Here is a 245,481-nt window from a genome sequence, read left to right on the forward strand (position 1 = left end):
GGACTATCCCATTAAATGAATAGGACCTGAGGTGCAGTAACCCAGCATGTTGACTACACAGTGTAAGGAGCTGTCTGCTTTAGGCTCCATTCACTGTGTAGGCAGGTGCTGTGTCTGTGGCAAAAAGCAGATTGGTGTCAGACACTGATAGCATATACTGATAATACGCCACCAATGAAAAACTTCTGCAAAATCACTTTGGTTTACCCAGAGCGGAGGCCTCCATTATTTAGTGGTCAGAATATAATCTGAAGCAAGTAATACAAAAATGTTTTTTATTATATATATAAAAACAACTAAACAGAACATAACTTTTACAAGTTCATATTAAAAAAAAAGTTGTCATTTATTAAAAAGAAAAAGAAAAAAAAAGAAGAAAAAACTGAAAGCCTTAGTCATGTGTTCTGCCGACCATTCATCATCTTCAGGATGCCTGTTAAATAATCGTTGACAGGGGAGGAAAGGGATTTTGCCTGCTGACCACAAGCTTTTGATGCTGGTGAGAGATGTAGCCTTTAATGTGTCCCTAGAAAGGAAACAACACAGGTCAGTGCAAAACAACCTGTGAGAACAAAAAACTGGTAATGAAAATGCTGAAATAACTGGTTTCTGTACTGATTTAAAATGAGTTGCATCTTGCGTTCACTCTTTGTGATCATTTGCAGGAGCATGGGATCAGCATTGCAGGCTGTGTCGGTACTAGTAGCTAAAAGAATAAACTGCTTATTTATTGAATTCTATGTAAGGTTCGTCTCTATGAATGCTTATTTCATGCCATAGATATCTACAACACCTACCTATTACACCAGTTTAGATTACATTGCACTGCTTTACCTAGTAGTAAATCCCATAACTAGCCATGGGTTAAACCAGTGATTCCCAATCGCGGTACACGTGTGTGCCGTTCGCCACTGGCCGTGGTGCCACTGCATTTTGCTGTGATTTTTTTTACTTATTTATTTTTTTAAATATCCCGCCCCGGCCTGCGCGCTTATGACTGGCGACACAGGGGGGAAGGGAAGCCTGCGTGCGCACTGCGCACACAGCGTACCCCTTCTACCTTGCGGCGCAGTGAGCCGAGAATGGGTCCCTGTGGCGGAATGATCTTCACCTGCGCCGGACTGCCGTGGACCTGCAAGCTGCGCGGACCGGCTTGCTTAAGGTACTGTATCCTTTCCACCCCTCTGTTACCCCTTCTCAACTCTGTCCAAACCCACCCCCCCCCCCCGTCACCCGGGTCCACCCTATACCCCCCCTGTCACTCATGTCCACCCCCCCCGTCACCCAGTCCGCCCCCCCCCCGTCACCCAGTCCGCCCCCCCCCGTCACCCAGTCCGCCCCCCGTCACTCATGTCCACCCCCCCCGTCACCCAGTCCGCCCCCCCTCCCGTCACCCATGTCCGCCCCCCCTCGTCACCTAGTCCGCCCCCCCCCTTGTCACCTAGTCCGCCCCCCCCCCCCCTTGTCACCTAGTCCGCCCCCTCCCCTTGTCACCTAGTCTGCCCCCCCCTTGTCACCTAGTCCGCCCCCCCCCCGTCACCTAGTCCGCCCCCCCCCTTGTCACCTAGTCCGCCCCCCCCTTGTCACCTAGTCTGCCCCCCCCTGTCACCTAGTCTGCCCCCCCCTGTCACCCATGTCCGCCCCCCCCGTCACCCATGTCCGCCCCCCCCGTCACCCATGTCCGCCCCCCCCGTCACCCATGTCCGCCCCCCCCTGTCACCCATGTCCGCCCCCCCTTGTCACCCAGTCTGCCCCCCCTTGTCACCCAGTCTGCCCCCCCCCCTTGTCACCCGTGTTCACCCCCCAATCAACCATGTCCACCCCCCCAATCACCCATGTCCACCCCCCCTGTCACCCCTGTCCAATCTCCTGTCACCCATGTTCTCACCCCTGTCCACCATGTTCAGCCTCCTACTCCCGTCCACCCTCCTGTCACCCATGTTCACCCCCCCCCGTCATCCATATCCACCCCCCCCCCGTCCACCCTCCTGTCACCCCTGTTCACACCCATGTTCACCCTCCTGTCATCCCTTTCACTCCCATCCACCCCCCGTCAGCCTTGTTCACCCCCCCGTCACCCATGTTCACCCCCTACTGTCATCCCTTTCACTCCCGTCCTCCCTTCTGTCACCCATGTCCACCCCCCTGTCCACCCTCCTGTCACCCCTGTCCCCCCCTATGTCACCCCTGTCCACCCTCCTGTCACCCATGTTCACCCTCCTGTCACCCATGTTCACCCTCCTGTCACCCATGTTCACCCTCCTGTCATCCCTTTCACTCCCGTCCACCCTCCTGTCACCCATGTTCACCACCCCCGTCACCCCTGTCCACCCCCCGTCACCCTCGTCCACCCTCCTGTCATCCCTTTCACTCCCGTCCACCCCCCGTCACCCCTGTCCACACCCATGTTCACCGCCTCCTGTCACCCATGTTCACCCCCTCCTGTCACCCATGTTCACCCCCTCCTGTCACCCATGTTCACCCCCTCCTGTCACTCATGTTCACCCCTCCTGTCATCCCTTTCACTCCCATTCACTCCTCTGTCACCCATGTACGCTCCTCTACACCCGTCACCCATGTACACTCCTCTACACCCCTTTCACCCATGTACGCTCCTCTACACCCCTCTGTACACTCCTCTACACCCGTCACCCATGTACGCTCCTCTACACTTCTCTGTCCACTCCTCTACACCCCTCTGTCCACTCCTCTACACCCATCACCCATGTACGCTCCTCTACACCCCTCTGTCCGCTCCTCTACACCCGTCACCTCTGTCCACTCCTCTACACCCCTGTCACCCATGTACGCTCCTCTACACCCCTCTGTCCGCTCCTCTACACCCCTCTGTACGCTCCTCTACACCCCTCTGTACGCTCCTCTACACCCCTGTCACCCATGTAAACTCCTCTACATCCCTCTAAACCCCTTTGTCACCCATGTCCACTCTTCTACACCCCTCTGTCACCCATGTAAAAAAAAGTTCGGCACCTAATAGATTTGTTTTTCAAGTTTAACGGTGAAGAATTGTGTGTGGAAGAAATCGTGATGATGGCCTGGACCAGATGGAGAAGAGAAGGTAACATTGCAAATTAGAGAAGACGTCATTGGTGAGTTGCTGTATAAAGCAGCACTCTAAACTACATACCCACTGATAAATAGATATAGTGCATTGCGTTTTTTACCATTTTCCCCTTTTTTTTTTTGCTCGTGAACCTCGGTAGCGGTGCCCCGCGGAATAATTTTTTTTCGAGGTGTGCCCCGACCCGAAAAAGGTTGGGAAACACTGGTTTAAACACTGGGTTACACAATAACAGCTAAGGACCTATTACATGGACCAATTCAGCCAATATGGCCCTGTGTATTAGGGCCAGAGATCAGCTGAACAAGCAAACTTTCATTTGTCAGGTGATCTCTTCTTTTGACTTTGTTGACCATTGTTCATTGGCTGCATGCCTCCCCATAAAATATTGAGATGGATGGCCGATATATAATGGTAGTGAAGGTTCTCCCCACACGATGGTCAAACATTGATCTACAAGATCAGGGCTAATTTAAAGCAAGTGTTAGGCCGTGTAATGATGATGGTCTCAGGGTGGTCAAATAATATTTCTCTTGAAATCCTTTGATATCACACATAAAATACTTTACTCCAAATGACTTTTCTTTAAAAACTGACTACAATAGACTAATAAGATATATAGTACATCAACGCAAGCACACCCTTAGACCTGCTGAGATGTATCCACTAAATTCCTAATGGCTATGTAAGATATCATGCATTACTTTACCATGTAGATCAAGTTAGCTATGATACAATTCACTTCGTCAATATCCACATCCTCCACCTGCATAAATTTTAGGGCAACCAGAAAGGCATCCAGAGAAAGCTGATGTGTTCGGAGTAACAAATATCTAGAAGAAAATTTTTTTTTTTGTGAAATAAAGCCATTACACCCCATCTTCCTCCAAAGAAAGAAACAAACATATTTTATTGTATACTGTGGTGTAGCGGCAGCACAGCCTTTGGGCTGAATATACAAAACTTAGTATATTTGTGACTGTATTTGGTCTGCTTTATGGCGGTACATGTTTTATTTGTAGGATAGAATAATGCAGTCTACCACATTATTTTGTCAAATCATTAAACTGGATAACACTATGAAGCAGCCCAAAAGTAGTTAAAAAAAAAAAAACACACACAAAAAAAAAAAAACAACATCCTACGCTTGGTCTATTTAACCATATATGCAGCAGCTGAATATTAAGGAATATGTTAGATGTATACAAGGCCTTACTGAACTTTGAAAGGGTTCTCTGGGACTACAACACTGCTTATTATTAGGGTAAGTCCTCAATGTGCCCACACAACAGGATTAAATGTAACTGTATGTGTTGTTTTGCTGCAGTCTACTGGTCACAGAATAGAGTGGGCAGAGATTTCAGAATTACACACTATCCTTCAGATATACAATGCCACTTCTTCTTGGAAGCACAAAATTCCATATCATCAACTGCAGTGAAAAGCAATATGGGTGTCCCTTTACCTATAGAGCTGAAGACAACTTCTCTCCAAATTCCTGTTCTGCTTTCTAAGAATGGACAATCTGAGCACAGGACCAGAAATCAATGATATTGTGTATAATTCTACAATGTACAGTAACCCCCCCGACATGCCATGGTCCCGACATATGATCAAATCGACATACGATGGCCTCTCAGAGGCCATCGCATGTCAATGTTAGCATCGACATACAATGCTTTTATATGTCGGGGCCATCGCATTAACTGCTATCCGGCAGCGCAAAATGCTTAAGCTGCTGTCGGATAGCAGTGTAATGTGCCCCAGCAGGTTCACTTACCTATCCCTGCTGCTCCGGGTCCTCTCCGGGGTCCGGGCCTCGCTTTCCAGCGCCGTTATTACGTAGCTGCGCACGCCGTCACGGCGCAACAACGTAATAACGTCACCAGAAAGCGAGGTCCGGACACCGGTGAAGATGCGGAAGAAGCCGGAGGATCCCGATGAAGACGCCGGAGCAGCGGGACCCCATCGGGAGCTCCTGGGAGACCATCGGGAGCGGTGAGGACGCGGTCCGGAGCGGCAGGGACAGGTGAGTATTTAATGCACTTTTACATTGCACGAATCCCTCAACATACGATGGATTCGACAAACGATGGGTCGTTTGGAACGAATTACCATCGCATGTTGAGGGACCACTGTACAGTATGTGGCTCAATAGAGCTGTAGCCTAAGGCTTCATATATCACAGAGTGAGCACTGGCAAAGTGAACTTACACTTTCTTAAAAAGATTCCTGTATGTGATTATCTTCAGTTTCTCGAGGATCAGGAAGATGCCACAACGGATGAAAAAGGTTTCATGTTTGGTCAAAGCCTCAGTCAGCAGTAAAAGATTCCCTTCCCTGAAACACACAAATATAACATTGACAGGCAAGGGCTACTTGTGTCTTCATAAGCCACATTAAAGGAAATATTCTCAATAAAGTTTGCAATGCAAATAAAATCAGCACATCAGCATTGATCCGTAAAACCAGGCCTAGTAGATATAACTAGATGGTCATGTACACTAATACAATGGTAATATTACATGTAATATGGCTTATTGGACCACTGCCTACATCTGAGACTAACCAATTTAGATACTTTGAAGTGTCCATATCAGGGGGTGGAGAGAGGAAAAAAAAATTAAGATAGTAGATTATTGAAAAAAATGATAACTTTTAAATCTACATCTGGTTTTAATTCTTCAACATTTTCAAGTTATATGTAGTCAGTGGGTAAGAACATTGCAAATTTACTGTTCAAAATGGGCAACACATTTATTAGATGTTGTAGATACTTTTTCTGCTGCATCTGAAAAAGAAAGCATGGCTTAAAGGGGATCTCCGCCCCTGGACATCTTATCCCCTATCCAAAGGATAGGGGATAAGATGTCTGATCACAGGGGTCCCGCCGCTGGGACCCCCACGATCTATGTGAGGCCCCTGGCATTCGTTTAGAACTGGGTGCAGGCGTCGTGACGTCATGGCCACGCCTCTCGTGACGTCACACCACACCCCCTCAATGCAAGTTTATGGGAGGGGGCGTGATGGCCGTCACGCCCCTCCCATAGACTTGCATTGAGGGGGCATGGCGTGATATAACGAGGGGGCATGGCCGTGATGTCAGGACCCCCGCCGCCTGCACCCAGCGTTCAAAACAAAATTTTCCGAATGCCGGGGCAGCGAAGAACGCCTTTAACATGCATAACTGTACAACTAAATTGTGCCAGTATTCTGGAGGAGTTTAGACCAACTAATAGGAGGTGTAAATTTAGACTAGACAGTCTAAAGTTGCACCAAACTGCCTGATCCCAGTGATAAATCTGGTGTATTCTTTGATAGTCCAGTCTAACTCTGCGCTATTTAACGCCCAAGGTCTTTTTAAAGTAATTTAGCCATCACATGAAAAAATGTCAATATATGCGATTTCACTAGAAAAAATTAATAAATAAAAAAATGGCAACAGACATACCCTAAAAACCCTAAAAGACATGCCCCTAAAAACAAAAAACTAACTGGTTTATAGCTATCCACTTTTATGTTGAAGCTGGAAATAGAATGGCAGTGTTCCGTTTGCCACTCAAAAAAGATTTGTTGTAGGCAAAAACTTCTATTTCATTTAATAGAAAACCACAGCGTACATACTGGACAGCCTTTGTCACTTCTGCAAATTGCATCAGGTCATATTTTTTCAGAAGTTGAATGGTCGGCATGTGACCCTGAAGAGTAAAGGAAAAACAGTGACATATTTTGCATTAAAGTAATGCAGGGCACACAATAGATTTCAAAAATATCAGACGATTTTAAACACTATTGAAGGAAATCTACAAGATGCTAGATATTTCCTTCAATGACCATTTTAGGCAGTAGACAATAATTAAAGGGGTACTCCGCTGCTTAGTGTTTTGAACAAACTGTTCCGAACGCTGGAGCCGGGAGCTTGTGACGTCATAGCCCCGCCCCCTCCATGCAAGTCTATGGGAGGGGGCGTGGCAGCCGTCACACCCCCTGCCATAGACTTGCATTGAGGGGGCGGGGCTATGACTTCACAAGCTCCTGGCACCAGCGTTCGAAACAGTTTGTTCCAAACGCTGAGCAGTGGAGTACCCCTTTTAAACATGTGCCAAGACAGAGTTCCTGTTATTACGACAGGAGCTTGAGGCCTACCTGTTATTTACGCTGCCTGAAAGCATTAGGTTTCTTCTACACCAGTGTATCTCCAGCTGTTGCAAAACTACAATTCCCAGCATGCCAGACAGCTTCTGGAAAACACTGTTCTACAGGTAGTAAGCAGGAGCAGGGCCGGCCTTAGGGGTGTGCGAGCTGTGCGGTCGCAAAGGGCGCCATAGCAACAGGGGCGCCGGGTGGCCGACACAGCTAGCACCAAGTATATATAATTTGTATTGCCCGATGCGCAGGATTTAGCCCTGCTGCGTGCAAGCAGCGCTAAATGCCGTTGTAATTAATAAAACTGTGCCCTGTAGCGGAATGTGACCCTCCACACAGGGACACAGTTTTCTGCTTTGCAGGCCGCTCCCTCTCATTCCATTCCCACTACCCTCCCTCAACTGTGTCCCTATGCGGAGGGTCACATTCCACTTCAGGGCACAGTTTTCTTCATTACACCGGAAGGCATCACTTACCCCGACCTCCTCCGCGTCTCCGGTTGGCTGGCAGCCAGAGTCTGAAGAGGGACGTCGCACATGTGACGTACCTCCGCAGACCCGCACAGGACGTCAGCGACGTCACTCGTCAGGGCGCCGCCGGAGAGAAGAAGCACAGCGCAGGTCGGGTCAGGTAAGGTTGTCTATGTGTATGTGTGGGTGTCTGTGTGTGTGTGCGCATGTGTGGTTGCCTGTGTGCATGTGTGAGAGTCGGTGGGGGGAGGGGGGGGGAATGGGGGAACGACAATCCTACCGAATTAGGGGAACCTGCTACTACCTAATGTGGGGAAACTGCTTCTTCCTAATGTGGGGCTATACTGCACCTAATGTGGGGAACTATACTGCACCTAATGTGAGGAACTATACTGCACCTAATGTGGGGGAGCTATACTGCACCTAATGTGGGGGGAGCTATACTGCACCTAATGTGGGGAACCTGCTTCTTCCTAATGTGGGGCTATACTGCACCTAATGTGGGGAACTATACTGCACCTAATGTGAGGAACTATACTGCACCTAATGTGGGGGAGCTATACTGCACCTAATGTGGGGGGAGCTATACTGCACCTAATGTGGGGAACTATACTGCACCTAATGTGGGGAACTATACTGCACCTAATGTGGGGAACTATACTGCACCTAATGTGGGGAGCTAAACTGCCCCTAATGTGGGGAACTATACTGCACCTAATGTGGGGAGCTAAACTGCCAACTTAATGTGGGGGACTATACTGCCAACCTAATGTGGGGAACTATACTGCCAACCTAATGTGGGGGAGCTATACTAATCCTAATGTGGGGGAACTATACTGCATCTGATTAAGAGGGACATGGGACTGATTAAGGGGGAAGGGGGATGATTAAATATTTTTTAAAAAAAGTTTTGTTACAAAGATTTTTTCCTCTTTGTGTATGTTTATGGGGTAATGGGGGGGGGGGGGGGGCGCCACAAGGTTAGCTCGCACAGGGCGCCTGAACACCTAAGGCCGGCCCTGAGCAGGAGGAAACCATATCTTGACATGAATATTCTAAGAGAAGGACCACAGAGCAAAACTTAGTGTTCACTCGGTGTGAGAAGTAAAATTTCAGAATTAAGATTACATATGTAGCATCTGATAGCATAGTTAGATTACCGACTAATGTACGTGTTTGCAGAATATATAAATCTATAAAATGACAGCCTCAGACACCAGGGCACTCACCAGGAGCATTTTTACTGGCAGTAGGTATATGAGAATCATTCTTTTATTTTTCTGGCAGGAGCGAAGACAGTTCCTAAAGGCAAATGATAGATATTCCTCAGCTATGGAAACAAAAAAAGAACATTGTATGTTAATAAAATAATATTAGAAGCCAACAAACGGTAAAAAGGCTGGACATGCTTGTCAGTATATTCTTGCACATTTATTCTTGCGACTGCCTCTATTTTATTCTCCCTGCTCACGAAACTTACAATGCTCTGCAAAGCCTTTTTTCCTTCTTAGTACTATACTATACGACTGCTTTTAGATAACGTACCTTTTTTAAATTCGCTGTCAAACATGGCTTTCCGACCAACATAATATTTGTAAGTGACCCTTTGTGAGATGGAATAATCTTCCTTAAAGTTGGAGCTTTCAATTGCTCTGATCAAAGGCTTGCACAAGTGAAGTTTGCTGATCTATAACAAGAAAAAAAAAAAAACGGATATGAAATCATGGGTGGCACTGAACAGGAGGTGGATGTATGCTTATGAAAAGTTCTGCTGAATGCAAAGCAGTATTTTTTTTCCAGCCAAGTGTTCTGAGCCAATTAATAGTAAAGACGGCATTTTATACAGTTCCTTTGTGAAAGAGCTCTCCGGGAAAATACCCTTCAAATTTATCTAAGATATAATGTATTAATTCCAGTTATTATCTACCTCTGTTTTAACACAACATAGCTGCCCACAAAAACACACCCCTATCCACCAAAGACACAAAAAGAGACAAGAGCTACTTTTTATCGTAGAGTTGTATAGAGTTGCAGCACACATTCTCCGCTACCGATACATACAACCTCGCATTGTGGCCATCCTGGTGAGAAAGGATAGAGATTACCCACTGGAAATGGGCCCCTCCTGCCAATCTATTTGGGTATAAGTAATAAATGTTATTGGTGGAAAGCCCTTGGCAACATTCACCATACATTTACGAAGATGCTTACTTAATGTATGACAGGTGCCGGGTGATGTCCAATAGCTCCAAAATGTTGCAGCAACAACTATTGGACAGGGCATGTGAGGCATAAGCAGGGCAGAAGTGGTGCGCGGCAGAGCAAAAATAGTAAAAACCATATAAATTCTGTGGTCAAGAGCAACCACAGTATTAAGGAGATTAGATGACTGTCCAGTTGTGTCAAATTGCCTCCTTTTCTTAACAAGCTTGTAGCTGCTATGTTAAATCTACTACTAAAGTTCTAATAAAAATATTCAAAAAACTCCATCTGCTCTAATGAGTTAAAAAATTAACCCTAACACAGCTCCGAAGATGGAGTCAGAATACCAAGTAAAGCAGTTTTTTAACCCCCTTCAGGACTGGGCAATTCTTATTTTTGTGTTTTCGTTTTTATTTTTCTTCCTCTCCTTTTTGTTCTTCCATAAAGGTAAGAATATGCTTAAAATTGCTTAAAGTTGTCCTGTTCTTATAAAAAAAATTTATTCATGGGAGGCATTAATATTTTTAATGATTTTTTTAACCCATTTTAGACAATCGAATCATTAAATTGTTCATACAGATCACTGTAGGACATGTCCGGCATTGACCCATCATATCTGAGCTCTACTGAGGCTCTATCAATAGAAGAGTCCTGGCAGTCACGGAGGCCTGGGGCTACCAAGACAATGGAACACCTTCCTGCGATTGCACTGCGGGAAGGTGATCCGCACCACTGCACCACCAATGAAAGGTAAAATGGCTACTGTCAGTTTTGATCTCAGCCACTAAAGGGAAACTGGCAGCCCCCAGCTCCATAAATCAGCCAGGTATCACTGTTATTGTACTGAACTGCAGGAAAAAGATAAGATGTTAGTTTTACCGTATAGTGAACAGTGTAAAAATTAAATTCACCAAGTTGAACAATAGAATTTTTATCTCAACTTCATCCAACAAATATTTGTTCTTTTTTTGTAGTAAATTTTATGGTAAAATGAAGGGGGTAATCAAAAAGCAAAATTGATCTTGCTGAAAACAAGTCCTCAAATGTCAGTAAAAAAAATTAAAAAAAAATGAGAAAAAAAATAAATAAAAGTTATGGCTTTTAAAAAGTGAAGGTTTGGGGGTTATGGAAAGAAGAAACTTACCTTAAAATAAATTTTGAAAAGCTGATTGACCAAAAATAACATTCCCCACTTTTTTGAGTCCTCAAAGGCTGCACGGCTGGTATTAAAGAAAAGAGTTACAAAGCATTAACAAAGAGAACAAAACTAGAAAAACAAAGTAAGGGATCATCTCTGCTGTCAAAGGATGCTAAAACTGGGAACTGGATGTTTGATTTCTAATGTATAGTTATTTTATAATATTGATGGCTTTTCCCTAGTATAGTGCAACAATATATCAGATCAGAGGTGACATATATTAGAGATCCTACACCTGATGAAAGGGCATGGGCTAGGGCGCAGAGGTCTCTGCTGGTTGTCCAGAAGGATAGGGTTCATTTGAGGTTGGCCGATAGGGAAGCGGCGCTTTTTTTTGCATTTGGTGATAAGAAAGGGAAACTTTTGGCATACTTAGCAAAGGCTAGTCGCCCTGCCGCTTCTATTCCCTGTATTAAGGGGGGGGGGGTTCCATATTGTCCGACCCTCAGTTAATCAACTTTGTCTTTAGGGATTTCTACTCCTCCCTTTATTCTGCTCCTAGACCCTGTCAGGGGGAAGATTCAGTTTTTTTCTACAGGACTTATCCCTTCCAAAGCTCAGCCGTGTTCAAGCGGAAGCGTTAGATACCCCTTTTGCGCTGGAGGAGGTGGCACAGGCTATTAAGGAACTTCCCCATGGGAAGACCCTGGGTTTAGACTGGTTAATTGGTGATTGGTATGGGATGAATGAAGAGCGTGTGCCCCCTATACTCCTCAAACTGTTTCAATCGGTGGCTGTGGCTGACTCTCTTCTGGACTCTATGAGGGAGGCGTTGATAGTGGTATTCTCCAAGCCTGGAAAGGATCCGTTGCTACCAGATTCCTACAGACCTATCTCCCTTTTGAATGTTGATATTAAGATCTTTGCTAAAATACTGGCTACACGCCTATATGGGGTTATTGGCTCTATCGTTCATCCTGACCAAACCGGGTTCGGCTACTGATGTTAACGTGAAAATGCCTGCAGCTTAATATCGCAGCAGTGGGGGAAGGCTTTCCTACAGGGGTGGTGGGTAGTCTGGATGTCTATAAAGGTTTTGATTCTGTACTGTGGCCTCTGGGAGGTCTTGGAAGTGTTTGGGTTTGGACCAAGGTTTTGTACCTGGATCCGCTTGTTGCATGATTGCCCAAGGGCTCGTATTCGTACCAACTTAGATGTTTCTGCCTCCTTTCTCCTGGGCTAGGGGACCAGGCAAGGGTGCCCCATATCTCCTTTCCTCTTTGCGCTGGCGAATGAGCCCTTGGCAGCGGCCATACGTAGAGATCCCACTATCTGTGGCATTCCCAGGGGATCCATTGTGGAAAAGGTTTCTCTTTATGCAGATGACACACTAATATTTAGCAGATGCAGAGGGTTCCCTCGTTTCTCTGATTGACCTACTTAATAGGTTTAGCTCTATTTCAGGCTTGCAGGTAAATTGGGTTAAATCCTCTCTCATGGCATTCTCACCTGACATTCCACTTCCCTCTTCTCTCCCAGTGGGGGTACAAGTGCTCTCCCGATTAGGTATCTTGGGGTAGAGGTACAGCATCTCTGTCGGATTATATGTCTCTGAATTTAGATCCGGTCATGACTTCCACAGTAGATAGGTTGCATGCCTGGTCCTCCCTCCCTCTCTACCTAGCTGGAAGGATTAATATTTTTTAAATGATTTACCTACCTAAATTCCTTTATGTCTTCCATTTGGCTCTCGTGATTCCCCTAGGAAACATTTTAAAAAACGGTGTGGTACTCTGGGATCTTTCTATTGGCAGGGAAAGTCTCCCAGACTCTTTAGGGCTCTCCTTCAGGCTCCTAAACGGCATGGTGGTTTAGTTGATCCCGATGTATATAACTATTTTCTTGCCTATAACATGGTCTATGCAGCGTGGTGGATTGACCTGGATCTGTCGAACTCTACTGCCTTGGCTGGAGCGCTTATGGGCTCCTATGAAGCTCTCACTCACTCACTATACAGGTACCATTCTCGTCCTTCTCATCCTCTTCCCCTGCAAACTATAGCTAAAGTGTGGTCCATGATGTCGAGCGAATTTCCGCAGCAGTTGGTGTCTCCTAGGGCACCCATGTGGAGGAATGTTCATTTACCTCACCTACATGGGTTACAGGAGGCCGGATTCAGGGGGTTCTCATGGAGTCAAATTTGTGATTCACTTGTTCCAAGAGGATCAGGTTTTCCTCTCCTTTGCGGAAATGAAAGAACGTTATGGTATTTCTGGAAGTGCCTTTTATAGGTATCTTCAGCTTAGGCATGTGGTCCAAGAGCAATTTGGCTCCCTGACGTTTACTCCTGTGTTTTCTTATGTGAAAATTCTCCTGGGCACCACCCACGGATCTCACTAAACCCCTTACTCAGTCCTATGCTCTCCTCCAGACACTGGGGCCTAGCCCGTTCTCAAACACTTATCATAAATGGGTGGCTGATATTCCTGATCTGTCAGTGTGCCAGTGGAAGGAAGTTGAGGGCTCATATTACTCCACGGTGGCGAGTAGTAGAGATTTGCTGATTAAGTCTCGGTATGTTTTGAGGTTATATTATACCCCTGCTAAGCTGAAGCGTATAGGGATATCCCCGTCAGACTTATGTTTACGCTGTTCGGTGGAGGTAGGTACCTTCCTGCATGCAGTTTGGGAGTGTCCTGTTATAGCCTCTTTTTGGAAGGAGGTGATTGGGTTTTTGGCAGATAATCTAGATTTCCCCTTCCTGTCCTGCTGCGAGTTGTGTGGGCCATTTTAAGCTGCATAGAACATGTTTCAATGGTCAACATATTTTTATATATATTCAAGCCATTTTATTTTAATTTAAAGGGGTACTCCGTTGGAAACATCTTATCCCCTATCCAAAGGATAGGGCACAAGATGTTAGATCGCAGGGGTCCCGCTGCTGGGGACCCCCGTGATCTCTGGGCCGGGACCCCTGTCATTTGGTGAACAGAGCGAATTCCACTTCATGCCCGATGACTGGCGATGCAAGCTGCCATGCCCCCTCCATTCACTTCTATGGGAGGAGTCGTGAAGGCTATGTAGTAGCTGTCACGCCCCCTCCCATAGACATGAATGGAGGGGGCGCGGCATCACAAAAAAGGAAGCTGCAAGCTTCTTTGCTCCGGATGCCGACACTGCCGGCCCGGAGATCGCGGGGGTCCCCAGCAGGGGGAACCCCGTGATCTAACATCTTATCCCCTATTCTTTCGATAGGGGATAAGATGTTTCGAACAGAGTCCCCTTTAAAGTCCTTTCCCCATCACAGAAGGTAATACTCACGTGTCACTGGCACACACTCGGAAGCAGCTCATTAACAGTTCTGCAGATTTTTCCAACATATCTCCAATTTTTCCTTTGCCTTTTTTCGTTAGCTGTTGGTCAGCCTAAGCACAAAATATAAAGCAAAATGTTTTAAAGGGGTACTCCAGTGCTTAGACATCGGGGGCGGAGGCGTGACGTCACATGCCGTCGGCCCTGTGGTCGCCGGTAATCAGACCCGGAGCGAACACGCTCAGGGGACTGATTATAAACGGGGTGCCGCGTGCCAGATCACGGGGGTCCTCAGCAGCGGGACTCCCGCGATCAGGCATCTTATCCCTTATCCTTTGGATAGGGGATAAGATGTCTAAGCACCGGAGTACCCCTTTAAAGGGGATTTTGGTTTCAGCAAATGAAACTTTAGTTTTGTAAAATGGAAAGTATCATATGTTATTATGAATCCCTTATACCATATAGGTTTATCAAGATCTCATCCTATAATGTTTACATCCAAAAGGACCAGAACTTAAGCTTTCCCAATACCGTGTGGTACTTAAAGGGTAACTGTCATTAGTAATACTTTCGACATGTTTCCCATACATGTGAAAAGTTTTGATCACACTGGGTCTCACTCCTGAAACTGCAATCGTCAGGTATTAAGCCAAGGAAGAGAGCTGCAGCGTGCTGTTCACTCCCTAGTCTGCCAGCAGATGAGACCTTTTTTTTTTTCTGTATAAGCTTGCATAGAAACTTGTAAAGAAAATAAGAGGTCACAGATCTGCCAGATGGCTGGTGAGTGACTGATGCGATGCCGCTCACTTCCTCGGCTGATAACTAGTGATGGCAGCAGGTGTTAAAAATGGGACTTCCTGTAAAATCCCTTTCTCAGAGGATCCGTTGGGGGACAAAGGAACCGTGGGTATATCTTGTTGACACTAGGCATTAACAAAAAGAAGTCGGCCCCTCCTGGCAAGATTTACCCCGCCCACTGAGCTAATCAGTTTAGTCCCAAAGCAGGAGGAGGAAACCGACAAATCCCTACAGAGAGTCTGAAGAAGAACCAGCCAAAAATCAGCCCAACAAACCCACAGACAGGAAATCAACTCTCAGGTCAACAGCCTAATAACCAACGGGTGGGTGCTGTGTCCCCCAATGGATCCTCCGAGTAAGTATATATATATATATATATATATATATATATATATAAAAAAAAAAAAATCTACTTTTCTCATTCAGCTTCATTGGGGGACACAGGAACCGTGGGACATACCAAAGCAATCCCAGAGGTAGGAAGTCAGAACCCACCTAGAAAACTCAGGCGGATGGCATCACCACTGCCGCCTGCAACACTTTTCGCCCAAAACCAGCATCAGCCGAAGTGAACGTGTGCACAGACGACCAAGAGGTTGCCTTACATACCTGCAGGGCCAAAGCCATGTTGAAGACCCCCCAGGAGGCCCCAACAGAGTGGGTGGAGTGTGCCGTAACCCGGAAAGGAGGAACCTTCCCCTTAAAATTATAGGCCTCAGATATGGCAGACAGGATTCACCGGGACATGGTCACCTTAGAAGCTGGAAGCCCCTTGCACATGCTATCTGGAATGACGAACAGCGAATCAGAGCACCGAAAAGAATTAGTGGGCGAGAGATAGACATGCAGAGTTCTGACCACATCCAAGTTGTGGAGAGAATGCTTCTTCGGGTGAGACGGAGCCGGGCAGAAGGAGGGAAGGACTATATTCTCGTTCAGATGAAAAGAGGAGACCACCTTTGGCAGAAAAGACTGTACACCCCCAATTGTCCACCCCGGAATGTGAAACGCTGAAACGGAGGGGACCTGGCGTTGCGCCCAGACAAGAATCCTTGTCACCTCTGTCATTGCTGCGAGTGCTCCCCTGGCGATTAATATAGGCAACAGTTGTGGAGTTGTCCGTTTGGACCCAAACCGGACTACCCCAGAGTAACAACTCCCAGTGGAGGAGACAAAGAAAGATGGCCCGGAGCTCCAGGATGTTGATGGGGAGATTGGCTTCCTAGGGGGACCAATGGCCCTGAACTGTCCGGTCCTAAAAAACACCCCCCCAGCCAAGGAGACTCGCATAGGCCGTTAAGACCTGCCAACGCAGCGGGAGAAACGAACGTCCCTCTCAGAGGAGTGGACAGCGGAGCCACCAAAAAAAGCGACTGGCGAGCCATGGGGGGGGGGGGGGGGGCAGATGGATCGGGCAGTGGAGGGACAGAGGAGACTTGTCCCACAGAGACAGAATGCAGCACCAGAACTGAGCAAAGGGTTCGAATAGAACAGGTTCGAATAGAAGCCCAAAAAACATTCCTGGGGCGGAACCGGCACATTGACCCCTTGCGCAAGGAGGGTGTGGAGTGCAGACTGAAAGGCCAGAGCCAGGGCCGGAGATCGGGGAGTCCGAGACCGGAAAAAAACGATCACGGGAAAAGAACCAAATTCGATTAGGTAGCTGTCTGAAATGATGTCCTGAACCCAGGAATCCTGGACCTGCGCCAACCAAACGTCCCGAAAAAGGGACAGGCTACCACCCACCCTAGAGGAAGGCTCGCGTGGGGGGGGGGGGGGGGGGGGGGGTGCCCCCTTCAGGCAGAGGTAGGCTTGCGAGTACCTGGCTTGGCGGAGGGGCGCGCTTTGAAGGTAGGAGCCTTCCGAGACTGTGAAGATGCCAATTAGTCCTGGTGACCGGAGGCAAAGGACTGAAATGAAAAGGGCTTGAGGCGAGAATCAGTGCAACACACCTTATTCTGAGGGAGCAGAGAGCTCTTACCGCCTGTAGCCTCAGAGATGATTTCATCCAGGCGTTTGCAAAAAAGAAAAAAAGGCGACTACCAATAAAGGGCATCTTGAGAGACTTTTTGGAAGCCACGTCGGCATTCCAGGCTTTCAACCACAGAGCGACGGATAGCCACCAAGTTGCCAGAAGCAAAGGCCGCACAGCGTTCGGATTCCAAAGACGCTGGGCATAGATAATCACCAGCGTTAGAGATCTGGAGGGCTAGGTCAACCAGACCATCTGGAGGAGCCCCGGATAAAAAGCCTTGGCGAAGTTGAGAGGCCCAGGCTGACAAGGCCTTGGATACCCAAGTTGTGGCGAACGCCGGAAGCAAGGACAAGCCGGCTGCTTCAAAGGTGAATGTCGCTAAATTATCAATTCGGTTGTCCACTGGGGCCTTGAAGGAAGCCGCATCAGCCAGAGGAAGAGTGGTGGATTTGGATAAGCGAGAGACTGGATGGTCCACTGTAGGTGGGGCGGTCCATTTGGAGACCAGGTTCTGGGCAAATGGAAACATAGCCTTCAGCTGTTTAGACCCCTGGAAGTTTTTCAGGGCGATTCCAGTCAGTATCCAGCAGATCATCAAACTGGGTCCGAAGTTTCAGGGTCCTGTAGGTGAAAGGTGTCCCTGACAGCAGACACCAAACTGTCCACCATGTCCGACATGGATGACTGCTCTTCGGAATCTGAGTGCGGATCAGAGTCTGCATCCACCAGTTCTCCAGGAGACCAGGAACGGGCAATGGAGGCTCTAGATCTAGATGACATAGATCTGGAATGGTGGGCTGGGGAATCGGGAGCGGCCCCCAGGGGAGCGACCGCGGGAGCAAGGACACTGCCTAGTAGATGGGGATAGGGAGCGAGAGACATCCAATTGGGTGAGGAGTCAGAGTAAATGACACTGGGGCGCTTGTGAGAGTGTCGGCAGCCAGAGGAGGCTGAACGAGCCTCCTGGGAGTTTGGACGCAAGGAGGAGTGCTTCAAGGCAGTAGCCACCTCCCTGGAAACTTGCGTCAGATCAGAGATCATCTGGGATAGTGGGGACACCCCAACCGGGGGAGGGTCAGTGACCAAACGCTCCAGAGAGCCATCCTGGGCGGAAGGCACAGGAGGGCTGGGACGAGAAGCGGAGCAGGAAGAACAGGTGGGCTCAGCCAAACCACCTGGCATTTTAGTTTTACAGCCTGTACAAAAATAGTAAGTGACTAAGGCGGTGACCACCTGTCTGGGGGTTCGGACACATGGAAAAAAAAAACAACAGATAAGTCAGCCAACCCAGAGAAAAAAAAACTGCAGAACAGCAGAAGCGTGCAGGTACAACAGCAGCAGAGGGATAGCAGTGTGCAGGAACAGCAGCTTGAGATCACTGAAGAGAGGAGCTGGAAGAACAGCGTGTGCAGCGGGCGTAATTGAAGGAGGAAGGAGCACGTGACAGCAAGGGATCAGCCCCAGGGACTTCATAGCCTCCCATAGGTAGAAGGACCAAGAGGGAGGTGACCTGTGGGGGATTGGATGTGTCCCAAGAAGAAGGGAAGGAGTGACTGATGCGTGAAAATAGAGTGTGGAACTACCCGCCGGAGAAACAGGGCCGAAGACACGGGTTAAATTTATGGGTGCCTGCCGGCTGTGGCCCCAGCTCCCGAGCACCAAGTGCTGCTTGGTGCCAGGCTACAATAGCTGGGTGAGCAGAGGCAAGAGGGGACCCGGCCCCAGGGCACATCCCTTAGCGTCGGTCGTTGGCGAGAAGGGGTTAACTGTGCATACTTTATGGACCGTGCCCCTTGCTCGCAAGTGGGGGATCAGGCAGCACCATGCTCCTGTCGCCCCAAACCTAGATAAAATAAAAAGGAGAGAAAAAAAAATTAACTCCAACAAAACTAAAAAATATAAAGAAGACCAAGTTTGGAGAGCTCCAGACCTGCATCTGCCTTCTACTGACATTAAGCTAAAACTGATTATCTCAGAGTCAGTGGGCAGGGTATATCCTGCCAAGGGGGGCCAACTTCTTTTTGTTAATGCCTAGTGACAGCAAGATATACCCACGGTTCCTGTGTCCCCCAATGGAGCAGAGCGAGAAAAGCTTTTTCGAATGACAGTGCCCTTTAACAAAAGTGGTCCAAAGAAGGAAAACCACTGAACCAGACAAAGGGTTGTGGGTGTCCAAGTTTTATTTATGCACTTAGGTAACAAAAGGCTAAATGGTCTGGTCCACATCTAATGAGGAGTAACTGTAGCACATCATCTGAGCATAAAGGGAGACCTATGCTAAAAGGCAGGAGGAGGAGTTTATGTTATGGCTGATCAGTGTAAAGGGTTAGGAATTTTAAGTTTACATATGACTTTAATTCACATACTTTTTGCCAATGTTGCTCATTTTTAAGAGAAAGCAAGATATGATTTAAGCAAGTGATTTCATGAGATGCTCATGTTTCTACAGACTACATTCAACTTTTTTTTTTACTTACACTATTGGCAAAATTCCTTAGATCCAGAGTAATCGCATACATAATAGGCAATGCCCTATAACAAGAGAATAATATGAAAATACATACATATTCGCACAGTATCACTCCATAAGTAGATTTTTTTTACAAAGTGTAAAATTAAAGAAGTTTTCTAGATGTATTTTTTTCCTATATAGTTCAGAACAAGCCATTATTAAATGATAACGTGGACACTCTTGTATATAACTCTTTTAGGTAATGTGCTATTTACAGGTTCTACATTTTGATTCCTTTTCCTATAACGCCACAAGACTTTGTAGTGGCAGAGGAGTTAAATGTCATCACTGCACTTGCTCTGAGGCCTATCTAAGTAATAAATAAGCGATACAGAACTTCTGACTCTTAACTCACACTGAAGACTGTCAGCGTATTCCTATGAGCTTGTGCCTGTCTCCGCTGCAGAGTCCCATTGTTTTCAATGGGATTCTGCTGCACCGTGCACACACTTTCACTGTGAAAAATCAGATTCCGGTGTCTGTAGAAAGAATGAACATGTTCGTTCTTTCAGAGGAATCCACTGGAAAATGCATTGCAGTCTATAGAGGTGGTGCATTACCAAGTGGTTCTTGTGCCAGCCAGTTCCAGATGGTGCCCGCTATTTGTGGAATATCTGCCACGTGAATACAGTCTAACAAGCATGAGGCAAGGGAGATCATTGTCAGGCTTCCCCTTATAAGATACACTAGAGAATCTTTACACGGAACATAGCAATGACAGGCAGTGCGAGTCCGTTTGCAGAGGCCAAACCTCTGTGTGGCCAAAGAGGGCATATTTAAATACTTTCCCTTAAATGGGCACTGTCAGATTCTAAAACTTTTTATATGTTGCACATCTTGGAAAAAACATTTACCTTTCTAATATACTTCATAAGAACATTTTATTTCCTTTTTATAGAAATCATAAAAAGTCCAGTGAGTGGGGGTGGGCTAGCACTCTTTTGTGCTCTCTCCTGTCCTATCAGACAGGAGAGAGCACAGAGGAGTCCTATCAGACAGGAGAGAGCACAGAGGAGTCCTATCAGACAGGAGAAAGCTCAGAGGGATACTGACAGGAGAGAGCACAGAGGAGAGGGCACCGATGAGTCCTATCAGAAGGGAGAGGGCACAGAGGAGGGCTAGCCTACCCTCACTTACTTTGTCCATGCTTGTGCTTCAGCTTTCTATAAAAAAGAAATAACATTTTCTTTTAAAAGTATAAGAAAGGTTAAGGTTTTGCCAAGATGTACAACCTTTAAAAAGTTTTTGCATCTGACAGTGACCATCTTACATTCTGTCACCTATTCTTATTATACATGAATAATAACCCCCTCAGTACTAAACTGTGTGTTTTTAACATGTGCAGTGGAAACTGCATTTTAACTTTAGGGTAGTTATGTCGCTCACTTAACAGTTGTTTGTGAATATCCTAATCTTAATTGATGAAATCTCTGTTTGTAATGAATCCCTGTGTGCATATATTGTCAGTACTTCAAAACCTTTGTATCAGCACCTTGCCATTCTGGGCCAAAAACACGTTGATATGTGCTTACAATAAAAAGGAGATTTATTTTGTTCTCACCGTAAAATCTCTTTCTCGTAGCCTTCATTGGGGGGCACAGAGACCATGGGTATATGCTCTTGCCACTAGGAGGTGCTAACACTAGGAAAAAAGTAGGCTTCTCCCTGGGTGCGGCAATCAGTTTAGTCACAAAGCAGTAGGAGAAGCCAACCAAGAGACAAAGTCCGAAGGACCCTTGAAAGGAACCCTGGAGAAACACCCAAGAACTGGGAAAGGCTATCCGGACAAGAAGACATGGGTGGGTGCTGTTTCCCCCAATGAAGGCTACAAGAAAGAGATTTTATGGTGAGTAAAAAAAAAAATAAAAATCTCCTTTTTCTCAGTCGCTCTTCATTGGGGGACACAGAGGCCATGGGACGTACCAAAGCAGTCCCCTGGGTGGGAAGAACAACACCAGAGGAAGGGAGTAAGTTCAGAGACTGAACCCCAGCCAGCCTTAAGACTCACGGACGAGACCCTGGGCTAAAAAGGCAACCAAGGCCTGGAACGGAGTGTCCCATGGTCCATGGAGATGAACTAGGACGCCAAGGAAGGGACCGTCCTTAGAAAAGACTGTAAACCAACAGGCCAAAGAGAGAGACAAGAAGGGGAGATGCAGAGACCCGATGGGCTGAACCAACCTGGAAGGAGGTAGGAAATCAACTCCAAGAAGCACAGAACCAGACAGACAGAGGGAGAGCCTGGTTGGGAACCAAAAAGGAAACGACAAGAGAACTCCATACAGTGGACCAACCGAAACCAGAGAACCTGGCGAGAAAACACCAGGGAGAGCCGAAGGAGAGTCAGTCAAGATGAAGACCAGAAACTTCTGGAAAAGAGAGACGGGAACCATCTTCGGAGAGGCATGGTGCAGAAGATCCGAACCAAAAAGCTGTAGGCGCCATATTCCACTCTCCCAGGGGCACAGCATGAGCGCCTAGGGAGAAGAGCGGACTCTGAGAGGACGCCACACAGGCCGAACAGCGGGAAGAACCACAGCCATGCTGCACTCGAAAAATGGACTCTGAAGGAGGAAACGGAAAGTAAGGAGTAACCCGGAAACCCGACATGGAACTGGAGACTCTCGAGTCATCGGGAGGTGCCCCACCTGTAGGGGGAGCAGACCCAACAACCTTGTCGGGACAAGAAGAAGAGCGGTAAAGAAAGACCGACCCACAAAGGGATCGTGGAGAAGCCTGGGCAGGGGCACTACACGTGCCCGAGACCGCAAACCCCATGAAGGACCAGGAGGACCGACCCAGAAAATAAGATACACCACAGCAGTCTAGGAGAGAGCACAAAACAAGGATTAATTGGTCTTGGACCCAGCAGTCGGAGTGAACCAGAGCACTCCCAGCAACGTCTCGTCAGGATGGGAATGGAGGGAAAAGCAAAGGGGAATCCAGCTGGGACTCCCAGGCTCTGGGCACAAGAAGGTTACTCCAAAAGATCGGAGTGGCAGTGTAGCGCCACCGACACTGAGAAAGGGAAGGTTGAGCACATCCTTCCCGGATATTGCTCCAAGGAAGGAAGAGAGCAATGGCAGACTGGCTGTCGCTTAGTTATACACGATTGCATAAACCCCCTCTTACAGAGGAAAATGCCCTAGCTGCATGAGCAGCAGTAGACAACCAGAAACTGGAGGAGTGCCAGGCTGCACTAGTGAGTAGTAAGCACACAAGCAGAGCCGGCAAAAAAAGCACTTCCGATCTCTCCCAGCAAAAAAACAAAGGCCCAGCAAGGTACCCCACCATGTAGGGGGAAGTGCGAGATGGCTCCATCTTGGCAGAAAAAAGTGCTCAGTGAAATAGTCCCCCTAGTGGAGGGGAAAAACAAGGGGAGGTGGAGACGAAACTCAGGCACTGACCGTGCCAAGTTTAATGATCCCAGTACCCCCTGTGTAAGGAAATTTCCCAAGAGCGACATGTACTGTGGGAGTAAGGAAATGCTAAAGGTAACGGATCAAAGCACTGGGTGGATGTAGCCCCCAGGGACCCTGCGAAAACACACCAAGACACGGAGGAGCCATGTTGTGTCCCCAGAGGGATTTGAATCCAGGAGCTGGAAGATACAAAGACATAACTACGAATGCAAATAAGAAGCACACGTAGCAACCTACAGCATTGGGAGGAAACCTTGGACCCTGCAAAAAAAAAAAAAAAAAAAAAGGGGGGGGGGGCAGATGGTGCGGCCATGGAGCCATCCTGGCCGATGAATAAGGCAACAGAGCAGGCACCTGAGCCACCCTGCACAGGAACCCAGGAAGATACCTGGAGGCATGGGAGGGGATGCAGAACAGGCCGTCGCCCCAGCAGGCCCCATGCCCGAATAGAGGTGCTCAACCGCCGCAGACCTGTGGAAACAATTACACAGGAAGGCCTGAGGTACACCCCACCGAAAGGGGTGCCCGGCTAGACAGGCTCCACTGAGCTGGAGGAGAAATGGCCTTGAACCAGACAGCCTCTGACATCCCTGGTAGCGTGAACAACTACTGCAGGGCCCTAAGCCTGGAGGGCTCGCTGCGGGAGGAGGGCTGGAGCTAGGCCCTGTTCGTGAGAGGCACAGAAAAGCGCTGGGCTTTTCCTGTCCGGCACTCCCAAGACAGCGCTGACAGAGGGGGGGTGAGAATCCTCATTCAGTAAAGTCTCCAAATTCCTGCATTGAGAACGGGAAGATGGGGGGCAGAGCTACATGCCGCCATTATGGGTCCCACTGGCCAGCAAGCACCGGAGGAGATCCGAACATCTTAAGTAAAGTAAATCAGTGGCCCGGGAAGTACCGGGAGCCTCTGCAAAAGCCGACGGCTGCCCTGAGACTGAAATGGCTGCTGTAAATGTGGGTCCACTGTCGGGCAGGAGGGAGGGTCGAGGGGATGATATACTCACCCACGGTCTTATACTCACCCAGATGGCTTCAACCAGCTTATGGCCACGCTGCATCATACCAAGCTAAGATAGCAGGGCGAGCAGGGGCAGTGGGGGACCCGGACCCCGTGTACAACCACCAGGCGCTGGCCGTTGGCAAGAAGGGGTTAACTGTACATATTCTATGTCTGTTCCCATTTGTCGCAATGCTCCTGAAACCCCACCTGAAAATGAGAAACAAAAGTGTGGAAAAAAAGCTAACTAAACAGCCCTTACTAGAAAATAATAAAAAAAGACCAGGTATGGAGAGCAAGCACCAGACCTGTGTCTTGCCTCCTATTGACACTAGCTAAAACTGATTACCTCACTTCTAGTGGGCGGGTATATCCTTCCAGGGAGGAGCAGACTAATTTTCCCTAGAGTCAGCACCTCCTAGTGACAAGAGCATATACCGATGGTCTCTGTGTCCCCCAATGAAGAGCGACCGAGAAATTACATTTTATTAATCTGGTTTCCAAGTCTTGTGAACCAACCACTGGGAGAGGTCTGGCACTTGAAAAAGTTCCATTTTCATTTTTTTCCACTTGTGCTCACTATTACCGAACCAGAAGGCATCCTGGATCGGGAGGAACCAAGCTGCAGTACCTCGGTTTATGATACATGCACGATCGGATGTTGTGCTCTTAGCACAACGTCACAGGGTGAGTGTCCTTATCCTGGATTATTTCAATATTTCTTGTCGTACTTCACCAGGGGCACCTGTGTGTCTTTTTCTCTTTCCCTGTGCATTTTAGGCCATTGGCTCTGGCTGTGCTATTTTTCAAACCATGACAGTCACACTTACCAGTTTTCTTCTTTATGGGCTTGGAAAATTTTCAAAAATGATGTAAACTATGGTTAGGGAAAAATTTAGAACAGAGGATAAAAATATAGAGATACTGCTTTCTGAGTCAGATAGGAAATCACAACCTTGATATATACTTCTATCACTTAAAAAAGGATATTGAACAACAACAGTTTGGCATTTGTATGCCTCCACAAAATCATGATTTGCAACAGCGTAAGTGCACCTAAAAAAGAAAAAAAATGGAAGATAATTATAAATGCAAGAGGACAAACACATGCTCAGTTTCCCCATGTTTTATCAGTGAAGCACAATATATAAATTCTACATATTAGGTGCACTATGACCACCTCTGATGACCAGTCACAATTTTTTTTTGATATGTAGAGTCAGAGGCATAATAGTAGTAACCATTTTAACTCCATTACAAACCGAAAGCCAAGATTAGCTTCAATTCTGCTGTTTTGTCTGGGGCTGTTATCATTGTTGTGGATACAAGGGAAAGTGTCACCAGAAAAATTACCTATAGTTTAAATCAAGTTTTTATTGTTAAACATATTTTCTTTTGAAATTTGGTGATGTTTTTGCTCCAGGCCTAATATATTAAGTTGAGACTTCCTGTTCTGTCTGTGATGATAAGGGGAAGGCTGCTGTACTGTACAGCATTACAGTGAACGCTGACACCAGAAGATACAAAAGGCAGGAGCTCAGCCTCCCCTGTAGAATGACCTCTACAAAGGTCACAGAATTCGATGGTAAATGAGGCAGTACAACTTCAAGGTCACTTTTTAGAGGGCACCAGCCTATATTGATAGACCTCAAAGTGCCAAAAAAGTCAAGAGGTCTATAGAGAACAGTTGCCACATGTGCGTGTTGTTAGTTTTTTTATGTGCAGTAAAATAACAGTCTAAAACAAATTGCAATTTATAGGCTTCCAAGAGCCCATCTCTTGCGGGGTGCAGCTCTGTCAGGTCCCAGTATACAAATATTGTCTCTTGTCCATGAAGTCAACCACCCTAGAGAATTGCTGTGCCACCTCCTTCTAGGTCTCTTGACTTTAAATCATATGAAGGGCTGTTGGAAGCCCCGAAACATTGCGATTTTTCAGTGTTATTTTACTGCATATAGATGACAATAAAATTAAAAGCATTTACAAAACAAACAAACAAACCAAAAAACACTACATGTGACTTCATGCTGACTTCTCTCTATGGAAGGTTATAGTGAGTGTGCCCATTGACTTGTCCTATTCACATCAATGGGACAGCTCCTGTCTATTGTTGCCTATGTCCATTGGGCCTTCCGCAAAGCAGATCTCTAAATGCTGTTTAAGCCAGCTCATGTGCTCAAATTAACATCATGTCAGGTGTTGAATGCTTCAAGGACCCTAAGGCAATGATAACATGTTGGAATGTCCCCACAGAAAATCTCTGTGCGGACATTCCGCAGACTGCGGGGACCACCACAACATGCTGGTGCTAGGACTGCACAGGAATGCGCAGTCTCATATATGGCTATGCATTCCATGCAGAGTCCTCAGAAAGAATGAACACATTCATTCTTTCTGCGGACACAGAATTTCTGTGCCGGAAACATATAGCATGAAAATTCCGCTATGTGCACAGCTCAGAGGAAACCCATTGAATTCAACGGGAATTCCAATGCGGAATTCGGCATGGAATTTACGACGTGTGAACATGGCCTAAGATGTTCCTGCTATCCATTCTCCCTCTGTCCCAAAAAGCTACCTCTAAAGTACAAGCTCATTTTCTTTAATGAAGGCATTCACGGTGATACCGATGTGTTGGAAGGGGGTCCAGCCGCCAACTCTTTTACACTGGTATTAGGAGATTATTTTCTTTTGTCATATGGCAGACACTAATGGTTGTGTTGATCATTTTATAGCAATTTGACAGCCCTGGCTGTCCTTCCTTCACCAGCCTATCATTTTGCTTAGTTACCCCCTGCACTTTCTTGACCTCTTCTCACACCTTATTGAACACTATCATAATTCCTCACAATATTGATATCTGGTTGTTTGCTGTTCCCTTTCAGAGATCGCTGGACAAGAGCTGGTCCTGTATATACTCTCCTTTTATTGTTGTTAGAGTCTTCCCACCCTGGTTTACACCCCTCCAGTGCTTTATATCTGATACTGCTTGTACCATTGCAGTAAGTAACTTAAATGATATGTCTTTTAATATCCTTTAATGCTGCCCTTGATGCTGATAGTCTGTCGATATCCTGCTGCGACAGGTTTCTGTGCCTTTTTACTTTTGTATCAGCTGTATGCACTGTTCACTATTCAATTTCCCAGGTTTTTGAACTCACTTTTTTCAACTCGGACAAGATAATTGTATTATGTGATTATCGTACAAAAAAAAAAAAAATGAAATGAAAACAAAAATACAATCAGAAAATAGAAACATAGAAAAAAAAAAAAAATAATAAAAAAAAAAAAAAGAATGTTTCAATATTTAGCTGCCATCAGTAAAAAGTACCGTATTTATCGGCGTATAACACGCACTTTTTAGACTAAAATTTTTAGCCTAAAGTCTATGTGCGTGTTATACGCCGATACACGCCCAGGAAAGGCAGGGAGAGAGAGGCCATCGCTGCCAGCTTCTCTCCCCTGCCTTTCCTGAGGTCTAGAGCCCTGCTGCCGGCCCTTCTCTCCCCCTGGCTATCGGCGCCACTGCCCGTTCTGTCCCCCTGACTATCGGTGCCGGCGCCCCATTGCCGGCGCGGATAGCCAGGGGGAGAGAAGCGGCGCCGATAGCCAGGGGGAGAGAAGCGCCGTGCCGTGCAGCGCATAGCAACGACGCAGGGGACGCACGCCGGAGGCCTGCAGCAGCGCGGACCCGACCCCGGCAACAGGTAATTATGCCACCGGGGATGGGGGGAGGCAATGAGGCAGCGGCGCCGGCAATGGGTGGCGCTGCCCCTTCTCTCCCCCTGGCTGTCGGCGCCGCTTCTCTCCCCCTGGCTATCCTCCGGCACCGATAGTCAGGGGGACAGAACGGGCAGCGGCGCCGTTTCCTGGGGGTGTATCGGGGTATACACGCGCACCCTCATTTTACCATGGATATTTGGGTAAAAAACTTTTTTTACCCAAATATCCTTGGTAAAATGAGGGCGCGTGGTATACCCCGATAAATACGGTAATACACTCCCTTTGAAAGGGAACCAGTCATCAGTTCTATGCTGGGCAAACTGTGAGTGGTAAAAAATAATGCCAAGATACCATAAATTACTCTGATACACTCGGGCATTTCAGAGTAATCAAAGTTTAAAAATGTAGCTGGGACCCGGGTAACTAGTCATGGGGGCTTTGTGTCTGACTGGCCGGCCTGGGTGACACGTCTCTCCCTATTTATGAATATAGCAACAGAAGAGGCAATGGGGCAACGTCTACATCTCAGTTTATGTAACAATAAATGAGATTTTATCTTTAAGACTGAACCTTCATTCCGATCTCCACAAGGCAGCGCCACCGCAGACCATCTTTTTTTGCATCTTTTGCACCGCTCTCAAGATTTCTGCCGGCCTCATACCGAGTACCTGGCTGGACCCTGCAGGCTGCAGCCCGAGATCATCTTACCCAATATGGAGGGGTGATATGCACATATTGAGCTATACCCCAGGTGAGTACCACTAGCATTGGGGTTGTGGACCGGGACTATCCCACTGAATTACGCGAGGCGCTATCCTCTCCCTTTTTTTTTTCTCCTTTCTACATTCCTATGGAAAACCCACACATTTAAAATTGAAAGAAAATCTGAAATTTTTTCAGATGGCACATGGTTACTCAAGTGCCCCTTTTTTAAGGGGGGGGGGGGTGGCAGAGACATTGCTCTATAACCTCCACTAATTTAATCTGTCATTTACATACACTGTAAACATTTTACCCCCTTCAACAATGCTGTATTGGTTACCTTAAGTGAGCTGCAAACATTTCATCATAGGGAGGTTCCAACATCTGTTGACATTTGTCTTCTGGGCTGGACAACTAAAGGATACAAATAAACAGGTACTTTACAGGCAATGTGAGCAGTATCATGGAATACACAGTTACTGCTACAACCTTGCTGAATTATTTGTGCAACAGCCAAAGTAAGAAAGTTACTTAAAGGGGTACTCCCGCTGAAAACTAAATTATTATTTTTTTTTAATCAACTGGTGCCAGAAAGTTAAACAGATTTGTAAATTACTTCTATTAAAAAATATTAATCCTTCCTGTACCTTTTAGGGGCTGTATACTACAGAGGAAATGCTTTTCTTTTTGGATTTCTCTTCTGTCAAGACCACAGTGCTCTCTGCTGTTCATTTACAAATCTGTTTAACTTTCTGGCACCAGAGTACCCCTTTAAACGTATGTCATGGTGTCCTGGTTCTTAGCACACAATGATGTACATTTACGCCAAGCACATAAAGCAAATGCAGGAGCTGCGCTTGCTTCAAGCACAATTGAGTATATGGAAAAATAAGAAAGTTACACGCGATCAGAATAGAGCAAATTTATAGTAACAGACAAACATGTAACCATGGGTATCATTCTGAATTATTTTGACCTATTGAATAAATATAACGTGTCAGTTTCCCCATAAAGTTCAATGTATATAAACAAAATCCCCTAAAATTTGCAAACTTTCCCCTCACAAATAAGCTTTTCGTTGTGCCGTACATTTCATAGAAAAATAAATGGTGTCATTACAAAGCACAATAGGTTGTACAAAAAACAGCCCTCAAATGGGTCTGTGGATGGAAAAAGGCATGGATGAAAAATAAAAATGGAAAAATAGGCTGTGTCTTTAACGGGATAAACATGCTAAGAATGACAATCTCCTACCTGCAGTCTTGGGTTTGCGATGTGGGCATGTCTAAAGGAAACCAGTTCTGAACAGAAATTGCCATTTTTTGCTTCAATAACCTCTGCCACCTATATTATTGCATAAAAATAGAAATAGTTTTGGTTTATTTACAACGTTATGTCCAAAGAAATACCACAGACATAGTACACTATGACAAACAATTTAAAGGGGTATTCCAGGCAAAAACTTTTTTTTATATATCCAACTGGCTCCGGAAAGTTAAACAGATTTGTAAATTACTTCTATTAAAAAATCTTAATCATTCCAATAGTTATTAGCTCCTGAAGTTTTCTGTCTAACTGCTCAATGATGATGTCACGTCCCGGGAGCTGTGCATGATGGGAGAATATCCCCATAGGAACTGCACAGCTCCTGGGACGTGAGTCATCAGAAAGCAGTTAGACAGAAAACAGCAACTGAACTTCAGAAGCTAATAACTATTGGAAGGATTAAGATTTTTTAATAGAAGTAATTTACAAATCTGTTTAACTTTCCGGAGCCAGTTGATACATAAAAAAAAGTTTTGGCCTGGAATACCCCTTTAACATAATGAAGTAATTACACGGTTTACACCACGGGTACAATAACATTGGGCCATTATTTTAAAGAGACTTCCGTATAAATGGTTGAAATTATAAATAAAAATTACTCTAAAAATGTTCTAAATAAAATTATTAGAGCCAAGATTGCATTGAGGACTGTTATGGCAGTTGCACAGATCTGCGTGCAGCCAGAAATTGCAAAGTGATTGTATTAAATCCTATTCAATACAGACAGTAGGAAAATCTGCAGTTTTTGGACAGGATGTCCTATTGGTCCCAACTAGGGTGGTTTAGACACAACATTGCAGTACTTCATTTGTAACAGTTCTAAAAAACATGGGCCTGTAACTTTCACAAAACTTCTGATATGTCATCACTAAAACAGAACAGCAGAAATGTAGGATTAATGTCATATTTATGTCATTATATCTATCCACATTTTTCCATCTTTCCTCAAAAATACATTTCAAGGCAAAGGCAGGTTATTGCAATACCATATAAAATGACACTGATACCTGTTGTAAATATTGATTTATGGTAATATGCGCCATTTTCTTCCTCCAAGTCAAGAAACGCTAGTCCTGTAAAAAACAAACAGCAGAGTATAATGCAGATAAATATGGAATTTATTTATATTTTTTATTTCTTTTGAATGAGAAAACAAGATTATAGGTATGGTATCCCCCACAGAGAGTCAACATTTTATGTTCCTATAAAAGAACTAGAATGAGGACCGGTTCTTGACACTGTCATGGTGATAGTATAGCTATTGGACATAAGTGTGCCATCATCTTGTACTGGGGTGTGTATAACTACATATACTTAGACATAAAATGTTGTGGTGTTCACATACGGCCATTTTACAACAGGAATGGTCGGCACTCCAGGGGACATTTATAAATGTTGGCTGTAGGATGCAGTAATTGTTGGGCCTTTTTTTTTGACTAACTGGCGCCAAATTTACTATGAAGGTACACAGCCTTAATAAATAATGCAACTTTTGAATTTTATCTCCGATTTGGCTGGCTCCAGCAACAATGTAAAAGTTGCCTCGACGTGGAATTAATCTGCGCCTTTTGTAAAGGTAGATGCGTATTTTTATGCGCCCTTAAATAATAATAAATACTGTCCACTGCATTGGAAACAACACGCGGCTGAATTTCACAGTTAGTATGCAAAAAGGTCATATATTAAAAAGGAGCAACAACACATTGGGGGAGATTTATCAAAACCTGTGCAGAGGATAAAATTGCCCAGTTGCCCATAGCAACCAATCAGATCGCTTCTTTCATTTTTCAGAATGAAAAAGCTGATTGGTTGTTATGGGTAACTGGGCAACTTTTCTCTGCACAGGTTTTGATAAATCTCCCCCATTGTGACCAAAAATGCACCTTTTTGCCACCCAAAAAAAACCACAATAATAACTGCGTACAGTCCAATGTCGAAGGGTGCCCGGCACTGCAACTACACAGCTAAAGTGATCCGCTAGGACAATAACAACTGTGTACAGTGTGGAACTGTACAACTATTCGGGTAGGTGCATTGCAGACCTGCCCAGAGATTTTTAACATCAGCCCTGGCAGGGCTTCAACGTTCCCGGCAAAACAGTTGTACACTTGATGCGCGATAAACATGTTAGTGCATGAGATCAGCAAGTGCCAGGTATCTTCTATCTGCATTGCCCCACTTTACAGCCTACAGTAAAGCTTATTGCTTTCTTATCACATTACAGTAAAATCTCCCTTAGCGGACACCTCTTATTAGTGGACAGTTTTTTTTAATTCCCTGGCAGATTCCCATAAGACTTTATTTGCACCCTTCGAATAGGGGACACTCCCAATAGTGGACGCGGACACACCTGAAAGGGGGCAAAACACTCCCAATAGAGGACAAAACACTCGCAATAGGGGACAACCAAGCTTATATACCAGCCCTACCCTACCTACACAGGGCCATCATCAGGGGGTACAGCCAATACCCCAGTAAGGGGCTCAGGCAATGGCTGCACCCCCTGCAAAAAACCCAGCACAGAAGCAGAAGATAGAGACAGCTGTTTAAACAATTGTCTTCTGCATGTCAGCCGGCCACATAATACCCCCCCCCCCCCCCCATGCCAATTTATTTCCCTTGCGCCAAAACATCCCCATCTTTATTATCCCCGTGCCACATCATTTCCACTTTGATCCCCTCCTGTGCTATTTCATCCCCCCTTTATTACCCTCTGTGAAAATTCATCACAATCTCTTTACCACCCCCTGTCCCATTTCATTCCCCCTTTATCCCCCTGTGCCACTTCATAAAGAGGGGGATGATGAAATGACACAGAGGGTAATAAAGGGGAAATAATGTAGCATAGGGGCAAGGAGGGGATAATTTGGCACAAGGCACAGGGGGAATAAGGTGGCACAGGATATAAAGGGGGGGGGATAAGGGGTGATTAAATGGCACTGGGAGATTCTACTGTAATATTGCTTTTTATCGTGTTTTATAGGTAATTGCATTCTGGAGTGAATACAGTTGTCATTTAGAAAGAATTTTGAGCCTTTTTTCCCCAATAGGGGACATCTCTCAATAGTGGACACTTTATTCCCCATGAGTGTCCGCCATTGGGAGATTCTACTGTACTTTATTGTGACCTTGCTATTACTTCCCAGGAGATATGAACATAAACCGAACATTGGTCCCTGGGGGCTTTACAATGAAGATTGGAACGTGCTTGTGTATTTGATTTTGCTGTGCTTTGTTTTTGGGGTCTTGTGTAACATGTTTAGCCTATCAGAATAGACGTTAACTTTTAGTTTTTGTTCAGTGAAATAACCTTTTGCAGCTATTTATCCCTGATCTCTTACAATGGTGAGTGCCCAGCTGCCTACAGCTCAGCAGCCATGGGGCCTGGGGCACTTCCTACACTCCACACCTTGCTGAAGGCAGCTGATAAGGACTTGTTCACACATGTAAAAAGCTATGTGTCACTTTTCTGTTATGAAGATTACCTTGTAATCATTAAGAGGTTTAAAAAAAAAAGGCAGGGAAATCCACATGTAAATCAATAAAGTGTTTTCAATGTCGTTTATGCCCCTTTGAACATACCCTCATGGGTCTCCAAACTGTGGGCCTCCAGCTGTTGCAAAACTACAAATCCCAGCATGCCCGGACAGCCAAAGGCTGTCCGGGCATGCTGGGAGTTGTGTTTTTTGCAACAGCTGTATTTCACAGTTTGGAGGCCATTGCTATGTAAAACTACAACTCTTAGCACGCGAAGGCTGTCAGTCCATGCTGGAAGTTACAGTTTTTGCATCAACTAAAGCACCACATGTTGGGGAGCACTGTCCTATGTAAGTGTTTTTAAAGAGTGTGCCTCCAGCTCTTGCAAAATAACCTTCGAGTTATAGTTTTGAAACAGCTGGAGGCACACTGTTTGGAAAACACTCCCCTGTGTAAGAGAACACATAAAAGATAATCGAGGAATGAATTAACTCGGGTGCCCTATACACACACTGCCCATGTATACAGCACAAATGTTCATAACATACCAGGCCACAATAATACATAACCACTCACCATTCAACAGAACTTACCATGAAGAGCCGCGCATGCCCCGAACACTCAACGCCTGGCGACTACTGATGACGTAACGACCTCCCAGCCATGTACTACCTGTCACCGATATGCGCCTGCGCGTCGAATTCACGCGTCATTAGTGATGTCTGGCGGTGAGAGACTTCATGGCGCATGCGCGATGCCTGCTTGGTGAGTTTACCGATATGTAGCTGTGCTTGTTCCCGGTGTTACCGAAAGCGAGGGACTGCATATAGTCGGTGTAGCCTGGGGATAACACGGTACCTCACCAGTGGTGTGCTTGTCATTAATGTGCCAGGGCTGCCGAGCATGAGGCCTGTCCTATGGTAGTCTCATTGCCCCGCACTATAATGTGGAATAGGTGACAGTCGGGCTCGGTAGAATTGCGGTACCGCACAGTACTGCTGCGGCTTCTCATGTGTGATGTGTGGTGCTGGATGTAAACACTGGGGGCACCCGGAGTCTGCCTGTGGCACAATAATAAAGCGATCCTCTCTGCCTGGTGTGGACCCTGCTGGGCACAGGTATGATGATGGCACCTGCACCTCTGCCTGGGTCTTCTTCCTTTACACCCACTGGTAATGGGGTAAGGGGATCAGATCTGCTGAGCAGTTGCCCATAGCAACCAGGTGACCCAGGTGGCGTGCGTGTTGGCGCAAGAACATATTTGGTCGGTTGCTATGGGCAATGCCACTTTGTTGTCTTGTACTAGTTTTGTGGCACACGTGACATGTCAGTCACCTACCTACCAGATTGACAGGTTTCTTTCTATTACTGTGCATAAGGACTAACCTGTCAATCACCGGTGGGTTCGGTGGATCCTAATATACTGGTAGCGCTCTTCTGGCACATGCTGTTTACTTATGTATCTAAGGGGGAGATTTATCGAAACTTGTGTATAGGAAGAGCTGTGCAGTTGCCCTTAGCAACCAATCAGATTGTGTATTTCATTTTTCAGAGGCCTTTTTAGAAAAACAGTGGTCCCTCAACATAGGATGGTAATCCGTTTCAAACCGACCATCGTTTGTTGAAACCATCGTATGTTGAGGTATCCGTGCAATGTAAAGTATAGGACAGTGGTCTACAACCTGTGGACCTCCAGATGTTGCAAAACTACAACACCCAGCATGCCCGGACACTCAACGGCTATTCGGGCATGTTGGGAGTTGTAGTTTTGCAACATCTGGAGGTCCGCAGGTTGAAGACCACTGGTAGAGGAAGTTGTACTCACCTGTCCTCGCTGCTCCGGACCGTCACCGCTGCCCGGGATGTCGCCTTTCATTGCTGTTGCCGCGTCCCCGGGGTGTCCCCGACGCTCCAGCAAGGCCTCTGCTTCCCTGGCATCCTTGCTCTCTGTCGCTGCCATCACTTCGCTACACACGCCGCTCCTATTGGATGACGGGACGGCGTGCGCAGCGACGTGATGACGACGATGGAGAGCGCCGACGATTCAGGGGATCCCGTAGAGCCCTGAGGACAGGTAAGTGATCATCAGCGGACCACACGGGGCACCGTAAATGGCCATCCGGTGGCAGCTGAAGAAGTCTGCGCTGCCGGATAGCTGTTTATGCGATAGGCCCCGACATACAAAAAGCATCGTATGTCGGGGCCATCGTAGGTCGGGGTGTCACTGTATAAGTAATCTGATTAGTTGCTATGGTCAGCTACACCACTATTCCTCTAACTTAATTTTTGTTAAATCTCCCCCTAAGTCAGTTTTTTCCAAACAGTGTGCCTCCAGATGTTGTAAAACTACAACTCCCAGCATACCCTGGTTGGGAAACACTGCCTTAAGTGCTGCTAAACTGCTCAATGTTTTCGGCTGAAAATAGTGTCTGTCTCAATGGTAAGCTGACTGCAGGAAAACTAATCTTACAGGTTCCCTTTAAACAGAATACACTGGCCCCAGGACCTGACAGGTTAGGAGAACAGCGCATAAATACTGTTCCCCTGACTTGTCAGGGCATGGGAACCTGACGGATCTTCTTTTAAAGGTTATGGACTGCTTTGAAAAGCTTAATTTGTTTATTTTTGCTTTTTACTTATGGTGCAAACCCCCCCCCCCAAAAAACACTTTCTATATAGGCCTTTAATAAAAGGGTTTTTCAGGCCTTTAGAAAAAAGGGTCGCTTGCAGGGATGTGCAGAACAGGAAACAAAAAAAATATGTACTCACCCCCCCCCCGTAACTCTCAGTCCTGCGCCTCTGCTCCAGACTGCTTGGCAGAAGTGTTCGGTGATGTCATTGAACACAAGCCCCTGAAGCCAATCACTGGCTTTATCGGTCACATCCACTTTGTCTTGTGGTGTGGGACCTGAAGCAACAGCAGGGGTAGGTATGTAGTTTTTTTTATGTCCTGCTCTTCTCTGTTAGCCAAAAAGTTTGAAATCCCTTAAAGGAGTAGTCCAGTGGTGACCCAGTGGTGAAAAACTTATCCCCTTTCCTAAGGATAGGGGATAAGTTTGAGATCGCGGGGGGTCCGACCGCTGGGGCCCCTGCGATCTCCTGTACGGAGCCACGACACGCCCCCTCAATACAACTCTATGGCAGAGCCGAAGCGCTGCCTTCGGCAATCTCCGGCTCTGCCATAGAGTTGTATTGAGGGAGCGTGTCGGCTGCCGCTTCGTGCGGGGGTCGACACCCGCTATCTGGCCGGAGAGCCTGGCCCCCGTACAGAGAGATCGCAGGGGGCCCCAGCAGTCGGACCCCCCGCGATCTCAAACTTATCCCCTATCCTTAGGATAGGGGATAAGTTTTTCACCACTGGACTACCCCTTTAAATCCTTTGCTTAGTTGGTCTTAAAGCAAAGGAGATAGAGGAAGAGGCTTCTTGTTTAACCCCCACCAGTCCAACACTGGTGGAGGTAAACAATGACTCCATTCTGGTAGGGGCGAGACTGTCATCCTTCGCCCCCATTTGGGAATCAATGATTCCCAACCTTTGGATAGTCAACATAATTCAGGAGGGTTACCAGATTCCGTTCCTCCAAGATTTGTGGTAACCAACCAATCCCCAGGTCCCCTGGCCTTAATCCTCCAGGGAGTCCAGGATCTATTAGGATTAGGGGCAGCCATAGAAGCCCCGAAAGACCAGAGGGGCTCAGGTCACTATTCCCGTCTATTTCTAGTCAAGAAGGGAAATGGGACTATCATCAATCTGAAACCCTTGAACAAACTAGTAACCTACAGAAAGTTCAAAATAAGCAGTAAGGTCAGACATTCACCTAATAAAAAGCAGGGCAGTCATGGCTACATTAGACCTCAGGGACACTTACTACCACCTACCTATTCACAAAGACTCCCAAGGAAGGAGAAAATTCTTGTAATTCCATATCTAGATGACTTATTGTGGCAGACTCTATTACTTATCTGAAGGGACATATACAAAGAACAGCTCAGGTTCTTCAGGATCTCTGTTGAATCCTGAACCTAGAGAAATCAGACTTAATACCAAGTTGCAGGAAGATTTTTAGGAATCCTCTTGGATTCAGTAGCCCAGCAGTCCTTCCTTCCCAGGGAAAAGATCCAAAAGCTACAGGATCAAGTTCGTCAACTTCTTGCTCTCAGGAGTTGTACCCTAAGATTTGCCATGTCTGTCCTAGGACTATTAACATCTTCCATCCTGGCTGTGGCTTGGGCTTAGTTTCACTCCAGACCCCTCCAGAAGTGGATTCTAGTTGTATGGGACAAAAACCAGAGCTCCTTAGACAATAAATTTCTTCTTCTATCTCCGTTAAAGAACCAGCTAACATGGTGGCTTTCTCTCCAGAATCTTGTGAAGGGTGTACATTGGCATCAAACAGACCTCCAGATCATTACCATGGATGCCAGTGCACTGGACTGGGGAGCCCACTCAGAAAACCTTTCTGTTCAGGGAAGATGGAGTCCTTCTCTGGCAAACAGATCTGGAAACCTGAAGGAGTTATTAGCCATCTGGATGGCTCTCTAGGACATGGAACTGTACTGCAAAAACAAACATGCAGTGGCGTTCATTGGTCATCAGTGGGGGCCTCGCCACTTAGCCCTTCTGTCAGTCTCAGGTCAGATATTCTGTTGGGCAGAACAGAACGTGCTTTCCACCTACCCCAGATAGATTTGTTCGCTTCCAAGAAAAATCACAAAGTGAGAAGATTCTTCTCTCTGAATCCCAGAGAATCTCCACTGGCAGAGGATGCTTTAGTTCCAGACTGGTCTTTCAGCCTGGGATATGCCTCCCCCCAATAGCCCTAATCCCCAGAGTACTACACAAGCTGATGATCCACTCTTGTACGTTAATCCTGATCGCCCCCTTTTGGCCCAAAAGTAGTTGGTTTCCTCTTCTAAAATGTATAAGTCTGGAAGATCCAATACTGTTCCCTCATCGTCCAGATCTACTTACCCAAGGTCTGATCCAACACAGTCAGGTTCATACCCTCAGTCTAGTGGCCTCGAAACTGAGAAGCTCCTGCTAGAGAGGAAGGGTTTTTCTGAAAAAGTAATTAACACCATGCTAGCCAGTTGCTGTTCTAAGGTTTGGGGAAAATTTTTTTTCTTGGTGTGGGTCTTTTTTCACTTGACTCTCCTAACATTCCTAATATACTTAATTTTCTACAGGATGGCTTTGATCTAGGTCTCTCTCTGAGCACTTTAAAGGTTTAGGTTTCAGCCCTCAGTGCTCTTTTCCAAATTAAATTAGGAAATTACTGTTGGGTTTCTAGATTTATTAAAGCCATTGAAAAACTTAGGCCTAAAATTACTAATCTCTGTCCTCCTTGGAACCTTATTATAGTCCTTGTAGCCCTTACTGAGCCTCCCATTGAGCCATTGGAGTCCATCTCTATTAAATTCCTTACCTTAAAAACTGTATTTTGGTAGCAATAACATCTGCACTTAGTCAGTGAGATTCAGGCCCTCTCTACCTTACAGACTTTCTTTACAGTCAGGGATAATAAAATTATCCTCAAACTAGACCCAAGTTTTTTGCCTAAAGTTTCTTCCTCTTTTCATAGGTCACAGGATATTATTCCTTCCTTTTGCTTGGCTCCTAAAAATGATCAGGAAAGATCGTTCAACTGTTTAGATGTAAGGGGAGCCGTTCTACAGTATGATGAATCCTCTTGTTCCTGGAGGAACGACAAAAACCTTTTTCTCCAATTGGCAGGTCCCAACAAGGGGAAAAAGGCTTACAAAAGTTCTATTGCAAGATGGATCCGCATGGCCATCTCAGAAGCTTATTCAGCAAGAGGAAAATATCCCCCTCTTGAATCAAAGGCTCATTCTACCCGTGCAGTTTCTTCCTCATGGGCAGAAAGAGCATCTGCTTCTGTGGAGCAGATTTGTCGTGCAGCCACATAGAAAAATTTACATACGTTTTCCAAACATTATAGATTAGATGTTCTTTCTAATCAGTACATGGCTATCGGGCGTAAGGTCTTGAGTGCTGTGGTCCCTCCCTAAAATACTCTTCTTTGGTATTTATCTCAGGGTGCTGTCGTAGAGACAACAGGGAAATGGTGAATTATACTCACCGATAATTGTATTTCTTGGAAGTCTCCATGACAGCACCCATAATACCCACCCTTTTTGGTTTACTTTTCTTTCTGGTTTACTCCTTTCGGTGATCACTTTTTTTTCCCTTTCTACTTGGTGTTCTTTGTAATACACTGGGAATGGAGAGGAAGGGGTGGGGTTTTAAACTCTGTGTTTTTCCTGTCCCAATTAGGCAGAGGCAATCTCAGGGTGCTGTCATGGAGACTTCCAAGAAATACAATTATCGGTAAGTATAATTCACCATTTTCCGTGTCTGCACGTTCATTCTTTGTGCGAAGTCTGCACAGAATGCATAGCTGTCTGTGAGACTGCGCATTCCTGTGCGATCCTAGTGCCGGCAGATTATGCCGACACTCCGCAGTTTACGCAATGTCCGCACGGAGACATTCCGTCGTGTTAACATAGCCTTAGGGCACAGCAGTGACCTGACCAAGCCAGTGATTCCTTGTGACAAGGCCAGGTCCAGGAAATGCTGATCAGTAGGGATCGGGCACGATCAGAATGGCAAAAGCTGGTCAGAACACCATTTTATTATTATATATATTTTTTTTAACCCACACTGGCTCCTTTAAGCATCCTAGATCACTATGGCATTGTCAGTTTGAGTCCTTACACCTGCACTCAGGCCAGGGCTTTCAGCAAATAACACAGGTGCAAAACGCACCCGTATTACAAGTCTTTGTCATGTGACAGGGTTTTTTTTTTAATGGGGAAAAAGGAGTGTTTTTTTATTTTTTATAAAAAAAATTTTTAGAGGAAGGCCATATATAATTTTTTTTATTTAAAAGGGAGGGGGGTGATTCAAACTCATAGGGAAGGGGGTTAATTCACATTTATTATTTATTTTAGTTTTTCCCCCTTTTTTTTTGTCCCCATAGGGCACTATTACATGCATACAATGATCAATGATATGCCATAGCATAGCATTGATCATTGTTATCGGCACTCCTTTACTACTGCCTGCCATGGCTAGGAGCGACGATTGGAGAGCTTGGTAAGGGACCTCCGGCCGTCCACACAGCTGATTGGGACAAGCATCCCTGATCTAACCGGCAGTTAACTTCAGTACTTTTAGACGCTGCAATCAGGACATCACCGGTATTGTACAGTATTGGTCCCAGTGCTGATACCAGTATCGGTATCGGGACATCCCTAGCACAAACCTTTAAAAGAAAAAAAAGTGAACATCCATGGCATCAAGGTTGGAGATCCTGACGTTAAAGGGGTTATCTTGGAATAGAAATACAGAGCTAATTGCTTCCAAAAACATTGCTGCTCCTGTCCTCAGGTTGTGTGTGGTATAACAACTTAATAATATACCAAAAGATCACCGTGGTGATCCACAAATTCCCTAAATTTACCATATATTAAGAAAAATGTTTATTGTTTCATATTAGTTCACACACAAAAAAGATGAAAAAATCAGGGTGTCTCTCTTTCCAGAAATATTAAGTGCAAAGAGTACTGCCAGGACTCAATAGTATTGCAGTATGCACCTGCAGTGTGCCATACTGAGGGAAAGGACACCACTGTGTTTTAAAATCAGATTCTAGCCCCCCCTCGACATGTTTCGCCGTACACACGGCTTTGTCAAGAGGTAACAGGGCTATGTTACCTCTTGACAAAGCCGTGTGTACGGCGAAACATGTCGAGGGGGGCTAGAATCTGATTTATGTGAACTAATATATGAAACAATAAACATTTTTCTTAATATATGGTAAATTTAGGGAATTAGTGGATCACCACCGTGATCTTTTGGTATATTGTTTGGATTAACCCTCCATATATTGGTCTAATATGGATCAATGGTATAACAACTTGCCTCCATTCCCCTCAATCTAACTGAGCTGCAATACCACACACAACCTGAGGACAGGAGTGCTGTTTTTGGAAGAAACCATCTGTTTCTGTTTCTGCTGAATAACACCTCTAAGGCTCTGCAGGAGTTTGAAGGATATGGTCATCTGACCAACTTTAGGGTGGACTACCCAAAAAATGGAAGCCCTAAATATATCTCTACCTCCTACGGAGGTCCTGCATCTTTCTTAGCATTTGCCCTTTAATAGGCAAACGCAGTGCATATATATTTTTTATGGTGTCCATTCCTTCCAACCTTTCAAAACGTTTTTTTAATAGGTCCCTAAAAGACCTTTACTCTTATGATAAAAAGCATCTATTGGTTTGAGAGGATGAATGCCCTCAAAATGAATGTTCTGCCGTGATTTCTTTATCTCTTTTAGGCTGTCCCACTGCCGCCGCTGGTGTTCTTCTCCATGCTATGTTAAAATCGCATCCATTTTTTTGGGGAAGCTCACAAACACATATAGGTATGAAAATGTTGACTTACTCCAAGTGTAGGAAGTCTAACATCGGACTCTACCATTCTTCCTCTATTATTTTACGCTTAATGGATTGGCATTTCTTCGCTACCTCGAAACATTGGGTGGCTATGGAACAGGCATTCTTCTCCCCTGGCTTGTGTCCCTAGACTACCCCCATCTCCACACTTCTACCTTTCTCCGCAGGTATGTCCTGCAGGTATGAGATTTCCTGATACTTGAGTCCATTCTATCCAGACCAGGCGGCTCCTCCTTTTTCCAAGCCTTAGTTCTTGCCTAGCCTCCATCTGAATACTTTTTTTGGGGGATTAAAACATATGGACGATCCACATTTTTATCACCTGCTCTCGGGCTCCCCTTTTCCCTCCATCTTTCAAACAAAGCTGTGGCATTCTACCTCTGAAATCCTTCATCGATTTTAGGGAATGGGGAGGGGCAGTGCTCTTTCCATTTAACTTCCACAGCCGTTGAGAATCTTTTTCTATCCGCCTTGCTCCTATCGCGCTCTATTTCCTCGATCTGTAACTTGTTGCTTTGAGGTCGTTGATGAGATCTCTTTCAACTTGCAGAAATCATTTCTGTTAAGGCACAACATTTTTGTGGCATGCCTTGCTCAGGAGAAAAAGAATTAAATCCTATTCAGGTGGTACAAGTACCGTATATACTCGAGTATAAGCCGAGTTTTTCAGCACGATTTTTCGTGCTGAAAACACCCCCCTCGGCTTATACTCGAGTGAACTCCCCCACCCGCAGTGGTCTTCAACCTGCGGACCTCCAGAGGTTTCAAAACTACAACTCCCAGCAAGCCCGGGCAGCCATCGGCTGTCCGGGCTTGCTGGGAGTTGTAGTTTTGAAACCTCCGGAGGTCCGCAGGTTGAAGACCACTGCGGCCTTCGACATCATCCAGCCCCCTCTCACCCCCCTTTAGTTCTGTACAGTACTCGCCTCCGCTCGGCGCTGGTCTGGTGCTGCAGGACTGTCCGGAGAGGAGGTGGTCCGGTTGGATAGTGGTTCCGGGCTGCTATCTTCACCGGGGAGGCCTCTTCTAAGCGCTTCGGGCCCGGCCCCAGAATAGTCACGTTGCCTTGACAACGACGCAGAGGTACGTTCATTGACAACGTACTTCTGCGTCATTGTCAAGGCAACGCCTCTATTCCGGGCCGGAAGCGCGGAGAAGAGGCGCCCCCGGTGAAGATAGCAGCCCGGAACCACTATCCCACCGGACCACCTCCTCACCGGACAATCCTGCAGGACCGGACCAGCGCCGAGCGGAGGTGAGTACTCAGAACTAAAGGGGGGTGAGAGGGGGCTGGATGATGTTGAAGGCCGCAGTGGTCTTCAACCTGCGGACCTCCGGAGGCTTCAAAACTACAACTCACAGCAAGCCCGGACAGCCGATGGCTGCCCGGGCTTGCTGGGAGTTGTAGTTTTGAAACCTCTGGAGGTCCGCAGGTTGAAGACCACTGAGGGCGGATGATGAGAAGAGGATGAGGAAGGGGGTGTGTGGGATGATGACAAGAGGATGATGAAAGGGGGGAGGGGATGATGAAGGGGGGTGGGGATGATGACAAGGGGATGATGAAGGGGGGGTGTGGGATGATTACAAGGGGATGATGAAGGGGGTGGGGATGATGACGACAAGGGGATGATGACAAGGGGATGATGAAGGGGGGATGTGTGGGATGATGACAAGGGGATGATGACAGGTGATGATGATGAGGGTCTGGATGATGACAGGCGGTGATGATGATGAGGATGTTAATGACGGGTCTGGATGATGACAGGGGGGATGATGTATTTCCCACCCTAGGCTTATACTCGAGTCAATAACTTTTCCTGGGATTTTGGGTTGAAATTAGGGGTCTCGGCTTATACTCGGGTCGGATTATACTCGAGTATATACGGTACCTGACGCACTCGCATCATATCTTCCCCTCTGTGTTAGAGCCTTGGGACTGAGGTGGGCACTATGTTACACATTTGGTGGGTTTGTGATAAACTCTTCCCTTTTTGGGGTAAGGCTTTTGAAACATACAACACTATTTGCAGGAAGCACATTGCTAATACTCCTCAAATAGTCCTTCTTTTTATACTACCTGGTTCTGTAAGTGCTCAAATAAAGAGACATTGGCCCTGATTTATCAATCTGCCTGAAACCCTTATGGTCAGTGTTTTCCTACAGCTGTGATTGGTTGCTGTAGGGTTTCAGGCCGATTGATAAATATGGGCCATTGTCTGATGGCATCTCGACGGGTGGTTCCTGGCCATTGGTGTACCACCAACACCTCTGACTGGCAGCAGGAGTGGCCCTTTTATTCCATAAGCAGGCACTGTCAGCAGACCTTTTGCAAAGGACTGACAAATTCCTTCTGGTTCGGGGACTCTAGGCCCACATTCCAAGATTCCTCTACTTTCTTTATGACTTCACTAGACCCCGATTTTTCTCCATTTTACCCCCAAAAAGTGTAAATAAAAAATAAAAAAAAATAAAAACATATTTGGTATCGCGGCGTGTGTAAATATCCGAACTGTTAATATATAATGTTAATTATCCCGTAATGTGAACGGCGTAAACGTAAAAAAAAAAGTCCAAAATTGCTTTTTTTTATATAACATTTTATTTCAATTTTTTTTTTTTTTACAAATGTATTAAAAGTTTTATATATGCAAATGTGGTATAAAAAAGTACAGATCACGGCGCAAAAATTAGCCCTCATACCGCCGCTTATACGGAATTTTAAATGCACTAATTTGGTAAAAAAGTTAGCGTTTTTTTTTTTTTAAGTGTTACTTTTCTATTAATGTATGTACCGTAATCATGGTTATCATTTTAATAGTATTAACCCACAGAATGAAAATGAAACCTTTCAAAATTTGCTAAATTGCGGCTTTCTTATCCATTTCCCCACACAAGTATTTTTTTGGTTGCCCCATACATTTTATGGTAAAATGAGTGATGTCATTACAAAGGACAACTAGTCAGGCAAAAAACAAGCTCTCATACTAGTCTGTGGATGAAAATATAAGAGTTATGACTTTTAGAAGGCGAGGAGAAAAAAACGTAAAACGGAAAAATACAATTGTCTGAGTCCTTACTGGGTTAAAGGGGTTATCCAGTGAGAGGGTTTTGTTTTTTTTCTGTAACTTTGGCAGTTAATAGGATATAAAAAAAACAAAAAAACTTTTTCTTCCTCTGGTGTCCCGCACCTTCCCTGGCCTCTTCCTTCCAGAAATTGTGACGCTTGGGCCCAGAGTGTCTCACTACCGCTCAGCCAATCACTGGCCAAGACGGGATATCACTGTGGTCATTGATTGGCTTAGAGGGAGTGTGACACTCTTGGCTCAAGTCTAACAATTTCTGTAAGAAAGAGATTCGCCCCGGGGACTAGAGCGGGGGACCAGAGGCACCATTGGAGCACAGGAGGTAAGTAAAATGGCACCAATGGTGCTTCCTGTCCCCGGTCCTCTTTCTTCCAGAAATTGTTACACTTGGGCACAGAGTGTCACACTCCCCCTTTGCAAATCACTGACCACTGCAATGTCCTGCCATGGCCAGTGATTGGCCGAGTGGTGGTGTGACACTCTGGGCCCAAGCGTCACAATTTCTGGAAGGAAGAGGATCGCTGCCGGGGACCGGAGCGGGATACCGTAGGAACTGATTGGAGGCACATGAGGTAAGCAAATTATAATTTTTTTTTTTTTTAAATATGCTATTATGCAAAGTTGTAAAATGAAAAAAAAAAAAAAACTACAGCTGGATAACCCCTTTAAAGGGGTTCTCCGGTGCTTAGACATCTTATCCCCTATCCAAAGGATAGGGGATAAGGTGCCTGATCGCGCGAGTCCCGCCGCTGGGGACACCCGGGATCATGCACCCCGTTTGTAATCAGTCCCCAGAGCGTGTTCGTGTCAGGACTAATTACCGGTGACTACAGGGCGGGCGGTGTGTGATGTCACGCCCCCGCCCCCGTTTGATGTCACGCTCCGCCCCTCAATGCAAGCCTACGGGAGGGGGCATGACAGCTATCACGCCCCCTCCCATAGGCTTGCATTGAGGGGCGGAGCATGACATCACACAGGGGGCGGGGGCGTGACGTCACACGCCGTCCGCCCTGTAGTCGCCGGTAATCGGTCCCGGAGCTAACACGCTCCGGGGACTGATTACAAATGGGGTGCCGCGTGCATGATCCTGGGTCCCCGGCGGCGGGACTCCCGTGATCAGGCATCTTAGCCCCTATCCTTTGGAGTACCGGAGTACCCCTTTTAAGGATCTAATCACACATCCAAGGTTTTTTTTTACTTTTACAGTTAACAGCATATTTTTTTATTTTATTTTTTTAATTTTATATATTTATTTTCCTTCACATACAAACATCAAAAAATGCATACATTAGAGAAAAGAATATTGTGCAAATAGCTTGTCCCCCCCCCTCCTCCCCCCCCCCATAGTCCCCCTTTGCCATCCGCCTCAACTACCCCTCCCACTCCCTCCATTCCAAGCAGATCTTCCTTCCTTTTTTGTTAATTACTTATTAATTCATAGATTTAAATTTTTTCCACCACGTTATTCCATTATTTTATGTTAGTTTCATTAGGGGAAAGCCATTTTCTGAGAATGCATATTCTTGTTGTACCTAACAATTTATTAATTATTTGTTTGTATTTACTTTGACTAAAACCTAGTCCCAATATTGCAGATGTGGCATTATATTTTTATTTCACCTTCAATTGTTGCTCATTCTTAGTATAGATTTCTGTGCATAATTTCTGTATCTGTGGACAATCCCACATCATGTGAATCAAGTCGGCATCACATTCACCACCTTTACATTTCGGACAGTCAGCTTCCACCCTTTTACCTATACTCTGCAGAAATTTTGGGGTATAAGGGAGTCTATGAATTAATTTTATTAGTGAGATTTTATGATTCTGATTTGTTGAAGCATAGTTGATATTGTGGAAAACTTCTTCCCAGTCTTCTTTACTAATAGGTCCTACTTCCAGAGCCCACTTATCCTTTCTTTTAATTCCCTTGCTATTTGATACTGCTTTCACTATACCTTTATAAATTTTCCCCATGATTTTACAGCATATTAAAAAACCAAATTTTACAAAAAAAGAAAAAAAAAAAACCTTGGATTACCCCTTTAAGCTTTTTTATTTATTTATTTATTTTAAACAAGTCAGTTTCTGTTAAAGGGTACCTCTCATCAAAAAAAACTTTTGATATATTATAGATTAATGTATGCAGAATAACTTTACAATTGCATGTTATTAAAAAATATGCTTCCTTCTAATTAAGTTTCCACTTTGAAGAAATGACCACTAGGGGTCTCCCTACCAGTCCTGGCAGCAAGCATTTCAGACTCATGCTGGAGTCCTAAACACTACGAGCTGCCAGTTTGCTTTGTTCACAAAGGAGAACACTCAGAGCTGCCAGCCTGCTTTGTTCACAGCCTGTTTGGCTGTGAACAAAGCAGGCTGGCAGCTCTGAGTGTTTAGGACTCCAGCATGAGTCAGAAATGCTTGCTGACAGGACTGATTGGGAAAAATACAATAGAAAGAAGCATATTTTTCATTAACATGCTATTGGAAAGTTATTCAACATTCATTAATCTAAAATATATCAAAAGTTTATTTGATGAGAGGTACCCTTTAAAATACAAAACTGTAAGCTACTGCCTTCCCCTTTGTCGTGTGCTCTTTACATCAGAAAGAAATGTATTTTATTTACAATAAAGGCAGTAGGAAAAGTTGACTGGGCGACAAGTGGCTAGGCCATTCAATTCACACACAGGTCTATTCTCCAGTCTATCACTGTCCAGAGAATTGAAGAAAGGAAGTACTGCTAATGGCTTTGTATGTGAATCCTTCCCTGTTTTCTTGTTTTGGGACCCTTCCTGATTTTGTAGAATGACAGACAGGTTTCTGAAATGTCAATATTCATCCTGACTTCAAGGGCTTATAACCAGCACAAGGAAGTAAACATGAATGTTTTACATGTGCTCTAAAGGACCATTCAGGTAATGCTCCTGTATAAGAAGTTCTGTCTTCTATGACTTTGTACCAAATTACTTATTTCACAATCGGGAGAGAAATTGATAAACAGAGCAGAGATGTAGCAAGCGGTTCTGTTTACCCTGCACCTGTTCTCCCCCATCACCAACAGCAGAATACACAAGCCATTTATAGAGATGGTGATCTTCACAACTGCATCATAATCTTCCTGTATGGAGAGCAGACGTTTCCTCATTGTTGTGTCCCTGTCTTGTAATAAAATCTGCCTCTTATGTTACATAGGTAAAAATATCCGCAAGCTGTATTATTTTCTGTTGCCAATGTTTGCACTTTGGCCAGGATTTAATATTAACCGGATTAGCACAGTATGAACTTTTTTTTTTTTTTTGCTGTTTAGAGTTTGTGTTGAGCAAGAAGGCAGTGATATTTATTATAGGGACCATAGATCAAACCTTAATAAACACTATGGGGGAGATTTATCAAGGGATTTTGAGCTCTTTTTTTGCTTACAAAAGTCGCACGAGCACCTAAGCAATTTTTTGTGGGACTTTTGTGAGTTGCAAATAAGCCCTATCTAAGCAACTTTCAGTTTTCACTTTGCAGTGGTTAGAATTCATGTAGTGTGAATGTCGCACGTAAGCAAAAAAAAGATATATATAGAAACTCCCTTCAAAAAGTCGCAAATTAAAGCCAGGTCAGACTGCGACTTTTTGTAAAGCTCCGCTTCCTGGCCACCCACCTGCATCTACCTCCCACCCACATCTACCTCCCGCCCATTCGCTGTTGCAAAACTACACCTCCCAGCATGTCCTCACTATCGTAGTCTTCCAACAGCTAGCGGGTGACCGGGGAGCGGAGCTGGATGGCTTACAGGAATATGAAATCACTGCACTGTAATTTCATAAGCACCAAGAAAAAAATATGAAATTACAGTGTCATAGTACTATATTCCTGGGAGCCGGCCCTCTGCCCACATCTACCACCCGCCGGCTAGCTGTTGCAACTACAATTCCCAGCATGTGCTCAATGTAAGGGCATGCTGGGAGTTGTAGTTGCAACAGCTAGCAGGCGGGTGGCCAGAGAATTGAAGAAAGGAAGCACTGCTAATGGCTTTGTATGAGAATCCTTCCCTGTTTTCTTACAGTGCGGTAGTTTCATATTTCTGATCCCTGGCCACTCGCCCGCATCTACCACCTGCCTGTTAGCTGTTGGAACTGCAATTCCCAGCATGTCCTCACTTTAAGGGCATGCTGGGAGTTGTAGTCTTGCAACAGCTAACAGGCAGGTGGGAGTGGAGCCATTTTAACACCAGGGTGCCTCCAGCTGTTGCTAAACTACAACACCCATCATGGGAATTGTAGTTTAGAACCAGGGTTCCTTCAGCTGTTGCTAAATTACAACTCCCATCACAGGAGTTGTAGATTAGGAACAGCGAAACTCCAGCTGGTGCGTAACTGGAGGCTCGAAGTTGTTAAATTACAACTCCCATCATTCCCAGACAGCCAAATGCTGTCTAGAAATTAGGGGGGTGTAGTTTAACAAGAACTGGAGGATCAGGCTTAGTAGAGGAAGTAGTCTTATAGACGGAGTCCATTACTAAGCCTAGGCATAGCGTCAGCTGAAAATTACAGCTAGCGCTAACCCACAATTATTACCCTGGTATCCACCGTCAAAAATGGCTCTCCCAAACCTAGGCGGTAATAGGCTGGCATTATATAGGCTGGGGAGGGACTATAATAATGGTCCTTGTCCACCCTGGTAATGTCAGGCTGTCTCTGCTTGGTTGCTATCCCTATAAATATAGGGGAACCACACGCATTGTTCAGTTTTTTTTTATTTAAAATATTTAATTATTTATGCAAAAAAAAAAAAAAAGTGTGGGGTTACCCATATTTCATTCTCAGCCACATACAAACCAAACCTGACGTTACCAGGGTAGGCAAGGACCAATGTTACTGGCACTCCCCAGCCTATTACCGCCTAGGCCCAGGAACGCCATTTTTGACGCTTCGGGCCTGTTGGTACCGGCTCTTTTGCAGTGGTTACCAGAGTAATAATTGGGGATAAGGGCAAGCTGTAAATGGGGCTAACTCTAAGTCCCGGATTAGTCATTGACTCAATCTATAAGATCGTTTCCACTACTAAGCCTGTAAAGTAAATACAAAAAATAAAAACAAACCTGTTTTAAAAACTTTTATTTAAAAAAACACTCCTCCAAATGCCCTCATCAACCACTTTATTAATATTAAACAAAACAAAAAACGAGGGACAGTGAAGTAGTCCACTGAATCTGAAGAAGTCCTCTGCATACATGGATCTGAAATGAGGTAAAAAGATGTAACATATAAAAGAGCACATTTTTTATACAGCTGCGACTTTAGAGCAGAAAAGTCACAGAGGAGAGGAGGTGGTATTACAAAGTGGTGTTCTGAAGTCATTTATTTGTTTTCACTTGTGTGTGCTAAAAAAAAGGGGGTGTTTTAAAGTGATTTATTGTTTTTTGCTTATGTGAGCCAAATGTATCAACCCCTGTTAAAGTATGATAAATATGTCACACAAGCAAAACTAAAGCAAAAAATTTTTTTTACAGTACTCTCCTACCAAAGCAACAATGATAAATGTCCCCCTATGCGTTTTTTCATAAATGACATAGCAGCCAACTGAAACCAGGATGGATTCTCTCTGTGCGGACACTTGTTCTCTCACATCAATAAATACTCTGCACATAGACTATAATGACAGATACCTTGGACTCCTCTCTCAATAAATAAGAAACTATTTTATTACCAAGCATCCACAAATTATGAAAATAAGATGTCTATAATTATGTGTTGTCTTCTCTTTTATTTGCCCTAGACTCTGAATAAGTGGTTAATAATAATCACTCATCTGAGGACACCTACTTGAATCTCCTACGCTGTAGTGTGCAGAACTGCGCTGCCATGGATCAAGATGCTCAGAGAAAAGCAAACTTTTCAACACTAGTTAGCCATACCAACGGACTGACTAAAGGTGCCACACTGGCTGCCAAACCCTCAGCTTCAAAAAAACTGATAATTAAAAATTTTAAAGGTAAGATTCTGGATTCCTGTAAGATGTTTTATTATTGCTAATTTACATTAGAACAAAAATATACTTAACACCTTCACGACCACGGACGTAAATGTACGTCCTGGCTTGGCGGGACTTCCCGCACCAGGACGTACATTTACGTCCTGTGTATGACCGCGAGCATCGTAACGGTGCTTGCGTCATACACGGCAGGTTCCGGCTGCAGCAGCCGGGGACCTGCCCGTAATGGCCGACATCCGCGATCGCACGGATGTCCTCCATTAACCCCTCAGATGCCGTGATCAATACAGATCACGGCATCTGCGGCATTGCGGTACTTGGATTGGATGATCGGATCGCCCGCAGCGCTGCCGCGGCGATCCGATCATCCAGCTTGGCGGCCGGAGGTCCCCTCACCTTGCTCCGGCTGTCTCCCGGGGTCTTCAGCTCTGGTCTGAGATCGAGCAGAAGATCACCGATAATACTGAGCAGTGCTGTGTCCTATACATAGCACTGCACAGTATTAGCAATCAAAGGATTGCTATAGATAGTCCCCTATGGGGACATAAAAAGTGTAAAAAAAAAAAAAAAAAAAAAATAATTGAAAAATGTAAAAGTAAAAAGTTTTATTAATAAACATATTTGGTATCGCCGCGTGTGTAAATGTCCGAACTATCAAAATATAATATTAATGATCCCGTACGGTGAATGGCGTAAACGTAAAAAATAAAAAATAAGTAAAAAAATGCAGCTTTTTTGTCACATTTTATAAAAAAAAAAATTTATAAAAAATTTTCTAACATTTTTATATATGCAAATGTGGTATCTAAAAAAGTACAGATGACGGCGCAAAAAATGAGCACTCATACCGCCCTATATACGGAAAAATGAAAAAGTTATAGGTGGTCAAAATAGGGCGATTTTAGATTACTGATTTTGTACAAAAAGTTTTTGATTTTTTTTTTGTAAGTGGTACAAAAATATAAAAGTATCTAGTCATGGATATCATTTTAATCGTATTGACCCACAGAATAAAGAACACATGTCATTTTTACCGTAAATTGTACAGTGTGAAAACGAACCCCTCCAAAATGTGCAAAATTTTGGTTTTCATGAAAATTTTCTCCCTAAAAAAATGTTTTTGGGGGTTCGCCGTACATTTTATGGTATAATGAGAGGTTTCATTACAAAGTACAATTGGTCACGCAAAAAACAAGACCTTATATGGGTCTGTAGATGGAAATATAAAAGAGTTATGGATTTTAGAAGGCGAGGAGGAAAAAACAAAAACGCAAAAATAAAATTGGCCTGGTCCTTAAGGTAAAAATGGGCTTGGTCTTTAAGGGGTTAAAGGGTAAAGTCACACGTAACAGATCCGCAGTCTATTTTACGCATTTTGTGCCTCCAGCTGTTGCCACCCCTGCTCCGCGATGTCTGAGTGGAATTGGCAGCTCATAGCTGCAGATGGCTGCTGCGAGTAGGCCATTGGCCGAGCGAGGCAGGAGAACGGGGGGTGGCAACAGCACAAAATTGGTCGGGTCACCGGCGGATCCGCAACGTAAAATACGCTGCGTATCCGTTAGGTGTGACCCTACCCAAAAGGGGAGATTTATCAAAATCTCTGCAGAGGAAGAGTGGAGTAGTTGCCTGTAGCAACCAATTAGCTTCTTTTTTCAGGCCTTTTTGAAAATGAAAAAATGCAATCTGGTTGCTACAGGCAACTGCACCACTTTACTCTGCACATGTTTTGATAAATCTTCCCCATAGTTGGTATATAATAATGGAACAAAACACATTGCTCTAGGCTTAAATGGGCACTGTCATGAAATAAAAAAATTGATATGTTGTAGTACTTAAGTACTACAACATATCTCTAATATAGTTTAATTAAAAAAAGTGATTTTAAACCAGTTTAAAATCACTTTTAAATTCGGCCACTAGGGGTCGCCCTCCTAGTGGCCGAATGCATTCGGCAGTGACGTCACTACAGAATTTCGTCTCATTTGAGCCTGGCAAATGAGTCGAAATTCCAGTCACTGCGGTGCTCGCTCCCGCCTGTCAATCAAACAGGCGAGAGCGAGCACAGTGAAATCCAGGGCTGCGCATTGGCTCCCTGGACTCTCACACTGGCCGCCTCCCTGCTGCATATTCTCCCTGCAGCAGGGAGGCACATGGCTCTTACCTCTGCTTACAGCCCCGGCTCCAGTGGGGATACGCCGCCTCCTCACTGCTCCTTGCAGCTGTGTACTGTCATTGCCGGGGGGAGCACGTTATATGGAGCAACAAGTGTAAGTGCAAGTGTATGCCCGGCTTCCTGTCATGCTCCTACACTCTGGTAACTCTCTCTATGGTTCTGGAGGACTTTCAATCCTCCAGAAACATAGAGACAGTTTCCAGAGTGTACGGGCATGACAGGAAGCCGGGCATACACTTGTTGCTTGCTACGGACCCCAGCTCATGGTCCGGCACAGGTGAGGGGGAGGGGGGAGGGGGGGATGCGATATTGGTCGGGGGCTGGGTGTCTTCCAACACAGGGTGCCTCCAGTTGTTTCCCCACTACAACTCCCAGCATGCCCTGACAGCAAATAGATGTCAGGGCATGCTGGGAGTTGTAGTGGTGAAACAGCTGGAGGCACCCTGTCCTGAGAACTATGGGCGGAACTCGGCCCCCAGCAGGCATCAGTGACGTGGTGCCTGCTGGGGAAGTCTGCCTGGTAGTGAGCACACTACCAGGCAGACAAAATGCCATTTTTAAGATGATAATAAAAAAAAATAAAAGCAGGGAGAGGGTTAGGGATAGATGGGCAATAGGCAGGGACAGAAAAAAAAAAAAGAGGATGGTGGGAGCTACCCTTTAAAGAAACCACTTTGTGCAGTTACCAACTAACCTTTTCTAAGTCTGTTCCATTGGTGACACTGAGACCGTGGGTATATCTTGCTGCCTCTAGGAGGCTGACACTAGGCATTCAAAAGAAAGTCTGCCCCTCCTGGCAGGATATATCCTGCCTACTGACCCTGAGCTAATCCGTTTTTAGCTTAGTGTCAGTAGGAGGCAGACACAGGTCTGGAGATCTCCAGACTTGGCCTTTTTTATTTTATAGCTAGGGCCTGTTTGTAGGTTCTTTTCTCCTTTTTTATTTCCTTTTGTTTTTAGGTGCGGGTTCCGGAGCATTGCACTACCTGTTAACCCATATGCGGCTAAGGGGCACGGGGGCATAGAGTATGCTCCATTAACCCCTTCCAGGAAACGGCCAGCGCCTGGGGTTTCACCTTGCATCTGGGTCCCCCTACCTTCCCTGCTTGTGCCGCTGTCTCAGCCTGACATGACGCATGTGACAAATAGCTGGCTGAAGACATCTTAGGTGAGTATGTGCTGGTCACTGGGTGAGTGTCTTCCCTCTTACCCTCTCCCCCTTCATCTTCCTTCATTTAGGGGGCCCCCTGGGGTCCAGGGGGATTTTTAATTACATTTTCTTTCCTTTTATTGTTATAGGGGACAGGGATGCGGGCTCCGGTCTTTATATCTGCAGTGTCGGGATTCTGGGGATCGCGGGTCAGCTCTCCTCCCCCTCCCCTTTCGCCCTCCCCGACACTGCTTACTTCACTTATATTCTGCTCAGCCTGTCATTCTCTGGTGCGCTGAACGCAGCGCCTGTCAGATGGGCTGCGGTTGCGCGGCCGGCTCTCCAGTTTACTTTCACTTTTGCCCACTTCTTGGGGAAGTCGCGCGGCAGGGAGGAAACTAATTGAGGCTGCGGCCTAGTCCGGAACGTCGCTCCGCCCATTCCCCGTATTTGGGCGTGCTGGCCGGGCTCCCGACTTCCTCTGGCTGCCGCTTTGGGGGGGGTCAGCTTCAGTAGATCCTCCGGTTTCTCGGCTGTCCAAGTCTACTACTCTGCCTCTAGCAGACGCAGCGTACTTTAAGGATACGGCGGACAAGAAGATTGAGAACTTGGCGAAGTTTGCCTCTGAAGCGGCAGGTTTGTCTTTGCTACCTACCTTTGCTTCCGCCTGGGTGTCCAAGGCTGTTTCGGTTCGGGCTTCTCAACTTCGCCAAGTCGCCCCTCGGGAGGACTTAGCGTATCTCGCTCGTCAACTCTCTCAGGCCAGGGACTTCCTCTGCCTCAGTAACTTGGTTGTGATTTGTCGCTCCATGTGTCTGAAGGTGTGGGATGCAGATGCTGCTTCGAAGAAATCCCTCACTGAATTGCCTTTCTCTGGTACTGGGCTCTTGGGAAGCGCCTGGATGAGATCATTTCCGAAGCTACTGGAGGAAAAAACTCCCCGTTCCGATCCCTGTCGGAAATCTGCTTCCTTTTGGGCCTTTGCCTCGGATCGTCCTCCTAAGCAGACGCCCTCCCAGTCTTGCAAAGCTCCCTCCTTGAAGGCGCACCCTTCCTGGATGCCTGGTGGTTTTGTGGCCAAGTCCGGTAAATGTGAACATCCCTCCTCCTGCAGGGACGCCCCCACCCATGTCCTGTTCTTGGGTGGGAGGGCATCTATCTCTTTTCCGTTACGTTTGGCTAGCGCAGGTTTGGGACTACTGGGTTAGAGACGTCATATCCGAGGGTTACCGGATAGTTTGCTTCTTTTCCCTGGGATTGTTTCTTCCGATCCCGCCCTCATTCCCCTTCTTTGGCGGTGGCCTTTCAGGTCTCTTTATGTACCCTCCTCGCTCAGGGAGTGATTGTTCCAGTTCCTCCAGAGGAGCATTTTTCGGTGTTCTACTCCAATCTTTTTGTGGTCCCCAAGAAAGGGGACTCTGCCCGCCCCATTCTGAACCTCAAACTGCGCAACCGCCACCTGCTTCTGCGCCATTTCTGCATGGAGTCCCTCCGCTCGGTTGTTGCGTCGATGGATCAGCGGGAGTTTCTTTCCTCAGTGGATATTCGGTATGCTTACCTGTACATCTCCATTTTCCCTGCCCATCAGCGATTTTTCCACTTTACCGTCCCTGCGGATCATTTCCAGTTCATTGCTCTTCTTGGTCTAGCCACGGGGGATCTCAGTCCTTCCTTATCTGGACTACCTTTTGATCAAAGCTCCGTCCCGGTCCCAAACTTGAAGAGCCTTCATCTCACGGTACAGACTCTGTCTGCCTTCAGATGGGTGATGAACAAGAAGTCCAACCTTTCTCCCACTCAGTCCCTTATCTTCCTGGGTCTCCGTTTTGACACAGCGGCTGCCCGAGTTCATCTTCCGTTGGACAAGCAGGGCTCCCTATCAGAGGGTGTCTGTCGTCTTTGGAACCCCTCTCCTGTTCTGATTTGCTTCTGCATGCAGTTGCTGGGCTGGATGGTGGCGGCCATTGAGGAAGTTCCTTTCACCCAGTTCCAAAGTCGCCCTCTCCAGCTGGCCATCCTGGCCTGGTGGGACAAGTCCACATCCTCCCTGGATCGCAGGATTCTTCTGTCCCCCTCCGTTCGCTGGTACCTTAGTTGGTGGCTACACTCTCCCCTCCTTCTCCAGGGGTGATCGTTTCTCCCGCTCCACTGGCAGGTCGTCACGACCGATGTGAGTCTCCTGGGTTGGGGGTGTGTGTTTTGTGACCTAACGGTCCAGGGTCGCTGGTCCTCTTAAGAGACTCGCCTCCCCATCAGTCTTCTGGAGCTCCGTGCCATTTTTCTTTGCTGCCTCCATTGGGAGAGGCTCCTACAGGGTCATCCTGTTCGAGTCCAGTCGGACAACGCCTTGGTGGTGGTGTACATCAATTGCCAGGGCGGCACGTACAGTCCCTCAGTGATGGCAGAGGTCTCAGGGATTCTGCTCTGGGCCGAGACTCGAGTTCCCTTCATCTCTGCGATCCACATCCAATTTTTCACAATTTCAAAATCGGAATTTTTCAGGGACCAGTTCAGTTTTGAAGTGGATTTGAGGGGCTTTCATGTTAGAAATACCCCATAAATTACCCCCATTATAAAAAATGCACCCCTCCAAAGTATTCAAAATAACATTCAGAAAGTTTAACCCTTGTGTGTTTCACAGGAATAGCAAAGTAAACAGCAAAGTAAAGGAGAAAATTAAAAATCTTTATTTTTTACACTCTCATGTTCTTGCAGAGGCATTTCTGAATTGACCGTCGATTTCGGCGATCTCCGACATGGGGCGGATTTCAGTAGGTATCCTGGTCTGGTCACCGACCAGCTAGCGGCGGGGACCGAAATTCCCACGGGCATACCCATACGCCCTCAGTCCTTAAGGACTGTAAAACGGGGGCGTATGGATATCCCCATCCTTAAGGGGTTAAGGGTCAAGTGTCAGCTCTTTCTATTCTGTTTCAGCAGCAGTTGGCTTCCAACTCTCACGTCCTCACCTTCCTGCAGTGCGTGGCCTCTCACCCCTCCTTGGGCTCTCCACCTAATGCTTTGCGCCTTGAGGGAGGCTCCGTTCGAACCTCTCTGGGACGCCTCTCTATGCATCCTTTCGTAGAAGGTCGCCTTCCTCATTGCGATTACTTCCATTAGAAGGGTCTCTGAGTTGGCGGCTCTCCTGTCGCTCTCCCTTCTTGGCCCTTCAACAGGACAAGTGTTTTTTCCGGCCACCTCCCTCCTTCTTGCCCAAGGTAGTTTCCTCCTTTCATGTGAACAAGGAGATTTTTCTTCCTTCATTTTTGTCCGGCTCCATCAAACGCTAAGGTGCATTCCCTACATAGTCTGGATGTTGTTCGAGCTGTCCGGATCTATGTTTCCGTCACCACCTCCTTTCGGCAGGAAGACTCCTTCTTTGTGATTCTAGAGGGTCGTCGCAATGGTCTTCCGGTTTCCAAGGCAACAATCTTGGGGTGGATCCATTCTGCCATCTTGGAATCCTACCGTCGTAAAGGGAAGGTCCCACCTTTTCGGGTTACTGCACATCCACGCGTTCCGTTGGGGCTTCTTAGGCGCTCCGAAATAAGGGCTTCGGCCTTGCAAATCTGTAAGACTGCCACCTGGTCTTTCTTGCACACCTTTGCTAAATTCTACCAGGTGCACACTTTTGCGTCAGCTGATGGCTTGGATTACAAAGTGTTGCAAGCGGCAGTGGCTCAGTCTTCTGCCTGATTCTGAGTTGGGTATTTTTCCCACCCTGGGGACTGCTTTGGTACGTCCCACGGTCTCTCTGTCCCCCAATGGAGCCGACAGAGAAAAGTAGATTTTTTTTTTTTTTTTTTTTTTTTAATGCTTACCGTAATATCTCTTTCTTGGAGGGTCCATTGGGGGACACAGCACCCACCCATTGTTTGTTGCTATGGTTCGGTTTTCTGTCCGAGGGGTTGTTTTCAATTCTTTTGTCTGGTTCCCTTGTACACCTTCTGGTTTCTTTCTCTGTCGGTCCTCTCCTACTGCTTTGGGACTAAACTGATAGACTCAGGGTCAGTAGGCAGAGTATGTCCTGCCAGGAAGGGACGACTTTCTTTTTGTATGCATAGTGTCAGCAAGATATACCCACAGTCTCTGTGTCACCCAATGGATCCTCTGAGAAAGAGATTTTACGGTAAGCATTAAAAAAAATCTACTTTTTCACTTGACTTACTGTGCTGTGTTATGACTGGTGGCACTGTTTACACTAGACTGTGGACTGGCTGCTGGCACTGTTCACACTTAACTGTGGACCATAGAGTACATCGCTCGGGTATCTACAGTGCTCCCATAGACAATGAATAGAGTTCGTGTCATCTACTGCTCCATTCAATGCAGAGATTCGGAGCCCCGTTCTATAGATCAAGGGGGTCCGACCTCTGGGACCAGTCACCTATGCAGTTTCTTCTCCTTTTTTTTTTTTTTTTTTTTTTTAAGGGCTGAAATACCACTTTAAGCTTACATAATTTCTTTATTGCCCTTTAACTACAAAGATTTTTGGATTAATATTTTTACTACCCTAAACTATCAGATAATACTGACATTAACCCCTTGGGAACCGAACCCATTTTGACCCGAAGGACGAGAGCATTTTTTTGCACATCTGACCACTGTCACTTTAAGCATTAATAACTCTGGGATGCTTGTACTTATGAATTTGATTGTTTTTTCGTGACACATATTCTACTTTGTTAGTGGTAAATTTCCATCGATACTTGCATCATTTCTTGGTGAAAAATTCCCAAATTTCATGAAAAATTTGAACATATTGCATTTTTATAACTTTGAAGCTCTTTGTTTGTAAGGAAAATAGAAACACCAAATAAATTTATTGATTCACATATACAATATGTCTAGTTTATGTTGACATCATAAAGTTGACATGTTTTTACTTTTTGAAGACATCTACAGCAGTTTTCCAATTTTTCTAGTAAATTTCTAAATCCAAATTTTTTTAGGGGCCAGTTCAGTTTTGAAGTAAATTTGAGGGTCTTTATGTTAGAAATACCCCATAATGAACCCCATTATGAAAACTGCACCCCTCAACTTATTCAAAATGATATTCAGAAAGTTTAAAGGGGTATTCCGAGCAAAAACATCTTATTCACTATTGAAAGGATAGGGGATAAGATGTCTGATCGCAGGGGGCCTGCCGCTGGGACCCCCCTCGATCTCCCTGCAGCAGCCCGCATTCTATATGTAGCTGTGTCTGAAGTTTCGGAAACCGACGGGCTTCCGAGACGGGGACGTGACGTCACGCTGCAATGCCCCCTCCCTTAGACATGAATTGATGGGGCGTGGAGTGACGTCACATCCCAGTCTCGGAAGCCCAGAGGTTTCCAAAACTTCAGACACAGCTACGCATAGAATGCAGGCTGCTGCAGGGAGATCGCGGGGGGGTCCCAGCGGTGAGGCCCCCTGCGATCACACATCTTATCCCCTATCCTTTCGATAGGGGATAAGATGTTTTTGCCCAGAATACCCCTTAAACCCTTTAGGTGTTTCACAGGAATAGTAGCAAAGTGGAGGCGAAAATTCTAAATCTTAATTTTTTTACACTCACATGTAAAGTAGAAAGAGTCCCGCAAAATTTGTAACCCAATTTATCTCGAGTAAGGAAATACCTCATGTGGATTTAAAGTGCTCTGTGGGTGCACTAGAGGGCTCAGAAGAGAAGGAGCGAAAATGGGATTTTGGAGAGCAAATTTTGCTGAAATGGTTTTTATGGGGCATGTCACATTTAGGAAGGCCCTATGGTGCCAGAACAGCGAAAAACACCCCACATGGTATACTATTTGGGAAACTACACCGCTCAAGGAATGTAACAAGTGGTATAGTGAGCCTTAACACCCCACAGGTGTTTGACGAATTTTCAACAAAGTTGGACGTGAAAATGAAAAATTTAATTTTTTTAACTAAAATGCTTGTTACCCCAAATTTTTCATTTTCACAAGGGGTAATAGGTGAAAATGTCCACCCAAATTTGAAACCCCATTTCTCTTGAGTAAGGAAATACCTCATATGTGGATGTAAATTAATCTACAGGTGCACTAGAGGGCTCAGAAGGGAAGGAGCGACATTGGGCTTTTGGAAAGGGAATTTTGCTGAAATGATTTTTGCGGGGCATTTCTCATTTAGGAAGCCCCGATGGTGCCAGAACAGCAAAAAAACATAACACATGGCACACTATTTGGGAAACGAAACCCCTCAAGGAACGTAACAAGGGGTACAGTGAGCATTTGCACCCCACTGGCGTTTGACAGATCTTTGTAACAGTGAGCTGTGCAAATGAAAAATTAAATGTTTCATTTTCACGGTCCACTGTTCCAAAAATCTGTCGGTCACCTGTGGGGTGTTAAGGCTCACTATACCCCTTATTAAATTCCGTGAGGGGTGTAGTTTCCAAAATGGGGTCACATGTGGGTATTTATTTATTTAGCGTTTTATGTCCGAACCGCTGTAACCAGCATGTGCAATTCGCCAGTTTAGGCCTCAAATGTACATAGTGCGCTCTCACTCCTGAGCCTTGTTGTGCACCCGCAGAGCATTTTACGTCCACATATGGGGTATTTCTGTACTTGGGAGAAATTGTGTTACAAATTTTGGGGGTCTTTTTTTTTCCTTTTACCTCTTATGAAATGAAAAGTATGGGGAAACACCAGCATGTTAGTGTAATTTTTTTTTTTTTTTTTACACTAACATGCTGGTGTAAACCCTAAGGTAAAAGGAGAAAAAGCCACCAAAAATTAGCAATTTCTTCCAAGTTCGGAGATTCCCCATATGTAGCCCTAAACTTTTTCCTTGAAGTACGACAGGGCTCTGAAGTGAGAGAGCACCATGTGCATTTGAGGCCTAAATTAGGGATTTTCATAGGGGTGTACCCGGATGCAAGCGTTACACTTGCCTTCTCCACCAAAAATACCGTACGTCAGTTTTCCCCAAACAGGGTGCCTCCAGCTGTTGCAAAACTCCCAACATGCCTGGACAGTCAACGGCTATCCGGCAACACTGGGAGTTGTTATTTTGAAACAGCTGGAGACTCTGTTTTGGAAAAACTGACGTACAAGATGTTTTTTATTTTTATTGGGGGGGGGGGGGGGGCGGCGACAGTGTAAAGGTGTGTGTGTGTGTGTGTATGTAGTGTATTACTCTTTATTTAGGGTAAGTGCAGTGTAGTATTTTTAGGGTACTTTCACACGGGTGGGCGTTTACAGTTAGTTTCCCACTGCAGCGGAAAATTTGCCACATCTCAAACTTGAAGCGGGAAACTTGCTGTAAACCCCCTCCCATGTGAATGTACCCTGGGGGGGGGGCAAAGCTACAACTCCCAGCATGCACTGACAGACCGTGCATACTGGGAGTTGTAGATATGCAACAGCTAGAGGCACACTGGTTGGGATTGGGAAACACTGAGAGAGGTTTCCGCGCCACTGTTTCTTAACTCAGTGTTTCCCAACCCATGTGCCTCCAGCTGTTGCAAAACTAGAACTCCCAGCATGCATGGTCTATCAGTGCATGCTGGTAGTTAAAGTTTTGCAACAGCAGGGTTGGTAAACACTGAGTTAGGAAACAGACAATGTTTCCCAACCAGTGTGCCTCCAGTTGTTTCAATACTACAACTCCCAGCATGCCCAGACAGCCGAAGGGCATGTTGGGAGTTGTAGTTATGCAACAACTGGGGGAGAACAGTTTGGAGACCACTGTGTAGTGGTCTCCAAACTGTAGCCCTCCAGATGTTGCAAAACTCAACTCCAGGCATGGTGGGAGTTGTAGTTCGGCAACATCTGAAGGGCCACATGTTGCCGAACTACAACTCCCAGCATGCCTGGACAGTCTTGGCATGCTTTGAATTGACATCTGGAGGGTTACAGTTTGGACACCACTCCAAATGTTGCAAAACCACAACTCCCAGCATGCTGAGACTGTCCAGGCATGCTGGGAGCTGAAGTTCTGCAACATCTGGAAGGACAGTGGTCTCCAAACTGTCTGGGCATGCTGGGAGTTTTAGTTTTGAAACTCCTGGATACAGCAGTGAAGATGACTTTACGGCAATCTTCACAGCTGTATCTGACGCCGCCACTTACCTGCCACCTGCTGTCAGCCGCCGGTCCTGGTCCCGGCGCCGTGATCGAAGGTAACCCCCACTGCACCATCGCCGCCATCTTTCCCCTCCTCTGTCCCGACATCCAGTCCCTGCCATTGGCCAGCCAGTCCTGATTGGCCAATCGCAGGGGATAGGAGGAGGTGACACCCTGCCACCTCACTCCTATCCTTCAGGATGGTCGGGGCTGTCTCCCTATTTTCTCTATCATCAGAGACACGATCAACCTGGAATCGCCGCAAATCACTGATCTGAACTGGACCATCCCCATGCATTTGCATGGGATGCCTGCTGAATGATTACAGCAGGCATCTCGGTCCGATCCCCGTCCGGATAGTGGCGGGAATCGAAATTCCCACGGGCGTACAGGTACGCCCTTGATCCTTAAGTGCCAGGGTGCAAGGGCGTACCCATACGCCCGTGGTACCCAACAGGTTAATCCTTTTATTGCCCTGGATAATGATCAGTGCTCCTTGGCTTTTGCAGGTTCATGGCACAAGTCCCAAAGCAAACTGTAGTAGGAAGCAAATTTCTAGTGCCAGCACCCTTCAATGGGCACTGTCAGATTGAAAAACTTTTTATAAGTTGTACATCTTGTCAAAACATTAACCTTTCTAATATACTTCATAAGAACATTTTTATTTCTATTTTATAGAAATCATGGCTTATAAAATCATGGCTTTGTCCAAGCTGAAGCACAAGCATAGACAAAAGTCCATTAAGTGAGGGTGGACTAGCACTCCTCTGTGCTCTCTCCTGTCTGATAGTACTTCTCTGTGCTCTCTCCTGTCTGATAGTACTTCTCTGTGCTCTCTCCTGTCTGATAGTACTCCTCTGGGCTCTCTCCTCTCCTGTCTGATAGTACTTCTCTGTGCTCTCTCCTGTCTGATAGGACTCCTCTGTGCTCTCTCCTGTCTGATAGCACTCCTCTGTGCTCTCTCCTGTCTGATAGCACTCCTCTGTGCTCTCTCCTGTCTGATAGCACTCCTCTGTGCTCTCTCCTGTCTGATAGCACTCCTCTGTGCTCTCTCCTGTCTGATAGCACTCCTCTGTGCTCTCTCCTGTCTGATAGCACTCCTCTGTGCTCTCTCCTGTCTAATAGCACTCCTCTGTGCTCTCTCCTGTCTGATAGCACTCCTCTGTGCTCTCTCCTGTCTGATAGCACTCCTCTGTGCTCTCTCCTGTCTGATAGCACTCCTCTGTGCTCTCTCCTGTCTGAAAGCACTCCTCTGTGCCGCTTTCCTGTCTGATAGCACTCCTCTGTGCGCTTTCCTGTCTGATAGCACTCCTCTGTGCTCTCTCCTGTCTGATAGCACTCCTCTGTGCCGCTTTCCTGTCTGATAGCACTCCTCTGTGCGCTTTCCTGTCTGATAGCACTCCTCTGTGCGCTTTCCTGTCTGATAGCACTCCTCTGTGCTCTCTCCTGTTTGATAGGACTCCTCTGTGCTCTCTCCTGTCTGATAGGACTCCTTTGTGCTCTCTCCTGTCTGATAGGACTCCTCTGTGCTCTCTCCTGTCTGATAGGACTCCTCTGTGCTCTCTCTCCTCTCCTGTCTGGTAGCACTCCTCTGTGCTCTCTCTCCTCTCCTGTCTGGTAGCACTCCTCTGTACTCTCTCTCCTCTCCTGTCTGGTAGCACTCCTCTGTACTCTCTCTCCTCTCCTGTCTGGTAGCACTCCTCTGTACTCTCTTTTGTCTGATAGGACAGGAGAGAGCACAGAGGAGTCCTATCAGAAAGGAGAGAGCACAGAGGAGTACTAGCCCACCCTTACTTACTGGACATTGTCCATGCATGTACTTCAGCTTGGACAAAGTCATGATTTTATAAGCCTTGATTTTTATACAAGGGGTAATAAAATGTTCTTATGAAGTATATTAGAAAGGCTAATGTTTTGCCAAGATGTACAACATATAAAAAGTTTTTGTATCTGACAGTGTCCATTTCAATAAAACTTCAACCCTAAAAACTATTCCGAAAACTCCCCCAAAAAAGGGCTGATTTTATTTAAAAAATCCAAACATGACTAATATGTTTCAGGACTCCGGGCCATTACTTATAGTCTAGTGAGGGACCAGTATTGGAGGAAAAATGTTATAAGGGGATGTGTGTAACACTTTTCTTTACCCTCTAGTATCAGCTTTTATTTGAATGAACCCTATTGCCTGTTCTCTGAGTACTAAGGCTTAGGCTGCTTTCACACTATAAAAATACTTCCGTTATAAACGCCCGTCATAAAAATCTTGAAAAACGGCCGTTAGAAAATCCCATTATAGTCTGGGATTTTTCTAATAGCCGTTTTAACCCATTATCGCTCGTTATTAATAAAAGCCGTTATTTTGTGACTGGTGAATGAATGGGAGAAATAGTGCATGCACTATTTCTCCTGTTTCTATTTCCTCCTGTTACTGACAACATAAAACCAAAGTGCAAGTGAGTCATTCCGTAAACTAAAGTCAGTGAAGTCCAAGGTGCTTCCAGAATGTAGTCAATGGTGAATAACCCAATGGACAGATATCTTTTGTGGTCTATGAAAGTTATGTTTATCTGATTGACTGCTGGAGATTTGTGGCTAGTTCTGGAAACCTACAATATGTTGTGCATCCATACACAATGCGGGAGATTTATAAAAATCTGTCCAGAGGAAAAGTTGCTGCATTTCTGTATCAACCAATCAGATTGCTTATTTCATATTTGAAAAGGCCTGTGAAAAATAAAAGAAGCAATGTGATTGGTTGCTATGGGCAACTGCACCTCTTTCTCAACACAAGTTTTGATAAATCTCCCCCTATACCTTTTATATGACCAGTCATCCCAACCCATAAGGAAAAAATGAACAGACCACAGTTAATGGCTTTGCACTTCTATATACTGCTGCGCTTTTAGGGTCTGCATCATTCTCACAGAGGTTGAACAGTAGAAATTAGGGATCGACCGATATCGGTTTTTTAGGGCCGATACCGATAATCGGTGGAGGTTAGGGCCGATAGCCGCTAACTTATACCGATATTCCGGTATAAGTTATCGGCTATTTATCCCCCCTCGACACCGCTGCAGGTCATTGATTTAAAGCGGGCGCTTTAAATCAATTAATTGCAGTGGCTTTTGCGGTGCCATAGGCCGCCACCACCACCCGCTACTCTCCCCCTACCGGTCAGTGTGGTCCGGGCCATCCATTCTTCCTTCCTGAAGTGTTCGGGGGCGTTCCGGGTGAAGGGTGCACCGGTCCGGGCTGTCCTTCTTCTCCGGCGGTCATCTTCTCCACTCCGGGCAGGCTCTGGCCTAGTACGCTGCATAGACGCCGCTGCGCAGTGACGCCCGTGCGCAGCGACGCACCTGACGTCACTGCGTATCGGCGTCTATGCAGCGTACTAGGCCGGAGCCTACCCGGAGTGGAGAAGAGGACCCCCGGAGAAGGACAGCCCGGACCGGTTCACTCTTTACCCGGAATGGCGCCGGACACTACATGAAGGAAGAATGGATGGCCGGACCACCCCCATTACGGGTAAGTTTATTTATTTTTTATTGACTCGGAGGGTGGTGGAGGGGCCCGACCGGAATAGCGGTATGGGCAAAATCCATACCTGTATACCGCCCAGCACTACGGTGGGGGTGCGACGCGGTGGGTTGGGGGGGGGGGGGCGGTCGCGGTGCGGCTGGTCGGGGGAGGGGGGTGGGGGGATGGTCGCTGTGCGGTGGGGGCGGTGCGGGGGCGGGGCATGATCCGCAAGGTAATTACCGATAATGCCCAAAATCGTGATTATCGGCCGACAATATCGGCCATACCGATAATCGGACGATCCCTAGTAGAAATCCAGTAAATTCACCAAGATACACAATGTGCAACCCACATAAACATTTGTCATTGCTGGGGCATTACTGCTGCAGTGCACCTTTTAAATTTTTAGCCAGTGCAATAACTATTCCTGCATGTTGACATTGCCTACAATCTGTGATTTTCCAGACAAACCAAAGCTGCCTGACAATTACACTCAGGACACATGGCAGAAGCTTCATGAAGCTGTAAGCGCCATAGAAAGCAGCACTTCAATAAAGTACAACTTGGAGGAACTTTATCAGGTAAGAGATTTCATTGTTTCAGAATGCTCATCCATGAGTTACCCCTTTCATTCTTTACTATTGGATCAATGATTGTTATATTGGGAACCTAGCAGGTCTAGCTATATACATCAGTTACCCTGGCCTGCCTTTTATTAGCTAGATGAAGTTTATGGGCCCAGTCAGTGCACTCTACTGAGCGTTTGACATCTTTCCCCTAACCATATCATTTCTTTGGTTGGTAAGAAGGGAGCACTATCGGTGGTGCTCGGCTTATTAGTTCCATATAATCCAGAACTAAAGAAGAGATGATGCGGCAACTTACCGTTTGGTCATTTTCTTTCTTCATATTTTCTAAACTAACACAGATTATATTCACTAACTACTCCTAACAACTCTCTCGCCTTTAAAAGAATGTAATTTCTGAGCTTTAACCCCCTTGGCGACGAAGCCCTTTATGCACATCTGACCACTCAGTTTATGCACTGAGAACTCTGGGATCATTAATTTGATTCCGAGATTATTTTTTCGTGTCATATTCTATTTTATGTCAGTGGTAAATTTTCGTTGATACTTGCATCATTTCTTGTTGAAAAATTCCAAAATTTCATTTTTCTAACTTTGAAGCTCTCTGCTTGTAAGGAAAATGGACATTACAAATAAATCATAAAGTTCATAAAATTAACATGTTTTTCCTTTCTGAAGACATCAGAGGGCTTCAAAGTTTAGCAGCAATCTTCAAATTTTTCGTTTTAAAGTGAATTTAATGGAAGTGAATGGACGCCATTAGGAAAACTGTACCCCTCTACGTATTCAAAATGACATTCAGAAAGTTTAACCCTTTAGGTGTTTCACAGGAATAACAGCAAAATGAAGGAGAAAATTCAAAATCTTCATTTTTTACCATAACATGTTCTTGTAGACCCATAGTTTTTTATTTTTACGATGGGTAAAGGGAGAAAAAGCCCACCAAAATTTGTAACCCCATTTCCCTCTAGTATGTAAATACCTCATGTGGGTGTAAAGTCTTCTGTGGGTGCACTAGAGGGCTCAGAAGGGAAGGAGCGACAATGGGATTTTGGAGAGCAAAACTCTACTGCAATGGTTTTTGGGGGGCATATCACTTTTAGGAAGCCCCCATGGTGCCAGAACAGCAAAAAAAACACCCATATTGCACACTAGTTGGTAAACTATACCCCTCAAGGAACGTAACAAGGGGTACAGTGAGCCTTAACACCCCACAGGGGATTGACGACTTTACGTTAAAGTGGGATGTGAAAATGAAAAATCTGATTTTTTTTCACTTAAATGCTGATGTTCCCCGAAATTTTTCATTTTCACAAGGGGTAATAGGTGAAAATGTCTCCCAAAATTTGTAACCCCATTTCTCTCGAGTAAGAAAATACGGTATCTCGTATGTGGATGTAATAGGCTCTGTGGGTGCACTAGAGGGCTCAGAAGGGAAGGAGCGCCATTGGGCTTTTGGAGAGCGAATTTTGCTGAAATGGTTTTTGGGGGGCATGTCGCATTTAGGAAGCCCCTATGTTGCCAGAACAGCAAAAAAAACACATGGCACACTATTTGGGAAACTACACCCATCAAGGAACGTAAAAAGGGGTACAGTGAGCCTTAACACCCCACAGATAATTGACAATTTTTTACTAAATTTGGATGTGAAAATAATAAATTTGATTTTTTTCACTAAAATCCTGGTGTTACCCTAAATTTGACATTTTTACTAGGGGTAACAGCAGAAAAAGCCCCCCAAAATTTGTAACTCCATTTCCTCTGAGTATGGAAATACCTCATATGTGGATGTAAAGTGCTCTGTGGGCGAACTACAGGGCTCAGAAGAGAAGGAGCGCCGTTGAGCTTTTTGAGAGAGAATTTGGTTGGAATGGAAGTCGGGGGCCATGTGCGTTTAAAAAGCCCCTGTGCTGCCAGAACAGTGGACCCCCCCACATGTGACCCCATTTTGGAAACTACACCCCTCACGGAATGTAATAAGGGGTGCTGTGATCATTTACACCCCACAGATGTCTGAAAGATCCTTGGAACAGTGGACCGTGCAAATTAAAAATGTAATTTTTCCTTTTTACAGAACAGTGTTCCAAAAATCTGTCAGACACCTGTGGGGTGTAACTGCTCACTGCACCCCTTATTACATTATGTGAGGGGTATAGTTTCTGAAATGGGGTCATATGTGGGGGGGGGGGGGGTCTACTGTTCTGTCAGCACAGGGGCTTTGTAAATGCACATGGCCTTCAATTCCAGCCAAATTCTCTCTCCTAAAGCCCATTGGCGCTCCTTCTCTTCTGAGCCCTGTAGTGCAACCGCAGAGAGCTTTACATCCACTTTACATCCACATATGGGGTATTTCCTTACTCAGAAGTAATGGGGTTACAAATGTATAACATTTTTCATTTTCATGCCCAACTTAAACAAAAATTTGTCAAACACCTGTAGGGTGTTAAGGCTCACTATACCCCTTGTTACGTTCCGTGAGGGGTGTAGTTTTTAAAATGGGGTTACATGTGGGTGTTTTTTTATCTTATTTTATTTTTTTATTTTTTGGGGTGGGGGGGTGTTTATGTCAGAACTGCTGTAACTATCAGCCACCCCTGTGCAAATCACCAGTTTAGGCCTCAAATGTACATGCGCTTTCACTCCTGAGCCTTGTTGTGCATCCACAGAACACTTTACATCCACATATGGGGTATTTCCGTACTCAGGAGAAATTGTGTTACAAATTTTGGGGTCTTTTTTTTTTTCCTTTTACCTCTTATGAAAACAAAAAGTATGGGGCAACACCAGCATGTTAGTGTAAAAAATAAAACATTTTTACTCTAAGATGCTGGTGTAAACCCCAACTTTACCTTTTCAAAAGGGGTAAAAGGAGAAAATGCCCCCCAAAATTTGTAGTGCAATTTCTCCCGAGTACGGAAATACCCCATATGTGGCACTATACTGTTGCCTTGAAACACGACAGGGCTCAGGAGTGAGAGAGAGCGCCATGCGCATTTGAGGCCTAAATTAGGGATTTGCATAGGGGCTGACCTGGATGCAAGCATGACACTTGCCTTCGCCACCAAAAAATACCCTACGGCAGTGTATCCCGAACAGTGTGCCTCCAGCTATTGCAAAACTCTCAGAATGCCTGGACAGTCAATTGCTTTCTGGAAATGCTGGGAGTTGATGTTTTGAAACAGCTGTAGGCTCCATTTAGGAAACAGTGCCGTACGAGACGTTTTTCAATTTTATTGGGGAGGGTGGTTGGGGGGACTGTGTAAGGGGTATATGTAGTGTTTTACTCTTTATTTTATGTTTTATGGTACATTTGCACTGGCGGGGGTTTACAGCGTGTTTCCCACTGGGAGTTTGAGCTGCGGCAGGAAATTGGCATCCTGCCAGAATCAGAAATGGCTATTTGCTACGGACATAAGCGCTGTCTCATTGATAATCTTCCACTGTAATCCAATGTCTCATTGGAAATTGGCTATTTCTGTAAGTTGAGCATAGTCAATGTGTAGTTTTTCTCTCCTAGCAACATTAAGTCTCTGTCTGTCTTCCTTCCTAGGCTGTAGAAAACCTATGCTCCTATAAAGTTTCACACACGTTATATAAACAACTCCGCCAAGTATGTGAGGAACATATGAAGTCTCAGATCCACCAATTCAGAGAATATCCTTTACCTCTTTATCACATTTGTATGGTGAATGCTTTACACAGATATACTGCATTAAACCTATTGAAGGGGTTGGAATCCACAGATTGTGTCGTAGCTTTACACAATCAATATACATTGGTTTATTGTATGTCAGTGATAACTAAACAACTGTGTTTACTGCTCCTTCACTCTATTTTCTATATCCAAAGTATTATGTGAATATCGGTGAATTACTCATTACATTTCCTTAGCTTTTGCTTGTATACAGAATCTCTCGATAGCTTTCTATTTTTAAAGAAGGTGAACTTGTGCTGGAAAGATCACTGCAGACAAATGGTAAGTTCACCACACTGCTAACACGCTTAAAGTGTTGAAGGGTACATCACACTATGTAACAGTTAATATGTAGGTGAACTCCATATAAAAAGGCCAGTGCCTTTGTAAATACGTTGCATTTCTTCCAGTATCTAACAGCAAATAACAGCGGAGAGATAAATTCACAACCCTGCTGGATATCATTGGAAACCATGAACAAGCTCGTTGTCTGACTCATCTCTAAAAGCTTAGCCAGGCTTTGTAGAATGTAGTTGGCTAGTGTTTTTTCATACTTCAGGTGAAAGTTGACAGAGTCCAGGATAATAGGAGGTGTGATCTCTGCCTACATGCTGTTAGTTCATGCTAGTAGATTTTATTTGCTGTGATTAAGAAAAAGAAAGGTGAAGAATGAAGATGTTAAAACTTAACTCTAAGTCCAATGAGCACAGACATAGTAAATATTGAGTAAACAGATTTTGGCTCTCTCCTATCTTCACCTTCCTGCCCTCCTTTGTTATTCATCACAGCAGGTTTAATGCTATGCCACCGTTGGCAACATTTTATATGTCAGCGGATTATTTTCCCTACCATGTTTCTATGTTCTGGTTCCATTCAGAAAAATTTGATAAAAGAAATCTCTTGCGCCCTATGCTGATTAGTCTCCAGTAGTCATGCAGGCGTGCCGCTTTGCAAAGTAATCACACTGCCCCGGGCTGTAATCACGCCTCTTCAGCTTCTAATCATGCCTATTCAGGTGTAATTGATAGACCGGCACTGAGCAATATCACTGCCCTGCTACCTAACGTTTCATGCTAGCCCAGAAGCAGGGTCATTCCTTGGCCTGTGAAAGACTTTAGGTAGCAGAGCAGTAAGATTGTTCCATGCCAGGCTGTCTATTACACCTGAGTAGGTGGGATTAAAGACTGAAAAGGCGTGATTACAGCTTGGGGCGCTGAGACTACTTTGCAAAGCCGCACGTCTGCATGACTATTGAAGCAAATAAACATACTGTGCAAGACATTTTTAAAACTATGGAACCAGGACATCAAGACATGGTAGGGAAAATAATCTGTTGATGTAGAACGTGTTGCTGATAATTGCTTAGAGTTAAAGGTATTCTTTTATTTTTATTTTTTTAAATCAACTGATGCCAGAAAGTTAAACAGATTTGTAAATTGGTTCTATAAAAAAAAATCTTAATCCTTCCTGTACTTATTAGCTGCTGAATACTACAGAGGAAATTCTTTTCATTTTGGATTTTTTTTTCTGTCTGACCACAGTGCTCTCTGCTGACAACTCAGTCCATGTCAGGAACTGTCCAGAGCAGGAGAAAATCCCCATAGCAAACATATGCTGCTCTGGACAGTTCCTAAAATGGACAGAGGTGCAAGCGAGATAAATCCCAAAACAAAATAATTTCTCTGTAGTATACAGCCGCTAATATGTACTGGAAGGATTAAGAATTTTCAATAGAAATAATTTACAAATCTGTTTAACTTTCTGGCACCAGTTGAGGTAAAAAAAATAAGGTTTCCACCGGTGTACCCCTTTAAACACGATGACAGCTTTCCTTTAAAGGGGTACTCCGGAGAAAAATAAATATTTTCAAATCAACTGGTGCCAAAAAGTTATACAGATTTGTAATTAACTTTTATCTTAAAAATCTTAGCCTTCCAGTACTTATGAGCTGCTGTAGGCTCCAGAGGAAGTTGTGTAAATCTTTCAAGCCAGACAACAGTGCTCTTTGCTGACACCTCTGTCCATGTCGGGTACTGTCCAGAGTAGGAGCAAATCCCCATAGCAAATCTCTCTTGCTCCAAACAGTTCCTAACATGGACAGTGGTGGTGGCAGCAAAGAGCTCTGTGGTCAGACTGGAAAGAACTACACAACTTTTTAGTGCAGATTCCTCCTATAAAATCAAGATTGAAGTACAATATGTGTGAATGGGGTCTTTAAAACGTTATCTATAACAGTGGAAAATTTAGGGCATACAGCTAAATTCATATTTAAAATGGTGGATTTCAGAGAAGCAATGACACCTCTAATACATTAAAGCACAGAATCAAATGATAGAATGCCGTATATATATCCCAAGCTTAGCGTCTACTTCTATACTGTGCTACCCTCAATGTCAATGAGTCTCCCTTTTTTGATGATCCCTTTGTGTTAAATGTGAGCTGGAATTAAAGAAGGTATTGTTAGGCTTTGTTTCCCAAGAAGTCCTTTGCATATAAAAAGATTTTGTACATTAACAGAGTCTTTAATTCCTTAGATCATGATTCGAAGCATTTTCTTATTTTTGGACCGAACCTACGTCTTGCAAAACTCTATGCTTCCTTCTATATGGTAAGTGTCCTTGTAAGGCACATTTTTCTGTATACATCCATGTTATTAGACTATATACAGGACTACAACATGTAGTGACTAAAAATACATCACAATGACAAAATGTATTGACTGGCTTGTTTAACTTTGAAGAGGCACAGTCATTATGAAAAACTTTTTATATTTTGTATTACTACTGATAAGATTACTTTTTTTTTTTTTAAATATACATTTAGTTAAAAAAAAATTCAATTTTACTAAAAAAAAAAAAATGAAAATAACCGCTCATCTATCTTTATGCAGACAGACTACTCTGTATTTTGCAGCATACTGAATACCGGCCGTAAAGTGTGTTGATATCGAGTATAGTAGATCACCATGGCAGCCTTCAGCTGTTACTAAACTACAACTCCTATAATGGAAGTTGTAGTTTTGCAACAGCTGGTGAGACAATCTTTGAGAAAATCAGTTTTAAAGCTGTGGATTCTCCAGCTGTATGCCTCCAGCTCTTGCAAAACTACAGACAAAGGATGTGTGGGCATGCTGGGAGTTGTAGTTTTGCAACAGCTAAAGACAACACTGCTCTAACACAGTGCTCTACAAACTGCAGCTCCGGCTGTTGCAAAACTACAACTCCCAGCATGCTTAAACAGACAAAGCTTTCTCTGACTCCTGAATGACAAAAAAGCTGATCAGACATTCAGGAATCTGTGAAAGCTGAATGACACATAGTGACAGCTATGTTGATTAGCATCCAACTACTAGGAACAGATAGAAATGCATGCATAAAAGCTACTGTGCAGTGATTTGCAGACTGCCCAGAAAAGAAAGAGTTACAGAGTGCAGTGATTTGCAGACTGCCAGCCTGCTCCCAGTCTCAAAGCAAATGAGTCATCCACAGTGAAGGGAGAGAGACGGACACGCCCCCTCCACAAGGCAAGGACACAAAGCAAGTGAGCAAGATATAAATGCTATTTGTTAGGAATATATAGGTCCAAGACACACAAAAATGACATGTACATGATCAGGATTAGGTACTGAGTAACATCACTTTTTTTTTTGTGGACATTATGACAGGTACGTTTTAAAGGAGTACTCTGTCCCTAGATATGCTATCTCCTATCCAAAGACTTGGGGATAAGACGTCTGAGTGCTGGGGCTCCTGTCATTGTGACCCACACCTGGCACCCGGCGTTCAGAGTGCCAGTTTTGGGCAGCTATGGTCATAACATCACACCCCCTCCATTCATGTTTATGGGAGGGGGCGTTACTGCTGTGTTCGAGTGACAAAGCAGTTGGGAAAATTTTTGTAAATATATAAAAAATGCACAATAAAATATTTAATATTCAATGGTCTTTTTTTTTTTTTTTTTTACTAATGATAATCTACTATGGTACTTTATTACTAGCCCTACAACACAGGGATCTATGGTTTTATTATACATCAACCATATCTATTTGGTTACAGGAGCAATCAAAAACATTTTACATTCTACAGCCCATGTTTACACTTTTATCTATTTCAGATAATTTAAACATCTACTGTCCTTCTTCCATTTTAGGTTAACATTTTCATATTTCATATCTATCTTCTAAACAGTATGGCTTACTTCATGAATTGCTTTTTTTTCCCTCTTTCTATGTAGGGATATGGGCTTGGAATTATTCCGCTGTCATGTAATAAGTGATAAGTTGGTTCAGACAAAAACCATAGATGGCATCCTCCTTCTGATTGAGAAGGAGCGTTCCGGAGAAGCTGTGGACCGAAGCCTTTTAAGAAGTTTACTTGGCATGCTTTCTGACTTACAAGTAAGTGTAGTAAAGGGGCAAATATGATTGATAGCCTATCAGGATAGACCATCAATAGCTAATCAGTGGGGCAGTTGGCTGTTGTGTAGTAGCTGGGCCTGGTTACTGCAGCTTAGTTCCCATTCAAGTAAGTCTAAGGTTAAAGGGGTTATCCGAGATTAGAAAAATGGAGCTGATTTTTTGAACAATAACCGCACCGCACCTGTCCTCAGGTTGTTTGTGGTTTTGCAGCTCAGTTTGATTGAAGTAAATAGAGCCAAGTTGTAATGCCTCACACAACCTGGGGACAGGCATGGTGCTGTCCATTTTAGCTCTGTTTTTCTATTCCTGGATAACCATCTGAAAACAGTTACAAAAAGGAGTGGAACCTAAACACGAAGAGGTGTAAATATTGGCATTGTACAGAAGTTGGACAAAATGACTAAAACCCCCTTTTTTTATATAGTTCAGTTGTACTCTTCCTGACACCCTTCCCTGGTATCACTCGCTTATATCACTGTGGATAAACTTAATTACTTTTGCTGTTTATAACAATGGCTTTATTTGTTTTAGGAGCGTGATATGTGTTGGTGTGCGCTTGGTAGGGGTATCTGTTAACTGAGTTGATGAGTGTCAAGGTCTTAAGTGCAGTTTCCTTGATCACATTTCAACTCTATGGCAAAGCTGCAATACCCAAACCATTGTTGACAACACAAAACATAAAACAGCATTTTTTATAGTGCTAAGACCACGAAATATAGAAACTGGAGGTATGAAAATGTCATATGGGCTGATGGGTCCAGTTTCTAAGTTTTAACTATTTCCAGTAATCTTTAGAGGATTTTTAGAGTTATGGATATTCATTCTTTTATTCCTGTTGTGTAGCTCTGTGCAATGAAGACACGGAGAGCCGGGTTGCCAGGCTCCCCGGCCTCGTCCATATTCCTCCTCAAGGCCCACCTCTGTAATGAATGTTCAGTTTTTTGCCAGGGGTAAGTGCTCTGCTCTTCTAGGTGAGTAGAGTGCTCACCCCTGGTAGACTAACTGCATGTAAGTAAATGCTAAACTGCAATCATCGTTTTATGTGCTGTGGTTCTCCCTAAGTAAATGGTAAAAATGCAGTAGCAGCACAACAAGACGGCTTGCTGAGTTTATTTTTTACAGATCTGCAGTTTCAGGCTACACAAAAAGGAAAATTACAGCAAATTTCTAAATTACAGCAAAATGCCGAGTCTGGGCTTTATCCTTTAAAGTTAATATCAGCCAAAACAATTAAAAAGTACCTGTCACCAAATAAACTGTTCTCAACTACCTCAGGCTATGTTCCCTAACCACTCCGAACACCCCTCCTGCCCTTAAAAACTATTTCAGAGCTTTTAAAAGCTCTGTATTATACCTTTCTTCTTGTTCACATAGTGCAATTTCTCAGTAGGAGATAGTGAGAATTTCCCAGCAGGCATGACATCACTGAAGCCTGCTGGGGGACAACTTCTGCCCTCACATTGTTGCAGCATTGTGATGAATAGAAGATCTCCGGCTCTGTGTGTGTTTCAGTCTGTGCAGATTTCAGTGAGGCTCTCCTTCAGCTGTCAATCTGTGTGGCTTTCTGTGAGAATCTGTGAAGCTTTTACTTTCTGTGCAGCTGTCAATCAAGCTCCGTGCAGAGAAACTCTTCCTGGGTTCGGACTCCTGCCAGGCTGGGAGGAGACAGAACTCACTGTATTAATTGTGGCAGGGAACAGAACAGAGCCACCTAGTGGCTGTTTATTATATTACATTTTAAACATTTATGTTGATAATTTTAAAAGCAAGTGAGTGGGAAAGTGTCTAATTACACAAGGAACACAGTATTAAAAGTTTTATTTGGTGACAGGTACTCTTTCAGAAGTGGATGTGTATAATAAAATATAGAATAACGTGCACTTTTAGCCTCCCGATTCTGCATTCTGATGGCTCTATTACACTTTGGGTGCTGTGGTTTCTGCTCTAAATGGAAATCGCAACCCAAGTGTGAACAGAGCCTAATAGAAATAAATGTTGTTTATTGCTGTTATTTAGTGTGGAAGCAGAGTCACCTTTAAAACCAGTGAAGCATAAATACATTAAATGATTCAATTTTAAATATTTTGTTGCAAATAGTTTTACTTATGCATTAATTTTTCTTTTTCTTTACCTCAAACAATTGTATTTGATCTGTATAGGTTTACAAAGATTCCTTTGAAGAAAGATTTTTGGAGGAAACTAACTGTTTGTATGCTGCTGAAGGGCAAAGGTTAATGCAAGAGAGAGAGGCAAGTATGGCTAGCTTGTAATCTTGTGTATGTATAGATTTTCCTTTTTCTGTTTATGCAAAGTTGTAAATTGCCTCCATTAAGTGTCAGAATGTTAAAAATGACATGTGCCGCCAAGCCTGTGTCATAGCGGGATGGCAACCAGGACCCGTGACTAATGCCTGACATCACTATTCACTGTGCTAACCAGCATTAACTCCTTAGACGCCGCAATCAAAGGTGGTTGTGTCATCTAAAATGTCAACAAAATTATTCTGGCTGCTCAGTCGAGCTGATAGGGACACCTCCAATGCTCCAGGAAACCATGGCAGCTGATGACACTGATCAATGCTGTGCTATGTTTCCACATAAGATATAAGGGCAAGCAAGAGAACGCCCTCTCCTTCACTAAACTGCATGCAGTGTGAGCAACATAAACAAGGGAATTAGGAGCTATAAAAGAAGAAAACCAGCATTATGTGGCGTTACATTTTATTTATTTACTTTTAACCCTCTTCCATCTCCGCTGCAGTCCTCTTCCTTGTTGCTAGGGGGTGATGAATCAGACTGCCTGTCAGCTAATTGCTGGCCGCTGCAATGTTCCTCCTTAGCCAGTAACTGGCTGAGCAGTAGTGTGACTTATTGGGCCCCAGAACTAGGAAGAAGAATGGGGGTCAATATGTTTTACTGCCGCTGAGCAAATCACTGGCACATTGTTGATGACACGTCAACCCTCTGGAGCTTGGAAAGGCTTTTTTTTTTTTTTTGCCAGCAGCCTGGGCAGATTTAAAAAGATTAAACAAAAAAGTCTAGTTGCATATAACCCCCTTTTAAGCACACTGATATGCTCAGCACCAGTTAAAGAGTAAACCTGGAGCATATATTTTTTTTAATCTCATCTTTTACTGGGTCTCGGTGCTGGAACCCCCTCGGGGTAACACACTTCACTCTTGGCACGCTGTCTGACTGACTGGCTCCATTATAGTCTATGTAATCAGTCGACGAGTGAGAACCCTTACCAGCTATAACTTGCGATAAGTGTTATTAGTTTGTAAGAGTCTTTTATATACACTGCTCAAAAAAATTAAGGGAACACTTAAACAACACAATGTAACTCCAAGTCAATCACACTTCTGTGAAGTCACACTGTCCACTCACAGAACAACACTGATGAGATAATCAATTTCACATGCTGTTGTGCAAATGGAACAAACAACAAGTGGAAATTATAGTGAATTAGCAAGACACCCCTAATAAAGGAGTGGTTCTGCCGGTTGGGGCCACAGACCACTTCTCAGTTCCTATGCTCCCTGGCAAAATGACCTCCAGGAGGCACAAAAATGTGCATGTGTCCACTCAAATGGTCAGAAACAGACTTCATGAGGGTGGTGTGAGGGCCCGACAGGTGGGGGTTGTGCTTACAGACCAACACCGTGAAAGCAGGTTCACACTGAGCATATGACAGAGTCTTGAGACTCCGTGGAGAATGTTCTGCTGCCTGCAACATCCTCCAGCATGACCAGTTTGGCAGTCGGTCAGTAATGGTGTGGATTGGCATTTCTTTGGGGGACTGCACAGCCCTCCATGTGCTTGCCAGAGGTAGTCTGACTGCCATTAGGTACCAAGATGAGATCCTGGTGTGGTTGGCCCTGGGTTCCTCTTAATGCAAGACAGTGCTAGACCTCATGTGGCTGGAGTGTGTCAGCAGTTCCTGCAAGAAGAAGGAATTGATGCTATGGACTGGCCCGCCCGTTCCCCAGACCTGAATCTGATTGAGCACATCTGGGACATCATGTCTCTCTCCATCCACCAAGGCCACATTGCACCACAAACTGTCCATGATTTGGGGGAGGCTTTAGTCCAGGTCTGGGAGGTCATCCCTCGGGAGACCATCCACCACCTCATCAGGAGCATGCCCAGGTATTGTAGGGAGGTCATACGGGCACGTGGAGGCCACACACACTACTGAGCCTCATTTTGACTTATTTTAAGGACATTACATCAAAGTTGGATCAGCCTGTAGTTTTCCACTTTGATTTTGAGTGTGACTCCATATCCAGACCTCCATGGGTTGATAGATTTGATTTCCATTGATCATTTTTGTGTGATTTTGTTGTCAGCACATTCATCTATGTAAAGATGAAAGTATTTCATACGATTAGTTCATTCAGATCTAGGATGTGTTATCTTAGTGTTCCCTTTATGTTTTTTGAGCAGTGTATAAAAATAAAAACAAGCTTGGATGTCAGTACTTCATGTTAACAAATTTACATTTTTCATGGCTTATTTTGTTATTTCTAGATTCCTGAATATTTACACCATGTAAATAAGCGATTAGAAGAAGAAGCTGATAGAGTTATTACATATTTAGACCATGGGACATAGTAAGTAATTTATTATTATTTTTTTTTTTTTTCCCATTATTATTGTTTACGTTAGACATCTCCAATTTTGTGTGCTGCCTTAGGGTGCTGACGCGTTTCGAACCGTCCGGTCCTTAGTCATGGCACAAGAACATGACTAAGAACATGACGGTTCGAAAGGCGTCAGCGTTTCTACCCAACTTTTAATCTCACTTTTTCTTCACCACTTGGATTTTTGCTTTTTTAATGATTTAAATTAAAGTTTGGACTTTTATCTATACTTTGGGAGCTGGAGTTCTGCACATCTATTTTTGCTTTTGGTCAAATTCCTCTTGAATAACTCTGTGTGAACGCACCCTTAGACTCTCCATTGGTTCACACTACTATTTAAATTAATTGGAAAAATCAAGAATTATGAAATAGAATGATGAATAAAGTTTAACACATTATCAGCTTAGTCTCTCCAACCAATGAGAAGCAATCCTGAAGAGCAGCCAGACAGGCTTACTTTGCTTGTAGCATTTAGACTAGACCCACATCTTGACATCTTTTGTCTGTAGGTGCAGTAGCAATGTTTTTGAAGCAGCATAGGTAACATGCAGTAGTGTCACAGCACCCGGAGTCTGCTTATTAAATTCAATGCAGTCAAATTTCATCTAAACTGTTTGCTAGCAGATGTGACTGCTGTATCTTTAAAGGGGTCATCCAGCAATAGTAAAACAGAGCAAATTTTTCCCTAAAACAGCACCACACCTGTCTTTAAGTTGTGTGTGTGGTATTACAACTTGGCTCTATTCACTTCAATGGAACTGAGCTTCAATACCACACACACAACCTGAGGACAGTTGAAGTGCCATTTTTCTATTTCTGGTTAACCTCTTTAAATGGGGTACTCCACCCCTAGACATCTTATCCCCTGTATCTTATCCCCTATCCCCCGCGATCTCCTTGCAGCACCCGGCATTCTGAACATTATGTTTAGAACGCTTGGTGCGGGCAGCTGTGGTCTTGACGTCACGTCACACCCCCTCCCATAGACATGTATGAGGGAGTGACGTCTCGGCCCCCCCCCCCCCAGGGTGCTCAGAATGCCGGGTTCTGCACGGAGATCAGGGGGAGGTCACAGAAGCTAGCACCCTTCAATCAGATATCTTATCCCCTATTCTAAGGGCCCAGATTTATCAAACTGTGTGAGAGAAAAAGTGGAGAGATTTCCCCACAGCAACCAATCACAGCTCAGCTTACGAGCTCTGGTAAAGTGAAAGCTGAGCAGTGATTGGTTATTGTGGGAAAATCTCTCCAGTTTTTCTCTCACACAGTTTGATAAATCTGGGCCATGATGTCTATCTAGGTGCAGAGTACCCCTTTAACAGTATATAATATTGCAATGTGACAACATATTATTCAATGTTTACTTCTGACTGCAGTGGCCCTACAAGAATAGAGGACAATTTGGGGGAAAATTTGAGCAGCGTAAGCTTACAATGTTGCCCATGATTTCACATTATTCACTATCTATTTACCTGCTAGGATTGAACCACTTGCCTATGCTTTGACATAACATGCTACATTTTATTACACAGTAAACCTTTGATAGCTTGTGTGGAGAAACAGCTGTTGGGGGAACACTTGGTTGCTATCTTACAAAAAGGTAATTCCTGTTTTACATGTTTTATCTCTTAAGTGCGTGAATATTTTCCGTGAAATGTATTTGTCTTAAGTCATTAGGGAAATCAGTAATGTCACTGTTCATCATGACCTTCTTCTCTTTTTTTTAAGGTGTTGCCCAAAATGTAGGAAAGGTCTGATGCCATATAATAAAATTACAGGGGTATTCCTATCTCAGACATTTATGGTAAATCTACAGGATATGGCATAAATAACATAGTAACATAGTTTGTAAGGCTGAAAAAAGAGGAAAAATTCCTCCCTGACCCCAATATGGCAATCAGAATAAATGTCTAATAGATGTAAGTCCCCAACATAGATCAGTGTAGGCTGTTTACGCAGTGTATTTGACTCCCTTAGAATGTGATGGATTATAAATGTTGCATAAACTGCGTAAAACAGCCTGCTAAAAAGTTTTTGTAATCCTGACCACATATTTATGACATATTCTGTGGAATAAACAAACTTATGGTATAGATAATAGGTACCACAGCCTTACAATGATATAGAACTCTTGATGATGAGAATTAAATTTCAAGTACCACTTATTATAAACACCATTCGAGTTTGGTTAAAACATAACTTTTACTAATATCAGGAAAAAGTGATAATAAGGGGTACACACATAAATTGGGGGCATGAGGAAAAAAGGGGTACAGGTGAGGCCCTATTCTTAAAGTCCCTAATAAAATCTACTCCTAATGTAAGTGTGGAAATAGAAAAAAGGATAAGGGGGTAGTACAATGCAATCTTAAAATTTTGGTAGGTCTCTATTACCTACGCGTTTCGCCCTCCTTAATGGTGGGGGGGACTCATCAGGGATAAGAGAACCACAAACACAAATAATGCAAATGGGTGTACCTGATAGAACAGACACGATAAAGTAATCAGTATTATGATAAAGAGTAAGAGAAATAGGCAGGCGTCTCAAAAAGGAAGTCTGTGTCAGTCTTGGTCAAAGGTCTATCATATAGAAATATGGTAACAATTGCACAATAAATAGTACAAATACAGTATTGATACACATCCACTGCATAAAATGATGGCTTCAGAGGGTGTTCTACATATAGTAGCCTGTATTTTACATATACAAGATGACAGCCGCACCAAGATTAAATATTTCACAGAGGCTGACAGATATATTATTCAAGTAACTACATATACCATCACAGATTCCTAGACAATAAGCCGGGATGAGATGAACAAACTTAGATATGTAGCACATCCAGTGGGGACAGATGTGTGTTAGCCTGGGGCTCTGAAAAAGATATATGGTAGGAAAGCTGCACCTGATGATGGTGATGGAATAGTGCCATTTGGCGGTATGGTGTCCCGCACTGATGATGCTGCCGTGTATAGATCTGGATGTGCCACGAGGACGCCGCAATTAGGGACTTTAAGAATAGGGCCTCACCTGTACCCCTTTTTTCCCTCATGCCCCAAATTTGTGTGTACCCCTTATCACTTTTTACTAATATTAGTAAAAGTTATGTTTTAACCAAACTCGAATGGTGTTTATAATAAGTGGTACTTGATATTCTGTGGAATACCCCATTTATTCTCTCTCTGTCTCTGTCTCTCTGTCTCTGTCTCTCTGTCTCTCTCTCTTTCTCTCTCTTTCTCTCGTTTTTTTCCCACTCCATATTTATTTGCTTGATAGATAAACAAATGATGTTGCTTTGCGGTTTCTCCCATTGCTATGTATGGATGAACAGGTTAGGTTACTGACAACACAAACATCACAACACTTCAGCAGCTAGTACATTAATAACAAGAGTACTTGGCGGTGCAGATGTGAAGTGTGCCGACGAAGACATAGAATACTTCTGCTCCCATTCCAGAATATGTCGTTTTTAAATGGCACTATCATCCGAGCCGCTAGACCTACAGCCCCACCCTGCTGCCCTCTTTACAACCATTTATACTGTTGGTAAAGTAAAGTGTTAGAAGGCCCTATAAATGAACTGTAAATTTTTTCCAAAATAGTTTTTATTAAGGTTTTAAACATATAGGTACATACATATTTATGTAATCGCCCCAGGGGCGCATCAAGTATAGAAACAGCAATTTGTGACATTCATGTCCTTGTAGAACATATAAACAACAAATAAACTAACAGGTGGTGAGTCATTATGTCTATAAAGAAACCACATTTTTCGTAGTAGTCTAAATACCATAATAAACGCCAGATTCAGTGGATGTTCAGGATGTGGTGCTAATCTACGATAAAAATAACATCAGTAAAGGTATACTTTCGTCTAGCAATAGGTGAACGGGTGGTAAGTGGAAAAAATTAAAGATTAAAGGGGTACTCCGGTGCTTACACATCTTATCCCCTATCTAAAGGATAGGGGATAAGATGCCTGATTGCGGGAGTCCTGCAGCTGGGGACGCCCGGGATCATGCACGCGGCACCCCGTTTGTAATCAGTGCCCGGAGCGTGTTCACTCCGGGTCTGATTACGGTCGTCCGCAGGGCCGGCGGCGTGTGACATCACGCTCTGCCCCTCAATGCAAGCTTACGGGAGGGGGCGTCACCTATTTTATCTATATAAACAGTGATGAGCGGCATAGGCCATATTCGAATTCAAGATATTTCTCAGATATATGGACGAATATTCGTCATATATTTGCGTAATTCGCATATTGTTTTTTTTTGTCTATGCGCATATGCGATAATTCTGTGATTTTTTTATTTATTTATTTATTTTTATTTATTTATTTATTTAGTTATTTGTTTGCCCGTTGAAACCAATGGGCCCATTGTGGTCTATGGAGATCTCACAGTATGTAAAACTGTAAGATAAGCAGGAGGGTCTTGGCAGTACAGTGGATGGGAGACCCTGATGGTGGTTCGAGTCCTGGGGTGGGACAGAGTGTTAGTGTTGTGGTTAAACTTTACTCGTGATTGACAAATGTAGGTCAATTGGTAATTAAGAAAGCCTTTGAACCGTGGGAACTGGGTCAATTGGCAATTAACTGAGTGTTTGAACAGTGGAAACTAGGTTAATGGGGTACCAAATATGGGTATTGTGGTTAATTGAAACTGGATGTAATGTGTAAGGCTGGGAATGAATGAATGAATGGGAGGTTAAGGAACATAGGGGGAGATTTATCAAAACCTGTGCAAAGGAAAAGTTGTCCATAGCAACCAATCAGATCGCTTCTTTCATTTTGCAGATGCCTTGTGAAAAATGAAAGAAGCTTTTGTACAAAATCAGTAATCTAAAATTGCCCTCTTTTGACCACCTATAACTTTTTCATTTTTCCGTACATAGGCCCTATATAGGGCTACTTATTTGCGTGTCATCTGTACTTTTTATCGATATCACATTTGCATATTTAAAACTTTTAGATCATTTTGTATAAATTTTTTTGGGAATAAAATGTGACAAAAGCAGCATTTTTGGATTTTTTTCATTTTTTACGTTTACGCTGTTCACTATACAGGATCATTAACATTATATTTTGATAGTTCGGACATTTACGCATGTGTTGATACCAAATATGTTTATAAAAAAAATGTTTAGAAGTTTTTTGTGGGTAAAATGGAAAAAACTGACAATTTACATTTTTATTGGGGGAGGGGATTTTTTTACTTTTTTATTACTTTTTATTTTTACATTTTTCAACTTTTTTTTTACACTTTTTATCTATAGCAATCATTTGATTGCTAATACAGTTGCATAGCCAAGATCAGTATTATCAGTCATCTTCTGCTCTGGTCTGCTCCATCTCAGACCAGAGCAGGAGATGCCAGAAGACGGACGGAGGCAGGTGAAGGGGACCTCCGTCCGCCATAACAGATGATCGGATCACTGCGGCAGCGATGCGGGCGATCCGATCATCTAATTTAACATGCGCACTGCCGCAGATGCCGTGATCTGTACTGATCATGGCATCTGAGGGGTTAATGGCGGACATCCGCGTGATCGCAGATGTCGGCCATTACCAGCGGGTCCAGCCTTGTATGACGTGAGCACAGCTCTGATGCTCACGGTCATACACAGGAGTCCACAGACAGTATTCTAGCTCCTATCACAGTGGTCTTCAACCTGCGGACCTCCAGATGTTGCAAAACTACAACTCTCAGCATGCCCGGACAGCCAACAGCTGTCCGGGCATGCTGGGAGTTGTAGTTTTGCAACATCTGGAGGTCCGCAGGTTGAATACTACTGTCCTATCACATTATCCACCACAAGAAACTGCAGGGAGCTGCTGCTGGGAGGAATCTTATATAGTGAAGGGGTGGGATACTTTCCTATAATGGTTGCTATGGATGTTGCTAACCTCTGACAGCTGTATCTGCATAATCCTCATTGGCCCACAAGCTTCGCGAATATTCGCATATGCAAATATTCTCGCGCCAGTCTCACACAGTAGTATTAGAGCCTTCTTTGGACCAAACACAAGCTGGAAACAGAGAGGGATTATTAGTGATCACTGTGAATGTGTACTGTTAATTAAAAAAAAAAAAAAACGAATATTCGTAATTGCGAATATATAGTGCTATATTCGCAATTAAAATTCGCATTGCGAATATTCGCGAGCAACACTATATATAAATAGCAAAAAGGTTAAAAGTGAAAGTGTTGGCCCTTTTAAATGATGAGGAACAAATTATAAACGGGGATCAGGAAAAAGCAAATATATTAAACAAATTCTTTTCCACTGTATTCACCGAGGAAATTGAAATGCCAGGTGAAATACAGCGAGATGAGGTAAACTCCCCAGTACAGGTCACTAGAGATGAGCGAACTTACAGTAAGTTCGATTCATCATGAACTTCTCGGCTCGGCAGTTGATGACTTATCCTGCATAAATGAGTTCAGCTTTCAGGTGCTCCGGTGGACTGGAAAAGGTGGATACAGTCCTAGGAAAGAGTCTCCAGCCCACCGGAGCACCTGAAAGCTGAAATAATTTATGCAGAAAAAGTCAGCAACTGCCGAGCCGAGAAGTTCGTGACGAATTGAATTTACTGTAAATTCGCTCATCTCTACAGGTCACCTGTCTAACCCAGGAAGAAGTACAGTGCCGCCTACAAAAAATCAAAATAGACAAATCACCAGGTCTAGATGGCATTCACCCCTGTGTTCTAAAGGAATTAAGTAATGTAATAGACAGACCCCTATCTTTAATATTCAGGGACTCTATAGTAACAGGGACTGTTCCCCAGGGCTGGCGCATGGCAAATGTAATATTTTTAAAAAGGGGTCAAAAGGGGATCCCGGGAATTATAGACCTGTTAGTTTAACCTCCGTTGTATGTAAATTGTTTGAGGGTTTTCTAAGAGATGCTATTTTGGAGTATCTTGGTAAAAATAAATGTATGACTCCATATCAGCATGGCTTTATGAGGGATCGGTCCTGTCAAACTAACCTGATCAGCTTTTATGAGGAGGTGAGCTTTTAGACTGGCCCCGGGCAATCACTGGATGTCGTATATCGGATTTTTCCAAAGTATTTGATACGGTGCCACATAAAAGATTGGTGCATAAAATGAGAGGGATTGGGCTGGGGCAGAAATGGGTGACTGTTACTAGCGGGGGTACCACAGTCTTGGGTCCTGTTGTATTTAATATATTTATTAATGACCTTATAGAGGGGTTGAATAGTAAAGTAGCAATCTTTGCAGATGATACTACACTCTGTAAAGTGGTAAACACAATAGAGGACAGTGCACTGTAACAAATGGATCTGTATAGGTTGGAGGTTTGGGCTGGGAAGTGGCAGATGAAGTTCAACACTGATAAATGTAAGGTTATGCACATGGGGAAGAAAAATCCGGGCTGGGATTATGTATTAAATGGGAGCACGCTTGGGACAACTGACGTGGAAAAGGATTGGGAGTCTTAGTTAATAGTAAATTTAGCTGTAGTGATCAGTGTCGGGCAGCTGCTGCCAAGGCAAATAGCATCCTGGGGTGCGTCAATAGGGGCATAGATGCCAACGACAAGGAAATAATTCTACCACTGTATAAATCACTAGTGGGACCACACCTAGAATACTGTGTACAGTACTGGGCACCAGTGTACAAGAAAGATATAGAGGAGCTGGAGAGGGTTCAAAGACGGGCAACCAGAGTAATACGGGGAATGGGAGGACTACAGTACCCAGAAAGATTATCAGAATTAGGGTTATTTAGTTTAGAAAAAAGAAGGCTCAGGGGGCCGTACAGAGATCTCTCCCATGATCTATTTATACCCAGGACTGTATTTATAACAAGGGGGCATCCTCTACGTATAGAAGAAAGAAGGTTTCTACACCTGCACTGATGGGGGTTCTTTACTGTAAGAGCAGCGAGAATGTGGAATTCTCTGCCAGAGGAGGTGGTCATGGTGAACTTTGTAAAAGAATTTAAAAGGGGTCTGGATGCATTTTTGAAGAATAAGATTACAGGTTATGAATTCTAGATCTATATCAACTCAGTAGGGACTCATTAGGGTTATAGGTTGAACTTTTTTCGACCTTATGAACTATGTTACTATGTTACTAATGGCAAAATATGCTAATAAGAAAAAATAACCCAGAAGTGTTATTTCATGGGGTAAACATGTACACTGCTCAAAAAAAGGGAACACTTAAACAACACAATGTAACTCCAAGTCAATAACACTTCTGTGAAATCACACTGTCCACTCAGGAAGCAACAATGATTGACAATCAATTTCACATGCTGTTGTGCAAATGGAACAGACAACAGGTGGAAATTTTAGGCAATTAGCAAGACACCCCCAATAAAGAAGTGGTTCTTCAGGTGGTGACCACAGACCACTTCTCAGTTCCTTATGTTTTGGTCACTTTTGAATGCTGGCGGTGCTTTCACTCTAGTGGTAGCATAAGACGGAGTCTACAACCCACACAAGTGGCTCAGGTAGTGCAGCTCATCCAGGATGGTAGATCAGTGTGAGCTTTGGCAAGAAGGTTTTGTCTGTCAATGTAGTGTCCAGAGCATGAAGGCACTACCAGGAGACAGGCCAGTATATCAGGAGATGTGGAGGAGGCCGTAGGAGGACAACAACCCAGCAGCAGGACCGCTACCTCCGCCTTTCTGCAAGGAGAAGCACTGCCAGAGCCCTGCAAAATGACCTCCAGCAGGCCACAAATGTGTATGTGTCCACTCATACGGTCAAAGACAGACTCCATGAGGGTGGTATGAGACCTGAAGTCCACAGGTGGGGGTTGTTCTTACAGCCCAACACCATGCAGGACGTTTGCCATTTGCCAGAGAACACCATGATTGGCAAATTCGCCACTGGCGCCCTGTGAGTCTGGAGACTCTGTGGAGAACGTTCTGCTGCCTGCAACATCCTCCAGCATGACCGGTTTGGCGGTGGGTCAGTATTGGTGTGGGGTGGCATTTCTTTGGGGGGGGCGCACAGCCCACCATGTGCTTGCCAGAGGTAGCCTGACTGCCATTAGGTACCGAGATGAGATCCTCAGACCCCTTGTGAGACCATATGCTGGTGCGGGTATCCCTGGTTTCCTCCTAATGCAAGACAATGCTAGACCTCATGTGGCTGGAGTGTGTCAGCAGTTCCTGCAAGAGGAAGGCATTGATGCTATGGACTGGCCCGCCCGTTCCCCAGACCTGAATCCGATTGAGCACATCTGGGACATCATGTCTCGCTCCATCCACCAACGCCACATTGCACCACAGACTGTCCAGGAGTTGGCGGATGCTTTAGTCCATCAAAGTTTACATAAAATTTGGATCAACCTGTAGTGTGGTTTTCCATTTTGATTTTTTGTGTGACTCCATATCCAGACCTCCATGGGTTGATAAATTTGATTTCCATTGATACTTTTTGTGTGATTTTGTTGTCAGCACATTCAGCTATGTAAAGACAAAAGTATTTCATACGATTAGTTCATTCATTCAGATCTAGGATGTGTTATCTTTTGTGTTACCTTTATTTTTTTGAGCAGTGTGTTTAGGAAAGCAGAATGAGGGTTATGTATGTTTTGTTCACCACAGACAGCTAGCCTCTTGTTTTATCCCAAGTGTCGCCATAATAAAAGATAAAGCGATGTTTAGGAGGCATGCACCGTGCAAGAGAAAAGACGTATCTCTGTAGATAAATATCAAGATAAAAATAGCTCTTAAGGGAGTATTGCAGTAAACAAAAACATATCCACTATCCAAAGGATAAGGGATAGTTAAAGATTGCAGGGGGTCTGACCGCTGGGACCCCCTGCTATCTCCTGAATGGGGCAGTCTGCCCAAAATGGCCATTCCGACCCCTGGCAGGAAGCCGCGGCCGAGACGCCCCCTCCATGTATCTCTATGGTATACATGGAGAGGACGTGTCGGCCACCGCTCCGTGCGAGGGTCAGCATGCCCCCTTCCAGCAAACTGCCGAAGCCCCGTTTAGGAGATCCCAACGGTCGGACCCCCTGCAATCTATTATTTATCCCCTATTCTTATGAGTTATCTTTCACTACAGAACTCCTTTAAAAAGTGAAACATTGAAGTAAAGCAAAAAGCATAAAAAGATGCATAAATCTACCTGTGTGTCCTATATATGTTGAATGCAGATATTAGACAAAAATAAAGCTATAATAGGACGATAATATTAAATATTCAAATACAGGTATAGACGTTGATCCCTATTACAGAGTACCACAGATATAAATATAATTCTGATAAGCTGATATGCCAAAGATCAATAATGTAAATCACCTAGCAGGGTACGTTCACAGATTTGATGCGCAGGGTTTGATGCACATGATTTACTGCTGCAGATTTCAATGTGAACCAAATGACTGAGCACAGCTTCTAATCTGCAGTTACAAATCCTGCGCTTCAAAAATGCATAGGATCCTGTACGTGTGAAGGTACCTGTAACAAGGATTGGCTAAAAGTTGGAAGCCCACAAAAATATATCACCAGTCATACCAGTTGGCATGACACCAAAACGGAACAGTCCCATAGTATCTCGAGTGTATTACCTTTTTATGTGTATAATAAAACCTAACCTCAATGCTTTTTGTTAGGAATATATACCTGTGTGCCCTATCTTGATAGTAATAGATGTGTGGTTTTATACCTGCAGGTCTGAAGAACATGCTGGATGAGAACAGAGTTCCGGACCTGACTCTTATGTATCAGCTGTTTAGTCGGGTCAGAGGTGGTCAGTCAATCCTGCTGCAGCACTGGGGGGAGTACATTAAAGTACGACACAAATTAATTTATCATATTGACACTAGAGACTTTAGAGGCTTTAGAGTTACATATCATCTTTTATTCAAGCATATAAAAAAAATATATATACAATATTTTATATTCCAAAAAATGAGTAGTTTGCCAGGTTGTAAAAGTATTCCACATAGTTTTCTGTATAAAACAAATAGCAACAACCACCAAAGTAAAAGTGGATATGCTATGGTAAAATACCTATATATATAAAATACAAAAAACTTTGGTGTGGAGCTTCATATATGACCTCCTGATCAAATGAATAAACACTAAATTACTGTGGAGTCATTTAAATAAAGTTTTAAAACATTATAATGTTTATTAGTTCATATGGCACATTGGTAAAAACATATAAAGAAGAGGGGGAGACTAAACAAAGGGGCGACACGACCTGCTCATGCATGTGAACAATAAAGTAACAATAGATGAGGTGCATGAAATGTCCAATTTATTAAAGTGCATAGTTTAGGGGTTGAAACCTCCAAAAAGTGCAACAGACTGATGGGCATAACAGTACATACCAAAAAACGGAAAATGCAATGTGATAGCAGAACAGGAGTGACTCCACCCCAAAGCATGTTTTGGTGAGTCCTTCGTCCTGGGGGTCATGAGCAGGTAGTGTCGCCCCTTGGCTTAGTCCCCCCCCCCCGTTCTTTATATGTTTTTACCATTGTGCCATATGTATTTTTAAATGAACTAATAAACATTATAATGTTTTAAAACTTTATTTAAATGACTCCACAGTAATTCAGTGTTTATTCACATAGTTTTCTGTCATCAAAGTTATGTGGCAATTTTGTGACACTCCAAGGCGACATTGGTCCATTTTACATGTATATGAGGCCAGGACCTATAGACTTGTGGTTACGGCTTTCCATAACACTATATAAAACAGTAGTATTATTAATGTTTGTGCAGTTTTTCCCTAAAAACATACATTAAATTACACGTGCAGATTTCCTACATTCTTTCCCCTTTTTAGTCACAACATAGTCATGCTCTCCTTTAACCATGGTCCACAGGCTTGGTCCCCTTATAGGGGTTATCCAGGGGAAAAAAAACTGTTTTTTTTTTTTTTTTTTAATATCAACTGGCTCCAGAAAGTTAAACAGATTTGTAAATTACTTCTATTAAAAAATCTTAATCCTTTCAGTACTTATGAGCTGCTGAAGTTGAGTTGCTCTTTTCTGTCTAAGTGCGCTCTGATGACACATGTCTCGGGAACCGCCCAGTTTAGAATTCAAATCCCCATAGCAAACTTCTTCTACTCTGTTCAGTTCCCGAGACAAGCAGAGATGTCAGCAGAGAGCACTGTTGCCAGACAGAAAACAACAACTCAACTTCAGCAGCTGATAATTATTGAAAGGATTAAGATTTTTTAAAAGAAGTCATTTACAAATCTGTTTAACTTTCTGGAGCCAGTTGATATAAAAAAAAAAATTTTCTCTGGAATACCCCTTTAATATGTGCTGTTACTCTTCCCAAAATACTAATTACATGGGCAGCCAATTCTTATACTAGCTGTTACTGTAGTGTGCCCACAAAATCAGACTCTGCAGCATCTAAACAAAGCAATAGTTTTTCTTTTTTTACTAAAAGTAGTCCATGCAGTGTCAACCCAGCAGTTATCACAGCATTGCCACCCATGTCCCTAAAGTAGCATCCCCCCTCAGCCCCCTAGTAGTAGCAGACGTGTACCTCCTCTCAGTAGCCCCCGCAGTATTTGTCTTTTTCTCTCAGAAATCTAAAGCACTCTACGCTATTTTTTATGGGAAACAGAATACTAGTTTTCTATATATGATTTATAATTGTAATGTATAATTGTGGTGTTTACACTTTATTCAGATTGTCTTATGCATTTATCTGTTTATAGAATTTTGGGAGCTCGATAGTTATAAATCCAGAAAAAGACAAGGACATGGTACAAGAGTTGCTGGATTTCAAGGATAAAGTGGACCATATCATTGATGTCTGCTTCCAGAAAAATGAGAAGTTTGTCAATGTTATGAAGGAATCATTTGAAACATTTATCAACAGGAGAGCAAATAAGCCGGCAGAACTGATAGGTACCCAGCAAGTTCTTGACTTACTGGCCATTATTATGTCAGTTCAGTTAGAAAAGATACATATATTTGCTGAACAATCAGTAAAATGTATGTACATATATCCTTAAAAAAAAAATTATACTTAACTCCTTTTCCCCCTGAATCTCTAAAAAAAATAAAAAAAATACTCCCTAGAGGTGTAGCAGTGCAGCCCTCTCCATAACCTGTAAGAGGGGTCATCAATCTGCCTAAAACCAGAGCTGTCTGGCTTTGCCCATAGCAACCAATCACAGGTCAACTTTTATATTTTAATAGCTCTGGTAAAATGAAAGCTGAGCTGTGATTGGTTGCTATGGACAAACCAGGCAGTTTTTTAGTTCTGGAAGATTGATAAGTCTGGGCCAATGTGTCAAGTGGTGCAAATACCCCAAAACATAGACACTGGAAGCATGGAAACGTGACAAGGTTTTAATAAGTCCCGTTTCACAGTTTTTTCCACTAACAGCCATGTGTATGTCAGGATATCACTGAGTAAAGCCCACAATATGGTGGGCACTTGAGTCTGCTAGTTGTCTTTAAAGGTAAGGTAACATCCCAGAACTATATGTATATTCTAAGTGGCCGACCCCTCCCGTGGTCCAGACTTTGCTTCTAAATGGTGAGGCAATTTATTTTTTTAAGGAGGTCAATGCTCCTATCCATACTGCTTGGTGAATGAAATCTTGGTCCAAAGAGCATGATAATGCATTTAAATGGGCACTGTCATAAAAAAAATTTTTTGCATATGATACAGCAGGTAAAAGAAATACTATTTGTAATTTACTCCCTGTTAAAAAAAAAAAAAAAAGGATTTTTATGTCACTTTCATGGCCTTATAAATGTGGCCACTAGGGGAGGGGGAACAAGTGCTATTCACTGCCTATGGCCAGACCGCGCTTCCTGAGTTTGGTCTCCTGCCAGTACAGCAGGAGACCAAAGTCTGTGCTTTTGGGCAGACAGAATAAGGTCTGGACCAGAAGGGAGACCCCTAGTGGCCAGATTTATAAGGCCATGAAAGTGACATAAAAATAATTTTTTTTTTACAGGGGGAAAATTACAAATCTTATTTATTTTACCTGCTGTATCATATGCAAATAAAATGGTGTATCATCTGCCCTGCCAGCCTATTCACCAGACTTGAATATGCCCCACACAAGCCTGGCATTCTTGATAAGAAGGTAGGAAGTAGATTCCCGTCGTCTGCTTCTGTCAAGGAATTAGCAGCTGTGATCTGTAGATGGTGTTCTAGTTATTTAGCCAAACCCCATATGTATCTGCATTTAGATAAAAATGTGTGGTATAATAATGTTGTGCTGGTGGTGCGCTATACAATTTCAGAGACTTGCTATTAGTGCTACTACAACCTTGCCCACACCAAGATGATATTTGGGGTTCAGTAGACACTAACATTGATGAAGCAAACTCTTAAACCAACCTCAATTCTAAATGTTGAGGAAGACCAGCTGAGGGACTGTTAATCTCCGTAATGACCAGGCCTATATGAGTATAATGTCCAACTAAATTGCTTAGTTTTTACCTCTTTGCTGCAATTCAGCAGCCATATTTTGAGGCCTTGTTTTTTGCAGAAGAAATTGTATGTTTTGCACTGTTTAGTAATGCAAAATATTTTCTTTTTGCAGAGAAATTTTGGACATGATTTTCTTTAAAAAAATTTAATCCCTGGTCACAAAAATACCTAAAAGTGCAAATTTTCTTTTTTTATTGAATATACAGGGAATTTCAGAAGTAAGGAAATTTATATCAAATGAACTGTTTAGCAAATGATGATCCAGATTTAGAGAGAACCTGAGGAAAGAGTCCAACCTATTAGGCTACGCCACCAACAAGGCGGCCTTCCTGAATGCAGCTATCTTTTGATTCATCTGCTCTAGGGTGTTTCCTTACTTTTGAGACACCATGTATATGCAAGAAAATGCTTTTTATACTTTAAGTGTACCTGTTGCCAACAAAAACTTTTGATATAATGTAGATAATACCATTATACGTATATTTGTAATTTACACTAATTAAAAAATGTGTATATTTTCGGGTTATTATTGCCTGTGTGTCTCTATGAGGAGTCCAAATACAGGAAGTGAGGGCAGGATAAGTAGGGCTCTGTGCAGGCTCCTGGCTTTTCAATCATCCTGCTGTGTGAGTCAGGGGAGTGTCATAGAGGCTCAGTGCACAGAGCCCTGCTTGTCCTCAGTGCACAGAACCCTGCTTGTCCTCAGTGCACAGAGCCCCCTTCTTGTCCTCACTGCACAGAGCCCCCTTCTTGTCCTCACTGCACAGAGCCCTGCTTGACCTCAGTGCACAGAGCCCTGCTTGACCTCAGTGCACAGAGCCCTGCTTGACCTCAGTGCACAGAGCCCTGCTTGACCTCAGTGCACAGAGCCCTGCTTGACCTCAGTGCACAGAGCCCTGCTTGACCTCAGTGCACAGAGCCCTGCTTGACCTCAGTGCACAGAGCCCTGCTTGTCCTCAGTGCACAGAGCCCTGCTTGTCCTCAGTGTAGAGAGCCCTGCTTGTCCTCAGTGTAGAGAGCCCTGCTTGTCCTCAGTGTGCAGAGCCCTGCTTGTCCTCAGTGTGCAGAGCCCTGCTTGTCCTCAGTGTGCAGAGCCCTGCTTGTCCTCAGTGTGCAGAGCCCTGCTTGTCCTCAGTGTGCAGAGCCCTGCTTGTCCTCAGTGTGCAGAGCCCTGCTTGTCCTCAGTGTGCAGAGCCCTGCTTGTCCTCAGTGTGCAGAGCCCTGCTTGTCCTCAGTGTGCAGAGCCCTGCTTGTCCTCAGTGTGCAGAGCCCTGCTTGTCCTCAGTGTGCAGAGCCCTGCTTGTCCTCAGTGTGCAGAGCCCTGCTTGTCCTCAGTGTGCAGAGCCCTGCTTGTCCTCAGTGTGCAGAGCCCTGCTTGTCCTCAGTGTGCAGAGCCCTGCTTGTCCTCAGTGCGCAGAGCCCTGCTTGTCCTCAGTGCGCAGAGCCCTGCTTGTCCTCAGTGCGCAGAGCCCTGCTTGTCCTCAGTGCGCAGAGCCCTGCTTGTCCTCAGTGCGCAGAGCCCTGCTTGTCCTCAGTGCGCAGAGCCCTGCTTGTCCTCAGTGCGCAGAGCCCTGCTTGTCCTCAGTGCGCAGAGCCCCGCTTGTCCTCCCTCACTTCCTTTATTTGGACTCCTCATAGACACACAGGCAATAACTGCAGGGACAGCATTTTTTTCACCCAAAAATATACACAATTTTAAACCAATGTATATTACAAATATACATATAATGGTATTTATCTACATTATATAAAAAGTTTTTTTTGACGACAGGTACACTTTAAAAAATTGCTTTTGTCATGTTTTAAAAAGATTAACATGATGTTATGTCCACTATATTTTTATTACAGCCAAATATGTTGATTCTAAGCTACGCTCTGGGAACAAAGAGGCCACAGATGAGGAACTGGAGCGATGTCTTGATAAAATTATGATCATTTTTAGATTCATTCACGGTATGTTGGTTACTTTACATAATGCACGCTTTGCTACTGCATTGGCATTAGAGATTCTGTTTTTGGATATTTCTGCTTGTCCGATATTTTAACACTTTTTTGTTAAACTCATTGATAATTCTAGATCTGATCTTTCATTTGATGTAAGTGAGCTATGAACTGTGCAATATTCAGTTTCATTCACTTTAACTTGGGAGGGAGTAGGCACAAAATATAAAAATATACTGTTTTAAACGCAGCCTTATACAATAGTCCCTCAAGTTACAATATTAATTGGTTCCAGGTTGACCATTGTATGTTGAAACCATTGTATGCTGAGACCATAACTCTATGGGAATCTGGTAATTGGTTCTGAAGCCTCCAAAATGTGACCCAAAAATAGGAAAAAGTGAGGATTAAAGATAAATAAGTAGATAACTAATATAGATAAAGCAAATCCTTACATATAAAAGTAAGAAAGATCTGCTGGGAGCTGTAAATCACTGTCTATGTCCGTGTTTCCCAACCAGGGTGGCTCCAGCTGTTGCAAAACTACAGCTCCCAGCATGCCCGGACAGCCTTTGGCTGTCCGGGCATGCTGGAAGTTGTAGTTTCGCAACAGCTGGAGGCACCCTCGTTGGGAAACACTGGTCTAAGTAGAGGACAGGAGCTTCTTCAGGGTCCTGACCTTTTTACAATGTCCTAAAAAGTAAAATGGAGCCACCCTCACCTGGTGTCCAAAGGAGCAGCTAACCCTGGCACAGGTAAAGAGCAGTACAGAACATGTAATACATCCCTGTACTGTAGGGGGCGCTACCAGACACTAGTCAGTGCATACACTTTAGGAATACAGGGGTTTTACCAGTGAAATGCCCATTCTGATTGGTTGGTTCTACCAGCCATTGACATGTTTCGCAGATTCCATAGCATTGTATGTTGAGTCTGGATTCAAGTTACAATGGTCCAGAAAAGACCATTGTATGTTGAAACTATTGTATGTTGAGGCCATTGTAAGTTGAGGGACCACTGTACTGCTTTAAGAGCAAGGAAAGTACACCAAACCTGCATTGGGCTGGAGACTGCGCGCCACTTGGGTAACATGGATATGAATACCATTTCCGTGTGTTTTAGAATGCCTAGATAATAGGTCAGTTTACCCCATTATCCCTGTAGTGTACTTTTGGTATAAGGTGCAATAATTTAAGATTAGTATTTATTTATTTATTTTTTAGATATCATGAGATATTCAGTGATTGATACATAATGTGACTATTATATTAGGCTATCTGGAAAAAAAAAACTTTGCGGCATTCTGGGTAACAGGAGTTACACAGGTATTTACATGTATGCTGTCTCCAGTTAGGTGTGTGTGGTCACTTGACTTGGTTATATATGTGGCTTTCTGTTCTGCAGACTTCTGGTCGTCTCTTATACCTCGCCTATAGAATGTAACTTTTATATGATATTAATAAAGTAAGAGCTGTATTTTTGGACTCAATTTCTTTTTCTGTGGATAATGTATTGTGGGAGTCATATGACATGGGTGTCAGTGCCACTTTTTGTAATATTTCTTTTGTATATTTTGTTGGAGTACGGTACTTTTAAAAAAACGTTATTCAGAGGTTAACCATTCACAAGTTCTGCCTTGGGCTCCTTTTTAACTGAAAAATTTCCTGACCAGCACCCTGCAAGTATAATTTTAATGGGCGCCACTGAGTGAAATGCACCCCACATAAATAAAAATTGGATATGTGTTTTTTTTTGTTTTTTTTTTACTTTTATATATGTACCAGGCAAATGGAATCTAAAAGTTGTTTTGGCCTCAGTCAGCTGAATGAACCTATCCTTCCAATTGCACTCCTGGTTAGTTTTCAATACCAAATGCCTTTTTCATTCCAGCATATAAACAGAAACCAAAACGGAAGCCAACTGAATGGAGCCCAAAATGGCAGGTTTTTGGCCTCTGTCGGGTGCTTGAAATCTTTAGATTTGTTTACTATACACATACAGGGAATGGACATCTCAAACATGGTGTGATAACAGCTGTACAGAGTTTTGGAGATGGCACCACTGGAGAAGAGAACTGGCTGTCCATGACAGTCGGGCTCTCCAGACAGAAGAAAAGAATGGTTTATTACCATCCCTGCCAGCCCAATTGCTGTATACACAGCGCCTAATGAGCCCAGTGTATACAAGCTCAGCAGAAAGTCATATGGCACTTTGTGCTACTTTTAATATAAAGGTTATAAACAGACATTTTTTTATTTTTTACTTTTTTTTCCCTGATACCACCAAAACACCAACATTTTTTTAAATAAAAATTATGCAAAAAAAATGGCTAATGTATCTTAGAAGAAATTACGCAAAATGATTTGTATATCCCTTTGAGAAAAAACTTTATAGCTAAAAAAAAGTGCAGTTTGAAAGCAGTTAAAGGGTATTCTGGTAACACAAAAAATAAATTTAATTGAGTCCAGGTGCTGTAAAAATAATACAATACAGGAATTTGGGTGCACTATTGTGGCAGATGTATACAGTGACATTGGCTATCCCTCAACACTGATGTTAAAATTGAGACATTCGCCAGTATATCCTTATATGAAGGACATACCAGAGCCCGCACACCAACGCCAAGGTTTCTCAAATGGCGCGGGACCTAATGCTAAACCTACCTGTTCGTGATAAGCAAAACAGGGGCCAGTGGGCAATTACGGCAGCATTAAGTCGACTCACAGAGTCCTCCCAGGTACCCTCCAACGTGGCTAAACACACCTACAATGGGAGGAGGGAGGTAAACTGCAAGCCCCAACTGAGTTGGCTAATATAGGTGCATGGCCTCACAGGTGCTGCCTTAATGCTGCCTGGAAAATGTTCAAGGCGCATTACATATGGAGTTTACACACCTCCAAGTATAAAATTTAAACAAAAACAAAGAACGTGGTCTCAAATGGCTGGAGATGCTGTACCCCAAATGCATTTGAGGTAGAGAATCTCCAGCCATTTGAGACCACGTTCTTTGTTGTTGCTGTAAAAATAACAAAGAAAACATACTCACCTGCCCCAAGCTCCCGCAGCTGCTGTTCCAAATTATCCGGGTCCCTGCTTCTCTCAGCATGAGGTGTTGTCCCTGTAGGAAATGCCTTCTCAGCCAATCCCCTAAGCAGATACAATAAAATAACAATTATCGTTTTATTCCAGTTATTCAATTACATGTAATTGTTTTCATTTATCATGCAGGTAAAGATGTGTTTGAGGCATTTTATAAGAAGGACCTTGCTAAAAGACTATTGGTGGGAAAAAGTGCGTCTGTTGATTCGGAGAAATCAATGTTATCTAAACTTAAACATGGTATGTATGAAGATTTTTATTGCAGTCCTACTTTGGATGTGATTTAAAGGATGTGATTAAATAATATTTTTCCCCCTGCCGACAGCTGTACTTCCCTTTCTTCGGCAGTCCCATAGAGTTTGAATGGAATGGCAGTGGCCACTACTTTATTCAAACCGGGGCAATTGAGACACATCTTGTGATTGAAGGGGGTTCCAGTGGTTAGACTCTTGTTAGCCTGTGGATTGGAGATTAGCTACCATTATGATAAGGGATGTTCCGATACCATTCTTTTTAGACAGAGTATGAGTACCGATACTTTTTAAGTACTCACCGATACCAATTACCGATACTTTTTTTAATGTCATGTGACAGGTTTTTTTTCTCCTTCCTTTAAAGGTACATTCACAGGGGCTGATCCACAGCTTATTTTACGCTGCGGATCTGCCGCTGAAGGACCGTTATGTGGTGCCTTTAAATGGGCCTGCTCGGAGCAGCAATACGCTGCACTAGCAGACACACTGCGATGTGCGCGTCGCAGCGCGCATGTGCAGTGTACTCACGATGTGCAATACGCCGCGGATCGGCCTGTGTGAACGTACCCATAATGGGGAAAAGTGTTGATTTCATACACTGATTAATGCTATGCCATAGCATAGCATTGATCAGTGTTATTGGTACTCATTTACTACTGCCTGCCATGGCTGGCAGCAGTAAAGGAGCGACGATTGGACGCATGGAGCAGGGTAAGGGACCTCCGGCCATGCTCACAGCTGATCGGGACACCGCGATTACATCCCGATCAGCATCCCTGAGCAAACCAGCAGTACTTCTCAGGACTTTTAGATGCTGCGATCACCTCCGTGATACCTGCCAGCGGGATTCCCGCTGGCAGGTATCCGATTAGGTATCGGGACATTTGCATGAGTACAAGTTATTGTGCAAATGTCCAGTATCCGTCCCAATACCAGTATCTGTATCGGGACGTCCATAATTATGATAAACCCCCTTTTAAGCTTGAGCTGTTTTATTTTGTCCTATTGTCTAATGAACTGTGATTTCAAATCTAAATGTAATTTTTCTAATAATATTTTCGGTTGTGAGAGTTCGCTTGGAGATCACTGCGCTAACTGAATATGTGAAATAAGGGAAAACATTTTTCTGAATGATAAAAATCTTCTCAGTAAGGTGCTACAGTGATCCTTTCAATATGAAATTATAGCTTAAGGGTACATATACTATTCTGCGTCTGAGACCTTCTTTCTCTTCCATACTGTTGATAATATAAGGCAATAGTCATTTCAGTTTTTCTATTAACTATAAAGTGTTACATTATTATTTCTCCTAGCAGAAATGTTACTCTGTGGCCCATTATTTCTTAAATTTTGACTTGTGCCTTTAAAGACGCACATCACATCTGTTCCAGTCCTGCCCTGAACCATGTAATTGGCAAATAGACTTGCTGAGACTTAAAGCGAGTTAAGGGGGAAGCGGAAGTCACTTGCTCTATTCACTTCCATGCTCACTTTGTAATGAAAATAGAGAGCACACACATAACCTGCTGCAAGTTTCAGTTAGCAGAAACTGGACAGGACCAGAACACAACGGATTACTGACATATAAAGGCGTGGGTAAATTAACTACATAACATCATACACTGTGGAAGAAGCAAATGGGTAACAGCATAACATTATTGCTAGGAGTGCTTCTATAATGTAAATGATTCCAGGGTTTACTACACACTTTGCTGATGTTCACACTGTATGGAACTACTGTATGGATGCGGTAAATCTAGTCTTCCAAATATATATATTTCGACGGAAGCACCTAAATGACTAAGATATGCCATTATTTTTGGTATATACGATGGACAGAGTCAAACATGGGGGGGGTAGACATACTAAGGCATTGAAAAGGAGTAATTGACCTCAAACAAGACATCTTCAAGACATACAGGCATGGATGGAGGATTTCTGCAAGTTCTATGTATCTTTCTGTAATTCTTCTTCTCTGTGACCTTCCACCAAACGCTATTGCTCCCCTTTTCAACTCTGCTGCCTGACTTATCAACCTCTCCCCTCACTCCTCCCCTGTCTCTCCCCTCTCCTTCACTGGCTACCCATTGCCCTATCAGTTTAGTTTCAAAGGAGTGCTCCGCTGCTTGGAGCGTGCTGCGAGGGTTGTCCACGCCCCCTTGTGACATCACACTACGCAACTGCCATGCCACTCCCATAGACTTACATTGAGGGGGAGTGGTGTGGCGTCACCAGGGGTGTGGCCGTGACGTCACAAACCCCGCCGCCGGCACCCAGTGTTCTAAATGAACACTGGGTGCTGAACAGAGATTGCAGAAGTCCCAGCTGTGGGACCCCCGCGATCAGACATCTTATCCCCTATGAGGGAGATTTATCAAAACCAGTCCAGAGGAAAAGTTGCCCATAGCAACCAATCAGCTCGCTTCTTTCATTTTTAACAAGGCCTCTTCAAAATGAAAGAAGCGATCTGATTGGTTGCTATGGGCAACTGAGCAACTTTTCCTCTGGACATGTTTTGATAAATCTCCCCCTATATCCTTTGGATAGGGGATAAGATGTCTAGGGACAGAGTACCCCTTTACCTGTTCGGTCAATAGCACCTTTTTGGAAACCTATTTTGTGAGAAAAATGGTGACTTGTTCAATACTTATTTCCCCACCAAGGGCACTATACAAATAAACAATAATCATAATCTTCATGAAGTCTTCAATAAATCTAAGAAATCATGTCAGTCCCCTGGTGTAATCTGAATAAGAATTTTAGTGAAACAACATGTATTTTAACATTGGCAAGTTACAAAACTGTGATCCTTCCCTGCAGGGGGCTGGAATTTGCACATTGCCTTTGACCCGCAAGCTGTTGCATAAGCGCACGCTGCTGCTTCTCGCAGCAAATCCTGTGTACAGTTTGGAATGATAGCTGACCGTGTCTCTTTATATGACGCTTGGCAAAGCATCAAGATATCTGTAGTTATAAGAGGTTCTGGCCACAAACATTGACTTCAGAAAGAAGCAGCATTGTTCCCAAGAAAACTAATTCGATATGGCTTTTAAAAAAATAGAACAGCTATCTCATATTCTGTGCTATAGGGCAGTGTTTCCCAACCAGGGTGCCTCCAGCTATTGCAAAACTACAACTCCCAGCATGCCTGGACAGCCTTCGGCTGTCCAGGCATGCTGGGAGTTGTAGTTTTGCAATAGCTAGAGGCAACCTGGTTCGGAAACCCTTCTATAGGGAGTGGTGAGGATTCTTTTCTCTTTCTGAGATTTTATTACCGTATTTGCCAGAACAAAATAAAAGTTAACAACTTATAAAACAAAACGTTGCACAATCGTAAAACAAGTTCCTACAATGTATTTATAACAATAGACATAAAACTGGTACAGGAATTGTTATCCCGACACTCTTATGAATTACTTTAAGATGCTCAGGCATTTCAGAGTAATCATTGTTTAAAAGTGCCGCCAGAACCCTGCTTACTTGTCCTCAGAGAGGTCCTGGCGCCTGCTCCTGAGACAGCCGCCTTGAGTGACACGTTTCTCCCTTGCAGTTTATAGAGAGAAATGCGACACTCATGCCAACCTGGTGGGGAGCAGTTTTTGGGATCCGCCCTAGGACAACCTACTCTGGTCCTGGCATTTTTAAACTTTGATTACTCTGAAACGCCCGGGCGTCTCAGAGTAACTTATGGCGGGATTAGGATGCCTGCACCACTTTTATTCTGTTTGTGGTTTTGGCAGCATAAAACTGATAACTGGTTCCCTTTGAATCAAAATTTCTAAGCCTTAAAATACAAATGTTTTTGTTGTGATGGACAAAGGTAAACCTATTATTAGAAAATATATTTAAAGGGAACCTGTCAGACGTTTTATGCCTACTCTAGTGGCAGATGTGTGGATTTCAGTGCTGTAGTTTTGGAGACATCACTTAAAGGGGTACTCCACTAGAAAACATTTTCTTTTAAATTAACTGGTGCCAGAAAGTTAAACAGATTTGTAAATTACTTCTATTAAAAAAATCTTAATCCTTCCAGTACTTATCAGCTGTTGTATACTACAGAGGAAATTCTTTTCTTTTTGAATTTCCTTTCTGTCTGACCACAAGTGCTCTCTGCTGACACCTCTGTCCATGCCAGGAACTGTCCCAGAGCCAGGATAGGTTTCCTCATAGATTTGCTATGAGGATTTGCTCCTACTCTGGACAGTTCCTAAAATGGATATTCAAAAAGAAAAGAACTTCCTGTGGAGCATATAGCAACTGATAAGTACTGGAAGGATTAAGATTTTTAAATAGAAGTCATTTACAAATCTGTTTAACTTTCTGGCACCGGTAGATTTAAAAAAAAAAAAAAAAAAGTTTTCCAGCAGAGTACCCCTTTAATCCTTGCAGAGGTGATTCTAGCGTTGTGTATGGCAGAGTCTAAATGCCCATAGGAACCAATCAGATTGCTTCTTTCATTTTTTCAAAAGTTGAAGAATCATTCCAATTTCCATTGCACAGGATTGGATAATTCTCCCCCATAGACTTCCCTGCACAGTATAGAAGGAACATTGTCAATCACAGCATGAGCTTGGCACTGTATGGATTATACTGTGATTTCCACATATAGGGCACGCCACAGATATCAGCAAATCTGTCATTATTATGAAGAGACTGACGGGTTCCCAGTAAATTCAGGTTTAATAAAAAAAAAAAAAATGTTGCAGTTAGTCCCCCATTACAGTCTAACTTGATTTATTTCTATTTGTAGAGTGCGGTGCAGCGTTTACCAGTAAATTAGAGGGGATGTTTAAAGACATGGAGCTATCAAAGGACGTAATGGTGCAGTTCAAGCAGGTAAGGTCACCTTGACGGTTTCCTCTCATCTATTTTCAGAAAAGTTAGTAAACTACATGCAAACAGAAATATACCTTATGTGATCTCCTCTTATCCCAATTTTATTTCATGCCTGGCTGTGCCTTGTCATTTAAAAAAAAAATTTAATTTCTTTTTTTTAAAGTGAAGGTCCACTATTAAATAATTTTGTTAATTCCAGCATCTGTGTAATTTTTCATTGCGTTTTTATTGTGTACACCCTCGCTTTAGCTTGTGTGGTGTAAAGTAAATTTTTTTTTAACAAACTGCTAAACTGGCTACATATACAGCATGTATGTAGGTATATATATATGTATGTGTATGTATATGTGTGTATATAATATTATATATCATTGACATTTTTCAAGATGACAACAAATCAGCAAAGGGATACAACAAAGGGAGAGGAGAAAAGGAGCAACAAGAGAAAGACGCATGTATAGAACTTTTAATATTTCACAGTACAATCTGGAATTAACATCATTCCACTTCAATTAAGTTTCCTCTGAACAAAACAAGTATTACAGGGGCAATTGACATGAGATGAAAACATTTTTTTAAAAAAAGCATGCGTTAGAATAAAACTAGATGGGGTAGAGTCAACAGGTTTGACAAAAATCGGAAATTTTAGGATACTTGGAATATATATTTAGAACTAGTCAATAAAAAAAATTAAAAATCATCTCTCAGGTACCCCCATTGTTATGCAAATATATAAGATAGACCTGGCACCACCCAATTGTGTTATGTTTTTATTTTTTGTATTTATTTTTTTCATTTTTTTACTTTCTTAATTAATTTTATTTTTATTATTTGGGGGAGGGGGCTTTGAGGAGGTTGTCAAGGTTTAGAAAACTTGGCTGCTTTCTTCCAAAAAAGAATGTGTAAGATTTTGGAAGACACTGGCTATGTTATTATAATCCAATGTAACCCCTTTTTAATAGTTTTCTCCTTATAGATTGTGTATTTTAATACATTGTGCAGTCCAGCTTAGTGTTACGCAGCCTTTTATTATGCCTAAGCCTTTAATTATTTCATTATGCCTTTTGTGTTCTCATTATAAACATAACAGAATTATCAATATCCTCTTTACACTGTATTACATTTTTGTTTTTTATTATACAGTATATGCAGAATCACAGTAACCCAGGCAACATAGACTTGACGGTCAATATACTGACAATGGGCTACTGGCCAACCTATACACCGATGGAAGTCCACTTACCCACAGAGGTAGGAAAGCGTAAAGATTTTTCCATTATTAACTCTTTGTCTACAGTGCTTTCATATCTAATGTTAAAGAGTACCTATCATGATCTAAACTCTCCCTATTCCCCCACCCGATCTGTCCCTGACTCTCACTGGCACTATCCCTGTGTTTCTTTTCATTCAAAACCCCCTCTTTCTTTCTGATTAATTGTTTTTTTTGGCTGCTCATTCAGCCATCGTAGTGTGAGAGAGGAAGAGGGCATGGCTCAGCATAGAGGCTATGAACACAGCAGCCTGCAGCTCTGAATCTTCTCCTCTCTGTTTACAACTGCGTGTGCAGAGAGAAGAAAGATCGGAGCTCAGATAGTAAAATGAATGAGGGCATGCAGTAAGGCAGAGGCAGGTGTATGCTCTGCTGTGCTATGAGCACAGTGCTGGCTCCTGCCTGTATAATTGACAGGCAGGGAGCAGTGCTGAGCTTGTCTGTGTCCCGCCTGCAGTCTGAGATTTAGGACTCCAGCATGAGTCTGAAATCTATAAAAAAAAGGCTTGCCGTCAGGCCCCTAGTTGTCATTTTTTCAAAGTGGAAAATTAAATAGAAAGAAGCATATTTTTTAATAACATGCTATTGGAAAGTTATTCTGCATTAATCTATAATATTTGAAGTTATTATAAGTATATAAAGTTTTTTTTTTTTTTATGAAAGGCACCCTTTAATGGGGGGGGGGGGGTTCAATTGTATTAAGTTATTTCTTTATAAAATAGAGAGCCATGCAATTTGCTAATATACAAGTCTATAGAGCTGCCCATACACATTCTTTATTCCAGTGCAGTAAACCTCTTCCACTTCACTGTAGAATAGTATATAGCCTGTGGATGTATAACAAAGGACAGATACATAGACTATACCACTCATCAGCCTGAGATGGAAATGAGCTAAACATGGTGAAAGCCACGTGTCCCCATATGCCATGTGACTTCTGGGATTCAGTTAGCAGCAAGGTTGGACATTGGGCATGTGATGGATCTATACACATTACTGGAACAAATGGCAATAAGCATGCAGTGGAATAGAGGGGGTAAACCCTTCTCATTACGGGAATCACTAAATGGTTATGTCGCCACGTAATAAATTAAAATATAACTTGTATTCATAATTTAAAAACTCTCTTTTAGCACAAAATGGGTAAGATATAGCTCTTGAGTGCATGGATTATTTATGTCAGGTTTGTTATCCATATATTTTTCCACCTGATCTGCTGGAGCCCTTGTTGTACTTTAACTGTTCATGCATTTGCACCCAATGTACCGTACCTATTTTTGTATGTTTGTATTGTTTATTGTGCAGTAATATGTATATTATTTTTATTGTTCTATTCCTCTACTGTTCCTCTACAAGGGATTTTGTTGCATTGTGATTGTTCTGCTTTTTTTCACTTTTCAATAAAACAGGTTTAGGAAATTAAGTAAAATAATCTGCAAAAATACTCCTTTCACGCAGTAGCCAATCAATAAATAAAACGCAGTACATGAAGGATGTAATTTATTTGTAAAAAGCCGCTTGGTTCTGTTGGCTTACTATCTTTTGTTCAGCAATGAAAGGTTCTACCCTTTCAATCTGGAACTGGGCCCCGCCTAAATTCAAATGGTAAGTCAGTGTTTCCCAACCAGGGTACCTCCAGCTGTTGCAAAACTACAACCCCCAGCATGCCCGGACAGCCAACGGCTGTCCGGCATGCTGGGGGTTGTAGTTTTGCAACAGCTGGAGGCACCCTGGTTGCGAAACACTTACCTAAGTAATAAGGGGGCATGGGGAAACATTAAAAAAAAAACTGATTCTCAGCTAGCCCCGGTCCCCGTAGGTTTGCCGCCGACCCCGTTTTCTCTGTGTGGTCCCGGTGTCTTCTCTGTGCTTCCGACAACCAGCTGGTTCCAGGACCTTTTCCGCTCAGCTAATCAGTGGTCGCAGCAGTGTCATGTGTCAGGCCAGTGATTGGTTGTGCAGGAAAGTCCTATTAGACACCGGACTGCATGGAGGAGAATGGGATGTGTGGCAGACCCCCACACAACATTTATGGGAGGATGTGACATGGGGGTGGGGATATGTGAAATCGAGAGCTTTCACATGGGGGAGATGTGACATGGAGGAATGTGACATTGGGGGATTGACATAAGATGGGGGGGGTGTAAAATAAGGGTGAAAATAAAATGGGGGAGGGGGATTGGACATGAAATTAGGGGATTTTACAATTTGCTTATTATATCGCAATTGCATATTGAAATTGCTAATCGTGCATCTCTATTAATTTTTTTGTTTTATTGTTAAACATTGTTTTTATTCACATGGTGAAGTGTGTATTTTATTACTTGTGTGTTTCTTTCCTTCCAGATGGTAAAACTTCAGGAAATATTTAAGACATTTTACCTTGGTAAACACAGTGGCAGGAGGCTTCAGTGGCAATCTACATTGGGACATGCAGTTCTAAAGGCAGAGTTTAAACAAGTAAGTAAGGTCTTGTCTTACCCAATTGGTTCATGGCTGTCATGTACTTTTTTTTTTTTTTTATCAGATTGGGTGTTGGTATTTTCCTGCAGAGATCTAGCTACCTGTTATTTGACTGTTGTATTATATGTTTATTGCAGAGTAATGTTTTTAGGACAAGAACTGAATTGCTACATACAGATTTCTTATTGGATTTTGTTATGCCTTTTTACATTCAGTAGAACAGGAGCTTGAGTAATATTCAAAAACATATTCATAGTTTATTAATGGAAGGTGTTGTGCCTGAAATTAAAGAGCATCTGTCAGTTCATAGGTGCTTGGGAGCCACCACAGAAGGGAAGCAAGGGGACTCTGGTGGCCGCTTTCCCTTACTATGTAGATGCTTATTTAAACATGTATTGTTGCCGATTAAAGAGTAACTATCATGATCTAAACTCTTCCTATCCCCTCCGCCCCCCCCCCCCCCCCCCATCTGTCGCTGACTCTCACTGACACTATCCCTGTATTTCTTTTCATTCAAAACCCCCTCTTACTACCTGATTTATTGTCTTCTTGGCTGTTCATTCAGCTGTCCTAGTGCGAAGGAGGAAGGGGGCATGGCCCAGCATAGAGGCTATGAACACAGCAGCCTGCAGCTCTGAATCTTCTCCTCTCTGTTTACAACTGCATGTGCAGAAAGAAGAAAGATCAGAGATCAGATAGTAAAATGAATGAGCGCATGCAGTAAAGCAGAGTCAGCCCGGTGCTGGCTCCTGCCTGTCGGATTGACAGGCAGGGAGCAGTGCTGAGCTTGTCTGTGTCCTGGCTGCAGTCTGAGATTTAGGACTTCAGCATAAGTCTAAAATCCATAAAAAGGCTTGTGGCCAGGACTCGTAGGGAGACCCCTAGTGGTCATTTTTTCAACATGAAAAATTAAATGGAAAGCAGCATATTTTTTAATAATATGCAATTGGAAAGTTATTCTGCATACATTAATCTATAGTATATCAAAAGTTTTTTTGATGAAAGTTACCCTTTAAGTTAAAGTCAGCAATGTCTAATGTCTGGATGCTTTTAGACTTTTTCTAGGAGGCCAAAGTCTGAGTTATCAGTCTAGATATTGGTAGAGAAAGGAGTGCTCGGCTCTGGATTCCTATTAATCTGCATGCAGTTGTATTGGGGATACTGTACTGGTTGTTTGGGAGGTGCATGGCGCTTGAGACACAGGTGCAGCGACGGTGCCGTTTCGTGGTCAAACCGCTTGGTCGCGCCTCGTGTGACCAAGTGGTCTGACGGCGAAACGGCATCATCGCTGTTCGGGTGAGCCCATTTTCCTCTCTTCTCCCCACGATCCACTGTACTGATGGAATTGCTTGAATAAACCACACTTCGTTGATTTCAAAAGGGTGAGTGCTGTGCTGCATTTTTTCTACGTATGAGTTATCAGTCTTATATGTCAAAACACGGTGAACATTACTATGTGCTTAATTCACTTAAAGAAAATGTGTAATCAGAAAATGACCTATTGCCTATGGCAAGCTTAAATAGACACTGTCAGATCGTAAAACTTTCTAGATGTTGTTACTGATGAAAATTTAAAGACATTTTGTAGTGTAGTTGTTTAAAATTTTTTAATATTTAATAAAGAAAACTGCTCCTGAAAATCCCACCACTTTGGGCCCCCATACCTACTGGGACACTAACCAGTCCTGCAATAGCATGAGCTTGTCCATGAGTCATGGACAAGTGATAACTCATAGACAAGGCTGCATGAGCAGACAAACCAATAACCACCATAAGGAAAGGAAACGCCCCCTTTCCCTGAGAGGATTTCTAACACTTTGAGTAGAGATGTGGGAAGTTAGTGATTCGATTCATCACTAACTTCTCGGCTCGGCAGTTGCTGACTTTATCCTGCATAAATTAGTTTAGCTTTCAGGTGCTCCGGTGGGCTGGAAAAGGTGGATACAGTCCTAGGCTGCTTTATACTAAAAAAAAAAAAGCTTTATAATTCCTCAAGCAGTCAGGCAAACGGTCAGAGAGGCGGAGTTCGCTCAGCTCCAGGGCCGCACCGCCTCCTTCCAGCTACGTCACAAACTTAATTGCCACACAGTGTGGCCTGCCTGTGCTGGCCCTGTGTAGCTATGCTGCATGCAGGTCGGCTGTAATACAACTGCGCAGTGTAAGCAGAAATAGCTGGTGCGGCCCCGCAGAAGAGCAGACCTTGGGCTCTTCCTCTCCAACTGTTGGCTTGACTCCTGGAGGAACTTTTAAAGCCGGAATTCCCCTTTTAAGATTTCACATGGTCAAATTATAAACTGACACTAGTTCAGTGCAAATCATTTTCTGGCAGTGTCCTTATCACAGATAGGATTACAGTGAAAAGACATTTATAGGTCTGCCTCTGCTTTTATAAGGAATGATTTCTGTACATGTCATAAAGCATGCCTAGAAAAGGTTGCCATTCTTGTGAATGCTCCAGACCATTTTTTCCTATGTCCATGGGGCTTTCTATAAAGCAAGCCTCTAAATGCTGTTAAAAATAGCTCAGGCAACATAGCCAACCCCATAATAAATGACAAAAAATGAAATAAAAAATTTACAATAGACACAGATTAGAAAAAAAAAAATGAAGTTTCAGTATGTGGCTGTAATCAGTAAAAACATCTAGACTAAACATTCCCTGTTAAAAGATCACTAAATCTAGAAAGCAATAATAAAAAGCAGCAAGAAGTACCGTATCTTTGGTGACAGACTGAAGGGGCAGATAACAATAAATTTTTTGTACTATTTAAACAGGGCAAAGGAGGGAGGCTCCTCTTGCAGCCAATTGCCTTATAGATAGGGAAAATAAATAGGACATGGCTTATTTCCTGAGACACACAAAGATTTCTTTATACCGTATATTTATCAGTTTTACTTGTAATGTGAGGCGAAAGATGATTGAAGAAAAGGGAGAGATTAACCCCTTCACCACACATAACTGATCTCTTCTATAATGGGCGCCGTTGGGGGTGAATGGAGCACGCTCCAGATGCAATCCTGCTACATACCCAGCAGCCCCCTGCAGATTTCAGTAGCCAGGGACCATGGCTCTCGCCTGTTAACCCTTAAGATACTGCTGAATGATAGTTTGAAACTTAGGATGTACCCCTGCATCATGTCAAAAATTTAGCAGAATTTACAGGAGCACTTCAATCTGTTTTTTTTTGTGTTTGCTTAGAATGCATTTTTGATCTGCGTATCAGGGATTTTTTGCTGTTTTTAGTTGTGGGGTTTCTGTTTCTTTCCTTTTCTTCTTTTCTTTTTTTCTTTTTCCCTTCCTTTAAGATGCTCTGTTCATACCACCATCTGAGTTCGCAGTAAAAGCAATGTCATGTGATACTGATTGTATCTTGTAACTTTACCACTGCTTAGTCACACCGTGCTGGTCAAACAAGTTTCTCAAGATATGTAAAAATAAGTTAGAAGTGTTAGAAGAAATCAGCTAGCAAACGCCCTTCCTGAAATCTAGTGTTAATCTAATGATTGTGACTATGAATTTAACTGGTCAAAGGCCTTGGGCTAAGTTTCCACTTTTTTGTTTTTGTGGCCCTAAAAAATGCCACAAAAAACGCCACAGCATTTTCCTGTGTTTGGCATTTTTTTTTTTTTTTTTAATTTATTTATTTATTTTTTTTTGCCGTGTTTTGCCTTTGAGTAGAAATGAATTTTTGCCCCTTTTGAAGTTTTTTCAAAATTTGTTGGGTACCAAAAAAAAAAAAAAAAAAAAAAGAGGATGCAGTAGTGATGAAAAAAATGTATTTAATTACATTTATATTTTTTTTATAACGAAATTTTTATACATTTTTAAACAGGGATCAATTTATGTGGGCTGGCAGGGCACTAAAAATGTAGCCGACAATAATAGAAATATAGTGTGTGTGTGGGAGTAGTAGTTCCTGTACTAATAGACGGATCGCCCCGGGTGTCACTCCTGACACCCGATGCGATCGTCCATAATATAGCAGAGATGCGGAGTGACTCTATACAGCACTTGCAGCTCTGCTCTCTACTCCAGCTGGCCAATGATGTGAATAGAAATTCACCTCACTCATTCATATTTTCCACCCAGAGTGGGGAGTGGCCGGATGGTGGCAGCCAATCACCGCTATCAGCGGGAAATATGAATTAAGTGAGTGGCCGGCCAGAGTACAGAGCAGATATGCGAGTGCAGGATAAAGCCGCTCCGCATCTCAGGGATGAAGGATGATCGCAGCGGGTGTCAGGAGTGACACCCGCTGAGATCTGTCTTTAACTGCAGGTACTACTGCTCCATGCTGGGAGCTGTAGTCCCTGCATTAATAGACAGATCGCAGCAAGTGTAACTTCTGACACCTGTTGCAATCTTTCTATTAATGCAGATACTACAGCTCCAAGCATGGCGCAGAGTGTGCTCCATGTTGGGAGCAGTAGTACCTGCAGTTAAGGACAGATTACAGTGGATGTCACTCCTGACACCCGTTGCGATCCTCCTGTATAAAGTATATACAGCAGCCGGCCGGCCACTCTTCTATGGTCCCCTGCACTGACGTATATATACACCTATTCATATTTCCCACAGAGTTGTGATTGGCTGGAACCATCTGGCCAATCACAGCTCTCTGCGGGAAATATGAATAGGGGTGTGTGTGTGTGTATATATATATATATATAGCAGTGCAGGGGACCATAGAAGAGCGGCCGGCCGCATCTATACATTATACAGGAGGATCACAACGGACCCGGGGCGATCTGTCAATTAGTACAGGTACTACTACTCCCATCATGGAACAGTGTGTTCCATGCTGGGAGTAGTACTACCTAAAAAATGTAAAAAAAATAAAGGGGAAAGAAGGGAAAAACACACACACTTCATTTTTATTATTGTTGGCTACATTTTTAGTGCCCTGTCCGCCCACATAAATTGATCCCTGTTTTAAAAATTTATAAAAATGTATTTATAAAAAAAGATAAATTTCGTTAGATACAATTTTTTCCATCACTACTGTCTTTTTTGTTTTATTTTATTTTATTTTTTTAATGGTACCCTACGAAATGTTATTAAAGAAGATATCCCATGCAGCAAAGAAAAAAAAAAAAACCTAGTCATTCCATAGTATATTCACCTACCACCTCTCTGATTTTTTTTCTGGCCCCCATTCACCGGCTATTCAGCTCATAAATTCCAGTTACTTCCTGGTTATGGTGGCTATCCCTGTGATCTCAAAGACTACATTTCCCTGCATGCACTGCTCACATTTCCTGCTCTCAGCTGCCTGAGCAGAGAACTTGTTACCTCCCCTAACTTATGTTAGTCACTCCCACAGCTCTGCTAGCTCACTCCCACATAACACTGAGCTCCAATCATAGCCCTATACGGCAGGGTGGCCACGAGGAAACAAACTAATCTCAGAGAGAGGGACCCTGGAGTTGAAGCTGCAGTTTTACACTGTAAAATCACTCCCTCCCCCTCCTCCTCTCAGTGAAACAGCTTTACAGTGGCACAATCACCTCCCCCCTTCTCTGCCCTGCACTCCTCTCTCCCCAGTGCTCAGTGTGACAGCTCTACTCTCCCTCTCTCCCTCCCCTCCCCCCTCTCCTCTGTTCTCAGTGTAAAAACATTAGCAAGGAGAGGGGAGAGAATCAGCCTGTTTGCTGGGGCTGCTATGATCTGAATCAGCCAGTGCATTGCCATAGAATGAGATTTGCCATAGAATGAGATGGTCCGTCTCCATCACATCCTATTGGCTCACTCTTGTCACGTGACATATTTAAACGTCACGCATCGATGCGCACAGCAGTGTCAGTTTGGCTATCACAGGGTGAGGATCTCCTCTCCCTGTGATAGCTGAAGCTGCATGGAGCTCACATGGGCTGTGTGGTCCGACAGAAGTTCACACATTTACGCAGCTCATACGGCTGGCTCATATACATTTACTGTTGATCCACAGCGCTATCGGGATCCCGATGGCGCTGTCATCAGTGTGCGTCCCCGCGAGCGCCCCGTCCCCCGCAGCTCTACTCCCCGTCCCCCGCAGCTCTACTCCCCGTCCCCCGCAGCTCTACTCCCCGTCCCCCGCAGCTCTACTCCCCGTCCCCCGCAGCTCTACTCCCCGTCCCCCGCAGCTCTACTCCCCGTCCCCCGCAGCTCTACTCCCCGTCCCCCGCAGCTCTACTCCCCGTCCCCCGCAGCTCTACTCCCCGTCCCCCGCAGCTCTACTCCCCGTCCCCCGCAGCTCTACTCCCCGTCCCCCGCAGCTCTACTCCCCGTCCCCCGCAGCTCTACTCCCCGTCCCCCGCAGCTCTACTCCCCGTCCCCCGCAGCTCTACTCCCCGTCCCGTTAACGCTCAGGGAGCGTGGAACAGAAAGTCGAGCATCGGGCGCAGGTAAAGTAGTACTGCGCATGCGCAGCACTACGTGAATAACGTAACCTGCGCCCGATGCTCTGTTTTCTGTTCCCCGCTCCCTGAGCGTTAACGGGACGGGGAGTAGAGCTGCGGGCGTGGGGCGCTCGCTGGGACGCACACTGATGACAGTGCCATCGGGCATAGGGATCCCGATAGCGCTGTGGATCGCTCCCTGAGCGTTAACGGGGGACTGGGAGTAGAGCTGCGGGGGGCAGGGAGTAGAGCTGCGGGTGTGGGGCGCTCGCGGGGACGCACACTGATGACAGCACCATTGGGCATCGGGATCCCGATAGCGTTGTGGATCAACAGTAAATGTATATGAGCCAGCCGTATGAGCTGCGTAAATGTGTGAACTTCTGTCGGGCCACACAGGCCGTGAGAGCTCCGTGCAGCTTCAGCTATCACAGGGAGAGGAGATCCTCACCCTGTGATAGCCAAACTGACACTGCTGTGCGCATCGATGCGTGACGTTTAAATATGTTGCGTGACAAGAGTCAGCCAATAGGATGTGATGGAGGCGGACCATCTCATTCTATGGCAAATCTCATTCTATGGCAATGCACCGGCATATAGGCAGTGCTGCTCAGCCAATCACTGCAGAACAGAGGGAGGACAGTGTGAATATTCATCAGATGGGAGGGGCTAAGGCCGAGCACAGGGAGCTCTCTGCAGCACAGGGGTTTTCTAGGTAATTGTCACGTCACGGCCCCGGGATGCTGCTGATAACAGCCTGAATAGGGGGTCGCAAGTCATGAAAACCTGGAACAGCTGAATTTCCTGTCAGACAGAAGAATGCAGATAAAGCTTGTTTCTAAGCAGCATTGGTAATGGAAGTGATTTACAAACCTATGTAACTTTACCTTCTGCACTAAAAGCTGAACAATTTTTTACTGTGAGACTTGTCCTTTAAGTCCAAAAAAGAATAAAAACAGCCTTCAAAAACGCCTGTTACAACCCACATGTCATTTTTCTTGGCATTTTTTTACTCCCATAGACTTCTATGGGAGAAAAACGCCACGATTTCAGGAAAAAAAATGCCATAGGCTCAAGGGTTGCAAAACCGCCAAGGAGCTGAAAACGCCTAAAAGAGTGAAGAAAACAAACTGAAAAATGTGGAAAAAGAATTTTGCGATTTCTCATTGATTTACAGCTAACTTCTGGCCACAGCGTTTTTTCAATGAAAAACCCCATGGGGGCCGTTTTGGCATTTTTTTGGGAAAAACGTGCAAAAAAAAAACAAGTGGAAACTTAGCTTAATTGAGACCAGACATCTATTGAGGAAAATTTTGTCCACATCTAAAATGTCTAGATATGATAGTAATATACTTACTCAGGGAATTTTATTATGTTCTCTGCCACTTGCCTTTATTGATAACATGCTTTTATTAGGTTGCTGTAATGTGTCCGTATTGTTAGAACATCATCCCACCGCATCATCCTTCATCATTATGGGATTTGATGTCACCATGGAGAAAGACGTTGTAGTTACATCACTATGTATCTGCCATTAAAAACATGCTGGCAGATCCAGCAGTGTGGGACATGATTTATATTTAAAAGGTTACTCTGCTCCCTAGCATCCGGAACATTGAGTTCCGAACGCTGTGTGCGGGCTTCCTTGTTCACGCCTGCCCCCTCGTGACGTCACGGCCAGCCCCCTTAATGAAAGTCTATAGGAAGGAGGCACGACCGCAGTCACCCCTCCCCCCTCCCATAGACTTGCATTGAGGGGGCGGGACGTGACATCACGAGGGGGCGGGTGTAAACACGGAAGCCCGCACACAGCGTTTGGAACTCAATATTCCGGACGCTGGGTAGCGGAGTAACCCTTTAAAGGGTTACTCCAGTAGAATTATTATTTTTTTTTTTTTTATCAACTGGTGCCAGAAAGTTAAACAGATTTGTAAATGACTTCTATTTAAAAATCTTAATCCTACCATCCTTCCAGAACTTATCAGCTGCTATATACTACAGAGGAAGTTCTTTTCTGTCTTACCACAGAGCTCTCTGCTGACACCTCTGTCCATGTCAGGAACTGTCCAGAGCAGAAGAGGTTTGCTATGGGGATTTGCTCCTACTCTGGACAGTTCCCGACATGGACAGAGGCGGCAGCAGAGAGCACTATGGTCAGACAGAAAGAAAAATTCAAAAAGAAAATAACTTCCTCTGGAGCATACAGCAGCTGATAGGTACTGGAAGGATTAAGTAATTTACAAATCTGTTTAAAGGGGTACTCCGCCCCTAGACATCTTATCCTCTATCCAAAGGATAGAGGGATAAGATGTCTGATCATGGGAGTCCTGCCACTGGGAACCTCAGCGGTCTCTCCTCCAACACTGTGTCATCTGCTGCATGGAGCAAACTTCGCTCCGTGCCTGATGACGGGCAATACAGAGGCTGGAGTATCATGATGTCACGTCCCCTCGTGATGTCATGGCCTGCCCCCTCAATGCAAGTCTATGGAGGGGGCGTGGCAACTGTCACGCCCACTCCCATAGACTTGTATTGAGGGGGTGGGACGTGACTTAATACTCCAGCCCCTGTATCGCCCGTCATCAGGCACAGAGTTAAGTTTGCTCTGTGCAGCAGATGAAACAGGGTGTAGAGATGAGCGAAGTTACAGTGATTCGATTCATCACGAACTTCTCAGCTCGGCAGTTGCTGACTTTAGCCTGCATACATTAGTTCAGCTTTCAGGTTTTCCGGTGGGCTGGAGACTCTCTCCTAGGACTGTATCCACCTTTTCCAACCCACAGAGCACTTGGAAGCTGAACTAATTTATGCAGGCTAAAGTCAGCAACTGCCGAGCCGAGAAGTTCGTGATGAATCGAATCACTGTAACTTCGCTCATCTCTAACATCTCTGCTTCAGGAGAGATCACGGGCCCCCCCAGCGATCAGACATCTTATCCCCTAACCTTTGGCTAAGATTTCTAGGGGGTGGAGTACCTCTTTAACTTTCTGGTACCAGTTGATTTAAAAAATATATATATATTTCCACCGGAGTACCCCTTTAAAGGATAGATGTATAGCATTTGATTATGATAAAAACCCCTCTTCTGGATTTTCATTAGGAATTTCATTACTTTTTATGGTTGACCTTGTGTTTTTTTGTGTGTGATCTCTAGGAAAAGAAAGAACTTCAGGTATCTTTGTTTCAAACACTGGTGCTACTAATGTTCAATGAGGGAGATGAATTCAGCTTTGAAGAAATTAAACTGGCTACAGGAATAGGTGAGAGAACCTTTATAATCTTTTATTTCAAGAATACAGTCATGGTGGTAAATGTTGGCACCCCTGAAATTTTTCAAGAAAATTTGGTATTTCTCCCAGAAAAGGATTGAAGTAACACATTTTGCTATACACATGTTTATTCCCTTTGTGTATATTGGAACTAAACCAAAAAATGGCAGGAAAAAAAGCAAATTGGACATAATGTCACACCAAACTCCAAAAATCGGCTGGACAAAATTATTGGCACCCTTTCAAAATTGTGAAAAAAATAGGATTGTTTCAAGCATGTGATGGTCCTTTTAAACTCACCTGGGGCAAGTAACAGGTGTGGGCAATATAAAAATCCCACCAGAAAGCAGATAAAAATGAGAGAAGTTCACTTAGTCTTTGCATTGTGTGTCTGTGTGTGCCACACTAAGCATGGACAACAGAAAGAGAAGAGAACTGTCTGAGGACTTGAGAACCAAAATTGTGGAAAAATATCAACAATCTCAAGGTTACAAATCCATCTCCAGAGATCTAGATTTGCCTTTGTCCACATTGCGCAACATTATCAAGAAGTTTGCAACCCATGGCACTGTAGCTAATCTCCCTGTGCATAGACAAAAGAGAAAAATTGATGAAAGGTGTAAACGCAGGATAGTCCGGATGGTGGATAAGCAGCCCCAAACAAGTTCCAAAGATATTCAAGCTGTCCTGCAGGCTCAGGGAGCATCAGTGTCAGCACAAACTATCCATCGACATTTATATGAAATGAAACGCTATGGCAGGAGACCCAGGAGGACTCTACTGCTGACACAGAGACATAAAAACGCAAGACTACATTTTGCCAAAATGAACTTGAGTAAGCCAAAATCCTTCTGGGAAAACGTCTTGTGGACAGATGAGACCAAGATAGAGCTTTTTGGTAAAGCACATGATTCTACTGTTTACCGAAAACAGAATGAGGCCTACAAAGAAAAGAACACAGTACCTACAGTGAAATATAGTGGAGATTCAATGATGTTTTGGGGTTGTTTTGCTGCCTCTGGTACTGGGTGCCTTGAATGTGTGCAAGGCATCATGAAATCTGAGGATTACCAATGGATTTTGGGTCACACTGTACAGCCCAGTGTCAGAAAGCTGGGTTTGTGTCCGAGATCTTGGGTCTTCCAGCAGGACAATGACCCCAAAACATATGTCAAAAAACACCCAGAAATGGATGGCAACAAAGCGCTTGAGAGTTCTGAAGTGGAGAGATCCTAAAATTGCTGTTGGGAAAAGGCGTCCCTCCAATATGAGCGACCTGGAGCAGTTTGCAAAGGAAGAGTGGCCCAACATTCCGGCTGAGAGGTGTAAGAAGCTTATTTATGGTTATAGGAAGCGACTGATTTCCGTAATTTTTTCCAAAGGGTGTGCAACCAAATATTAAGGGTGCCAATAATTTTGTCCAGGCCATTTTTGGAGTTTGGGGTGACATTATGTCCAATTTGCTTTTCCTCCTCCCTTTTTTGGTTTAGTTCCAATACAAACAAAGGGAATCAACGTGTACAGCAAAACATGTGTTACGTAAAGAAGAACAGAGCACTAACCCTGTAGTTGCGGCTTAAAACTTCATTCTTTATTTCAGATGTACATCGGATCACCGGAGCGATACGGGAGAGCGGACAGGTGCTGTAGCGTGGGGGGGGGGGGGGGGGGGGGGGTAGGGCGACGGACCATATTCGCGCAAATATGCGCTTCCTCAGGCCCCTCGAATACGCGAATACGGTCCGTAGCCCTACCCACCACACTACAGCACCTGTCAGCTCTCCCGTATATTCCACGTTCAGCACCACCCATATGCTAGGCACCTACATCAGGATCACGATATACCACAAGACAATAGTGGGACATTGAGTAAGAGGCTGCAGCAGTGCCAAGGATTCTTTGTTTCTTTTTGTCAAAACATGTGTTACTGCAATCCTTTTCTGGGAGAAATACTTCTTTCTCTTGAAAAATTTCAGGGGTGCCAACTTTAACAGCTATTACTGTACCTATATCACAGGCCGTAAAAGTCTTTTTAAGATGCACCCATTGACACACATTTATAGTTCATTTGAAGCGTAATTTCAGGGGACTTTTCAGGATAAGCTGCCCTGTGTGTATACACAAGAAGCAGCATTATTTCTTGCCATCATATAACTTGCATATGGTATTTTTAAGCAGATATCGGCTTTGCAGGCTTCCTCTTTCATTTGCAGTTTTACTAGAACTGATCGAGGGAGCTCCCTTCTCCTGGACCTACACTTGTATTGCTTGTCTTGCAGACATAGGACACAGCTAAGCTGATTTTCAAAGTGTAATACAGTCTCCCAGGAGATGGGGGAGAGGGAGGAAACATGATAACAGGAGAAAGAAGCATTTTATTATATATAAAGATATATTACAAAGTTTTCTATATTCTGTTGTACTGTTGATTTATGCAAAGTTTGTTTAAATCATAGTACCTATTATTTAAAGGGGTTGTCCAGGGATAAGTTCTCATCACCTACCACAGTCCCCCACAGCTGAAGTTCCCAGAAGTCCCAATCTCCGCTCATCACCACAAGTTCCTGTGATGAGTCGTCATATCGGGAACTACCTGCTCAGCCAATCACTGGCCACTGTAGTGTCCCAGCACAACCTGATTTTGGCAGAAATAGCATAGGTTAAATGTTGCATCTAAAACTGCTCTAAGTTTGCAACATTTACTGGTATTTTTTACACCAAAGAGGAAAAAGGCAAAAATGGTGTAGTCTGGCTTTTTATGTACTTTTAGACTCCTTTATCAATGTTAAAAAATTAATGGTGCAAATGTATATACGTTCCTCAATATTGAAATTGCAACATCGAAAAGCATATGCAAATGATAAAATAAAATATTCAAAACATCTTGATTTATTCAGTAAAAGAATGAGTGCCATGTGCAGAAATACATGCATTTACATGCCTAGGCCTGCTATGACTGCTTTATTAATGATTGTCAGAGGAAGGTTCTGCCACACTTGGACACCAAAACATGAAGATCAGCTGCTGGCCGATCCCTTTGCAACTGCCGACCAATGTCTTCCCAAATGTACTCAATGTGCGACAAGTCTGAAGATGCTGCTGGTCATGGTAGCACATCAAGGCCACACACGCTGACCACAGTAGCACAAGCAACATGTGGCCTGGTGTTGTCATTGAAAAATTCGGGACACTTAAGAGAAATGGCTGTACCACTGGTTCCACAACCAAATTAATGTAACACCGAGCTGTAGTCTCTAGACCATTCTCTGGCTATCATTCCGTCTGAGACAAAAGCAAGACTTCTCAGAGGACAGACCCTCATTCCAGCCTTCATTGCGCCTTCTGATTATTTGTGGAGACACTGTTCAATGCTCTAGGCTTCAATAGAATTCAATTGTTTAGAACCCAAATAGTGCTGGGCGGTATACCGGTTCATTCCGAATACCGGAATTTTTTTTTCTGCACAATATGAATTTCTCCCCCCCCCCCCCCCCCCCCCCCCTCTCAAATGAATGAATTATCAGCCACAGCATGCTGTCCCATATCGGGGAACTAATCATATGTGACCCTGTGCCCGGGCTGCAAATATTAAAAAAACAAACTTTAACTCACCTTCACCTACGTTCCCCCATTGCTCCGGTAATGGCCTCACGCTCTTCCTGGGGATGGGAACGTCACAGACCTGTCAGCCTATCACCGGCCACAGCGATGTCCCACATCGGCCGGTGATAGGCTGAGCGCACTGTCATGTAAGGAGCCGGCCGGCTTCTTACATGACAGTGCATTCAGCCTATCACCGGCCGAGGCGGGACATCGCTGCAGCTGTGATACGCTGACGGCTCTGTGACGTTCCCATCCCCAGAAAGCAGCAAGAGGATTGCAGCGAAGGACAGTGAGGCCGGTACTGGAGCAATGGGGGAACATAGGAAGAAGGTGAGTTAAAGTGGCTGATAATTCATTGGGGGAGGGGGAGAAGGAGCGCTCGCGGGTCACATATGATTGGGGTGGGGGGGGGGGGGTAGAGAAGGAGCACTTGCGGGTCACATATGATTGGGGGGTAGAGAAGGAGCGCTCGCGTGTCACATATGATTTGGGGGGGGATACAGTTAAATACCGTGTGACCGCCATAACTTACAAAAATACCGCGATACACATTTTTGGTCATACCGCCCAGCACTAACACCAAAACGTCACAGTTTCAAATGCAGAAAGGAAGCCGTGGCACTCTGGGGTATCAAGTAGGGGATTTATTCACCCTTGTTTCAAAGGCAAAGTTTCAGGTCCTCCATAGTGCTATTTTAAAGACAAAAATCTTTGAAACATGAGTGAATAAATAAACTTCATTTTAAAATGCTGCTCTTTCTTTTCTGCAGAGTAACTAGAAATGTAGCAGCTTAGCAGAAATGTTGTAATATTACATATAAAGTTATTCCCTTAAGTAGGCACTATTACTTGGAACTTTTTACATATCCTAGTGTAATAAGTTTTCATCAGTGGGGGTCTGAGTCTGCGCTCGGCGTGCCCTCTCCCTACTCTGTCACATGATTGAGACGCACTCTATGGAAGTCTATGGATCATATCCTGATCATGTGACAGAGTAGGGTGAGGGCCACCAAGTCTTCTCCCGACTCATTCTCCTGATCGGTGGAAGTCTGAACACTCAGATCACCACAATAAAAACTTTTGACATGTCGGTAGGACTTTTCAAAAGGTTTTTTTAAGTGACAGATACACTTTAACTGGGCACCTAACATTTAAAGGAAAACTGTCAGCCTGTTCACCCACACTAAACCCATACACATATATAGTGTGGGTGAACAGGATTCCATGGAGGGGTCACTTACTTAAATTAAACCAATAGGACATGAGATACTTGCTTCTGAAATTCTGTTCCTGCATCCAGGGAATTGCGCGCTGGAGGCGGGGCCCCACCGGATGGCCGCCTCGGCCTCCCTCTGCCAGGTCCTTATACTGCCCCCGCAATTTGAATATTAATTTTCTTCAACTCCACGTCCTAGTGACGTGAAGTCACGTGAGCGCAGCGTTCTGTCGGCATAGCGCATCCGCCGGAAGATTTCTCCCTGCTCTCACATTCTGATGATGTGAGAGCTCTGCATTACATGAGCGCTCTGCTCAGTATCACTGCGCATGCGCCGTTTCCTCGCTACACCCAGAAGTCGCGAGGCTTCACTGGAAGGTGAAGCTCTTGCGTTATGCAGAACTCTCACGTCATCAGGACGTGAGAGCAGGGTGAAATCTTCCGTCGCATGCTCTCTGCCGACAGAGTGCTGCGCTCACGTGACTTGTGACTCCATGTCACTGGAACGTGGAGTTGAAGAATATGAATATTCAAATTGCAGGAAGGGTATTAGGACCTGACAGAAGGAGGCAGAGGCAGCCAGCTGGTGGGGCCCTGCCTCCAGGGCGCAATTCCCTGGATGCAGCAAAGGAAATTCAGAAGCAAGTATCTCAGGACCTACTGGCCAATTTAAGTAAGTGACCCTTCTATGGAATGGGTTTAGTGTGGGTGGACAGGCTGACCGGTTTCCTTTTAAGGTAGTCTGCTTTATTTACCTTTAACGCATATGTGTAGAATTCAACATCTTGTGATCTATTGCTGACACAGATAAGGTGTAGATAAAAAGAAGAAAAATGTCTTAATAGTTTCTATTCTGTTTTGGTGCATATGTTTCCTGTAACAGAGGATAGTGAGCTAAGACGGACTTTACAGTCACTGGCATGTGGTAAAGCAAGAGTGCTAAACAAAACCCCAAAGAGTAAGGATGTTGAAGATGGAGACAAGTTTATCTTCAATGGGGATTTTAAACACAAATTATACCGAATTAAGATCAACCAAATTCAGATGAAGGAAACGGTAGGACTCTTTAGTTTTTGTTTTGTTTTTTAAATTATATTTTTTAGTACCCTATTTTTATGTTCATGAAACTTACACTTACAATACATGTGAGAGAATGCAAATGGAAAGGTTTCCACCTTAAAATGTAGATAATATTCCCACTCTACAGGGTGGGCCATTTATATGGATACACCTTAATAAAATGGGAATGGTTGGTGATATTAACTTCCTGTTTGTGGCACATTAGTATATGTGAGGGGGGAAACTTTTTAAGATGGGTGTTGACCATGGCGGCCATTTTGAATCCAACTTTTGTTTTTTCAATAGGGAGAGGGTCATGTGACACATCAAACATATTGGGAATTTCACAAGAAAAACAATGATGTTCTTGGTTTTAACGTAACTTTATTCTTACATGAGTTATTTACTAGTTTCTGACCACCTATAAAATGTGTTCAATGTGCTGCCCATTGTGTTGGATTGTCAATGCAACCCTCTTCTCCCACTCTTCACACACTGATGGCAACACTGCAGGAGAAATGCTAGCACAGGCTTCCAGTATCCGTAGTTTCAGGTGCTGCACATCTCGTATCTTTACAGCATAGACAATTGCCTTCAGATGACCCCAAAGATAAAAGTCTAAGGGGGTCAGATCGGGAGACCTTGGGGGACATTCAACTGGCCCACGACGACCAATCCACTTTCCAGGAAACTGTTCATTTAGCAATGCTCGGACCGGACACCCATAATGTGGTGGTGCACCATCTTGCTGGAAAAACTTAGGGAATGTGCCAGCTTCAGTGCATAAAGAGGGAAACACATCATCATGTAGCAATTTCGCATATCCAGTGGCCTTGAGGTTTCCATTGACGAAGAATGGCCCCACTATCTTTGTACCCCATATACCACACCATACCATCAATTTTTGTGTTCCAACAGTCTTGGAGGGATCTATCCAATGTATGAGCATTCCTAAATGAACAGTTTCCTGGAAAGTCGTGGGCCAGTTGAATGCCCCCAAGGTCTCCCGATCTGACCCCCTTAGACTTTTTTCTTTGGGGTCAACTGAAGGCAATTGTTTATGCTGTGAAGATACGAGATGTGCAGCACCTGAAACTACGGATACTGGAAGCCTGTGCTAGCATTTCTCCTGCTGTGTTGCTATCAATGTAGGAAGAAGGTTGACAATCCAACACAATGGGCAGCACATTGAACACATTTTATAAGTGGTCAGAAACTTGTAAATAACTCATGAAAGAATAAATGTTAAAACCAAGCACATCATTGTTTTTCTTGTGAAATTCCCAATAAGTTTGATGTGTCACATGACCCTCTTCCTATTGAAAAAACAAAAGTTGGATTCAAAATGGCCGCCATGGTCACCACTCATCCTGCCACAAACAGGAAGTTAATATCACCAACCATTCCCATTGTATTAAGGTGTATCCATATAAATGACCCACCCTTTATAATGGATATACCTTTCATGGAGGGATGTTAACTTTTTTGAATGATAGATCCACAGCCAGTGGGGACTCCCCCTGTAGCCCTTTGGCAATCCTACGATGTAGTAACGGGGCTGCGATGGTTGCCATGGCCAAATCATGGCCTCCAGCTATGGAAGTCTGTGAGACTCAGTCTCTGTCTGGGTCTCAAAAGCTGTCAGCATGTAACTGACAGTGTTTTAACCCTCACCATGAACGCCACAGGGGAAAAAATTGATGATTTTGCTCACCTTGCTTTCAAAAAAGTGAAATACAAGTGATTGGGGGAGATTTATTAACATCGGTGTAGAGAGAGAGAGAGAGAGAGAGAGAGAGAGAGAGAGGCGCAGATGCCCACAGCAACCAATCACATTGCTTCTTTCATTTTTCAGAAGCCGTTTAAAAAACGAAAGAAGTGATCTGATTGGTTTCTATGGGCAACTGCACCACTCTTCACCTTCACAGGTTTCGATAAATCTCCCCACACTAAGGTGGAAAGTACCACAATTTTTTTACCAATAAAATCTACAGCTTGTCCTGCAAAAAACAAGATATCTTACAACTCTGCTGGGGCAAAAAGTAAAGTTACAATTTTCTCTTATTTGAGTATGGAAAAAGTGGTAAAAACAAAAAATATAAAACATAGGTTGGGTATCCCTGTAATAGTACTGATCCACGGATACCATGTTATTTTTACTAGTTTTTACTATTCTAATTAATACTAATTTAATATATTTATTTTAAAGCTAAAGCACAAAAATATTAATTCCAAAAAATACAAATTGTTTTATTTATTTTTAAAAATTTTAATAAATTATTGTATTTTTCCACAAATGTGTGCGGAATGTATTGACCAAAATTTACCATTAACATAAAATATAATGTGTCATGAAAATTTTAATTTGATTTAATTTGACATATGGGCCTCTGACCTAAAGGGCAAAATCAGCTGTGTCCTTAACCCCTGCCCGCAAATGGACGTAATTGTATGTCCATTTTTTCCATGACTTCCCACAAATGGACATACAATCATGTCTATTCATGATCACAGCACTGCAGGTGTGCGATATCACTGGGCAACCACTGCAACTGTCAGAAGCGGAGCTGCACTTTGATCCTGACAGTTAAATACTCTGCTCCCCAGCGTCCGGAACTCAATGTTCCGAACGCTTGGTGCGGGCTTCCGTGTTCACGCCCACCCCCTTGTGACGTCACGCCCGCCTCCCTCAATGAAAGTCTATGGAAGGGGGCACGACAGCCATCACGCCCCCTCCGTTGCATTGAGGGAGTGGGACTGAACATGGAAGCCCACACCCAGCGTTCGGAACATTGAGTTCCGGACGCTGGGGGAGTGACACTGTAACCCCTTCAGTGCTGCAGTCAGTGTGACCGCAGCACCGATCACCGGTGATGGAGGGAGCTCCCTCTGTTCTCCAATGAGACCCCGCGATACGATCGCGGGATCTCATTGGTAGCCATGGCAACCTGAGACCTCCAAATGGCCGCTGGTTACAGAAGCTGATCAGGCTCTGCCCGAGGCAGAGTCTTAACTGCTATGTGTGTCATTGGAAATGCTGACAGCTGTCAGTGTTACACTGTCAGGCATAATACACTTCAGTACAGATCTGCACTGCAATTTGTTATAAATGTCAAGTCCCCTAGTGTTTTTGTAAAATAAATAAATAAAAATAAATAAATAGAAAAAAATTAGTTAATGTTAAGTAAACAATAAATATAAATAAACACAATCCCCCTTTTCCCCTATTATTAATCCCCCAAAAAATATATACACACATTTGGTATCGCCCTGTCCGTAATAACCCAAGCAATAAAACATTCACATTATGTAACCCATACGATGTACGCTGTAAAAAAAAAAAAAAAAAACTCTGCAAATTTACTGCTTTATGTTAATGCGGCATCTGTAAAACTAAAATACAAAGTGATCAAAATGTTACCACTAAAAACACCAACTCATCCTGAAAATATTGTGCCCTCACATAACATTTTCAGTATAAAAATGTTAAAAATGGCGGCATACAAAAATAATTTTCTTATCAACAAAAGTTTTTATAATATAAATATGATAAACCATAAAGTAAATTAATGAGGTATCGCCATAATCGTACCGACCTGCAGTATCAAATTATCACGTCATTTATACCACACACTGAACACCAAAAGAAAAAAGGAGTAATCTTGACAAAATTACTGCTTTTTGTTAATCCTGCCTAACTTAAAATTTTATAAAAAGTGATCAAAATATCACATATATTCCAAAATAGTACCATTGAAATCTGCAACTTGTCCTGCAAAAAAAACAAGCCCTCACAAAGCTCCATTGGTGAAAAAATTTAAATGTTACTAGTCTCCGAATAGGATGACACTAACTAAAAAAAATAGGAAGACCCAAAATTCACACGGTGCTCCTTCATGTCTGAGGCCTGTGTGTGTGAGTCATGGAAGGCTCTAGGGCCACATATGGGACATTCCTAGATACATCAGAATTAGGGGAATAAATAATGAGCGGTGTTTCTAGATCAGCACCCGCTGTTACAGAAAAAAATGTCACTAAATAATGCAAGAAAAATTTTATTTTTGAATTCCACTTTGCTTTTATTTACGTGAAACACCTAAAGAGTTAATAAACTTCCCAAATGTCATTTTGATTACTTTGAGGGGTGCAGTTTTTATAATGGGCTGATTTATGGGAGTATCTAACATACAGGCCCCTCAAATATACTTTAGAACTGAACTGGTCCATAAAATTGCTACCAAGCTTCTAAGCCCCATAATGTCCTAATAAAGTAAAAGGACATTTAACAAGTTATGCCAATATAAAGTAGACATATTGTAAATGCAAATTAATAACTAATTTAATAAACATTTTTTTTTTACAAGTAGATAATATGTAATTCAGAAAAAAGCTAAATTTTCAATTTTTCACAGAATTTTTGAGTTTTTCACACACACATTCAGAATGTATGGACCATAATTTACCACTAACATTAAGTATATGTCACAAAAAAACTATCTCAGAATCACTTTGATTTTTTTTATGTGCGCCGAAGTTATTACAACATAAAGTGGGACAGGTCAGATTTGAAAAATGAGCCTTGGTCCTTAAGGCCAAAATTGTCCGGGTCCTGAAGGGGCTAAAAGTTTCATGTAGCAGGGATAAAATCTGGTGTGACATAACATAGTAACACATACCGCAAACTCTGTTACATTGAAGTTCATGGCACAGTTTAATGCCCATGATGTCTTTTCAGGTGGAAGAACAGGTTACGACGACAGAAAGAGTTTTCCAAGACAGGCAGTACCAGATTGACGCAGCAATTGTACGCATTATGAAAATGAGAAAAACCCTTACGCACAACCTTTTGGTCTCGGAACTATATAATCAGCTGAAATTCCCTGTAAAGGTACAGAAAGCTTTTTGTGTGTGGTTTTTATAGAAATATATTTTATTTTATTGAAAATGTATTGGTAAAAGTGTGGCCTGATAGACGGAAGATAAAAAGTAGTGAGTACTATTTTTATTTTGCAAGTGTGATTCTATGAACAATGAATTGAGTATTTTAACCCCTTAACGACCACGGCCGTATATTTATGTTCATGGCCGGCTCCCGATCTATGAAGCGCGCTCAGAGGCTGAGCGCGCATCGTAACCCCCGGCTAATACCAGACATCGACAATCAAAGTTGATTGTGACGTCTAAAATGGGAGAAATCCATACCGGCTAATTCAGCGAAGCTGTTCCGGTCCCGAACAGCTGAGAGGATAGCAAGAGGTATCTTACCTTCTTCCTGGCGGTCGGTGTTTAATTGCTCCATGCCTGAAATCCAGAAAACACTGATCAGTGCATTCCTATGGCAATGCATTGAACAGTGCCTGCAATCAGTGTATGCAATGTTACAGCTCCTAGAGGGGGCTATAACACTGCATTAAAAAAAGTTAATAAATGTGATTTAACCCCTTCCCTAATAAAAATTGAATCATCCCCTTTTTCCCATTTAAAAAAAATAAATAAATAAACTGTGTAAATAAAAATAAATGTGGTATCGCCACGTAAGTAATTGTCCGATCTATAAAAATATATAGTTAATTAAATCGCACGGTCGATGGCGTATGCACAAAAAATTCCAAAGTCTAAAATAGCATATTTTTGGTCCCTTTTTATACCATAAAAAAGCAATAAAAAGCGATCAAAACAAAAATGGTACCGATAAGAACTTCAGAGCAAATCATACCACCCCGTACGCGATGAAATAAAAGTTATAGGGGTCAGAAGATGACAAATTTAAACGTATACATTTTCCTGCATGTAGTTATGATTTTTTCCAGAAGTCCGACAAAATCAAACCTATATAAGTAGGGTACCATTTTAATCGTATGGACCTACAGAGAAAAGAGAATGTCATTTTTGCAGAAAAATGCACTGCGTAGAAACGGAAGTCCCAAAAATTTACAAAATGGCGTTTTTTCTTCAATTTTGTCGCGCAATGATTTTTTTTTTCCGTTTTGCTGTAGATTTTTGGGTAAAATGACTGATGCCATTGCAAAGTAGAATTGGTCGCGCCAAAAAAAAAGCTATAATATGGATTTTTAGGTGCAAAATTGAAAGGGTTATGATTTTTTAAATGTAAGGAGGAAAAAAACGAAAGTGCAAAAACTGAAAACGCTTGGTCCTTAAGGGGTTAAGAAAGTCTTCTTTAATAGGCCAGAGTGTAAAAAAATAAAAATAAATAAAAAATCCCAAATGTCTTCAACCTATATTAATGTTATCACATTACTTGTTCTACACTGTAAATGCTGTAAAAAAAATAAAGGATGTTGGATTTGCTATTTTTTTGTTCCTGTGCCCCCCCCCCCCCCCCCAAAAGAAAAACAAAATAAGAGTTTAAAAAGCCACGTAGCCATCCTTTACATTTATATTGCTCAGTTATAAAATAAAGCTTTATGTTTCCAGCCTGGAGACCTGAAGAAGAGGATTGAATCATTAATTGATAGAGACTACATGGAAAGGGACAAAGAAAACTCCAAGCAGTACCATTATCTGGCATGAGGATGCTGCCGCAGGTGCTGTAGTGTGATGAAGAGCTAGAGGAACATCAAGTGCTCGCCTAAGGTTTATTGGCAGAGGTATCACAGCAGTTGTTTGAAATCCCGGCATCAGTAAACCTTAGTAATATTCTATAGGCATTTTAGGTAATTTTTTGTTTGTTTGGCTGTTTAAAGAATGTTTTACTAGTTCTTTTGGCATAAAGGCATAATAACATGATGTCTTCTGTTCCCTCAGTCTGCAGTGACATATTAATTTTTTCCTTCGTATTTTTCCATATTGTTTTGGCTTGTCACACACATCACCACTGCAACAATAAATAGGCCCTTAATGCTGCAATCTTTATTGGCTGAGAGAAGAATTACAGTACAGCAGCCCCCAGTTAGTATATTCTCTGTTCTTCTAACTCACTGTTTCCCAACCAGGGCGCCTCCGGCTGTTGCTAAACTACAACTCCCAGCATGCCCGGACAGCCAAAGGCTGTCCGGGCATGCTGGGAGTTGTAGTTTTGCAACAGCTGAAGGCACCCTGGTTGGGAAACACTGTTCTAAATATAGACTTGCGACTAAACTGACAACTGCATACCTTAGCTCTAATACAGGGTTCCTAGTATACAGGTTATGTGAAATTCGAAAACTGTCGGCATAAATAAAGCCGTAACGTGGCACGATGCTGCCGGTGTTTACACCATGTCTAATGTAGGGTGATCCATTTCTGCTTTCATGTCATTAACTCTAGTTTTGGACCATATGTGATATAACAGCTTCTCAGTGTCTATGTGCTGAATAACGTATATACCAGTGATTCTTCCCAACTTTCAATTGTGATGTAAAATGTAATGGCTCCCGATTTCTGGCGGAATCAGAATATCCATAACTGGGACAGTGATAGGCTCTTTATTGTCCAATATGAAATGTAATGGCTCCCGTTTCTGGCGGATCAGAATATCCATAACTGGGACAGTGATAGGCTCTTTATTGTCCAATATGAAATGTAATGGCTCCTGTTTCTGGCGGAATCATAATATCCATAACTGGGACAGTGATAGGCTCTTTATTGTCCAATATGAAATGTAATGGCTCCTGTTTCTGGCGGAATCATAATATCCATAACTGGGACAGTGATAGGCTCTTTATTGTTCAATATGAAATGTAATGGCTCCTGTTTCTGGCGGAATCAGAATATCCATAACTGGGACAGTGATAGGCTCTTTATTGTCCAATATGAAATGTAATGGCTCCCGTTTCTGGCGGAATCAGAATATCCATTACTGGGACAGTGATGGGCTCTTTATTGTCCAATATGAAATGTAATGGCTCCCGTTTCTGGCGGAATCAGAATATCCATAACTGGGACAGTGATAGACTCTTTATTGTCCAATATGAAATGTAATGGCTCCCGTTTCTGGCGGAATCAGAATATCCATACCTGGGACAGCGGCAGACTTGTCATTGTCTTATTCTGATGTCATAACACTGCAGATAGCCATTGGTGAAGATGACTGAGATCATTGACGTCTACTTTGCCTGGGTGATTAATCAAGGTCACTCGTTTTACTGCACTAGAACATTGTGGGTGCTTGTCCTACAGGTCTATAACCATTGCACATACGATGTAGTGAACGATATTGCTGCCTTGAAATGTCATTGACCTTCATTAATCATTCCTGTAGGAGCACTTAGTAGGGTTTTTGAATGAAAAGCCTCACCACAAATAAGTTATTGCTGCCCTTTTTCCGAAGAGCTTTCAATATGCAATTTCTAAGCGTAAATGACATTTGAATGAGGACATTTGTACACTGTAAACAATGTAAAAAGATATGGGTATTTGCATTTGCTAATAAAATTATTTAAGGCACAAACGTCTGGTTTTGTACAGAATGTAAGATGCTTTGTATACGATTAAGTTGACAAACACAAACTCCGCTTCCAGTTCCATAAAATGTCAAACTTCTTGAGTATCTTGTTAAAACATTATTGGTTAGGCCAACGCGTTTTAGACAACTTGGTCATGGCCAAAAACACAACGTCTGTATATTGTAGAAGATGACTAAGGATTAAAAACATTCTACTACACAAACAAAATATCTCTGCATTGATGTCCCACATGCATTGTTATATGTGAATTTACGTGTCTATCCACTCCCAAAATACAAATGTGTGTGTGTGTGTGTGTGTGTGTGTATGTATATATATATATATATATATATATATATAATATATATATAATATATATATTAGGGATCGACCGATATCTGTTTTTTAGGGCCGATACCGATAATCAGTGCAGGTTAGGGCCGATAGCCAATAACTTATACCGATATTCCGGTATAAGTTATCGGCTATTTAACCCCCTGCGACACCGCTGCAGATCATTGATTTAAAGCGGGCGCTTTAAATCAATGATCTGCAGTGGCTTTTGCGGGGCCATAGACCGCCGCCACCACCCGCTTCTCTCCCCTACCTGTCCGGGTGGTCCGGGCCATCCATCCATCCATCGTTCATGTAGTGTCCGGGGGCGTTCCGGGTGGAGGGTGGTCCGGTCCGGGCTGTCCTTCTTCTCCGGCGGTCATCTTCTCCACTCCGGGCAGGCTCCGGCCTAGTACGCTGCATAGACGTCGCTGCGCAGTGACGCCCGTGCGCAGCGACGCACCTGACGTCACGGCGTAGCGGCGTCTATGCAGCGTACTAGGCCGGAGCCTGCCCGAAGTGGAGAAGAAGACCGTGGGAGAAGGACAGCCCGGACCGGACAACCCTCCACCCGGAATGCCCCCGGACACTACATGAAGGAAGGATGGCCTGGACCACCCCCATTACGGGTAAGTTTAATTTTTTTATTGACTCGGAGGGTGGGGGAGGGGCCCGACCGGTATAGCGGTATGGGAAAAAATCCATACCGGTATACCGCCTAGCATCACGGTGGGGGGTGCGACGCGGTGCGGTGGGTCGGGGGTGCGGTGCGGCGGGTCGAGGGGGTGGCAGTCGCGGTGCGGGGGGCGGGGCATTATCGGCAAGATAATTGCCGATACCGATAATGCCCAAAATCGTGATTATCGGCCGATAATATTGGCTATACCGATAATCGGTCGATCCCTAAAATATATATATATATGTGTGTGTGTGTGTGTGTGTGTGTATATATATATATATATATATATAATATATATACACACACCTACATACACACATCAAAATGTACATAGTAAATTCCAAACTTTGAAGCCGGTGTCGGGTGCTTATGATGTCATAGCCCCGCCCCTCATGACGTCACACCCCACCCCCTCAATGCAAGTCTATGGGAGGGGGCGTGACAGCCGTATTGCATTAAGGGGGTGGGGCATGACATCATGAGGGGGCAGGGCTATGACGTCTCTAGCTCCCGACACCAGCTACAGCATTCAGAACAGCTTGTTCCAAACGCTGAGCAGCGGAATACCCCTTTATTGCCCCGGGATCCAGGATTGGCATCATGTGCTCTACATTGATGGGAATATTGCAGTGAATTGCCAGCAGCAGTGCTAGTTTCAGTTTATGGTATACTATGAAGCGGAGCAAGGCTGAGTTCAAATCTATATCGGAGGCTCCATTCAAGTCCCCTGCAATGATTCCATTCAAATAGCTGTATTTCTTTTTCCAGTTAAAGTCCAATGAAATGAAAAGAAAAAAAATCATACATCCTTTTAATAAATTTCTTCCATTGTCTTTGGGAGGTGAGTCTTTGGCCCAGTTTGAGGTCTAGAGCACTTTAGATCAGGTTTTCATTAAGAATATTGCTGTACTTTGCTCCATTCAGCTTTCCCTTAACCTTGACCAGTCTGCCTGCATCAGCCACTGAAAAACAGCCCTACAACATAATGTTGCCATCACCATGCTTCACTGTAGGGATGGTATTGGGCAGGTTATGGGAGGTGTCTGGTTACCTCCTTTTTAAAATTGAGGCCCAAAACTTCAATATTGGTTTAATCAGATAACCTTGTTTCTCATAGTCTGAGAGTCCTTTGGAAACTCCAGGCAGCTTTTTGTGTCTTTTACTAAAGATAGCCTTCTTTCTGGCCACTCTGCCATAGAACCCAGATTAAGTGCTGTAGTCATTGATCTTCTGAAATTTTTAATAGAGGGGCAAAGGCTTAAAGGGGTACTCCGGTGAAAACCTTTTTTCTTTTAAATCAACTGGTGGCAGAAAGTTAAACATATTTGTAAATTACTTCTATTAAAAAAATCTTAATCCTTCCAGTACTTACTACAGAGGAAATTCCTTTCTTTTTGGAACACTGATGACATCACGAGCACAGTGCTCTCTGCTGACATCTCTGTCCATTTTAGCAACCATGCATAGCAGATGAATGCTAAGGGCAGCATGGTGGCTCAGTGGTTAGCACTGCTGCCTTGCAGTGCTGGGGACTTGGGTTCAAATCCCACTAAGGACAACAATAAATAAAGCGTTATTATTATTATAATAACGTCAGCAGAGAGAACTGTGCTCATGATGTCATCAGAGAGCATTCCAAAAAGAAAATAATTTCCTCTGTAGTATTCAGCGCATTCAGCAGCTAATAAGTACAGGAAGGATTGAGATTTTTTAATAGAAGTAATTTACAAATATGTTTAACTTTCTGCCACCAGTTGATTTAAAAGAAAAAAAGGTTTTCACCGGAGTACCCCTTTAAAAGTATTATCAGGAAGTAGTGGATGCATGGGATAGCCTTCTTGCAGAAATGGTAGATGTAATAAGTGCACTGAAGGAGTTTTAGCCTGCATGGGATAGACATAAGACTATCCTACATATTGGTTAGTGCTAGGGACTATTCATAGTATTCAGAATAAGACTTTACTTACAGAGGCCACTATGCTCTTGGGAACTGTCAGCGTAGCAGAAATCTTTTGTAGCCTTCTCTTGATCTGTACCTCCACATAATCTTGTCTCTGAGCTCTACAGGCAATTATTTCCTCCTCATGGCTTGGTTTTGCATTGTCAGCTGTGAGACCTTATATAGACCGAGGTGTGTATTTCTAAATCCTGTCCTATCATCTGAATTTACCACTGGTGACTCCAATCAAGGTGTAGAAACATCTCGGAGATGATCAAGAGGAATGAGAGGCCACTTTAAGTGTCATAGTATAGTAGTGTCTAAATACTTATGTCCATGTGACATTTCTGTTTGATGGGGTAAAGGCGATTATTTTTTTCTTGTTTTAGCTCAAGGCTACAGCATAACATCATGTGGAAAAAGGTAAAAGGTCTTAAATGTTTCCCGAAGTATAGTATGTGTAGTCATACCTGTGGTCCCAATCATACAGCTCCTGGGCACTGTTGGCAGTCAGGAGCCTAAATACTTTTCTCAGTCATGCAAGCTGCATGACCAAGAGCCACAGGTATGTCAGACCTCTGTATACAGCTGTCAGCAGATTGTGTTTGGTTAACGCTCAATGTTTATGCTCTGTAATGGGGACACGTGATCTTCTCCAGTTTAGTGATGTTTCCAATTCGGATCATGTGTCCACTTTACAGGTCTCTTTAGCATCATCATTCTGAGACAAATGCCCCCTGAGCAGAGTGTCGCATGTCAACGTATAGGGCAGTGGTCTTCAACCTGCGGACCTCCAGATCTTTCAAAACTACAACTCCCAGCATGCCCGGACAGCCATCGGCTGTCCGGGCATGCTGGGAGTTGTAGTTTTGAAACATGTGGCGGTCCGCAGGTTGAAGACCACTGGTATAGGGTATATTTTGACAGGGGCTGTTCTGACAAACTATATTGAGAATTCTAAGCTTTTAAACCATCAGGGACGCATTGTTTTTGATTTTCTTTATTAAAATAATGGAAGAGTAAAGTCAAGGTATGCATGCCTTCTGCACCTAGCAAGTATATCTATGAGGGCTAAACATACACTTTCAATGTATATTTCAAACAACATGTTCCTAATAGTCAGAACATGTTCCTCATGACGTCACGCCCCACCCCCTCAATGCAAGTCTATGGGAAGAAGGTGTTTTATTATAACCTTTGAAACGCGTCGCGATTAAAAGAATTACATTTACCCATTGAATATCGCTGTGCCTTGTATGGATCTGCCCATTGAAGCTATCCTGGACAGGTTTTTTTTTATTTGGACTAAAGCTATAATTCCTTTTCCATATCCCCCCCCCCCTGGTAAAGTGAGTGGCATTTCGAAATTGACTACATGTATATTTAGAGATTTGTGTCTTCTCTGAGCGCTGGTTTTTTCTGTCCCCTCTTTTTGCCCCAGTCTATGGGAGGGGGCAGGGCTATGATGTCACGAGCTGCCGGCTCCAGCGTTTGGAACAGCGGAGTACCACTTTAACTCCTATGCCTGTAGCCTGGACTCTTTCAAGTAATGATACAGTAAAGTAAGACAGACTTAATAGATGTTCGGATTGTTCAGTAATGCAGATATTGTATATACAAATCTTTAGACCAGCTTAAATCTTGCTTTTGAATAGTTTTTATGATGAGTGATCTAAATGTAAGCAATGATCTGTGTGCTAATTCAGAATATACAGTAATAACGTGACCTACTTCTAGAAACCCTGCATTCAGGGGAGGACTGACAACATTCTGGCCCCCGGACCAAATAAAGCAAGGGGCCCCCTGTGAGCCTTCGCCCCTGGCCACACCCCTGTCATGCTTCTATCCCACCCAAATCCCTCCATGCCCCACCCCTACACACGAAATAACTTTCCATGACCAATATACATACAGGGATACAAGGAGGAATCTATAGGCCCCAAACTGTTGTAATGCTGCTGTGAAGGATTTTTATGCGCCTCCAGTCAGCCCTCTGAATCATTTCTTGGCTCCAAGAGTTTACAAAACAATGTGTAGGTAGATTTTTCAAAACTACAACTCCCAGCATGCCCAGACAAGCAAAACCCTGTGAGTATGCTGCAAGTTGTAGTTTTGCAAAAGCTTGCAACCCAATGTTTGGAAAACACTGATACCTATATATTCAACTCGCAGCATACTCGGACAGGCTTTGGCTGTCTGGGCATGCTGGGAGTTGTAGTTTTGCAAAATCTACCTCCAAAGTGTTTTGTACACTTATACAGTCCAGGGTGCAGTACGAAGCGGGGAGGCACTTTTTCTTTTGTAGTGTTACCCTGGTCTATTTTAACAGAATATCTCTTTACCTTACCCTTTATTGAAAATGAGGGCCTTGCCCAACCTCTGAGCACTAGAGCCATGCCATTATCCCTCCACCATGAAATACCGCAGTAGGCACTATGGAGGAGATTTATCAAAACCTGTGCAGAGGAAGAGTGGGGCAGATGCCCATGGCAACCAATCAGATTGCTTCTTTCGTTTTTAGAGACTTGTGAAAAATGAAAAAGAAGCAATTTGGTTGCCGTGGGCAACAGCACTACACTTCCTCTGCACAGGTTTTGATAAATCTCCTCCTATGTACTGTGGTAGGCACCATTCTCTCTGCCAACCCCAATCGACACCACTTGTCAGCCCCGCTCTATGAGTTTGTATGGTGTACACTGTGTGGCTAGAGCCATTGTTGCTAGAAGCTTCCACTTCACAGTAATGGCACTTTGAGATCTAGCAGAACAGAAATGTCATGGACTAGCATGTTATATCCTCTGACAGTGTCGAACGATCCAAACTACAGTGTTTGTCTATAAAGATTACAGGGCTGTGCGCTTGATATGTACCTGTTTGGAATGGGTGTGGCTAAAACACCTGAACTCCACTAACAAGAATGTCTGGATACCTTTGGCAATAAAGTGCATCACTGTGGTGGCAGCAGTTCAGCTTTTAATAAGAAGCCCAACTTAAAGCCCAACTCCAATGATGTTGCTGCAGAAGGATACCATTTTTTAATTGCCAGTAACTCTGTAGCCTGCAAGTTTTCCACTGGTAGAGCGAGCGATCTACTGATTTGCTGGTAGTCCAATGCAAGTTTATGGGACTTTGGGCAAATCTGTAGATTGCTTGCTTTAGCAGTAAGCTACAGAGTTACCAACAATTAAAAACATGTATCCTTCCACCACAACGTCTTTTAGAGGTGCGCTTTAATAAAGCAATGCTTAGTTTCAAGGAATGTATTCAACTTTCTAACATACTTACAGTTTCATTTTCTGTCTGGATCATGCCTCAGGCTCTCTTCACATATTGTTCAGGCTTTCCATTTTGTACAGCTACTGCAAGCCTTACACAGTGTGAATATAGTCTTAAAGAGGACCTATAGCCAACTACATGATTGCATTCTCATAAAATAACATATGGTGCCCTGATCACACACCTTTTTTCTTTTGTTCCTTGATATGCCCTTCCATTCCTGAGATATGTGGATTTATAGTTTGTCTGAGAATTCAGAAATAAGTTAGATGGGTGTGAACTTAATTTTAACCTGTTCAGGACGTTGGGCGTATGCATACGCCCTGCATCCTGAGTCCTTAAGGTTGGGGACCGGACAGGAATGCCTGCTGGAATCATTCAGCAGGCATCCCGGCACATCGCCGAGGGGGGTCCTGAGACACAGTCGGCGATCGGAGAAAATCGCATGTCAATTCAAACATGCGATTTTCTGCTATTCCGGGCTGATCGGGTCTCTGGTGGAAAATAGGGATGATCGGAGTTGTCAGTGACACCCCCAATCATCCTGCAGGATAGGAGCAAGGTCGCAGTGCTGCAATCTCCTCCTATCCCCTGCCATTAGTCAGAACTGAGTTCTGACCAATGGCAGCACAGGACAGGGGGTTGCCATGGAAACCCCCCATTCTGCCCACCCCTGGATGTGTGGCAGAACGGGGGGGGAGAGGATGGAGACCGGTGCCTTACCTGAAGATGGCGTGGGGACCGAAGATCATCGTGGAGACTGCAGAGATCCCGGCTCAGGTAGCGAAACGACGGTGGGGGGGGGGGGGGGTGGTTGGGAATGAAAGTGAAAGTAAAGCGATCTTTACTGTGGCAACCACTAGGAAGCCCGAACTGCAACTCCCAGCATGCCCAGACAGCCAAAGGCTGTCTGGGCATGCTGGGAGTTGTAGTTTTGCAACATCTGGAGGGTTACAGTGGTGCCCAAACGGTAGCCCTCCAGATGTTGCTAAACTACAACTCTCAGCATGCCTAGACTGCCCAGGCATGCTGGGAGTTGTAGTTCTGTAACATCTGTTCCTTCAGATTTTGCAATTTTCATGACATTTTTGAAAATTGCTGCTCTACTTTGAAGCCCTCTAATTTTTTCAAAAAGTAAAAATATGTCCATTTTATGATGCCAACATAAAGTGGACATATTGTATTTGTGAAGAAAAATTAAATTTATTTGAAATATCCATTTTCCTTCAAAGTTAGAAAAATGCTAAATTTTCAAAATTTTCATGAAATTTGGTGATTTTTCACCAAAAAAGGATGCAAGCAACGCCGAAAATGTACCACCAAAATAAAGTAGAATATGTCACGAAAAAGCAATCTCGGAATCAGAATATTCGGTAAAAGCTTTTTAGAGTTATTAATGCGTAAAGTGACGGTGGTCAGAATTGCGAAAAAAGGCTCAGTCCTTAAGGGGTTAATAGTGGGAGTGACTATAAGGGGATAGGCGGGACTATCGAGCCAGGGGTGTGTATTAGACATACACACCCCTCAATGTAAAACACTCACAACCCCTGAGTGTATAATCCTGTCCTGACCTGATCTTCACTCCCATTATAAAAATGTAATTTATGCCCATTTGACATAGATATGCACATTAGTGTTCATTAGAGATGAGCGAACTTACAGTAAATTCGATTCGTCACGAACTTCTTGCCTCGGCTTCAGCCTCCAGGTGCTCCGGTGGGCTGGAAAAGGTGGATACAGTCCTAGGAAAGAGTCTCCTAGGACTGTATCCACCTTTTCCAGCCCACGGGAGCACCTGAAAGCTGAACTAATCTATGCAGGAAAAGTCATCAACTGCCGAGCCGAGAAGTTTGTTACGAATCGAATTTACTGTAAGTTCGCTCATCTCTAGTGTTCATGTCAGGAGGACGTATATATGAACACTACTGTACATCTCTATGTCCCTCATGTAATGAACTACACAATGATCGATGACAGGAGTGGAGCTAAGGGATGTGCAGATTTGTGTCTTGCCCTCGTCCTGCCCTGCTCTGCCTTCCCCTCCCCTTGCTGTATCTTTGGCAATCCTCAGAGAGCTGAGGGGAGGACCGAACACAGAACTGCATAGGACGCAAGTCTGCACCTCACATCGCCCGATCGCTGATTCAATGATGTAGTCGGGCTATATCAGTGGATCGCCGATCTTACGGTGTAATGCTTTGCTATGTAAAAGTACAGTAAATAAAATCTAATGAAAGTGTAAAATAAAAAATTCTAAAATTATATAAAAACCCTTCCCTAATAAAAAAAAAAAATAAATCAAATCCCCCATCATTTTCCCATTTTACAAAAAGAAAAAAAAATAGCATATTTGGTATCGCCACATTAAAATATAATGTTTATTATCCTGCTCGGTAAATGGTGTAAATGTAAAAAAATACCAAACACCAAGAATACAAATTTTTAATCACATCATACATTGGAAAAAAATGAAAAGCAATCAAAAAGTCCTATCAAAACAAAAATAGTACTGATAAAAACTACAGATTGTGGTGCAAAAAATGAGCCCTCATACCACCCCATATAAGGAAAAATAAAAAAGTTACAGGGGTCAGAAAACAATTTTATGCATACCAATTTTGTAAAAAAAAAAAAAAGTTAGCATTTAAAAAAAAAAAATTGTACAATAATAGAAAAATTATATAAATTGGGTATTGTTTTAATATTAACCTACAGAATAAAGATAATGTATAATTTTTTACCATAAAGTGCACTGTGTAAAAACCAAACCCCCCAAAAGTTGCAAAATTGCAGTTTTCTTATAACCCGCAAATAATATTTTTTTGGTTGCATCGTACATTATGGCAAAATGAAAGATGTCATTACAAAGTACAATTGTTCGCACAAAAAAAAAAAAAAAAGCCCTCATATGTGTCTGTAGGCGAAAAAATGTGTTATAATATAAGAGTTTTAGTAAGAGTATTATTAAACTCCCTGCTTTAGTTATTATTTCACGTACATCCATGTGACCGCATTAACCAATCAGAGGCCTTTTGCTAAATGCAGTTGTCACAATGGAGACCAGTGATTGGCTGCAGGATATCACATGGATGTACGTGATCTCTGCAACATAAACAGAGACTGCTGAGGATCAGACACGTAATAATTGTTTTTTTTTAATCACATTTTCTGCACTTAGGAAAACTAACAAAATTAAGCCAAAGTAATACTATGTTGTTTTTATTCTGGATAACCCAATTAAGGGCACTATTCCTGCCGAGCAGAACTTTTGGGTTTGGGGTTGGCAAGTGGAGTTAACAGGGCATTTTCACATGCTGACCCAGAGTCCAGAAATGCTGTGCAGCAGGACGGGAGCTTAGTGAGGAAGGTGTTTTATCACTTGCCTAAGCACCATTATAAAAAAAAAAAAAAGATACTCCTGGGAATACCCATTTAAAGGAGTACTCATTTAAAGCTTAGTAAAATGTATCCCCTATCCAAAGTATAGGGGATAAGTGTCTGATCGCGGTTGGTACGACAGCTGGGACTCCCGCAATCTCCTGCCTGGAGCCCCAGCTCTCTTCGTGAAAGGAGCTTTGTCGACCATAAGTCTCTATGGAAGAGCCGGAGGTACAGTGCTCGTGTATCTCTGGCTCTTCCATAGAGTTACATGGAGCCTGTAGGCCACCGCTTTGTGCTGTTGTTGACACAGCTCCTTTTATGTGGAGAGCTGGGGCACTAAGCAGAAGATCACGGGGTTCAAACTGTCAGACCCCCTGCGATCAGACTATCCTTTTGATAGGGGATACATTTTACTAAACCAGAGTTGTTTAAATGTTTGTTTAACTTTGTTTAAAGTTGTTTAAACCTGTTTAAATAAATTCACATAGTTATAATCTGTAGACTTCCCTTTAAAAGAGCTTTCCTATATTATTTGTTGCTTATAAAGCAATAACTACAGTGCTGTACATCATTTACATTAGTGCCTGTCCCTAGTGGGGCGTATGCTACATTACCTATTTCAGAGCAAGCAAGGCACAGACCCATACTGTACACACCATGAGATGTTGTACTTGGCTGAATTTATGAGCTCATGACCCTACTAAAGTGTGCTAGTTATACTTTACATATCACAGATATATTGTAGTAGTTTAGGTAAAATTCATGGATGGGTCCAAGTACTTGTGACCACTGTTGTGTTTTTCCCAAACCACAGCATATTCTATTCCCATTGTTCCCCAACCTCTGGCTGTTGAAAATCTACTACAACGGTCACGTGCTGACACCCTGTAGTTGTAGTTGTGGAGCAGCTAAAGAGCCCAAATTTGGGTAACGTAGTTAAACAAATACATGTGTCTGGGATTGTTTTTAGCCAGAGAGCTAATGCTAAGTATTGTGGTTTTACATATAGTTTTACAGTTCACAGTCCACGCCGCTCTATCCTTTGCATTTTTCGTAAAGCAAAACGGATGCAAAGAAAACTACTTGTTAAAACCAGCTCATGACACCAGCAAGCACTGCACAATGCTTCCTCGCTGATGCTGACAGACAGGAAATGAAGCAATGTAAAGAGATAGGGTTTGGAAACAAGTATCTGTACTCTATACTGGGTTTACAAACTGATTTCAGACAGAGATGATTTCCTCAAAAAACAGCTAAAAAAAAAGGTTTTTAGGGTGTGAACATTATTTTAGCTCTGTTCCGTTGAAGTCAATAGAACCAAGTTGTAATACCACACATAACCTGAGGACAGGTGTGGTGCTGCTTTTGGAAGAATCACTTTTTCTATTCCTACATAACCCTCTTTAGGTTAAAAAATGGCTCAACTACCGCATGGCATTTTTCACGGCAAAAACACCACAGCCAGATGTTAGCCGGTAGTCACTAGGGAATTTTGTTGTTTTTCTCATGCTTTTGGGCATTTTATTTTTTTTGGATAACTTAACGTTTCCAAAAAAACAGCATGCTGAGACTATGGCGTTTTTGGGGGGTTTTCTTTGGCCTTAAAAATGGCATAGTGTCAGCATCTATGGGGAATAAAGTAATGATGCATCACTACTTACTTCCACCAGACATATGGTATACAGTGATGCATAGTGCACTGCTGTATACAGTACTGAAGCCCGGGCTCCCATCACTAAACTGACTAACTCCCTGCTGCAGGTACAGCTCAAACTGGCCAGGAGTTATACATTGTATATTTCCTGCCCAGCAAGAATATACGGTAAACCAGCTACCTCTATAAAACGCTAGTTTACTGTAACCCTTCACTGGGCTGAGCACTATGCACTGGCCCAGCAATAAGAGTTCATTTGCTCTGTGCAGATAACTCCTTTATTTCAATGTATGCAGTCAGCTCCTATGCTCCCTCTAGTGGTGACTTCTGGCAGCAAAAATGTTGTGCATTGACATTTCTGTCAATGCAATGGATTTGGGGCTTTGTCAGCTATATAGAGCTTCAAGCACTATACAGCTATATATAAAAAAAAATCAACAGATCATTTTCAGATGGCTGTACACATGAGAACTGTTGGCCAAAAACTCTCTCCTAGCTCTACAATAAACATACCAATGCAAATGTAATAGAGATGGGAATAGGCCTCTGCCTGACACCTCTGTGGATTATCACCAGCAGGATAAAAGTTTTGGAAATGTCCAGTTCATGTTTCTCGTGGCATGTTTTAAGGAAAAGTCAGAGACAATCCCTTCATACACATTGTTGGCTGATCCCATGGGATTTGGTTCACTTCCAGTAGCCTATTCCTAATTGTTGGATTGGGTTGCAAACCATTACATCTCTTTCACATTTACATCTAAGCACAAGCCTTCATATAAAATAAAGCCACCAACCTCTATATTTTTTTCCTGTCTTGAAATAGCACTAGCCTGTAAGTAAACATATATCTGAAAAATGTAACAGATGATTGTGATGACATACAATGGTTTCCATCAATGGCAGGATTCTATCCATTATGCATGTAACTTAAAAATGTTCTCATAGTGTTTAGTTACATTCAAATAAATTAAAACATATAAATATTTTCTAGCAGTACATGTATTAAGGAACCACAAACAGTACTAAAATATTATAAAAATATTATTTTAAGAAAAAAGAAAAACTATCAAGCTGCTTTCTTCCAAAAGCTGCACCACACCTGTCCTCGGGTATTGTGCAGTATTACAACTCAGCTCCATTCATTTCAATGGGATTGAACTGCAATTCTACACACAGACTGAGGACAAAAACAAGGTTTCTAGAACAAAGCAGCAACAATTTTCTAATTCTGGATAATCTCTTTAATTTGGTGCATACAATCATTATAATTAGAGATGAGCGAATCGAAGTTGACGAACCCGAATTCATTACAAATTTCATGAAAAATTCGATTCGCTACGAATATCGGCGTGATTCTCTCGCGCGAATCGCTTTATTAAACTCCATTTTACAGCCTTCCAGGCTATTGGGGACCTAAAATGGCGGATCCACATGTGAGTACATGGGGCAGGGGATTATGGTAGGGGGGGAAACAGCGGGGGGAATGAAGGTAGGCGGGCTGACCCTGAATCACATGTGAGATGCAGCCTATCAGTGTTCACTGACCCCTGTGATGTCACAGCCCCTATATAATCGGCAGCCATCTTGCCTCTCTTCATTTAATCTATGCACTCAGATGGAGAGGACGGGACTGCGTGTGTGTGAATAGCTCATAACACAGCGTTACACTGCAACTGCTAGTCACATCAGCATTAGGGAAAGGCAGGAGTGCAGAGTGCTGTGCTGTTACACTGAGAAGGATCATTGATAGCTAAACCTCCTATTCACGTTATTGAGCATTGCAGCAGAGAGGGGTAGATAGCTGTCAGCTGCCTCATACAGATCTCCAAGCTGCCCGAACTTTCTGAAGCATCTTATCTCCTCATTGTTCAGCCCAATTGAGTTTATTTTTGTTGGCTCCACAAAACTTCTGCTGCTCAGAATTGTGTGACAGAGTGCAATTTAGGGTTTAATCCCTGGATTTTTTTTTTTGTGGTGCTGCACTGTTGGGTCCTGCTGCTGTTCAGAAATACGTGATTGTTCAGTGGACTGTAGTGCATTTGCACCATTTTGTACCTGTTAATCTGTCAAGGGGCTGGCTACATACTGTGCAAGTCCAAACAATACTATTCACCGGCAGTTTTTTTTTTAAACAGTTTTTTCTGCGTATAGTTACGCATATATAACTGCCCTCATCAGTGCATACCGCATAGGTACATGCAAGTATTGTACCATTTAGTACCTGTTAAGCTGTCAAGGTGCTCCATACCGTCAAAGTCCAAACAATAGTATCCACCGGCTGGTGTTTTACAAAAATACAGAGTTTTTTCTGCTAATAGGCATATTACTGCCCTCATCAGTGCATACCGCATACGTACATCCAAGTATTATACCATTTAGTACCTGTTAAGCTGTCAAGGTGCTCCATACCGTCAAAGTCCAAACAATAGTATCCACCGGCTGGTGTTTTACAAAAATACAGAGTTTTTTCTGCTAATAGGCATATTACTGCCCTCATCAGTGCATACCGCATACGTACATCCAAGTATTATACCATTTAGTACCTGTTAAGCTGTCAAGGTGCTCCATACCGTCAAAGTCCAAACAATAGTATCCACCGGCTGGTGTTTTACAAAAATACAGAGTTTTTTTTTCTGCTAATAGTTAGGCATATTACTGCCCTCATCAGTGCATACCGCATAGGTACATCCAAGTATTGTACCATTTAGTAGCTGTCAAGGTGCTCCATACCCTCAAAGTCCAAACAATAGTATCTACGGGCTGGTGTTTTACAAAAATACAGAGTTTTTTCTGCCAATAGTTAGGCATATTACTTCCCTCATCAGTGCATACCGCATCCAACAATAGTATCCACCGGCTGGTGTTTTACAAAAATACTGAGTTTTTTCTGCTAATAGGCCCTCATCAGTGCATACTGCATACCTACATCCAAGTATTGTACCATTTAGTACCTGTTAATTTGTCAAGGTGCTCCAAACCGTCAAAGTCCAAACAATAGTATCCACTGGCTGGTGTTTTACAAAAATACAGAGTTTTTTCTGCTAATAGTTAGGCATATTACTGCCCTCATCAGTGCATACCGCATAGGTACATCCAATTATTGTACCATCTAGTACCTGTTAATCTGTCAAGGGCCTACATACTGTTCAAGGACAGCCGTAAGTAATCACCTGCTGCTGTTCTAGACAAATACTGTTTAAAGAGTAGTGTAGCATATTGTAATACCCTCATAAATGCAAGTATGTTAGGCAGAAAAGTGCCAGGACGTGCACAGAGGAGTGGCAGAGGCCTAAATACTTCAGGCAGAGTTGGCAGCAGACTTGGGGCGAGTGGCAGTAGGAGTTGCAGCGAGAGGCCTGAGCTCCTGTTATCAGCCAGCGGTCGTGTCTCCACCAGCAACCCATCTGCCATCGTCGATTGGTTAACACGCTCATCCACATTATCACAAGTGAAATCTGACACCCCCAGTCAACAGTCGGTGGGTTCCTCAGACACAACCCTCATTTGGCATGGACCGGGAGCAGTCCGTGTCCTCCCATTGCCTTTGTCCGATGCTGTTCCCTCTCCTAAAGAAGTATCTTATGCTGTGGGTTCAGCTCCACTATTTACTGAGGACGATCCAGTAGAGGACAGTCAGCAGATACTGGACAGCCAAGAAGGGGAGGAGACATGCGCCGCTTGCTCCGCTAGGCGGCCAAGTAGTGATTCAGAGAGTGACGTGGGAGGCGGTGTTTTTTCTGCAAGTTGCAAGTGTTCAGGGTCCTGAAGCAGACACTGTTGGGGAACCTGAGGAGGACATCAGTGACGTGCACACAACTGTTGATGATGATGAAGCCGATCGCAATTGGGAGCCGGGTGCAGAAGGGGCTTCATCATCATCAGGAGAAGAGAGTTGCAGGTTGCCCTTGAGGCAGCAAGGCGGTAGCACGGTTGGCAGTCAGCGTGGTGGCAGTAGTGGAAATTCAGGAGCTAAACGTGCCCAGGGGGACACCACCTGCTTTGCGGCAGCCTACCTTTCCGGGAGGTAGTGGAACAGGGGTTCCTGGAGACGGCGCCAGTAGCAGTCAATTAGTGTGGACTACGGGTGGGAAAATCAGCTACTCGGCGGTGTGGAAGTTTTTCATAAGGCATCCGGAGGAGGTTCACGTAGCCACATGCATGATCTGTCGGCAGAAGGTGAAGCGTGGCCAGGGTCCCAATGTAGGCACCACGGCCCTGCGTCAACACATGCTTCGCCACCATAAAGCGGCTTGGGAGAACTGTGGCTCAGATGTAGTGGTCCAGCCTGCTGCATCACCCAGTGGCCATCCGCTCCCTCCTTCATCCAGCCAAGGCTCCACCACCTCAGCCGAAGGGAGCTGTGTGTCAAACCCTCCTTCTGTCGCTCCTGCTTCTCCCGCTTTTAATGAGCCATTCCGCCAACAATCCATCGGCGAAGCATTGTCCAAGAGACAACAGTATGCGCCCACTCACCCAACGGTGCAGAAGTTGAATGTGCTCCTGTCCAAGTTGCTGGTGTTGCAGTCCCTCCCTTTTCAAGGGGTGGACTCTGCACCTTTCAGAGAATTGATGGCTTGTGCCGAGCCGAGGTGGAGAGTCCCAAGTCGTCATTTCTTTGCGAAGAAGGCTGTACCAGCCCTGCATAAGTTTGTACAAGAGAAGGTGGGCCAGTCCTTGAGCCTTTTCGTGTGTTCAAAAGTGCACGGCATCGCCGAAGTGTGGAGCTGTAACTACGGGCAGGGACAATACTTGTCTTTTACGACTCACTGGGTAAATGTGGTTCCTGCACAGCCACAACAGCAACTTGGACATGTCACACTGCTTCCTCCTCCACGCTCTCGCTCCCAGGCAGTTGGTCCTGTTACAGTGTGCAATGCCGCCTCCTCATGCTCCACCGTGTCCTCGGCCTCCACTGCACGTCCAAATCTCGGTGGCCATTCATCGTACCATGCGTGTAGGGCAAGGCGGTGTCAAGCTGTTCTTCACATGGTTTGCCTTGGCGAACGGAGTCACACAGGGGAGGAACTGCTAAAGTTCATTCGTAAAGAAATCCGAGTATGGCTTACTCCATGAAATCTGGAAATGGGAACCATGGTGACAGACAACGGGAAGAACATCGTGTCCGCGCTGCGACAAGGAAGTGTGAAACATGTGCCCTGCATGGCACACGTGTTGAATCTGGTTGTCAAGCACTTCCTCAAGTCTTCACCCCATTTGTAAAACATCCTGAAAATGGCAAGGAAACTGTGCATGCACTTCAGTCACTCGTACACCGCCAAGCACACCTTCCTTGAGCTGCAGCGTCAGAACGGTATCCCACAACATAGTCTTATTTGTCACGTTGCCACATGTTGGAATTCCACCCTCCATATGTTGGACAGACTATAAGAACAAAGAAAAGCCATCACCGATTTCTTGATGATCCAAGCAGATAGGAGTACTCCCCTGTGTAACTTCAATGTGAACCAGTGGCAGCACCTGCCGTTTGCTGAGGCCCTTTGAGGAAGCCACATTATTTGTGAGTCGCCTGGATTACGCCATGAACAACGTAATTCCACTCCTACATTTCCTACAGCAAATGATTGAAACCATGGCTGGTCACGGCAATGGAGACGTTGCGCCTACATCTCAAGGATACATGAGCCCTGTGGGGGCTGAACTGGAGGAGGAGGATGATGAGGGGCAGAGCGGAGCACAGTTTAGGTTGGATGAGATGGCCGGTGTTTCTAGTCTTCGGACAGGAGAGGAGCAGGAGCAGCCAGAGGAGCTGGAGGGTTATGAGGAAGTTGAGACAGAGGACCCAGACACACCGTGGCAGTATGCAGTGGAGATGGAGGCAGGTAGTCCCTCCGAGTCACTGGCGCAAATGGCACGATGCATGCTCAGTTGCTTGCGTATTGACCCCCGAATTGTCAAAATTCGTCAGCGGGATGACTTCTGGATCTCCACCTTATTAGACCCTCGCTACCGTCCCAAAATGGGGGCCTTTTTTTACACCCACTGAGAGGGAGGACAAACTGACCTAGTACAGAGAGTTCTGGGCAGCCAAACTTGATTTATGGCCACAACTAGCAGAGTTTGCCCTGGAAAAGCTATCCTGCCCGGTCAGTAGTGTGCCATCAGAGCGGGTGTTTAGTGCGGCCGGGGCCATAGTCACCCCAAGGCGAACTCGTCTGTCCACCAAAAATGTGGAGAGACTGACGTTTGTCAAGATGAATCAGGGATGGATCAGCCAGGATTTCCAGCCACCAATGCCAGATGCCTCAGAGTAGATTGACCAAGCTGCTACACCAACATTTCCCAATTATGGTTGGTTATGAAACCCTCTTGGGTTATCAATTAGGGTTATGGAACCCTCTTTGGTACTGCGATTGCCTGCTCCTGGCTCATCCTGTGTCTTTCAGGAACTACTTGCCTCACTGATGCTTCTGGCCTTGGGCCTTTAATATTTGGATGTTTAGCAGTAGCTAAATACATGCTTAACCCCTTAAGGACCAATGCAAATAAACCTGTACGCCCCTGAAAGACCATGCCTGTTTTTTCAAATCGGGGATGTCTGTCTTTATTAGAGAATAACTCTGGTAACGTTTTGCCAATCACGATAATTCTGACAATGTTTTTTTGTCACAAGTTGTCCTTCATGTACATAGTAAAAGTAAGCTGATATCATTTGTAGTTTTTTTTTACAATGCAAAAAATCATGAAATTTTTACAAAAAGTTACGATTTTTTGCTATTTTAACACTAATAGGTTGCATATATTTATATTTCCTGACCAAATAGTTTATGAAACTTATACTTTCAGATGTCTACTTTATTTTGACGTCATTTTTTAGTTTTTAATTAACATTTTAAATTAGTTAGAAGCCTAACAATTTAACTTGAAATTTTGAAAATTTAGAAAATTTGAAAAGTACATCTTTTTTTATGTGCTATGCAAGGTTTGCAGAAATGAAAAGGTAGTAGAACATAGGAACATCCCCCCAAATGACCCCATTGTAAAAACTAGACCCCTCAAGGTATTCGCTAGGGGGTACCGTGAGTATTTTAACACCATAGTTTTTTGGCAGGAATTATTACAAAGTCAGTGTTAAAAATTCGAAATTTGCAATTTTTCACAAATGCATCATTTGGGGGGCATATTTTTTGTACATCACTTCTGATATTGAAAGAAATGCACCCTATATTTTATTTAGCTGCTTGTCCCATGTTCGGAAATACCCCCGCTTTGGCCATATATGGTTCCTTGGCCGCGTGGTAGGACTCAGAAGGAGAGGAGCGCCATTTGGCTTTCAGGGCAGAACAGTACCCACACCCCCACAAGTGACCCCATTTATTGGCTGGACCAGGGACCTCTCTGATTGGTCCTTGGTCGGCTGGCAGTATAACGCGTCTGTCTTTGACAGTTAAGGCTCCTGATGGATATATCCGCCATGTTGTGGGAATAAGCACCCGCTCATGGCGAATATATCCATCACCGCTGCGGCTGGGTAGCTCAGTGTGTCCGCTCATGACTGCCGGCGGGAAATCCACCGCTATGAGTGGACACACAAAGCTACCCAGCCGCAGCAGCGAGCTCATTACCGTGACTGCTGCATAATGTGTAGGATCACATGGTGGACATCCGCAGCATATTACATGCTGCGGATGTCCGCCAATGCGATCCTACACATTATGCATTTTTTTTATTAGATTCATTTAATAAATGTATTTTTAATATTTTTTTTTTACACTTTTATTACATTTTTATTTATTTTTACACTTTTATTTTATTTATTTATTTTTACACTTTTTAATGCTTTGGAATACTTAGTATTCCAAAGCATTGCAGTTATATGCTGCCTGCCAGTTTTCACTAGCTGGCAGCATATCAGGACGTGCCTCTGGCACGTCCTACAGGCAATACCCAGGGCAGACCTGGGGGTCTTTGTAGGACCCCCGGCTGCCCAGGTATGCAGCAGCACCCGCAATGCTTCGGGGTGCTGCAGGAGAGACAGAGAGAGCCCCCTCCCTCTGTCAGAACTCCTTACAGCGCGCGGTCACTTCTGACTGCGGCTGTAGGGGTTAAACTTTCAGGAGTGAAGTGAACTTCACTCCCAGCAGTGCGGCCACACACAGCACCCCGCGATCGCGATGCGGGGTGCTGCAGAGGAGACAGAGGGAGCCCCCTCCCTCTGTCAGAACTCCTTACAGCACGCAGTCACTTCTGACCGCGGCTGTAAGGGTTAAACTGTCGGGAGTGAAGTGAACTTCACTCCCGGCAGTGCGGCAGGTCCCGGCCAGCCGCGTATTACACACAGCACCCTGCGATCGCGATGCGGGGTGCTGCAGAGGAGACAGAGGGAGCCCCTCCCTCTGTCATAACACTTACAGCCCGCGGTCACTTCCGACCGCGGCTGTAAGGGTTAAAACTGCCGGGACCGAAGTTTACTTCGGTCCTGGCAGTGCAGCAGGGTCCCTGCCGCGATCTCGTGGGTGCACTGGGCAGCACCCGTGAGAATAATGGACGAATATAGACGTCCAGGTGCGGGAACGCCTGCCAACCTGGACGTCTATACTCGTCCATGGTCGTTATCGGGTTAATGCAAATTTCAACATTCATCTTTAAATGTAAGGGGTTGGTTATGAAACCCTCTTGGGTACTGCGATTGCCTGCTCTTGGCTCATCCTGTGTCTTTCAGGAACTACTTGCCTCACTGATGCTTCTGGCCTTGGGCCTTTAATTTTGGGATGTTTAGCAGTAGCTAAATATATGCTTAATGCAAATGTCAACATTGATCTTTAAATGTAAGGGGTTATGAAACCCTCTTGGGTACTGCAAATGCCTGCTCCATACTCATTCTGTGTCTTTCAGGAACTACTTGCCTCCCTGCCCTCAGGCCTTGGGCCTTCAATTTTTGGATGTTTAGCAGTAGCTAAATACATGCTTAATGCAAATTTCAACATTGACTTTTAAATGTAAGGGGTTGGTTATGAAACCCTCTTGGGTACTGCGAATGACTGCTCCTGACTCATTCTGTGTCTTTCAGGAAATAATTGCTTCCCTGATGCCTCAGGCTTTGGGCCTTACATTTTTGGAAGTTTAGCAGTAGCTAATTGTTAATGCTAATTTCAACAATGATCTTTAAATTCTCGGCGCTCTGCTAGGGCCTTCTCCTACCCCGCCGGGGCCGATCCGAGGACCTCACTAAACCATCCAATTGGTAGTAGAGACATGAAGTGTGTACAAAGGGCAGGGACTTAATGAACCAGAGCTTATGACCGGCGCTTAGTTGTGATTCTTCTTTCCTGGCAAATAATTGCAATCCCTGATCCCTATCGCGAAGGGGGTTCAGCGGGTTACCCGCACCTGTCGGTGAAAGATAGACACACGCAGGTCCGTTCAGTGTAGCGCGCGTGCAGCCCCGGACATCTGAGTGCATAACACACCTGTTATTGCTCGATCTCGCGAGTGATCGTGCAATGTAAGGGGTTATTAAAGCCTCTTGGGTACTGCTGATGCCTACTCCTGACTGCTCCTGTGTCTTTCAGGAAGTACTTGACTTCCTGATGCTTCTGGGCTTGGGCCTTTAATTTTAGGATTTTTGAAATACATACATACATGCTTAATTAAAATTTCAACATTTATGGTGCAATGTATGGGGTTATTAAACAGTCTTGGGTAGTGTTTTTTTCAAATTTTCTGATAATTATCACAGTAATAAACTTGAATTTTCCACAATAATAACCATTACACCATTGAACGATTGTTGTGTGTGATTTTTTAAGTAAAATTAAAAAAAAAAATATGCAGAGGGATGAACTCTGCTTCTTTATTTCATAAAAAAATATTTTATAGAAGAATGTCTTTTGGTGGACTTCTGGACTCTTGGATATGCGCTTGTTCTTAAACAAAGGTACAAAAACCAAAAATGGCCGGTCAGGGCTATGGAGACGTTGCGCCTACATCTTACGGCCACATGAGCCCTGTGGGTGCTTGTGAGATTAGGTCCTTTGTACCCACACGGCTGGGTCCAGGACACAAATTTTGATTTAAATTTCAAATAAAAAAATCACACATTTCAATGGTCTCCTCATGCTGCAGCCAACTCCAGGCTGCGTCATTCTGGTAATATAAAGAGAGCACTCGCTGTCCTAAATTTTCGTAAAAAATTTTCGTAAAAAATGTTTGTCTTTTTTATTAGTGATTGTGAAGCTTTGGTGCGTACTCATGCATCAGCCAACTCCAGCCTGTGTCATTCAGGCAATATATGGTTTACTGATGGTGCTGCTGGGTCTGGGAATTTCAAATTTTCTCATAGGTAGCACCCGCTATCCATAAGCCTTTTTCATAAATTTCTACAATTGTTTTTTTTGAGGGATTGTGAAGCCCTAGTGTGTACTCATGCATCAGCCAACTCCAGGGTGTGTCATTCATGCAACATATAGGTAGCACCCGCTGTCCTAAATATTCTTAAAATTATTTTAAAAATGGTTGTTTTTTCTTTGGGATTCTGAAGCCCTGGTGTGTACTCAATGCTGCTTCCTGATACACTCTGTCAGCCCGTTGGTCCTGCGACAGTGTGCTACTCCGCCTCCACATCCTCCTCTGTGTCTTAAGCCTCCACTGCCCGGACAAGTCTCAGTGGCCCTTCCATGTGTGCAGGTCATGGCGGTGTCACGCTGTTCTTCACATGGTTTGCCTTGGCGAGAAGTCTTGGAAACAATGGCCGGTCAGGGCCAATGGAGGCGTTTCGCCTAAATCTCACGGCCACATTAGCCGTGTGGGGGCTTGTTGGATTTGGTCCTTCGTACCCACGCGCTGGGGTCCGGGACATGCAAAGGTTGTTTTAAATTTCAAATTAAAAAAATGATGGCGCTGCTGGGCCTGGGCATAGGTCTGTTAATTTCAAATTTTCTCATGGGTAGCACCCGCTATCCAAAATCTTTTTCAGAAATTTCTAAAATTGTTTTGTTTTTTGGGGGGGGATTGTGAAGCCCTGGTGTGAACTCGTGCATCAGCCAACTCCAGGCTGTTCATTCAGGCAATATATGGGTTATTGATGCCGCTGTGGGGCCTAGGTCTGTTAATTTCAAATTTTCTCATAGGTAGCACCCGCTATCCAAAATCTTTTTCAAAAATTTCTAAAATTGTGGTGTTTTTTTTGGTGCGATTGTGAAGCCCTGGTGTGTACTCGTACATCAGCCAACTCCAGGCTGTGTCATTCAGGCAATATATGGGTTACTGATGCCGCTGTGGGGCCTGGGTCTGGTAATTTCAAATTTTCTCATAGGTAGCACCGGCTATCCAAAATCTTCGGTTTAAATTTCTTAATTCATCTTTTAATCTTAGGGATTGTGAAGGCCTACTTGTGCCTACTTGTGCTGCTGGCAACTCCGGGCTGTGCCATTCATCCACTATATGGTCTCTTAATGCTGCCAACACCTCAATGCTGTGTCATTCAGCCACTATATGGTGTCCTCATGCTTCAGCCTCATCCAAGCTGTGTCATTCAGCCACTATATGGTGTCCTCATGCTGACATGTCCATGCTGTGTCATTCAGCCACTAGATGGTGTCCTCATGCTGCCAACATGTCCATGCTGTGTCATTAAGCCACTATTTGGTCTCCTCATGCTGAAAACACCTCCAAGCTGTGTCATTCTGCCTCTATATGTTGTCCTCATGCTGCCAACATGTCCATGCTGTGTCATTAAGCCACTATATGGTCTCCTCATGCTGACAACACCTCCAAGCTGTGTCATTCAGCCACTATATGTTGTCCTCATGCTGCCACCTTGTCCATACTGTGTCATTAAGCAACTATATGGTCTCCTCATGCTGACAACACCTCCAAGCTGTGTCATTCTGCCACTATATGGTGTCCTCATGCTTCAGCTTCATCCAAGCTGTGCCATTCAGCCACTATATGGTGTCCTCATGCTGCCAACACCTCCACACTGTGCCATTCAGCCACTATATGGTGTCCTCATGCTGCCAACACCTCCATTCTGTGTCATTGAGCCACTATATGGTGTCCTCATGCTTCAGCCTCATCCAAGCTGTGTCATTCAGCCACTATATGGTGTCCTCATGCTGCCAACAACTCCACACTGTGTCATTCAGCCACTAAATGGTCTCCTCATGCTGCCAACACCTCCATTCTGTGTCATTGAGCCACTATATGGTGTCCTCATGCTTCAGCCTCATCCAAGCTGTGTCATTCAGCCACTATATGGTGTCCTCATGCTGCCAACACCTCCACACTGTGCCATTCAGCCACTAAATGGTCTCCTCATGCTGCCAACACCTCCATTCTGTGTCATTCAGCCACTATATGGTGTCCTCATGCTGCCAACACCTCCATTCTGTGTCATTGAGCCACTATATGGTGTCCTCATGCTTCAGCCTCATCCAAGCTGTGTCATTCAGCCACTATATGGTGTCCTCATGCTGCCAACATGTCCATGCTGTGTCATTAAGCCACTATATGGTCTCCTCATGCTGAAAACACCTCCAAGCTGTGTCATTCTGCCTCTATATGTTGTCCTCATGCTGCCAACATGTCCATGCTGTGTCATTAAGCCACTATATGGTGTCCTCATGCTGACAACACCTCCAAGCTGTGTCATTCAGCCACTATATGTTGTCCTCATGCTGCCAACATGTCCATACTGTGTCATTAAGCAACTATATGGTCTCCTCATGCTGACAACACCTCCAAGCTGTGTCATTCTGCCACTATATGGTGTCCTCATGCTTCAGCTTCATCCAAGCTGTGCCATTCAGCCACTATATAGTGTCCTCATGCTGCCAACACCTCCACACTGTGCCATTCGGCCACTATATGGTGTCCTCATGCTGCTAACACCTCCATTCTGTGTCATTGAGCCACTATATGGTGTCCTCATGCTTCTACCTCATCCAAGCTGTGTCATTCAGCCACTATATGGTGTCCTCATGCTGCCAACACCTCCACACTGTGCCATTCAGCCACTATATGGTGTCCTCATGCTGCCAACACCTCCATTCTGTGTCATTGAGCCACTATATGGTGTCCTCATGCTTCAGCCTCATCCAAGCTGTGTCATTCAGCCACTATATGGTGTCCTCATGCTGACATGTCCATGCTGTGTCATTCAGCCACTAGATGGTGTCCTCATGCTGCCAACATGTCCATGCTGTGTCATTAAGCCACTATTTGGTCTCCTCATGCTGAAAACACCTCCAAGCTGTGTCATTCTGCCTCTATATGTTGTCCTCATGCTGCCAACATGTCCATGCTGTGTCATTAAGCCACTATATGGTCTCCTCATGCTGACAACACCTCCAAGCTGTGTCATTCAGCCACTATATGTTGTCCTCATGCTGCCACCTTGTCCATACTGTGTCATTAAGCAACTATATGGTCTCCTCATGCTGACAACACCTCCAAGCTGTGTCATTCTGCCACTATATGGTGTCCTCATGCTTCAGCTTCATCCAAGCTGTGCCATTCAGCCACTATATGGTGTCCTCATGCTGCCAACACCTCCACACTGTGCCATTCAGCCACTATATGGTGTCCTCATGCTGCCAACACCTCCATTCTGTGTCATTGAGCCACTATATGGTGTCCTCATGCTTCAGCCTCATCCAAGCTGTGTCATTCAGCCACTATATGGTGTCCTCATGCTGCCAACAACTCCACACTGTGTCATTCAGCCACTAAATGGTCTCCTCATGCTGCCAACACCTCCATTCTGTGTCATTGAGCCACTATATGGTGTCCTCATGCTTCAGCCTCATCCAAGCTGTGTCATTCAGCCACTATATGGTGTCCTCATGCTGCCAACACCTCCACACTGTGCCATTCAGCCACTAAATGGTCTCCTCATGCTGCCAACACCTCCATTCTGTGTCATTCAGCCACTATATGGTGTCCTCATGCTGCCAACACCTCCATTCTGTGTCATTGAGCCACTATATGGTGTCCTCATGCTTCAGCCTCATCCAAGCTGTGTCATTCAGCCACTATATGGTGTCCTCATGCTGCCAACATGTCCATGCTGTGTCATTAAGCCACTATATGGTCTCCTCATGCTGAAAACACCTCCAAGCTGTGTCATTCTGCCTCTATATGTTGTCCTCATGCTGCCAACATGTCCATGCTGTGTCATTAAGCCACTATATGGTGTCCTCATGCTGACAACACCTCCAAGCTGTGTCATTCAGCCACTATATGTTGTCCTCATGCTGCCAACATGTCCATACTGTGTCATTAAGCAACTATATGGTCTCCTCATGCTGACAACACCTCCAAGCTGTGTCATTCTGCCACTATATGGTGTCCTCATGCTTCAGCTTCATCCAAGCTGTGCCATTCAGCCACTATATAGTGTCCTCATGCTGCCAACACCTCCACACTGTGCCATTCGGCCACTATATGGTGTCCTCATGCTGCTAACACCTCCATTCTGTGTCATTGAGCCACTATATGGTGTCCTCATGCTTCTACCTCATCCAAGCTGTGTCATTCAGCCACTATATGGTGTCCTCATGCTGCCAACACCTCCACACTGTGCCATTCAGCCACTATATGGTGTCCTCATGCTGCCAACACCTCCATTCTGTGTCATTGAGCCACTATATGGTGTCCTCATGCTTCAGCCTCATCCAAGCTGTGTCATTCAGCCACTATATGGTGTCCTCATGCTGCCAACACCTCCACACTGTGCCATTCAGCCACTTAGTGGTCTCCTCATGCTGCCAACACCTCCATTCTGTGTCATTCAGCCACTATATGGTGTCCTCATGCTGCCAACACCTCCATTCTGTGTCATTGAGCCACTATATGGTGTCCTCATGCTTCAGCCTCATCCAAGCGGTGTCATTCAGCCACTATATAGTGTCCTCATGCTGCCAACACCTCCACACTGTGCCATTCAGCCACTATATGGTGTCCTCATGCTGCCAACACCTCAATTCTGTGTCATTGAGCGACTATATGGTGTCCTCATGCTTCAGCCTCATCCAAGCTGTGTCATTCAGCCACTATATGGTGTCCTCATGCTGCCAACACCTCCACACTGTGCCATTCAGCCACTATATGGTGTCCTCATGCTGCCAACACCTCCATTCTGTGTCATTGAGCCACTATATGGTGTCCTCATGCTTCAGCCTCATCCAAGCTGTGTCATTCAGCCACTATATGGTGTCCTCATGCTGCCAACATGTCCATGCTGTGTCATTAAGCCACTATATGGTCTCCTCATGCTGAAAACACCTCCAAGCTGTGTCATTCTGCCTCTATATGTTGTCCTCATGCTTCCAACATGTCCATGCTGTGTCATTAAGCCAATATATGGTCTCCTCATGCTGACAACACCTCCAAGCTATGTCATTCAGCCACTATATGTTGTCCTCATGCTGCCAACATGTCCATACTGTGTCATTAAGCAACTATATGGTCTCCTCATGCTGACAACACCTCCAAGCTGTGTCATTCTGCCACTATATGGTGTCCTCATGCTTCAGCTTCATCCAAGCTGTGCCATTCAGCCACTATATAGTGTCCTCATGCTGCCAACACCTCCACACTGTGCCATTCAGCCACTATATGGTGTCCTCATGCTGCCAACACCTCCATTCTGTGTCATTGAGCCACTATATGGTGTCCTCATGCTTCAGCCTCATCCAAGCTGTGTCATTCAGCCACTATATGGTGTCCTCATGCAGCCAACACCTCCACACTGTGCCATTCAGCCACTATATGGTGTCCTCATGCTGCCAACACCTCCATTCTGTGTCATTGAGCCACTATATGGTGTCCTCATGCTTCAGCCTCATCCAAGCTGTGTCATTCAGCCACTATATGGTGTCCTCATGCTGCCAACACCTCCACACTGTGCCATTCAGCCACTTAGTGGTCTCCTCATGCTGCCAACACCTCCATTCTGTGTCATTCAGCCACTATATGGTGTCCTCATGCTGCCAACACCTCCATTCTGTGTCATTGAGCCACTATATGGTGTCCTCATGCTTCAGCCTCATCCAAGCGGTGTCATTCAGCCACTATATAGTGTCCTCATGCTGCCAACACCTCCACACTGTGCCATTCAGCCACTATATGGTGTCCTCATGCTGCCAACACCTCAATTCTGTGTCATTGAGCGACTATATGGTGTCCTCATGCTTCAGCCTCATCCAAGCTGTGTCATTCAGCCACTATATGGTGTCCTCATGCTGCCAACACCTCCACACTGTGCCATTCAGCCACTACATGGTGTCCTCATGCTGCCAACACCTCCATTCTGTGTCATTGAGCCACTATATGGTGTCCTCATGCTTCAGCCTCATCCAAGCTGTGTCATTCAGCCACTATATGGTGTCCTCATGCTGCCAACACCTCCATTCTGTGTCATTGAGCCACTATATGGTGTCCTCATGCTTCAGCCTCATCCAAGCTGTGTCATTCAGCCACTATATGGTGTCCTCATGCTGCCAACACCTCCACACTGTGCCATTCAGCCACTATATGGTGTCCTCATGCTGCCAACACCTCCATTCTGTGTCATTCAGCCACTATATGGTGTCCTCATGCTTCAGCCTCATCCAAGCTGTGTCATTCAGCCACTATATGGTGTCCTCATGCTGCCAACACCTCAACGCTGTGCCATTCAGCCACTAAATGGTCTCCTCATGCTGCCAACACCTCCACGCTGTCCTTCAGTCACTATATGGTCTCCTGACACTGATGCCACCACCAGGCTCTCATTGTGCTGCAGTGATTCTAAAAGCGATGCCGGTAATCTGCATGTTATTCTGAATAACAGTATTATTTCACTAACCCAGCACACTCCATATGCGTTTTAGAACACAGCAAAGTGTTATATACCCCTATAAAGGCTGTATGTAGGCTAGAAATAGCCTTTTTTAATATAGATTTGCCGCGAAAAAATTCGGATCAAAACAAACTTTTCCGGAAAATTCGGCAAATCGGCCGAATCGAATTTTTTTAAAAGTTCGCTCATCTCTAATTATAATGTAAGATGGGATTTTAATGAAGAGATACTGTAGCCTCACGGTATCTTCTTCTTCTTAAGTATACACAGGATGTGTTTACTTTTGAATGTTTTTATTACACTTGTTATGATCTGAATGTCATAAACATTTATGTTTATGATATGAATGTCCTACATTTTACAACATGCTGCAGTCTACACTGGGTAAGTAAAGCGCGTGTCTTATCGACAACATCATATTCCCTGTCGTCTGATCAGCAGCACAATGATGTGGTGAATCTCCGCCCCTGTGAGCTAGGAATCTTTAATAGTAAACTCAAAACACATGGCCCACAGGGCATAAAACACCCCTCAGAGAGAGGTTCTATGAGTTTTTTCTGTACTGTGAGCAGGACCTGGGTGCTGGAGGGCTTTCATCCCTCTCCGTTCTCACTTTTTATTACCTATCTGTTATGGTCTTGTGGCGTCCTCTATGGGCGCATGTACCAGCGTGTCTGCGGTGCACCATAGGAATAAAGCATGCACCTGCCGTCTCCTGAGAGTAAGGGAGTCGGCAGTTCTTCCGGGCACATACTATCTTGCGTCTGTAGCTGAGGTGGCGTTCTGCTGCCCTGTTTGGTGTGCGTCATCCACTTAGTTTGAAAACCTGCTGTGCTTAGCGCGCGTGCCGACTTCCCTGCTCTGGGGGCGGGGATTGTGATCATGTGATCACTGTTCTTTAACCCCTTAAGGACCAGGCCCATTTTGGCCTTAAGGACCAGACCAATTTTATTTTTGCACTTTCCTTTTTTCCTCCTCGCCTTCTAAAAATCATAACTCTCTTATATTTCCATCCACAGACCCATATGAGGGCTTGTTTTTTGCGTCACCAATTGTCCTTTGTAATTACATCACTTATTTTACCATAAAATGTACGACGCAACCAAACAAATATTTTTTATGTGGGAAAATTGAAAAGAAAACCGCAATTTAGAAAATTTTGGAAGGTTGTGTTTTCACGCTGTACACTTTCCGGTAAAAATGACATGTTTTCTTTATTCTGTGGGTCAATACGATTAAAATGATACCCATGATTATATTCTTTTCTATAATTGTACCGCTTAAAAAAAAATCGCAAACCATTTTAACAAAATTAGTATGTTTGAAATTGCCCTATTTTGACTACCTATAACTTTCTCATTTTTCGGTATATGGGGCGATATGAGGGCTCAGTTTTTAGCGCCATGATCTGTAGTTTTTATCAGTATGACTTTTGCTTAGGTTTTACTTTTTATGAATTTTTTATTAATTTTTTTTTGAATAAAATGTGACAAAAAAGCAGCAATTTGGGGCTTTAAAATTTTTTTTTTACGTTTACGCCGTTCACCGTACGGGATGATTAACAATATATTTTAATAGTTCATACTTTTACGCACGCGGCGATACCAAATATGTGTTTTAATTATTTTCTTTACGCTTTTTTGGGGGTAAAATGGGAAAAACGGACGTTTTACTTTTTTATTGGGGGGGAGGGGATTTTTCGCATTTTTTTACTTTTTAATTTTACAATTTTTTACTTTTTTTTTTTTTTTTTACACTTGTTATGTCCCCATAGGGGACTATTCATAGCAATCAGTTGATTGCTAATACTGTGCAGTGCTATGTATAGGACACAGCACTGCTCAGTATTATTGGTGATCTTTTGCTCTGGTCTGCTCAATCTCAGACCAGAGCAGAAGACCCCGGGAGACGGCCGGAGCCAGGTGAGGGGACCTCCGGCCACCATGCTGGATGATTGGATCCCCGCGCCGGCGCTGCGGGCGATCCGATCATCCATTGAAAGTACCGCAATGCCGCAGATGCCGTGATCTGTATTGATCATGGCATCGGAGGGGTTAATGGCGGACATCGTGCGATCGCGGATGTCCGCCATTATCGGCGGGTCCCGGCTGCTGATAGCGTGCTCGCGATCATGTCGGCGCGTAAATGTACGTCATGGTGTGTTAAGTACCACGTCACCATGATGTACATTTACGTCCATTGTCGTTAAGGGGTTAAGTTTACTTTTTCAGATATTTTTTCTTCTCTTTGCTGCCCCTAAGACTTCTCTTCCAGTCAGTCTGGCAGACCTACATTTTATTATTTGTTTTACGTTTTCTTAACAAGAAGATGGGGATGGGGCTCCCTATTTAAGGCCGGTCTTTTCTCTTCTCTTTCTCTTTCTGAGCCTACAGCTGTGGTGTTTGCCTTGCTGTGCATTCGGCTTGTTGTTTAAGCTCTGTGCTTTCTGCCTTGCGGTGTGTTTCTCTACCTCCCCCCCCCCCCCCCCCAATAAAATTCATTTTCATTAACTTATGTTCTTTAGATGTCTTCCGGAGAATCAAGTGGAGCTCCACGTAAATCTTTGGAGAAAACCAGACATCTCTCCTTTAGGAAGTGTAATATTCCTCTTCCTGATGACAGCGACTTTACCACCTGCAGAGCATGTCTCCCACCACCTCCACTTACTTCTTCGGGCGAACCTAATATCAGAGACATGTATGTCTTGGTGAAAGATTTCGTCACTGGATCCATTAAAGATCTTAAGGATTCTCTTAGCGCACCTAAGAAACGGTCACGCTATAGTAATCCCTTCCCTGCCCCTATGGAGGTGGATAGGCGCGATGATAAAGATTCTTACTCTGGTTCATCTGAAGATGAAGAGGTGGTGGATGTCTCCAGATACTATTTTCCTCAGGAAAAATCTCAAAAATGTATCAGATTTGTGCAGGCTGAGAGCCAGCCAAGCTCTAAAACTGATGCTCCTTCCATGTCAAAAAGACTTAGAGCCTTTCAGATGGATGATGTTCTCTCCGCGCTAATGTCGGCAGAGTGGGAAAGACCGGAAAAAGCTCTGGTTACTTCTAAAACATACACGATGATGTTTCCTATTGAAGAGTCTCAGTCCAGACCTTGGGCCAATCCACCTGGGGTAGATATGGCAATTGCTAAGATGTTTAAGCACACTATTATTCCGTCTGCAGATGGCTCTAATCTCCGTGTTCCTATGGATCATAGGATGGAGGTGGCTTTTAAGCGTAACTATATTTCTGGTTCTAGCCAGAGCTTGGTGGCCATTGCCTTGAGGTAGTGGCTTCATAATCTACAAGAGGACATTAGTTCCGGGGTCCCTAGAGAGGATCTTCTGACTTCTTTTGGGAAAATCAACTTGGTGGTAGATTTCCTTTGTGATGCTTCTTCCCAACAGCTAAAGTTTGGCACTGTAGAAACTTCTAATTGATTGAGGACAACTGGATCTTTATAGGGGTTTATTATAAGCTATACATATAAATACAAAAGGGGGATCCTAACTAATTAAGGGATAGGGGTGCAAGGAAGAGGGGGCAGGAAGTGCTCTCTCTATATCATCATCCTATATGTAACACATATATAGCAGTCATCCACACACATAACCCATACATTGCCCATCCCAAGACATTTCCATGGCCAATCAGAACCGTTACAGTTTATTTGCATTGCAATCAGTCCTTGTCCTTTGATGTCTTCTTGAGTGGGGGATTCTCTTTGTTGTCCCACATTGTGTTGACAGATTTCCACATATGTCCATCCAAGTTTCCTCGAGAACCTCACGTTGTGGGCTGACAGGATGATTTGCAGTCCATTGTATCCCACCCCGCAGGGGCTGGTTTTATGGCTTATATTATTGGAGGTAACAGGAACTGTAGCTCACCTCCATTCTTATCACTCAGGTGCCAGGCTTATCATATGGCTTTGAACAGGATAAAAGCAAATGATTGTCTAATCAGCTGTTTGCCTCAACCACCATTCCTGGAGCCAGTCCTGCCGACACCCTACACCCATTCCATCCATGAAATTCCACTGCATTCCATTATATTTGAGTCCATAAAAAAAACACATCAAAATTATATTGGTGTGGCCAATGTTGGCTCCAACAGGCACCCAGACTATGGTCCTATCCACAGTGGACAGAATAGCGCTTTTGCTGCGACCCTGGCCGGGTGACAGTTCCTCCAAGTTCCAACTTTGTAATATAAATTTTTTTACCAGGCAAGCTTTTTGAGCGTAAATTGGACTCTATCATGGAGGAGCTTTCCGATAGAAAGGGTAAGTCTTTACCCGTAACCCCGTCTTCCTCCAAGAGATATAATCGTAGAAATTCTAATCCAAATAGGGGAACTAGACAAAACAGATACTCCAGCAGTGGTATGGGGTCTAGAACCTCCAGAAGAGGAGGTGAAGCTAAAAGTGCTTCTGAACAAAAGAAGCAAAGCTTTTGACGGGGTCGATACTCCGGTAGGCAGCCGCCTATCTTTCTTTTTTCCTGCATGGGCACAAAGAATAAAGGATACTTGGGTTCTCAAGATAATAGAGTGGTTATTCTCTCCCCCTTCTAGTTTTTACTCAAGAAAGATTTCTTGTGTCTGCCATTTTACAAGAACCACAGCAGGGTTTGCTAGAAAGCTCAATTCTAGAGCTGATATCTTTGGCCGCACTGGAGCCTGTCCCCCTCTTAAAAGAAGGCTAGGGTGTATACTCTCCGCTTTTCCTTGTACCCAAACCTTCAGGGAAACATCACCTTATAATCGACTTAAGGTACTTAAACCGCCACTTTCTTAAAAGAAAGTTCAAAATGGAAACCTTAAGATCTGTTAAGCCTCTACTTTCCAAGGGAGAGTTTATGGCATCCCTAGATCTGAAAGATGCCTAATTTCATATTCCTATCCATCCAGAACACCGGAAATTTCTGAAGATTGCGGTGAGAATCCAAGGCATTCTTTTTCATCTTCAGTTCAAAGTTCTTCCATTCGTCATCACATCAGCTCCCTTTGTGTTCACCAAATGTTCACCATGATGGCGGTTCTCAGATTGTCAGGGATGAGAGTTATCCCATATCTGGACGACTTGCTATTAATAGCCAGTTAAGAGTCGATACTTCTGGATCATGTCAGATTAACACTAGACTTACTCCAGAGCTTGGGTCTTCTGATCAACTGGGAGAAATCAGATTTGACTCCTACAACAACCAAGCAATTTCAGGGATTCATCATCAACTCAAAATAGATTAAGCTGTACCTCTCTGTGGCTAGGAAGTATCGTATCCTAAGAGGATACCGCTTCCTCAGAACACCTCGCGAAGTCTCTCTCAGGACCTTGATGAGCTTCCTGGGTCTCCTGTCCTCTGCAGCAGAAGCTGTACCTTGGTCCCTGTGGCACCTAAGGCCCCTTCAGTTGGACATCATGCACCTTTGGAATCGGACGCTCTCGGACTTGGACTCCCTCCATATTCTCTCATCCAACACCAGACAATCTCTCCATTGGTGGGCCGAGATGCAAGATAAGATGCCTCTAATAGATCCAGCCTTGACAATTGTTACTACAGATGCCTCCGGCTCAGGTTGGGGTGCCCACATGTTGCACGTCACAATTTCTGGGGATTGGAGTCCTGAGGAACTGGCTCTTTCTTCCAACACCAAAGTGTTGAGAGCCATATTTTATGCTCTGAAGCGTTTCGAGCCTCTCCTCTTGAGGAGAGCGGTCTGGATCAAGTTGGACAACATGGCCTCGGTGTTCTATATCAACAAACAGGGAGGTACCAGATCCAGTTCACTTCTTCAGGAAGTGGGAAAGATCTTCAACTGGGCAGAGTCGAGAATAACAAGGTTATCTGCTGTCCACACTTAACCAGAGCCTTATCTACCTCTAAAGCTGAGCGAAGCTCAGTACCTTTAGACCACATTTGCCAGAGTGCTTCTTGGCCCATTCCCATAACTTTCTTTAAGCATTATAAAATGGATAATGTATCTTCTGATAATTTTTTTTGTCAGATCTATTATTGATTCTGCTAACATGTAATCCCACCCTTTATTATGCGATGTAAATTCCCATCATTGTGCTGCTGATCAGACGACAGGGAAGTTAACATTTTAAGTAGTTAATTTGTTTTCCCTTAGTCTGTCAGCAGCACAAGGTTCCCTCCCTTTTCTGTAATAATTTTTTTCTTGCTATATATAACTCATAGTTCCTCTCTCTGAGGGGTGTTTTATGCCCTGTGGGGCATGTGTTTTGAGTTTACTATTAAAGATTCCTAGGTCCTGCAGCTCACAGGGGCAGAGATTCACCCCATTGTTGTGCTGCTGACAGACTAAGGGAAGACAAATTAGCTACTTACATTTTAACTTATATTGACCAATTGCTTTTAGAACCCTACTGGAAGAGATCTTCCCAGTGTACAAGCAGTGTACTTAGTAAAACAAATGGTTAAAGCATGTTGTTTATGTCTGGTGACATAACTTGGACTTTGCTCTAGGTTATGCCATGGTAACAAGGAACAAAGTAAAAATATAATCCACACACAGTGAGCCAAGACGGACTGTGTTATATCACTCTGATAGGTGACTCTTTAAAGTACATTCACACATACAAGTTCTGCTGCAGATTTAAAGACTCGAAGATTTCAGGGAATTTTTTTTCTTCTAATTTTCATCTTACTATCTACTTTTCTAAAGCATTCCTAAAATCTTGCAGTTTTTATTCTGGCCACTAGGTCTTTTAAAACACATTGAGATAATAGAGTTCCATCTTCATATCCATTCACAAAATTACAGATGTTCTTACAATATTACCACACTATTACCTTATTATTATTATTATTATTATTATTATTATTAATTCCTCCCACTCCCACCCCGACTTTGGGGCCTGGGCGCAAAAAAAAAAAAAAATAATTGACTAAGTAAATAAATAAATATATAATAACATTCTACCAATTATTCCATATTTTTTTTCCAATTTTGTAGTCCCTTTTTCCCTTTTTATCCATAGTTGTTCTTTACTTTTCAACATATAGTTGTTCTTTACTTTACTTTCGCCATTCCTCAACAGATGGCCCATTCAGGTTTACCCAATTGCACAATATCACCAACCTGGCATAAAAAAGAGCTCCCAATATTACAGCTGGGACAGTCCTCGGATTCTCTCCCCTATTTTACCTTCTATCTCTACAATGACTTGTTCCCAGTAACTTGCTACTTGGTTACATGCCCAGAGATTATGTAGAAGGTCTGCGTTTTCTAAACTGCATTTCAAACATTTTGATGAATTGTTAACTCATATTTTCTGAAGAAACATCGGTAATAAGTCCCGTGTAAAATTTTAAATTGTATAATTTTATGCTACATGTTACATGATACCTTGTCAATATTGTTACCAATTATTTCCCATGCTTCCTCCTTTGCCCATTTATTTATTTTTTTAACATTCATCATTCCATTTATTCCAATATTTTCATAAAAATGTTTATATAATGTTGATTCTCCCTTTTTTTTTTAGTTTTTGAGACTATCAATTTTAATTAGTGCATCTATAAACTTATGGGGGGACATTTATCAAGGGATTTAGAGCTCTTTTTTTTGCTTACAAAAGTGTTACAAAAAAGTCGCATTAGCACCATAGCAAATTTTGTGCGACTTTTGGCTGTAAGCAAAAAGCTACAAAATGGCCTACGAAAGTAAATTTTATTTTTCACTTTGCAGTGGTCAGGGATTTATCAAGTGCGAAGGTCACATTTCATACTAGAATATTAATACTCATAGCCCCTTAATTTAAGCAAAATAAAAAAAAAAGGCGCCCAGGCTCCCCCACTCCAATGGCAAACACTGCATCCAGCGCTCGCCTCTACCCTTGTGATTAACCCCCGTCTCCATCCCCTGTCCCTAGGGGAGAAAAAACTGAATTACATATGCAACAAAAACTCTCTAGGGAAAGGCCTATAACCCTTTACGTTGTTCACTCCCTGTTTGTGCATAGACTTACAGACCCTCTTTCTCCATCCACTCTATTACCTCCTGAGAGTTTTCAAAGATTGATACTCCTTTCTTGTATTCCACTCTTAATCTAGTGGGAAAAAGAAGAGAGAATGGGATACCTTCTTTAGTGAATCTCCTCTTTACCTCCCTAAATGATGCTCTTTTCTTTTGGGTTTCCCATGAAAATGTTATTTCCATTATACATAATATTCCCCATCTCTCTTGCTTTTTTAAGAATAGTGTTTCTATCTTGAGAGGTATATATTTTAATAAGAACAGTTCAGGGGGAGGGCCTCTCAGTGGTACCTGATGGGCCCTTTCTATACCAAACAACTGGGATAAATTTCATATTCCAATAACCTCCTTTAACCAGTCTGTACAAAAGGTTAGCATGGAAACTGTCCCCTCTACGCCTTCTGAGGGGCCCACTATCCGTATATTACATCGGCGGGATCTATCCTACAAGTCAGTAGGCTTATTCCTCATACTGCTATTGTCTTTTTTGAGATGTCTCATTTCCTCTTCTATACTTCCCACTCTAGCTTCTAATTTGGGTTGATTAATTTCCAACACACCGATCTTTTCCCTCAGCTTATTAAAATCGTGTTGAATTAGGGAGATTTCAGTAGATACTCCCCCCATTTGTTTGTTCAAATCCTCTATTGCCTGATTAGACTTCTTTATTTCAGCTAAGATTTCCATTAACATTTGTGGGCATGGATGCCCCAAGCATTCTTCTGTTTGTTGTTCTCCTATTTCCTCCACTTCAAGTACTAAATACCCCGATCCTGTTTTGACAGGAGAGCTGCCTTTCTGCGTTCTGGTTTTAATGCCCTGTGTTGGGGATTTCCATATTTTATCAATTTTTTCAGATATCCCTTTATCTTTCGGGGGGGAGCTTTCACCAGATCTCCTATTATGAGGTTTAGGTGGCATTTTGTCTATTTACCAAGATTGCATCACACAATTTCAGGGTTCTCTTATCAGATTGCATAAGTTATATATCTAGAGTTGAGCAAACTTACAGTAAATTGGCTCATAGCGAACCTTGCAGCTCGGCTGTTGATTACTTTAGTCTGCATAAAATAGTTCAGCTTTCCAAGGGCTCCAGTTGCCTAGAAAAGGTGGATACAGACTTAGGAGACCTAAGACTGTCATCCTGGACTTTTCCAGGCAACTAGAGCCCTTGGAAAGCTGAACTAATTTACGGAGACTAAAGTAATCAACAGCCGAGCTGCGAGGTTCGCTACGAGCCAATTTACTGTAAGTTTGCTCAACTCTAATTATATCATTAGAAATTACTCCCACTTACTCCTCGATTATCACCTAGCAGCCTAAGCCCCTCCTTCAACTGGAAAGCTGTGTGTTAGGTATATACCCAGGATTCCAGTATCGCTGTTCATATGTCAAAGCTACATTTATACCGCACACTTCATATTCATACAGTCAGATTAATAAAGCATTGAAAAAGCAAGGTGTTGCTGCAAAAGAACAGGGTATTAAATCTATACAACACCTAGTATTGATATTTATATAGAGAAACTGGAATTTCCATCCTCTACTGCTATTATGCTGCACATTTTCAATACCCTCATATTCATACATTCAGACTAATACCACATTGTGTATAGAAAAACGTAGTAGCGACAGGAGGAAAGTGTATGTTAGCAATGGAACATCATATCCTGGTGTATGCACAAATTCAACAGTCCTGACAAAGTCAGAATTCACCAAGCTTTATCATGCAGTCCTGGTGCTGTTATAGTCTCTTGCCTCTATCCATAGTATAAGAAGCTGCTTCCCTGACGTTACTAATTCTTCTCCAGTTGTCTTCTTGAGAGAAGAGGGGAAGAGAAACAATTTCTGGCAAGTCAAATCAGGGGGAGAGAGGGTGAAAAGGGAGGAGGAAGATTCATTTTCAGTCACTATGCTCCGTATTCTTCCTTTGTACTATAATTTTCATAGCTTTCCCTGGTACTGCAGACCGTCGTATCCTGGTCCTCCGTGACCTGCACATCCGCCACTTCCCAAAAGATCTTCTCATACCTCAGTGGGGACACAACCACTGGCATCTGGTAAAGTCCTCTCAGCTGCCGGCTCTCTCTCTCTCCCGCCTGGACATCTGAGGTAGCTTGCGGGGGATTCAGCTCACTCCGCGGACCATCTGCCATAGACTCTGTGGCACGACCCGCAGCCTTCCCCGTCACACTCCCTGGGGCCAGCGGGCGGAGCACGCATCATGCGGCTTCACATCATGCTGCAATCACTCCTCTGGCCACTAGGTCTAATAGCAAGCTGACACTTTCTGTTTTGTAGACAAAGATTCCCTCAGTGTCCCCCTTATCAATACAGACAGGCATACAGAGAAAGATGACCAGAATATACAGTACCAAGAGGATTTGCAAAGTTGTCACGAAAGCATATTCTGTTTTAACACTTTTTTTTTTTTGTCCATATGGAATCCAATAAACAATATCCACAGATGGAATCCAGTAAACAAAAAAAAGTGTTAAAGGAAATCTGTCATCAGTGTCACGTTCACTAACATATCAGTACAGACAGGTAATGCAGGTGACACTGATGACAACCATACTTACCTTGTCCCGTTCCGTGCTATGGTCCCTCTGCTATCTTCCTCCTTTGTTTTCATTCTGGGGCCCACCTAGAGCATGGAGCTTCCTGACGTCACTGCTGCTGCTTCTCTGCTGGGTCCCGCTGCTAGGAAAAACCAGTGGTGACTTAGGGAAGCTCAGTGTCAGCCCTGGAGTGAAAACAACGGAAGAAGATAGCGGGGGGCCAAAGCACGGAACCTGACCAGATAAGTACGGTTGTCATCAGTGTTACCTGCACTACCTATCTGTACCAACAGGTTAGTGCAAGTGACATTGATGACAGATTTCCTTTAAACGAGAATATGCTTTGATGACGACTTTGCAGATTCTCTCATTATGCTTCAAGTAGTCACCTGGAATGCTTTTCCAACAGTCTTGAAAGAGTTCCTGGAAGTGATGAGCACCTTTTTTTGCCTCTCACAAAAACAAGGCAGTTGGTACCAAAAATCTTGAATAATGACTAATTAGACAAACCTCCATTGGTCAGTTGTCCATTCCTTGTGTTTCTTGGCCCAAGCAAGTCTCTGTCTTCGTGTTCCTTAGTAATAGTTTCTCTGCAGCAATTTAACCATAAAGACCTGATTATCTCTGTCTCCTGTATAGAGTTAAAGGGGTACTCTGCCCCTAGACATCTGATCCCCTATCCATGGTATTTACAAATGTATTCTGCTTTTGGAAACTTTATACATGCTTTAAAGTGTAGGGGTTTCTTCCCAGAAAATTCACATGATTTATGGAGTGGTTTTCAGAAAAGACGAGTGATTTTGGATGAAATGTAGGGAACACGTCTCTTTTCCCAAAAACCATGCCCATTTTGTGGTTTTTTTTTTCACTCAGTGTTTCTGATTCTGTCTGTTTTTTTTCTGTTGCACATTCACAGAATTTAGGCGCAAAACCCGACAAAAAGAGTTGGAATATTGTTAGTTAACGAGGGCCATTGTGTAGCTGGATTGTAGGTTGATACATTTACAAAAGGTGATGTTCAGAGCTATATCCCCCATTTCCTCCCTGCACAATGACCTCTGCACAGGTCACAAAGCATGCCTAGAAAACTGTTCCATAGGGTCCCCTATAGTCTATTGCGGTGTTTCCCAATCAGAGTGCCTTCGGCTGTCCAGCATTCTGGGAGTTGTAGTTTTGCAACAGCTGGAGGCACCCTGGGTGGGAAACACTGGTCTATTGTTTGCTATGTCCATCGGGGCTGCTGAAAAGCATATTTATAAATGCTGCTCAGAAAAATCATTTAAATATGGCTGCCCCAATAATAATGTACAAAAAAATTATGTAGAAAAAAAAAACAAATTACAAAATAGACACAGCTAAAAAAAAAAAAGAATGTTTCAATACCTGGCTCTCAGTAAAAACATATCTAGGGAACGCTTTCCCTTTGGGATTTAAAGTAGAAGTAAAGGATAGTGATCATGCAGGTTTTAGGTATTGGACACTATTGAATGTCTGTTACCACTGCAGTACTGTTGCTCATTTAAAGCCACAATAATTTCAACAATTTGTACAATCTAGTACTATTTAGTTTTACAGGTTTGTAGACCTTTTTACAAAGTGGAAAGCCTGAAAAGAAACATTAATTTAACCCCTTCACGACGAGCGACGTACATGTACGGCGCCGCGAAGTGTCACTTGGCGCGCGGCGACGTACATGTACGTCGCGGGGTTCCGGGAGCGCCGCGTCACCGGTAGCGGTGATCGGGCCGGGATGACTGCTGTTATCTAACAGCAGGCATCCCGGCACATCGCTGAGGGGGGTCCTGAGACCCCCCCATGACTGCGATGCGCGCAAATCGCAGGTCAATTCAGACCTGCGATCTGCGCGATTCCGGGTCATACGGGTCACTGGTGACCCGGTGACCCGGAAAATAAGAGGGATCGTAGGTGTCCGAGACACCCTAGATCCCCCTAAAGGGATAGGAGTTTGGTGGCAGGGTTGCCACCCCTCCTATCCCTGCTATTGGTCGGCCGAGCGACCGACCGATAGCAGACCGGGGGAGGGGGGGTTAAAGTTCGGTTCCCCCGCTTTGCCCACCTATCGGTGTCCGGGCAAAACGGGGGAACCGTCCAGGGAGGGTCGGCGCCGAAGGTCCCTACCTGGATCCCGGATCGCGATCCTCCATGCGGGGATCCCCCACGTGCGGCGGCGGCGGCTTCCGGGTCCTGCTAGGTGAGTTGTTGCCTAGCAACATCCGGAGGGCCACAGTTTACAGTGGTCTCTAAACCGTGGCCCTCCAGATGTTGCAAAACTACAACTCCCAGCATGCCCAGACAGCTGTTTGCTGTGTGGGCATGCTGGGACTTGTAGTTTTGCAATATTTAGAGGGGTTCAGGTTGTAGATCACTAAGTGGTCTCAAACTGTAGCCCTCCAGATGTTGCAAAACTACAACTCTCAGCATGCCCAGACAGCAGTTTGCTGTCTGGGCATGCTGAGAGTTGTAGTTTTGCAACATCTGGAGGGCCACAGTTTTGAGACCACTGGACAGTGATTTACAACTTGAACCCCTCTAAATCTTGCAAAACTACAACTCCCAGCATTCAGGAACAGCATAAGGCTGTCTTGGCATGCTGGGAGTTGTACTTGCGTGCCTCCAGCCATTGCATAACTACATCTCCCAGCATGCCCTTCCGCAATCAGTACATGCTGGGAGTTGCAGTTTTGCAACAGCTGGAGGCACACTGGTTGGAAAATACTGAGTTAGGTCATAGAACCTAACTCAAGGTTTTCCAGACAGTGTGCCTCCAGCTGTTGCAAAACTACAACTCCCAGCATGCATGGTCTGTCAGTGCATGCTGGGAGTTGTAGTTTTGACCCCCCTCCCGTGTGAATGTACAGGCTACATTCACACTGGCGGCAGATTACAGTGAGTTCCCCGCTGCAAATTTGAGATGCGGCAAATTTTCCGCCGCAGCTCAAACTCCTAGCGGGAGACTCAGTGTAATCTGCCGCCAGTGTGAATGTAACCTAAAAACACTACACTACACTAACATAAAATAAAGAGTAAAACACTACATATACACACGTACACTGCCCCCCCCCCCCCCCCCACTCCAATAAAAATGAAAAACATATTGTACGGCAGTGTTTCTAAGATGGAGCCTCCAGCTGTTGCAAAACAAAAACTCCCAGCATTTCTGGACAGCAATTGACTGTCCAAGCATGCTGGGAGTTTAGCAACAGCTGGAGGCGCCCTGTTTGGGAATCACTGGCGTAGAATACCCCTATGTCCACCCCTATGCAAGTCCCTAATTCAGGCCTCAAATGCACATGGCGCTCTCACTTTGGAGCCCTGTCGTATTTCAAGGCAACAGAATAGGGTCACATATGGGGTATCGCCGTACTCGGGAGAAATTGCCTAACAAATTTTGGGGGGCTTTTTCTCCTTTTACCCCTTATGAAAAGGAACAGTTGGGGTCTACACCAGCATGTTAGTGTAAAAAAATAAACATTTTTACACTAACATGCTGGTGTTGCCCTATACTTTTCATTTTCACAAGAGGTAAAGGGAAAAACGCCCCCCAAAATTTGTAACACAATTTCTCCCGAGTACGGAGATACCCCATATGTGGGTGCAAAGTGCTCTGGGGGCGCACAACAAGGCCCAGAAGGGAGAGTGCGCCATGTACATTTGAGGTGATTTGCACAGAGGTGGCTGATTGTTACAGCGGTTCTGACAAATGCAAAAAAAAAAAACACACCCACATGTGACCCCATTTTGAAAACTACACCCCTCACGGAATGTAATAAGGGGTGCAGTGAGAATTTACACCCCACAGGTGTCTGACGGATCTTTGGAACAGTGGTCCGTGAAAATGAAAAATTTTGCACAGCCCACTGTTCCAAAGATCTGTCAGACACCAGTGGGGGGTAAATGCTCACTGTACCCCTCATTACATTCTGTGAGGGGTCTAGTTTCCAAAATGGTATGCCATGTGGGGGTTATTTTGCTGTTCTGGCACCATAGGGGCTTCCTAAATGCGACATGCCCCCCGAGCAAAATTTGCTCTCAAAAAGCCAAATATGACGCCTTCCCTTCTGAGCATTGTAGTTCGCCCGTAGTGCACTTCAGGTCCACTTATGGGGTATCTCCATACTCAGAAGAGATGGGGTTACAAATTTTGGGGGGTCTTTTCTGCTATTAACCCTTGCAAAAATGTGAAATTTGGGGGGAAACCCACATTTTAGTGAAATTATTTTTATTTTTTTACATATGCAAAAGTCGTGAAACACCTGTGGGGTATTAAGGCTCACTTTATCCCTTGTTATGTTCCTCAAGGGGTCTAGTTTCCAAAATGGTATGCCATGTGTTTTTTTTTTGCTGTTCTGGCACCATAGGGGCTTCCTAAAGGTGACATGCCCCCCAAAAACCATTTCAGAAAAACGTACTCTCTAAAATCCCCTTGTCGCTCCTTCGCTTCTGAGCCCTCTACTGCGCCCGCCGAACACTTTACATAGACATATGAGGTATGTGCTTACTCGAGAGAAATTGGGCTACAAATATAAGTATACATTTTCTCCTTTTACCCCTTGTAAAAATTGAAAAATTGGGTCTACAAGAACATGCGAGTGTAAAAAATGAAGATTGTGAATTTTCTCCTTCACTTTGCTGCTATTCCTGTGAAACACCTAAAGGGTTAAAACACTTACTGAACACTTACATTTTGAATACTTTGGGGGGTGCAGTTTTTATAATGGGGTCATTTATGGGGTATTTCTAATATGAAGACCCTTCAAATCCACTTCAAACCTGAACTGGTCCCTGAAAAATTGCGAGTTTGAAAATTTTGTGAAAAATTGGAAAATTGCTGCTGAACTTTGAAGCCCTCTGGTGTCTTCCAAAAGTAAAAACTCGTCAATTTTATGATGCAAACATAAAGTAGACATATTGTTTATGTGAATCCAAAAAAAAAATTATTTGGAATATCCATTTTCCTTACAAGCAGAGAGCTTCAAAGTTAGAAAAATGAAATTTTTTTAATTTTTTCATCAAATTTTGGAATTTTTCACCAAGAAAGGATGCAAGTTACCACAAAATTTTACCACTAAGTTAAAGTAGAATATGTCACAAAAAAACAATCTCAGAATCAGAATGATAACTAAAAGCATTCCAGAGTTATTAATGTTTAAAGTGACAGTGGTCAGATTTGCAAAAAAGGGCTTCGTCCTAGAGGTGAAAATGGGCTCCGTCCTTAAGGGGTTAAGCATAACCTTGTATTGCTGGTTGGTGTGGGTTTCAAGTTGGATTAAATTCTGGCCCATTAATGGGCCTGTGAAATCCAGAGACAACCTCATTAAAAGTGTTTTGGAACCAATCAATTGCCACTAGGGACAACAATAAAAAAAAATAACTATTGAAATATAATGTTATAACAAGGGGGCAATTATAAGATCATAGTTTTAAGATAAAGTTAAAGGGCAATTCCCCTAAAAACCAAAAGTGGCAGCCTTATATCTGTTCTTTTTATTGCTGCTTTATCACTAAATTTTAGATCCATCACAGCCAACCTGTACTCATATAAAAAAAAAAGAAATCTGACATGTTTATCCAATTTATCTAGCGTTTATGAGCAAACAGAGCCATGCACCTAACAACTCTATGAAGGAGATTTATCAAGCTCCGTAGTAGATTATTTTTTTTTGCATAAAAAATGTTGCACGTACTTGCACACGTGCGACTTTTCTATACATTCTGCGACTTTTTGATTTCTGCTTATTCCACAGCACCTTTCTGAAATCTGTAGTCATTTTTTTTTTTTTTTTTTACTTTGCAGTGGTCATATATTTATCAAAATGCCATAGTCACTATTAACATGCATATGTCTACAGAAAATGGACATTAACACCCACTTTAACAACTGGTCTTGTTCTGCATCATGAAACAACGCTACTGCATTAATGTTAATTATAGAAAAAATGTATTATATAACTATTAATTTTAAGGTTGAAAATATACACTGCACACCTTGTTTTGGACACGTACATGCTGGCGTACCCACTAAATTAAAACATTTCTGTTGTGTTAAAACAGAATAAGGCACAAAATAATTGTGTAATAATTTTAACAGGCTACGTAAATAACCCATATGTGGGACGAAATGTTTTCCTTAAAAAAAATAAACATCCATAGTAATACAGCTTCATGCACATTTTGGGGTGGGTCACGTATCGAGCTGTTTTTTTTTGTGGCTTCACTATTGTTTATGTGCCTGTTGGTGCTGCGCTGCCTTCCTTCCTGACGTTAACTCCCGCCTCAGCGCAGAAACGCAAGACTCCGTTCCATTGAAGTGAATGGAGCCAAGTTGTATTACCACACACAACCTGAGGACAGGTATGTTGTTGTATTTGCAAGTAAATAGCTCAGTATTTCTATTCCTGGATAATCCCTATAAGAAGAATAGATTCTGATCAAGCACTGCTAAAAGCTTGATGTCTATTGCAATCCTTTAAAATAATACTACAACGAAGACAACACCACCACCATGCTACACAAACTTCAGACTAATCGGATGCGCTATGAGCATGTGCGCGCCCTTAATCACCGATGGATGAATGGCTGCTGCTGAATCTTTTTATAGTGTTTATAAGGGAGAGTATGGTGACACTTGTGAGACACAGCGCTGTTTTCCAGGTGTTATTTTTTGAACAGATGCGCGGGAGGTCACTGCACAACAAGAAGCAGTCTATATGAAGGAGAACTGGTGCAGGTCAGTGCTGTTTTTGGCTGAATTTGCAGGTCTAAGCCAGGCTGTAAGCAGCATCAAGGTAAGGACAGATGTAGGGAAAATCTGTCACATTTGTGTGGATTTTGTTGTAAACTTTTGTGGCTTTTGGTGTGGTATAAGCATAATAATAAATGTGTTTAAACATCCGTAGTTGCAACAGTGCATCCCCGTTAAAGTCAATGGGGAAAAACTGCAATAAATTCACAGCATATCTGCAAACTTTCCACACGAGTGACCATAACCTTACATCACCAGTGCCAAACCAGAAGCCTTGCATCACTATTTCAAAGCCAAATCAGGAATGGACCCTAAACATCGAAATGTAATAATTTCTTCTAATTCTATGCTATGCATCCAGCCCTATTTTTGGTTTCAAAACAAACCAAATCTGCAGTGTGTGAATAAGGCCTTAAGAGGTTACATGTAAATGAGGTTTACCAAGGCAAACCAATTAGCACTTATCCCTTTTAAACAAATATTCTTTATCCAGCTCATGTTTTCAGAATTCTATATAGAGGTGTTATGAGTAATGTTTACTTAGTGTGGCAGTGCTAAATTGGCTGCCCTCAACACGGGCCATAGTGACCATACAGTGATAATGACATATGGCTTACCATTCTTTTTTTACAGCTTTTTTTAAATCTACAATTATTGACATAAATTAATAGCTCAGATTTATTAATCTGCCTTAAACCCAAACTATCTGGTTTCCTATAACAACCAATTACAGCTCAGCTTTCATTTTTTTAGGAGCTTGTTAAGATATGAAAGCTGAGCTGTGATTAGTTATTTTAAATGTCAGTTTAGTCTTCACCGTTCTGTGATTTCATCTCAGGCAGGAATACTATTTCTCTAGTAATGCTGATCATTGCTGGACTAGACCACAGTGACGTTGTATCCATAGTGATGTCACATATGTTAGCAGTCAGGAGGCAGTAGGATGCTCTGTTTATACTGTCTGGCAGCTACATTGTTTATGTAGTCATAGTGCACTGTCGGCTTCAGTGCATATCAGGGAACGTATTGGCATATACACTGCATAAAAAGGAAGTAGCGTCTGCATTCTATCTGGTGCATGCTGTCTGGCAGGCATTCTTTACCTGAGAAGGCACTGATCCTCAGAAGGCACTGTTTATACAGACAGCTATTAAAGGGCTATTACAGATTTTTTTCTTCAGCCTTTTAACCCATTATGCCAAGTTATAATACTGTGTAATATTCTTCTATTAACTTTCATGCATGGCACACCTGGAAGTGCTGTAGTCAGGGCCGGCGTTAAGGCGGGGCAACCCGAGCATTTGCCCAGGGACCCCATCCCCCTATACTGCCAACGTAATGTGGGGGGGAACTATACTGCCAACCTAATGGGGGGTAACTATACTGCCAGCCCAATGTGGGCGAACTATACTGCCAACCTAATGTGGGGGAACTACAACCTAATGTGGGGGGGTGGAAGAGAGAGAGAGAACCTAATGTGGGGGGGAACTATACTGGCAACTTAATGTGGGGGAACTACAACCCTGCACCTTTCGGTAAAAACAACACACTATATCTATTTTCTAGGTCCATACAGTTACAGCAATACCCAATTTATATAGGTTTTTTTCAACTACTTTAGTTTTTGTACAAAAATGAGTATGCTTAAAATTGTACTATTCTGACCCTTATAACTCTTTTATTTTTCTTTATATAGGGATGCATTTTTTTGCACTGTGATTTGTAGTTTTTATCGGTACTATTTTTGTTTTGATGAAACTTTTCAAATGCTTTTGATATTTTTTATTGTATTTGAAGTGACCAAAAATGTGCAAATCTGGTCAGTGCACTATTACAACTTTTGGGGCCCCACTTTTGATTTTGCCGAGGGCCACGCTAAGCCTAAAACCGGCCCTGGCTGTAGTGCAAGTCTTCTTATTTTACTGTTGTCTCTGACCTTTCCCAGCATTCCATGCTACCAGAGACAATATTTCAAAAGTCTCATGGTCTTCAAGGTTGTGTGGCTATTCTGCAGTGGATGGGTAGACAGCAGGATGGAAGGGACTTAAAGGGGTTATCCAGAAATAGAAAAACAGAGCTAATATCTTTCAAAAAACTCTCCCTGTCTGTCTCCAGGTTGGATGTGGTTCTGCCGCTCAATTCCATTAAAGTGAATGGAGCCAAGTTGTAATACCACACACAACCTGGGGACAGATGTGGAGCTGTTTTTGACAGAAATTAGCTCTGTTTTTCTATTCTTGGATAACCCCTTTAATGAAGTTATGCTGTCCACCCACCCACTGCAGCATAGCTGGGAAAGGTCAGAGACCCTGAAGCTTTTCCTACCTCTATTATAAAGTATATACTGCTCAGACTCCAACCTCACCTTTTTTTTAATTTTTTTATATCAACTGGCTCCAGAAAGTTATTTCAATAGCAATAGGTTACTCTCATGTGTGAACTGAGTCATTCAGTATATAGCAGCTCCATCACAGGTAAACGGTGCTATAGTACACCATCTATACAAGCTTAGTGAGATATACCTGGATAGTATGCGGCGAGCAAATACTTATATGAATGAATGGTGAATTACTCACGACCACCATGTTCAGGTCTTCTTTCAGATGTCTTTTTTATTTACATGATTTCTTTTTGATCACATTAGATATTTTCCTTCAAACATATAGGAAAACTTCATGGGGTACGATGGTTTACATCCCAAGAGGGTAAAATGACAAATACCTCAGCTCCAGCCTGCCACGCTACATTGCGGGGAACAACCCCTTAATCATGCGCATGATTAAGGGATTGTTCCCCGCAACGTAATTATTCCAGTACTTATCAGCTGCTGAAGTTGAGTTGTTCATTTCTGTCTGACCACAGTGCTCTCTGCTGACACCTCTGCTTGTCTCAGGAACTGTCCAGAGTAGGAGCAAATCCCCATAGCAAATCTCTAATGCTCCGGGCAGTTCCTGAGACAAGCAGAGGTGTCAGCAGAGAACACTGTTGTCAGAAAGAAAAGGACAACTCAACTTCAGCAGCTGATAACTACTGGAAGAATTAAGATTTTTTAATAAAAGTAATTTACCAATCTGTTTAACTTTCTGGAGCCAGTTGATATATAAAAAAAAAAGTTTTTCCCTGGAATACCTCTTTAACTCCTTACTTGAAGGCGATCCTATACCACCCACTATGCTTTGTTTTGTTCTCTGACTTTAATCCCAAAGCCAGAAATGGACTATGCTATTACAAGCCTATCGTCCTCCTCAACTCAGACCTATACATGTATATTAGCAAACAGACTCGGGTTAGCACATTTTAAACATTTCTCTTTGCTAATGATGTGTTACTTACCATAACCTCACTTCACACTACATATTTCTCTAAATACTACTTTGAGGGACTATGGTGTAGGGACTATGGTGTGCTGTCTGGCTCTAAAGTCAATACCAATAAGACAGAAGTACCAATGGTGTTCCCATTCCTTGACTTCCTGATACCACATCCTCCTGACCCCCTCATATTCTTTTTTCTATCTAACTATCGTAATTTTCCCTTCTAATTAAATAGCAAACCTGCAATCTTTCCCTTTTGGGGTATATTTTGATTATTAACCCCTTCAGGACCAAGCCCATTTTGGCCTTAAGGACCAGAGCGTTTTTTGCACATCTGACCACTGTCACTTTAAACATTAATAACTCTGGAATGCTTTTAGTTATCATTCTGATTCCGAGATAGTTTTTTCGTGACATATTCTACTTTAACATAGTGGTAACATTTTTGTGGTAACTTGCATCCTTTCCTTGTGAAAAATCCTAAAATTTGATGAAAAATTTGAAAATTTTGCATTTTTCTAACTTTGAAGCTCTCTGCTTGTAAGGAAAATGTATATTACAAATAAAAAAAATTTTTATTCACATATACAATATGTCTACTTTATGTCTGCATCATAAAAGTGACGAGTTTTTACTTTTGGAAGACACCAGAGGGCTTCAAAGTTCAGCAGCAATTTTCCAATTTTTCACAAAATTTTCAAACTCACTATTTTTGAGGGACCAGTTCAGGTTTGAAGTGGATTTGAAGGGTCTTCTTATTAGAAATACCCCACAAAAGACCCCATTATAAAAACGACACCCCCCAAAGTATTCAAAATGACATTCAGTGATCATTTTAACCCTTTAGGTGTTTCACAGGAATAGAAGCAAAGTGAAGGAGAAAATTCACAATCTTCATTTTTTACACTCGCATGTTCTTGTAGACCCAATTTTTAAATTTTTACAAGGGGTAAAAGGAGAAAATGTATACTTATATTTGTAGCCCAATTTCTCTCGAGTAAGCACATACCTCATATGTCTATGTAAAGTGTTCGGCGGGCGCAGTAGAGGGCTCAGAAGGGAAAGAGCGATAAGGGGATTTTGGAGAGTACGTTTTTCTGAAATGGTTTTTGGGGGCATGTTGCATTTAGGAAGCCCTTATGGTGCCAGAACAGCAAAAAACCCTCACATGGCATACTATTTTAGAAACTAGACCCCTTGAGGTACGTAACAAGGAATAAAGTGAGCCTTAATACCCCACAGGTGTTTCACGACTTTTGCATATGTAAAAAAAAATTATTTTTTTTCACTAAAATGTGTGTTTCCCCCCAAATTTCACATTTTTCCAAGGGTTAATAGCAGGAAATACCCCCCAATATTTGTAACCCCTTCTCTTCTGAGTATGGAGGTACCCCATAAGTTGACCTGAAGTGCACTATGGGTGAACTACAATGCTCAGAAGAGAAGGAGTCATATTTGGCTTTTTGAGAGCAAATTTTGCTCGGGGGGCATGTCGCATTTAGGAAGCCCCTATGGTGCCAGAACAGTAAAAAATACCCACATGGCATACCATTTTGGAAACTAGACCCCTTGAGGAATGTAATAAGGAATAAAGTGAGCCTTATTACCCCACAGGTGTTTCATGACTTTTGCATATGTAAAAAAATAAAAAAAAAATTCCACTAAAATGTGTGTTTCCCCCCTAATTTCACCTTTTTGCAAGGGTTAATAGCAGAAAATACTCCCCAAAATTTGTAACCCCATCTCTTCTGAGTATGGAGGTACCCCATAAGTTGACCTGAAGTGCACTATGGGCAAACTACAATGCTCAGAAGAGAAGGAGTCATATTTGGCTTTTTGAGAGCAAATTTTGCTCGGGGGGCATGTCGCATTTAGGAAGCCCCTAAGGTGCCAGAACAGCAAAAAAAAACACACATGGCATACCATTTTGGAAACTAGACCCCTTGAGGAACGTAACAAGGGGTACAGTGAGCATTTGCCCCCCACTGGTGTCTGACAGATCTTTGGAACAGTGGGCTGTACAAGTTTTCATTTTCATGGATCACTGTTCCAAAGATCCGTCAGACACCTGTGGGGGGTAAATTCTCACTGCACCCCTCATTACATTCCGTGAGGGGTGTCGTTTCCGAAATGGGGTCACATGTGGGGTTTTGTTTTTTTTGCGTTTGTCAAAACCGCTGTAACAATCAGCCACCCCTGTGCAAATCACCTCAAATGTACATGGTGCGCTCTCCCTTCTGGGCCTTGTTGTGCGCCCCCAGAGCACTTTGCGCTCACATTTTGGGTATCTCTGTAGTCGGGAGAAATTGCGTTACAAATTTTGGGGGGCTTTTTTCCCTTTTACCTCTTGTGAAAATGTAAAGTATAGGGCAACATCAGCATGTTAGTGTAAAAAATAAAAAAAATTTACACTAACATTCTGGTGTAGACCCCAACATTTCCTTTTCATGAAGGGTTAAAGAAGAAAAAGCCCCCCCAAACCTTGTAACGCAATTTCTCCCGAGTACAGCGATACCCCATATGTCGCCCTAAACTGTTGCCCTGAAATACGACAGGGCTCCAAAGTGAGAGCGCCATGTGCATTTGAGGCCTAAATTAGGGATTTGCATAGGGGTGGACATAGGGGTATTCTACGCCAGTGATTCCCAAACAGGGTGCCTCCAGCTGTTGCAAAACTCCCAGCATGCCTGGACAGTCAATGGCTGTCCGACAATACTGGGAGTTGTTGTTGTTTTTCAACAGCTGGAGGCTCTGCTTTGGAAACAGTGGTGTACCGGACGTTCTTATTGGGGGAGGGGGGCTGTGTAAGGGTATGTGTATATGTAGTGTTTTTAACTTTTTATTTTATTTTGTGTTAGTGTAGTGTAGTGTTTTTAGGGTACAGTCACATGGGCGGGGGATTACAGCGAGTTTCCCAGCGCAAAATTTGCTGCATCTCAAGATGCGAGAAACCCACTGTAAAAGCCTCGCCCATGTGAATGTACCCTGTACATTCACGGGGGTGGCGGGGCGGGGGGGGGAGGGGGGGGCTTGCATCAGCTGTTGCAAAACCACAACTCCCAGCATGCATGGTCTGTTAGTGCATGCTGGGAGTCATAGTTTTGCAACAGCTGGAGGCACACAGGTTAGGAAACACTGAGTTAGAAACAGACAATGTTTCCCAACCAGTGTGTCTCCAGTTGTTGCAAAACTACAACTCCCAGCATGCCCAGACAGCTGAAGGGCATGCTGGGAGTTGTAGTACGGCAACATCTGAAGGGCCAGATGTTGCTGAACTAAAACTCCCAGCATGCCTGGACAGTCAGTGCATGCTGGGAGTTGTAGTTTTGCAACAGCTGGAAGAGCACAGATTGGAGACCATTATACAATGGTCTCCAAACTGAGGCCCTCCAGATGTTGCAAAACTACAACTCCCAGCATGCCCAGACAGCCAAAGGCTGTCTAGGCATGCTGGGAGTTGTAGTTTTCAGACTCCTAGAAGCAGCAGTGAAGATCTTCACTGCTGCCTCTGAGGACTACATACTTACCCGTCGCTGCTCCTCCACGTGGCTGGTCCACAGGGACCAATCACAGTGATCGCTGACCAGGACCATCAATTGATGGTCCTGGGGGTGAAGCAGAAGTTGTCCCCTGCTGGAAACAGCGGGACTTCTGCCAGTTAACCCGTGCGATGCTGCGCATCGCCGGGTTAACTGCATGTCATTTATAAACGCCGGTATGCGCGAACGCACTGCACAACCCGGCGTTTATATATGACATTCTGCGGGAAGGGGTTAAAATGTCTCTTCTCCCGAAACTCTTGTACCTTTTTGAGCCCCTCCTGGTAAGGCCCCTCTGGCTGACTTACACTCCCTGCAAATTTCATTTGGAACGCATAGAAGCACAGAATACCTGTCAGTTATTCCTGCTACCATGGGTCAGAAAGGTTGCAGTACTAGACTTGCTTCATTACTACTGAGCTATCTGTGGTGGCCCAGTACGGGATGGTGTTTCCCCGTACCTTTCCTGGCATGTCAGGCAGTGTCCCCAGGGGCCTTCAGCTGTTTCCTCCATGTAAATATGTTGTGTATTATATTGTGTGTTGTATCTTTAATAAATGTGATTGTTACCCAGGAGGTACTAGTGACCAGCTGACCCCAAAGGTGACCTATGGGCTCCCTGCTAGTCTCCCCATATAAACCCTGGGTGGAGCTAGCTTATGTCTCTTGTTCCCGAGGACCAGTGCAGTCAAGTCGTCTTAGTGTATGTGTCCAGAACATTTGAGGCCTTAAGTCAAGTCTTGCAGCTACAAGTCAAGTCCTGCAGCTACAAGTCAAGTCCTGCAGCTACAAGTCAAACCTTGTCCTCCCTACCTACAGTGGAGACCCTTTCACCCTGAGGGATTTCAAGGAAAGGATCCAGAGTTTGTTTGTCTTTTATTTTTTCCCTCCTTATCAACAGATGCAATTGCTCATAGGACAACTACAAGGACCAGCATTATAGGAAGTCCGCACCTGGCCAGCCTCTGAGAAGGCGACTGTAGAGCAGATCTTTGAAGGACTGCACTAAGTATTTGAGTCACATTCTCCCTCAGAGGTACATCTCTGGCTGTATGAAAGGCGACAGACCTTGAGAGCATATGCCGTCGCTCTACAAAATGCCCTAGAGACTGTCCAAAAACTAGACGGTTTAACTCCTGAGCAGGGCAATAAAGTGTTACTAGACAGATTTGTTGATGGGGCTCATAATAAGTGGGATAAAGCCCAGCTGAGAATGTTAGTGGTCCAAAACCCCAACATGTCATTCTCCGCTTTCAAGAGACTGGCTATCCAAATGATTGAGTCCGGGACTGAGTTAGAGGGAGCTTGTCCACCTGTCAAAGAACCACTAGAAGCAGTAGCTAGACCTATACCACCATCACCAGCCCCCGCCCCAGTGTCACCTGCTTGCCACTCACCACCATCTCGGATTTAGGTAAGACACTGAACTGTTGACTAAGGCTGTGAAGGAGTTTGCCACTCCACCTGACCGTGAACCACCCCTCCATAGAAAACCTACCCTTGCTCCTGCTCCCTGCAATTTCAACCCCCACAACCCTCCACCTAGTAGACCCCCAGGGACTCAAATACCCTTTGGTACCCATTGTAATAAACCTGGACATTGGAAAACGCAGTGTTGTGATTTAAATGGATTTCTTCTGAGGTTGCGGATCGGCCCTCAGGAAAACAGTCATCAGGTCCAATTCCAGCAAGGTGAAATCTGTATAGTTAGAGTGTAGACTATCGTCTGGTGTCGTGCATGTCCCGGAGTCAAGAATAGAGCCTATCAAGCCCTGTTGGAGCCTCTGCAACTAGAAGACCACCCTCTTGTGCAAGCTGCGAGAAGCCTTGTCACTGTTACCAACGGGAGAGTTCCAATCCGGTTATTCAACTTGTCTGATGTTGCTGCTGTGTTACCCAAATACACCCCAGTAGCCCAGTTGTATCTCATGAAGTCAAATTACATCCTAATGGAGCGTATAGTGGCCAGACAGTGTGCATTCCAAGTGGCTGAAGGATCCAGTACGAGTCTTCCCGAGCCCTGGTGGACACCACTCCAAGTTGGAGATGACACTACCCCAAGGGATAAAGTCAAGGGAGTCATCAATGTCGCCAAAAGGTACCATGAAGCTTTTAGCAAACACCCCACAGATTTTGGGCATACGTCCATGATCCAACACCGAATCCTGACAGGCCACCTATCAAGGAAAGACACCGCCTGGTTGTGCCAGGCATGTACCAGACTGTCAAGAAGATGCTGGCCGACATGAAAAAGGCAGACATCATCCAAGAAAGTCAGAGTCCCTGGGCAGCGCCACTTGTCCTGGTCAAGGAAAAAGACAGAGCAATCCGCTTTTTGAGCTCTTAAACATCTTCTGACAGAACCACCCTATCCTGGCGTATCCAGACTACAGTCAGCCGTTCATGTTATATACCGATGCCAGTTTTGAAGGTCTGGGAGCCGTCCTGTCCCAAGTCCAGGAAGGACAGGAGAGGGTAGTTGCCTATGCCAGTTGTAACCTGCGAGGAGCCGAAAAGAACGATGCAAACTACAGCTCATTCAAGTTGGAACTTCTCGCTTTGATATGGGCCCTGACTGAAATGTTCAAAGATTACTTGGCTGCCACGCCATTTAGTGTCTACACAGATAATAACCCGTTGGCCCACCTGAACACCGCCAAGTTGGGTGCCATCGAACAATGTTGGGCTTCAAGATTAGGCAATTATAGTTTCACCATCAAGTACAGAAGTAGCAAGTTGAATGTCAATGTCGATGTACTATCTCAGATGACCCCCGGGGAAGAACCCCCTATCAAAGACGTGTGTGAAGATGTGGATATGCCCCCATTTTATCAACGGTTCATGAATTAAAATGTTGTGACCGCCCTCAGGGACGGCAAGTCCAGGTCCGAAAAGGTTCAAGACCTATAAATCTGGAAGACTCTTCAAGATGAAAGTCGAGTTATGGGGGATCTGTTGGACTACCATCTACCCATCTACGCCAGACCCAGTGTGATTATGAGCTGAAACGTCTGTGGCAACAGAGGAAGCGACTGTTTGTGCACAAGGGACTGTTGCACCGAAATTCTTCGGATCCGGTCTCTGGTGATTGACTTCATCAGATTCTGGTACCCCAAAGAGACGCGGCAATTGTTCTCAACGCATACCATGATCAGTCGGGACACTTTGGAGTCCACAAGACAGAAGCTACTGTCAGGAGCAGATTCTACTGGATCGGAATGCAGAGCTACATTGAGAAATGGTGCAGTGAATATGCAGTCTGTAACGTCCCCAAGAATTTGCGCAAGGACGCCAGAGCTCCCGTCCATTCCATCCAGAGTGAAAGGCCTAACCAGTTGGTCGGGGTACACTTATACTCTCACCATGGTGGATCACTACTCCAAATGGGTTGTCATTGTACCCGTTAAAGACCTCACAGCCTAGACAACGGGCCAGATGTTCTACTCCAATTGGGTGCAAACCCATGGGTGTCCAGAGTCTGTCCTAATGGACCATGGAACAGCCTTCTGGCCCAACTCTTCCAAGAACTGTGTCAATTCCATGCCTGCAAGAGACTCCGGACTACTGCTTACCACCCCCTGGGGAACGGGCTCTGTGAACGCATCAATCAAGTCTTTATCCACATGTTGCGAGCAGCTTCTGTGTCAAGACAAGAAGAGTGTCTCCAACTGCTGCCTGAACAATTGGAGATTTATAATAACACTGTCCACTGTTCTACAGGGCACACCCCTTTCTAGTTGATGATGGGGTGCCATGGACAGCTGCCTAAAGGCCAAACATTTGGGCTCCAAGCCCCGTTCAACAACTCTCTGCAAGCCTCCCTGGAGTGGGTCTCTGACCACCAGAGAAGAATCCAAGAGGCCAAAGAAATTGTCAGCAAGAAGATGGGCGAGGCCCAGCAGCGGCAACAGGAGGAATATAACTGTCATGCTTTTGCCAAACCATTTAAATTGGGCGCTAAAGTGTGGTTGCGGAAGTTTCCAAGAACCCATAAATTAGACTATCTGGGAGACTGAACCGTACACAGTGACGGCCATATCCTATCCAGACTCCAACGTGTAAGAAGTACAAAAGCCTGGGTATTAGCCACAAGTTGTTCATCGCAACCGAATCAAACTGTGTCTAAAAGAAGATCTGCCAGTGCTCCCCGCACCATCTCCTCCAGCTTTTAGACCTGCAAGAGAGTACGTTCCAGGTGAGGGGATTCATCCATCTATGGACTTTCCTATGTTTTCTCCAAGACAGCCTGCGGTATTCTATGTCTCACCAGCCTTGGGGTCTGTTCCACCAACATTAATTTCTACTCCAGCTCCAGTCCTGTCACCATTGGCTCCAGTTTATACACCAGTTTCCAGAGTGCCAACTCAGTCACCAGTCTCTCCAACACTACAATCAGTGACTCCGAGTCCTGCCAGTCCTGATCCTGTACCAACTCTAGAATTCGCTGAGGAAGACCCAGTCATAGTTCCAACTGTACTGAGAGCTCCAGAAGACACAAGTGTTCCAGACTATCCTGAAGTGGTGTTGCATAGTTCCCAAAGGTCCACCCAATGACAACTCTCAGCAAGTTACAAAGATTAACTTTAATAAAAGTTAAGTACCAAACATAGTCATAGTCCAGTGTAGTCAGTATGCTATTATTACTTCAATGTCAATGATTAGATAGGACTGTAGCCTTGTATATTTGTATATTTTCCAGTCCACCCATGTCTATAATGAGTATGTCTGATGTTTACTCCTGTCCCAGTGTGCAGGATACTTTAATGGCCAGAAGGTATTCCTGATAGCTTCACAACACACGTGTAGAGACAGAGTTAACCAAATGTAAATGTAACATAATGTTTGGAGTCTATGTATAGAGTTCTGGGGGAAGTGTGTCAAACCAAGGGACCCCAGTAGCCAAGGCATTGGGTAGATAGCCTCAGGCAGCCCAATCCAAAATTACTCGTAAAGTTGTTATGTATATAGTTGTTGGAGAGTGTCGAGGAGATTACAAGGTCAAAATCTCCACCCACGTTTAGAACATGTATGGACTCACTGCTGTTTCCCAGACCTGGAAAGGACATTGTGCAAAAATGTGCCACGAAATGTCATTGGCCCCAGTGGGCACTTCGGTCCTCTAGCACTGGGTGTCGAGGGCGACTGTAATTAAGAGGGGGAGTTTGTGGTGGCCCAGTACGAGATGGTGTTTCCCCATACCTTTCCTGCCCTGTCAGGCAGTGTCCCCCAGTGTTCCCTGCAGTTGTTTCCCCCATGTAAATATGTTGTGTATTATATTGTGTGTTGTATCTTTAATAAATGTACCATGTGATTGTTATCCGACCGCTGGGACCCCTGTGATCTCCTGTATGGGGCCGCGGCTGTCCCGTGCAGGGGGCGTGCCAGCCGCAGCATGACGTTGCAGCCGGCACGCCTCCTCCATACATCTCTATGGGAGAGGCGGGGAGGCAGCGTTCGTGCCTCCCCGTCCCCCCCATAGAACTGTATGGGGACGGGGAGGAGACTGGGCGTCACCGTCGACCTCTAGGTCGACGCTACGCGCCTTAGCGCTCATTTTATTCTGATTCCAAGAATGTTTTTTTGTAACATATTATACTTTAAAACAGTGGTAAATTTTCACCTTTCTTGGTGAAAAATCCCCAAATTTCATGAAAAATTTGCATTTTTTGAACTTTTGAACTCTCTGCTTATATATTGATTCACAAATGCAATATGTCTACTTTATGTTGGCATCATAAAGTTGACATGTTTTTACTTTTTGAAGACATTAGAGGGCTTCAAAGTATAGCAGCAATTCAAAATTTTCATGAAAAATTCTAAATCTGAATTTTTCAGGGACCAGTTAAGTTTTTCTGTGACAAATGACCCCATTATAGAAACTTCACACCTCAAAGTATTCAAAATAACATTCAGAAAGTTTGTTAACTCTTTAGGTGTTTCACAGTAACAGCAGCAAAGTGGAGGAGAAAAATCTAAATCTCAATTTTTTTACACTAACATGTTCATGTAGCCCAATTTTTTCATTTATACAAGGCTTATGTTAGGGGCAGCGCTCCGGCCATCCATCCTAGCCGTGAGCGCTTCCCTGTTTCTTCCCGCCACGGGGCTGCTAGAGGCAACACGCTGGCCGTGAGCGCTCCCCATCCTGTGGCGGCTCCGGGACTCGCTATGAGGGACGTGTCCGCATGCGAGTCCCGAGCATCCCCTTACCTTGCTCTGCACCCAGCAGTTCCTCTGCCGTCCTTCACCAGCGTGCGCATTCCCTCCCCTTAGGGCACATGCGAGCCGACATCGCTAAATTTAAAGGGCCAGTATGCCCATAATTGGTTCTTCTCTAGGTGGACTCTATATTAGTCCAGCACCTCCCTAATATGGTGTCAGATCTTTGTGCTTAGTGCCCTAGAGAAAGCATTTGTGAGTTTGTGCCATACTAGTGTTCCTAACCTTATGCCTGTTACCCGACTTTGCTCCTTTGCCGCCTGCTTCCTGACCTTGTGCCTGTGACCGGATTATGCTTCTTTACTGCGTGCCTCCTGACCCATGCTACGTCTGACTATGCTTCTTCTCAGTGCCAAGTTCATCTGGGCATCCTGTGTGGATGGATCGTGCCAGGGGTAGCGACCTGGGTGCCGCCTGCCACAGCAAGACCATCCCGCTTTGTGGCGGGCTCTGGAGAAAACCAGTGGCACCTTAGACTCCGCTCCCTGGGGCGGTTCTGCCATTGTCCACACAGGTCAGCGGATCCACTTCCCAGCCGTCTACGGTAAGACCATTACAGTAAGATCCGGCCATGGATCCAGCCCAGGTTCCTCTGCCAAGTTTTGCCGACCTCTCTACGATTGTGGATCGACAGTCTGCAGATTGAACAACAAGCGCAGCAGATGACCCAGCTTTCCGCACTAGTGCAGCAACTACTAGCTTCACAACAACCTCAACCACCTCCGGAATAACCCTCTGCTGTTCCTGCTCCTGTTGCTTGAGTAGGCTCCAAGATCTGTCTCTGCCTACAAAATATGATGGAAATCCGAAGTTGTGCAGTGGCTTCATAACCCAGTGCTCCATGCACCTAGAACTTCAAGCTGATCAGTTTCCTACAGAGCGCACCAAAGTGGCATTTATCATCAGCCTTCTTTCTGGAAAAGCTTTAGCCTGGGCTACCCCGCTGTGGGACCGCAATGACCTGTTGTCCTCAGATCTCTGGACTTTTCTTACTGAATTTCGTAATGTATTTGAGAAAGCAGCAGAGACAGCCTTACTGAATCTCTCTCAAGGAAATTCTTTGGTAGGAGATTATGCAGTGCAATTCCACAGCTTAGCCTCTGAACTGGCTTGGAACAATGAGGCCTTATGCACTACATTCAAAAAGAGTCTTTTAAGTAGGATCAACGACGCCTTTGCGTCGGGCTGGGCGGTATACCGGTTCATACCGAATTTCTGTGCTGCACGATATGAATTTGAACCCATACAGCAATACCGATTTGGCCCCTCCCCCTCGGGAATGAATGAATTATCAGCCCAGCGCTGCGCTGTCCCCATCAGGGAACTAATCATATGTGGCCCGCGAGCACTGTTATGTCCACCCCCCCAATTAATTATAAGCCCAGCGCTACTACTCACATATATCGTTGGCTGTACGGACATGCTGGGAGTTGTAGTTTTTCAACATCTGGAGGTCCGCAGATTGCAAACCACTGCTTTATACTGTATCCCTATGTCCGGGCTGCAAAAGGTAAACAAAATAAACTTTAAAGGAAAACTGTCAGATATTTTCTCCCGCACTATCCACAAGTACTGGTGGATAGTGCGGGAGACACTGATTAAAATGAGCCCTACCTTGGTCGGATCCGCCCGGCCATTCTCCCGCAATTGTAGTTTTATTATCTGTTGAAATCTTGCTGTAACTGGCACGGGCAGGGCTTCTCTGCTTAACTGGCACTGACGTCAGCGCCGCTTATGAATGTTCATCCCCACCTCCCTCCAGTTCTCCCTCTCTTTGCCGCTCCTAACTGGGGGGAGGGGGGATGAATATTCATAAGCGGCGAGAACGGCCGGGTGGATCCGACCATGGTAGGGCTCGTTTTAATCAGCATCTCCTGCACTATCCACCAGTACCCCCAACTTTCAACATCCACTGCAACTCTCTCCTACACCACCAGCAGAAGAACCTATGCAGGTGGACTGCATTAGACTCTCTTCTCAAGAAAGAACCCAACGACGCAATGAGAATTTATGCCTTTATTGTGCCAGTCCTGAACACTTCCTTAAGGAGTGTACTCTTCGTCCACAGCGTCTGGGAAATGCTCACACCTAGCGCACATAGGAGAGGCCTCCCTGGGTGTGAATAGTACCTCTCCTTGTTTGATCATGCCAGTTCTAGTTCATACTCCTGCAAAGTCTTCTTTCTTAGCTTCTGCATTCCTGGACTCTGGTTCCGCGTGAAACTTTATTGATGCTACCCTGGTCCAAAAGCATCAGTTGCCGATGTCCCAGCTAGAAAAGCCTCAGTATATCTCTTCAGTTAACAGAAAGAACCTCAGGGGTATGGTCCTTTACTGTACTGAACCTCTTACTATGCAAGTAGGAGTGTTGCATAAGGAGAAGATACAGTTCTATGTGCTACCACATTGTACTTCAAAACTTCTTCTAGGACCTTGGCTTCAGCGTCACTCTCCTCAATTTGATTGGAATTCTCAAAAGGTTTCTCGTTGAGGAACTTACTATCAAGGTCACTGTCTGGAGCCCTGTCTGCCTAAGACAAATTCTTTACTACCCATTGAGTCGAGTATCCCTTTACATTATCGTGACTTTGCTGATGTATTCTGTGAAAAACAAGCAGAGACTCTTCCTCCACATCGTCCCTATGATTGTAACATTGATCTTCAATCAGGAACTACACCTTCACGGGGAATAATTTTTATGTTGTCTGTTCCAGAGAATCAAGCTATGGAAAAATATATTCAAGAAAACCTACAAAAGGGGTTTATCCGGAAATCCACCTTTCCTGCCGGGGCTGTTTTTTTTTTTGTTTTTTTTTGGGAAAAGGGATGGTTCTCTTCGTCCCTGCATTGACTACCGGGGACTTTTTAAAATTACAAAAAAAAATCGCTACCCTTTGCCCTTGATCTCTGAACTCTTTGATCGTCTATGTGGAGCCAGAATCTTCACTAAATTAGATCTCCGTGGAGCATACAATCTAATTTGCATTCGTGAGGGTGACGAAAGGTAGACGGCTTTTAACACCCGAGACGCCCATTTTGAGTACCTAGTAATGCTATTCGGTCTCTGCAATGCTCCAGCAGTCTTCCAAGAATTTGTTAATCATATCTTCCATGATTTATCATATACCTGTGTGGTGGTCTATCTGGTCCTGGTCTTCTCTTCCAATTTAAAGCTTCATAGTGTGCATGTCCGCCAAGTCCTGCAGCATCTACGGGAGAATTGTCTATTTGCCAAGCTGGAGAAATGTCTCTTTGAGAGAACGAGCCTTCCTTTTTTGGGTTACATAGCCTGACATCAAGGTCTTCAGATGGATCCTTTCTGCTGTTTTGGACTGGCCAGGCCGTTGGGCAATTCAAAGTTTTTGGGGGTTTGCCATCTACTACCGTCAGTTCATTCCTCATTTTTCTTCCCTGGTTGCCCCAATTATTGCCCTAACCAAAAAGCATAATAACAGCAAAAATTTTCTCCCGAGGCTGAAGAGGCCTTTTCTCAGTTGAAGTCTGCCTTCGCTACTGCACCACTTCTCTCTAGACCTGATCCTGGAAAACCGTTCTGTTTGGAGGTATACGCTTCTTCAGTAGAAGCTGGCATAGTTCTTACCGGAAAAATTTTATTAAGGAAAAAACATCACTTGCAGTTATTTTTCCAAGACCTTCTCTCCTGCAGAGATAAACTATTCTATTGGTGACAGGGAACTCCTCGCCGTTAAACTTTCCTTAGAAGAATGGTGACATCTTTTAGAGGGCTCTACACATCCAATCAGCATTTGTACTGATCACAAAAACGTTTTATATCTACAATCTGCTCAGCGCCTGAATCCTTGTCAAGCAAGATGGTCGCTCTTCTTCTCTCGATTCAACTTCTTCATTCATTTTCGTCCCGCAGATAAATATGTTAGAGCCGTGTCTTTCTCCTTCCTTTGATGTTGTTGGTCAGAATATCACTCCTCGTCATATCAATCCTCCTGAGTGCTTTATTACTGCAGCTCCAGCTTCTCTTCTTCAAGTTCCTCCTGGAAAGACGTTCATGCCCCCACAACTCAGACCTCCGTTGAGGACATTCCTCTTTGTTGGCTGGTCACTCTGGGATCAAGAAATCTTTTCTGTTAATCTCTCGACACTATTGGTGGCCTAATCTCCAACAAGATGTCACAGATTTTGTCAGTTCTTGTACCTCCTGTGCTCGAAACAAGACTTCTCGGTTAAAGGGGTTCTCCGGTGCTTACACATCTTTTCCCCTATCCAAAGCATTGGGGATAAGATGCCTGATCGCGGGAGTCCCGCCGCTGGGGACCCCCGGGATCATGCATGCGGCACCCCATTTATAATCAGTCCCCGGAGCGAGTTCGCTCCGGGACTGATTACAGGCAACCACCGGGCCGGCGGCGTGAGACGTCACGCCTCCGCCCCGTGTGACGTCATGCTCCGCCCCTCAATGCAAGCTTACGGGAGGGGGTGTAATAGCTGTCACGCCCCCTCCCGTAGGCTTGCATTGAGGGGCGGAGCGTGACGTCACACGGGGGCATAGGCGTGACATCACATGCCGCCGGCCCGGTGGTCGTCTGTAATCAGTCCCGGAGCAAACACGCTCCGTGGACTGATTACAAACGGGATACCGCGTGCATTATCCCGGGGGTCCCCAGCGGCGGGGATAGGGGAAAAGATGTGTAAGCACGGAGAACCCCTTTAAGACCTGCTGGACTCTAACAACCCTTGTCTATTCCGTATGCCCCTTGGATATTGCTATGGATTTCATCACCGATATTCCTCCTTCCAGTAACAATACCGTCATCTGGGTGGTCTTTGATCGTTTTTCTAAGATGGCACATTTCATTCCTTTGCCCGGACTTCCTTCTGCTCCTCATCTGGCCAAACCTTTCCTCCAACAAATTTTTTGTCTTCATGGTCTTCCCACATTGTCTCGGATCGTGGGGTGCAATTTGTCTCCAAATTCTGGCGTGCCCTTTGTTCTCATTTAAGAATTTATCTTACCAGACTTAATAAACTTTTCTTCCGCCTACCACCCTCAATCCAATGGGCAAGTTGAGAGAGTTAATCAGGTCCTGGAAGGCTTCCTGCGACATTTTGTTTCTGCCCAGCAGGACAATTGGGTTGGTTTTCTGCCCTGGGCTGAGTTTTCTTACAACCAGAAAGACTCCACAAAGACTTCTCCCTTCTTTGTTGTCCACGGTCTTCATCCTCGTCCACCTCTTCCGCTACCTGATTCCTCTGGAATGCCGGCTGTGGATACCCTAATCAGAGATTTTGTGTCCATTTGGCAGGAGACTCGACGCTCGTTGCTATCCGCTTCCTCCCAAATGAAGTCTCAAGCGGACAAGAGAAGAATACCTCCTCCATTTTATTCTCCTGGTGACAAGGTCTGGCTCTCTTCCAAGTATATACACTTTAAAATTACTAGTTACAAGTTGGGTCCTCGTTACCTAGGTACATTAGCAATTCTTCAAAAAACCAACCGTGTCTCTTACAAATTATGACTGCCTTCCTCCCTCCGCATTCCAAATGCTTTCCATGTCTCTCTGCTTAAGCCCTTGGTCACTAACCGCTTTTCTCAGAAAGTTGTTGCTCCCTCTCCTGTCTCTAATTCTTTTACTATCCTTGCTACTATAACTATTAGAGGAAAACATTATTTTCTTGTAGTCTGGAAGGGGTTTGGTCCAGAAGAGCAGGGCCAGATTAAGTCTGCCTGGAAGACGGATCACTTCATTAAGATGGGAATCCCCCCCCCCCCTTTTCTTCCACTGAGTGGAACAGGAGTCAGGCCTCCGTTAAAGTAAAATGGGCTCCATGGTCTAAAATCACTTCAGTTCAAGTCACTCTTTCCAGCTGTTGCAAAGCTACGATACCCATTATGTCTGGAGAGCTTCAGGCATTATAGGAGTTGTAGTTTTGTAACAGCTGGAGCCTCAAATTGGGGTACAGTGTCATCCATTATTACTGAAAAACTTAGAAGTGACAAGAGATCTAATGGGACAGTCAGGAGAATACACAAACATAAAATGACTGACAGGAGACGTCTTCTCTGATGTCTTTTCTTTTCTTCTTCCTCTGGTCCAGACGCCATGTCTTCTTCCAGCTCCATCTTCCTCTGTAAAGTTCGACGCCGGGACATCATTGGTTCCTCACTTTGCCAGCCGATCCTCATCCTCTGTATAAAGACAACAATCATTATAACCCTTCAAGAGACTGTGCTTCCTAAATAAAATACTGCCAAACCCTGTGTACCCTGTATATTATACTGCCAAACATCATGCCCTCTAAAAATAATACTACCACACACTGTATCTTCCGTAGTGTGCACAGAGCAGCAGCATCCCATTGAAAACAAGCAAAATTCTGCTGGCGGAAGTTCGTAGTGTGGACGAGCCCTAATTCCCCCAGACCCCTCTCCCCCTTTTATCAGTCCCTGCGCCACATTTAACCCCCCCCCTGCCTCCTTTCCCGTTTTCCCCTGCTTATCATTCCCCCCCTGCTCATCATTCCACCCCCTGCTCATCATTCCACCCCCCTGCTCATCATTCTCCCCCACTCATAATCCTCCCCTGCTCATTGCTGAACCCCGCTTTTTCTATTTTTCATATTTGGCCGCGCTCGGCAGGCTCAGGTAATGCGTCGGGTCTTGTGGGCTGTGACGAGTGACGTCTCCTGCGGCTCCTCTGCGCGGCGTCAGGGACATCACTCATCATTTCCTTCAGCCGCTACAGGGCACAGTTTTCTTCATCACACCAGAGCGCTGCAGGAAATGAGGAGTGACGTCCCAGCCCACAAGACCCGACGCATTACCTGAGCCTGCCAAGTGCGGTCAGGTAAGGAAATATGAAAAATAGTAAAAGCAGGAGGAGTCCGGGCCCACAGGAACCGCCGCTGGTCACTGTTTTAAAGTGGCTGCGGCACTGCGGCGATGCGGCCACTTTAAAACAGTCTCCCCCCCCCCCCATATCTGCTACTGAGCAGCCCGCAGGGATGTCCCAAATGTGACTGGGCCCCCTGCGGGCACGGGGCCCGGAACAGGTGCTCCAGGAGCACCAATAATGATCTGGCCCTGCAGAAGAGAGGTCTTGGGAACCAGTGGAAAATATTTTTGATTGCAGTCTGGTTCGAGATTTTCTTAGACCCAAGAAGAGGGGGAGACCCAAGGGGGGGTACTGTTAGAGGCAGCGCTCCGGCCATCCATCCTGGCCGTGAGCGCTCCCGTTTCTGCCCACCCCGGGACTCAGGGGCGTTGCTAGGGGCTACGCCCTGGCCGTTCAGTCTGGCCATGAAAACTCCCCATCCTGTACTCGCGGCAGCTCAGGGACTTGCTATGCGGAACGCGCCCGCATGCGAGTTCAGAGCGTCCCTTACCTTGCTCTGTGCCCAGCAGTTCCTCTGCCCTCCTTCGCTGACGCGTGCATCCCCAACCCTTAGGGCGCGCGCTGGCATTGCTGAATTTAAAGGGCCAGTACACCCATAATTGTAAAATGTAAAAATTTCTTCTTTGGGTGGACTCTATATTAGTCCGGCACCTCCCTAATATGGTGCCATATCTTTGTTCTTAGTGCCCTAGAGAAAGCGTTTGTAAGTTTGTGCTATACTAGTGTTCCTTACCTTGTGCCTGTTACCCGACCATGCTTCTTTGCTGCATGTTTCCTGACCCTGCTACGTCCGACTATGCTTCTTCTCAGTGCCAAGTTCATCTGGGCATCCTGTGTGGATGAATCGTGCCAGGGGTAGTGACCTTGGTGCCGCCTGCCGCAGCAAGACCATCCCGCTTTGCGGCAGGCTCTGGTGAAAACCTTAGACCCAGTCATCAACGGTAAGTACATTACAGGTTATAAGGAGAAAATGCCCTGCAAAGTCTGTAGCCCAATTTCTCTCGAGTAAGGAAATACCTCATATGTTGACTTAAAGTGCATTGTGGGCGCACAACATGGCTCAAGAGGGAAAAAGCAACTGTGGGATTTTGGAGAGCGAATTTTGCTGAAATGGTTTTGAAGTTGGACGTAAAAATAAAAAATGTGATTTTTAACACTAACATGATGGTGTTATGGTGTTACTCCAAATTTTTCATTTCACATGGGGTAATAGGAGAAAATGGACCCCAAAATGTGAAGCGCAATTTCTCCCGAGTAAGGAAATACCACATATGTGGACATAAAGTGCTCTGCTGACGCACTATAGGTCTCAGAACAGAAGGAGCGCCATTGGGCTTTTGGAGAGAGAATTTTCTGAAATGGTTTTTGGGGGGAATGTCACATTTACCAAGTCCTCATGGTGCCAGAACAGCAAAAAAAAACAAAAAAACACATGGCACACTATTTGGGAAACTAGTAACAAGTAACATAACAAGGGGTATAGTGAGCCTTAAAACCTCACAGGTGTTTGACAGGTTTGCATTGAAGTTGGACGTGAAAATGAAAAATCTGATTTTTAACACTAAAATGATGGTGTTACTACAGGGCTCAGAAGAGAAGGAGCGCCATTGGGCTTTTGGAGAGAGGATTTGTTTGGAATGGAAGTCGGGGGGCCATGTGCATTTACAAAGCTCCCATGGTGCCAGAACAGTGGACCCCCCCCCACATGTGACCCTATTTCGGAAACTAAATCCCTCACAGAATGTAATAAGGGGTGCAGTGAGCATTTACACTCCACTGGTGTTTGACAGATCTTTGGAACAGTGGGCTGTGCAAATGAAAAATTTAATTTTTCATTTTCATGGACCACTGTTCAAAAAAATCTGTCAGACACCTGTGGGGCATAAATGCTCACTGTACCCCTTATTACATTCCGTGAGGAGTGTAGTTTCCAAAATGGGGTCACATGGGGGTGGGGCGGCACTGTTCTGGCACCATGGGGGCTTTGTAAACGCACATTGCCTTCAATCCCAGCCAAATTCTCTCTCCAAAAGCCCAATGGCGCTCCTTCTCTTCTGAGCCCTGTAGTTCGCCCGCAGAGCACTTTACGTCCACATATGGGGTATTTATATTCTCAGAAGAAATGGTGTTACAAATTTTGGGGGCTTTTTCACCTATTACCCCTTGTGAAAATAAAAAAAAAAAACATTTTAGTTAAAAAAAAATAAAGTTTTTCATTTTCACGTCCAACTTTAATGAAAATTTGTCAAACACCTGTGGGGTGTTGAGGTTCATTATACCCCTTGTTACGTTCCCTGGGTGCCATTCCCAAATGGGGTCATATGTGGGTGTTTTTTTGTTGTGTTTTGCATTTATATCAGAACCGTTGCATCAGCCACCTCTGTGCAAATCACCAATTTATGCCTCAAACGTATATGGTGTATGATCCCTGTTGTGTGTCCGCAGATCACTTTACACCCACACATGGAGTATTTCCATACTTCGGAGAAATTGCGTTACAAATTTTGGGGGTCGTTTTTTCCTTTTACCTCTAGTGAAAATGAAAAGTATGGGACAACACCAGCATGTTAGTGTAAAATGTTTTATATATTTACACTAATATACTGGTGTAGACCCCAACTTTTCCATTTCATAAGGGGTAAAAGGAGAAAAAGAAGAGAAGAGGGTTCACAAACCTCTCCAGCTGTTGCAAAACTACAACTCTCAGCATGAACTGACAGACCGTACATGCTGGGAGTTGTAGTTTTGCCACAGCTGGATGCACACTGGTGAGGAAACACTGAGTTAGGTTCTGTTCTGAGTTGTATTTATGCAACAGCTGAAGGCACGCAACTACAACTCCCAGCATGTTGGACAGCAGTTTGCTGTTCGTGCATGCTGGGAGTTGTAGTACTTCAACATCTGGAGGGCCACAGTTTAGAGACCAGTGCACAGTGGTCTCCAAACTGTAGCCCTCCAGATGTTGCAAAACTACAAATCCCAGCATGCCCACACAGCCATTTGCTGTCTGGGCATGCTGGGACTTGTAGTTTTGCAAGATCTGAAGGGCCACAGCTTAGAGACTCTAAACTGTTGTCCTCCAGCCCCTTACCCAGATCGCCGCCGCTGAAGTTCTGCGCCACCGTCGCCATGACATCAGGATCGCCGTCACCAGATGACGTCATCGCTGCCTGGACCTGGATGGGATGAGCTCCATTGCCCCCCCCCCCTCTGCCCAGACACCCATGGGTGGGCAGAGCGGGGAACTGAACTTTAAACCCCCTTCCCCGCCTTCTGCGATTGGTCGGTCACTTCTGACCGATCAATCGCAGGGATAGGAGGGGTGGCACCCCTGTCACCTCACTCCTATCCCTTCAGGGGGATCGGGGCTCTGTCGGACAGCCCCGATCCCCCTTATTTTTCGGGCACTGAAGACCCATATGACCCGGGTCCAAGGTCCAGGACCCCCTTCGGCGATGTCAAGGGATGTCGGTCCGATCCCTGACGAGCGGCAGGGACCGGAAATGCTCAGGGCGTAGGTACGTCCTGAGTCCTTAAAGATCGGGGATGCAGGGCGTATACATACGCCCTGCGTCTCCAAGAGGTTAACATTGAAGAAACAAAACGCAACAATCGCCCTCTCCTTTGCTACATCCATGACCAATGTTAAAAGCGTATCTGTCAGATCCCACAAAAAAAAAAGAATTAATATGTTAGGCCTCTTTCACACTGTGAAATAGTTCCATTTAGGAACTTCCGCCAGAAGTTCCGTCACTATATCGGCGAAACCCGTCCGTTACAAAACCCCTGACGGCCGTGACTAAATTGCATTGCAGCCTATGGGGTTTTGTAACTGCCCGTTTGCACCCACATATGCCCGTAATTCATTACGGGCGTTATATAGTGACGGGACATCGTGGCGGAAAAATTACTGCATGCAGTCATTATTAGGCCCTGGCCCCCTTGGTTAACCTGATTTGTTAGAAAAACGGATACAGCATTTGATAATGATGACATATAAAGAATGTAAACCACAAATTTAACGTAATGGAAACTCCCGAAGGAGATGCAACATGGTACATAAAGCAATAAGGCAGCTGGTCTCTCTCCAATAGAAAAGGGAAATGGATCGGATCAACACAATGACATGCTGTGACACACATTGGGGCAGTGTTGAAAGCCTTTTTCTTTTATATAGTTACTTTTTATAGTCCTATTGAAACATCCCCAGACCATTATTCTATTGCGCCCACACCCGACTCTCCACTGTGAGATGTATGGCATGATTTTTTGCCCCGGAGAAGGCCTTTTTCCATTATACAATTGTGGCCCAGTTGATGATTGGCGTTGCACATTGAGATTTTAGGCTATTTCAGCCATGAAATAGCTTTAATGTGCTGTCTGCTCTAACAAAAGGCTGTCTCATTCCATAAGCTTGTGTGGTATACTACAGCATGGCTGGGTGGCTGATGGGGCAGCTACAGCGGGGAAGATATGGTGCACACAGAAGGGGTGGCACCCTACCCCGTTATCGCAGTGTTCCCTTCTTATCCCAGCTCCTCTGTGGCAGTAGTCTAACAGTCTGTCCGCACGGTGTGGGTTTGCCCTAGTGCAGCGTTTCCCAACCAGGGTGCCTCCAACTGTTGCAAAACTACAACTCCCAGCATGCCCGGACAGCCAACGGCTGTCCGGGCATGCTGGGAGTTGTAGTTTTGCAACAGCTGGAGGCACCCTGGTTGGGAAACACCGCCCTAGGGAAATCTACTGTACTGTATGGCTGTACCATATATATGCAGTCAGGATTCCATTGAAATTACATCTGTCATGTGACAAATCATGGTGCTGTCTAATGCAGTGGTCTCCAAAGTGTGGACCTCCAGCTGTTGCAAAACGACGAGCATGCTCGGAGTTGGAACAGCTGGATGCCCACACTTTGAAGAACACCGGTCTAATGGTTGCACCCATGGGATGTAAAGTCACTATGGGGGAAATCCGTTATAACAGCAGATGGAGTCGGAATTTATAGTTTATTGTTGTTTTTTTTTTGGCTAATTAGAAAACCTTGACTTTCCTTGTAGCCCCCCGTGCTTCTCCCCTACAAGCACGCCCCCTGTGTATCTAAACCATATGCTTTTTTATTTTAACATGGGAGTCAATAGGAACCGTACAGAACCGTATGTGCGTACGGTTCCATCCGGTTCACACCGTACGGTTTTTGACTTTGCACAGTTTTTTTTCTTGGAATTTCAATCAAACAAGTGAAACTTTATTCAAAATGGAGTAAAAAGTTAAAAACGTATACCTTTTTTTCTTACAAACGGATGCAACCGAACATTTTTCAAACCGTATACGTTTTTTTTAACCGTATACGGGTTGAAATTTGTACACACGTTTTGATACAGTTTAGTCCCGATTTTGAGGAATCAGTTTTTCATCAAAAACCTCATACGGGAACTGTATTGCAAAAACGTGGTGTGAATGCAGCCTTACCCTAGTAATGCACACTGGGCTGTATCTGCTGCTTATACAAGAAATGAAGAGGAGCCAGAAGAATAGGAAGTACCTTGATGCGGGGGTCTCTTCCAGATAAAACAATAATGTTGTTTGTCCTAACACAGGGGCCATTTTGGCTGCTCTCACCTCGTCCACTTCTGCACAGAATTGTCTCCGGAAAGATGGCGGCGGCCGTAGATGAGACATCCCCCGCAGCTGATGTCATCTCGCCTGTAAACAGAAGGGCCCCGTCTCGTGATGTCATGACGTCACTTCATATGACTTCTGTGTGAGCTCTTCTGTGCTGTCTCTCTTGGTGTCTCCCGTGAGGCCGGTACCGCCAGTCCTGCCCGGTGCAAAGCGGAGTTTACGGTGAATACAAGGCGGACTAGGCCGTTGTGTTCAGACCCGACGACAGAATGAGGGCGCTGCTGGAGGCCGTGCTGGCGACGGCGCTGCTGCTTGGTAAGTGCTCGGTGTTATACGATGACGGGGGAGGTGAGCTTGGTTGTGTTGTCTGTTACCGGGAGCACGTGACCCTGTGCAGCACTGGTACCGTCACCCCCGGGCCTGTTAGTCACCGAGGAGCAGTTATTAGTCTGGACCTATAGGGGTATGCGCAACATCAGCATCCTGCTGGGGAGGGGGGGAATAGAAAAAGTACATACTTACTTCCCCAGCCCTGCTCCCCAGCAGCCCCCGGTCACCTCCGTCCGATGCCCCGATCGTCTGCTTCTGAGATGCAGGACCTCACCGGCCACTGATAACGAAGATTAACCCTTCCCATAAATGTCAGTAGTGCTGTTCACACCCAGCGTTATGTGACAGGGTTTTGTCATGTTTGTTTAAAGCCTGAAGTAGATTCATAAAGGAAGCACTTCGGGCTTGTCCATAGACTTTGCTGCTCAGCTCACATTTTGGAGGTTTTAGTAGAAGGGTTTCCAACTAGGAAATTCATTCTGCCGAAAAAAATAAACAATAGTCAATGGAACTTTGGATTTTATGGGTTTATTTAAGCAGCAAATTCCGTTTGCTGATAAAACGCCTTGCAGAATTTCCTGGGTGTGAACATACCCTTATACTTCTCCTTCCGGTTTCCACATACTTATGTTTTTGGCTCAAACAAAACTGAATGAAAAAACTCTGACAAGATGTTGTGTGTGTGTGTGTGTGTGTGTGTGTACTGGAACAGTGTAGCAGAAACACCATGGCACAGTCATTATATGATATGCTTTATACAGGGCCCTAGATGGCAACTAAATATGGTGCCAGATGCCACCAGGAAGTATTAGTCTTCTATATGTTTGTGGTGGAGCAGTGCCTGTGCTCCCCCTAGTGTCCGCTGCTGGTAGCAGGAAACCAGATCTCCTGGATCAGGCAGTTTATAGCAGTGTTTCCCAACCAAGGTGTCTCCAGCTGTTGCAAGACTACAACTCCCAGCAGGCCCTGGGAGTTGTAGTCTTGCAACATTTGAAGGCACCCTGGTTGGGAAACACTGGTTTATAGTCTAGTGCAGGGGCGCCCAGCTACTAGTAAATGGCTGCAGGGTTCTCCTGTCAGCTGAATGCAATACTGTGGCTGGTGGGGCAACACTTCATTTAAGATCCTCAATCCTCAACTCTCAAGTTAGATGATATATTGCTTAAAGGCTCTGATGCAGGGTTTCCTAACCAGTGGGCCTCCAGCTGTGGCAAAATTACAACTGCCAGCATGCTGGGTGGTGTAGTTTTGCCACAGCTGGAGGCCCACTGGTTAGGAAATGCTGCTCTGATGTATAGTTTACAATGGCAGGCATAGAAAAGAATACCCATCTCTGCCTTCCTATACACTTTCTATGAGTCTTATCAGTTCGGATCATTAGACTGGGACGTGTGGACGTAATGGGGGAGATTTATCAAAACCTGTCCAAAGCCTCAAAAAAAGGAAAAGAAGCGATCTGATTGGTTGCACTGGGCAACTTTTACACTGGTTTCCCTGATACGGCTGCAGGAAGAGGTAGTGCGGCGCGGTGTCCATTGAATGACTTGAGAGGTCCATCAGTAGTGTCCTCCTGTGTGTTTACTAGCCCATTCTTCTCTTGGATCTGTTCACACTACCATTAAAGGGGTACTCCGGTGGAAAACCTTTTTTTTTATTTTTAATCAACTGGAGCCAGAAAGTTGAACAGATATGTAAATGACTTCTATTAAAAAAATGTTTTACCTTTCCAGTACTTTAAAGCAGCTGTATGCTACAGAGGAAATTTTTTTTTTTTTCTTTTTGAATTTCTTTATTTCTTTTTTGTCTTGTCCACAGTGCTCTCTGCTGACATCTGATGCCCGTATCAGGAACTGTCCAGAGCAGGAGAAAATCCCCATAGCAAACCTATGCTGCTCTGGACAGTTCCTTACACGGACAGAGGTGTCCGCAGAGAGCATTGTGGATAAGGCAAAAAAGAAATTCAAAAAGAAAAGAATTTCCTCTGTAGCATACAGCTGCTAAAAAGTATTGAAAGGATAAAGATTTTTTAATAGAAGTAATTTACAAATATGTTTAACTTTCTGGCATCAGTTGATTAAAAAAAAAAATGTTTTCCACCAGAATACCCCTTTAAGCCTTCAGACCAAAATCCTATCACCTTTAGCCTGGATTCAATCAGGTTGGTGATAGCAGGAATAGCACTGCAGGCTATACTGTCCTTGCTGTCAGAACTGAAGGAATAAAGGGTAACCTGAATAAAGCTTTCTGCCTGGAGGTTCCGCAGCAATTCTGTATCATGGATGCAATCTGCTAAAGACTGTTCTACACGGATCCTTCTACAGGCATCAGCATATTGTCATGCGGCAGAGAAGAAAGGTCACAGAATAAATCTGTGTACATGAAATGGATTTACAGCTGAACTGCCTTGTACAGGCCAAATGTGACCAGAACCCTGCACCACAGGAAATGGCAAGTGCTGCCATATAGGTGAAACGCGTTGTCTGTTCAATAGGGGTGATCAGAACTAAAGGAGAGTGTGTGACCTAAGAAAGTGTGGAGCACATAGTAATAACCATAGATAGAAAATGTTCAACAATGGGGAAGGGGAGCATTAATAAATAAATAAGCACATAATCACCCCATGCAACTCTATGGTGGTCCTGTTGTGTCATCCCTGCAAGAAATGCTTGCTTAGCCAGCGGAGGAGAGAGCAGCAGGGATCTGGAACTGCTATAACCGCATCTGTGGGGTAATCCAGAAAGGAGAGTATGGTCTTTATTTAGAATGCACCCCCATTTCTTTGTAAAACACTTCTCTATCCCTGAAATTCCCTTGTATGGGGGTGTTTTTTTTCCAATTTCTCAGCTGTCCACAGTAGCTGTATATCTGTGTGATGCCTCTGTTACCCTCTAGCAAGGAGACAAGGAGCGGAGACAGAGAGGCAGCGTAGTCTCCTTTGGCCTTAGAGAACCTGTCCCACTAAATGTAGCCTAATCTGCAGGGAGGATGTTATAGGGGCAATTGTTATATAGGTCATATTTATGTAAATCTTTGCTTATTCTGGGCTATGTAGTCATGTGGGTGTTCCTTCTTAGTGACTGACAACTCTCTGTATACACAGCTGTCAATCTCTTATTAGAACCGCCTACTTGACTACGTATCCCAGAATGGGCAGAGGTTATACATGAATGAATGTCAAGTTATCCTGGATTTTTTCCCCCAAAATGATATATCTATCAGCTTCTTCAGCTTTATAACATGACGCCTACAGATTAGACTTAAAGGAAATCTGTCACCTGTACGAACCTGTCAGTACCAACAGGTAGTGGAGGTGACACCGATGACAACAGTACTTACCTAGTCCCGTTCTGTGCAGGGGATCTCCGGTAATCTTCTCTGATAAACTTCAGCTCCGGGCATGGATGGAGCTTAGTGATGTCACTGCTGCTGTTCTCTAGCAGCGAGACCCAGCAGAGAGCAGCTTGGGGCATGGGCGGAGCTTAGTGATGTCACTGCTGCTGTTCTCTAGCAGCAAGACCCAGTAGAGAGCGGCTTGGGGCATGGGCGGAGCTTAGTGATGTCACTGCTGCTGTTCTCTAGCAGCGAGACCCAGTAGAGAGCATCAGCGGCTTGGGGCATGGGCGGAGCTTAGTGACGTCACTGCTGCTGTTCTCTAGCAGCAAGACCCAGCAGAGAGCAGTAGCGGCTTGGGGCATGGGCGGAGCTTAGTGACGTCACCTCTGCTGCTCTCTGCTGGGTCCCACTGCTAGAGAGCAGCATCAGTGACATCACTAAGCTCCTCCCATGCCCCAAGCAAGGCTTGAACTGAGGCTTACCAGACAAGATTACCGGAGATCCCCTGAACAGGACAAGGTAAGTATAGTTGTCATCAGTGTCACCTGCACTACCGGTCGGTACCGACAGGTTAGTGCAGGTGACACTGGTGACAATTTCTTTTAATTTTCATCTTGGCAGGTTCCCTCTAAAGTGGCCATACAGCCTTTTCTGTATACATGGGGAGAAGAAAATGAGGGGCTGCTGACAGTTCTCCCATAGGAACAAAAGGATCTGACATGTTGAAAGTCAGCTGTATAATCTTTATTTCCACCCATGCACATTTCATTTTCGACCAAAATTGGCCGGTTTGGCAGACATTCATCTCTTGTGTATGGCCACCTTTAAAGGGGTTGTCCGCGGGAAATTTTTTCATGTAACTATTGTGTCCAGCCTACCTAATTAAAACAATAAAAGCTTTAAAGGGGTACTCCGGTGGAAAACTCCTTATTTTTTTTTTTTTTTAAATCAACTGATGCCAGAAAGTTAAACAGATTTGTAAATTACTTCTATTAAAAAAATCTTAATCCTTCTAGTACTTATGAGCTGTGGAATACTACAGAGGAAATTATTTTCTTTTTGGAACACAGAGCTCTCTGCTGACATCATGACCACAGTGCTCTCTGCTGACATCTGTCCATTTTAAGAACTGTCCAGAATAGGAGAAAATCCCCATAGCAAACATATGCTGCTCTGGACAGTTCCTAAAATGTCAGCAGAGAGCACTGTGCTCCAAAAAGAAAATAAATTCCTATGTAGTATTCAGCAGCTAAGAAGTACTGGAAGGATTAAGATTTTTAAATAGGAGTAATTTACAAATCTGTTTAACTTTCTGGCACCAGTTGATTTAAAAAATTTTTTCCACCGGAGTACCCCTTTTAACACTCCTTCGTTCTCCCTTGTAGCTCTGCTACCAGGATGTCCCAGCGTCACTGGGTGCAGTGGTGTCCCGCCTCAGTCAGTGATTGGCTAGCGGCCCTGTCAGTTGCTTTGGCTTCAGATTCTACGGTCTGCAGCTCTGGTAAAAGCCGGGTCAACAGCTGCAGACGGAGCGCCCTGATACCATAGGCTATGAGGGAGTGGAGGAAGGAGAGTTAAAGGGGTACTCCGGTGAAAATCTTTTTTTCTTTTAAATCAACTGGTGGTAGAAAGTTAAACATATTTGTAAATTACTTATATTAAAAAATCTTAATCCTTCCAGTACTTATTAGCTGCTGAATGCTACAGAGGAAATTCCTTTCTTTTTGGAACACTGATGACATCACAAGCACAGTGCTCTCTGCTGACGTCTGTCCATTTTAGCAACCATGCATAGCAGATGTATAAGGACAGCATGGTGGCTCAGTGGTTAGCACTGCTGCCTTGCAGTGCTTGGGACTTGGGTTCAAATCCCACTAAGGACAACAATAAATAAAGCGTTATTATTATTATTATTATAATAACGTCAGCAGAGAGAACTGTGCTCGTGATGTCATCAGAGAGCATTCCAAAAAGAAAATCATTTCCTCTTTAGTATTCAGCAGCTAATAAGTACAGGAAGGATTTAAGATTTTTTAATAGAAGTAATTTACAAATATGTTTAACTTTCTGCCACCAGTTGATTTAAAAGAAAAAAGGTTTTCACCGGAGTACCCCTTTTAAAGCTCTTATTGGTTTATTAGGCAGGCTGGGCACATTAGTTAAAGGGGTAGTCCAGTGGTGAAAAACTTATCCCCTATCCTAAGGATAGGGGCTAAGTTTGAGATCGCGGGGGTCCGACCGCTGGGGCCCCCTGCGATCTCTCTGTACGGGGCCCCGACTCTCCGCCCAGATAGCGGGTGTCGACCCCCGCACGAAACGGCGGCCGACACGCCCCCTCAATACATCTCAATGGCAGAGCCCGAGATTGCCGAAGGCAGCACTTCGGCTCTGCCATAGAGTTGTATTGAGGGGGCGTGTTGGCCGCCGCTTCGTGCGGAGGTCGACACGCCCCCTTCCCGCGGGCTGTCGGGGCTCCGTACAGGAGATCGCAGGGGGCCCAGCGGTCGGACCCCCCGCAATCTGCAACTTATCCCCTATCCTTAGGACAGGGGATAAGTTGTTCACCACTGAGTCACCACTGGACTACTCCTTTAAAAATAAAAAATGACCTGGACAACCCCATTAAGGCCCCCATACACATAATGAATATTAAATAGAAAGGCCTGTCGGGCTTGGAGGGGCCCGGCTGGCCTTGTAATGTGTTGGTAGTAATGTGTACTACCAATCTAGTTGTCCTCCTTGCCTCATGGAGCCTCCCTTCTTCAGGTTATTGTGTAATATTCGGTAAGTTTTGTTTCCTCATGTTTCTAAACATGAAAACCGGTTTATCTGGAGGATTGGCATCGCGTGGAAACAGGATAGCTGAAGTATAATAATATCCTTGTCGGAGAACAAAGAATCAGGTTGGCAGGGAAGAAGATCTGGCGCTCCACTGACTCATGCCCCTCACATGATCGTGTTGTTACATTACTATGGATCACCACTGTTATACACACAACTGCACACCTCTGTGGGCACTGCCAATGGCATCTCTCTAATAGAGGGCATTGCTGCTAAGTAACCCCAAATATTACCCGCCACAGGGAGTTTAGTTGGGGCTGCTTGTAATAACAAGTTGTGGTCTAAATCGGTGTTTCCCAACCAGGGTGCCTCCAGGTGTTGCAAAACTACAACTCCCAGCATGCCTGGACAGCCTTTGGCTGTCCAGGCATGCTGGGAGTTGTAGTTTTGCAACATCTGGAGGCACCCTGGTTGGGAAACGCTGGTCTAAATGACTGGGGGAAGGTGACGACAGGTCTTCATTTCTGATGCACGCTGGAAAAGTGAACTGGTCATGGTAAATGTCCGGATGAGACTGGCTGTGAGGGGCCTATTCACATATCAGGCCTGTACTCTCATACTTATAAATAGAGATGAGCGAACTTACAGTAAATTCAATTCGTCACAAACTTCTCGGCTCGGCAGTGGATGACTTTAGCCTGCATAAATCAGTTCAGCTTTCAGGGGCTCTGTTGGGCTGGAGACTCTCTCCTAGGACTGTATCCACCTTTTCCAGCCCACCGGAGCACCTGAAAGCTGAACTAATTTATGCAGGAAAAGTCATCAACTGCCGAGCCGAGAAGTTCGTGACGATTCGAATTTACTGTAACTTCTCTCATCTCTACTTATAAATAATAAAAAATTAAAAAAAATTAAAAAATCCTACTTGGTAATGGTCAGTTTTATTGTTCCCATAACCAATTTCCTTTCAGCCCACCTGGAGGAGCTTAAAGGGGTACTCCGCTGCTTAGCGTTTGGAACAAACTGTTGAGAACGCTGGAGCCGGCATCGGGAGCTCGTGACGTCATATCCTGGCCCCCCCTCATGATGTCACGCCCCACCGCCTCAATGCAAGTCTATGGGAGGGGGCATGAGCAGCGGAGTACCCCTTTAAAGTGCCTGCATATGGGATGGAACTGCTGGAGAACGTCCCAGCCTGTCTGCACCACATCATGTAGATGAACATTTTGATGTGGGTAATGGAGATGTATGGCTGATGCTATATTCCTTCATAGATCTGTCCTATTATGTGTATGATTTCCTGTTTAATGCCTTTCAGTTCAGTTGAGAAGTGTTCTTAATAGAGATGAGCGAACTTACAGTAAATTCGATTAGTCATGAACTTCTCGGCTCGGCAGTTGATGACTTTATCCTGCGTAAATTAGCTCAGCTTTCAGGTGCTCCGGTGGGCTGGAAAAGGTGGATACATTCCTAGGAAAGAGTCTCCAGCCCACCGGAGCACCTGAAAGCTGAACTCATTTATGCAGGAAAAGTCATCAACTGCCGAGCCGAGAAGTTCGTGACAAATCGAATTTACTGTAAGTTCGCTCATCTCTAGTTCTTAACAATGACTTGAAATGTAACAACTAGTACACTTACTTGTGCCACACACGGTATATCAGGAGGCAGGTAAGGCTACATTCACATTACCGTTATGACATGGTGATGGCCGTCAGGGCAGCCGGGGAGAATAGCGGGAGAACAAATGCTGCTTGCGCTGTCTTTTTCTCCCGCTATTCCTGTCAAAAAAATAAAATAAACTGCATACGACAGCCCCCATAATAGTAAATGGAAGTCATTGGGACCAGTCTCCCCGTCACAAGAATGGCCATTAAAGTCACACAAAAAAAAAAACTTTAACGGCCGTTCTTGACTGGGAGCAACTTCAGTGTAAAAGGGGCCTAAGAGAGACGCTCAGGGTAATGGCTTCTTTGTGTTTATTGGGAGCAAAAAACATCACATTTGACACAGAACAAGATAAGGGTGAAGATGTGGACTTGTTTTTCTGTACTGGAATAGTAAGGGCCTCATTCGGTTTCTTTGGCTGTTCGTTCCTGGAATACACTATTATGTCTACATTGATGCTAGTAACACGGACATTGAATTTCCACTTTCTGTTTCCGTTTCTTAGGTATTTTCCAGTCTGGTTGCTCTGTAACTTTTGAGGTGAAAGATGACGCCAATAAAACTTGTATATTGACAGACTTCTCCATCAATTTCACTGTTGAGTATAAGAAGGGTGATAAACAGGTAAGGGCTACAGTCTGAAATCATTTGATGGGAAGGGTCAGATCAATGTAATACGTGCTACACGAGCTGTAGTTATCACACTGTATTTTGGTCTGTGTGTGTGTATATATATATATATATATATATATATATATATATATATACTGCCACAAGTTACAAAAATACCGTGATACACATATTTGGTCATACCGCCCAGCCCTACTCATGGGAGCAGATGTATCAAAACCTGTCAAGAGGAAAAGTTGCTTCTTGCATTTTTTGAAAAGGCCTCTGAAAAATAATAACAGTGGTGTCAGGAGAGAGCACTGTTGTCAGACAGAAAAGAAATCCAAAAATAAATGAACCTCCTGAGGAGCATACAGCAGCTGATAAGTAGTGGAAGGATTAACATGTTTTAATAGAAGTAATTTACAAATCTTTTTAACTTTCTGGCACCATTTGATTAAAAAAAAAAAAAAAAAAAAAATATATAAAATACTCCACTGGAAAGCATTTTGTTTTTAAATAAACTGGTGCCAGAAATTTAAACATATTTGTAAATTACTTGTATTAAAAAATCTTGATCCTTCCAGTTCTTGTTATGCTATTAAAATCCCCAGGTTCTTTTCTCTTCGAATTTCCTTTCTGCCTGACCACAGTGCTCTCTACTGACACCTCTGTCCATTGTAGGAACTGTCCAGAGCATAATAGGTTTTCTATGGGAATTTGCTCCTCCTCTGGACAGTTCCTCACATGGACAGAGGTGTCAGAAGAGAGCACTGTGGTCAGGCAGAAAGGAAATTCAAAAAGAAAATAACTTCCTGTGGATCATAACAGCAGCTGATAAGTACTGGAAGGATTAAGATTTTTTTTAATAGAAGTAATTTATAAATCTGTTTAACACTGGCATTAGTTGATTTAAAAAAAAATATATATTTTTCCAGCGGAGTACCCCTTTAACAGATCTTCTGTACTATGTACCTCTCTTACAGCTCTTCTAGTTTTTTTTTCTTTCACACTACAAAATTCTCTGTTTTTAAACATCTGTATGAAGTTCCGTCGGAAAACCAGCTGAAAACGGCAGTAACAAAATCCTATACGTCCGTTAGAAAATCCCCATTATAGTCTATGGGATTTTCTAATAGCTGTTTGAATCAGTTATAGTCAGTTATGGATAACGGACGTTATTTTGTGAAGGAAAATAGTTCAGAAGAAGATAGTTCATGAACTATTTTCCTTCACAAAAGAACGTCCGTTATCCATAACTGACTATAACTGATTCAAACAGCTATTAGAAAATCCCATAGACAGACTATAATGGGATTTTCTAACGGACGTATAGGATTTTGTCACTGCCGTTTTCAGCTGGTTTTCAGACGGAACTTCATACGGATGTTTATAAACAGAGAATTTTGTAGTGTGAAAGAAGCCTTAGGTTGTTTCATTTTTCCCAAGATGTGATATTCATATGAATTTGCTTACGTCCCAAGTCTAAGTGATGTAAAAGATGACAAATTTAAAGAATGTGATAAAAAGGGATCAATGTGTGCAACCCCTAAATATTATCCAAACTAGTAAAATTTCTAATATTGAAGTGCTTTGTACTAATGGGCTTCTCATATATTTCTTTCAACCAAACCAATGGCAACCAAAAGAGGAATTTGGCTGCTAGAAAAAGTGCCTAGTGGTGAGTTTTTAGGAGCTCCGCTCCCTTCAAAGAACAAGTACTTTTAGTTTTTATTTACCATCACAAGGAAATGAAAGAAACCCTTTTGAATGCTGCTAAATCTACCAGTACTAAACTAGAGGAAGTGTGGAGGAAATCAAATATCCCTGTAAAAATGGAGGAGACTATCCGAGCTGGTATACAGAAGCTGTACACAGAATACCAAAATCTGGGTAAAGAGAAATCGAGAAACATGGATAAGGCAAAATGTGAAACGGCAGATTTGGAAAGGTGATCTTGTCGAGTTATTTGACATTATTTGACAAAAATGTGATGGACATGATTAGCGTATCACAAGAAGATAAAGAATTCTTAGGTCACAAAGAGAAGATCGTATGAGTTCCTCCAATGAGCGGAGTAGACAAGGTTTTCGCCTCTAAAATAAGAACTAAGGGGGAGATTTATCAAAACATGTGTAGAGGAAGAGTGGTACAGTTGCCCATAGCAACCAATCAGATTGCTTCTTTAACCCCTGAAAGACCAAGCCCATTTTCACCTTAAGGACCAGGCCAATTTTATTTTTGCATTTTTCGTTTTTTCCTCCTCGCCTCCTAAAATCCTTAACTCCTTTATATTTTCATCTACAAACCCATATAAGGGCTTGTTTTTTGTGTGACCAATTGTACTCTGTAATGAAACCTCTCATTTTACCATAAAATGTACGGCGAACCTAAAAAAAAATTTTTAGGGAGAAAATGTAAATGAAAACCACAATTTTGCGCATTTTGGAGGGTTTTGTTTTTACACTATACACTTTATGGTAAAAATGACATGTTCTTTATTCTGTGGGTCGATACGATTAAAATGATACCCATGGCTAGATACTTTTATATTTTTGTACTGCTTAAAAAAAAAAAAATCTAAAACTTTTTGTACAAAATCAGTAATCTAAAATCGCCCTATTTTGACCACCTATAACTTTTTTTTTTTTCATTTTTCCATATATAGGGCGGTATGAGGGCTCAGTTTTTGCACTGTCATCTGTAATTTTTATCGATACCACATTTGCATGTATACAACTCTTTAGATAATTTTTTATAAATGTAATTTTTTTTTTTTTATAAAATGTGACAAAAAAGCTGCATTATTGGACTTTTAAAATTTTTTACGTTTACGCCATTCACCGTACGGGATAATGAACATTTATATTTTGATAGTACGGACATTTACGCACGCGGCGATACCAAATAGGTTGATTAAAAAAAAAAATAATTCCGCTTTTTGAGGGAAAAACTGACAATTTTTATTGGGGGAGGGGATTTTTCACTTTTTTTTATTTTTTTTATTTTTTTTTACTTTTACTATTTTTACATTTTTCAACTTTTATTTTACACCTTTTTATGTCCCCATAGGGGACTATCTATAGCAATCCTTTGATTGCTAATACTGTTCAGTGCTATGCATAGGACACAGCACTGATCAGTATTATCGGTGATCTTCTGCTCGATCGCAGACCAGAGCGGGAGACGGGTGAGGAGACCTCCAGCCGCCATGCTGGATGATCGGATTGCCGTGGCAGCGCTGCGGTTGATCCGATCATCCATTCAAAGTACCGTACTGCCACAGATGCCGTGATCTGTATTGATCACGGCATCTGAGGGGTTAATGGTGGACAGCCGCCAGTCGCGGATGCCGGCCATTACGGGCGGGTCCCCGGCTGCTACTAGCAGCTGGAACCTGCCGTGTATGACGCGAGCACCGTTCCGATGTTCGCGGTCATACACAGGACGTAAATGTACGTCCTGGTGCGGGAAGTCCTACTACCACTCTTTCTCTAAACAGGTTCCGATAAATCCCACTCTAAGTGTACAAAAGACGACAAAAATGATTCATGTAAGAATAAACATTACAAAGCTATCGCTGAAATCAATAAGACAGTTATACTTGAAGACTCCTCTCCATCATCATCAGCACCTAGTGACAAAGAGGCAGAGTTTTCGCTTCCAGCAACAAAAAAATGTTGAGGTCCTAGATTAAAACCTCTAGACACTCACGACTACTTGGGATGGAGAACAGCCATGTGATTGCTCTTAAGGTGGTCAATGATACCGCAGAATTGTTCTAATAAAAAAAATTTACAAATCGGTCAGAGAGGAACGACAAAAACAATTCTTGTTGAGGGCAGTCGAGCATCACAGAAAAGTCATCACCAAGTCAACAAAAGAAGGGATTGCATCGTTCAAAGTGGATTAATAGAACACATGTTTTGCCTATCATACTACCTATTGATCTTAGGGTCTAGTTTTACCATTTTAGGTTTGTGGTTTCTAGTTTTCCCAATAAAAGAATTTTGCATTGAAAAATTGTATTTGTTGCCAAAGTGTGCAACCTCTAAAACAGTATCCAATCTTCTTGAAATTTGGTGTGTGTGTATATGTATATGTATATGTATGTATATATATATATATATATATATATATATATATATATATATTTAATAATCTAAAAATATACACTCTATCTTTTACATCACTGAGACTCTGGGCGTTAGCAAAGTCTGCAAACATTTTCCATTTTTTTTTTTTTTGCCTTACAAAATGAAACACCCTAATGAGTGTGTGCTGAGTGAGTGGAAGGGTTAATAGTGTTGTGCTATTAGTCCTGTAATAGTGTTCTTTATTTAGTCATTTGTATGTGGAAACACTGGTCCTGCGTAACCTACACATGTCTTTATACCCTGCTTACATTGCTGTGGTCTTTTGGGAAAAAAAAAAATGCTGGGTGCTGCGCAGAGATTGCGGGGGTCCTGGTGGTCAGACATCTTATCCCCTATCCTTTTGGATAGGGGATAAGATGTCTAGGAGCGGAGTACCCCTTTAAGGGGTTAAACCAGAAGTGAAACTGACATACATATGATGGAAAGACTTTCAACTTTTTCTCTATTTTAGACCAACTCCTTGTACTGACTAAAATACTCTGTGAACCTGGAGTTCTGACTTGATGCAGCATTATTATTATTATCATTATTATATTAAATATATTTGTAAATGTTTTTTTTTTTGTATCTTGTTTCTTGCTGGTTGTGTGCCAAATGCATAAACTGTTTTACAACCATCTGTAAATCTGGTGCAGACTTCATAACACTTGTCAAGCCAAAGTACACAATGCACGAAAGGTTAAAAGTAATTCTCCTTTTTAAGCCACTTGTTTTGTATGGATTTTCGACCTCTGCAGGCAATCCTTGCATCCCTCATTTCTCCAGTCAGCATTCCTTTAATAAAATGCTGACTTTTGCACTGGCCCCCTGTTAAACGGTTTTAAACTGTGGTCCTCCAGATGTTGCAAAACTGCAACTCCCAGCATAGCAGTTTTGCAACATCTCAAGGACCACAGTTTGGAGACCACTATGTTAAAGCGTACTTTCAAAAGATTTGTAAAAAAAAAAAAAAAAAAAAGGGGGGTGACAGGGTGATTTTTAATGCTTTTCACAGCTGTTGTGGAGCCCCTGCGAGTCCTTTCCCTGGTTCACAACTATTTCTCATGCTCTCCCATTTCATGGTGTTTGCCCACAGTACTCACACCTGGACTTCCATCCCCTACTTGTCTGACCAATCTCTGAAGAACTCCTACTCCCCTTTGCTATATGATGATAAAACACTCGAGTACACTGAATAGGCTGGCACTGTGCTGAGCTGAGGATTTCCACAGTATTGTGCTATATAAGACACGTGGTAGAAGGGGGTTATTGATGCATGGGTGCTAGGGAAGCAGAAAACAATAATTGCAGCAGGACAGCAAGGCAAAGTCCTACATCATAAAAGCCGGTTATCTGAAAAATAATACTTCGAGACAATCTGCACTGGGTGTTACTGGGTGACTGCAATCATTAGTGAGGTAGTTGTGCTTACGTGTATAATATTAATTCCTTCTTTTCTTTTCTCTCCAGGCTATTGCCAGTTTTCCATTACCTGAAAGTGCAGCAGTTGACAAGTTGAGTTCTTGTGGCAAGACTGGTACAGAACCAATTTTGGTCATTACATTTGGATCCAACTTCTCCCTCAGCGTACATTTTAATAAAACTGATACAGACTATCGTGTTGAGCAACTAGTGTTCGTTTACAACCTTTCAGATGCAAACACTTTCCCAGAGGCAGCTGAAAAGGGTGAGCAAGAGGAGTCCTTAGCAGTAAATAAGAATAATCTAGAAATCTTTTTTTTTTTTTTCTTTTCAGCTTATTGTAATAATCATATATATGATTCTTTTTTTTTTTTTAATATATATTCCAGGTACCAAGCAAGTGTCATCAAACAAACCAGAAATATCTGCTAAAAAAAACAACTATTACCAGTGTTCCAGCCCACACCTTGTCAGAATGGATAATGTAAATGCAACATTTCATAATGTTAAGCTGGAAGCTTATTTCAGTGGCAGCAATTACAGCGGAAATGGTACGGGAGACATGGTTTACTGTATTTACTGTACCTTAAAGGGGTACTCCAGTGGAAAACTTTTTTTTTTACTTCCACTGGTGTCAGTTAAACAGATTTGTAAATTACTTCTATTAAAAAATCTAAATCCTTTTAGTACTTTTTAGTAGCTGTATGCTACAGAGGAAATTCTTCACTTTTTTATTTTATTTTTTGTGCTGTCCACAGTGCTCTCTGCTGACACCTGTCTGTCTGTCTGTCAGGAACTGTCCAGAGCAGCATAGGTTTGCTATGGGGATTTTCTCCTGCTCTGGACAGTTCCTGATGCAAGCATCAGTTGTCAGCAGAGAGCACTGTGGACAAGACAAAAAAGAAATTCAAAAAAATAATTTCCTCTGTAGCATACAGCTGCTAAAAAGTACTAAAAAGATTAAGATTTTTTTAATGGAAGTAATTTACAAATCTGTCTAACTTTCTCGCACCAGTTCATTTAAAAAAAAAAAAAAAAAAAAAATTTCCACGGCAGTGCCCCTTTAAGAGCTTTCTTTTCTCACACTTGGATACGGCAGCTCTGGGTACGTCCGCCATTATGGCTGTCAGTATCAGCCTGTGTTGTGACAAGCCCCTTTGCAATTAGTAAGGTTGCGTTCACATGGCCGTCTGTCCCCGTGTTTTTTTTTTTTTTTTTTCCCATTTAGGTTCCGTTGTTGCTGCCTGTAAAAAGATTACAAGTGGTTGTAAAATAATCCCATGTCAATGGGATTTTTTTTTATTTTTTTTTACAATCCTTTTCAATCCGTTTGCACCTGTCTGCGCTCATTTCCATTTAAAAAAAAAAAATAATAAATATATATATATTTTTTTTTTAATGGGAGAAAAGACGGTGCATGCAGTATTTTTTTTTCTCCCGTCAAAAAAAGTAAAAAACGGATACAGTAAATTTAACATTGAAGTCTATGGAAAACGGATGAGCCTTTTAATGTCATCTGTTTGCATCCGCTTTTTTCAATCCGTTTTTTGATCCGTTTTTACTTGTGAGCATGCTCAGAACAAAAAATATATATACACACACTCTGGTTTATTAACTGAACAATAACGGATAACCTCCGTTTGCATCTGTTATTGTCGTTTTAAAAAAAAAAAATTTTAAAGTCCGTTATTTTTGATGGAAGAAGCCTTTTCTCCCGTTACTATCTTCCTTCACAAAATAATGGCCATTATTAATAACTGGCTATAACGGGTTAAAACTGCTATTAGAAAAATTCCCATAGACTATAATGGGATTTTCTAACGGCCGTATAGGATTTTGTTACTGCCGTTTAACAGCTGATTTTGAGACGGAACTTCGTACAGATCTTAAAAACTGAGTAATTTTGTACGAACAACCAATTGTCAGTAAAAAATAAATAAGAAAAAAAATATCTCTCTTGCTTTAACCGTTTACACTTTGCTCCAAGTTGCTGAGCCCTGTCTGGGAATGATGCAGTTAAGGCTTTTTTAGTGTATTGTCTATCCCTTCTGTACACTGCATAGGCCAACTCGATGAGCAGCTCTTCCTCTTGCCAAGTAGTAGTGGTTCTTATTGAGAGTAACAAAAACCCTGGTGGTGCCCTGGTCAATGTTCCAGATTTATGAACCTGAATGCAGAAAGTATCTTTACTATTTTAGGAGTAGGTTTATACTTTGACCTCCAGTGATTTTTCAATATCAATGCAGTTCTAATGTATTAAGAGCATGTTTTATGTATCTTTTATAGCAACCCTCTGCAAAGAAGATGCTACTCCTACTTCTGCCCCTACTGTTGCACCCCATACTTCTACCCATACGCCCACACCAACTTCAGCACCAGTTAAGCCTAAAACGCCTGACAATGGGGAGTACAGAGTTAATGCATCCTCTGGGACACTTTGTATCTTTGCCAAGATGGGGTTGCAGCTAAATATCACCTACAGAAAAAATAATAAGGTTTGTGTGCTAGTTTTTCAAGCGGTGTCTTGTTTTTGCCTGTGACAGGGATTAGTTTATCACTTTAAAGGGGTACGCCACTGGAAAACTTTTTTATTTTATTTTATTTTTAAATTTTTTTTTTTTAATCAACTGTTGCCAGAAAGTTAAACAAATTTGTAAATTTACTTTTATTAAAAAAAATCTTAATCCTTCCAGTACTTATCAGCTCCTGTATGCTCCAGAGGAAGTAAATTCCTTTCTGCCTGACCATAGTAATTCCCATAGAAAACCTATCCTGCTCTGGACAGTTCCTGACAGAGGTGTCGGCAGAGAGCACTGTGGTCAAACAGAAAATAAATCTAAAAAGAAAAGAACTTCCTGTGGAGCATACAGCAGCTAAGTGCTGGAAGGCTTAAGATTTTTAAATAGAAGTCATTTCCAAATCTGTTTAACTTTCTGGCACCAGTTGATTTAAAAAAAAATAATTAATAATAATAATAATAATTTTTTTTCTAGTGGAGTACCACTTTAAGATTTGTTGTGATTGTTTTAGGGTTTTATTTTAGTCATTCTTCTCATTAGAGAGGTGGCTGTACATGAAGTGAAAACAGTGGAAGGAAAGGAAAAGGGGGGTTGTTAACAAGCGCCACTGTTTTGGGAAAGGAATTCAGGACGCCACTGTAGCACAGGACAGTCTATTATGGTTCAGAGCGATAGGACAACGCGTTTCGGCACCAGCATGTGCCGAAACACGTTGTCCTATCGCTCTGAACCATAATCGCGTTTCGGCACATGCTGGTGCCGAAACGCGTTGTCCCATCGCTCTGAACCATAATAGACTGTCCTGTGCTACAGTGGCGTCCTGAATTCCTTTCTCAAAACAGTAGCGCTCATTAACAACCCCCCTTTTCCTTTCCTTCCACTGTTTCCGTACCCTTTGCGGATATGGATAGGGGTTTCGAGCTGCATAACTGTCGCTACCACCTTCCACTTTACCCACTCCCCAGGTGAGATGCTGCCGCTGCTAATAACCTCAGCGGGGCATCACATTACCTTGAGTGTAGTGGTTCCCAACCATGTTTTAACTACACATGAGAGAGCGCCCCTACCTTTTTTTTACTTTTCTCTCACATGTACATGAAGTGAATGAGTGTTAATGAAAACTATGTCTGTCTACTTTCATTTATGTTAGTGGAGATTGACTGCATGCAATCTTACATGATATGCCTATTCTTGTTGTTTTGTTCATAATAAAAAATAATAATATATAATTTTTCTCCTCTAGAACGTTTCTTATGAGTTTAATATTGATCCAAATCAAGTCAAGCCAGATGGCAACTGCTCTAATGATTATGCAACGCTGCGACTTTTTTCCAAGGTGGTCGACCTTTTGTTCAACTTCACTTTGGTAAGCTTATGGTTGTTATTCAAACATTGTTTATTGGTTAGGCATTCCATAGAATAGAAACTCGGTTGCATAAAATACCATATATACTAGAGTATAAGCAGAGTTTTTCAGCAAGATTTTTCGTGCTGAAAACACCCCCCTCGGCTTATACTCGAGTGAACTCTCCGCCCCTCAGTGGTATTCAACCTGCGGACCTCCAGATGTTTCAAAACTACTGTCCGGGCATGCTGGGAGTTGTAGTTTTGAAACATCTGGAGGTCCACAGGTTGAAGACCACTGCCCGGGCCTTCGTCATCATCCAGCCTTCGTCATGACGTTGCCTTGACGACGACGCACAGGGACGTTGCTCATGAACGTCCCTGTGCGTTGTTGTCAAGGCAACGCCATTATTCCAGTGCCGGGCCCGAAGTGTGGAGAAGAGGCCCCCCCCGGTGAAGATGGACAGCCTGGAACGACTATCCCTCCACACCGGACGGTCCCTGCAGCACAGATGGCCCGGACCAGCTCACCCTAACGTCCCGCCGAGCGGAGGTGAGTACAAAACTAAAGGGGGAGGGGGGCTGGATGACGACTAAGGCCCGGGCAGTGGTCTTCAACCTGCGGACCTCCAGATGTTTCAAAACTACAACTCCCAGCATGCCCGGACAGCCGATGGCTGTCCGGGCATGCTGGGAGTTGTAGTTTTGGAATATCTGGAGGTCCGCAGGTTGAAGACCACTGTTAAATCAGACATTGACAAGCGGTGATGATGAAGGGGGTGGTGTGGGATGATGAAGGGGGGATGATAACAGGGTAATGATGAAGGGGGGGATGATGACAGGTAATGATGAAGGGGGGGATGATGACAGGTGATGATGATGAGGGTGTTAATGACGGGAGTCTGGATGATGACAGGGGGGATGATGTATTTCCCACCCTAGGCTTATACTCGAGTCAATAACTTTTCCTGGGATTTTGGGGTGAAATTAGGGGCCTCGGCTTATATTCGGGTCGGCTTATACTCGAGTATATACGGTAAATGCATATTTGGAGTGCTTCTGTGTTTTTTCTTTTTGTGTTTTTTTCTTACAGTATGTTGACTTCTGGATTTGATGCAAATGTTACCTATTGTTATACATTTTTATCTGCTGGTCATTTTCTCAGCATGTGCACATAGCAAGGCACTTTTCTGTATCTGTTCACAAATGCCATATAACTTGCATTTCCTCACCGACTTTACTTTCTCCTTTTTCCAGAACACCACAGAAAACAAATTTTACCTTGGTCATGTCAACCTAAGCACAATTGTCCCAGATGGAAACGGTAATATTTCTGGCAATTTTTGCCATTTTTAAGTTTCTTTAAGAAAACTAGCCTGGTTTATTAATGCGTGTGTATATTTAACCGTATGTTCTCTGTTGTTTCAGAAACAATTAATGTAGACAGCGGCAGCCTCTCCTATCTGCAGACCACAACACACAAGTCCTACAAATGCAACGCAAAGCAGACATTGAAGATTACAGACGATTTTTCTATTAACACCTACAACCTCCAAATTCAGGCATTTGATATAGATGGAAACAAATTTGGACCAGGTAAGAAGCAAATATGTATATGTATTTTCAGATATGTTATATTTATAAGTTGCTTTTTAAGCGGAGCGTTCTCTTCACACCTTGTGAGTCACTAGAAGTTTTGAAACCAACTTCCTGGTTATATTTGAGGGTAACTATAAAAAGTTAAAGGGGTACTCCCCTGGAAAATTATAATATATATTTTTTAAATGAACTGGTGGCAGAAAGTTAAACAGATTTGTAAATTACTTCTATTTAAAAATCTTAATCCTTCCAGTATCAGTTGCTGTATGCTCCACGGGAAGTTGTTTTTCTTTTTGAATTTCCAGAGAGAATGACTGCTCTCTGCTGACACCTCGGTTCATTTTAGGAACTAAAGAAAAGAAAAGAAAAAAACTCCAAGGTGGCGCTGTTCCAACAAAAACATGAACTTCTGGTAATTCGCTTAAAAAAACATATTTATTAATAAAATCGGTTTAGCAAGCCCATAGCAAAGCAAGACGCGTTTCGGGTCCCTGCGTACCCTTTCTCAATTGCAGATATATAAGACAACTTACTGGGGCTGTTTTATACATAAAAAAAAAGACTGCCAACTTAGGAGGCGTGGTTGGTCCATTAGTCATATACATTAAAAAAAGCATAAATCAAACAACAATTATTATACATAAAGTGCATCAATGATGTATTCCTCAAATTGTTAAAACTTAGTGAAAAATTATTTATAAAAAGCTAAATATAGCAGTTTGACCCGATTATAGTCTGGATAAAATTCTTCCGGGCTCATCAGAAAAGATAAATAAATACAACACTTACCAAAATTCTTAAATTAATCAAGACATTCATGTAACTCAGTAAATCTAAACATTCATCTGCAATAGAAAATGTCCATGTTAAAAACTAAAATTTAACTTAATCACCGGACTGGCATGCACGAGTGACAACATACGGCCGTATAGTAAACCTTGTTAAATGAATGAATGGTAGCGTCTAGTGTAACGTTGTAGTAGCCGCAGAGCGCTACACATTTTATGAATGAAGGTCAGCTGACAGGATCGCTCCTGTCAATCTCACTTTGTGCTTCAATGGTAAGTTCAATGGTAATATTAGTATTTGAATAGTAGATACAATTTATGAACTTACCATTGAAGCACAAAGTGAGATTGACAGGAGCGATCCTGTCAGCTGACCTTCATTCATAAAATGTGTAGCGCTCTGCGGCTACTACAACGTTACACTAGACGCTACCATTCATTCATTTAACAAGGTTTACTATACGGCCGTATGTTGTCACTCGTGCATGCCAGTCCGGTGATTAAGTTAAATTTTAGTTTTTAACATGGACATTTTCTATTGCAGATGAATGTTTATATTTACTGAGTTACATGAATGTCTTTTTGATTAATTTAAGAATTTTGGTAAGTGTTGTATTTATTTATCTTTTCTGATGAGCCCGGAAGAATTTTATCCAGACTATATCCGGGTCAAACTGCTATATTTAGCTTTTTATAAATAATTTTTCACCAAGTTTTAACAATTTGAGGAATACATCATTGATGCACTTTATGTATAATAATTGTTGTTTGATTTATGCCTTTTTTAATGTATATGACTAACGGACCAAACACGCCTCCTAAGTTGGCGGTCTTTTTTTATGTATAAAACAGCCCCAGTAAGTTGTCTTATATATCTGCAATTGAGAAAGGGTACGCAGGGACCCGAAACGCGTCTTGCTTTGCTATGGGCTTGCTAAACCGATTTTATTAATAAATATGTTTTTTAAGCGAATTACCAGAAGTTCATGTTTTTGTTGGAACAGCGCCACCTTGGAGTTTTTTTTCTTTTCTTTTATTTTGTTGCATCACTGGACCCAAAGCCACGGTACCCAGTCAAGCTCCTACGGCCTGCAGTTCCATTGATACCCCAATAGCTGGGGTGATATGCTAAATATCAAGAGGTTCAGCAGGTGAGAGTCCATATACTAGACCCTCCCCCTTTACTGAAGCTCGCAGGATTACATGAGGCGCTGCCCTCTTTTTTTTTTTTTTTTTTTTTTTTTCTTTTCTCTCTATCCATTTTAGGAACTGTCCGGAGCACGATAGGTTTGCTATGGGGATTTGTTCTTACTCTGGACAGTTCCTAAAATGGACAGAGGTGTCAGCAAGAGAGTACTGTGTTCAGACAGAAACAAAATTAAAAAAGAAAAGAATTTCCTCTGTAGCATACAGCAACTGACAAGTACTGGAAAGAATTTTTTTTTTAAATAGAAGTAATTTACAATTCTGTTAAACTTTCTGGCACCAGTTGATTTCAAAATTTTTTTCTATTGGAGTACCCCTTTAACCCCTTAAGGACCAAGGGAATACATTATCCTATGGGATAACAATGATCAGTGTAAAAGATCAGTGTGTGCAGTGTTATAGCCCCTAGAGGAGGCTATAACACTGCATAAAAAGTTAATAAAGATCATTTAACCCCTCCCCTAATTAAAGTCTGAATCTCCTCCATTTTCCCATTAAAAAAAACCTGTGTAAATAAACATGTGGTATTGCCACGTGCAGGATTGTTCAAACTCCAAAATATATCGTTAGATAAAATGCACGGCCAATGGCGTATGCGCAAAAAAAATGCCAAAATAGCGTATTTTTGGTCACTTTTTTTATACCATAAAAAATGAATAAAAAGCGATCAAAAAGTCCGATCAAAACAAAAATTGTACCGATAAAAACTTCAGCTCATAAAAATAAAGTTTTGTAGGGGTCAGAAATGACAATTTTAAATGTATAAATTTTCCTGCATGAAGTTTATGATTATCTTCAGAAGTACAACAAAATCAAACCTTAATAAGAAGGGTATCACTTTAATCGTATGGACCTACAGAATAATGATAAGGTGTCATTTTTATTGAAAAATGTATTGCGTAGAAACAGAAGCCCCCAAAAATTACAAAATAGTGTTTTTATTTATTTATTTATTTATTTTTTTTCTTCAATTTTGTCACACAATGATTAAAAATATTTTTTTTTGCTTTGGATTTTTGGGTAAAATGACTGATGTCATTACAAAGTAGAATTGGTGGCCCAAAAAATAAGCCATCATATGGATTTTTAGGTGCAAAATTGAAAGGGTTACTTATTAAGGTAAGTAGGAAAAGTGCAAAAACTAAAAAAAAAAATAAAAAAATAAAAAAAAACTCTGTCCTTAAAGGATTAAGTGCCATGCCGTTTTTATATAAGGGATTCAATTTAAATAAGGCATTCAGTTGCGCGGGAATCACACTGGTTAAACATCAGAAGTCCCGCTGTTACCGGAGGGAGACAACTTCTGCTTGACATCCCAGGACCACCTGTGGACCAATCACAGTGTATCAGCTTCTTTGTTACAGTATCGCCGGCTCCGACGCTCTCACTTCTGTGTGAGTAGCGATTGGAGCCAGAGTTAGTGTAGCAGAAGAAAGAAGATGCCATATATACTCGAGTATAAGCCGACCAGAGTAGAAGTTGAGGCCCCTAATTTCACCCCAAAAACCGAGGAATTATTTTTTTACTCGACTATAAGCCTAGGGTGGGAAATACATCATCCCCCCCCTGTCATCATCCAGACCCTGTCATGAACACCCTCATCATCATCACCCTGTCATCATCACCGCCTGTCATCACCCCCCCCCCCCATCATCATTACCCTGTCATCATCGCTGCATCCCTGTGCATCGTCATCAAGGCAACGTCATTATGCCGGGCGCGAAGTGCGGAGAAGAGGCCCACCCGGTGAAGATGGACAGCCCGGAACGACTATCCCTCCCCACCGGACGGTCCTGCAGCACAGATGGCCCGGACAAGCTCACCCGAACGTCCCGCCGAGCGGAGGGGAGTACAAAACTAAAGGGGGGGAGGGGGGGCTGGATGATGACGAAGGCCCGGGCAGTGGTCTTCAACCTGCGGACCTCCAGATGTTTCAAAACTACAACTCCCAGCATGCCTGGAAAGCCGATGGCTGTCCGGGCATGCTGGGAGTTGTAGTTTTGAAAACATCTGGAGGTCCGCAGGTTGAAGACCACTGAGGGCGGAGAGTTCACTCGAGAGTATAAGCAGAGAAAAATCGTGCTGAAAAACTCAGCTTATACTAGAGTATATACGGTACAGTGAAAACGGCTTTTATAAAAGCTAAAAAAAATTGTTTTTAAGGAGCTATAAAGTGCCCCTGCAGTGCCCTTACCCTGCTACTGTCCTCCCTGTCTGAAGTCTGCAGCCTGTGTGATCTGACAGGCTGCAGTGAAAATTCTTGTCACATTCACTGATAACGGTGACCGCACAGTGCCCAGAAGTGTCAGTGCCCAGAAGTGTCAGTGCCCAGAAGTGTCAGTGCCCCTTATCCTGCTGCTGATTCATTCCATTCATTCACCAGATGCTGTAGACTGTGATAGTGAACAGGCTACAGTGAAGAAATCGAAGTCTGTCACGGACCATAACATTGACCATAACATGCCCCCCCGAAGTGTCTGTCACCCTTTCAACCCATCACCCCCTCGTACACCTCCATACTACCCTTTTACATTTTTACCTAGTCCATCACTGATGTGTGACAACAGTGACAGTTTGCCGCTGTGTTTTCATTTCTAGTGGCGCTAAAGTTTAGCTTTTTGTTTAAGTTATTCCGTTAGTTACAAAAAAAATAAAAAAAAATAGATATAGATAGAGAGATATATACAAAATATAATAAAATAGTATTAGTTATTAGTGACTTATTATAGTACTAGTGGTGCTGTTAAAAAGTTAAAAAATAAATAAAATAATTATAAAAAAAAAATAAAAATGGCAAAAAATATATAGTTCCAGTGTTGGTACATCAGACAGAGGAGGACCGAGCATTTTTCAGTTTTTGCATTTTAATTTTTTCCTCCTTACCTTTTTAAAAATCATAACTCTTTCAATTTTGCACCTAAAAATCCATATGATGGCTTATTTTTTGCGTCACCAATTCTACTTTGTAATGAAATCAGTCATTTTACCCAAAAATCTACAGCGAAACCAAAAAAAATCATTGTGCGACAAAATTGAAGGAAAAACTCCATTTTGGGGGCTTTTGTTTCTATGCAGTACATATTTCGGTAAAAATTACACCTTATCATTATTCTGTAGTTCCATACGGTTAAAATGATACCCTACTTATATAGGTTGGATATTGTCGTACTTCTGGAAAAAATCATAACTACATGCAGGAAAATGTATACGTTTAAAATTGTCATCTTCTGACCCCTGTAACTTTATTCTTCCTCGTACAGGGTGGTATGAGGGCTCATTTTTATGCGCCGTGATCTGAGGTTTTTAGTGGTACAATTTTTGTATTGATCAGACTTTTTGATCGCTTTTTATTAATTTTTTTCATGATATAAAAAGTGACCAAAAATACGCTATTTTGGACTTTGGAATTTTTTTGCACATACGCCATTGACCGTGCAGTTTAACAATTTTTATAGTTCGGACATTTACGCACGTGAAAAAGGGGGGTGATTCAAATTTTTATTAGGGGTGGTGTTAAATGATCTTTATTTTCATTTCTCCCCCCCCCATAGGGGACTATAACATGCATTACACTGATCAGTGTTTCTGCCGCTTGACTGCTCCTGCCTGGATCTCAGGCACGGAGCAGTTATTCAGCGATTGGACAGCGAGGAGGCAGGTAGGGATCCTCCTTGCATCCTGCAAGCTGTATGGGATGCTGCGATTTCACCGCTGCTGTCCCGAATAGCACCACAGAGCTAACCAGCAATGTTTACTTTAGTTTTAGATGCAGCGATCAAGTTTGATCGCCGTGTCTAAAGGGTTAATGCCTGACATCAGCCTGATCGGCGATGTCCAGCATTAGCCATGAGTTCTGGTTGCTTATAGCAACCGGGACCCACCGGGTATGATGCGCACTCACCTGCTGAGCTTGCGTCATACCTCAGAAGCCGCAAATGGACATTGATGAACATCCATTTGCAGCAAGGGGTTAATAGTGTCATCCATTCTAAAAAATGTCAAGGTGTCGCTCGTACAACACTGAGGAGGCATATGCCTAAGAGTTGCTATATTTGCCTTCTTTCTTCTTCCTCCCTCTGATGAGGAACCTTCTTCTCCCTCCTCCCTCTGAGGAGGAACCTTCTCCCTCCTCCCTCTGAGGAGGAACCTCCTTGCCACCATCCTAGGCATAGTACTGAGCCAAGTCCTAGTGCCATCTCTGACTGGGCTCCAGCTTCTAGCTTTATACCCCATTTGCCTGAGTTGGTGGCCACTGCAGGCATTCGTATTAACACAACGGAGTTAAAAGAAGCTGATTATTATTTTTTTATCTCTTCTTTTCAGAAGAGCTGATTTAGCACAATAGTGGAGGAAACCAACAGGTATGGCGAGCAATTCATTGCGGCCAATCCACAGGCATATCATTCTAGGCCTTACCAGTGGATGCCAACCAGTCCACTTGTTAAAAAAATAACATTTTGCCCTTTTATTAAACATGGGCATAATTAAAAAGCCCACAGTTCGCTCTTATTGGAGTAATGATAGGATTTACCATACTCCATTATACCGTGCTGTCATGCCAAGGGCTTGGTTTGATGTCCTCCTCAAATTTTTACACTATACCAATAATGAAAATTGCCCACCGCAAAGTGATCCCAATTTTTATCGCATATATAAAATACAGCGCCCTGTTAACTATTGAAACCAAAAAATTTCTGAAGTGTTCACCCCTGTAAAAGAAATTGCAGTGGACGAGTCTTCATACCCCATACCTGCCTAACAAAAGGGCCAGGTATGGGGTAAAACTTTAAATTTTTGCATGTAGCCTGTTGCGCTCTCACACAATTTATACAGTCTGAGGGGAAAGACTCAAAAATAGAGCCCCAAAGTGTCCCCTGTACTAAAACAATGGGAAAAATAGTATGGGATCTAGTACACCCTTGCTAGATCAGGGGTATAATGTCTACCTTGATACTTTTTATACAGTGATCCCCCAACTTACGATGGCCCCAACATACGATCATTTCAACATACGATGGCCTCTCAGAGGCCATCATATGTTGAAGGCAGCATCAACATACGATGCTTTTGTATGTCGGGGCCAGCACATAAATGGCTATCCGACAGCGCAGACTTCTTCAGCTGCCACCGGATAGCAGTTTAACGTGAATACTCTGGCCGGTTCCACTCACCTGTCCCCGACACTCCGGACCGTCCTCTTCATCGCTCTCCTTCGTAGTCATCACGTTGTTGTACGCGCCGTCCCGTCATCCAATAGGAGCGGCGTGGGCGGCGACGTAATGATGGCGATGGAGAGTGACGATCCAGGGCAGCGGTGACGGTCCAGAGCTGCGTATAACTTTGTATATTTATTATTGCATGGATCCCTCAACATACGATAAATTCAAGTAACAATGGTTCATTTGGAACAAATTACCATCGTATGTTGATGGATCACTGTACTAGTGTCCCATTACTACAATGCCTGTTTGCCAAGGGTACTATGGCCTGTGGTACCATTAGGCAAAAACCAAAGGGATGTTCCCAAAAATTTTGTATGGCAAAAATTGAAGGGGGAAAGCAAGGCTGTGTACAAGGATAACATGATGCTTGTCAAGTACAGGGACAAGCGTGATGTCCTTGTACTAACCACCATACACCCAGACAGATCCACCCCTGTCCAAGTCCGTGGTACCACAGAGCCCCTAAACCTGTGTGTATCCAGGACTATGATAAGTTCATGCGAGGGGTTTATCTGCCTGATCAGGTCTTGCAGCCGTACACTGTCCATCACGGGCCTGGTATAAGAAATTGGCACTGCATCTCCTCCAAATTGCCATGTATAATTCATTAATGCTGTACAGAAGTGCAGGAAATACAGGGACATTCCTGAAATTTCAGGAAATGTTATCAAGGCCTTTCTGTTTGGGGATCAGGAAGGGGAGGGAAGCAGCACCACAGGATCGGAGAGCAGAATAGTACCAGGACACCATTTTCTTGGGGTAGTTCCCGTAGAGAATCGGGGAGTAGGCTACAGAAGTCTCGGGTGTGCCACAAACGTGGCACTAGAAAAGACACCATACACTACTGTGAGACATGTTCCCACAAGCCAGGTCTGTGCATTCAAGACTGTTTAAAAATGTATCACATGTCTTTTGATATCTGAATTTGTCCTCTTTTTAATTATTTTTACAATTACTTTGGATAACCCTAAATGCACCCTTGGAATTACATTACGTATTAGTGAGTAATTCAGTAATTTCTTAGTTTTTCCATTACATTTTTTCCAAAAAATCAAATTGGCAAACCCCTAACAAAACTAAAAATTCCTATTATACTCCTAGATGAATACTTTGGCCGATGTAGTTTTATATTTTCCCCATCTTGCGAAACCCCTAACAAAACTAAAAATTCTCATTATACCCCTAGATGATTACTTTGGAAGGTGTAGTTTTATACCTCTGTGAAAGTGGGAAAAAAATGGTGCTAAATATGCATCCAACTTTGAAATTTCATTTTCCCTGCTTTGTTGTACAAACTTAACTCAAACACCTGTAGGGTTAAAAAACTTTCTACACCCTTAAATGGATTCTACATGGAGTGTAGTTGTGGGGGGTTTCCACTGTTCTGGCACCATAGGGGCTTCCTAAATGCGACATGCCCCCAAAAACGATTTCAGCAAAATTCTCTCTCCAAAAACCCCCAGAGCACTTTATCTCTACATATGAGGTATTTTCTTACTCAGAAGAAATGGGGTTACAAATTTTGGGGATTTTTTTTCTCCTATAATCCTTTCTGAAAATGCAAAATTTGAGGTAACACCAGCAATTTTGTGTAAAAAAAAAAAAAAAAATAAAAAAAAAAAAAAAAATAAAAAAAAAAAAATATATATATATATATATATATATATATATATATATATATATATATATATATATATATATATATATATAATATATATATATATACACACACACACAAATATGTACATTTTTCATTTAAGCTTTAAAGTAATGTCGTGAAAAACCTGTGGGGAGTTAAGGCTCACTGTACACCTTGTTTACATTCCTTGAGGGGTGTAGTTTCTAAAATATGCCACGTTGGGGGTTCCCGCTGTTCTGGCACCATAGGAGCTTCCTAAATCCGACATGCCCCCCAAAAACCATTTCAGCAAAATTCACTCTCCAAAAGCCAAATTTTGCTCCTTCCCTTCTGAGCCCTGTAGTTCGCCAGCAGAGCATTTTGCATCCGCATATGGGGTATTTCCTTACTAGAGAAATGGGGCCACAAATTTTGGGGTGATTATTTTTTTTCCCTATTACCCCTTGTGAAAATGAAAAATAATGTGGGGTAACAGCAATTTAGTGTTAAAAAAAAAAATTCAAACCTCAAAGTTTAACGAAATGTCGTGAACCACCTGTGGGGTGTTAAGGCTCACTGTACCCCCTGTTACGTTCCTTGATGGGTGTACTTTCCCACTATTCTGGCACTATTGGGGGCTTCCTAAATGCGACATAAAGTAGAGTTACACAAAAAAAAATAATAATCTCGGAATAAAGTATGATATGTAAAAGCATCCCAGAGTTATTAATGCATAAAGTGACACGGGTCACATTTGCAAAAAATGCCTTGGTCTTTTTTAACCCCTTAAAGACCAAGGTCATTTTGGCCTTGAGGTTATCCAGGAAAAAACTTTTTATATATTTTTTTTTTTATATATATATATATCAACTAGCTCCAGAAAGTTACAGATTGTGTCATTTCAGTACTTATGAGCTGCTGAAGTTGAGTTGTTCTTTTGTCTTAGTGCTCTCTGATGACACGTGTCTCGGGAACTGTCCAGATTAGAAGCAAATCCCCATAGCAAACCTCATCTACTCAGTGCAGTTCCCGAGACAAGCAGAGATGTCAGCAGAGAGCACTGTTGCCAGACAGAAAAGCACAACTCAACTTCAGCATCTGATAAGTTGACAAATTTTTTTAATAGAAGTAATTTACTAATCTGTTTAACTTTCAGTTGATATATAAAAACATTTTTTTTCCTGGAATACCCTTTTAACCACTTAAGGGTACAGTACATCTGTAGTGCATTAATTTGACATAATCCTGTGCCCGGGCTGTAAAAATAATCAAAATAAACTTTAAACTTGAACTGTCCTTCCTACGTTCCCCCGTTGCTCCGGTACCGGCCTCGCGGTTCTCCGCTGCGGTCCTCTTGCTGCTTCCTGGGGATGGCCATAGCTCCTTACATGACAGTGCGCTCAGTCTATCACCGGCCGAGGCGGGACTTCGCTGTGGCCGGAGATAGGCTGTCGGCTCTGTGATGTCACCGTCCCCAGGAAGCTGCAAGAGGACCGCAGCGGAGAACCATGAGGCTGGTACCGGAGCAATGGGGGAACATAGGAAGGCGAGTTAAAGCTTATTTTGTTTATTTTTGCAGCCCGGGCACAGAATTATGTCAAATTAATGCACTACAGATGTCCTTTAAGGACTCGGACAATTTTATTTTTAAGGTTCCGTGTTTTCCTCCTTGCCTTCTATAAATCATAACTCTTTTTTTATATTTTCATCCACAGACAAGTATGGGGGCTTGTTTTTTGCGCAACCAGTTGTCCTTTGTAATGACATCACTCACTTTACCATAACATCTATGGCGCAACCAAACAAATACTATGTGTGGGGAAATTGATAAGAAAACTGCAATTTTGCAAAGTTTTGTTTTCATGCTGTACACTTTATGGTAAAATAGACATGTTTTCTTTATTCTGTGGGTCAATACGATTAACATGATTACATACTTTTCTATTATTATACTGCTTAAAAAAAATCGCTAACTTTTTAATCAAATTAGTGCATTTAACCCCTTCAGGACGGAGCCCATTTTGGCCTTAAGGACCGGAGCGTTTTTTGCACATCTGACCACTGTCACTTTAAACATTAATAACTCTGGAATGCTTTTAGTTATCATTCTGATTCCGAGATTGTTTTTTCGTGACATATTCTACTTTAACATAGTGGTAAATTTTTGTTGATATTTGCATCCTTTCTTGGTGAAAAATCCGTAAATTTGATGAAAAATTTGAAAATTTAGCATTTTTCTAACTTTGAAGCTCTCTGCTTGTAAGGAAAATGGATATTACGAATACATTTTTTTTTGGTTCACATATACAATATGTCTACTTTGTTTGCATCATAAAATTGACGTGTTTTTACTTTTGGAAGACACCAGAGGGCTTCAACGGTCAGCAGCAATTTTCCGATTTTTCACAAAATTTTCAAACTCAGTATTTTTCAGGGACCAGTTCAGGTTTGAAGTGGATTTGAAGGGTCTTCATATTAGAAATACCCCATAAATGACCCCATTATAAAAACTACACCCCCCAAAGTATTCAAAATGACATTCAGTCAGCGTTTTAACCCTTTAGGTGTTTCACACGAATAGCAGCAAAGTGAAGGAGAAAATTCACAATCTTCATTTTTTACACTCACATGTTCTTGTAGACCCAATTTTTGAATTTTTACAAGGGGTAAAAGGACAAAATTTTTACTTGTATTTGTAGCCCAATTTCTCTCGAGTAAGCACATACCTCATATGTCTATGTAAATTGTTCGGCGGGCGCAGTAGAGGGCTCAGAAGGGAAGGAGCGACAAGGGGATTTTGGAGAGTACGTTTTTCTGAAATGGTTTTTGGGGGGCATGTTACCTTTAGGAAGCCCTTATGGTGCCAGAACAGCAAAAAAAAACCACATGGCATACCATTTTGGAAACTAGACCCCTCGGGGAATGTAACATGGGATAAAGTGAACCTTAATACCCCACAGGTGTTTCACGACTTTTGCAAATGTAAAAAAAAAAAAAAAAATTTTACCTAAAATGCTTGTTTTCCCAAAAAATTTTTATTTTTAAAAAGGGTAATAGCAGAAAATACCCCTAAAAATTTGAAGCCCAATTTCTCCTGAGTACGGCGATACCCCATATGTGACCCTAAACTGTTGCCTTGAAATACGACAGGGCTCCAAAGTGAGAGCGCCATGCGCATTTGAGGCCTAAATTAGGGATTGCATAGGGGTGGACATAGGGGTATTCTACGCCAGTGATTCCCAAACAGGGTGCCTCCAGCTGTTGCAAAACTCCCAGCATGCCTGGACAGTCAACGGCTGTCCGACAATACTGGGAGTTGTTTTGCAACAGCTGGAGGCTCCGTTCTGGAAACAGTGGCGTACCAGACGTTTTTCATTTTTATTGGGGAGGGGAGGGGGGCTGTGTAGGGGTATGTGTATATGTAGTGTTTTTTATTTTTTATTTTATTTTTTGTGTTAGTGTAGTGTAGTGTTTTTAGGGTACAGTCGCACGGGCGGGGGGTTCACAGTAGTTTCTCGCTGGCAATTTGAGCTGCAGCAGAAAGTTTGCGGCAGCTCAAATTTGCAGCCAGATACTTACTGTAATCCTCCGCCCATGTGAGTGTACCCTGTACGTTCACATTGGGGGGGGGGACATCCAGCTGTTGCATAACTACAACTCCCAGCATGCCCGTTGGCTGTCGGTGACTGCTGAGAGTTGCAGTTTTGCAACAACTGTAGGCACACTGGTTATGTATCACTGAGTTTGTGACCTAACTCAGTGTTTCACAACCAGTGTGCCTCCAGCTGTTGCAAAACTACAACTCCCAGCATGTACGGTGCATGGTGTACGGTGACTGCTGAGAGTTGTAGTTTGCAACAGCTGGAGGCACACCGGTCGTGAAACACTGAGTTAGGTAAAAAAAAAACTCTGAGTTTCACAACCAGTGTGCCTTCAGCTGTTGCAAAACTACAACTCTCAGCAGTCACCGACAGCCAACGGGCATGCTGGGAGTTGTAGTTATGCAACCAGCAGATGCACCACTACAACTCCCAGCATGCACTTTAGCTGTTTGTGCAAGCTGGGAGTTGTAGTTAGACAACAGCTGAAGGTACACTTTTCCATAGAAAGAATGTGCCTCCAGCTGTTGCAAAACCATAAGTCCCAGCATGCCCATAAGGGAATGCTGGGAGTTGTGGTGGTCTGCCTCCTGCTGTTGCATAACTACAGCTCCCAGCATGCCCTTTTTGCATGCTGGGAGCTGTTGCTAAGCAACAGCAGGAGGCTGTCACTCACCTCCAACGATCCAGACGCTGCAGGTCAGTCCCGCCGCCGCAGCTGCTCCTGGGGCCCCGATCCCAACAGGGGCGCCGGGGATCGGGGTCCCCAGCACCCGGGGTGCACGTCCCGCACCCGCTCACGTCCTCCGGAAGAGGGGCGGAGCTGGTGCGGGAGTGACACCCGCAGCAGGCGCCCTGATTGGTCGGCCGGTAATCCGGCCGACGAATCAGGGCGATCGTGAGGTGGCACCAGTGCCACCTCACCCCTGCAGGCTCTGGCTGTTCGGGGCCGTCAGAGACGGCCCCGAACAGCCAGTAATTCCGGGTCATCGGGTCACTGGAGACCCGATTGACCCGGAATCGCCGCAGATCGCTGGACTGAATTGTCCAGCGATCTGCGGCGATCGCCGACATGGGGGGGCATAATGACCCCCCTGGGCGATATGCCGGGATGCCTGCTGAACGATTTCAGCAGGCATCCGGCTCCGGTCCCCAACCGGCTAGTGGTGGGGGCCGGAATTCCCACGGGCGTATGGATACGCCCTCGGTCCTTAAGGACTCGGGATTCAGGGCGTATCCATACGCCCTATGTCCTGAAGAGGTTAAAATCCCTCTATTTTGCTGACCTATAACTTTTTACATTTTTTCCATATAAGCGGCGGTATGAGGGCTGTAATTTGTTTTGATACCACATTTGCATATATAAAACTTTTTAATATTTTTTTTTATCAATTATATTTGGAATAAAACGTTATAAAAAAGCAGCAATTTTGGACTTAAAAAAAGAAAAAAATTTTTTTATACGTTCACGCTGTTCACCGTATGGGATAATTAACATCTCAGACCAGAGCAGAAGACCCATGGAAGGCAGTGGAGGCAGGTGAGGGGACCTCAGTCTGCCTTTCTTGGTGATCGTATCGCTGCGGCAGCGATCTGGGCGATCCGATCATCCATTTTAATGACCGTACTGCCGCGGATGCTGTGATCTGTACTGCTCACGGCATCTGAGGGTTAATAGTGGACATCAGCGCGATTGCGATCCCTGGCTGCCGCACATGACCTGAGCATTGCATCCAATGCTCGCGGTTATGTATAGGACGTAAATGTACATCCTGGTGCGTTAGGTACCACCTCACCAGGACATACATTTTTGTCCTGCGTCGTTAAGGGGTTAAGGTTAAAAAGTCCATACATTTCAACCTATATCCCTATTTTGTCCTTTCTGTGTTTGTCCAGAAGGCAAAAAACCATTATGAGAGCAATGCCAGCTGTCCCGGACCAAAGGGAAAAAAATGATTTCCAGACTCAAAATTTGGCAATCAGAATGAATTTCTGGATCAACGTTCAGTCCCTATAAATCTATTATCCATAACCTGTAATGTCATTACTCTCCAGAACCCTGTCCAGACCTCTTTTTAATGAGTTAACCATGATCACTTTTTCTGGCAGAGTGTTCTAAAGTCTACCTTCTCTTACAGTAAAGAAACCCCATCTGTGCTGGTGTACTTTATTTGTGGCATTTTTCAACATATAACTAAAGTTATGGGGTTGTAAAAAATTCAAGTTTGGTGGCTATTGAATTGCAGTGTACTGTCTGATCTGACATGGCAGCTACAGAGGCTTTTAAACAGCATCGGCTGCCATGTCCGCAATCTGCACCTTTTAATTGCATCACGGGTGCCGGAACTGGAGTGGAGCTGTCGAATGACTCTTTAGATGCCATGGTTGATTTGGGCCAGCATCGGCCTGATGTCTGCTGTAGACAGCGAGTGTTGGCTGAAAATAGCTGGACTGTCACTTAATAGTGGTGATAGCTGCCACACTTGTATAATGTAAGGTTTGTTTTCTCTTATGAATAAGGAAAAATTGGTGACCCAGCACTAGAAGAATAGTAGTTTTATTGTAAAAACTCAAGTTAAAACTGCATACAATCATTTCAAATTGTCTGATTCATCTTGACTCGTTTCGATCGCATGTGCTCGAAACGTGTCAAGATGAATCAGACAATTTGAAGTGATTATTGTAAATCCTCAAGTTAAAACAGCATCCAATCACTTCAAATCGTCTGATTCATCTTGACACGTTTCGAGCGCATGCGCTCGAAACGAGTCAAGATGAATCAGACGATTTGAAGTGATTGAATACTGTTTTAACTTGAGGATTTACAATAAAGCGGTTCGACCCTAGTGTCCAATGAATAAGAAAGAATGGATGATCCAGCACTAGAAGAATAACAGCTTTATTGTAAATCCTCAAGTTAAAACAGCATTCAATCACTTCAAATCGTCTGATTTCATCTTGACTCGTTTCGAACTAATGCGCTTGAAACGTGTCAAGATGAATCAGGCGATTTGAAGTGAATGTATCCTGTTTTAACTTGAGGATTTACAATAAAGCTGTTATTCTTCTAGTGCTGGATCCTCCATTCTTTCTTATTCATTGGACACTGGAGTCTGAGTGCAGGTCCGTGCACGAAGCAATCTAAGGAGGTGAGCTGGACTTTCTTTATATATCTGCATGTTTTCTCTTATAGCTGTCGAATGTGCAGAGGATCAGAATGGCATGCTGGTACCCATCATTGTCGGAGCTGCGCTGGCTGGACTGGTTCTAATTGTGCTGATTGCCTATCTCATCGGCAGAAAGAGAAGTCATGCCGGATATCAGACGATTTAAGTGCAACATCTTCCGTTCTGTAAATTTACCACTAGCTCAGTACAGAATTGCTGGGAGCCAACAGTTATGATTAGGGAGATTCCATTGTGTGGGGGGGGGAAAAAATTCACGCAAATTGCTTCATAAGATATCCTGCTGTTTTAATGTGAACTACCATTTAAAAAGCATATACTGACTATGCACTGAGTTATATCCAGAACCTGAGTTTCAATTTTTGGTTTTCCATGGGAAATGGTTTATGATGAGAATTGGGAAAACCAACTTTTTACACAGTGCGAATATAATAAAAAAAAGTAAATAAAAAGAAATAAAAAAAATTCTTAAAAGGGCATCTGTCATAGTTTATGCATGTGAAACGACTGGCACAGTCAAGTAGATGTTAGCTTATATAAATGTATGGAATGATACTCACATCTATTTGACTGTGCCAGCGATTTCTTATGCGTAAGCTAGGTGACAGATGCAGTGGGAATGCACTACTTATGCATCCAGTACTTCTTGCTTAAACTCTTAATACTCAAAGGGAAATTTTTACATTACTACATTTACTACATCTACAAGTATTGTTGATCATCCTGCGGTTGTTGAATGACTTAATTTACCTTAAGATAACAGTTGTAGTGTTTTTGGTTTCAGTGATCATAATTCTCTCTGCCCGCTAGAGATGACCGTCAATGCCGTGCTGGGCGTTAACAGTGCACTATTTTCAATTCTTTTAAATCTTGTTTTTGCTGTTCTGGAAGCTCTGCTTTTTCAGAGCTATTAATTTTCTAAAAAATAAACTAAAGGAAAAATGGATGTGATGGTTTGTCTTTTTAGTTCAAAGTTAGATTGGATGATATTTTCCTGCACATGTGTACAGTATAGAAGTGTAAATGCAGAATGCCTTGCTTGGTGCCTGGTTGGGGTTGTACACTTCAGAAATGTCTGCATTGCCTTAACAATGCTAATAAAATGTGTTCTTTACATGTGTTCTTTTCTCTTACTATCTATCTTCTTGCAATACTGTTAAGTATGGTTTAACCTGTTATACGCCCTGCATCCCGAGTCCTTAAGGACGTAGAGCGTATGCATACGCCCGTGGGAATTCTGGTCCCCGCCGCTAGCCGGTTGGGGACCGGACCGGGATGCCTGCTGGAATCATTCAGCAGGCATCCCGGCACATCGCCGAGGGGGGTCCTGAGACACCCACCCCCATGTCGGCGATCGCAGAAAATCGCATGCGATTTTCTGCTATTCCGGGCTGATCGGGTCTCTGGTGACCAGATCACCCGAAAAATAGGGATGATCGGAGTTGTTAGTTACATCCCCGATCATCCTGCAGGATGGAAACCCCCGTTCTGCCCACCCTTGGATGTCGGGCAGAACGTTGGGGAGAAGATGGAGACCGGTACCTTACCTGAAGATGATGTGGTGACCGAAGATCATCGGGGAGACTGCAGAGATCCCGGCTCAGGTAGGGAAACGACGGTTGGGGGGTGTAATGAAAGTGAAAGTAAAGTGATCTTTACTGTGGCAACCACTAGGAAGGCCGAACTTCAACTCCCAGTATGCCCAGACTAAGGCTGTCTGGGCATGCTGGGAGTTGTAGTTTTGCAACATCTGTAGGGTCACAGTTTGGAGACCACTGTTACAGTGGTGCCCAAGCGGTAGCCCTCCAGATGTTGCCAAACTACTGTTGCGGGATGGTTTTTGTTTTGTGGTGGTTGTTGTTGTCACCCCTTCCCTTAGCATATGTAAGAAAACACTTAGCCCGGACACCACCTTTAACTACACACTGATTAATAGAAAAGTAGAAATCGGTACCTATATGAATTTGTAACTGATAAGTGCAGGGTATAACCTGATGAAAATGTTATCTTAAATATTATAATTTTGTATAAATGCTGGCACACTAGTAGGCCTGTGACTGTGCCGAATTATTACGGGCAATAGAGCCTACTGTGTGTCTAGCATAGGAGATAGGTGATTGTGCCATCACCATTCCCCTGAGCAAATTGCAAACGCAGTGGAAACGCATTGGGTACGGATTTTGGCACTATTTAATCATGTTTTAACCCACAATAGGGTCACATATTGGTGGTTTTTAACCAGATATAACTTTTAATGATATTTTAGAGCACTTTACAATGGGTATCACGGTTTTCCCTTTGTTTTTTGATTGATTTGCTGGGAAGTTGATCCTTGTATTTTACCTGCTGTGGGGTAGATGCAAAACCACAGTCCCTGGTTCTGGTTCCACAATGATTAATAGCAAGTTTTATTTAGTAAGCTCACTAGTAACTATACAGAATAAATAAATAAAAAAAATCTGTTTTCCCCAGGAAACCATAGCAATCTTCTATGGAGCTGAACTTTTAAGTTGAGTAAACTGTTAAAGGGGTACTCCGGTGGAGAAACAAATATATATTTTTTTTCTTTTTTAAATCAACTGGTGCCAGAAAGTTAAACATATTTGTAAATTACTTCTATTAAAAAAATCTTAATCCTTCCAGTACTTATTAGCTGCTGAATGCTACAGAGGAAATTCCTTTCTTTTTGGAACACTGATGACATCACGAGCACAGTGCTCTCTGGTGACATCTCTGTCCATTTTAGCAACCATGCATAGCAGATGTATGCTAAGGGCAGCATGGTGGCTCAGTGGTTAGCACTGCTATAAATAAATAAAGACTTATTATAATAACGTCAGCAGAGAGCAGTGTGTTCGTGATGTCATCAGAGAGCATTCCAAAAAGGAAAAGAATTTCCTCTGTAGTATTCAGCAGCTAATAAATACAGGAAGGATTAAGATTTTTTAATAGAAGTAATTTACAAATATGTTTAACTTTCTGGCACCAGTTGATTTAAAAAAGAAGAAAAAAAATTGTTTTTCCACCAGAGTACCCCTTTAAGGACAAAGGGCATAAAGGTACGCCCTTGCATCCTGGTACTTAAAGGGGTACTCCGCCCCTAGACATCTTATCCCCTATCCAAAGGATAGGGGATAAGATGTCAGATTGCCGTGGTCCCGCTGCTGGGGAGCCCCGCTGCGGCACTGTGCTATCATTACAGCACAGAGCGAGTTCGCGCTGCACGTAATGACGGGCAGTACAGGGGCCGGAGCATCGTTACGTCATGGCTCCGCCCCTTGTGGCTTCACGGCCCGCCCCTTTCAATACAAGTCTATGGGAGGGGGCATGGCGGTCGTCACACCCCCTACCATAGACTTGCATTAAGGGGGATGGGCCGTGATGTCACAAGGGGCGGAGCCATGACGTCACGCGGCTCCGTCCCCTGTATTGCCAGTCATTACGCACAGAGCGAACGCTCTCTGTGCTGTAATGATGGCGCAGTGCTGCAGCGGGGATCCCCAGCAGCGGGACCGCGACAATCTGACATCTTATCCCCTATTCTTTGGATAGGGGATAAGATGTCTAGGGACGGAGTACCCCTTTTAAGGACCAAAGGTGTACCTGCGCTCGCTTCAAAAACAGTGAGTGTCTGCTACTTTCGTTAGCCAGATACTCACTGTTAATGACAGGCAGTGGCGATCCCGCCGCTACCGGTCATTAACCCTTTAGACGCTGACTCTGATCAATGCCGATCATGGCATCTAAAGTAAAACTGAAAATCTCCGGTAACTCAACTTAGCCATTTGTCAGGGGCCTTTTCAAAAATGAAAGAAGTGGCCTGATTGGTTGCTATGGGCAACTCAGCTACTTTTCCTCTGCACAGGTTTTGATAAATCTCCCCTATCATGTTTACTGAAAAGTGGAACTGGAAGCCCCAAAAGTCTTGTTTTCAATTTTGCCACAGGTTTTTTTTTTTTTCCTCCCCGCTATAGATTTGGTTGTGAAAATAATGTACAAAGTACAATTGGTCGTGCAAAAAACAAGCTTGATATGGGTTTGTAGGTGGAAAATTGAAAGCAGTCTGGCTATTAGGTAAGGAAAAAACAAAAGTGCAATAATGATAAATTCCTGCATCCTTAACCCCTTAAATGGGCACTGTCAGATTAAAAAACTTTATATGTTGTCATCTGGGCAAAACATTAACCTTTCTAATTAATACACTGCTCAAAAAAAAATAAAGGTAACACTTAAACAACACAATGTAACTCCAAGTCAATCACACTTCTGTGAAATCTCACTGTCCACTCAGGAAGCAACACTGACAATCAATTTCACATGCTGTTGTGCAAATGGAACAGACAACATGTGGAAATTATAGGCAATTAGCAAGATGTGCCAATAAGAGTGGTTCTGCAGGTGGTGTCTACAGACCACTTCTCAGTTCCTATGCTTCTTGGCTGATGTTTTGGTCATTTTAGAATGCTGGCAGTGCTTTCACTCTAGTGGTAGCATGAGACTGAGTCTACAACCCACACAAGTGGCTCAGGTAGTGCAGCTCTTCCAGGATGGCACATTAATGTGCGCTGTGGCAAGAAGGTTTGCTGTGTCTGTCATCGTAGTGTTCAGAGCATGAAGGCGCTACCAGGAGACAGGCCAGTACATCAGGAGACAAGGAGGAAGCCGTAGGAGGGCAACAACCTCTGCCTTTGTGCAAGGAGGAGCACTGCCAGATGTTTGGCATTTGCCAGAGAACACCAAGATTGGCAAATTTGCCACTGGTGCCCTGTGCTCTTCACAGATGAAAGCAGGTTCACACTGAGCACATGTGACAATCTGGAGATGATGTGGAAAATGTTCTGCTGCCTGCAACATCCTCCAGCATGACCTGTTTGGCGGTGGGTCAGTAATGGTGTGGGGTTGCATTTCTTTGGGGGCTGCACAGCCCTCCATGTGCTTACCAGAGGTAGCCTGACTGCCATTAGGTGCTGAGATGAGATCCTCAGACCCCTTGTGAGACCATATGCTGGTGTGGTTGGCCCTGGGTTCCTTATAATGCAAGACAATGCTAGACCTCATGTGCCTGGAGTGTGTCAGCAGTTCCTGCAAGAGGAAGGCATTGATGCTATGGACTGGCCCACCTGTTCCCCAGACCTGAATCCGATTGAGCACATCTGGGACATCATGTCTTGCTCCATCCACAGACTTTCCAGGAGTTGGCGGATGCTTTAGTCCAGATCTGGGAGGACATCCCTCAGGAGACCATCCACCACCTCATCAGGAGCATGCCAAGGCATTGTAGGGAGGTCATATGGGCACGTGAAGGCCACACACACTACTGAGCCTCATTTTGACTTGTTTTAAGGACATTACATCTAAGTTGGATCAGCCTGTAGTGTGGTTTTCAATTTAGATTTTGAGTGTGACTCCATATCCAGACCTCCATGCGTTGATAAATTTGATTTCCATTGATAATTTGTGTGAATTTGTTAGCACATTGAACTACATAAAGACGAAAGTATTTCGTATGATTAGTTTATTCATTCAGATCTAGGATGTGTTAATATTCCCTTAATTTTTTTGAGCAGTGTAAGTGAATCTTCTTTCTGCTGGATCCATTTTTGATTTGGCTCAAAAAACATTTGACCTCTTATTTACTTACTCTCAATTGCACTTCGGCACTCAACCCCATCAATTACGGAATGGAGGTCGATAGCTAACAGTAGACTAACATCTACCCACAGGGGTGGGGTTCAAAGAGTACCACTCATGATCTTGTTAAATTTTATAATCCTCCTTGTTCACTGCCCCATCATGATAAACCACCCCCTGCATTTATTTTTTAGTTTTCTACCTTGATATTGCTCTGTATTTTCTCCTCAGTCAGATTCACAGACTGGGAAGGGGCATTCCCCAGCAGGCGTGACATCATCTGAATCCATACAGGGGAGAACTTCCTCCCTAACTCTGCTACACACATCCCAGAGCAGTTCAGTGTGTGAGGTGAGCTATGAGTGGATAAGGCTGCACCCCCAAACCCCGGCTTCCGAATTTCTGTTGCTGCATTCAGGGAATTGCACACTGGAGGTGGGTCCCGGTCCCCCCGCCTGGCCGCTTCTGCCTCCCTCTGTCACGTCCTAATATCGCCCCTGCTATTTGAATATTCATATTCTTCAACTCCACTTCCTAGCAATGTGGAGTCACCAGTCACGCGAGCAAGCACTCTCAGCAGAACGCATGCGCCGGAAGACTTCTCCCTACTCTCACGTCCTGATGACACGTCTGTCAAGAGCAACCCTTATTTCACTGCTTACCTCGCTGAAGCTTCGCTACTCCCGACTTCCGGGTGTAGTGAGGGATCAGCGCATGTGCAGTGACACCGTGCAGAGAGCTCGTGTTGCACAAAGCTCTCACATCCTGATGGGGGAAATCTTCTGGTGCATGCACTCTGACGAGAAAGCCCTGCGCTCACGTGACTGGTGACTCCACTTCACTACCTTACAGATGTATGAGGGCTTCATATGAGGGCTTGTTTTATGCACTACCAGTTTTACTTTCACAAAATCTATGGCGAAATAAAAAAAATTTGTGGAACAAAATTGCAAAAAAAAAAAAAAAAACATTTTGTAATTTTTAAGGCTTCTGTTTCTACTCAGTGCACTTTTTGGTAAAAATGACATGTTATCTTTATTCTGTAAGTCCGTATGGTTACAAGCATACCCAATTTATATAGGTTTTATTTTACCACTTAAAAAAAAAATTGACATGCACGAAAACTATTACGTTTCAAATTGCGGAAAAAAAGTTTAAAGGGGTCAGAAGATGACATACGTGGCTATATGAGTGCTAATTTATTGCCCCGTTTCTGTTTCGATGGGTCTTTTTGATTTTTATAAAAAAAATTTATACAATATGACCAAAAATACGCATTTTTTTTTTTACATACGCCATTGACCGTGTAGTTTTACATTATAATTTTATAGATCGTACATTGTACGCGGAGATAGCACATGTTTGTTTATTTTTGCTTACATTTCTTTTTTTTTTACTTTTAACTTTTTTTTTTTTTTTGTCCCCATAGGGTACGATTACATGCAATCTTTTTATTGCATACACTTTTCAATGACTACCTGGAGCATGGCAGAAGAGATCGGACGGCGAGGAAGCAGTTAAGGGCCCTCCTGCTATCCTCTCAGCTGATCGGGACACCGCCGTTTCACCGCAGTGATCCCAATCGGGCTGATTGGGATCACTGCGGTGAAACGGCGGTGTCCCTGACCAGCCGGGAATGCTTTTTTCTCTCTCATTTTAGAGGCGGCTATCAACTTTGATTGCCGTGTCTGAGGTATTTATTGCCGAACATTCCCGATAACTGGAATTGACATGGGTCCCTGCCATTGATAGCTGCCGGCACCACCCCGCTATGACTACCCTGCAGGGACAGCTCGTGAGCCGCGTCATAGCAGGGCGTACAGGTATGCCCTGCGTTCTTGACAGGTTAAAATTTTCATTTTTGGCCCCTTATAACTTATTTTTTCCTATATGGGGGCCTCATTATTTGTGCCACAAGCTGTGGTTTTTTCAGTCTGTCAAAGCAGCCTGGAGAAGTGAGAGGATCGGACAACTTGGAGGCAGGTAGGGACTCTCTGGCCGTCCTCTCAGCTGATTGGGACCCTACGTGGTCCCGATCAGCCACACCTAACCCACTGGTTTGAATTTAACATGACTCTGCTGCAGCGTAATCTCCATGCTGAAAAGGCCATCAAAAGACTTAGGAAGAGACAATGAACAGGATTCAAACGTTGTTCAAGCCTTGTCTTAGAAAGTCAATCAGGCCAACTAGTATGGAACTGCCATTGCAAGCCAAGATTACATCATCAGAAGCTGAAACCAGACGACATCATAAATT

General features: G+C 43.6%; 3 protein-coding genes across 6 annotated transcripts; 2 read left to right on the forward strand and 1 right to left on the reverse strand.

The window, feature by feature from the left end:
• Window positions 1-303: 303 nt before the first annotated feature.
• On the reverse strand, window positions 304-33,964 carry PCID2 (PCI domain containing 2). The gene is given in 15 exon segments (XM_056555811.1): window positions 304-526; window positions 3,792-3,915; window positions 5,297-5,422; window positions 6,707-6,780; window positions 8,928-9,028; window positions 9,244-9,385; window positions 11,045-11,120; window positions 14,360-14,463; window positions 19,601-19,655; window positions 24,884-24,927; window positions 24,929-25,109; window positions 28,819-28,892; window positions 29,733-29,822; window positions 30,812-30,877; window positions 33,875-33,964. Coding segments are annotated over 14 exon segments (1,317 nt in total). The 5' UTR covers window positions 30,848-30,877; window positions 33,875-33,964; the 3' UTR covers window positions 304-436.
• CUL4A (cullin 4A) lies at window positions 33,929-130,852 on the forward strand. Of its 4 annotated transcripts, none has more exons than XM_056555807.1 (22): window positions 33,934-34,046; window positions 50,618-50,833; window positions 66,213-66,328; window positions 69,885-69,988; window positions 70,241-70,310; window positions 72,563-72,636; window positions 74,262-74,424; window positions 76,605-76,694; window positions 78,975-79,057; window positions 80,620-80,687; window positions 89,759-89,877; window positions 91,775-91,967; window positions 95,362-95,466; window positions 98,683-98,793; window positions 103,558-103,643; window positions 104,030-104,098; window positions 104,787-104,894; window positions 107,260-107,373; window positions 116,909-117,014; window positions 122,726-122,898; window positions 127,637-127,789; window positions 129,337-130,852. In XM_056555807.1, the coding sequence occupies exons 2-22, from the start codon at window positions 50,704-50,706 to the stop codon at window positions 129,430-129,432; spliced, it is 2,331 nt and encodes a 776-aa protein (XP_056411782.1). In that variant the 5' UTR covers window positions 33,934-34,046; window positions 50,618-50,703; the 3' UTR covers window positions 129,433-130,852. The 4 variants fall into 4 exon arrangements, with proteins under 4 accessions (XP_056411785.1, XP_056411782.1, XP_056411783.1 ...); XM_056555808.1 differs by lacking the exon at window positions 33,934-34,046 and adding an exon at window positions 34,051-34,135; XM_056555809.1 differs by lacking the exon at window positions 33,934-34,046 and adding an exon at window positions 34,171-34,399.
• A 71,517-nt stretch (window positions 130,853-202,369) lies between these two features.
• On the forward strand, window positions 202,370-238,707 carry LAMP1 (lysosomal associated membrane protein 1). Its single transcript, XM_056555812.1, has 9 exons — window positions 202,370-202,552; window positions 210,852-210,970; window positions 216,562-216,778; window positions 216,903-217,064; window positions 218,800-219,008; window positions 220,276-220,398; window positions 221,634-221,700; window positions 221,805-221,972; window positions 237,602-238,707. Exons 1-9 carry the CDS (start codon window positions 202,507-202,509, stop codon window positions 237,739-237,741), a joined length of 1,251 nt encoding a protein of 416 aa, XP_056411787.1. The 5' UTR covers window positions 202,370-202,506; the 3' UTR covers window positions 237,742-238,707.
• Window positions 238,708-245,481: the final 6,774 nt, after the last annotated feature.

Source organism: Hyla sarda, chromosome 2 (assembly GCF_029499605.1).
Source record: "Hyla sarda isolate aHylSar1 chromosome 2, aHylSar1.hap1, whole genome shotgun sequence".
Classification (NCBI taxonomy): Eukaryota; Metazoa; Chordata; class Amphibia; order Anura; family Hylidae; genus Hyla; species Hyla sarda.

Excerpts from the sequence above, each read along its gene's own strand:
- CUL4A (XM_056555807.1), top strand. The coding sequence starts at position 50,704 with ATGGATCAAGATGCTCAGAGAAAAGCAAACTTTTCAACACTAGTTAGC. Across the intron at positions 66,329-69,884 it reads ACTTGGAGGAACTTTATCAG|GCTGTAGAAAACCTATGCTC; the intron begins GTAAGAGATTTC and ends CTTCCTTCCTAG. Across the intron at positions 76,695-78,974 it reads GGTTAATGCAAGAGAGAGAG|ATTCCTGAATATTTACACCA; the intron begins GCAAGTATGGCT and ends TGTTATTTCTAG.
- LAMP1 (XM_056555812.1), top strand. The coding sequence starts at position 202,507 with ATGAGGGCGCTGCTGGAGGCCGTGCTGGCGACGGCGCTGCTGCTTG. Across the intron at positions 210,971-216,561 it reads ATAAGAAGGGTGATAAACAG|GCTATTGCCAGTTTTCCATT; the intron begins GTAAGGGCTACA and ends TTTTCTCTCCAG. Across the intron at positions 221,973-237,601 it reads TGGAAACAAATTTGGACCAG|CTGTCGAATGTGCAGAGGAT; the intron begins GTAAGAAGCAAA and ends TTTCTCTTATAG.